General features: G+C 35.3%; 1 protein-coding gene across 10 annotated transcripts; it reads left to right on the forward strand.

Annotated features, from left to right (window-relative positions):
• Positions 1–61,931: 61,931 nt before the first annotated feature.
• ADGRG2 (adhesion G protein-coupled receptor G2) lies at positions 61,932–225,264 on the forward strand. 10 transcript variants are annotated; one of them, XM_074192322.1, is made up of 29 exons: positions 61,932–62,289; positions 109,541–109,591; positions 111,876–111,994; positions 143,781–143,861; positions 148,379–148,426; positions 148,515–148,544; positions 156,309–156,347; positions 158,017–158,058; positions 159,530–159,583; positions 171,497–171,564; positions 173,210–173,265; positions 179,786–179,825; positions 180,512–180,546; positions 182,106–182,200; positions 183,083–183,149; positions 187,328–187,398; positions 190,934–191,105; positions 192,536–192,692; positions 196,691–196,834; positions 197,402–197,524; positions 198,770–198,815; positions 198,902–199,005; positions 199,862–199,983; positions 204,377–204,645; positions 211,525–211,624; positions 212,165–212,448; positions 219,393–219,494; positions 222,152–222,304; positions 223,919–225,264. In XM_074192322.1, exons 3-29 carry the CDS (start codon positions 111,877–111,879, stop codon positions 224,101–224,103), a joined length of 2,805 nt encoding a protein of 934 aa, XP_074048423.1. In that variant the 5' UTR covers positions 61,932–62,289; positions 109,541–109,591; position 111,876; the 3' UTR covers positions 224,104–225,264. The 10 variants fall into 10 exon arrangements, with proteins under 10 accessions (XP_074048423.1, XP_074048417.1, XP_074048414.1 ...); XM_074192313.1 differs by having other exon boundaries at positions 61,933–62,289; positions 187,016–187,398; XM_074192321.1 differs by having other exon boundaries at positions 61,933–62,289; positions 187,181–187,398.
• The last annotated feature ends 23,182 nt before the right edge of the window (positions 225,265–248,446 follow it).

Genomic DNA, 248,446 nt, shown 5'->3' on the forward strand with positions numbered 1-248,446 from the left:
GTATTTCTCAAATTTCTATTTTCCCCCAGAGTTTTGTATAGATATTCTAATCAAGTTTCTATTTTAAGCATATTATTAATTTCTGTTTTGTATAACAAAAGTAAATTTTTCATTTCTTCATTCTTCTCCCCCCTTAAAATTCGCAAGAGCTTATAGAATTTACATAAAGAAGCATACCAGGAGAAGCAATTAGGAAGAACATAAATTCAGTCCTATATTTAATTATAAATATAGATGGATATTTTTAAAAAAAAATGGCAAAGGGAACCTAGGCATTTACTGATTGAGCCCTGCGTTTTTATGATGATTCATGAATGTAAAACTATTCAGGAACAGAGGAGAGAAGGGTTACCACTTAAGATATTGCATTTTCCACTTGACAAGCACCTTTATATATTTATTTTTATATCTGCTTACAAGAGATAATAATAACACATTAACTACTTCAACATCAGAATTAAATATCAGGATAACTTTTATAGCTACAAGAAAAACACCTAATGATTTCTCTTTTTTCCAGTCATCCTTTCTCTTTCTGTTTGTTAAACCTAAGGATCAGGTCTCTCACCTTTTGAGCTTTCAGTTTCCAGCTCCCAACAGAAAATAAATTGTAATGTAGTCATTCCAAAGACAAACCTTGAAAATCAGTTTGATTCTCATAATTTAATTTTAATAAAAAGATGCAGAGTTGGAACATCTGCCACCCAGATTAAGAGAGTTACCAATATTCAAAGTTGAATCCCATTAGCCTACTTTTAATCCTGTTGCCTTGTGTAAAATTCCTTTCAATATTCTCTGGCAACTAGTGTTTTTAGAGAGGAACATACAAATGAGATTTGTTATACATACACAGACATATATATGAATATGTATATATTCATAGACACTCACCCACATGCATGTATTTGTATGTTTGTAGAACAGCTAGGTAACAAAGTGGATAGAGTTTGTGGCCTGGGGTCAGGAAGACCTCAGTTTAAAACTTTAGATACTATGTGACTCTGAGCAAGTCACTTTGCCATATTTACTTCAGTTTCCTGATCTGTAAAATGGAAAAGGAAAAAGTGAACCACTTCTGTATCTTTGTCAAGCAATAAAAACAAAAAACCAAATGAGGTCACAAAGAGTCAGTCAGATATGACTGAAATGACTCAACACTAATAGTATCTATCCATATTGATATAAGCGAGAGCCAGACAGACAGAGACAGAGAGAGAAAAAGTACTTTTAAAGTACTTCAGAAAAAAAGAAAGAATGTACCCCCTTTTGTCTTTGCTCTTTGCAAAGTTGAAGGACTGTGAGTATGTGGCATCCAGAAAACTAGGTGGTACAAAAAAGGTATGAAGGTATGAAGGATTGCATCCAGATGCAGTCAGGAAGACCTGAATTCAAATTCTAACTCAGATACTTACTCACTGTGGGTGGACTTTTAGGCAAAGTCACATATTCTCTGTTTGCCCCATATGCTAATATGTAAAATGGAAATAATTAAACACCAAACTCCCAAAGTTGTTTGAAGATAAAATGAGATAAAATAAAATGATTTGCAATCCTTAAGGTACTGTACCAAAAAAGTGAGCTATAATTTTTTGTTACATTTGTCATAAAACTCTAAAGATATTCTGATTAGGTTTTGGTTTTTGGTTATTTTCACTTTTTTTCTGTCTATTACAAGAGATTATTTAGTAAGTAGGAGAGGGTGAAGATAAATATTTGAAATCAAATGTGATGTATAAATGAAAAACAATACATTTAAAAAATTTTAAATACCTAAAAAATAAATGAAAGGTTTTTGAATTTTTTAAAATTATAATCTTGGCAATCTGGCCTCTGCTTTTCCACTATAGTTTGAAAGTAAGGGTGATTTCATTTTGTAGGTAAAGAAAAATTATTGAGTTTTTCAGCTAACAAGGAAAAGAGGTAACATTTTACAGTGGAAAATTGTGGATTTTACCCGAGTCATTCAAAGAGGGTTCTAATGTCATCATCTACACATTTAATCCTCTCTGAATTTTTTCTGAACAATTTACCCCTGAACCTCCTTTTCAGAAAGATTGGGAGAATTCCAAGGAATGGGACTCAGATTCCCTTTTAGGAAGAACAGATATTAATGTCCACATTTGAGTGTAGCACTGTTGATGAACATATAATGGAACTTTGCTCAATCATTTACCAAGCTGTCTGTAACTAGTGACAGGTTTTGGGACTGGAGTCTCAGGAAATTACCCAGTTCTTTTCTGCTCTGACAGAAATGAATAAAGATGTAATGAAAACCCAACTGTATGTCAATGAAGTTACAGTATTAGCTCAACCACAATTTTCTCCAAATAGTGAGTCTTTTGACAGGTAATTGGTTGGAAATAGGAAATGAACTCTTCACTGTTTTGTTTTTCATTTGCATGCAGTTCTGGGTTAATATTTTGATTTCTCTGTTAGAATTCTTAAGTTCTATAGTGAGGATGAAGCCTATCACTTGGATGCAGGCTTTATCTAGGTGAGGAGGAAAGAATTTAACCCAGACTAAGAAGGGAGGGAGGGAAAGAAGGAAGGAAGGAAGGAAGGAAGGAAGGAAGGAAGGAAGGAAGGAAGGAAGGAAGGAAGGAAGGAAGGAAGGAAGGAAGGAAGGAAGAGACCATCTGTCTAGATATCACTCTGACTAATATCACACCAAGACATGAATCTTTATGAAATTCTTTCACAATTTGAACCTTGGCTCACCAGCGAGCCCCACACTGCATCATTAGACTATTGTATAGAATATTTTGCACCAAAAAGATGAAGATCTTCTTGATAATTCAAGGAACCCCCAGATCTTCAAAATATCATTGGATTTTATGAGTAGAAACATTTCTTTTAAAATTATAGTGATGGCATTTATAAAGAAATAGCATTTCTAAAGCAATTAAGCATCCATATTGTAGGATTGAGGCATTTTGGTGCATTGCTTCAATATCTTTAGGAGCTGTGAATTTACTGTTTTAATGTTCTTTCTAATGATGCTTATCACAATTACTCTTAGCAGGCAGTCATTATATATTATTTTAGCCTAAATTATTCAATATCTGGTGATGAGTCTTACTAAGTTAAACTGGATTTCTCAATAACATTGTTCCTAGATAATCCCCAAGTGTTGCCTATTACCAAGTTACATTCAAAGTCTTTGCATGAACATTGGGTCCTTTGAGGATATGACATTAGATAGATAATTATACATTAAGTAACAATTATGATGATAATTCCTATAGTTTACATTTATAAGGGGCTTTTAATTTTTCAAAGCACACATTTCATTGGATGTAGGAAGGCCCAAGTTCTAATTCTTCCTCAGGCACTGTGATCCAAGACAAGTCATCAAATCTCTTACTTTCTTGTTTCTTCACCTATAAGACAGGAATAATAATAACATCACCCACTCTACAGGGTTGTTGTAAAGATCAAATGAAATAACATATAAAATGCTTTGCAAATTTTAAAACAATATAAATGTGATAATAATTATTATTATTATCATCCCCTAGAAAGTAAATTAAGTAAGTCTGTTTCACTCTGTTCCATATGTCATAAATAGATATAGATACCTTATTTGGAGGTAGAAGATATATATATAAGTTATTGATTTGATTCTTGCTGCATGTGGGATCTGGACAAATCAATTAAACCTCATCTATGAGAAAGTTGGACCAGCAAGTGAATTGGGTAGACTTTGTCTGTGAATATAATTGATGTATTTTAACATTTGACTATTTTGAATGGTAGCAGTTCTAATTTTTTAAGCCAAGGAGACTTTTAAACATGGAATTAATGACAAAAAACCTCACCTAAATATAGTCTGTTTTATTTAGGCAATTAAAATATGCAAAAGGGGTTTGCTTGGTTATAGCTGCCAAGACTCTGAAATAATTGGATGGGAATTAATTGATTCAATTTTGTACATTTTACTTCCTGTAGCTGGCTGGTTTCTGTGACAGTGAATCATACCTGAAGTAGATATTTAATCAAAATAATCTGACTCTACTGTAGGTCCCAGGTCCTTCTCCTTATGAAGGCACAGTACAAAATTTGCAGAAACAGACAAGGGAGACAGAAAGACAAATAATATATTTGACTCCTATATCCTTGATCTTCCAAGAATTCCCCCCTTAAGTATTAGATTGAAACAACATAATTGCTAATATCAAATATCTGAAGGATCATTCTATGGAAGAGGGAAGATAATTCATCCATCTTGTCCCTAGAAGGCAGAATTAAGAATAACAAGTTAGAAAGTTAAGGGAGATAACAAGGGGAACATTCTGATTATATAAGACTGGGACCTAAATGGGATCATTCCCATGCATATTTCTTAGAATGGTTTCCATAGTCCCCATACTGTTGATCAAGGGGGCTACTCTAATTATTCCCATTAAACAAAAAACTGGATTTTGAGCTGATACAAGTAAAAATTTTTAATGATCATAAATACTTAATAACAGAATGATCTTTCTTGTGAGAAAAGTGGTTCTTTATCACTGGAGGTCTTCTGTAGAGGAAGAAATGAGGTAGGAAAAGCACCAAGGTTTGGAGTCACAAAAGTTAGGTTCAAGGTCATATCCAAAAACAGCATAACTACCAGAAGAGTCTTCTTCTCTGCAATTGCTGAAGCAGAAATATTAGAGAAGTATTTGTCTAGCTTTTCCTGGGTATTAAGTAACTATTATCTGTGCTTGTCTGACAACTTCTGTGGGCCTCTTACTTCCTCCCCATTGTTGAATCTAACCCTCTTTTCAAATGTAAAAATCACTAAGCTAATAGAAAGGAACCTCTGCCCCTTCCTCCTACCCCTTCTCTACCTGTCTGATTCTTAGACTTCTAAGGTATTTTCTTGACTCTGGTTACAACCAGGTGAGTCACTCCTTGACCTCCTCCCCCTAATTCCTCCCTGCAGAGGAGATGGACTAAGTTCCCTATAAAAGTTCTACCCACCCTCTTCTCCAAACTTCTGAATGCATGTGACCCCAGTCTAGCTACCTATCTAGGACTGTTTCCTTTCCCCTTATTAACTGTCTTTGATGTTCTCACCAGCCCAGCTTGTAGTTGTTTCTCCTTTGCTTAAACTTGCTATCTTCTTAAAAACTCACTTTCTACCTAGCTGTGTGGACTTGGGCAAGCCCCACCAAAAACCTAAAAAAACCTCTCTTTACTTTGCTAAAAAAAAACTCTGAATGAACCAGTGAACTTTTTTTGGTAACCTGTGAATTAAAATTTTAGCATTTTCTTATCTTCCTGAGTCAGAGAGCCTTTTGTTATTTCTTCACCCAAAATGAATCCACATCAGTCTTTTAGTCCTATTCCTGGAACCCATTCTCCCAGCTTTACTACCAAAAGAATGGTCTCTAAGTATTAGGACCCATGTCCATGATGATCTTGATCTTCAAGGGAATACTTACTGCTGATGTATATAATTTATAAAGAGGCTAGTCTGCTAAAAAGTATGATCTGATCTATGACAGAGAAGTGGGACCTCATCTTCTTTCATTCACACATACTACATTCTGGTCAAAGCAGCCTCAAAGTTCAAGACCTGTGGGTCTTGTTACAGATTGTCTTACATGTCTAGGCTGCTCTCACTTCTCTTTCCTGTTTCTCAGAAGCCTTTGAAAATCATCTTGGATTCCATCTCTTACAGGAAGCTTTTCCTAATTCTGTCTGTGGTTAAGAATGTTAGAATTGGTATCAAACTACTGGAGTTCAAACCATGCCTCTTAAACTAAGTAACAGTATGATAAGAGGGAAGTCACTGAACCTCCATCAGGCTCACCTTCCTCATCTATAAAATGGGTATGATATACTACCTACCTCCCAGGGTGAGGATCCAATGAGAAAGTGTAACTAAAGCACTTTGATAACCTTTGGACTGGAAATGTCAGATGCCTGTTGCAGTATTAGTAATAGTAGCTACCTCACAGTTCTGTTATATGTCTCTAAATAGATCATGTATATCAAGTACTTGTCAGGTGTTAAAGTACAATATAAAAATCAATTTTCTGATCCAAATTCATTATTTTACAGTGGAGGAAACTAAGGAAGACAGACTGCAAATGACTAGCCCAGGATAACACAGATTCTAGGATTCTGAGTATAGAATCTGCCTACCTCTACTTTACCTGAAATACCAAAAGAGGAAATAGTAGGGTTAAAGGCCCTTAAATCCAGAGATAATTGCAGTTATTCTCTGGCCTCCTTGTCCTCTGGCTAACTGATCCCATTACCTCTCAGCCTCTCTTAGACAAGGTGCTAGGTGAAGCCTTATTATGGGGAAATTCTAAATTCATCCAGCCAAGAATCTGGGCTAGTAAATGAGAGAACTGAATCTTCAGGAATGAATATCATCTTGCTGTAATCTACAGACTTTGCTCCAACAATTCAGCAAAATAATCCTGAGGAAGCGACACTGAAAAATCCTTGAAGATGAGAAAGGCTTTTACCAAACAAACTCTAATTCAGCATGATTAATTCTTCTGAAGCAGCTTGGTGAGTATTTCCTGCCCAGTATATGAAAACACTTTACAAAAAGTAAATAAAACACAGCTAATATACAGATATTTTAAAGAGAAAACACAACAGTTAACATCCCATCAGGTTCCATTAAGTGCATATAATGGTCATTAGAGATAAAAAACCAAACTCGTCAATTTTAAATACTTCACAAAGTACTTAAGCATTATGCAAATAGACTTGGCAAGAGCAAAATTCTAGAGTTTGTTTGGAAGAAAGAAATCAATTCCATTCTTTTAAGTGAAATGTAGTTGTTGTCCCTTATTAAGAAATGAGGTTTCCATTAAGGTAGGCTATATATTAATAGTATTTGAAAATTTTCAAATATGAAATTCCCAAGACTCAGCATGGTAAAGGATCATAATAGGATAGGATAAAAAATTTAGAGGTGGAAAGAAGCTTTCTATTTCAGAGATTGAAGACATTGACTCAGTTTCATAGCTAGTAAAGACCTGAGGCAAGATTCACTGTGTTGACTTAAAGAGGTGGGTTTGGAGTTGGAAACAACCTAGGTCAAATCCCCTTTCTGTATATTAGCTGTGCCCTCAGCAATTTTCTAAGACTAGAAGTTAGAGTGGAGCTGGTACTCCTGCATTAGGGCAGGAGGAACCATGAACAAGTATTTATTAAGCTTCATCAATGAGTCAGGCATATACTAGGGACTGGGCATTCAAAGTAAACATTCTTCAAAAGTTTGTATTCTATTTGGGGAAGGGAGAGTTGGGTGGGAAGACCAGTATAAGTACTGTATTTATAAGAAGTGAATACTAAGCTACCTTTTTTATATAGGATGATAGTTAAATCCAATAAGTAATAGAGTGAGGGGAGGCAATAGCAATGTGAAGAAAGATTTTATATAGAAGGCAACGAAGTTTGGAAGGAAACTAGGAATCCTAAGAAGTCAATGTGAAATACATTTTGGGCATGATTCTATGCAATGATTGGAGATGAGAAATGGAATGGTGTGTGTGTGTGTGTGTGTGTGTGTGTGTGTGTGTGTGTGTGTCCACACTGATTTTCTTAGGTTTGGACCAAGAAGAAAAAAATAAAGGTACAGCATCTAGCACAACATCTGCCACTAGACAAACAATAATGATGGTGAAGAAACAGGAAAAAAAATCTCATGGTTACAATGAATGTCTAAGAACTCCCCTCTACAGAAATACTGGAATCTCTACATTTAATCAGTACCCTTATACAGCCTTGAGATTAAGGGAAGGAAATGACCAGACCACGCTGACTGGGACCAAATGAACTCATGTATGAATGACCTCCAGATTTTGAAACTGTAAAGTGATCCACCAACTTTGGACTTGAGGCACACTTCATAGAAATTCAATCTAATCACAGAAATTTTGGAACAGTGTTTTTGCAGCTAATGTTATTGGCAAACCCCTGTCATTGCCCTCTATTCCAAATACTTCACAAAGTACCTAAACATTATTCAAATAGACTTAGGAAGAGCAAAATTCTAGAGTTTTATTGAAGGAAAGAAATCAATTCTGAAAGAGGTGGTACAGAAGGGGCAGCTAGGTGGTGCAATAGATAGAGCACTGGACCTGGAGTCAGGAGTACCTGAGTTCAAATCTGCCCTCAGACACTTAATAATTTCCTAGGTGTGGCCTTGGGTAAACCACTTAACCCCATTGCCTTGCAAAAACTTTAAAAAAATGAAAATAAAGAGTACCAACAGAGGAGTCAAGGTTTATATATATGACTTTGAAATGAGTTCTCTGTTCTTTCAATTTTATAAAACTATTCTCTTTCCAATTCTTCTTCTCCCTTTCTGGCTGCTCCCTTATGGGATCATCACCCCTATCCTTTTCCACCAAGACTTTATTCTGGTTCTCTTCTCTTTTCATTCTACATTCTCTCTCTCTCTCTCTCTCTCTCTCTCTGTCTCTCTCTCTCTCTCTCTGTCTCTCTCTCTCTCTCTCTCAGCTCCCATGGGCTTAATTGTCATTAGTACTCAGAGAATTCTAAGTTCTAGATCTATATATTCAGTCCTGCTTTCTTCTCTGGGATCTTTTTATTGTTATTTCAATCACGTTCAGCTCTTTGAGATCCCGTTTAGGGTTTTCTCAGCAAAAACATGAGAGTAGTTTGCTATTTCCTTATCCAGGCCACTTTACAAATGAGAAAGCTGAGGCAAACAATATTAAAGTGACTTTCCCAGGGTTGCATAGTTTATAAGAAAGTGTCTGAAGTCAGATTAGGACTCAGGAAGATGAGTCCTCCTGACCACAGTCACTGTGCTGCCTAGCTGCTTTCTGAGTTTTATTCTTGCATTATCAAGTGCCTGTTGGGTATTTAAATGAAATTACCAGAGGCATCTTAAATTCATCATGTCCAAAACAGGACTCATTATTTACCCCACAAAACTTGCTCCTCTTCAGAATATTTAAATATATAAAACATTTATTAAGGGCTAATTATATGCTAAACATTGAATTAAATGCAGAGTATACAAATATAACCAAGTTTTACATTCTTACCCACAAGGAGTTTATATTCTAATGGGAGAAGCCATTGAATAAAGGTAAACTGAAAAGAGGAAAAGAGTTGAGGACAAAATAGGAAGATATGTCATCTGATTGGTGATGTGAAAAGAGGGAGCATTAAGAGGATGACTTCAAGGTTGTAGACCTAAGTAACTAGAAGAAGCATGGTACCCTCAACAAAAGTAGAGAATTTCTTCCTCACTATACTTTCTCTATTTGGATAACCATCTCCATCTCTTACCTACTGAAACCTTGGAACCCATCACTAAGTTCTCTGACTGACTAACCCTGCTGATTCCCCTCACAATCTGACTTCACCCTCTTTTCCTGATTTATTGTATATTATTCTCCTAAGCACATTCTATAATCCTACCAATCTGGTTTTCCTGTACTATCTCACATTCACACTTCCACTTTTATATTTTAACATAGGTTGTAACTGTTGCCTGGAGTACATTTCCTTTTCACTTGGACCTCCTTTGCTTCCTTCACTTCTCAGCTTGTCTCATGTCCAAGGTTTTTTACCTAATCCATCAGAGCCTTCCCCTCTTCACAAAATTGCCTTATTTGCTTTGTATTTATTTATATGTATACTGTTTCCCCTGACTGAATGTAAGTTGCCTGAGAACTTTCATTTTTGGGTTTGTAATTTCAGCACCCAGCATAGTTTCTGACATAGAGAAAGCAATGAATAAATGTTCTATCTATTTATAAATTGTTAAGAGAAGCAAGTTTTAGGAGGAAAATCAAAGACACCTAAAAATTCTTTTTGTTAGATTGATTGGTCATGAGGCAGTATGAGACAGTGACAAGAACATTGAACCAAAAACCCAGACCTCCTAACACCTGGTCCACTACAAATTAAAACTTGGAGGTAGGAAGGTGAGCTGAATCTGTTAAAAGAGGAGATGAAGCAGTTTAAAACAGTCTTAGAAGCAAAGACCTGAGAGAGTTGGGAGAAGACCAGGTGCAGAAGCAAACTGACCCAGTTTTTACCACCATTTGTTTAGATGGGTAACCAGGAAGAAGTCAGGTGAATTTGTAACCTCTCATCATGACCAAGGACAAATATTTTTAAATGTGCTCATTATAACCCTAAATTCACCTCCTGACTCCCAACTTTTTTTAAATTTATTTTATATTATTACAATAATATTACAGAAAGATGAGAAACCTCAAGAATAATAAGAGAGGGGCAGCTAGGTGGTGCAGTGCATAGAGCACTGGCCCTGGAGTCAGGAGTACCTGAGTTCAAATCCCACAGCAGACACTTAATAATTACCTAGCTCTGTGGCCTTAGGCAAGCCACGTAAACCCATTTGCCTTGCAAAAACCTAAAAAAAAGAATAGTAAGAGAGGAAAAAAAAAGTGTACTTCAGTCTGTGTTCAGATTCCAATGACTCTGTCTCTAGGATGAGTTGCCTTTTCTATCATAAATCCACCAGAGAAGTTGCTTCAATATTTTTCCCACAGTTGTTATTACTAGCTGTATTTCCCTCCACTCTATTCCTCCCCACTCTCATTTATTCCATTCTCTCTTGCCTTTCATCCTGTCCCTGTTCAGAAGTGTGATGTATCTGAGCTCCCTCTCCCATGATCTTTCCTCTCTTCTATCACCTACTCCCCCCTTCCCCCACCCAATCCCCCTTATGCCATCCTTTTCCTCTCATTTTCCTCTAGGGTCAGGTAGATTTCTATACCCTATTAAGTGTGTATATCATTTCCTCTCTGAGTGCTTTCTGATAAGGATGAAATCTCACTCATTTCCCCTCACTTTCCCCCCATTCCACTCTACTCTTGAGTCTTAGGTGAAAAATCTTAGCCCCTCCCTCCTCTCCTTTCTCTCCCTCACAGGATTTTTCTTTATCACCCATTGACTCCATCTTTTTACAATATTACACTATTATATTCAGCTCCTTCATATGCCTTGTCTATATATGCTCCTTCTAATTATTCCTATAAATGAGAAAGTTCATATGAGTTATCAGTTCCCATGCAGGAATACAAACAGTTCAACATCATTAAGTTCCTTATAATTAGTCCTTCTCATACACCCCCCTCAATGGTTCACCTGAATCCTGTACTTGCAGATAAAACTTTCTGTTCAGCTCTGGTGGTTTCAATAGGAAAGTCTGAAAGTCCCTTGTTTCATTGAAAATCCATCTTTTCCCTTGAAAGAGGATGTTCATTTTTGCTGGGTACTTGATTCTCAGTTGTAAACCAAGATCTTTTACCTTTTGGAATATCATATTCCAAGCCCTACAAGCCTTCAGTGTAGACGCTGTCAGATCCTGTGTAATCTGACTATAGAGCCATGATAGTTGAAAAGTTTGTTTCTGGAAGCTTTTAGTATTTTCTCTTTGCCTGGGAGTTTTGGAATTTGGCTATAATATTCCCAGAAGTTTTTGTTTTGAGATCTCTTTCAGGAGGTGATTGGTGAATTCCTTCAATTTCTATTTTACTCTCTTTTTCTAGGATCTCAGGGCAATTTTGCTGTATTATTTCTTGAAGAATGAAATCTAGGCTCTTTTTCTGGTCATGGCTTTCAGGTAGTCCAATAATTGTCAATATTTCTCCTGAATCTGTTTTCAAGGTCCTTTGTTTTACCAATGAGATATTTCACATTTTCTTCTAATATTTTTTTTGGCACAGTTTTATTTCTTCCTGATTTCATGCAAAGTCATCAGCTTCCTTTAGTTCCATTCTGCATTTGAAAGAGTTATTTTCTTCAGAGAACTTTTTTATCTCCTTTCCCATCTGCCCAATTCTGCTTTTTAAGGCATTATTCTCATTTGCCTTTTGTGTTGATTTTTCCCTTTGGCCTAAACTGGTTTTTAATATATTATTTTCTTCAGTATTTTTTTGTATTTCTTTCACCAAGCTGTTGACTTGGTTTTCATGATTTATTTGCATCACTCTCATTTCTCCTCCCAATCTTTCCTCTACCTCCCTAATTGCTTTTCAAAGTCTTTTTTTGAGCTCATCCATAGACTGAGTCCATTTTCTATTTTTATTGGAGGTTTTGGTTATAGAAGCTTCAACTTTGTCATCTTCTGAGTATAGTATGTATTTTGGTCCTCCATGGGACCAAAGTAATTTTCTATGGTCATATCCTTCTTTTTCTTTTGTTTGCTAATTTCCTCAGCCTATGACTATGTTGTAACACACTTCCAAGGCTTTGGGAAGTTTTGAGGATAATCCACAAGGACTGTTCTCTTGCCTGTGCTTTGGGATGGGGATGACCACCGGTGCTCCCCTCTGCTCTGGAGCTGTGAGGAGAGGCCCTGCTTGGCTATGGTGGTAGGGGAGCTCATACTGCAATCTATATCTGAATGTGGGCAAACAGCAGACTCCTGCTCCAGGGACAGTAGAGAGATCTCTGTAATCTCCCTGAACCCCCTTACTGTCTGTGGAATGGCAGCTCTGGAAGTTCTGGGTGGTTTGGTTGATTCCTGCTGCAGGTTCTCACAGCAGGGCTGCTCTGAGGCTGATATCCCACTCTGGTATGGCAGAGTTCTCTCACTATCCCTTCCAGCTGTCCCCTGTGATCCCTAGGCCAAGAGATCTGGAAACCACCCCCTCTGCAATAGAGCCAGGTACCTGGCCCAGCTGTGCTGGGGTGTGGCTGCACTGGGCTGCAGCTGCACTGCATTGTGCTGGAGCTGGGGCTCTTTCCAACTCCCAGTCCCTGTGAAATAGATCTTTCCTGAAGAACATCTAGGTTGTCTTGGACTGGGAAATTCTATCACTCAGTCTTCCTGTGAGTACTGCCCTTCTAAATTTTGACCTGAGTCAGAATTTGATGGCTTTTGGAGTTTTGGGGGGGGAATGAGTTTCTGGGAATTCCTGCCTTCATGCCACCATCTTGGTTCTGCCCAACTTTTATTTTTTAATTAAGAAGCTGTCCTCTTGGGGCAGCTAGGTGGTGCAGTGGATAGAGCTCCTGTGCTAGAGTCAAGAGTACCTGAGTTCAAATCTGACCTCAGACACTTAATAATTACCTAGCTATGTGGCCTTGGGCAAGTCACTTAACCCCATTGCCATGCAAAAAAACCCTAAAAATAATAGAAGTTGTCCTCTTGAACACTATATAAAACTAATGAACTTTAATAATTACCTAGCTGTGTGGCCTTGGGCAAGTCACTTAATCCCATTGCCATGCAAAAAAACCTAAAAAAATACAAGTTGTCTTCTTTAACATGATATAAAACTAATGAACTTCTCTCTTTGGTCAATGCTTTTTTTTCCCTTCTCTGAGAACCTATTTCCCACTCAATCTTCTTGAGAGCAGGAAGCATATTTGTTATTTTTATATGCCCAGAACCTAGCACAGTTGTAAATGGGAGAAATTTAATAAATGTTTGTGAAATTGAATTCAATTGTCTTTGAAGTGGAGATCAAACCCCTTAATTCTAGTTCCACTTCTGTAGACCAGTCACTATGTTTCTGTATCTTAGCTTCCTTATCTACAGATGGACTAGGACTGTCTCACAGGAGTACTGGGAAGAAAAAGAAATGAGACAACATATGTGAAAGTGCTTTGAGAAATATGAAGTGCTTTACAAATATAAGAAATTATTTTAACCAGAAGCATATGTTTTGTTTTGTTTCTCTAGGAGTAGGCCTACAAGGTAAGATTAAAGAGAATTTTTCTCTAGCCCAGCAAGTAGGATCTGACTGAAAGCTTATTTTAACTCCTATTCTCCATCCTACATCTTTTGGACTATGTTCAATGAGAACCAAGTGAGCTGGCTAATTATTTTAGTCACTGGCAGCTTTGTGACATTTAATGGACCATGAAAGAATGATTTAGATTGTTAATGTACAAAACATGTTTAGTAAAAAATTTCTAAACCCTTGAGATGAAAAATATATTCCAGTTCTGTAACTTCCCTTAGAATATACAGACAACAAATTCTTTCTTCATCTACTTCCTTGAGTCATTTTTCTTCTTTTCGCAATGCGTTTAGTGCCTAGTAGTCATAATTTCCCTCTCCACCCTACTCCCTCTCTTATACTACTGGACTTTAACATGCTCCCTCAAATACCCTAACCTGCCTTTCTTTATTCTTAACTCTCATGACCCACTCCTCTTTCCTACCTCTGATCAAAATAGGAATTGTCACACCCTTCATCTTGCCTCAACCACCTAATATGCTACTTTGATGTCAAGAATTCTGAAATCCCTTTATTTGATTGTCATTATCTCCTATAACTCCATCTTATCCTATGCCTTTCTCTGTCTCCTTCATCTTCATAATTATCTTCAACTCCAACCTTTAATAATTCCAAAGATAATCAGCCTTGTTCTACTTTTACCTGCTCCTTATATCACAACCCCGGACATTGTTTTCCTCTATTTCCTCCTTCACTCTTGTCTCAGATGAAGAGACACTTCTCATTAAAATTGAATTCTCTATTTGTTCTTTTGATCCCATTTCCTCCTCCCTCCTCCAATCTCCAATCTTCAGATTCCAAAATCCTACCCCCCCTGTCTCTCTCTCCTCCTCCTCCTCCTCCTATTTCTCTCTTTTCTCAATCAAGCTCCTTAAAAAAACTGCTTGCATGCATTATTTTGTCCACCTGTTCCCTCTCTTGTTTCCACACCCTTTTCAATTTAACTTCTAAACCTCATCACTCAAATGAAACTCTTCTCTCTAAGGTTATCAATGATTTCTTAATTGCCATGTCCAGGGACCCTTTCTCAATTATCATTTTTCTTCACTATTACAATATTTTATACTATTAACCACTCACTACTCCTGGATACTTTCTTTTCTGGGTTTTTGCTTCAGTGCTCTCTTTGGTCTCTCCAATCTATCTGACCAATCCTTCTCCATCTCCTTTCCTAGGTCACTGTCCATGTAATGCTCACTAACTATGAGTGTGAGGTCTCTTCTTGTTCCTGTCTTATTCTCTCATTTAGTGACCTCATCATACCCTTTCCTTTCAGATAACTCTCAGATTTATTTATCCAGACCTGGTTTATCTTTCTGAGCTCTATTTCTATCTCATCAACTGCTTAAGCTACTACAACACTGCTTCTAGTATTCATACACTTAAATTAATATGCATGCCCTATAAGCTGTGCCTAATTCCAAAACTAAACAAGAGCAACCAATTTTCATAAAATTATAAATTAGTAACTATCAGAGTACTTGGAAATCATTTATCCCAATGAGGACAGTGTGGAATAATGGGACTTAGAATCAGTATGATATAGTTTCAAATCTTGAGTCAGAGCTGTGTGACTCTGAGCAAATGATTCTTTTTTTAAGGTTTTTTGCAAGGCAAATGGGGTTAAGTGGCTTGCCCAAGGCCACACAGCTAGGTAATTATTAAGTGTCTGAGGCTGAATTTGAACCTAGGTACTCCAGGGCTGGTGCTTTATCCACTGCACCACCTAGCCGCCCCTGGGCAAATCATTCAACCTTCCTCTTCTTCAATTTTCTCACCTGTAGAATGCAAGAATTAGAATTGGTTACCTCTAATGTCCCTTGCAACTCTAAATCTACTATCCTCCTTGCCTCAGGTCACAGAGATAAGAAGTAGCAGAGGTAGGATTTCAATCCAGGTCCTCTAGCTCCAGATTCAAGCTATTATCTCACTCTACAACACTATCTCCTTGGACCTATTCAGATGTTATTGAAGACTGTTTCAGCAAAAAGAAAACTTTGATGAGATCATAGATCCAAAACTTGAAGAAAACAATGACCATCTAATCCAACCCCTCAATTTTACAGATAAGGAAACTGAGCCATGGGAGATCACACAGTAATAAGCATAAGAGGTATGATTTGAAGTCAGGTCATCAGATTCCAGAGTCAGTGTGCCTTTACCCCTCTTCTATGCTTCCTCCTAATGTTCTATTGACACAACCAAAGCATTCCAAAGGGTTGGACTCACTAGCATGAGGATACGGTATAGGTCAAGTAGTTATTTACCTGTGAGTCTATGTTCATCCAAACACTGGATGTAATCACTGTTTCTTAATCTCTGGTTCTTGTTTAGTCACAAAATCCAAGGTAGTAGGACTTAGGCAACAAATGATTACTCATCAGATATAGATATACATATATATATATATATATATATATATATATATATATATATATATATATATATACATATGTATATGATCCAGGACACTTAGAACTAGGTACAGATCTACAAGGAAGTCATTGGTATTATCTAATATAGAAGTCATAAGTTTCCACAACCTTGCTTTTATAGTTTGCACTAATCATACATATTTGACTCTTCATGACCTCATTTGGGGTTTCCTTGGCAAAGATACTGGAATAATTTGTAATTTCCTTCTCCAGCTCATTTGACTTTGACATATGAGTAAAACAAGGTTAAGTGACTTGTCCAGGATCACAAAGTGTTTGAGATCAGACTTGAATTCAGGAAGATGAGTCTTCCTGATTCCAAGTCCCCTGCTCTCTCCACTGTGCCACATTGCTGCTTCTTCTCAGTATGTCTACCCTCTACTTATTTCATCACATATGTGACATCAAAGGTTTATGAGTTACATGCTTATGCTACAGAAGAAAATGCCTAAAGATTCAAACCATTCACTAGAAGTCACTATAATTTTTTCTCCTAAAACATGTCTTTTATAGGGAAACTGCTTTTTTCTTTGCAAAATTCCATTATTTTGAACAATTCAATGCAACACATCTAGAAAATTTTTGAATATACTACTTAGAATCTTCATTGGAAGGCCTGGAATTGATTCTGATTGTGAAAATATGTCAGAGAAGACCAAAGATTTTTGCCAATAAGTGGCAGCCCCATGGATGGTCACTGCAATTAGAGACAAAGTGAGATAAGAAGACCAGGTCTCAAACTGAAAAAAAAAATGAGGTGTAATATTGTGGAAAAAAGGGAAAAGAGAAAAAGGAATATGTTCATTTCTAACCTTAAAATGGTATTATATATTTTGCAGCACAGGTTGTTCTGAAGTTTATAAGGTTCTGAATTCAGGTATTCATTATATTTATTTCATTTTCCATTTTTCTGTAATTATTTATCACCTTCATTGAAAATAATCCTATTTGATGTTCTTTGGTCTGTAATTTTGAACTTTTTTCTTGCAACCTATAGATTCTATTTGGTTTTACCCCTCATAGTATTTCTGGATTGTAATTCTAATACATCTTTTTGTTGTTCAGTTATTTCAGTCCTGATCTAGTCTTCATGACCTCTTTTGGGATAAAAATACTAAAGTATCCTTATCAAAGGTTACATGATTTACCAAGAGTCACACTGCTAGTAAGTATGTGGAGTTAACTCAGATCTTCCTCACTCCATGTCTGAAGTACTATCCACTGGACCATCTAGTGACTTACTAGTTCAGTTGAATTTTTAAGTTTTTGTATAGCAACAGAATCTAATGGATTTTTTATATTGGTATGTTTTCTGCTTTCTTATTTATGAGATTTACATTCCTAGAATGTATTACTCAGATTGTTTTATTTTTCTAAACTTCCTGGGATGACAGTAATCCTGAAGTTGTTACATCTTGACTGTTGCTTCAGACCTATATCAGCATATTTTCCAGTTCTCTTGGTAATTGAGTTCTTTTCTGAAAATGTTTTTTCCATTCTTCAACATTGGCTGCAATTTTGTTTTTCACTGTATCTGTTTTTGGTTGCTTAGAATCATTTTTCTATTTTATTCTTCTTATTTAGAGGCATCATGCTATAGTGTATAGAGCGCTGGTCTCAGACTGAAAGGATCTGAAAGAATTCTGACTTGGGCAAGTCATTTAATTGGACTTATTAACTTCCTTACATGGAAAATGGTAGCAACTTCTTCACAGGGTTGTTGTGAGGATGAGATAAAAAGATGATGTAAAACTTCAAGTACTGTATGAATATTAGCTGTTATTAATTAGTGCTTTCATTCTTTTTTCAGAAGTCTTTAAAAACTATTTTTATTCTCATCCTTTTCCTTTCCTACTGAAATACTTTAATTCCTAAAAGTATACCCTTTATTTGTTCTTTAAGTTTTCTTACCAAGGTTAATTATTACTTAAATTGTCTAAATGTGTAATTTTCCTACTTGCGAATGCCTTTCAGAATGCCTTACCTTGTTTATTTTTGCATCTCTTCTTCTTGGAGTATTCTTTTGAATTTGTCTGTAATATTTTTAAAAATTTGTATAAAATTCAAATTACACTTCTGAAATTTAAAAATTGTAAAATATTCAATACTTTGATAATTTTATTTTCTGGGTTTGGGGTAAGTTTATATTGTAAGTTATTATATTAGCTATTTTTCTTCTTGATATTTATGTAGTTTTTAAGGACTTCCTTATAACTCACTTATTCATTTTTTCTCTTGGACACTTCTAAAATATTTTCAGAGTATAAGAAGAAAATTGTGTTGATTGATTCAGTATTTGAATATTGATAAAATATTAGATTCCATAAAGGATATACAAAGAACAAGTTTACATAAGAATAACCTAATTAGATTGAGTCTGGAACATATGAGACCATTCCTCTGAGTTATAAATTAGTAGCAAAGAAACAGCAGTAATTTCTATTCTTGAGTCGAAGTCTAGATATGCCAGTAAAATTCAAATGGACAAAATACTTTGGTTCATTCATCTTCACCAGACTTGCTCCCTAAAGAGAAGCCCAGATTCATAACCCTATTTTTTTTGTCTTACTTTCTCTATTCTTGACTTCATAGCAGGATACATTTGGCAGTGTACAATCAATAAGAATTTAATATTGGAGAATATTTGATACCAAAAAATGCTATTTAAAATCAAACAATGTATCATTTGGCTGTATCATTTTTGAGAGACTTCAGTCTCTATTAATCATTTCTGGTAAGGCTAACTCAGAGGAAGAAAAAAATATCCAAAAGAGAGATGTTAATGAAAATTTCAGTGATGAGCTCTGTCAGAGAATTTCCTGGCAAACCACTTCCTTAGGTTATGATTTAAACTGGAACAAAGCCTCGACATTAGAATCTCAGAATGATTAACCTAGAAAATACTTAGATAATAATATTTAGATGATGAACAGTTGAAAGATGCCAAGAAAGGCGCGCGCGCGCGTGTGTGTGTGTGTGTGTGTGTGTGTGTGTGTGTGTGTCTGTGTGTGTGCTGCTAATCAATCAAAATCTTTTGAACATAGAAAAGCTGATGACAGCACACCGTAAAATACAATGCCTCTGGACCACATCCTCATCTTATACTCACTTTCATAAATGGGATTTCAACAGAGCAAATGCTACCTCAATGTTTAGGATTCTCACTTGAATTGCCAATTAATTTATGGAATAATTAATTGTCTTATTGCAATACAGATAAAGTGAGGGGGAAACCTCCAGGAAGAAGCAGCAGCTACCCATCCTTACTTTCCACCCATGAATTTACTGAGCCTTATTCTTTCAGAGGTAGGGGCAGCTAAGAATGAAGACATATAGTCTTATGTTTTGGTGCTCCCAGTTTATGAATAAGGGAACTGATATTCTGGTTTGAGGTGGGATCACATGCCTGGTTTTTTTATTTATATTATTTTTTTTTGTATCCACCAAGAAAGATAATAATGACAGAAAGCAGAGAGTGATGCTTCTATCACACTTTAAGGTACAGAAAGCATAAAATGGCAAAGAAAGGGGAAGGTAAAAGAAATTCACTCTTCTTTTGATAGGCATCTTATTACACAAGGATCTGAGGGTTGATTTCTTCCCATTTTCATATTGCCAAAGTATTCAGGGCTTAGCTATTAAAAGCTGAAAAAGCATGCCTACATGCTATTTCTTCAGTTGAAATATTTTATTTAATTCCTTAAAAGAATTGATATAGAATGTCATAACTATAAATCTACAGTTAAATAACTCATAATTTGACCATTTTCTATGATATGGATTTTCACCTTAAATTTGTAATAGACACTTAATATTTGTGTGCCCTTGTCAAGACACTGACTCTCTGTCTGCCTCCATTTCCTCAACTGTAAAATGGAGGTAATAATTGCACTTACCTCCCATGACTTTTTAAAATTTATTTTTATTAAAGATATTATTTGAGTTTTACAACCCCCCCCCCAATCTTACTTCCCTCCCCCCACCCCACCATGGAAAGCACTCTGTCAGTCTTTACTTTGTTTCTATGTTGTACCTTGATCCAAATTGGGTGTGATGAGAGAGAAATCATATCCTTAAAGAAGAGAAGTCTAAGAGATAAAAAGATCAGAAAATAAGATATCTGTCTTTTTCTAAATTAAAGGGAATAGTCCTTGCACTTTGTTCAAACTCCACAGCTCCTTATCTGGATACAGATGGCACTCTCCTTTGAAGACAGCCCAAAACTGTTCCCAATTGTTGCACTGATGGAATGAGCAAGTCCTTCAAGGTTGAACATCACTCCCATGTTGCTGTTAGGGTGTACAATGTTTTTCTGGTTCTGCTCATCTCCCTCATCATCAGTTCATGCAAATCCCTCCAGGCTTCCCTAAAATCCCATCCCTACTGGTTTCTATGACATACATATACCACAGTTTGCTAAGCCATTCCCCAAGTGAACGACATTTACTTGATTTACAATTCTTTGCAACCACAAACAAGGCTGATATAAATATTTTTGTACAAGTAATATTTTTACCGTTTTTCATCATCTCTTCGGGGTATAGACCCAGTAGTGGTATTGCAGGGTCAAAGGGTATGCACATTTTTGTTACCCTTTGGGCGTAGTTCCAAATAGCTCTCAAAAAAGGTTGGATGAGTTCACAGCTCCAGCAACAGTGTAATAGTGTCCCAGATTTCCCATAACCCTTCCAACAATGACCATTATCTTTGCTGGTCATATTGGCCAATCTGAGAGGTACGAGGTGGTACCTCATAGAAGCTTTAATTTGCATTTCTCTAATAATTAATGATTTAGAGCATTTTTTCATATGGCTATGGATTGCTTTGATCTCCTCATCTGTAAATTGCCTTTGCATATCCTTTGACCATTTGTCAATTGGGGAATGGCTTTTGTTTTAAAAATATGACTCAGTTCTCTGTATATTTTAGAAATGAGTCCTTTGTCAGAATCATTAGTTGTAAAGATTGTTTCCCAATTTACTACATTTCTTTTCATCTTGGTTACATTTGTTTTATCTCTGCAAAAGCTTTTTAATTTAATGTAATTGAAATCATCTAGTTGGTTTTTGGTGATGTTCTCCAACTCTTCTGAAGTCATAAACTGCTCCACTTTCCATAGATCTGACAAGTAGACTAGTCATTGATCTTGTAATTTGCTTATAGTTTTGTTTTTTATGTCTATGTCCTGTAACCATTTGGATCTTATCTTAGTAAAGGGTGTGAGGTGTTGGTCTAATCTAAGTTTCTTCCATACTAACTTCCAATTATCCCAGCAGTTTTTTATCCAAGAGGGAGTTTTTATCCCAATGGCTGGACTCTTTGGGTTTATCAAACAGCAGATTACTGTAATCATATCCTGCTTTTACACCTAGTTTATTCCACTGGTACACCACTCTATTTCTTAGCCAATGCCAAACAGTTTTGATGACTGATACTTTATAATATAATTTTAGATCAGATAGGGCTAAGCCACCTTCTTTTACACTTTTTTTCATTAAGCTCCTGGCAATTCTTGCCTTTTTATTTCTCCATATGAATTTACTTACAATTTTTTCTAACTCATTAAAGTAATTTTTTGGAACTTTGATTGGTAGGGCACTAAGCAGATAGTTTAGTTTTGGTAGAATTGTCATTTTTATTATATTAGATCTACCTATCCATGAGCAGTTGATATTTGCCAAGTTTTTTTTAAATCTGATTGAATTTGTGTGAGAAGTTTTTTATAATTGTTTTAAAAAGATTCTGAGTCTGTCTTGGCAAATAGACTCCCAAATATTTCATATTGTCTGAGGTTACTTTGAATGGGATTTCTCTTTCTAGCTCTTCCTGCTGTATCTTGCTAGACATATAAAGAAAAGTTGAGGATTTATGAGGGTTTATTTTATAACCTGCAACTTTGCTAAAATTGATAATTGTTTCCAGTGGTTTTTTGGATGATTTCTTGGGATTCTCTAGGTAGACCATCATGTCATCTGCAAAGAGTGAGAGTTTTGTCTCTTCCCTCCCAATTCAAATTCCTTCAATTTCTTTTTCTTTTTTGCTACCCCTGTTTTTTTTACTTCAGCTGAAGCAAAATATGTTTTGCTCCAATCTTTTATCTTTACTCTATATGTATCTCTCTGGCTGGCCAGTAGGAGGTTCTGGTTGCTTTCTTTGGACTGTCTGTGACCTTGATTGAGGACTTCTCCCTTTGCTTGAAGGGAGGGGTTGGAGCTATTGAATTCTTTTGCCTTCAATCAATGGTGGGCTTTACCCTGTCCTGAGGTCATTTCTTAGCTGGGCTGGTTCTTCTGCTCACACACCTGGGCCTGAGGCAGAAGTAGTTATCATTTGTTTGTTTGGGAGGAGGTCTGAATTGTAATGGGACCAGAGGGACCCAGGGATGGTGTCTGCAGCTCTCCTGCACCCGAACTCTCCCCCAGCCCTGTCTGCAAGCTCCCAGGGGACAGCACCAACACCAGCGCCTGTGCTCCCCAGTTAACTCAAGCCCCTGCTGTCTAGCCCCACCACCGATCCAGCAGGTCCCACTCTTGGGCACTCAGACTCCTGCTTCCAATTCAGCTGCTAATCTCACTGATTGGGGCTGATCCTCCCTCTGAGCCCAGACTCACCTGCCGGAATTCTGCCAAAGCTGCCTCAGGAGACAAATCCTGAGGTAGAAGTTCTTTCTTCTAGCTTTTCTTTCTGGGTTTTGTGGGTCGGATTTCTTTTAAGAGGTTTGTTTCATGTGGTAGATGGGGAAAGACCAGGAGAATTTAGAACTGTGCCTGTCTTCTCTCTATCATCTTGGCCTGAAATTCCTCCCATGACTTTTTTAGGATAAAATGAAATAATAATTGTCAAGTATTCTGAGAAACTTAAAGATCTATAAACAAATATTAAGTATTAAAATGGGAAGGATAAATGTATTTATTTCAAAGATTTGTGTGAGGCTCAAAGGAGGAGTTCACATATTTTAAGTACTATATAAATGCAAGCTGTTATTGTTGTTGTTTCAAGAGAGGATACATACAGTTCCATGCCCTCTTCAGGGAGAAATATGGAGAGAGAAAAAATAGAGTTTGGAAGGCAAACAAAATCAGCTCCCCAACATATCCCTGATTTCCAAATTTCCTTCCTCTAGATTTTGGGGAATTTTCCCATGGGTAAGATTGGGGAAACAGTCCCCTTTCATCTGAAATTATATATACATATTCATATTCATATATATAAATATATATCACTCCCCATGGGATTGCTCATTCACTGTCAGGGAAACTCCAATCTTTCTAACTTCTCTGATTTTTGTTTGCTATCTACTAGATAAATAGTTTATTCAGTAAAGCATTATTAAGTTTATTCAGTATTTGTAATAGACTTTTGGTTAACTACCATCTGCTAGGATGAATAAATCTTAATACAAGGTATAAACTGGGGATACCTCTTCCTTTTATGGAATAACATTTAGGGAATCAGGGATCAGCTTGAACATAAAAAATCATTTTCCCTAGACTAATGATGTTTGTAGATGAAGATAGATTTAATTTTAGACCAATTTTCTAAGGAGAGACAGTAGACAAGCCAGTGGTCACTCCCCTTCAAACAAGAATCCAAGTGTCCTTTGGAAAGGGACATTCCAGAAATATTTTTCTATACTTTCCATGAGACTCTTCCATACAATTCATACAAACATAAAAATAACTTAAATGGGCACACACACACTCTAAAGTAAAATATACCAGCAGAAATGGCTAACAGAGATGAGAGGTTGGAAAGCAAGAATGCAATAACCAACACAGAGACAATATGTTAGAGACAATATCTTCATCTACAATATGACCAGAAGACATTGGCAGCATCAATCCTGCAACTATTATCTTAGGGATTTTTCAGGTCAATCTGATAAACTAATTAAAGACAAGACATAATACCTGATTTTACTTTAGTGTTGCAATGGAGCTCTCCAATAATTATTTCCTTTGATTCTTATATAACTCTTTGAGCTAAGTATTGCAAATGTAAAATCTCCATTTCAGTTCTTCACTAAAATCTTTTATCATCATAGTTAGTATTCATGATAGGTGTAACCAAACTTAAAAGGTTTCATGAGTGGACTCACTGTATGTTCATCAGATGGTACCATCATAAAGAGCTTGGACATCTGGTGATGAATTGTTCTCCCAGATAAATTGTTACTGTGAAGGAGAAATAGGTGAAGGGAATAAATATTTATATAGCACCTGCTGATTACCAGATACTGTACTAAGTGTTTTTTACAAATATTATTTCATTTGAGCTTCATAATAGTCCTGCCAATTTAGGAATTATTATTATTACTATCCTCATTTTGCAGCTGAGAAAACTGAGACAATCAGAGGCTAAGTGACTGCCCAGAATCACACATCTATAAGTTATCTGAAGTCATATTTGAATTCAGGTCTTTCTGAATCAAGACTCAGCATTCTTTTCTTCCTCACCACAAGCTGCCTCTACTGCTTAGTAGTATTGCCTATTGAGGTAGAGAAAGACCATCAGCTGAATAGATGGAAAGAGTAATTATCCTTATGGATCATACACTCTGATATATGGGAAATATTTTGCAGATGAGGAAATTGAACTTGACACCTAAACCCAATACTTCTTACTCCCTGTCCAGTAATCTTTCTATGTCATCAATCAGTTGTTCTAGATCATACTTTTTTAAAAGTAATCTTTGTAGCAGCTATTTTGCAGTAAGAGAGTCTTTCCTAGTTCATCCTAAAAATCACTTGTTCATCCTGAAAAGTCACCATTACCTTTTATACCTTTTATATCTATCCCATATTATTGCATTATGTACCATGGTGAAGTAGAAAAAAATAAATCACATTGAGAAAACAGAATATTGGATTCATGAATTACATTTCTATTTTTAAAAATCTCCACTTTTTAAAATTCGATTTGAGATCATACTTGGTAAACTATAACAAAATATGAATACAATTTGACACCTCATTAATCCCAACATTATTTCATCTGTGATTTTCATTTCACGCATGTGAAATGGTACTAAGGAAGAAACAGGGATTGTATTGCTAGGGAAATATTATAAGCTTCTCTAATGTTAAATCTGATGAGTCTAACATATTGACTACTTCAGTTGGTTTAACCAGCGAAATTTCCATCATAAGGAGTTCTCCAAGAATATGGTCGTTGTTTTATTTAGAGGAATTTTGTTATGATTGCATCAAAAGAATTCCTATTGTAGAAACTAAAAGACAAAGCATAACTGATTTCCAGGCTTTTTCTCTCAAAAACAAATTTTCTGAATTTCTCTCAGGTAAGAGAGACATTTAATATACACATCCATAACATTCCCTTTGCAGCCTTCATGATCCATCCTTCCTTCTCCCCCTTTCCCCTCTCTTCTTTCTTCCATCATTCCCTTTCTTTTCTCCTCTCATTTTTTCTTTTCTTTCCTTCTTCTTTCCATCCTTCCCTTTCCCCCTCCTTCTCTCCTCCTTTCTTTCCTTCTTGTTTTCCTTACTTTGTATATTGCATGGCAAAGTGTAACAAGATAACCAGAAGAATATGTCCTGTGCAAAATCTCAATATATAGAAACAGGACACAGATCTGTATTTGACAGACATCTGCATATAGGTAAGGTAAGTCTTGAAGTTATTTAAGTAGTTAAAAATATGAAGGGAGAAAATGTAGGGGAAAATAAGATGGCCAAGAACCCTGTGAATTACCTATAGTTATCAAGGGGAAAGATAAGAAGAATTTGAAATTAGAAGATAATACTATATCATAATACTTTATCAGAAAATACAAAGGGAAAGACTATCAAGGAGTGGAGGGTCCATAGACCATCACCCACTTCATTCAATTGTTGTGAATATTAAATGACATAAAAAGTATATAGCAAGCACTGGTATATTATAACATATAGCAAGCACTTAATAAATGCTTATTCCCAATAGTATCAAAAATTGCAAAATGGTGGAGAAGGATGAAGTCTCAGAAGAGGCCACTGGATTTGGAAGGAGCAATTTCACCAAAATCCCAAATAGATCTAGATTAGTAGGAAGGAAGCTACAGAACCAGGACCAAGGATCTCCTCACAATGATGTCTACAATTCAAAAATCATTTTCATCTCTTCCCTTTCATGGTGCAGGGATAGAGCACCAGCTCTGAAGTCAGGAAAATCTGAGCTCAAATCCAGCCTTGGACACTTATTAGTTGTGTGACCTTGGTTGCAACCCTGGTTACATCACATCTAGGGTCATCTTCAGACGTCCTATTCATGTTTGGCCATTGGATCCAGATGGCTCCAGTGGAGAAAGTGAGACTGTTGACTTAGCACAGCACCCCCTCCCACTCAAATCCATTTCATGGGCATGTCATGGCATCACCTCTCTGATGTCATGGTCTTATTCAAGAATTAAAGACAAACATCATCACTTCTCATCCATGCCTCATTCAACTTATCTTGCCTGAGACCAGGGTTCCATGCTGTTTCTTGAAGTATATATTTATCTGCACCATTTCATTTTTCTTTATATATTGTCCTCCTCCTTTAGAATGAAAAAAAAAGGTATTTGAGAATAGGGCTGTCTTGCTTAATTGCCTTTGCATCCCCCAGTGTCTGACACATACCTATTCATTGATGTCTATCTCTGAATATCTATTTATCTTTCTCCCTGGGTGGGCATACCAGGATGGTTGTCTCAGTAGCTGGTGGAAGGAAGTCTTTGCTGTAGTGGGAACTATTTGATCAGAATTTTCATGACTCCACCATCAGTTTAAATTCAGGGGGAGGGAGGAATTGCATCCAACAGTGGCAGTTCCTGCTCATTCTCAGATGGAGGATGTTGTCAGTTTGTTTTGACAAGTGGTTTGGAATTTTAGCTGAACTTATCTAGTAGAGATAATGGGAAATGTGATATTGGAGAAGAAATGAAGGAATCTAAAGATAATTGTTACCTAATGGCAGAACAAAAGAATTGAGAAGAATTCAAATTAGTTAAATCCAGTTTTCTTCTCCTTGCTCTCTATACTGCAAAAAGAATAGGCAAGTTTCCATTTGTCAATCAGTCAATAAGTATCTATTAAACATTTAATATGTACCAGTCATTGTAGTTGTAGGGAATTACTGGGATAGAAATGAGAAAAAAGCATTCATTAGACAAGAATGTTTAAAGCATTTTGCAAGCTTTAATGCAGTATATAAATGTCAGCTATTATTAGTTGATTCCAAAAATTGGTTGCAACCAGATCAATAAATCACTGACACTATCAGACCATTCTTGGCACATGGAAACTGCTTTATTTTTCAGAACATTCATGTGGTTTACAGACTTTACAAAGCATTTTCACATTTATTGTCTTATTTAACCCTCAAAGGTGGAAGAGAAGTATTTATTGTGCAAGGCATGATGCTAAGTGCTTTGCAAATATTTTCATTTGATCAATGAGAAAAATACCACCACCTCAAAACAGCATTGATATTAAGGGTAGGGATGGTGATTTAATTGGTATTGCGACTCCCAGATGAAGAAACTCCCTTTATTGTTTGCACTTTTTTTTGTTTATTTTGCTTTCCCAGAAAATAAATGGAAAAAACTTTTAAAATAGTTGCTTAGGACAGAAATCTCAAACACACAGGCTGTCAGTCCTAGAAGGCCTGCAAACATTCTTGAGTGCTGCCAAAACTAGATTAAAATGTAATTGGAATGGCTCAGTGAATAGAGCCATCTATTCTAGAAAGTCAGAACATTCATCTTCATGAGCTCAAACCAGCCTCATACACTGACCAGTTGTATGACCCTGGACAAATCACTTAACTCTGTCTCAATTTCCTTATCTGTAAAAATGAGTTGGAGAAGGAAATGGTGAACCAGTCTCCAGAGCTCTGCCATCAAAAGTTCAAATGTGGTCACCAAGAGTTGGACACAACTGAAACATGCCAAAATCTAGTTTCGTAAGTCAATCTGAAGTTTGTCAGTATCCTTATTTATAATTTAATATTGCCTATCACCCCTACCCCTCCTACACTTATTTTCTATTTGAGGTCCATACCATTGACCTACCCATTCATAAATGGTTAAATAACTGACCTAGGGTCTCTGAGCCAATATGTGTCAGAGCGGTCATTTGAATCTAAGACTCCCAGGTCTACTCTCTATCCCCTTTGCCATCTATCAGCCAAGGTCACAAGACAATTTCAACAAACATTTATTCAATTCTCACACAGGGTGATGAGATAAGTGAATACTCTACCTCACCTTGTTTTAGCTTTCCTTTGTCTGACTTAAGTAAATTGGCAAGTCAATCAATTGCCACTGTCCATCATTTACTAGTACCATAAATAATTAGTTCTAAGTGGAAGGGAATAGCCATTTTTACTTCTCTTACTGTGTTTTGGGTATTAGAAAGCACTTTTTTTTACAAATATTTCATTTGATCCTCACAATCAGTCCATAGTAGCAACAACTCTAAGGATAAAACTTGCTCTATAATGAAAGATGGTATTAGCACTTTCTATTTCATTGGAATACCTTTCTAATTTGTCCCATTATATCAATAAATATCTATTGGAGAAAGAAGGGGAAAATATTTCTCTTAAGATAAAAACTCAGGTAAATAAAGGTTAAGTGATTTGCCTAGGGTCACACAGCTAATAAATGCCAGAATGAGGATTTGAACTCAAATCTTCCTGACTCCAAGCACAATACTCTGTCCATTGAACTACCAACTGCTAAAGTTGAACTTAGAATAAAAAGATAAATAATGCTGGGTGATAGGTTCATTCTAAGTAGAAAAATTCACAGATCACCTGACCCTGGAGTATGGGTATATAAAAAAACAGATTTGTTAAAAGGTTGATTCAACACAAAATAAAGAAAAGAAGAGGAAGTTAAGAATTTTTTAAAGACCATAAGGGGTATGGGTAAGATAGTTTAACCCAGACAGTCCAGCTATTGGCTAAATTACATAAAGGAATCAAGAGGGATGATGTAAGTAAAAGAGAGAGAGGTAAGAGAGTGAGCCATGACAGACTTTACAAAGCATTTTCACATTTATTGTCTTGTATTGGAGACCTTTCTGTAGAAGGAGTGGCTATAAGAGGGTTTCCTACCTGGCTTAAGGTGATATTCTATCACACCACTTAATTTAGCTTGACTCACAGGTGAGGTGTAGCCATGATTATAGTAAAAGTCAAAAGGAAACTTTTTAACAGAGCAGAGGAGATAACAAAAAATCAATCCCCTCCATATATATATATATATATATACATATATATATGTATGTATATGATATATAATATATATATGTATATAGTATACTATAATATACTATATATATATATATATATATATATAAGATTGTAAGATTTCAACACTTTAACTGTGCAGAAAATATTACAAAAATTATTTCCAATTACAATATTTCTCTGGGTCCATAATTTCCTGCCTCAATAGGACCTCAGATTGGACACCGTTCAGGATCAAGTTTCCTCTTCAAAACAATATACCACCTGATATTCAAGAAATCCAATCCATAGAAACTGAATTAAATCAATGATGGTTTGTTGATATACTTAAGAGAGAGCTTTGTGACTTCTTGTAGGGCATGTAGATCTTAAAACTGGACTGACTTTTCCTTCAAACTTAATTTATTAAGGGAGGGAACCACCAAAAGAAGCTAACAATTCTCTAGGCACATTCTTACATGCTGAGTCCCACCCAAAAGAAGCTCTTCAAGACACTTTACAAATCCTTGAAAATATGTTTGAATAATAGAAACAAATACTGAATAATTACTCAAAAGAGAAAGTACAAGCACAAGCTGCCTAGGTATGCAATATATTCAGTCTCTGTTACTGAACTTGTCCTCTTTTGTTTTTCAATTTATTTGTCTCCATTGACTTGGAGAATGACACCTTTGTCTAGTCTGAAATTTTACAGTTAATACAAGGAATTCATCTAGATGACAAATGGACCAACATAGAGAGTTTTTGCTCAGCTTGAAACTATTACTTAAGAACTGTCTTTGACATCAGTCAAGTTCCACCTCTGACACATAAATACTGGCTATGTAACTTAAGTAAGTGACTCAGTTTCTCATTGTCCTAAGCAACACTCTTAATTTACAGAATACTCACATATCTACATTTATTAGATGTCCTAGTCCTATTCTATTGATGGTTTGGAAGTTGACTGTCTCATAAGTATGAATGTTTCTGTCATTTTTAAAGATCTGGACCTCAAAAATACTGTCCAGATCAAGTATCTTTAACTACTTAGCATTAAGACCATTCATAGAGGAGCAGTTAGTTGGTTCAGTGGATAGAGCATCAGGCCTGAAGTCAAGAGAATGAGTTTAAATCTGACCACAAACACTTACTATGTGATTCTGGCAAGACATTTAATAAAATCACCTCCAATTTTTTTTAAAGACCAACCATCAAACACAGTCTTCAATAAACATCATAACATGGTTACTTTTGATAAGTACTTAGGGAATTCCACTGAATGTATGAATCTACAGAACTTGGACCCAAAATCTGGACATGAAAAATCTTCATTTTTTGTGTTGGTTTCCATGTAATTTGTCAAAGCAAGGAGAACAATAAGGCAGACAAGAACTATTTGGAGCAATAGCACCAAACTCTTGTCTTTCAAGGAAGCCATATGTTTTGGGGACTTGGGGAGTGCAATCCAGGACTAGATTTGGACACCATTTGAAACTAACTCAGGAGAGGCAATGTGGGACTGTGGAAAGAATTTGGACATTTGAGTCAGACAGAGTAGATTCATATTGCTTTACTGTCACTCCCTGTATGACCTTGGGGCAATTGCTTAATTTCTCTGATTCTCTGTTTCCTCATTTGGCAGCTACATGGCATAGTGACTAAATCATTGAATTGGGATCAGGAAGAACTCAGTTTAAATCCTACCTCAGATAATTATGACTCTAGGCAAGTTATTTAACCTCTGTCTTCCTCTGTTTCCTTATAAAACAGGGATGATAACAATAACAACAACTACAAAAGGTTTTTGTGAAGATAAAACAAGTTAATATTTCTAAAATGTTATGCAAACTTTAAAGCCTTATAAATGCTATCTATTATTTGTAAAGGGTAGATGGGAGGAGATTAGATGGCCTCTTTGGATCCCTTTTAGAGCTAAGTCTACATTACTATGAAAATTATCGAAGTCACTGAGGTTTGTCCACAGTACCTCAAAATTTATTGTGGATACAATTTTCCCTTTTCCATGATAATTTGGGAAATCACAACATTCTGGTAAATGTTTAATAACAAGGTCTCTGAAAAAATGTACACAAGGCACACTTTTAAATTTATTTTGAAATTTTTTTAGGTTTTTCCAAGGCAAACGGGGTTAAGTGGCTTGCCCAAGACCACACAGCTAGGTAATTATTAAGTGTCTGAAACTGGATTTGACTCCAGGGCTGATGCTTTATCCACTATGCCACCTAGCCACCCACACTTTTAAATTTAATGTGCATTATTAGCATTTTTAACTTTGTAAAATCTAGATTCTAGATCAATGGTGGCAGACTCAAATAGGGGATCACTAATTTATATATATAAGGTTACCTGGGAGTTACATATTGAAAATTGACTTAGTTTTAAATTGTAATGTTATCTACATTTTATTATATTTTTATTTATTTTGCCAATAAATATTTATTTTAATCTGGTACCTACAGCACTTAGAGTGTTGAAACCAGTTGGATATCTAATACTTCTTATCCTAGACAATGTCAATAAATCAAATCCAGATTTGTAGCAGCTATCAATTTCTAATGTGTAAATACTCACATTGAACATTGAACTATGGAGCAGGTAAAAGCTGACTCCGGCATACCCCTGAGAATAGTGAATAAAAGGTAAATATATCATTATTTCCACTTTACAAATGGAAAAACTAAGATATAAATTAACTTGCACAGATCACTTAGGTATTAGATATAATGTATAACAGGGTAAATACTATTTTTATCTCCATTTTACAGGTAAGGAAAATAATAGCTAAATGATTTGCCTAAAATTAAGAGGGCTAGTAAATGCCTCAGGCATGATTTGAACTCAGGTTTTCCAGTCTATAAGTTCTGCATTCTATCAACTCATCACCTCTTCTCTTTAAAAAATAATTTTAAGCATCAAAGACAAATTGGAGAAGTTTTAGGAAGCCCTGGATGATAACATTTAAGTCTACCTTCAAATCAAAAGAGGAAAAATTAACCTTGAACTTATTTTTCTCAATAGGAGAGAGGATGGTCTTTAATTTTAGGAGAGGGAGCCCTATATTCCATTACAGACATGTGGCACTCTTAAATACCTTTAAGGAGAAAAAAAAGTCACCATCTAATACATTGATGTCATGCCACGTCTGCTGAGGAAGTATAAAAAGTAATGCTCTCTGCTAATGAAATGAAGTTAGAAAAGACATTCCAAACTTTTTTTTCAAATTTCAATAATTATGCATAAAATATGAATGTCTTTAATAGATTATTTATATATTAGTAAGCCATTCAACTCTGCTTCTTGCTCAGAAAACTAGCCTTATTATAACACTAAAGGCAATGAATATAATATCACCTTAAGGGTCTCAATTTTTGTTATGTCTCTATGCCTTTCCTGAAGGGAGATGACCTCCCCCAGAAAAACCAGCTGTGGTGGCTTTCAGAGGGTGATTATTTTGACTACTTGTATTTCTCAAAAAGTTTTGCTTTAACTCTGACTATGCACATATGTGGGGGACAACTAGGTAGTACAGTGAATTCAGTGCTAAACTTGCATTCAGGAGGTTGTGAATTCAAATCTGGTCTCAGATACTTACTAGCTGGGTGATGGTGAGCAAATAACTCTATTTGCCCCAATTTCTCATCTGTAAAATGAACTAGAGAAGGAAATGGTAAACCACTCCAGTCTAAAGGCCAAGAAAACTCCAATTAGAGTCATTGAGGGTTGGACATGGTTGAATAGACTCAACAATAATGTACATATATATATGTTTGTGTGTGTGTGCGCACACGCGCGCATATTTGTGGGCAAGGAAGTCTTTAATCAGGAAGATATGAGTTCAAATTTGACCTTAAACTTATATTAACTATGTGACCCTGGACAAGTCATATAACCTCTGTTTATCTCAGTTTCCCCACCTGCAAATTGATGATAATAATAATAACTCCTGCCTTTCAAGAATAGTCTAAGTATTAAACAAGATAGTATTTGTAAATTTTCTGACATACAGTAAGCACTATATAAGTGTTAGTTACTTGTATTATTTATGCAAATTTATGTGTGTATTGAGTGTCTCTCTGTGGTTCAAAAATATATATCTAAGATTAGTACTCAGTTTGACAGAGTATCCATTATAAATAGCAAGGACTTTTTATACCATTAAAGCAAAATAAACATTTTTGACATTTCTGGAAAATGTGATTAAAGTCATTTGAATGAGATCTTCTATATTACTCCAGCCAACCCTGGGTGTGTGTGGATAAGGACTTTTTGAGAAGCCATTCTAAGATACTTGGTCTTTCAATTGGTGGTGGCAGAAAATTATGATGTTTGACTAACAACTTGCTCACTGGCTCAGTGTACATAGTTTAAGGAAATGCATATTTCTAAGACCAAGGTAGAAATTATTCAAATGTATCCAAGAAATGAACTGTTGTTTTCAATTTTTGAAAATTCAAATAGAAGAAAATATCTGCCAATATCTATCTTCAATAAGATCTATATCTCCCAACAAATCACAGTATTGGAAAATATGTAAGACATACATATGCATAATATTGTAGAACTTCATGAACTTTTCCCTTTTTACCATTTGCTAGCTATTATGATTCATATTTCCTTAATTCAATTATCATTTGTAGCATTTCATTTGATAATATGAATTTTAAGGAGTAACTAAACATGATGGTTCGAAGATAACTCTAACTCCTGTCTCCAACTAGATTTCTGCATTTAATGATTTACCAGCCTTGTTGTGTTTTTTTTTCTTCTAGACACAAGGATAGTTTAAGTCAAACCATAAGTAAGATTTCTTTCATCTAGAATAGATAGCACAAAACAAGTCCATGACAATCAGGAGGAAGCACATCTTCAGTTAGAAGGGGTTGGAATTGTAGTTTGACTGAGGAGAGAGTGAGACCTTGAGGCATGCACATAAAATTTGTCATCTGGTAGCATCCTATTTAAATAAATTATTTTTGCTAATTAGATTCTAAATTATGTTATTTTCATGCTACTACATGCCTACATCAGTACATTGAGGTGTAATCTGAGTTACTTCTATGATTCCAGGGTAATTTTTTTTGGCCACTCCCTTTTGACACAAAATAGAGATAATAACGTGATTCACAATATTCTCCAAATCTGAATTTATGCTGCGCTTCATAAAGTTGTGCCTCAGTGGGATCAGATTCATAGTTTTAGAGCATGAAGGAATATCAGGAGTCATCTAACCCAATCAGAATACAATGGAAAGAACAAGAAATTAGAGGAATTGCATTCCCTGCTCTATCATTCATTACCCATGTGATCTTGGTCCAATGACTTAACAACCCTAGACTTCAGTGTCTTCATCCATAAAATGAAGAGGTGAGACTAAGTGACTTATAAGGTCTCTTCAAAGTGATAAAGTGACCTTCCTAAGGTCAAACAAGTAATAAATAACAGAGCTAATACTTGAACCTGGATCTTCTGAATTCCAGTAATTTTATTTGTAAAGAAAAATGATGGGTGATACTTCTATGGGAAAATATGTAGGTCTATTTTTATGCCATTCGCATTAAAATGGATAATTGTGTATCCATCTGATTATTTAAGGAATAAAAAATGCTTTCTTTTGTATTCATTTTTTTAAATTTATTTTTATTTATTTAAGGCAATGCCTTGCCCAAGGTCACACAGCTAGGCATTTATTAATTGTCTGAGGCCAGACCTGAATTCAGGTTCTCTGTACACCAGGGCCAGTGGTCTATCCACTGCACTACCTCCCTGCCCCTTTGTATGCTTTTTATATGTTTGTGCAGCTAGTTATTGTAGTGTCTAGAGTGCCTAGCCTGGAATCAAGAAGACTTATTTTTCTGAGCTCAAATCTTGTCTTAAGACGCTTACTAGCTGTGTGACCCTAGGTAAGTCATTAACCTTTTTTATTTCAGTTTCATCTGTAAAACAAGTGGAGAAGGAAAGCTACTCCAATATCTCTTCCAAGAAAACCCCAAATAGGATCATGTAGAATTGGACCCAACTGAAACAACTGAACAACAACCACAAACTAGTATGTGCACCAAAGGAAGATTTTGATTCCCAGCTCAAAAGATTTGGGGAAAGTCTCTTGTTTTGGGAAAGAGAAGTAATTTCTTTATCAAAATCTATCAAAATAGATTTCTATGAAGCAATACCAGATTTTAAAAATCACTTTTATGAACTATTGCACCAGGCAAGAGCTTTAAATTTCATTTTACAAATCCCACACATGGATTACTGGAGTAGAAAGGAATTAGAGAGCTACTGATTTTATCATCCATTATACTGAATTCTGGGAGGTTATGTACATAACCTAAAAAAATCATCCTTTGAGTGCTTTCTCTAAAGTTCCTTCTTCCTTGCTGCTTCATGCTAGAAATTATCTTTCCTTCCTCAGATTTCACAACAAATGAATAGTTCATGTATTCTATTGATATACATGCAATTCTAGAGCCAGAATGGCTGAGAAAATATATTGACTTTTGAATAAAAAAGAACTGGGTTCAAATCCTGTCTCAAACACTCACTAGATGTGAAACAAAAGCAGTTCACTTAACTTATCTGAATTTCCTCATATATAAAATTAGAGTAGTCTAATTCACAGGGTTGTTGTGAAGAGCAAGCTTTATAGCATATATAAAGCTCCTTATAAACCTCCAAAACAGAAATTATTGGAAGAAGCATTTCAAAAGCAGAATATTTCCAACATAACATAAATTCATCTAAATGTCCTCCGACTTTCCATAGTATTCTTGTTTATTCTATTTTTCTCACCTCAGTGAAGTCTATTCTGTATTATTTCATATTTTTCTGATTTTTTTCCTACTAATTCTATGTTTAACTTACTTATACACATTTGCTTTAATATTCCTCATTATATTGTGAGTTCTTTGAGGTCAGTGACTATACTTTGTTTTTCTTTGTATTTTTTGACAATCAGCATTCTGCCTGGCCCATAGCAGGTATATAATATATGCTTCTTGATTGACATTATATCTATTATATATATTTGCTTTTATATCATAGCTTCCACCCATTCCTGAACCAGCATGGTGATTTTGGCATAGGAAATGCTTGGAAACTGACAAGTGAATGAATAAATAAATGAATAAATAGAAGGTGTCAGGATTCCTCCAAAATCTGAATGAACTATGGAATGCCTTTTTAGAATTCTCTCCCTTTAGCTTAAAGCTTTGATAAATGGTAAAAATGAAAATATGGCTCAGAGGTTTGAAGGAAAGGATTGGGATAGTCACATCACATTACTACTGTTGTTGGCTATTTTGTATCCTACTATGTAGCATTATCACCCCCACCCCTTGCTGGGGGAATGGGGTAGTAAGGGAGAAAAAATATCTATTATTTACTATCTGGCAAGAACATTTTTTTCTTTGTGAAATTCTAATCTACTCTCTCCTGGAACAAGAAACTAGAATCATTACTCATCAGTGAGTATGCCACTAGGCCAGGAAAAGGTGTGAAATGGTTATTGGAGCCAGGGTGTGACTGGGCAGTCCTGAAAAGGGCAGCTTGGTGGGAAGTCCACCTGATTTAATAGACTTTGAAGAGGGAAGTGTTCAGTCTGATGGCACCTGTGTTAGAAGCATCATAGAGAAGGTGATGAGGAAGGTATTGAGGAAACAAATTCAAGGCTAATGATCTGAAGCATTCAGTTCTCTATTAGACAGAGAAATTTGGGGGCAGGGAAGTAAGTTACTTATAAAACTGGAAGTAGCTCTCCGAAGGTCTAAAATATGCATCACCCTTTCCAGATTGCATGTATTCAAGCTATAAATGTAGCTAAATACATTTTCCTATAATGATTAAGTCATATTCTAGTCCTTTCCATCTCCCAACTATATTTTCATTTGACCATTTACCAAAGCTCTAAGCTAAAGGAAGAGAACTCTAAAAAGGAATCTCAGGTTGATTTAGAGGTTAAGATTGGAGGAAGCACCTGGACATTTCCTATTTATTCATATAAACTTTTAAAAATTATGCTGGAGTTCTTTTCTGTTTTCCAGTGACAGAAGAAAAGATAAGATCGAAATAATTTATTTATCATTGGCAAATCCAGGAACCTCAGTCTATAGGCAGGAGAGACAAGAATTCATACAAAGTTATATTATAAGATACACAGCCCACCTAACCGGACCCTCTCATTTTAGAGTCAAGATAGCCAAAGATGAGATAGGATAAAAGACCTACTTAAGATAACACAGATGGTAACTGACTGAGGGTGGATTTGAATCTAAGTCCTCTTCCCTCTGATAATGAAATTCTTTTTCACAGTTCTATCCCTTTAGCTTGAAGTTTTTAATAAATGTTAAAGTAGAAATATAGCTGGAAGATGGAATGTGAGTAGGAATAGGAAGACCACATTTTACTTAATATTTTCCCAGTAAAGTGTAGAAAAAATTTTTACTATTCATTTTTAAAAATTTTGAGTTCCAGGGTGGAACCAAGATGGCAACAGGAGAGAATCCTGGTGTTCTCTCTTTCTAATATTTCAAAACTTATAAAATAAGGACTATAACTAAATTTTCTAGAAAAAGAACCCACAGAGGGACCTAGTAAAGCAATTTTCCAGCCCAAGGTAACCTGCAAAATAGCAGAAAGGCTCTGCTCCACAGGGTTAGACGGCTGGCCCACCAGAGTGAAGGAACTTCAGCCTCCCAGAGGCAGACCCAGGGTGCTGGGAGCCACAGCTCATGGCAGCGGGGCAGGTTCTTGATCTACACCCTGGGGAGCACCAGGCACAACTGGAAAACAAATCCTTCAGATGTAAAATGGAACTGAGGGAGGCTGCTGATTTTATGAGAAATCAAGACACAATACTTCAAAACCAAAGAATGAAAAATTAGAAGAAAATGTGAAACATCTCATTGAAAAAAACAACTGATCTGGAAAACAGATTTGGGAAAAATAATTTAAAAATTATTGGGATACCTGAAAGTCATGATCAGGAAAAGAGCCTTGACATCATTTTCAAAGAAATACTACAGGAAAATTGCCCCTATATCCTAGAAGCAGAGGGCAAAATTGAAATTGAGAGAATCCACCAATCTCCCCGAGAAAGAGATCCCAAAAAAACAACCTCCAGGAGTATTATAGCCAAGTTCCAGAACTCCCAAGTCAAAGAGAAAATATTACAAGCAGCCAGAAGGACACAATTCAAATATCGTGGAGCTGCAGTCAGGATCACACAGAACTCAGCAGCAACTACATTAAAAGCTCATAGGGCTTGGAATATAGTATTCTGGAAGGCAAAAGAGCTTGGAATGCAACCAAAAAAACAACTATCCAGCAAAACTGAAGTCCTCTTCCATGGAAAAAGATGGACTTTCAATGAACCAGGGGAATCTCAAATGTTCCTGTTGGAATGGCCAGAGCTGAACAGAAAGTTTGATCTTCAAATACAGGACTCAGGTGGAGCATAGAGAGTGGAGGAGAAGGGTGAAATATGAGGGACTTAATGATGATGAACCACATGTATCCCTGCATAGAAAAATGATACTATTAATACTCATATGAAACTTCTGATTTAATAGAGCAGGTAGAAGGAGCTTTTATAGATAAAATACAGGAGAGAGCTGAATTTGAAGATATAATATAGTGTAAAAATGGAGTCAGTGTCTAAAAGGGAAATGTAATGGGAGAAAGAAAAAGGAGAGGTGGAATGGCCTAAGATATTTCACATAATAAGATTTTTTTTATTATAATGAGCTATTGCAATGATATGGAAGGGGGGAAGGCAAGTGGGAATGAAGAAACCTTCACTCTCATCAGATGTGGCTAGGAGAGGAGAGGAAACAGCATATAAACATATATATATGTATATATATACATATATATATATATATATATATATATATATACATTCAATGGGGAATAGACATCTAGAGTAAGAAGGAGAGAAGGGGGACAGTTGGAAGAGGGGGGATGTGAGTGATGGAGGAGAGGATGTACCATGGGGGGAGTGGTCAGATATAACACATTTTCCTTTTTATTTCTTGCAAGGGACTGGGATTGGTTGGCCTGTCTAGGAACATAGGGCCAGGTGGATGCTGGGCCTAAGGGGTGGTATGTGGGCTTGGGGCCTCTTGGCCCCAGGGCTGGCAATCTGTCCGCTGCACCACTCAGCTACCCTGCAGCACATTTAAGAAGAGCGACAGAGTGAAAGGAGAGAGAAAATATAGTATATGGTAGTGGGGAAGTACAAATGGAGGGAGTTGCAATCAGCAATGGCAATGGTGGAAAAATATGGAAGTAGCTTTTGTGATGGACTTATCATAAAGAATTTGATCCACCCATGACAGAGGTGGAGGTGTTGGAACATGGACTGAGGCACATTTATTATTATTATTATTATTATTATTATTATTATTATTATTATTATCATTATTTGGGGGGGTGCAGGGTAAATGGGGCTGGGCAGCTTTCCTTGGGCTGCACAGCTGGGTGATTGTTGTGTGTCTGAGGCCAGATTTGGAACTGGGTACCTCTGGTCCCAGTGCTGGTGCTCTATCTGTGCCACCTGGCTGCCCCTATCATCATCATCATCATCATCATCATTATTATTATTATAATTCAGGTCTTTTTTTTCTTTTTTTAGTTTTTGCAGGGCAATGGGGTTGGTGTGGCTTTCCTGGGGTCACACAGCTGGGTGATTGTTGGGTTTCTGGGACCTTATTTGGGCTTCGGTGTTCTTGGCTCCAGGGCCAGTGCTCTATCCAGTGCACCACCTGGCTGCTCCTATTTATTATTATTATTATTATTATTATTATATAACTATTTTAAATTTTTCTCTTTATTTTATCACTCATGTGGGTTTATATTTTTTGGGGGGGGTATTATGCTTACTCTTAAACAAGAATATTTTAGTAATGTATAAAAAAATCATTCGTACAAAAAATAAGTATAAATAAATAAATAAATAAATGAAAACAAATTTTATTTGTTGAAAAAAAATTTGAGTTCCAATTTCTCTCCCTCCCTCCTCTTTCTCCTCCAACCCTCCACCCCTAATGAGAGGAAAATCAATTTGATTTGTTATTTTATTTTCATAGCTACCGCATTTAAAAGTTAGTATTTGCTAGTGTATAGTCAATGTTCACTTCAGTGATCCAGACAGGCTACCATAAATAACCCTAAATTCTAAGCTTGGCGAGACTCATCATTTATTTTGATACTTTATTAGTCACAATTCTCAGGAATCATTCAATAATTCAAAGATGGGTTGTTCTTTAGGGAGTGGAGGAAATAACCCAATCCAGTCAAATCACAAGTTGTTGAGGCATGAAAATATATAAATATGTGATCTGGACCTTTGATTTTGTATATATACAGAACTACCAGTGAGGAAACCCTCTCTACCAATGTAGATCAACAAATGTTCTGCGACATAAAGTCGTAGACACATAGATCCTGCCTGAGGAGCAGAGAAATCAAGTAACATACCCAGCATCATATAGGCAATATGTATGAGAGATTTGACTTGAATCCAAGTTTTCTTGACTCTGAGGCCAGCTCTCTAACCACTAGATACTCATTCTTGAACAGAGTTGAGATCTTGTGAATTCAGATGTTCCTTCCAAGGATGCAGATTTTAACTCATCCATATCTGTCTTTCTTCTAGAAATTTTTGTGGCCACTCCATAAATTTGCCACAGGAGTTCTAGAGACAGAGAATAGAATAGACAGAAATAGGATAAATTACTCTGAGAAATCCAACTATATCATAGTTAAACCACTGAAACTTTTTAGGTTTATGTAGTTCCAAAGAGACTGGAATTAGAATCATAGAATGTTAAGCTTGGAAGGCATTTTAAAGATTGTTACCTAATTACCTCTTCCTAAAATGAAGGCACTGCTATATTATATGACAAGACATAATTACTATTACATACATTTATCTGAGGGTTTCACAAATTCTCCCCTGCCCCACTTCCCTGGCCTCCTCCATTACTTCATGAACAAGGGCTGTGTTGATTCTTCTCTTTTCCCAGGACTTAGCACAGAGCTCTTCAGATTTTAAGAGCATAATTAAGTGTTTACTGAATTGAAATAACTTATCTCTGCTGCAAATTTCAACTGAACAAGCATTGTTAGTTAACATTGTGGAATCATTAACTAATAAATGACTGTAGATTTCTCCCTCTTCTAAAAGAAAGAACCATGAAATTAATTTCATTTTCTCAAAGAAAATTAATATAACTATTTCCACTGACTAACAATCCTCAACCAATCAACAAGATTTACTGAATATTTACTATGTACCATATATTAGATAACAGTCAAAAGTTGTCAGTGTTTGGCTATATAGATCTAATTAGAGGAAAAGTAATTAACTAGGGTTCTCTAGGACAGGTCCAGTTTCTACTGCAAAGACTATATTTCCCCTCTGATCATTAAAAACACAGTAATTTGGTCTGAAATATTCAGTTTTTTTTGTGATCTCAGCACTCAGGTATCTGCCAATGTGGCAAGGAATTTACAATATAAAGAGAGAGTAGTGAATAAAAAGAGAATAGCATATATTAAGATTGCAAGAGAAGAAGGAGGAGGAGGAGGAGGGACAAAAGGAAGGAAAGAAAAAGAAAAAAAGAAATTTTATTGCTGGCATATATTCATTCATAATAAAGGCAGAAATTTAGAACAAAACAATTAATAACCAGTAACCTATTTGACTTCTTAAAACTAAAAATTAAAAAAATCTTTTAAAAATCTAGCAATTTTGTTTTTCTCCACAGAACTAGCATCCTTATGAGAATTGAAGAGAACATTTTTGACCCAGTTCCTTTGTTTTGTTGTGTTTGGGGGCATATAGTTTATTAATTAAAAGTTTAATAGGAGTTGAAAGTCTAACATTGAATAATTGTTGCTGGGCTCATAGGGATTGGGATATTTTGCCACTCCTTTTTTTCACTAAGGAACCCTTGTGATCTGAACCCAAGCATATGATTTTGATTTGTTCAATCTTTGGAAAATCTGGCCTCTGATGATATGAATTAGGTATCCTCGAACAAATAAAAGGTTAAGTAAATTAATGAATAGAATGGTAATTGGGGAAAATTAGTAGTAAAAATTAATTAACTTTTTAATAATAATAATAATAATAATAATAATAGTAATAATAGTAATAATAATAATAAACTATAATAGCATTAATCACTCTCTTAGGCCTGGGGTGTAAATGCCCGTAATTAGTTTCAAGATACAAGAAAGATCTTAACCATTATGGAGAGTAAGGAAAATTGTACAGAATACTTGCATTGAGTTTGTGATGTTTGTAGTTCTGCCAAAGTCAAGTGATTTACTGTTAATCTATTTTTTTAAGTGGAGACTCATCTGTCTGGTGAATGAACAACAGTCAAAAAACTCTTCCACATTCCAGATTGTTAAGAAGGATAGTGATTTACAAAAGAAAACAGAAACAAGGTTTCAAAGGTCAAGGGAGAGGTTCTGTTGGGGAGAAAATAGATGAGGTGGAGGGAGACAACTTTTGTTGGAATGAGAGGGAAAGGAATATTATTACAAATTATAGAAAGAGAAGGAAAATAGGACTTTTGTCATTAGAACTTAAAAATAATTTTGAGACAGATACTACAGAGACAATAACTAGTTATAATAAAAAGGGAAACATACTTGTTTTCTAAAAAGTATTAAAAAATTGTAAGGCAAAATCTTTCAGTGATATGTAAAGGAAAAATTCAAGAGTAGCAATAAGGGGATACTTGCTGATGCAGGTTCAGAGGAAGTTAGTATTAGAACATATAAAAACAAAGGAATATGTTTACTTTCTAGGGCATATATCTAAGACATAACAGAGAACATTTTAAAACTTATCAAAACAGTTGACAACTACCTACTTCTGATGATTCACATGAGTGAAAATGACACATCAAAAAGGAATCTAAAAACAGACACAAAGAAAGAATAAGGATGGTATCTGGAACTGGCAAATGAAAGACAACAAATGGAGAGAATAGTAAACTCATGGTTTTGAGTAACTAGACAAGAGGCTCAAAATTTAGGTAAAAAAAATCAGGGACTGGAGGTGCAATGAAACTGGTCTAGTCCTGAATAGGCATAGTTTTTAAAGAAAAATAAATGGGAAAAGAGGATGTAGGAAGAAGCATTGTAAGTGGAAGATCTAATGTCTAGGAACCAGAAGAAGCAAATCAGAGAGTATTTGGTAACAGTCAAAGATGGCAGCTACAGAAGTGATTTTATCATTGGAATATACTACAGGGCACATAGTTAAAAAGAGGAAACAGATGAGAAGTTTAGGAAATAGACCATAAATCTAGCATAGAAATATAAAATGGTATTAACCTCAGTAATTGAGATCTCTTATGCCTCTCTGCCCCCCCCAGTAACTAATAACTACTTAAATGTGTATATATATATATGTGTGTGTGTGTGTGTGTGTGTGTGTGTGTGTGTGTGTGTGTATGTGTGTGTATACATATATATATTCTCTCTCTAACACTCTCTAATATTCTATCATATATATAATATATATATATTCTCTTTAATTTTATTGTGATTAGTTGTTCTGTTTATTTACCCTTGTATTATTGTTGTCTGAGCTGTTTAAGGCACAAATAATTTCTTTAGGTGTGGTTTTCTAGGAAGGTTTCAAACCTCTTTTGAATGAATCTTGCCCTTTCTAAATTAATGGCTAAACTCAGATTTATAGGTAAACCACCTTGGATTATGTCTTGAGTCCTTATTATTCTTTTAAATATAATAAATATAAAAGCTTCTTTTAAATATAAAACTCTTTAAATACAAATATAATAAAATATATTATTCTTTTAAATGTAATATATTACTTATATATAATGAAAAATCAATTAGAATAATGAGTACCTGGAGAAAAGATACCCTGAAAGTAGGGGCAAGACAAGAGGGGGGAAAAACCAGGCAGGAATAGAAACTAATCTCCATTGCTTCACAAATAGAAGCGTGGATTCCAAACTAGAGAAGGTTTTAAAGGTCATCTAAGGAATTATCATTAAGGAATGCTAGTTCAAGAATTTCTGTCTCTACTTGGAAATACTAAACACAGACTAATAATAGAAACAATTCAAAGATGCATATGATTAAACATCATATATTATAATATAAATTGTGGCCATGACTGAATGGTGAGAGAGAAATGAAGTCATTAAACATCAATAAGTGAATGAATCAATTAGTATCTACTGGGCTCCTACTATGTTCCAGCATTCTACTCATTGCTCAGGTTGCAAAGAGAAGGCATAAAAAACAATCTCTGCTCTCAGAGTTCATAGTCTAATGGTGAGAGTGAAATGGCAAGAACTATATGTGTGTATGTGTGTATTTTTGAATGTATCTGTATACATATATATACATACATATACATATGATAAATTGAGGGGTAATCTCAGAGAGGACACTAACATTAAGGATTACTAGTAAAGACTTATTGAGGAAGAAAGGTCTTTAAGAGTTAAAGGAAGGAACTAGGAGGGAAGCTGGGAGATAGTGATGAGAGGGGGGAGATAGTTCAAAGCATGGGAGCCAGTCAATGAAAATGTTAGAGTTAATTGATGGAGTGTATAAGATGTGAAGAATAATAAGGAGACTGATGTCACTGGATCTCAGAATATGTGGACAGGAGTAATGTTTTAGAAGACTGGGAAAGTAGGAAGCTCCCAGGTTTTAGAGCTCTTTGAAAAGCAAACAGGAATTAGGGAATGGCTAAATAAGATGTGGTATGTAATTTAAGTAGAATATTATTGAACTGAAAGAAATGACAAGCACGAAGATTTCAGAAAAACCTGAAAAGACTGATTCGAACTGTTGCAAATGAAGAGAGCAGAACCAGGACAACATTGTTCACAGTACAGCAATAGCTATTCTTAGCAATATAATGATCCAAGGCAATACCAAAAAATGTAGGAGGCTATTGGCCTCCAGAAACAGTATTGATATAATTGAATATAAACTGAAGCATGTTGTTTTTCACTTTCTTTTATTCAAGTCTTCTTGTATAAAATGACTATTACAGAAACGCTTTACCTCATTACATATGTATAATTTATATCTGATTGCTTAACATCTCAGGGAAGGGGAAAGAAAAGGAAAAAGAGAGGGAGAGAAAGAATTTAGGTCTCAAAACTTAAAAAGAATTGAAAATTGTTTTAACTTGTTTTAACATTTTCAAAGAAGATCACAATACCAGGGAGTTGATGTGCCATGACAAGCATGTGAATTGGATTTGAGTGAGGGGGTGCTGTGCTAAGTCACCAGCCTCACTTTCTCCTCCAGAGTCATCTGGGTCCAGTGACCAGATATGAATCAGGATGACTGAAAATGTCTCTGGATGCAAAGGATCACTTAGCCTTGCCCAAGGTCACACAGCTAATAAGAGTCAAGTGTCTGAGGCTTGATTCAAACTCCTGTCTTTCTGACTCCAAGGCCAATGTTCTAATTACTGCACCACCTAGCTGCCCTTTGCTTGAACTTTTACTTGGGGAAGAATAAAAATATATTAAAAAAAATAAAAACCATAGCAGAAAAAAAGAAAAAGCAAATAGATGATTTTATATTTGATCCTAGAAGTAAAAGGAAGTCACTAGAATTTTTGGAATGAGAGTTGGGGAAGAATTTGGTATGGTCAAACCTAGGTTTTACAAAGATCACTTTGACAGTTGAGTGGAAGATGGACTGAGATCAGAATGGGGCAGGGTAGGGGAAAAGAAGTTTTCTTGGAGTTTTGAACCATGTCTTAAGGAAAATAATATACATGATTATAATGCTCTTGCCACTCTTGGGAGTGGGGAAGAAATAGTTTAAATAAAATTATACCATATGGTTAGAAACACTTGCTATGTTTTCTCCTGTGACCTTCAAAAATTTTTACTCTTCAGTCTCTATAACTGAGCCAGCAATGATGTTGTTTGTAAATGGTAAGTGGCAGGAATCCCAGAGAACATTTTTTTATGCATCAGCAAAGAGGGCTTTCTTAGAAAAGCTTCAGAAACTATACTATCACATTTCACTTTGCAAAGTAAAAGGGTAGGCAGAGTGAAACATAAAGCAGGCAACTGAAGTTCCTTTTTGATATTCCATCTCTCTATTACCTATTTCTCTAGTTGGGAGAAAGGGATTTTATTTTTTTCCTGACCAAGACTGGATTATTCAAAAGGGCAGGTGGACATTTTACCTGATACCTTGGAGAGATAAGCATTTGCACTTTCTGAATCTTTCTAATTGGAACAATAAAAAGTATGATGTCCCTAGAAATCCTGTTTAGTACAAGCTTCTGAAACCCTATGTACTCAGGTATGACTTGAGCAAAGCAAACCTTTGGCTGACTCATTAGTAATACACAAAAGTCTTGGTAACTACAAACAGTGAATCTCTAGTGTTGGTGACCATAGAAGTTAGGCCTAGAATTCTCTTTCCCCTTTCTCCCCTATTCTCCCATTTTCCTTTTGTTCCTCTTTTCCTTAATTCTTAAAATATTAATCTGGCTGCAGAATTGCCTCCTTCCTTCTCTTATCACCTGTTTTACCTTCTATTCCATATTTTGTCCTGAGGAAATTCCCTGCCTTTAAGCTAATAATCAACTAATTTAATTATACACTAATATGCTAAAGGAGAAAATTACAACCTATACCACCTTAAATCAGAACAAGCAAAGACCCTACTCTGACTCAGTAGACCAGAAGCCCAGTCCTTGAAGAATTTCACTATTTAACTACAAAAAATATTTAAGTAAAAATGAGATATATGGAAAAAATTATAAATGACCTGCCTAACAAACAACTATCTTATTTGTGTTGCATATATTATATGGGATATAGAACCATCTCACTATTGTCTTTTCTGTGCAGGTGAAAAGCTCAACTAAGAAATGCATGGTCTCCAACTTTTCTTCTTCTGGTTCTGTTCATTTGACCTCATAAGGCTTTTCCAAGAAGTTTTAAGTTGACCTCCCCTTCAGCAGTCCCACAGTCCCTAGATTTTGAGGTGGGTTTGGAAGAAGAGCTGCCCAAAACACTTACTTGAGTGAAACTGGAGCAAAACTCCCTTGACTGTCCCCCAGCATGTCATCGGATGTAGGACCTAAAAAATGGGCTAGATATGAATTACTGTTCACTGCCCCAGAATGACTTCTCTAGACATCTCAGAGCCCTCTATGTCCTTCAGGCTCTGCCAATCCAAAGACACTGTAGTATAGTGTTCTTTTGTGGGATTGTAGTGTTCATCATGCTAGAAGAAAACTATGCAGCCAAAAGTTTCCAACAGCAGAATGAGATAGTTAAATGAAGGAGTAATTCTTCTCCAAGTGTCTCTTTCCCTCCCACCATCAAATATCATGAGGTAAGATCAAGTAGGATCAAAAGGGACCTAATAATTATCAATATTTAGCATTTACCTAATGTTTTAAGGTTTTCAAACATTTTGTGTTTGATTGTATTCTCACTTAATCCCCACCATAACAATCTACGGAATTAGGAGCAATTATTATTATTATTCCGATTCCCAGTGAGGAAACTGAGAAAGATGAAGACTAAGCAATTGCTCAAGATCACACAGCCAATGTCTCAGGCAAGCAAGATTCAAATTTATGCATTCCTGAGTCCAATACCACTGTGCTACTTAGATTTGAAATCTCAGTTATTGTCTTTGAAACATTACAAATAGTAAGATTTGGATTTGGTAGCACATTTTTGTTTTCTTCATTACTTCAGAAAATGGGGTGGGCAGTAAGACTAGAAGTAGTTGTTTATAACCTGCAGAGATAGATTTCAGCACACTGTAGGGAGTTATTGAGAAGGAGCTGGGTTTAAAGCAGGTAGACCTTTGTCTATCCTTGCTAACTATCATATGCTAGCAAGTCACTTCAACTTTCAGGAACCCAGGTCAATGTTCTAAATATTTTTTGATAATTCACTACATTAGTAAAAACATGGGTCATGGGGGCAGCTAGGTGGTACAGTAGTTAGAGCACCTGCCCTGGAGTCAGGAGTATCTCTGTTCAAATTCACCCTCAGACACTTAATAATTACTTAGCTGTGTGATCTTGGGCAGATCACTTAATCCCACTGCCTTCCAAAAAAACAAACCATGGAGCATTTATAAATTATAAATATGTATGACAGTACAATATTACAATATGAAACCTAGAAAAAAAGATTTAAAAGATGAGTAAAATAAACATTTCATAAATATCTATTTACTAATTTCTAAAAACTTTTTTTTCTCTCACTAAAACATTTTTTCATTGAGTTGTTCCAAGAGTGTCTTATTCTTCATGATATGATTTGAGTTTTTCTTGGCAAAGATACTAGGTTGGTTTGCCATTTCTTCTCCAGTTCATTTTACAGATGAGTAAACTGAGGTAAATAGGGATAAGTGACTTGCCCATGGTCACATATCAAGTAAGTGTCAGAAACAAGATTTAAATTGAGGTCTTCCTGATTCCAGATACAGCACTCTATCTATGACACCACTTAACTGCCCTTCATTATTTTTAATCTTTAAATATTAAAAGCATATTCTTTTTTCTGAGTAGTTAAACATTTTTGATACTCTGTATCATTTCTTAGTACTTCTAATAACCCTCAAATTGGCATATTTTAGCTATTTGAGCTAATTTGAATAAGCATATATAAATATAGCTAATTTAAATTTGCTGTATTTAACTAATTTAGCTATTTTAGCTAACGAATTAACAATAAACCATCAATTGTTAAAATTTGTTTATAAAATAAAATCATTAATTGTATTGAGTGTAACTGTAAAACAAGCCTTAATGTTAAAATTCTCCATCTTAAGAAGGTGCTGGACAACTTTAGGGGGTGGATCCAAGATGACAACAGAAGATCCTCTCTTAGGTGCTCTCTCTTGCTAATATTCCAAAACTTATAAAATAAATTTTTGAGAAACAGGATCCACAGAGGGATCTAGTGAGGCAATTCTCCAGCCCAAGGTAACCTGGAAAATAGCAGAAAGGCTCTGCTCCACAGGGTTAGAGGGGTAGCCAACCAGAGTGAAGGAACTTCAGCCTCCCAGAGGTAGCGCCAGGGTGCTGGGAGCCACAGCTCATGGCAGCAGGGCAGGTTCTTGACCTACACCCTAGGGAGCACCAGTCACAACTTGGAAGATCAGCTGGAGGGGGCAGAAACTCTGCCAGAGCAAGCATGTGAAGCCCAGCCCTCAGGGCACTCAGCAAGCAGCATGGCTGCTGCAGACCAGATCCAGAAACCAGAAGCAGGAAGAGCCAGTAAGCAGGAGCCCCCAGGCAAAGGAGCCTTGAAAACTCAACCTAGGTAGGGAAGTTGAGAGAGCCTTCCAAAATCTGTCCTCTGTACCTGGAACAGGACTCTGGGGCTCTGACCACATTCAGATCCTGATCACAGCCTAGGCCCCCCATAGAACAGCACAGCCCCCCACGACACCAGTCCCTTGGCATAGGGGTGTGCTTGTGGTCATTCACAGACCAGGAGGGAAGACAGAGCTTCACACATGGAGATCCTTGTGTGTGGGGGTGTCCCAATAATACTCAAAAGCTCAGGAAGCACCCCAAAACTGGGCACAGGCTGGAGAAATGAGTAAACAGAAAAAAAAGAGGAACACCATTGAGAAGTACTTTGTCTGTGATCCCAAGTAGGATCAAAATACTGGATCTGAAGATGAGGAAGTCTAAGCTCCTGCATCTAAAGACTCCAAGAAAAACAGAAATTGAGCTCAGGCTATGACAGAGCTCAAAAAAGACTTTGAAAAATCAAGTGAGGGAGATAGAAGAAAAATTAGGAAAAGAAATGAGAGAGATGCAGGAAAAACATCAAAAAGAAGTCAGCAGCTTAGTCAAAGGAGATCCAAAAAAAATGCTGAAGAAAATACCATGTTAAAAACCAGCATAGGTCAAATGGATAAAACAGTTCAAAAAGTGATTGAGGAGAAGAATGCTTTAAAAAGCAAAATTGGCCAGATGGAAATAGAGATAAGGAAGCTCTCTGAGGAAAACAAATCCTTCAGATGTAGAATGGAACTGAGGGAGGCTGCTGATTTTATGAGAAATCAAGATACAATACTTCAAAACCAAAGAATGAAAAATTAGAAGAAAATGTGAAACATCTCATTGAAAAAAAACAACTGATCTGGAAAACAGATTTGGGAAAAATAATTTAAAAATTATTGGGATACCTGAAACTCATGATCTGGAAAAGAACCTTGACATCATTTTCAAAGAAATACCACAGGAAAATTGCCCCTTTATCCTAGAAGCAGAGGGCAAAATCGAAAATGAGAGAATCCACCAATCTCCCTGAGAAAGAGATAAAAAAAACAACCTCCGGGAATATTATAGCCAAGTTCCAGAACTCCCAAGTCAAAGAGAAAATATTACAAGCAACCAGAAGGACACAATTCAAATATCATGGAGCTGCAGTCAAGATCACACAGGACTTAGCAGCAATTACATTAAAAGTTCATAAGGCTTGGAATATAATATTCCAGAAGGCAAAAGAACTCAAAATGCAGTCGAGAATCAAGTACCAGGCAAAAATTAAGTCCTTTTCCAGGGTAAAATATGGAATTTCAGTGAACCAGGGGAATTTCAAATGTTCCTGTTGGAATGACCAGAGCTGAACAGAAAGTTTGATCTTCAAATACAGGGCTCAGGTGAATCATAGAGAGTGGAGGAGAAGGGTGAAATATGAGGGACTTAATGATGATGAACTACATGTATTCCTGCATAGAAAAATGATACTGATAATACTCATATGGACTTTCTAATTTAATAGAGCAGGTAGAAGCTTTATAGATAAAGCACAGGAAAGAGCTGAATTTGAAGATATACTATAGTGTAAAAATGGAGTCAATGGCTAAAAGGGAATTTCATAAAATAAGATTTTTTTATTGCAACAAGCTATTGCTATGATATGGAAAGAGGGAAGGCAAGGGGGAATGAGGGAAACTTTGCTCTCATCAGAGGTGGCTAGGAGAGGAAACAGCATACATACTCAATGGTAAGAAGGAGAGTAAGGAGAGAAGGGGGACAGGGGGGAAGAGTGGGGATGTGAATGATGGAGGAGAGGGTGGACCGTGGGAGGAGAGTGGTCAGATATAGCACATTTTCAGTTTTACTTCTTTCAAGGTGGATGCTGGGCCTAAGGGGTGGTATGTGAGCTCAGGGCCTCTTGACCCCAAGGCCAGAGATCTGTCTGCTGCACCACTCAGCTACCCTACAGCACATTTAAGAAGAGGAACAGAGTGAAACAGAGAGAAAATACAGTATATGGTAGTGGGGAAGTACAAATGGAGGGAGTTGCAATCAGCAATGGCAATGGTAGAAAAATATGGAAGTAGCTTTTGTGATGGACTTAGGATAAAGAATGTGATCCACCCATGACAGAGCTGGAGGTGTTGGAACACAGACTGAAGCACAAGAAGCACAATTATCATCATCATCATCATTATTATTTTATTTTATTTTACTTTAGTTTTAGTTTATGCAGGGCAAGGGGCTTGGGGTGGTTTGCCCGGGGCCATGCAGCTGGTTGATTGTATGGTGTCTGAGGCCAATTTTGTACCTTGGTGCTCCTGGCTCTAGGGCCAGTGCTCTGCCCACTGTGCCTCCTGGGGCTCAGGTGCTCCTGGCTACAGGACCAGTTGCCCCTATCATTTTTATTTATTATTATTATTATTTTAATTTTTTCTCTTTACTTTATTGCTCATGTGGGTCTATATTTTTGAGTGGGAGGGGTATTACATTTACTCTTAAACAAGAATATTTTAGTATTGTATAAAAATATTATTTGTTCAAAAATAAGAATAAATAAAAATAAATATAAGAGAAAGTTCAAAAAAAAGAAGGTGTTGATTCTTAGTTTCCATCAAACTGTGCATGCACCCAAATGTATCATAATGTATAGGATGCTTATTACATTAGAGGATAGTTTGTGAATATAGTGGAATATTTTGATTTTGTACTTTTCATTTTTATGTGTTTAAACTATTGAAGACAATAGTGTGAAAAACAATGTAGTATAATTTTTAATGTGAAATATTATTACATTTGAATTGAAATATAAGTTCAAACATAATATTTTTCATGAATATTTCATAAGTTCATATAAAGCAATTATTATTTTTATTTTTAAGAAGAATACATTCTCTGTCTTTTTTTTGTATTGCCAACACAATAGATAACATTTTTAAATAACAATTTAAACTTTAGCCTAAGACTCAATTAAAATTTTTTTAATTGTCTAATGAATATCTTTATCAGGTCTTCTATGAAGTGTTTCTTTTCTGCAAAAGTTTCTAAAACAGTCCTCTTTTTGATGACAAGTTTTAATTTACTGTTTTTTGACACATACTGATGCAAAAAACCTAAAAATATTCAGTTTTTCTTTGACAACATTCATATTTGGTAGAATAAAGAGTTGTCAGAGCAGCTAGGTGGCACAGAGGAATTAGGAAGACATTAATCTTCATGAATTCAAAACCAGCCTCCAACATGCTGTATGGCCTTGTTTGTCTCAGTTTCTGCATCTATCAAATGAACTGAAGAAAGATATGGGAAATCACTCTAATACCTTTGTCAAGAAAATACCAAATAGGGTCACAAAGAGTGATCCTTCTTGACAGAAGTAACTCAAAAATACAAGAAAACTGTCAGTGATGACAAACCCTACTACTACTTATCAGGATTTGATTCATTGTTAAGAAAGTGATAGAGAATGGGGCAGCTAGGTGACACAGTGAATAGAGCACTGGCCCTGGAGTCAGGAGTACCTGAGTTCAAATCCAGCCTCAGAGACTTAATAATTACCTAGCTGTGTGGTCTTGGGTAAGCCACTTATCTCCATTTGCCTTGCAAAAACCTAAAAAAATAGTGGTGGAGAAAATGTTTTTAAATACAGAGTAAATTTTGAAGAATTCCAAGTGTACTTTTTTGGCCATTCCTTAAACATTTTCAGAGTTATTTCATAAAACCTTTTAAAGCACCCTATTGGAAACTGTTTGATTTATTCTAATATCTGAGTAGCAGCTAATGAATAATGTTGAAAATATTTTCTGAAAATAAAATTACGGATATATGTGGCATATTGATAGACTTTGGGCCCTGAAATGAAAATTATTTTCTTAGCATATATGATGAATAAGGTTGTGAACCACCAGGAAAAGGAGTGGGAGATTTAATTCTTTGATTGTTAGTCTGAGGAATTCTAACACTGGACATCAATTGACAATAATAATAATAATAATAATAATAATAATCCAGTTTAGATGATCATTTCAGCTATATGTGCTTCATTGTTTTAAAATACAATGTTTCTTATAAAAGATTAATATTATAAATTAATTATTAAAAATCTTCATCAATGACTCATATGTCTCATTTAGGTCCATGAATTTTGTAACATAATTTTTAAATCAAATTGTTCACATAAATTATACAGACAAAGGTTTTCAAAAATAAATAGTTGGCCAGGTACCACATGTTTCAATTTATCTCAGACTATGAGTTTCTTTTCATACAATGAACGGGTTTGATTCAATGTTTTTGGGACCCTTCTGGCTCTAAATTTGTGGTCCTAAAATCCTAAAAAGGGAGTATGAGATAGTTAAGATTCTGAACAGACTTGGTAGCAAGTTAATGAAAGAGAGACTCGAATAAAGTGGGGGATGGAGTAGAAGGACATAATAAAGAGAACTCTGTTCTTTACTCTAAAATAATGATAAAATATAGGGAACACAATCAAAGTTTATGAAACTATCATAGGAAAGGTTTGAGAAAACATGGGATAGTTCACCATATGTCAGAATTCTAAAACTTGGGATTAATATCCTTATTGACATGGTTGAGATAAAGAAGTTTATGATGAATAGAGGGCATTTTACTCAGCACAGTGGATTCTCCATCCATTTCCATTTAAGATTCCATGATCTAAAGATGTTGCTGTTGTTTAACTTTTTGTGACCCCCATCTGATGTTTCCTTGATAGAGGACAGAGATACTATGATGGTTTCCCATTTCCTTATCTAGCTCATTTTACATATGAGGAAACTGATGCAAACAGGATTAAGTGACTTGCCCAGGGTCACATAGCTAGTAAGGGTCTGAGATCGGATTTGAACTCAGGTCTTCCTGTCTCCCCTGCTTCCAAAATGGTCTTAGGTCAAACTAATGAATGACCAATCCATACTGGTTTAAAGAGGTAAAGTAGACATCTTTGAGGAGGGTTTAAAGGAAATCAACAATGTGCCTTTTCTTAGCAGAGAGTCTTAGGTTTGCATTGACTTTAAGTATTATCCAGTGTAACAATTCTTTATGTCTATAATTCCAATAGCATTACTATAAAACCCTATATCTCCACAGAGCAAATAGGGCCTCCATAACCAAGGGAAACTCAAGGTTACTCCATAGAAAAGTCTCTTTGCCTAAGGGCTTCTCTCCCCATCCTAATACCTAGGTAACCTTTAAAGCCTTAATGTGCCATAATTCTTTCATCTGGAGATAAAAAAATCTACAAAGATCTACATCTACAGGTGTTCAAACTCCTTATTTTACAGATAAAGAAATTGAGTCATATAGTGGATGAAATGAACATTTCAAATTGGATGTCCTTTAGATACCTCAAATGAACATGTCCAAAACAAGACTCCTAAACTTTTCTCCATTTTAGGAAGGGAGCTGAGATCAACAATCCTTCGTTCTCCAGATTTCTCTATACTGTCCCAGTTAGTTTCTTCCTACCCTTGTTCTTTTCATCTCCTTTTAAGTTCTTTGAAGATAGAGACTATCTTTCTTTTTCTTTTTGCTTGATACAATGCTAAACATATAACAGTAAACACAGAATACACATTGGTTGCTTAAATTGTCAAAGGTCTCAAGAGGGTCAGAGATTAGATTTGAACCCAACTTTGGAAACATCACTCCTTCTGATGCACAATAGATTGGGTCTTCCTCTACATGGTTTTTGGAATGATGGGCAAACATATTTCAAAGCATGTTTCCAACTAATCATGAAATGCTGATTAACTCTAATTTCAACATGATTGGTTGTATATTTGTCTTAGGAAACACATCTGCTTCTTCTCTACTCGGTTGGAACATTTTTAGAGAGGGTTGGTCCACTTGCCTGTGGATAGTACAAAACCCATTTTCATTTTCCATTAAATTCCCATTTGCAACTTTCATTCAAACATAATGAATGTTCAATTTTGTTCAATCTGTATTTTCATAAGCAAAAGACTTTTTTCATGAAATGATTTAATTATTATACCTATTGCCCAATAGTTTTTGTACAATTGTGACTTGCAAAATCCTCACAATTGTAATATATAAAACAACATAGCCCAGAGGTTCTCAAGACACATGACTTTGTCTTTCTCACATCTTTACTTCATTTGGGGGCCTTTTTTTGTTTTAATCTGTAATTTCTTTGATGTGGCAAGTCTCTCCAGTAATGCAAATTGGCAACTCTTCTGTAACTGAGAATCTCAAAGATTTGACCAGGATACTTAGAGGTTAAATGACTTGCCATGGATAAAAATAGTTAGTATGGGTCAGAGGAAAGATTTAAAATTGTCTTCTTGATTTCCAAGACCACTATGCCCTGATGCCTTGCTTCATGTTCACAAACACTACTAAATTTCTGACCCAACCCCATCAAAGCCTTTACTCTAACCTGAGAGAAAAATAATCTTAGAGGTGGAATAGATCATTTGTTGACAAATGATCATTGTTGTTGTTCAGTTGTGTCCAACTCTTCAGGATTCTATTTGGGATTTTCTTGGCAAAGATATTGGAGTGGTTTGCCATTTCCTTCTCAATTCCATTTTATAGCTGAAAAAACCGAGGCAAACAGGGGCCGGTCCTTTTATTAGAGAGTCAATCTTCTTTTAATTTTACCCTACCATAGAGATCTCTTAATCTGAGCCTTTTTTTAACAGGTGAAGAAAGTGATGTCCAGAAAGGGTAAATTTCTTGTCCATTTAGATGGTGACATTTACTAGACTACAGGTCTCATGGAGATGAATCTTCCTGACTCCAAGTCTGGTATCCACTTTGCCACCTTTCTGCCCCATTTAGGCAAACTTTTTCATTTTAAACATGAGAAAATGGGAGGTCCAAAAAGATAGCACAATTTACCTGAAGTCACACAGCTAGTTTAGTGAGAGAGCTAGAATGAAAACTAAGAATCCTTGACTCTTAGTCAAATACATCCTTCACATTTCTGTATGCACTCTCCCTACTTTCTCATATAATACCATACTGCCATTCTCTCCTCTTTCTAGTACAGTGTGTTTTAAGAATCATTAGGCAAGGTGGCTAGGTGGCACAATGGATAAAGTACTGACCCTGGTATCAGGAAAACCTGAGTTCAAATATGATCTCAGGCAATTAATACTTACTTAGCTGTATAAATGTGGGCAAGTCATTTAACCCTATTGCCTGGAAAAAAAATAATAATCAATGGGCAAGTTAACTTGCAAGTTAACTAGGTGCTTTCTGTTCATTTTACTTTGTTTTAAAGAGCCTTCAGTGTCCTGGTATGGTTATTTTCTCTCTTTTCATTCTAACATTGTTCTAGCAATCTAACATTATTCACATTAAGGGAATCTATAAGGAAAAAGAAGTATGGGGGAAAAAGGACATTATTCTATTTTATAGGTCAAAGGGGTTACCATTGGAAAAACACTTTACAAACCTTAAAGTATAAGATAAATGCTAATTATGGTTATTGTTGTTATTGTTGATTTGGTCCTTCTCAGATTCTAGAGGAAAAAGGAATAGTTTTGCCATCTTAGGGCTGAGTGACCAACAAAGACTTCACAGCTAGATGTCCAAGAAATAATAATTATAATATTAATAATAGACTCACAACTAATTATTATATCATTTCAGTTACAAGTTATTTTCTAGGCCTCCTTTCAAGCATTAGGAAGTTGCCTTGGAGCAGATGTTAGACATTTTGGAGGTTAGAAGAAACTGGTGTGTGGAAGGAGCATGGTATGACCTAACCCTGGTTCATAGTGCACAGAAGCATGTGAGGAGGTGCCTGCCAAATGGGAGGACTGAATCAGACTTCAGTGGAGAGAGAGAGAGAGAGAGAGAGAGAGAGAGAGAGAGAGAGCGAGCGAGCTGATAATGGGAAATTGGAAGGAATGAGGAGATTAATGAATTTGAGGGTTGGATTCAGTGAGTATGTCCTGGAGAAGAAACCACTAATGATGAATGAGTCAGTTGCATAAGCCGAACTTTTTTTTTTTAACATAGTTTCTTTTTTTAATCCATTATTTCAAGAGATACTCTAATGGATGGGCAAGTATAAACTTGGAAATACTGTTTTCAAAAAAGTCAATTTCTTGACAATATTGAGGAGGGAGAGGACACAGATTGACCCTATGATTCAATTAGTATGAAATGCTTCCTGCACACTCTACCAATAACAAGGGCCTACTTTTGCACTACAGTGTTGTCTGGGGGCAGTGACTGATAAAGTTATCTACCCAAGGTTACTCCATTGCTAAATGTCAGAGGAAGGCTCTCTAACCTATAAGTCATGATGTCTATAAATGTAATTAGAAAAAGAAATAGAGAAAAAGGGAATGAGTAGCAAGCTGAGGACTAGAACAAATGCAGAACTAATGAACTTCATGTACATATTTAATCATAATTATAGAGAAACTATATGGTCCCATGTATATATATATATATATATATACCAACCTAAAGAACATCTGTTGAATCAATCTGCTTTCATATTATTAACATATCAGCTATTTTCTGAGCTCATCTTAATATACACATTCTTAATCTGGAATCTAAGCATGCCAGGAGGTTCGTGAACTTGGGAAAAATTACATTTATGATTGATTTCCTTTCTAATCCAATAAATTTCATTTTATGCATATAGAAATAATCTTGTGAAGGGGTTGATAGACTTCAGAAGGATGCCAAAGAGTCCAAGATACAAAATAAGCAAAGAATCTCTGCCCTAGTCTGCTTTGGGAAAAGAGTGGCCTCATCTTTTCCCCCAGAATGGATAAGGGCTAGGGTACAGGTTGACCTAGACTAGAAAGATTTCCTAACAATCCCAGGTAAGATCTAACTATAACATCTGGCCATTCTGGCCTTGTGAATATATTCTTGATTTCAAAGTTGTATTACCAGCTCTCACTGTCATCTTCAGATTAGACTTATTTAGGTTCTTTATGAACATCATGCAAACATGCCTTGAATTCAGAAGGCAGCAATTCCATAATTTAATCTTAGTTTTTCTCCTGGCAGTAGAGGGACTAAGTTAGATTGGAATAATTTTAACTCTAGGTCCTAATGCCTGTAGCTAGGTTTTAAATGTTGAGAGTTATCATTTAGTCATTTTTTCACTCATGTCTTTTTGTGACACTTTTTGGGGGTTTTCTTGACAAAGATATTGGAATGACTTGTCATCTGTTCTAGTTTATTTTATAGATGAGAAAACTGAGGCAAACAGGCCTAAAGGACTTGCCCATAATCGTACAGCTAGTAAGTGTCTGAGGTCAGATTTTAACTCAGGAAAATGATCTTTCCTGACTCCAGGTCTGGCAATCTATCCACTATTCAGTCATCTAATTGGTTCTTAAAGAGAATTAATCAACCAATTGTAGTGCTATATTCCTTTAATCCCAACTACAGGGAGACTAAAGCAAATGGAGTTCTTAAACTCAAAAATAAATGGAAAATTTATGCTATTTGCCCATATAATAATTTTGCTTTTGCATATTTTTAAAATCTCCTCCCACCCAACAATGTATTTTTTCAAGGCATATGATATGCACCAAGGTATAAATTTTGCTTTAGAAATTCAAGCTACTATTACATAGTGCGCCTTTATAGAATTTATATCAAATATCAGCATCATATTGATTTAATGTGATCAAATTACAGTCTGGAGAAATCTATCAATCCTGTCTCAAAATAATCCATTTTAATGCATAAAATAAAGTCATATATTATAAAGGAAACCATTTATTTTGAAATAGCTATCAATATATTAACAAACGAAATTCACAGACCCTATGTTAAGAATTCTTGCTGAATTTATTAGTTTCAGATGAATTATCAACCTGCATCAGTGTAGGGAGTTGGTACAAAGAAAGTTTCTAAACCTTTGAAATCACAGATAGGAGCATAGATTTAGAACTAAAAGGAACCACAGAGATAATTTCAACCAGCCTCCCCATTTTATAGAGGAAACCAAACACTAGGATTATTAAGTTGCTTAAGGTCACAAGTGTAGCAAGAATAGAAGACTAATCCTTTTCCCCCCATACTCAAATCTAGTGTTCTCACTATGTTATTTGGGCCAAAAAAAAAAGTCTATCCACAGCCCTCTCCATAACTTTATGTATGATTTTGGATAGGCTATTTTATCCCAGCCTCTCTTAATTCTTTCATCAAAGAGTAGGTCTGAAAATATTTTCCATTGACTTATCTAACTCGAATATTTAGAAAATCAAATAAAATGATATTTTCAAAACACATTTAATTTTTCATGCAAAATGTAAATCAAGAATATATTATGGTTTATTGAATTAGTAAATTTACAAAGATATATCTAAATAGCCTAATTATGGCTGATGTAATATAAAAAAGAATTCTTTTTTTCTTTAGGTTTTTTGCAAGGCAATGGGGTTAAGTGGCTTGCCCAAGGCCACACAGATAAGTCATTATTAAGTGTCTGAGGCTAGATTTGAACTCAGGTACTCCTGACTCCAGGGCCAGTGTATCCACTGCACCACCTAGCTGCCCCTAAAAAAGAATTCTTAATGGATTTGGAATCAATTCATTAAGGCAGTATTGTATGGTGGATAAAGTGTTGAACTTGGAATCAAATTTATTTAGTATCTGTGTAGCACTGAGCAGGTAATTTAACCTCTCAGTCTAAGTTTCCTGATCTTTATAATAAGAATAATAATAGCACTTATCTGTTGTGAGAATCAAACTATATAAAATATATATGAATGTGTATATATAGGTATACATATATGTGTGTGTTTGTGGTTATTGTTTAGTGGTGTCCGGATTCTCCATGACCTCATTTAAGGTTTGCTTGGAAAAGGTACTAGAACAGTTTGCCATTTTCCCTTCTCCATCTCATTTAATAGATGAGAAAACTGAAGTAAACACAGTGAAGTGATATACCCAGGATCACGCAACTAAGTGAGATTGTGAGATTGGATTTGAACTGAGGACTTCCTGACTCCAGGGATGACAACCTTATTTGCTGCACCACTACATACATATGTGCATATATATATATGTGTGTGTGTGTGTGTGTGTGTGTGTGTGTGTGTGTGTGTGTGTATTTGTATGTATGTGTCTATATATATATATATATATATATAGTACTGACAGTTCACTGTATATGGATTAAACCTTTTGCCAAGCTCTCTCTCTCTCTCTCTCTCTCTCTCTCTCTCTCTCTCTCTCTTTATGTATGTGTGTGTGTGTGTCCTCTCTCTCTCTCTTTCCTGAATTTCCCTTTTTTTCATCTTTAAGAACAATGGAAAATCTCTATGCCCTTCCCCATAAAGCTCAACTGATTAAGAATCAATAATTTCTAGACTTGCTAACCTGAGCAAGCATCCATACTGTGATTGTTTTTTCTTAAATGGCTTACCTTTGACTTTTGGTTTCAAACTAGTTTAACCTGGGTAAGATAGAGAAAAGGTTGTAAAGTTCATGGAGTCCAAGGCAAACCTGTCGTGTTTCTATACCTCTAAGATCATTACCTATAAATAGAAAAAACTAGATAGGTATTTTATACCTACATGACTTAGCAAGGAAGGAGATTCTGAAGATGAGAAAAGGGAATGTAGAGATGGCAAAAAGAATCTTACAGAATCCCTTATCTAGAATTTTCCCATGAAAACAGGAAGCTGGGAGTGGGGTTGGGTGTGGGAGAGGGGACTATAAGCTGGAAAAGTCCACAGATTTCAAAGAATCTGGTATTTTTTATTCCTTTTATTTCATGATTCCTTCTCCTCTTCCCTTCTAACTCCCCAACACTATAAGACTAGTTAAGAAGTCAAAGGGAAAAGCAATGACTGTATCAAGAGACCTGGGGTTCTAGTACTTATATATAAGAGAACTTCTCAGTTGCCATTTCTACCTCAGTTTCCTGACTTTTAAGAAAATGGAAATCTTGTAAAGACATGCCGCATCCGCCTCATTGGTTTGTTAATGTGAGAAACAAATAGAGGAAATCGGTTGGTAAAACGTACAAGAGCTATATAAATTATTGTTTGAATTTTCTACAACACAAATTTCGAGACCTGAGTTTAGTCATGCAGAACTTGGGTGTGGAGATCTGCCAAGTACATTCGGGGGTTCCTTAGGATAGCCCAAATCCCTGGAAATAACTGACGCCAAAGGAATCCTCTTCGGCTGAGCTCCTGAAGGGTTGGAGCAGGTATTTGGATGCGAGGGAGACGTCCGCGGACAAAGCGGATCCGTCTGGGCCCTGGGCACCAGCGGCGGGAGGGTGTGAGCCTCTGAGGGATTCCTACTGCCAGACTGTCGAAGAATAATGCTGCAGATGTTCAGTCGCAGCTCCACCAGCCCCAGCTGAGGTTTTCCTGAGGCTTCTTCCTCTCACAGAGCTTCCTCTGGGGCTGCCTCCCTGGCTCACACGCCGCCTTCTCTCCTCCTCCCCCTCTCTCGCCACTCTCCCTCACCCCCTGCCCTCTCAGTGGAGCCTCTGCTAACCACCGCCCGCAGCTACTGCTGAAGGGACGAGTCACGCCGCGCTCTGAAGCCGGAGGGAGGCTGCGAGAAGGGAGCGAGAGAAGGGCAGACCAGCTTCTTCCGGGCGGCGGGAACCTGGCAGGAGCTGATCCAGGTAAGGCAAAGGCAAGGAAACCGAAGGGAGACCGGTGGAGGGAGGTCCACTTGGAAGGGGAAAGACAAAGATCAGAGAACATTACGGGCAGCGATGAAGAGGGAGAGCTTTGGAAGGAAGGATAAAAAGTGCTAGCGAGACAAGTAAACGAAGAGAGGTGATTGGATATAAGTGGATGGATGGATGGATGCATGGATGGATAACAAGATCTAGACTGAGACTGGGCAATGGGGATGGGTGTGGGGAGACAGGCCAGCGGAAACGGACCTCCTTGTTTTCTTGGGAGCGGCATCTGGACTTCTGTCTGGGCCGAGGATCATGCTGGGGCGGGAGGGGGGGAGCTCCTTCGCCTTCTTGCGGCAGCCTCCTGGGTCGTCTCCCCTCCCAAATAAAGAGAGCCAGGGCTCAGAGCGGGGAGGCTCCCGGAGGTGCTGCTGGACTTCGGAAACAAGTTTTAGTGAAGCTTCCGGCATACACCCTGGAGAAGTGGGGAAAGTTCCAGTCCAGCTGTGGAAGGAAGGAACAAGTTGCTTGGAAACACGCTTAGGAGGTTTCCTGCTTGAGATTTCCTTGAGATTTCTGGAAGGAAAAAGAAAGGGGCCTCAGAGAGAGAGAGAGAGAGAGAGAGAGAGAGAGAGAGAGAGAGAGAGAGAGAGAGAGAGAGAGAGAGAACTTTTCGAAACTTAAAATAAAATAGTATGTACTTTAAAAAAAAAGCTTTATTTCGAAGAAAGGAAACTGTTTGAAATACTTTTTGATCCACACTTAGTCCACGTTGGCAAACAGCAAGATTGGGACACTGCAGTTTAGATGTAAGCTTGGGTTCAATTTAGGGGGACTCTGTCTCTTGAGGACATAGCCTTACCCTAGATAGTGTGAATGTCACATTCAAGCTCTGTCTCGCTTCCGTTGTAGGTTTTTCTTTTAAAGGCCAGGACAAAAGGCTCCCTAGCAGAAGTGAAATAACAGGTGGAAGCATCTATTCTCCACAGTGAGAGACTGATATGTGAGACAGGTAGAAGAACCCAAATCTGTAGAGGCAAAATGGAAAAGAACTAGTATTTGAGGTCTGAGCAGTTGATTGTGTCTCTAACTTGAATTTCTTGCAGAGGAGAAAAGAACACTTAGCAGTAAATGAGGTTGTGGTGTATGTAGTGTTTTGGAATAAACAAGACATCTTAAGATGCTTGTGGGAAAATATCTTCAAATTTGTAATGAAGTGTGCTTGAGAGTGATGACAACAAGATTTTTAAAAGACGTAGAAAAAGTAAATCAATTGGAGCAACTGACAGTTCCTTTGTCCTAAAAACCCCGGTATTTTTCTTAATAGTTAATTTATTACTTTGTAGTTATTATAGACAGTAATGGAGGACTTTACCTTTGTTAACTGAAGAAAATGCATGGATTGAAGACTGGTAGCCTATTTGACTTTCTTTCCTAAGTTCTCTCTGTAGATATGAGTTTTTCAATTTGTTATTATTATGATGATAATGTTTCATTAGTTTTGTTGTGGGGAGTTCCAATAATGTATTTTGTTGGCACTGCAAATATTTTACAGGTAAAAGTTTAAAGTTTATATGGAATTAGAAGTTCTAAATAGTAAAGTAATATTTCCTGACATTTTATTATAGAAAGAACATCTGCAAATGAAAGTAAGAAGAAACAGATTTTTAGCTATAGGTATGGGCTTTTTGGAGCCAACCTGTATAGTAAAATAATCAAATAACTGACAATCAGGAGATAGTTCAAATCCTGGGTCTGCTGTGGTTGGCTGCAACCTTGGGCAAATCAAATGAAATCAACTAATATTTGTTACCACTTTAACTATGTGCCTGGAAGAAATAAAGACAGATTTTCACTTTAATTTTAATGGGGAAAGACAACACATAAAGGAAGATAAAAATAAAAAAGGAGAAGAAAGAGAAGATATTCAGAAAGAGTCAAGGTAGAGAAAGTGCTCAGAGCCAGGCATTCAGCCTGGAGACAATGAAGACATGGGTTTACCAGGCCCTTTCCATATGCAGGTTCTGAGAGAATGAGCCAATTAGAGGAAGTGACTATGAAGGAAGAGGATACTTCCAGGGTAAGATGTCCAGGAGTGGAGTGAACTTCCAGAGTGAGAAAGTTTCTATGGTATAATAGAGAATGAAGAGTGCAGTCTGGAAAGGAATGAAAACCATTTAAGCTCTTTGCACTTCTGTTTTCTCAACTCTAAAATGATACTAAAAATACTGTGATGAGGTTTTGGATGGATATGGTAAAGTGCCATATAAATTTGAGATCTCTTTATTTATTGAGCGAATTACAAATTGAATTGTAGAAGCAGTCAGTTCAGATCTTGCATGATTTTACACAGTTTTTACACAGAGAATGGAAAGCCTTAAAAAGAAAGAGAGAAATCCCTTAGTACTTGAGAAATATTGTCTTACATATCCTGCAGGTGATGCCAAAACTGATTAGGTTCCTTTTGACTTTTACCATACTATTATTGCAAGGTTACATTGAAATAGACAATAGAACAATGAGCATTTTAGCTCCAAAATAATTTCACAGTCAATAAAACAAATATTTAAAAGTGTATTTTCTTCAGAAAACAAAATTTTGAGGGAAATATTGAAAAGGAAATCATCATTTGAGCTTTAATAATAGGGATTATTTTGGTGTCTTTGCAAGAGAAACTGGGAAAGTGAACTTCACAGGTTTTTTTGGCAAAAGGGGACTCTATTAATTCTTCCCCCCCCCCACCCAGAATTGTTATGTGCCTTTGGGGAATTTTAAATTGAGTCAATTTCAAGCAAGTATATAAAAAGATTTCAAGGCTTATGTGACTTCAATTGTTGTAGTCACTTGGTAAATAAGGTATATTGAATATTTTCATTGGTTCCTTCACTATGCAAATGAAACTTACAAATATATATTTTCCATTTTGCTTTCTGAGAGATTTGCTTCTCTTCAAACAATGAATTCAAGTAGAGAACACAATTCCTTACATTGAAATGAATATATTGAAAATGAGGAGAAATAGATGGAAGACCAGAAGTCAGTCTTTCATACAAATGTAGTTGAGGAGTCATATAAATATGTGTTTAAATACCATCTGAGAGAGTTTATTCTATCTGGAGGTCTCAAAGTCAATCTAGTTTCTTTGATGATGACAATCAGTCAATAAACACCTATTAAATACACCTAATAAATACTTAGTATCTATCAGACTCTGTTCTGAGTGCTGGGAATACAAAGGAAGGCCAAAAAAAAGGTTCCTATTTTGAAGGAGCCCTCAGTCAGAGGGCAGAGAATGGGGAAGAACAGCATGAAAACGATGTGCAAACAGGGAAGGCAGTAACCCTAAGAGGGTTAAGTAGCATTGTCAGTAAAATTAAGTAGATAAGGCAATACAACATTAAGGTTTTCCATAGATAAGGAGATTTTTAGCTGGGACTTGAAAGAAGCCAGGAAAACTGAAAGAAAGAAGTGTGTGTGGGGGTTTCCAGGCAGTAAAAATATTCAAATTTGGAGGAGGTATCAAGCAGGAAGAAGTAAGGAATAAGTAGGAAGGAGCTAAGTTATTTAAAGGTTTTGAATATCAAAAAGATTTTTTTTTTATTTCATTTGTCCTGGAGGTGATGGGAAGGCACTGGAGTCTATTTGAATAAGGAAGTGATGTCAGATCTGTGCTTTTAGAAAGATCAATTTCACAGTCAAGAGAAGCCTGGATTGGAATGGGGAGAGATTTAAACAGATTCATTATTTAGGTCATCAGAACTACATTTGCATCTTCATTATAGGATAACCTTCAAGCAGTATTCTGAAGGATTATTTTATTGATGAAATTGTCTTATAAAGAGGTCCTTTTGGTATTTCAATAACTAGATCTTTGAATTAGTTCCAAGGCAAATGCATTTTGTATATAGATTCTATTATGTAGCAGGATTTTGGAGGGGAGAACAATACTCAAGTATTGCGATTGGTAGATTGAAAAATATATTTCATATATTTCATTTACTAAAATAGTACCCCGAAAATCAACATCTAAAATATGCTAGCATTTACATAGTGCTTCAAAATTTACAAAGCACTTTGCAAATATTTTCTTATTTGATCTTCACAATGATCCTGGTTACAAATGTAGAAAATGAGGCAAGAAGTAGATAAGTAACTTGTATCAAAACCAGTAAATATCTGAGGTCACATTTGACCTCTAGACTTTCCAGCTCTAGGTGGCCCAGAACTCTATCTATAAAAACAACTAGCTACCCTTTTTTAAGACTGATCTTGTAATTTCTTTGGTATAGAAAATATACAATGATAAAATTTTATTTGCCAAAACAAATCAGCTTCTGCTCTGAAACTCTCAGAGTTACCTGTGGTACTAAATGGCTAAGTGACTTAACCAGGTTAATATAGTCAGGCTATGAGAGACTAGATTTAAACCCAGGTCTTCTAGACTCTGAAGTCATCTCTCTATCTACTACTCTATTTTGTTTTTCAAAGCATAGCTATGCAAATAAATCTATGCTAGAATCTAGAGGAAAACATTGGGTCCTAGGGAAAATATAATATAGATCATCATCATCTCTTCTCTCCATTCCCAATTTATAATTCCACTTATATTTTTGTGTAGAATTCTTGACTGTGTTTCTCTTTTTTAAGGAGCTTATTTTATTAAACATTTTATTGTTACTTTGTAATATTACAATTAAGTTTGGTTATATATATATAATATATATATATATATATATATATATATACCTTTTTAACAGAGAAAAACAGTTAAGCAAAAAACTCTAAATAATTAATTACATCTAATAATGAATAAAAATAATACTCAAATTTATGTTCCCCACTAAAGACTGCCCTTGGTTTTTCATTTCTTCAAAATTCACTTCATTCTAGTCATTTTTCACTTATATTGTTACATTGTTATTCTCAATGTATATATTGTTATCTTACATCTGTTAATTTCTTAACTGTATCAGTTCATACAAATGTTCCCACATTTCTTGGAATTCCACATATTTCTTGTTTTTTTATTACTCAAGAATATTCCATTATATGGGTTTTTAGTTATTTCTGAAACAACAATTACCCACTACCCTAACCTTCCCCCCCCCCCCCCCCACTGGTTCTTTGCTGCCACAAAGTACTACTATAAATATTTGGTTATATATATATTGGATTTTTACTTCTGCCTTTGACTCCCTTGGGTTAGATTCTCAATAATGGAATCTCCAAATCAAAGGGTAGAGACAATTCATAGTTATTTTTCTTGGAAATTTCCAAATTAATATAGAAAATAGTTAGACTTAGAATGTATTCAAATCAGTAAGTCAATCAACACAAATTTATTAAATGATTCTGCTAGGTATTGTGTATATTGAAAAGTACAAAATATAGTTCCAGCCCTCCTGAAACTTAAAATATGTGTAGCTCTTTTAACATAATGACTTTGAGAATAGTAGAAGTAGCTGATACAAACGATCAACAAGCATTGATTTTTACCATGTGCTGAAAATTCATTTAGCTAGGAGGAGAAAATGATCGGCTTAATTTCCTAATCTAGAGAATTCTGAGACTGAAATTAGAATGTCATGTTTTAACTCTTAACATCTAGAAGTATTTGTACTTGGATTGGAGAATTTGCCTTTTCCACCATGAAAAGGAGCTGGGGGGAGAGAATTTGAATGAAAATATAATAAAATTTATTTAAAAATAAAATACAGAAAATATAAACATTTTTAAAAGTAGAGGAGAAAGATCCCTTATACTGCTTTAGCATCTAAATCCAGAAGGATATTTGTCTAATGGTGGTTTATTAAGAGAAATCAGCTCCATAACACATCAGTCTTAATTATTCATGGTACAATCACAAATAAGTCTTAACTCATCGCTTAGCTACAATTTAACAAATACAATATTAAACTTCTGTGTATAAAGAACTGTTAGATGCAGAAAACACTTAATTGTATGTATGTGGGCACATATGTATATCCATACACACAAATACACATACATATTTAAATGCATATTTACAGTGAGAAGTATGCATCATGGTAGAGTTTATGCTTTGTGCTTTGTACATACTTCAGTGAAGTTTACAGATGTGTAACTCTGGAATACTGTGTACATTTCTTCTATTCTCTCATTAATGTGAAGAAACAAAGACCAAAAGAAAAGAAAAGAAAAGAATCCCTGATTTTAAGAAACAAATTATAGACTTGTAGAGAAAGAAGTTAGTAAAAACTCTCTGTATTATGTAAGCATATTGGGGTACAAGTTGATTATAAATGCTTGAAGCCTATTCTAAACTATTATTAAATTATTAAAACTTAAAAATTCACTAATTCTTTTGAGACACAGCATACTACATTTATAATTCTTGGGAAATTTAACCTTAGCAATATGTCCAGGTGTTTTGAAATTAAGAATGCAAATATACTCATAAAAATAAATTATCCACTTTTACTGACATATTAGGCAATATTCAGGCTATCTTCTCCCAAAACAGTCTTAGTGCATTTAAAATGCTTTAATAGCTTAAACTGCACTAAGAATTTTTTGGACAACCCACATATCAAAGATAATCTTACATGAAGGCTTTCTTCATGTACCTGTGAAATTTTAGAATTTATACTAGTTTTCAGTGTGTGTGTGTGTGTGTGTGTGTGTGTGTGTGTGTACATGCACAAATATTGTAGTTGTATATGTATATATGTGCAAGCATATGTATATATACTAATGCTCTGTATGTATAGGATATCCCAAAAGTCTTTGTGTATTTAAGCTATTAAAGCTTAGTACATTGGCTGACACAGTAAGTGATAATAATGTTTATTCACTGAAGTCCTTTAAAATTTGTAGCAGAAAGAAGAAAATTAAGTTATCTAATTAAATAATTAACTTTCTTAAGTATCTAAATGCATGTGTCTTATGCTTAGAAACACCAAGAGTCCAATGGATAGATTTCCTCCATGATGTTCTACCATTGTCAGTTCATTCCTTTCTGTTAAATTGTTATGTATTAACCCCACCCTCAGCTGCCCCTTGAAAAACCTAAGGGAAAGCAGAGATTCTAGAACAGGGACTCTTTATCTTTTTTTATGTTATGGACCCCTCTGATAAGGCTAGTAACCTATGGACACTTGAATAAAAATATTCTGAGTAATATTTTTAAATATTTAAAATAAAATACATAGGACTACAAAGGAAAATAATTCTATTGACATATACTTATCAATAAAAAAATGTTTGCAGACCCCAGGATATGAACTTTGTTTTAGAGTCAGAGATTATTGCTTTTGTTCACTTGTGTTTGATTCTTTGTGATTCCATTTGGGGTTTGCTTGGCAAAGATAATGGAGCAGTTTGCCATTTCCTTCTATTAATTTATAGATAAGGAATCTGAAGCAAACAGGGTTAAGAGACTTGCCTAGGATCATATAGATGGCAGGTGACTGAGGATGGATTTGTACTCTAGAGAGATGAGTCTTCCTGATTGCAGACTTTAGTTCTTGAAGAAGATCATGTCATCAGGGAGGTGATGGATGCCATGACAAGCATGTAAATCAGATTTGAATGAGGGTTGCTGTGCTAAGCCATCAGCCTCACTTTCTCCTCCAGAGCCATCTGGATCCAGTAGTCAGATATGAATCAGGATGACTGGAGATGGCAATGGATGCAAGGTAATCAGGGTTAAGTGACCTGCCCAAGGTCATGAAGTTAGTAAGTGGCAAGTGACTGAGTCTGGGTTCAAACTCAAGTCCTCCTGACTCCAAGACCAATATCCACTTTGCCACTGCTCCCACCACCTTAAGGACCTGAGCTTAAATCCCAGTGCTCAAAGTACCTTTCAGATCAAGACCAGTGAATAAAGTTCCTACCATCCTGTGCTGAAAGACATATTAAGATGATAGGGTACAGAAGACAGTATGCTGACCTTGGAGTGACAGAACCTAAATTAAATTGAAGTAGAATGAGGTAGACTCTAAATTAAAATCCAAGCTATGCTACTTACTGTGTGACCTTGAGAAAGTCATTAACTCTTCTGGGATTCAGTTTCCTCACCCATAAAATGAAGGGGGGGGAATGGACAAAGATGACATTCTCATGGGGTGAGAATAAAATAAAGAATGTATATGTTAGTGTGTGTGTATTTATATATGTGTATGTGCTTATTAATATATGTATATTTTGTGTTATATCATCAATTATTACTTTTTCTAGAATTATGTTTATCGATTATTTATGTTTCCAGAAAGTAAATTCCCTCTTTGAAATGTAAGCCTGCCTGTATATAAATTTTTTTTATTTTCCAATTTTTTTATTCTCATTTCGTACAAATGTTTTTTTTACATTAATAAAATATACTTGTTTACAAGTAAACAAAATACCCCTCCCCTTGGGCGAAAAAGTAAAGGGGAGAGAAAAAAAATTAAAATTAAAAAAATAATAATAGTAATAATTGTAGGTATGGCCAGGTGGCGCAATGGATGAAGCACCAGCCCTGGAGCCACTAGCACCCGAGACCATATCCAGCCTCGTAAACCCAATAATCACCCAGCCATGTGACATGCAAGCCACCCGATCCCCATTGCCCTGCAAAAACCAAAAAGAAGAAAGAAAAAAAAAGACCCAAAATAAAATAACATAGTAATAATAGTAGGGGTGGCTGGGTGGCAGACAGAGCATTGGCCCTTGAGCCAGGAGCACCTGGGTCCGAATCCGGCCTCAGACACCCAAAGATCATTCTGCTATGTGGCTCCAGGCAGGCCACCCAGCCCCACTTGCCCTGCACCCTCTCCCAAATAATAATAACAAAAAATGTGCTTCAGTCTTTGTTTCAACACCATCAACTCTGTCGTGAGTGGATCACATTCTTTATGATAAGTCCATCACAAAAGTTACTTCCATATTTTTCCAACATTGCCATTGCTGATCGCAACTTCCTCCTTTCTTATTTCTCCACTACCATGTACTATATTTTCTCTCTCCTTTCACTCTGACTCTGCTGTAGGGTCGCTGAGTGGCACAGCAGACAGATCCCTGGTCCTGGGGCTAAGAAGCCCGGAGCCCCCATACCACCCCTTAGGCCCAGAATCCACCTGGCCCTATGGTCCTGGGCAGGCCATACAATCCTAGCCCCTTGCAAGAAGTAAAAAAGAAAATGTGTTATATCTGAACACTGTCCCCCCATGGTTCATCCTCTCCTCCTTTATTCACATCCCCACCCCTTCCCCCTGCTCCCCCCTCCTTCTTACTCCAGATGTCTATACCCCATTGAGTATATTTGTGGTTTCCTCTCCTAGCCATCTCTGATGAGAGCAAAGGTTCCTTCATTCCCCCTTGCCTCCCCCCTTCCATATCATTGCAATAGCTCATTGTAATAAAAAAAATCTTATTATGTGAAATATCTTGGACTATTCCCCCTCTCCTTTTTCTTTCTCCCTTTCCATTTCCCTTTTTTTCCCTATTGGCTCCATTTTTACACCATATTTTATCTTCAAATTCAACTTTCTCCTGTGCTTCAATTATAAAAGCTCCCCCTACCTGCTCTATTAACTGAGATGGTTCATATGAATATTATCAGTATCATTTTTCTATACATGCAGTTCATCCTCATTAAGTCCCTCATATTTCCCCCCTCTCCTCCAATCTCCATGCTTCACCTGAGTGAGCTTCACCCTGTATCTGAAGATCAAACCTTCTGTTCAGCTCTGGCCATTCCAAAAGGAACCTTTGAAATTCCCCTGGTTCATTGAAAGTCCATCTTTTTCCCTGGAAGAGGACATTCAGCCTTGCTGGGTAGTTCATTCTTGGCTGCATTCTAAGCTCTTTTGCCTTCCGGTATATTGTATTCCAAGCCCTACGAGCTTCCAAAGTAACTGCTGCTAAGTCCTGTGTGATCCTGACTGCAGCTCCACGATATTTGAACTGTGTCCTTCTGGCTGCTTGTAATATTTTCTCTTTAACTTGGGAGTTCTGGAACTTGTCTCAGTGTGTGAGGTTCTGTCCTCCCTCCTGGTCTGTGAATGAACATAAGCGCCCCCCTCTGCCACGGGGCCGAGGTGGGGGAGCCCTGTTGTTCTATGGGGGGGCCCTAGACTGGGATCAGGATCTGAATGTGGTCAGAGCCCCAGAGTCCTGTTCCAGAGGCAGAGGACAGAGTTTGGCAGTCTCTCTCTCTCTTCACTCCCCTCCCTCAGCTCAATGGGCTCATGCCCTGGGGGCTCCTGCTTACTGGCTCCTCTTGCTTCTGTTTCCTGGATTTGGGCTCCCGAAAGACCAAGCTGCTGGCTGTGTGCCCTGAGGGCTGGGCTCCACGTGCTCATGCTCACTCTAGCAGAGGTCCCCTGCTGTTCCCCCACTTTGTGCAGGTGCTTCCCGGGGTGCAGCTCAGGAGACTCCCCCACTGCTGTGAGCCTCAGCTCCCAGTGCCCCTGGGGCTGCCTCCGGGAGGCTGAAGTTCTTTGGCTCTGGTGGGCCACCCCTCTGGCGGGCCACCCCTCTGACCCCGGGGAGCAGAGCCTTTCTGCTCTTTTCCAGGTTACCTTGAGTAGGAGAACTGCCTCACTGGGTCCCTTTGTGGGTTCTGTCTCGAAAGTTTAGTTAGAGTCCTTAGTTTATGAGTTTTTATCAGAGAGCTCCTAAAGACTCGATCCCTTCATGTCCCCATCTTGGCTCTGCCCCCCCCCCCCCGTATATAAATTTTTGAACCCAGTTTAGGATAATGTGAGTAAAATATCTGGACCATGGAAGGGAATTTTTTAAAGGAATTAAATTACTTGGTGTTAATGGATAATTAGGACTGGAAATGTTTATGTATGCCTAAGGTAAAAGAGGAAGGGAGAGTGGGAGGTGGGGCTCATATGGCATCTAGTCACTAGAATGAGAAAGAAAGCCCTAGGCCATTAAGGTTTCTATGCTCCTGAAGTACTGGCCACTTCTGCAAAGAGTAAGGTATAGGGACCAAACCCAGAAATCTAGCTACTGGGTTCAGGAAGCATAGCCCAGGGTAAGGCTACCATTAAGTGAATGGGGCCTGTAGTTCTTAGTTGCTAGAGTGTCACAGAGAGTCTGTCCCAAGATGGTGATATCTATACTCTAAATTTTAGCATCCCGGAGCAAAGCTCAAGCTGCCTCAAAATTATGGCTGTGTATAAGAAAACCTTTATTCTTGATCCAGGAATTTTCTTTGTTTTCTGAACCATATTTCTTTTGTGTTCAGCAGGTGAGCACAAGAGAGAAAATTCAGAAATTTTGCATTTGATTATGTCTGTATCATTCAGTTGATATTTATTACTACTAATCAAAAATAGTGAATTCTTTCCATTTTTCCCATCCTAAATAATAATAGCCTATGAAAGTAGGCAAGTGACATTTTTTGTATACTTTTAGAGTCTACCTCATTCTATATCACATTTATCCTGGAAGGAGAGGTGCTAATCATAGTATCATTAAATTTTACTTTTCCCAAAGTCCTCAGGCTAGTGAAATTGGTGTTTCTTGTGTCATGTGACAACTGATGTTATCACTCTGAGGGTATCCTGTCAAATGTAGTCTCTCTAGGAAGGAGAACTAGGGGCAGGATGCTTCTGGTTACTTGGTCAGATTGGCTGGCTGTTCATTATGCAAAATATCTGAATGAAAAGTTTCCTTTTTTGTTTTTCCTAGGAAGCTATCTTGTACTTGTTGAATTGGATTAAAGTCTGAAAAGTAGTCAAATGCAGATTAGATTGAAATAAAGCACTTTGTTTAAAAATGTTTTATAGCAAAGCTATTTATATATATATATTTCCACATGTTATTTATATGAACAGTACTTTGTCCCTTCAAATATACTGGATTTTTTCTATCTGAAACTACTTTTTGAGTACTTTCTCTGCCCTCAGTCCATGTAATCCTCACCTTCATAAGTCATTCTTCCAATCTGGCTATCTCATAATTCTCTGTTGTCTTTTCAACATCCTTGTCAATTTGCCTTTCTTGAAATACCTTGATTGATGGCAAACTCACCTATCAGTTTCAGTCCATTTCAGCTCTAATTGCTTTTGAAATCATCCCTATTTTTTAGCATCGAGTTTATTGATTGGCTCTTCATTTACTTAATAATCATCAATATACTTAACAACAGTTATCATGTCTTCTGAAGTTATCTCTTCTCTAAACTAAATATCCCTAGGCTCTTCAATTGATACTTTAATATGTTTGGGGGTACCCTCATATTTTCTGAATGTTATTTTTTTCATTGAACCTGATTACATTAGATTACCTATATAGAAATTTATTTTTCTGATGCTGAAGGGGAATTGCTTTATAACTTACTATCTTAGAGAATTTATAGGAACCATTCATAGACTTTCCTGTGACCTTACATGCTGTAGCCAAACTTAAATCCAATTCTTCTCACTGTGAAGATACCCTCAATGCACCAAACCCATACTGCCTTTCTAGATAAATGTGGTGCCTTACTAAAATGTGCCAAAATCATATAGAGTCTGAATATAATCCTAAGGAGCAAAATTAGGTAGTTTTAATATGTCATTTAAAATATATTTTTAGTTTACATAGTTCTACTTTCTTTTTCTCTTTGTTTTCTCTTTCAGCTATTTCTAGTTTCTGTTTTCTATTTCAGTTCTTCTAAATATGATCAAAATAACCAAATTCAATCATTTGGGTGGGCAAAGAAAATACTATTACACACACATACATGTATAACATTCACTTTTGAGATTTTATTCATAAGTTTTGAATCACTTATTTCAAAATGAATATTAGACAAACTTATTTTGCACAAGATTTTATGTCCATACTGATTTATTCCATTGCCAGCATCTTATATCAAAGTGTTATTTTTAAAGTTTCTCATGAGTTAGCTTGCTATTTTTTTCCCACTTTGAACACATGGAAATATTTATTTTGAAAGAAAAACAAAACCTTGGAACTGTGTGTTTTGCAAATAGAAGAAAAGTCTTTAAATAGCAAGAAACTTAAAGCTTTCTAATTTTTTTTTAAAAAAGCATCCACCAAAAAAGTGGAGTGTTATTTCTTTTGTTATAATTACAGACAAGGGGCTAGATTGGAACTGATGATGCTTCTCTTTTGAGCTGGGCTGAGATAATTTATTTCATGTAATAAATTCAAAATTATTTGTCAAAGTGGAGAAAGAAACATGGCGTGAAAATGTGGGCAACACAAGAATAAATTCCAACTGGTTTATGTAATAAGACATGCTTTCAGCTATGGGATTATTCTCATTTGGATGAGAATTATGCTTAGACTGTAGAAGTTCCCTAGTCCAGCCCTATCGTTTTACAGATGAGAAAAACAATCCCTAGTGTCACACAGGTAGTAGAATAGGTTAAGAACTGAAGGATCCAGGTCTCCTGGCTCTTAGTTTATAGTTTCCAAAGTCCTCAGGCTAGTGAAATTGATGTTTCTTGTGTCACATGACTACTGATGTTATAGCTCTGAGGGTGTCCTGTCAAATGTGGTCTCTCAAGGAAGGAGAGAGCTAGGGGCAAAATGCTTCTGGTTACTTGATCAGATTGGCTGTTCATTATGCAAAATATCCGAATGAAAAGTTTCCTTTTTTGTTTTCCTAGGAAGTTATTTTGTACTTGTTGAATTGGATTAAAGTCTGAAAAGTAGTCAAACTCAGATTAGATTGAAATAAAGCACTTTGTTTAAAAATGTTTTATAGCAAAGCTATTTACATATATTCCCATGTGTTATTTATATGACAAATACTTTGTCCCTTCAAATACACTGGATTTTTTCTATCTGAAACTACTATTTGAGTACTTTCTCTGCCCTCAGTCCATGTAATCCTCACCTTCATAAATCATTCTTCCAATCTGGCTATCTCATAGTTCTTTGAACCTTTCTATGTACTTATACTATACTAACATATATTTATATTAACCTTATTTTATCTCCCCTGCTAGATAAGAATGTGAGGGTAGGGACTGCACCTCACTCACTTTACTATCCCCTAATAGGTCATACAGTACTATGTTTAATAATTGCTTGTGGTATTTTATTAAGTTAATTTGAAAGAAGGGAAAAGTCCTTATAATAGTTTGCTATCTGTACTGCAGGCAGAACAGGAGATATGGGTTGAATTCTTCTCTTTTCTTTACTTCTTAATCTTCCTAAAACTCAGTCCATTTCTAAACATCCACATGAAGAAAAGGTAGGGGAATGGAGGGGAGGGTGGAGAAGAGGGGAGAAAGGAGAGGAGGGGAATAGGAAATCTGGAAGGAGGACAAAAGTGGAAGATGTATATCTCTTTATTTCATCCCCAACTTCTACCCACTAGGAATATGGTTTCTAGTAAAATTTCATTTCAGCAAAAAAAAGTTGCATACAATGATTTTCACAATTAAAGGATGTATAAATGTATACAGCATTAAACAATTAGAAACTCAGAAATATCCCAGGGAAGGAGGTCATTTCTTCAGACTCTTTTCCCAGGGAAGGGCTCAGGATGTGTAATACCTCTTCTTTATCAGACTCCTCAAAAGAGTTTGTTCTGATGGTACATATGACCCCAATACAGGACTCTGATTCATTCACAAAGTAAGCCATCCTTTTAATCATTATCCCAGTTCATTCATGTGTTCATACTCCAGTTAAAACTCACCACAGTGCTCACCTTTGTCTACTTAAAATAAGGATCTCTCCATTGGGGGGGGGGGCGCCTCGATGTGGTTAACTATAGACCAAGCTTAAATGTCTCATGGGATTGTCGATCTAGAGCCAGAAGCTGCATCAGAGGTCGTCTAGGTCACCTATTTCAATTGTAGATGAGGAAACTGAGACCCAGGGAGGAGGTTAAGAGACTTTTCCAATATCACAGAGTTGTGTCAGGAATAGGAGAGTTAGAGAAATATACGGGTAATCTAGCTTCCCTCCCCCTTTGTCACAGCAACTGGTGGTGTGCTTCACAGCAATTTCCCCCATCTCTCTTTCTCCTCCCTAATCCAAAATGTTCTTAAATTTTGACTAATTGCATCTTTAAGTCTTCTGTTGGTGGAAGAATTCTAGGACAGTTGGATCAGGTTCACAGATTCTCTATTCCATTACTTGTTCTATTTATTAATGACCTCAGATTTCTCTTGTGTATATGTTTAAATGTATGCATGTATGAATATGAGTGTACGTGTATATGCATACATAAGTACAGATAAGTTTGGAGCAGCTAGGTGATGCAGTGTATAGAGTGCTGAGCCTGGAGTCAGTAATACTCATTTTTTCTGAGTTCAAATCTGACTTCAGACACTTACTAGCTGTGTGACCCTGGTCAAGTCACTTCACCCTGATTGCCTCAGTTTCCTCATCTGTAAAATGAACTGGGGAAGAAAATGGCAAACCACTCCATTATCATGACCAAAAGGGGTGATGAAGAGTCAGATGTGATTGGACAACATGTGTATGTATGTATGTGTTTACATTGAATAAACATGTACATATATTTTATATATGCATATACATATACAATTTTTTTTCATATTAACACCCCCATTTGAATGGGAACCCCTTGAGAAGAGAAATTACCTTTGCATTTCTTAGCATGCTAAGGAGCATAGGAGGTGTTTAGAAACTGCTTTTTCACTGACTACAGGGAAGAAGAAATAGAAGATTGCAGATTTCTATGTGCCAGACCCACTTTTTCCAAGTTCTTGCTTACAATGATCCACAATGTCTGTTTTCCCTACATTTTGATTTTCATAAGGAGAGCTGGGATCCATTCCCTGGCACTCTGCCCTGTTTTCCCCCATAAAGTCAGCATCATCATCTCAGGTTCCCCTTCAGTATGGGCTACCCACCTGACTAAACGTGAGGACTCTGAAAGGGAATTTTTCATTTTTCTATTGTTTGTTTGGAGGCCCTTGGAGATTTCAAGAATAGGGAGGGAGCATATTCTGCTTTTGTCCTCAGTCGGGCTGGTCTTCAGGAAATATCTAAATGTCAAACAAACCAGAGTATATAGCTAAATAGTTACTTAGCTGTGAATTCAAATAGAAGTCAGCCTCTTTTATGGACCAAAGAGCTGCCTATCAGTGATCTAGGTGAATGAAATTCCATGGAGAACCTTGCATTGCCTTAAAGTTTTGAACCTTTGGTTAAAATTAAAACATTCATTGTAAAGCTAACATGTATGTTTTATTCACATCTTTATGGAAAAGAATTTAGCAGATCTTTTTCCTGACATGTTTTTTTTTTAAGTTTTTGCAAGGCAATGGGGTTAAGTGGCTTGCCCAAGGCCACAGGGCTAGGTAATTATTAAGTGTCTGAGGTCGGATTTGAACTCAGGTACTCCTGACTCCAAGGCCAGTGCTCTATCCACTGCACCACCTAGCCACCCCTGACTTATGTTTTTGCTGTATTTTTTTCCAAGAATAGAACATGAGGGGTCTGGACTCCTGAAAATAATGGGAAATGGTGATTTTTTTTGTATAGAAATGACCAGGAAAGGTATAAAACTAAATTTTATCTACTTCATGTTTTGCCAAGTCATCTCCAGTCTTTGCTAAAGAGCAGCATAGAAAGGTGGAGAGATCACTGACTTTGGAATCAAAAAGCATAGATTAGAATCTTGGTGCTAGCTAACATTTATATGATATTAGGCAAGTCTCTTTTTTAACTTGGAAGTAAGAGGACATGGATTCGTATTCAGCTCTGACACAACCTGTATGACCTTTGTCAATTTAGTCAACATCTCTGGGGCTCCTTTTACTCATCTGTCAAATGGGGGGATTAGACACAGAACTCACTGTGACCCCTTCTAGCTCTAAATTTTATTGTCTTAAAAGTCCCAATTAAACTTCTTTTTCAAACGAATTCTTTTAACCTTGTTTTCTTCTGTCTTTGTTTCAAAAGACCTGGAATTTTAAGACTGGCATTTAGATAAACATAAAATTAATCTTTTTTTTTTTAACATTTAAAATGCAAGCTGAATTATATGTGACTTTAGACTAGTCACTTATATTCTCTGGGTTGATTAGTGATCTCTAAGATTTTCTTCAGGTTTTTGGTATACTCTTTCTCCCTTCCTTTCTCTGTTCTTTTGCCTTCTCTTCTTTCCTCCTTCCTTCCTTTCTTTCCTTCTTTCTTTCAATCTTTCTTTCTTCCTTCCTCCTCTCATTTTCCTTTTTCTTTTCCTCTTCCTCCATTTCTTTCTTTCTGCTTTTCTTTCTCTCTTTCTGTCTTTCTATCTTTCTATCTTCTTTCCCTTTCTCCTTCTTTCTTTCCCCCCTTTTCACTCCTTCTTCCTCTCTCCCTCCCTTTCCTCTTGCTCTTTTCCTTTCTTTCCTTCAAAATTACTAGATCATCAACATAATAATTTCTCTTCATAGGAAATTTTGGTTTTGATTTGATTTGAGATCCAATAAAAGCCCTGGTGAGAGGGATCATGATATAGTATAGGGGTTCTTAACCTGGGGTCTTCTAATAATTATTTGCTAACATTATTCTGAGAAAGGTTCTATAACCTTCACCAAACTGTGAAAGGGGTTCATGACACCAAAAACATTAAGAATCTCTGAAGCAAAGGCCAAAGAACCAGCCTCAGGCAGGAAGACCCAAACTAAGCCTTTGACACATATTGTGTTGCTTTTGCTGTTCAGTTATTTTTCAGTCATATACAACATATACAACAGTAACTGAGGTCTATGAGATCAAGTGAATTTCCCACATACTATTAATAAGTGCATGAGTCAGAATTTGAACAGCTCTTCAAAATTTAGCTTCAACACTCTAATCTTTTTGCCATGCTACCTATAGTAATGAAAAGTAGATGGTGAAATGTTCCAATTGTTCGATGCATTTGTATCATGGAGTTGTGATCAAGTTCCCTTCCAGCTCTCTCAAAATCTATTTTTTTCTAAAGTGAACCTAACAATCAACTTATTTAACCCAATGCAGGGTTAATGACTGTTCATATCTCCATTCTTCTCAATCAACATTTTATCCTAACTTCCCTGGAAGCATGAGAAAAAATGTAGTTTGGGAGCTGGAGGCTGAAGAATATTTGTAAATCCGTGCTTTGTTTGAGCTAATAGTGTTTTGTATCTGTGAACATCAAGTGTTTGAGGTAAGTGTACTATGGTCAAATGATTTTGACTCTCTCATTTGACAGTTACACAAAGCATAGTATTATGCAAGGGATACCTTTTTCAATTCTTAGCTATAGGAAAAACTATTTATTCAGAGCAATCTTAAGCAGATTGAAATAAACTGAATCTAAATCAAAGACTACAACTAATTGTACCCTGTTATTGAAGCCACAGATATTTTTATTTTTTCTTTAATTGAAAATTTAACTTTTAAAACACATCATGCTTGCATCATGCATACACCCCCAGCAATGTTGCACAAAATCTAATGTTCTAGTCCAAACCAGAATTGAAAACAGAGTGAAAACTATCAAAGGAAGATGAGGGGTCTTCTTCAAAGGAATAATGTCCACATTCTTTGATATTGTAGAAACAATATTGTTTTGTTTGCAAAAACAAATAGTTAAAATAGCTTCTAATTGACTGGGATGACCTTCTCTTCTCCCTGGTTCCCATCCTGAGCCCAACCTCTTGGTCTTGGCAGCCAAGGCCTCATACTAATGTCCTGGGAAGTGTGTGTGTGTGGGGGCTGCTGTCTTTAACTGAGTCTGCTTCTTTTAGGTATATTTTTGGTACTAACTTAGGGTGTAAAAATTGTAGACAAATCTGTATTAACTAAATGAACTAATTTGACCTAAAATGATGCTCATCTCTGGGCCAGAACTGAGCCAGTGTATCAGTGAGGGTGCAAGACCCTGGTTTTCACCCATATGGGTCTCAAAGTTCAGTTTTTAAAAGCTCCAGGACTTTCAGATATCAATAATTCATAAAATAGATATTTATCAGGGTCATGGTAAGCCTTTGCAACTTTTTTACAATATAAAAATAGTCAAAATGTGTCTATTTGCACTTGATATTGGTATTGCTGAAAAAGAATTGACTTCTTCTGTGAAGGGCTGTCTGTGCACATAGCAGGTACTCAAAAAAGGCTTGACTTGTGCGCCTGACTGAACTTCTGTATAGTTCAGGACCTGATTCCAACAGACCCAGTCTTATTTTTTCTGGGAGTTGGGCACAAATCTTGTTCAGCCTGGGATGGAATATTTTTTTCTTAGCTGTTGAGGTTGTGAGTTACCAGAAGTACTTTTTGAGTGCTTTGGGAGCCTCATAAAATCATTGAGGTGGCAGATACAGGATAGTTTTTCATGAGTCAAGGACAGATTTTTCATTATTGTTTTGTTTTGCTTTTTTTTTACCTCAAGTATTTATTGTGTTTGATTGTTTCCTAGATTGAAAGATTATATCTTGGTAAAGGGGTGGCTAGGTTGCGCAGTGTATAGAGTACCGGTCCTGGAATCAGGAGTATATGAGTTCAAATCCGGCCTCAGACACTTAATAATTACCTGACTGTATGGCCTTGGGTAAGCCACTTAACCCCCCCCCCCCAAAAAGATTACAAAGTTAATAAAAAATAGACCTCCATTCAAATCAAGGCCTTCTAACTCCAAAGGCAAGTCTCATCCTGTCTCTAGTTTTATGCTGTGGTTCTTAACACATATTCTAGGTTTATATGAAATAGAATAATTGAATGGTGTAAGAAAACGTATAAGAAAAAAATTATTTTAAAGAGATGGATTGGAAAAAATAATAATGTCCTTTGGAACTAAAAGGAAAAATCTAGACTCTAAGTTACAACATGAGAAATACTGTAGAAGAGAAAACCAGGAACTTTCTATTATACCTGAAAAGTGAATGAAAGAAAAACCATTACTGGAAAGACAACTTGTAGAACAAAGGCTTAACTCAGCACTATAGGTGAAAGTATGATTCATTACAACCATAATGGAAAGTCCTTTAGGACTATGTCCAAATGTCACTAAACTGTGACTCTTTGACCCAGGGATATCAGTGCTGTGTATACTCCAAAATGGATCTAAAAAAGAAGGAAACCACTATGTGTACAATAATATTTTTAATATAGTGCCTAGCACATTGTAACATAGCAGCAGTTTTTGGTTTAAAAGACATGGAAACAAAGCAATTGCTTACTGATTGAGGAATTGATGAGCAACTTATAATATGTGAATGTTTTGTAATATTATTGTTCTATAAGACATTGTTTATTGTTCAGTCATTTTTCAGTTGTGTTCAACTTTTTTGTTACCCCATTTGGGATTTTCTTGGCAAAAATATTGGCGTGAATTTCCATTTCTTTTCTCCAGTTCATTTTATAGATGTGAAAACTGAGGCAAACCGAGTTAAGTGACTTGCTTAGGTCACACAGTCAGTATCTGAGGCCAGATTTGAATTCATGTATATGAGCCTTCCTGGCCTGATGCTCTATCCATTAACACCCAGCTACCTTTGTTATAAAAAAATTACAAAAAAAAGGATTAGTTCAGAGATATCTGGGAAAATAAGTATGCAGAGTGAAATAAGTCAAACAAGAACTATTTATTTACTGACCACAACATTATAAAGAAAAACAACTTTGAAAGACTTCAGAACACAACATATTGACCAATCCCAACTCCAAAAAAGCTAAGGATGAGGCATGCCATCCACCTCTGGGGGCAGGAAGAGATGACAGACTACAGGTGCAAAATGAAATGTCCATTTCTACATATGACTATTAAAACATTCTGTTTATCCTTTTTTCTTTTAGGTTTTTTTTCCAAGGCAAATGGGGTTAAGTGGCTTGCCTAAGGTCACACAACTAGCCAATTATTAATCTAAGGCTGGATTTGAACTCTGGTACTCCTGAATCCAGGGCCGGTGCTCTATTCACTGCACCACCTAGCCGCCCCCATTCTGTTTATTCTTGACCATGTTTTTGTTACCAAAACGAATTTTTATGTGGATTTGGTTGGGGGAAGGGAAAGAAGAGGAGGAGTCCTGGTAGTCTTGTCAAGAAGGAAAAAAAGGAAAGATTTGAAAACAAAATAAAATTATTTAAAAAAAAAAACAGTGAGAAGTCCAGAGGACAATTCAGGGGAAGATATAGACAAATGGGGCAATGTTGGTTTCACTATTTTAAATTCAATGTATATGAAAAGGAACAAACTATGTGTAGTAGGAAAAAATTGCTTCTCCAAAAATTAGTTTTCAAAGTTTGCTTACAGTCCATCCAGTTGTATTGTTCATACTCTCTAGTTTCTAAGGTGCTTCACATATATTATACTGGAGTCTAACTGAATGATGACATACCCATTTTATTAACAGGAAATTTAAAAAAAGAACTGAAAAAAAAGCTGCATACAAAGTTCCTCTGCAAACTTTTTCCTAATCTTCTTTGCCAATTTTCTTCTGTTTTTGTGCTCTCTTCTCATAGGGACATGTATTCTCTCCCTACTCCCAGTGATCAAAATTTGCTCTTGGAAAAGGTTCTGATACATAGTAAATGATCAATAAATACTTGCTGAATCAAAATTATCATTTAAACCAAAGAACTATGTCTTCTAGAGGGTAGTGTAATGGAAAGTTCACTATACTTTCAAAAAATCTGGAACTTGGTTACAGCCCAGATCTGACTGAGGTAAGTCAACTTACCTCTCTGACCTCCAAAATAAGGCTGCTGAATCAATTAATGTCTAAGATCCTGTTAGAATCCAACGTTCTGATTTCTTTTTGTACTTTAAGTCAATGAATGAACTTCAAGAATGAATCACTTTGTACCCTATTAAAGGAATTTCAGCCCTCTACAAATAAGTGGGGGAAGATTTTGAGATAGAAAGAGATCTTTCCAGAAATCACATCATGTACATGTAGATAGAGTGATTTTTGTCAATGCCAAAATTAACTCTCGATTAAGGCACTCTACCATGACAGAAGCAGTCTCTTAAAAGATGAATCTTCCCTGTTTAAAACTGGGATGTGATTACTTTGAAGCTTTGTAAGAAAATGAAAAGGACTCATGGCTATGATTGGGCTGTAGATGCCAGACATGATTTCAGACATTATTTGGTAGGTAGCCTAACAGACCTGAACCGGATTTTCCATACTCCCCACCCAGGGAAACAAAAGGAGTCAATGTATTATTTGGAGCACAAGAGTGTGCAGCCTAATTAAATTATTGCTGACCATGTGGGTCATAGAGAGTCAACTGTATAAGAGTCAGACACCAAAGAACAAGAGAACAATTATGATAAATAGAAATGTGCAGGTTTTCTCTCTGTTTTCAATTTAGGCAGTTTTTTTTGTTTATCTGCTTTAATTTCCTCTATGAAATTTGATTGTGTGCCTCTAACTACCTTTTCCATTGCTCACTAACATGCTTTAATTCTTCTACTCTATGGGAAATGTTTATGTGTTTATTAATTACTATATATACTCTGTGGGGGGGTTGACTTCTAAAATGAATTTTCATTTCTTGTAACTTCCATTTATCTGTAACAAAGACATAATAATATGCACTGGTGACTATGACATCTACTAAAGAACTTACTATAAGTAAGAAAGTACATTCAAATCCTCTTGTATATTCTGAAGCAGGGAGGTCAAGGACATCTCCATCAGACATCTCTGAAAGCAGATTCACAAAGTCATGGATACTGCATAAGCAATCACTGGCCAGTCTCGTCATTTTGCAGGTCTGATGCCATCTAATCTTCCCAACCTCACTTTTGCTTGTTCCCTCTCCATATTATATATTCCAGACAACCTAGATAACCTACCACCTTCTAAACACGATTTTCATTCTCTCACTTCTGCATTCTACTCAAACTGTTGCCATTTTACCCATCCTTTAAGGTCCAGCCCTAGCAATAATGACTGATATTCCTATAGCACTGCAAGGTTTTAAAGAAGTTAACTTATTTGATTCTTTCAATATTGCTTTAATAATTTATAATACTATAATTCAATACTGATATATATATATATATATACATATATATGTGTATATATATATATACACACACACATAGGCACTATTAACTTAATTTTACATAGAAGGAAGCTGAGGTTTAGGTACAGAAAGCAGCCAGTCCTTGATCCTGGATAGTAAGTATCAGAGATGGGATTTGAACTCATGCTATACACTAATTTTACTATCTCTCCACCTAGTTCATGCCATCATTTACCACCAATATTCTCTGATTCTCATACCTGTAAAGTGATTTCTCCTTCATCAAACCTTAGAACTTTTTTTAGTTTCTTATATACATTTATATTCTCCCCTTTTCCTGTATATACAATTCCTCTGTCTTATTTATATCTGGGTCTTCTCCAGCATTGGGTACAATTAAGGGTCAAAGTGGATAGAGCACCAGGACTAGAGTGAAGAAGACCCGAGTTCAAATCCAACCTCACACACTTCTCAGTCATGTGATCAGTACAAGTCATTTAACCCTGTTTACTTCAGTTTTCTCATCAGTAAAATGAGCTGGAAAAGGAAATGATAAGCTGCTCTCCTGTCTTTGCTATGAAAACCCCAAATGGAGTCATGAAAAGTCAAACGTGACTGAAAATGATTAAGCAACAACAAAACTTCATGATAATATCAAAGACATAATTAATAGAATAGCTCACATTACCTCTCAGGATTATTATGAGTATCAGATGAGACACTGAGTTAAGCACTCTGAAAACTTCAAAGCACCCTATCAATATTCATAATTACTATTATATATACTTTGAGCATGAGATTTATGAATAACAAGCTGGTGTCCTGCCTCTGACATACTGACTATACCCCTGGATTAGTCATTTAGTTTCTCTATGATCTAGGTCAAAGGTGTCAAATAATAACTATTAAATGACTAGTATGATACAAAAACAGGCAAAATAAAATGCCCAACTCCAAGAAGCTCATAATCTAAAGCCTGCTGGTACATAAGGCCCAGAGGACCACCAAACTTGCCTAAATCAAATTAAAATGTGAGAAATATATTACAAAATAAATAAACACAGTAGAACATAGATAATGTTAATATGTAGTTTTCTAAATCAATACAAAGCCCTCAGGGATCTTTTTAGCTATTTAGTGGTTCTGTTTCTAGCTGTGTTTGGCACCATTGCTCTAGGCAACTTTCTAACACTCTAAAGTGTAGACATCCAAGCAGGTCCCTGAACCAATAAAATCATAGGCTCAGTCCCTATACATATTAGATAATGTTTTAATGATTTAGACATATAATAGTTTGACAAATATTAAATAAAAAGTTTATTGAAAATTTTAATTGAAAAGTACATTTTTTTCCTATGATGTTTTAAAAATCCATTAATCCATGGGCTTTTGTCCATATCCACTTTTAACAACACTGAGAATAGCTACTTATCTGTTCATCTAGGGCAGGTCACAATTTAGTTTGAGCAAAGGAAAAGACTATTGATTGTTTTTGTTTTACAAAAGGAGGAAAGACGGGATGATTTTTTAAGCAAATGCTAACAATTTTTTTTTTGCAGGGAAAATGGGGTTAAGTGGCTTGCCCAAGGCCACACAGATAGGTAATTATTAAGTGTCTGAGGCCAGATTTGAACTCAGGTACTCCTGACTCCAGGGCTGGTGCTCTATCCACTGAACCACCTAGATGCCCCTGGTAACATACTTTACTATAGCTCATCTGGAGACATGGTGAGTCATTCCATTGATCGGAGTTCTAAAGATTTTGAAACTCATTTTTCTTTTCAGTATTCTTGTCCCTAAATAATTTGTACTCCCAGTTCTGCTCAGATGCTGAGATATAAAATTTGGAACATGACCAGGGTATGTACAGATTCTTTTTCCTGCACTATAATTATAATTTTTTCTTTGATAGGATTTTTAATTGAAAGTACAAGAGAGCATTACTAATAACTATGCCCCCCAAAAGGCATTCTAACATTTTATTTTTTTATATTTAATATTTATTTATTCTTATTTTGTACAAATAATGTTTTTTAGACATTAATAAAATATTCTTGTTTAAGAATAAACAAAATACCCCCTCCCCCCCCAAAATATATACTTTCTTGAGAGATAAAGGGGAGAAAAAAATTAAAATTAAAAAGTAATAGTAATAATTGTAGGTATGTCCAGGTGTCACAATGGATGGAGCACCAGCCCTGGAGCCAGGAGCACCTGAGCCCATATCCAGCCCCACACACCCAACAATCACCCAGCTGTGTGACATGCAAGCCACCCCAACCCCACTGCCCTGCAAAAACCAAAATAAAAAAAAAGACCCAAAATAAAATAAAATAGTAATAATAGTAGGGGTGGCTGGGTGGCAGGCAGAGCATTGGCTCTTGAGCCAGGAGCACCCAGGTCCAAATCTGGCCTCATACACCCAATAAACACCCCAGGCAGGCCACCCAGCCCCATTTGCCCTGCACCCCCAAAATAATAATAATAATAAAAATGTGCTTCAGTCTTTGTTCCAACACCAACAACTCTGTCATGGGTGGATCGCATTCTTTATGTTAAGTCCATCACAAAAGTTACTTCCATATTTTTCCACCAAAACCATTGCTGATCTCAACTCCCTCCTTTCATATTTTCTCCACTACCATGTACTTTATTTTCACTCTCCTTTCACTCTGACTCTGCTGTAGGGTAGCTGAGTGCCATAGCAGACAGATCCCTGGCCCTGAGGCCAAGAGGCCCTGAGTTCACATACCACCCCTTAGGCCCAGCATCCACCTGGCCCTATGGTCCCAGACAGGCCATCCAATCCCAGCCCCTTGCAAGAAGTGAAAAAGAAAATGTGTTATATCTGACCACTCTCCCCCCCCATGGTCCATCCTCTCTTCCTTCATTCACATCCCCACCCCTTCTCCTTATCTCCCCCTTTCTCCTTCTTACTCCAGGTGTCTATACCCCATTGAGTATATATGCTGTTTCCTCTCCTGGCCACCTTTGCCTTCCCCCTTCCATATCATTGCAATAGCTCATTGTAATAAAGAAAAATCTTATTATTGAAATATCTTGGCCTATTCTCCCTCTCCTTTTTCTTTCTCCCATTACATTTCCCTTTTTCCTATTGACTCCATTTTTACACCATATTTCATCTGGTGTAAAATGCTCCTGTGCTTCAACTATAAAAGCTCCTTCTACCTGCTCTATTAATTGAGTAGGTTCATATGAGTATTATCAGTGACATTTTTCTATGCAAAGAATACATGCAGTTCATCATCATTAAGTCCCTCATATTTTACCCTTCTCCTCCACTCTCTATGATTCACCTGAGTCCTATATTTGAAGATCAAACTTTCTGTTCAGCTTTGGTCATTCCAACAGGAGCAATGGAAATTCCCCTGGTTCACTGAAAGTCTTTCTTTTGCCCTGGAAAAGGACTTAATTTTTGCCTGGTAGTTGATTCTTGACTGCATATTGAGTTCTTTTGCCTTCTGGAATACTATATTCCAAGCCCTATGAACTTTTAATGTACTTGCTACTAAGTCCTGTGTGATCCTGACTGCAGCTCCATGATATTTGAATTGTGTCCTTCTGGCTGCTTGTAATATTTTCTCTTTGACTTGGGAGTTCTGGAACTTGGCTATAATATTTCTAGGGGTTGGTTTTTTTTGGGATCTCTTTCTCTGGGGGATCGGTGGATTCTCTCCATTTCTATTTTGCCCTCTGCTTCTATGATATCGGGGCAATTTTCCTGTAGTAATTCTCTGAAAATGATGTCAAGGCTCTTTTCCTAATCATGACTTTCAGATATTCCTATAATTTTTAAATTATCTTTCCTAAATCTGTTTTCCATATCAATTGTTTTTTCAATGATAAGTTTCACATTTTCTTCTAATTTTTCATTTTTTTTGGTTTTGAAGTATTGAGTCCTGATGAAGGATTTGTTTTCCTCAGAGAGTTTTCTTATCTCTTTTTTCATCTGGCCCATTTTGCTTTTTAAAGCATTCTTCTCCTCAATAACTTTTTGAACTGTTTTATTCATTTGACCTAAGCTAGTTTTTAGCATGCTATTTTCTTCAACATTTTTTGGATTTCCTTGACTAAGCTGCTGACTTCATTTTCATGTTTTTCCTGCATCTCTCTCCTTTCTTTTCCCAGTTTTTCTCCTAATTCCCTCATTTGATTTTCAAAGTCTTTTCTGAGCTCTGTCATAGCCTGAGCCCATTTTCTGTTTTTCTTGAAGTCTTTAGATGCAGGAGCTTGTGCTTCCTCATCTTCAGACTGAGTGTTTTGATCCTTCTTGGCCTCATATGCAAGCTATTTCTCAAGGGTGTTCCTCTTTTTTCTCTGCTTGCTCATTTTCCCAGCCTAAGCCTGTTTTGGGGGTGCTTCCTGAGCTTTTGGGACACTCCTACAAGAATCTCAGTGTGTGAGGTTCTGTCCTCCCTCCTGGTCTATGAATGAGCATATGCTCCCCCCCCCTGCCATGGGGCTGAGGTGGGGAGGCCCTGCTGTTCTATTGAGGGGGGTCTAGTCTGTGATCAGGATCTGAATGTGGTCAGAACCCCAGAGGCCTGTTCCAGGGTCAGAGCTCTGCAGTCTCTCTCTCTTTCTTCACTCCCCTCCCTAGGTTCAATGGGCTCATGCCCTGGGAGCTCCTGCTTACTGGCTCAGCCTGCTTCTGTTTCCTGGATCTGGACTGTGGTGGCCATGCTGCTTGCTGTGTGTCCTGAGGGCTGGACTTCACATGCTTACTCTGGCAGAGGTCCCCCAGCTGTTTCCCCAATTTGTGCCAAGTGCTCTCCAGGGCATAGGTCAGGAAACTCCCCCACTGCTGTGAGCTGTGGCTCCCAACGCCCTGGGGCTGCCTCCCTGAGGCTGAAGTTCTTTGGCTCTGGTGGGCCACCCCTCTGGCGGCTGCGCCTCCAACCCCGGGAGGAGCAGAGCCTTTCTGCTCTTTTCCAGGTTACCTTGGGTTGGAGAACTGCCTCACTGGGTCCCTCTGTGGGTTCTATCTCTTGAAAATTTAGTTAGAGTCCTTAGTTTCAAAGATTTATGAGAGAGTGCCTAAGACACATCTGCTCCGCCCCCATTCTAACATTTTAAAATAAAAACAAAAGAGGAGGAAGTACAAATAAGTGGAACTGTTTTGAAATGAATGCAGAATTTATCACATACTTTGCAAAAAGTCAGTAGTATTAATGGAAATTCAGTTTCCTATAGCATCCTCTTTTTGTGTTCTGTTTCATCATTTCTTATGGTACAATGATATTACATTACATTAATATACCACAATTTGTTTGGTCATTCCCCAGTTGTCAAGGAGACAAGTTAAGTCACTCCTTAGATTCTAGTTGCTCTTGTGTTTGTTTTCTTCCTCTCTCCTCTTAATATAGAGTCTAGAAACTGGGTGTATTTATTTGTGTGTTTTGCATGGTATAAATTATTCCTGTTTATTATCTAATATTTTTTTTATTTTTGGAATATTGTATTCCAAGATATTTTTTTCATTTTCAATAGAAGTTTCCAGGACTTATGTGATCCTGACTAGTTCCTTAGTATTATAACTTCTTTTTGATGGCTACTTATATATTTTTTCTTTGATTTGGAAGCTCTGGATTAAAACAATGACAGTTCTCTAGAATCTTTAGTTTTAGAGTTTCTTTTGGGAGGTTCTAAGCAGATTCTTTTTATCTTTACTTTGTTTCCTCTAGTTCCAATAGATCTGAGCAATTTTTATTTATGATTTCTTGACACCTACTGCTTTGACTTTTAAAAATTATTGTAGTTTGCATGAAGTACAGTGATTTTTAAATTGTTTCTCCTTAACATTCAGGTCAGTCAGATATTTTACATTTTCTTTTATTTTTTCAATCTTTGCATTTTATTCTAATATGTCTTTGACTCATAGAATCATTGATTTTTGTCTTGTCTATTCTAGTTTGCAGAGAGTCTCCTTTCTCTCCTAAGCTACTGATTTCCTTCTAGTTCTTTCCTACAGAATTTTGTAAAATTGTCTTCTAGGTATTCATGTAGATTTTGCAGAAAAAAATCCATTCTTTCCTTCAAATTTCTGCTTGCAATTGTTACAAAATTACTTGCTTTTTCTCTTGAAGGATCTATAGATTTTCAAAAGTTTGACTTTTTTCTTAAATTCTAATTGGTATTTTTGATTTACTCATCTTTCCGTCTTTTAGATACTGAATTAGAATATTGTGTCAGGTCCATGATCTTTCTTCTGGCACTTTTGAGTAGTGGTTAGTCCTGTTTTCATTACCCTGGGACCCTTGGATTCCAGTGCTGACTTTTACTTCTTGGATAAGCACTCTCTGTTCCCCCCACTCCCTTGTATCAGTCAACAATCATTTTATTAATTTATTAGCCTTGTGCTAGGCATAGTGCTAAGTCTAGAAATATAAATAGAAAGCATGAAAAGAGATTACACTTATCTCGAAATATATTTTTCTTTATGTTATTCAGGAAAAGACTTGGAATTTTTCACTGCAAGGGAAAAAAATAATACTCCCACACCAGTTAGAGCAGGAAGTATCACATTGGTAAATGAAAAATCCCCTTTAAGATGATTGGATAAGGTGGGAGAGGGAAGAAGGAAAAAGGAGAACAGCAGAAAGTCATTTATTTGCTACATCATTACATGGCAATTTTTTAAAGGGAAAAGTGATATCCAGACACTTCTGGGTGGTAGAATTTTATGGAATACTTGTGTGTCCAATCCTGCAACCTTCAGAGGATTCCATTCAGGATGTCAGTGAAAACTAGTTTATCTGTCAAATACTGTCTGCCAGGTCTCCTGGAAAAACACACTGAAAGACCATGAACAGGGTTGTTTTAAAAGGATAGTACTGCTTCTGGTGTGAAGTCAGTGACTGGGGCAACTGCCAAATTTCACAGTGATACAAGACTTTCCACCATTGGAATGTTCCATAGTGTGTCTTCTGCCTCCATCCTGACTTTAAAAATAACTTTGAAACTAAACTTCCTGTTGATACCAATTAGAAAAGCCCTAAAATGCTAGAGAAAGGAGTTCCTACTTTTAATCCTCCAAGCTGAAGCATGGTGACAAGAGAAGCAGAAAGAGGCTATCCCTCCAGCAGTTTGGATGACCTAAATTCACCCATGTGCCCTTTCCCCAGATTTCTGATAATGAACTCAGAATAGTTCTGATACCCACTTTCTAAAAGGTAGTAGACAGCATAGACCTAAGGTATGTCTATGAAGTTGACCAAGTCTCACCATGCTTTCTCTCCATTTTCAGTCAGAACATAATCAAGTTCTCATAACTCTTTAAATACGAAGGACCAAAGAATCAAAATAATGAGCTGCCCATCTCAGATGGGCCAAGTTCTGTGAGACTCAAACCTGATGACCTTCACACCCCACATATCTTATAGCACAACTCAGACTTTCAGAGGTTTAAATTCTTTGCAACTGACTACAAAAAAATGACCTGGGCCTCCAGAATTCAGTCATGCTGAAAAAACATAACTAAGTTAGATGAAGACTGATCTTCCATTGAGTTATGATTATGGGAACAGCAAGGAATAAAGGGGGTGCATAGGAGGGAATGTAAAGGATTAAGGAAACAGGTTGAAACACAATATTTCACCAGAATGAGTTGAAATTCACAATCAAGGCCCCTGAAACTTCAACTTCATTACTTCTCTTCCCTCTGTGGAACCAAATACACTAGAGGGCAGCTAGGTGGCATAGTGGACCTGGAGCTCAAGGTAAGGAGTCATGAAGATCTGAGTTCAAAATTCGACTTCATACTTACTAGAGTGACCTTTGGCAAATCACTTTAACCTTTTTGTCTCAGTTTCCTCATCTATAAAATGAGATGGAGAAGGAAATGGCAAACCACTCCTGTATCTCTGCCAAGAAAACCTCAAATGTTGGCACCAAGAGTCAGACATGAGTGAAAAGACTAAGCAACAAAACAAGAATAATCCTAGAGGCATATTAACTAATTTCAAGCACTCCTTTGATGTTGGAGAACTGATCATGAAGAAGGCAGAGTATCTTTTTTCCTTCCCCCTCAGAGGACCAGAAGATTTTTAGAGGTACTATGCAGGTGTGAGGGTCTTCTAGAAGAGGGAGTAGCTTAGAACAGTAGTGTCAACCTCAAGTAGAAATGGGGGCCATACTAAATCAGAGATAAAGATCCCTGCTGGTACATAATGGCTTAGAAAACCACATATTAACATCAGCTATGTTTTGTTGTAGTTTTATTTTTTGTTCATTAATTCCCAATTATATTCTTTTATTATTGAAATGCATTACTATTTTGATCTGCTGTTATATATAGCTATCTCTGACTCTATGACACAATTTCATTTCTGACATATCTTTGTTTTTCTCTGTTCCCAAGATGCTGGGAAACTGTCTAGCATAGCCTTAAATACAAGGGAGACCAGGGTACACAGAGGAAATACATCCACTCATTTGCAAGTAAAAACATCCAGGAACACCTGACTGGTGGTCATGATGCCTTCCTTCCTATTTCACTGCTGTTGAGGGGTTTCATGAAGTTCAAAGGGAGGTAAAATAGCACCTCTAGCCTCTTTCCCCCCCACCTCTGCCCCAAACAAGGCTTTATTTCTCCAGGAGGTAAAAGCAGGTACTCAGATCATTAGTAGCAAATCTCTGCATTTCTCTAATTTTATACTGTCTCTTGGAGAGAAAAGTTACAGCTTCTAATTTGCTCCACCACTACAGTCTAGCTGTCCCATTTTCCTTGTGGAGCTATCAATATATCTACAATGAGAAAAATGCAGTACTGATTTTTCAAGGGAATTTTCCTTCTTTAGCATCTGGAATTCCGGCCTCTCCAGTCTTATGTGAATTTGAGTACCCTCTTCTGGGGGTCTCTGAAACTAGTCCTTGGGTGAAAAGTCATCATACACACACACACACACACACACACACACACACACACACACACATATGATGAAATGCCTCATGAGAGTGGAATGCCTCATGATTGAGGAGTAGGAAAGAGAATGACTAATTTATGTCATTTTGAAGGTAGTAGAGCATCAGGGAATTTGTTCTTTTCTAGTTTGATTGCTAAAGGAAAAAAATAATAACTGATCAGAATTTGTTCCCAGATGCACATCTGAGAAATTGATTCTGAAACTTCACTCCACCTTTACCCAGGTAAACCCCATTGACTTAAAAAAAAGTATTTGAAAAATAAATAATTTACTGGAACACTCTCCTTCAGCTCTACATTTTGTAATCTCTAACTTCTTTCAAAGTTTAGCTCTAGGATGGATTTCTCATATGAGACCTTTTCCAATTACTGCAATTGACAGTTATCTCTGTTCTGAAGTGAGTTTGAATTATTTTATATTTATCTATTTATCTGAAAACATGTTATGTCTTACCAATAAAATGCATGCTCCCTGAGGGTGAACCTGTTTCTACTTTTGTTTTTGTTGTCCCAGCATCTAGCACATAACAGGCACTTAATAAACACATGTTGAATTGAATTTATTTGAATTTCTTGATTTCCTTAGATCTAAGAAATCCCTTGCCTCCCTAATCTTGATAAATATGTGTCCTATACTCATGTGTCAAGATAAATTCTTCATCCCCTGCACACTGTGGAAACCAAGGAAGGTTAAAAGATTTGCATTAAGCAAAAATTCTCTTTGCTTCCAAGTACTCTGATATTTTAAGCAGGTAATATTTGTTGTGATTTTTCCCCAAAAACTATCTAATGAGTCTAGCTAATCTCTAGAATCTATTCTCCCTTTGGATATGTCACATTTTCTTTGCCCCTCTCACTTCTCAAGGCATAACTCCGTCTTAACAACATTCTCCTCATATTGACAACTAATTGCTCAGAATCTCCCCTTCGAAGCATTATGTAGACATCCCTTCCTTGTTATGGAATTTCTTCCTTTAAGAAATTGCAGGGGCGGCTAGGTGGCTCAGAATCTCCCCTTCGAAGCATTATGTAGACATCCCTTCCTTGTTATGGAATTTCTTCCTTTAAGAAATTGCAGGGGCGGCTAGGTGGCATAGTGGATAAAGCACCAGCCCTGGAGTCAGGAGTACCTAGGTTCAAATCCGGTCTCAGACACTTAATAATCACCTAGCTGTGTGGCCTTGGGCAAGCCACTTAACCCCATTTGCCTTGCAAAAAAAAAAAGAAAGAAATTGCTCCTGGTTGCTCTTCAGATGCTAAGTATGTGCCTGAAACAGATTACAGCTGATAAATGGATAACATTTAGAAAAAGGAAGGAAAAGTACAATTGGAAATATTCTTAGAAAGAAAAATTTGTGGAAGACTTTTTAGGCTTAATTAAGACTTTCTATAGCCATGGATAAGCCTTTCTTAGAGGTTCTTTTTTTTTGTAGTATTGCAAACAGAGGTAATGTTGGCCATCATGTAGATCCTCATGAGCAATTTTTGTGCTTGCAGATATATTTTCTGTTCATTTGATCCCAGGAGTCACATGAGATAATAACCCTGCTCAATTGGATGGGATCAAAATTTCTTTTCTCCTCTGACTTGAACTAGTACATGTTGTTCAGTCTTCTTTCTGACTCTCTGGGATCCTATTTAGGTTTTTCTTGGCAAAGATAATGGAGTAGTGTGGCATTTTCTTCTCCAACTCATTTTATAGTTGAAGAAAATGAGGTTAATAGAATAAGTGAGTTGCCCAGGTTCACCCTGCTAGTAAGTGACTGAGGGCAGATTTGAACTCAGAAAGAAGTCTTCTTGACTTCAGATCTGGGACTTTAACCTCTGCTTAACTGATGTACCTCTTCACATCCTATGACCCTTCTGATATATAGGTGGTAATTCAATAAAACTGCTTTGTAAATAGGACAAATGAACACAAATGGGAATTTATTATTATTATTATTATTATTATTATTAGGCAATTCAGCATATCTATATGATCTCAAAAAGTATATTGAATTGTACATTTGGAGAACCTGGGTTTAAATCTCAGCTATGCCTGTACAATCTTAAGTTAAAGAAAATTAACATTAATATAGCTCTTAAAGGTTTTTCAAAGAGTATTATAAATATTATTTTATTTTATCCTCATAACAATACTGGAGATAGGTTCTATTATTACAACCATTATATATATATATATATATATATATATATATATATATATATGTATATGAGAAAACTGAGGTAGACAAAGGTTAAGTGACTTGTATATGGGGTCACACAGCTGGTAAATGTCTAAGGTGGATTTGAATTCAAGTCTTTGTGATGTCAAGTCCCTTTCTGTATCTATTTGAACCACGTGGCTGCCTTATATTGGTTACTTTCCTGCTATGTTTTCTTTCATAATTACAAATTGAAATGAAAACAAACTTAGTTAACTGAATGAAAGGGCCAAATTTCATTGCTGCTCAGATAGGAATATAAGTTACATTTCATTAGAAAATATTGGTCATACAGTTAATTAGGAAATATGAGTTTGGAGACTCATTTGAAACTGAGACATTTATCTCAATCTTTCCTGGTAAATTTTTTTCTCTGGCAGAAAATGCTTTTCCCTCCCAGTTAACTTTTTTTTAGGTTTTTTTGGCAAGTCAATGGGGTTAAGTCCAGTTAACTTTTAATAACTACAATTGCTATAATAACTACAGTTGCTGACCCAAATCCCCTATTTGAATTATAGATTAAAAATAAAAGTATTTTGAAAATATGATGGAATACAAATTTTTGTTGAAGAAATTATTAACTAGATCAGGATTATGTCTTCCCTTTATTGCTGATGAAAGCACTACTTCTCCAGCCCTCAAAAACTTTCATAAAACCCTTGTTTTAGAAAGTTCATTTCTTCCCTACTGAGGGGGAGTTTTGAAACTGAAGCCTTCTGATTAGCTGTCTGTGAGTCATTTGGATTAGGTTCCTGAACCACTTGAGTCTTGGCTCCCACCCTGGAGCTCTCAGCTCCATAAGCAAACAAAAGAGACAACTTTGAAAGCCTTAAAAGATAGTTAAGAAATGGATTGTGGTAGGGAAGTAGAGAGAAGGAAAGAGACTTGCAAGGGAAAGGAGGAATCAAAGAACTATAATCTCAGAATTAGGAAAGACTTCCAGAAAAATCCACCTCATTTTCCTTGCCTTTAGGCAGTTAGGAATTGTATAACAATATTAATAGTTTTAATAGAGAAACTGAGAACAACAGTGACCCTGGGCAAGTCATTTAATTTTTTGCCTCAGTTTCCTCATATATAAAATGATCTGGAGAAAGAAATGACAAACCACTCTGGTATCTTTGTCAGAAAAACTTCAAATGAGGTCATGAAAAGTTGAACACAACTGAAAAATGGCTGAGCAGATAATAATAATAATAATAATAATAATAATAATAATATAAAGAGAACTTTAAAGTTTACTAAAATATGTCATTTTGTCCTTATAACAACTTTGAGAGGTAAATGGTATTATTAATATTATTATTATTATTAACCATATTTTACTTTTGTAAAGGAGATTGTTCAGGGTAATACATCTATTAGATGTCTGAACTCATATTTGAACTCAAGACCTTCTGAGTTCCTGACTTCTAGTATTCCATCTACTGAGCTGTCCCATTATCCTCATTTAATAAAAGAGACAAGTAAAATCCAGAGTGAGTAAATAATTTGTTTGATATGATTGTGCTTTTGTAATTTATAATTTTATATTTTATAATCAGATTGCTTGCTGTCTTGTGGAGAGAGGAGGGAGGGGAGGGAGGAAGAAGTTTTTACAAAAAGGAACATTAAGGGGCAGCTAGGTGGTGAGTGGATAAAGCACTTGCCCTGGAGTCAGGAGTACCTGAGTTCAAATCCGGTCTCAGATACATAATAATTACCTAGACGTGTGGCCTTGGGCAAGCCACTTAACCCTTGCAAAAGCCTTGCAAAACCTAAAATAGAAAAACAGAACATTAAAAATTATCTCTACATACAACTGGAAAAAATAAAATACTATTAAGATTAAAAATATTTTAAGAGAAAAAAATGTGTTTAAGGTCAAATGCTATCTAATGATAGTCTCCTACCTCCTAACTTGAAACCATGATAATGAAACTACTTTAATGTTGGAGAGACTTCATAAATTTATTGATACAATTTTGAACTTATGTACCTCAAAATTTAAAGGGTATGGAAAGAAATGAGAGAGAGAGAGAGAGAGAGAGAGAGAGAGAGAGAGAGAGAGAGAGAGAGAGAGAGAAGCAACAAACAAGAGACAAAAGAAATATACAAGTTTTTAGAAGTGGTCATTTGCAAGCCCAAGTTCTCTCAGGCCTTTTGCATCAGTCTGGGCTGTCCATCACTTTAATGCCTGAAGAATCTATGTTTTGCCTCTTTGGATACTACTATCACAGAAAAGGATTTTTGAGAATCTCTGCAACCAAAAAAATGCATCACCAACAATTTATAAAGAATGCCCAACTTTCCACAGTTTTGCAACATTGACTATTACCATCATTTGTGAAACCTTAGAGTTACTTTGATTTACATTTCTCTAACCAGATTTGGAACATTCTTCCATATGACTAATAATAGTTTTCAATTTTTCTTTTTAGAAATATTTGTTCATATCATTTGTCTACTTATCTATTTGGGAGTGACTTTTGGTTATACATTTTTCTATTAGTTGTCTATTTATCTTGGATTGGGCAGCTGGGTGACACAATGGATGGAAAGCTGGACCTAGAGCCAAGGAGACATAAATTCAGATTTAACCTCAGACAACAACTGTGTGAAACTGAATGAGTCATTTAACTGTGTTTGCCTCAATTACCTTATCTGAAAAACATGAACTGGAAAAGGAAATGACAAACTAGTCTGGTATCTTTGCCAAGAAATCTCCAAATGGAATCATAAAAAGGACAAGACTAAAAATGACTGAATTGTCTTACATATCAGAACCTTAGCAGAGCTATTTGAAGCAAAGAATTTTTCCCCAGACAGTTTTGTCAACCTAGTTGCATTAACTTTGTTAATGCAAACGCTTCAATAAAAATTATCTATTTTCTGTTAAACAAGATTGTACATGCAAATTTATATCCGGTTATTTTCTGTTGTGGGGAGGTAGGGTAGGAAAGAGAAGGAATTTGAAAAATGTGGCACTCAAAATCTTACAAAGAGGTGAATGTTGAAAATGATCTCTACATGTGTTGTAAAATTAAAATAACATTTTAAAAAATTATCTGTTTTGTATTTTGTATATTTTATGTATGTACATTAATGTTTATATATATATATATATATATATAATATATATAAAATTATTCCTTGTTTCATTAGGAATCAATCATTTATCCACAACTCTGAAGGGTATATAATGGGTTTCTTTTCTAAATTTTTTGTAGTATCTAGAAAGCATTTATTACTGTATAAAACACTGAAAATACAAATAGACTGAAATAATCCATATTCTTCAAGAAGATTGCATTCAAATGGGGAAGATAACACCATATTTAAAGTTTAAACAGAATAAAAATAAATAATATAATTTGGGGGTGAGAAAGGAGCAGCTATTGAAGTTATCTGGAATAATTTTATGTAGAAGGTGACAACTGAGCTAAAAGTTGAATGAAGAGAGGAAGGAATTTATTTCAAACACAGAATTTGGTCAGTAAAATGATGCAGAAATGTATGCGGAACAGAGAAGCAAGTTTGGCTGGATCACAGAATGTGGGAGACATAGTAATGTACAATGAGGGTAGAAAAATAGTTTGCTATGACCTTTAGTTTAAGTCACATATCCATTTGAATTTATTGTAGTATATGATGAAAACGTAATTTCTGCCAAATTGCCTTCCAGTTTTCCCCAAAACTGGAATAACGAACAGCTATGTGGTATAATAGAGTGCTGAGCCTGGAGTCAGAAAAAAATTATCTTCCTGAGTTAAACTCTGGTCTCAGCTGCTTACTAACTGGGTGATTTTGTGCAAGTCATTTAACCCAGTTTGCTTCAGTTTCCTCATCTGCAAAATGAACTGGAGAAGAAAATGGCAAACCACTTTAGTATCTCTAATGGGATCACAAAGTGATGACTTGAAAAATGACTGAAAAACAACAAAATTTATATTTGGAGTCTTATTAACCACTGAATTATTGAGGTCAAGAAATTGTGATCCATTCTGGTCTGGCATTTTCATTGTTTACTTTGCTGTTTTATTTTTTTAATCAGTACAAATGGTTCTAATGACTACTAATGTATAGTTTGGGATCTAGAAATACTATTCTTCCCTAATTCCTATATATTTTCATGAATTTCCATTATATTCTTGAACTTTTGTTCCTTCGAATGAACTTTATTATTGTTTTGCCTAGCTTTATAACATATTCCCTTGGTTTCATTGGTATAGAACTAAATATGTAAATTAATATTACTGTAATTGTCATTTAAAAATTTTTTTCTTTGCTTTGTTATTTACCAATTTTGACTTTAGGACTATATTTGACTCATAAAAATGTTTGGTAGAGTGCTTCCTTTCTCAATTTTTTTAAGTCATCTCTACAGTAAAGGTATCACATATTCTGTAAAAGTTTAAAGGAATTCCATAAATTTAACTAAGCCAACATATTTGGATTTCCCCCCCTTTTGTTAGTGTAATCTCCTTTTCTGAGATGGAATTATTTAAAAAATTTTAAGTTCTGTTAGTTTAAGTATTTCATGTTTTTGGAGATAATCCTCTTTCTTGTAAATTCTCAGTTTTATTGGCACATTGGCATATGTTAAGTCCAAATAGTTGTTTTTATTTTATTCTCTGCTATGATTTCTCCCTTTTTTATATTTCATTTGGTGAATTTCATTTTTATTCCTCTTTTTTTATTTTGCTAATGTATATTTTTTGTTGCTATTAAGTCATTTTCTGGTCATGTCTGACTCTCCATGACCCTATTTACGGTTTCTTGGCAGAGATACTGGAATGATTTGCTATTTCTTTCTCCTGATCATTTTACAAATTAGGAACTGAGGCAAATAGGGTAAAGTGACTTACCAAGGGTCATTCAGTTATTAAGTATCTGAGACCAGATTTGAACTCAGCAAGAAGAGTATTCCTGACTCCAGGCCTAGCACTCTATCCACTGTACCACCTACTTATCCCATGTATGTTCTTAGGGGTACAATTTTTCCTCTGAGGACTGCTTTGACAGCATTCTGAAATTCTGGTATGTTGTCTCATTGTTATTATTTTCTCTCACATAGTTTTTCATGGTGTCTATTATTTGTTCTTTTACCTACTCATTGTTTAGGATTTCATGATTATATCTTCATAAAGTTATACATTTTTGCTTTTTCTTCATTTACTTGTTATTATTCATATTATGTTGTGATCTATAAAATACTGGTTTAGCATTTCTGATTTTTTACATTTATCAGTTTTACCAATTTTGCAAGGTTGCTTTGAACTCTAATCTGGTCTTACAGAGGGTTGGTGTTATCAGTAAACATAAACAGTCAATTTTCTGTTCCTTCATCCAGATCACTGGTTAAGCAACATTAAAGAACAGAATGAAGACTAAATCTTTTATATACCAACCTGTTCCTTCAGATTGACCATGGGTGATCAGAGGAAAATTTAGCTTTGTATCAGGGCCAGTAATCTGCATTTCTATATTTCTATATCTTTGAAGTGAGGGAAAAAACCTGTGTTTTCAGATACTCAACCTGGAATTCTGGAACCCTCTAGATCTAGAAAACCTACTGGACAAAGCAAATAATATTCCTCTCTTAGGGTTTCCTCCTCTAGATTGTCACATAGTAGAACATGTGGAAGAGGAATGTTAGCCATCTACTACAATTGAAGACAATGCCTATTCAGTAACCAAAGAGTGTACTCCTCCCACTTTAATGTGTCTCATATAATCAAAGAGTTTTAGAGTTGGGAAGGAAGCTGGAGGTTATTTATTTATAAAATAATTTTTTTTGATGATTTTAAATACATATAATATATATGTATGTATATAAAGTATAGTTAAAGAAAACAAACTATCACTTTGATTCAGCTCTAAAAACTTATGCCGCTCTCCACTATACTGATATGCCATAATCAATCTACCAAATGTAGGTAAAAACGGTCCACCATTATTTTGGAAGTGATTTCACCTAGTTCTCTGCTTGATGGATGAATCAATTTCCTCTAAATTTCTTTTCACAAGGAGATTTCCAGTCTCTATTTATATGCCTTCAAGGATAGGGAACATATTACCTCAAAAGATAGTTTCTTCCACTTTCCCAAAACTCTCATTTCATCTTCTATACATGCTTTAAAAATATTTTTTTAGGTTTTTTTTGTAAGGCAATGGGGGTTAAGTGGCTTGCCCAAGGCCACACGGCTAGGTAATTATTAAGTGTCTCAGATCGGATTTGAACCCAGGTACTCCTGACTCCAGGGCTGGTGCTTTATCCACTGCACCACCTAGCTGCCCTTAAAATTTTTTAATGATGAAAAGAGATCTCTGTGCATTTGAACTGGTCTTGTTAGAGAGCCCTCCATTTTCTTTTTCAACAGATTACAGATTCATGTAGGTTTCATATGCAGACTGAAATGCATTCTATCCCTTTGGGACCAAGAGTCTTTTTGTAGGTCATAGGAACTCATTAAAAATCTATTCTCTTAAAGAAATGCAAATTAAAGCTTCTCTGAGGTACCAGCTCACACCTCTCAGACTGGCCAATGTGACCAGAAAGAATAATGAACATTGTTGGAAGGGTTGTGGGAAATCTGGGACATTACTGCATTGATAGTGAAGCTGTGAACTAATCCAACCTTTTTGGAGAGCAATTTGGAACTATGTCCAAAGGGCAACAAAAATGTGTATACCCTTCAATTCAGCAATACCACTACTGGCTCTATACCCTGAAGAGATGATAGAAAAAGGGTAAAGACATCACTTATACAAAAATATTCATAGCAGCCCTGTTTGTGGTGGCAAAGAATTGGAAATCAAGTAAATGTTCTTCAATTGGGGAATGACTTAGCAACTGTGGTATATGTATGTCATGGAACACTTGTTCCGTCAGAAGCCAGGAGGGATGGTAATTCAGGGAAGCTTGGAGGGATTTGTATGAACTGATGCTAAGTGAGATGAGCAGAACTAGAAAAACACTGTACACCCTAACAGCAACATGGGGGCAATGCTCAACCTTGATGGACTCGCTCATTCCATCAGCGCAACAATCAGGGACATTTTGGGGCTGTCTGCAATGGAGAATGCCATCTGTATCCAGAGAAAGAACTGTGGAGTTTGAACAAAAACCAAGGACTATTAACTTTAATTTAGAAAAAATCCTGATATCTTATTGTCTGATCTTGTTATCTCTTACTTTATGTTTCTTCTTTAAGGATATGATTTCTCTCTCATCACATTCAATTTCAATCAATCTATACCATGGAAACCATGTAAAGACTGTCAAATTGCCTTCTGTGGGGGGTGGGTTGAAGGAAGTAAGATTAGGGAAAAAATTGTAAAACTCAAAATAAATAAAATCTTTAATTACAAAAAAATCCACTCTCCCAACATGTAGGCTACATGCCAAATAGCTGGCTTTCCCTTCTAATATATTAAAAACACTTAAGACAAAGTGATTACTTTCTCCCAAGGTTCCCATAATTTCTGTTATTACTCCAAAACAGCAAGTTCTTTCCTGTTCAAAATTAGGTCAAAATTACACTGTGACGACATTTCTCTTTTTTTCATCTTCTCCTCTTTAAAAAAATGAAATTAGCATTAGACCAAGTGAATAATTTAATTTTTGATCCCTTTTAAGCTGAGATGGAGCTCTCTTAGAGACAATCACCTACCATCATCATCACCATCATCATCTTTATCATTATTATTTCATTATTCCATGGCAGATATGCAAGCTGTCTAAATTGATTACCCATTTCCTCCTTCCAGTTAGGTGATCTGGTTTACTCCTACAACACTGTGGTTTCTGTTTCTCCTCATGATAATCACCTAAATGCTCTTCCTCAGGCCTCCTTCCTCCCTTTTAGTTAGAAGCAAATTGGAAACATTAGTTCTTTTCATTCATCCTTCATGCTATGAGTAATGAACATATCACTAAGGCAAAACTATAAAGAAAAGTAAGGGGTTACACATTTTCCAATTCCATAATATGTACTAGACATTGTACTAAGACTTTTACAAATATGATCTTATTTAATCCTACCAACAATTATGGGAGATATTTCTGGAAAATGGGAAGGGAATGAGCATTTATAAAGAAATGCAAATTACTACTACATGACTTTGTGTTAAATACTTTACAAATATTATCTCATTTGATCCTCATAACAACACTGTAAGATGGGTGCTATTACATCCCTATTTTATAGGTGAGGAAACTGAGACCAACAGAATTTAAATGTCTTGCCCAGGATCACACAGTTAGTATCTGAAATCCATTTCTAATTCAGGGCTTCCTGACTCCAAGTTCATCATTCTATCCACTGCATCACCTAATGATCTAATGTATTATATATAAAAAAAAGTATACCTCTTAACACATATCTGGATAGTTTTGAGCTCTCTACTGCCTTTGGTATATACATATACATATATATATATATATATATATATATACACACACACATATATATATATATACAAATATATATATATATATACACATATACATTCACACATATATTCACACAAACATGTATACAGACACACACACACATATATATATATACACGTATATTCACACATTCGTGTATACAGACACACAGCAGTTTTCTATCTCCCCCTCCAATTTGAATTTAAAATTTTCATCATCAAATTGTCAGATTTCTTTGGAAATTATATATATAGTTCAATACATTTTTAATGTTCTTAATTCATGCTCAAATATCCATTTTTCCTGTACCCCAATCCATCTTTTTTCCTAGTCCAAAAATCAAAATCATTTACCCTCTTAGCACTTTCCAAATCTGCCTTTCTCTCCTCAATCCCACTTTCAATCTGCAAACCCAAGGTATGGATCCTGGCTTCAGACTTCTTAACTTTGAGGGTGGCTAGGTGGAGCAGTGGATAGAGCACTGGCCCTAGAATCAGGAGTACCTGAGTTCAAATCCAGTCTCAGACATTTAATAATTACTTAGTTTTGTGGAACTTGGGCAAGCCACTTAACCCTATTACCTTGCAAAAAAAACTAAATAAAAAAAGGAAAGACTTCTTAACTTTGCTCTCTAGGTCTTTTATGAAAGCATCATTTGTTTTGTCTTTATAAATTACTAGAAATGATCAATAATCATCAGTTTTAGCATATCTTAACTGATTTTCCATCTCATCCCAGATACATTCCAAGGGAAGACAATATGCTTCCTGTTATTTATGCCAGTTCAATATACAGTCACCTCAGTAACCCACTAGCAAGGAATTGACATCTATTATGCTCTGTCTTTTCCTTCTTCTGACTAGTACTTATGTAGAGGAACCTGAGTCTCATCATCTTTTTATGGAGCAGAAGAAGCTACTTTGTTTAGAGGGTCCAGCTTCAACTTCTCTGAGAAGAACCTGTTACATATTTTTGTGGTAGGACCTTTCCTGTTTTATGTAGATTGGGCAAAAAGTCTATCCTTGGAATTTGATTATTCCCTAAAGAATAGGACTTGAATTACTGAGTTGAATTCTTGCACTTGGAGGCTTAAAAGACTCAGTCTAAGGGAAATTGGTACTGCTAAAAAAACAATTCCCATTACCCTATGAAAATGGCTTCCTGGCCTATTTTTGTTTTGGTTAATGTAGAAGTGAAGAGAAATAGGATTTTATTTTGAATTTAATCAAGAATTTTATCTATTTAAATGCCATTTTCAGTGAAGTTGTTTTATTGCATTTATGATCCACCATGTTTCTTGATCTAATCCTGAGATTGAGCCATAGAATTATGCTAAATTAAGTCCAGCCAAGAATAAGTTCCAAAGTTTTAAGATGAAGGTATTGGAAGCAGTTGCTATGGATTGTTCAGAGCTTGATCAGACATCAAATATACCAAAGATATCCATTGCATCTTGGGCCATCACCAGTCATCTCAACTTTTTTCTTGCTAGTGGACTTTAATTACTATGAAAGAGAGAGAGAGCAAGCAATACTGATGACTTTGAACTTCTCTCTCTCTCATTTAAGTCTAATTCATGTGTCATTGTTTCCCTTCAAAAACAAAGGATAAATACCAATGTATGTAGTACTTTGAAGATTGTAAAACAATTAAAATTAAATTTTAACTTTTTAAATTAATCAAAATATGCCTTTTCACCTTCCTACCTCTTCCCTCTCCTTATTTTACCATTGAAGAAACCTAGGCAGACAATGACTTTCTGGGAGTCAAACAGCTATTAGGTATCTAAGGTTGGATTTGAATTTGTCTTTCTTACTCCAAGCCCAGTGCTTTATCTGCTCTACTGACCTACCGTTAAACTCTAATGGCTTAAACTGCTCTAAGACTTTTGGGACACTCTGGGTCACCCTGAGTCAAGTAAGAGAAAAATGTTTCTTCTTGTTCCCCAAAAGTCAATTTCTGTTTCCATGAAGCATTTCATTTTTATTAGTTTACTTGAACATCCATCCTTTTTCCATTACTGATTGATATGACTTTTCATATAGAACCTTAGCTGTGAGCATGATAAGATCCATTCTAGTATCTTAACTAGTCTAAATTAAATTTTTCTTGGGTAGAAACTGGATGAAGTATAAGTTCAGGAAAGCAGTGCCCATGAAAGTATTGAGGTTGTTTTGTTTTGTATTGTTTTTCTTCCTTTATGGATGTTTAGAGATGTGAGCCCTGGATGGAACAAGATGTGCTTGTGGATCTTTGACTTCCCTCTGCCCTGTTTCCATCCCTGAGTTTTCTTGAGAATGTGTATGTTACAATTTAGATACCTTCCTAATGATCGTATAATATAATAAGTAGGAAATGCTCATTTTCCTGGATATTAAATAAAATAAACTCCAATTGCAGCCTACTACTGATTTGACCTTCTCTGTGATTATCAATATGTTATCCTATTGTTAATCCTCATTAATTGCATGTTAAACACTAGGTCATATGTTTATTATTTTTTCATTTCAGAATAGAACAATATGGTTGGCCTGCATCTTTTTCTTCTTTAAAACATGTTTAATGATTTTTTTCCTAGTGCTAGGTGCTTTAGTTTACTTATGACTTTTCTTCAATTTGTAAAAATATGTCACTATAATTCAAAATTCCCCAATTAACATTACTTCTACTTTCAATTCCTCATCAGACTAGTTCACTGCGTTCTGGCTTTTCTTTACAATGAAAGCATTTGTTAATTTATTAACCCCAAATAATTGTCATGTTCACTTACAATAAACTGTGTAGTTTGTGCCCTACTCTCAGATATCTTGGAATTTGTTAGAGCATAAAACTAAATGATTTTTAAAATTAAAAAGGCAACAAATTCTCCATATGTTTGTCTTTTTCAGTATGTTCAAATTATTTTGAGAATATTAAAAATCAGATTTCCTGGCTTCTTTTTCCTCTGTGAAATCTAGGACAACTGTTTTATTTTAACATCACTGAGACTTAATCTTCTTATTAGGAAATGAAAAGGGAACCAGATTTTATAGCTTTATTTCTAAAATTTTATGATTCTCAAATGTAGAAGGTATGTAAAATGTGTTAGAACATTATAAGCCATTTAGCTGAATACCTTTCTTCCATCAGGAATTTAAATATCCCTAACATGTGGTCATATAGCATATAGTCAGTCTCTCTCTCTCTCTCTCTCTCTCTCTCTCTCTCTCTCTCTCTCTTTCTCTCAATGTCTCCAATGATGTGGAGTTCACTATATTTTAACATTTAACAATTAAAATCCTATGAGACAACCCATTTCATTTTTAATAGTTACAATGAATAGAAAAATTTTCCATTATATTGAACTAAAGCCACTTAGTGCCTTCAATTCATTGGTCCTCACTTTTAGGATTTAGAGTTGGAAAGATCCTTTGAGACATCTAATAAAAACTTTACAGATATCATTTTGCTTTATACTTACAACTATCCGGAGAGGGTGATTTCTAGACTACCAGACCATACTGGTTGCTCTCATCTGGAGGCACTCTGATCTATTTCTGTTCTTATTAAAACATAATGATTAGCACTGGGCACAATACTATAGGAGTGCCTGACCAGGTAGAGCACAGTGGGAAGCACAAACTCCCTTGCTCTGTAAACTATACTTATTCTTACATTATATTTATAGTGTATTCAATTAAAAATGTAATTTGCCCAAGCTTACAAAGGTAGTAAATGTCAAAGATGGCATATAATGAAAATAATATAATAAATAGAGTATTGTTGGGTCTTTTTAATTCAATTTTATTTTCAGGATTTCATGATGTTCCTCTCATCTTCCCTTCCCCACCTCCACTGAGAAAGTAAGAAAGATAAAATCCCTATAAATATATATAATCAAACAAAATAAATTTCTGCATAAATACATATATGTATATTGTATATGTATATATATACATACACATATATTTATATAAAAACATGAATATATTCCTCAAGCTGCACTCTGAGTCCAACAACTTTCTATCTGGAAGAGAGTGCCTTGTTTCATCATGAGTTCTGTTTAGTTATTGTTTTGATCAAAGTTCCTGTCTTTCAAAATTGCTTGTCTTTCCTATATTGTTGTTACTGGGTAAGTTGTTCTCCTGATTCTATTCACTACACTTTTTACATCAATCCCCACAAGTCTTACCAAATTTTTTTGAAACCACTCCCTACATCATTTTCTTATAGCATAATGATATTTTATCATATTTTAATAGCTTTTCATATACTTTTCATATTCTTTGTATAACTTTTCAGTCTTTCCCCATTTTAGGGGCACATACTCAGTTTCCAATTTTTTTTGCCAACACTTAAAGAGCTATTATATATATTTTTGTACATAGGAATTCTTTTCCTATTTATTTGATCTTTTTTGGGTTGGAGGTATTGCCAAATCAAATTATGCATAGTTTAATAATTTAGGGAGTATTGGACATAGAATTTGAAATTCAAATCTTTCCTCATATACTTACTATGTGACCTGGGAAATGTGTCTTAACTTTAGTCTCCTTAGATATTGAAGCTGTAGTTGACATACATACATTCTATTAAAATATAGATATATTTCCTGTATAGCTTTGTTTTTCTTATTTCATATAGTTGACAGATCCTTGAAAGAAAAATAAATAGCTTTCATCTTCTTGGAAACTCCTCAGAGTGCTTAGTAGACACTTGATAGATAATGGTCTAATTCACTGAAATATTCCAATTCCTACAATATTACAAACTTATTCTTTTTGTCTTTGTCTTTTTCATTTTCAGATTTCCACAAGGTGGAGGTTGCCATATCTTTCCTTCTGAACCTTATGTCAGGTGAGTTAGGCATTTCTTTCCAGTTATCAAACTAATGTAGAAATAGTTCCTTAATCAACAGAAGAACATTATACATATTACTAACAACATGGGTGATGATCAACTTAGATGTACTTGCTCAGTACATGTAATAATCAGGGCCAATTTCAGGGGTTATGAGAGAAGAATCAGATCCAAAGCTTATTATTTTCAATTTTTAACAGTTGTGTTTCATAATTTTGCCATCTCTAATATTTTCTTTTTTCCTTTTGGATCTGATTCTTTTCTCACAACACATTAAATTTTGATCTACACTTATCATGGATGCAAATGTAAAACCTCTATCAGATTTCCTTCTGTTGGGGGGAGAAATTGAGTTGAAATTTTAGGATTCTATATTATATTTGATACAAAACCCAGTAATTTTGTTGTCTCTTTGTCTATACCTACTTATCTAATTTCTTTTCCATCTTATTATGTTAGTTAGCATTTCTATAACTATATCAAATAATAATGTTGGTAACATATATCCTTGATTTGCTCTTGAATGTTTTTGGAAAGGCTGTTAGCATTTTTCTATCATAGATAACTATTTACAATTTTAAATACAATTTATTCTTATACTTTAATTTATTTATTTATTATTATTATATAAATATTTTATTTGTTTTCCAATTACATACAATGGTAGTTTCTACCCATCAGTTTTTTTGCAAGGTTTTGAGTTTAACAATTTTTCTTCCTCCCTCCCTTCCCTCCTCCCTCCCTTCCCCCCCTTCTCCCCCCAACAGAAGGCAATCTGATAGAGGTTTTATATTTGCATCCATCACTGACAGATAAGTAGCTTAGTAAATAGAGAACTGGACCTCAGATCCTCAAGATTCATCTTCTTAAGTTCAATTCTGGCCTTGGACACTTACGAGCTGTGTGATTCCAGGCAAGTTATTTTAATCCTGTCTGCCTCAGTTTGTCATCTGTAAAAGGAACTGGAGAAGGAAATGGCAAACTAAGAAAACTCCAAGAAAATACAGCTGAAGAACAACAAATGTTGCCATTGCCTCCTTCAGTCATGGATAGCACTTAATGCCTGCCTATACAAAGTGACAAGGTTAAAGAATAGAATCATACTAATTTTAATATGGTATGATTAAGTTTTGGATTCAATTACTCAATTCATTGAAGGGGTTCAAAATCATTTATTTTCTAACATTGTGTGTATATTTACCCTATGATCCAGCTACATATCTTGCTATTTCTCACATGCAACTGTACACCTATCATTTCCTTTCCTTTGAATTAGTTATCCCATATACCTGGAATGACCTTTCTCCTCACCTCTACCTTTTGTTTCCTTGTCTTCCTTCAAAATTCATCTCCAGTTTCATAGTCTACAGAAAGCTTTCCCTGATCCCACCAGCAGTTAGTTCCTTCCCCTCCGAGATTACTTTACATCTACTCTGTATATATCTTATATGTGTCTTGTTATTTACATAGCATCTTTCCTAATAAAAGTGAATATAGGAACTGTTCCTGCCTTTCTTTGTATCTCTAGCACTTACTATAGTGACTTCACTGGTCCAAGATTGTGCCATACTCTAGCAAAAAATATTACCCTTGTCATTTACTATGTATTTTATTAGATCATAAACCCTTTAAGATCAAAATCTATGTCTTATTTATCTTTATATCTTGTGGCTCATTTAACACAGTGTTTTGCACAAAATTAGTCCAATGCTATCAAAATGATATTCTAAAACACAAATCTAATCATGGCACTCCATCAAATATATTCTGTGACTCCGTATTGTCCTTAGGCTAAATGCATAATTTTCAGTCCATAATTTTTTAAGCCTGCCACAGATTGCTTCCCATCTAACTTTTTCTATCCTATATCTTATAATTTTCTTCCTGCTTTTTTTTCATTCATGCTGGCCCTTGCACAACAGTCCATCTCCCATTTCCATTGTACAAGTGTTCTTCCATATTTGAAATTCATTCCCCTCTCACTTTCATCTCTTAGGACCTCTAGCTTGCTTCTAAGTAGTGGTCAAGTGTCATCCCCCACAAGATTTGCCACCTCAGTTGCTACTTCCTTCTTCCTCTTGGAATACTTTCTATAACTTTGCATATATGTTGTTTATATATCTGATATATATACCTCCTCCACAACCCACATAAGAATATAGATACTAGATTTTATTTTTCAGTTTGTATACCTAATGCCTGGCACACATTATACACTTAAAATTATTTATTTAATTAAATTTAATTGGATTATCAATTGTCTTTCTCTCATGTGTTCTAGAATGATTTCCTCTGGAGGGCAGTACTATAGTCTTGGCAGAACTGAAGGTCTTTTCCTGAAGTTTAAAATATTCCTTTCTATTATCTGGTTTCACATGATTCTAGTTACATCCCAACAAGGTAAGAGATAATTTTTTTTTGCACATCCTTTTAAACATGAAAATAGAAAGTTTCGGGAAAAGAAAAAAGTAAAATAAATAAAATTCTAATTTTAAAGAATAAGTTGAACATGGTTAATATGGAAATGTTTTGCATAGCTTCATATTTATATAGATATATAGATATAGATATAAATTTGGTATCATTTCTTGCCTTCTCACTGAATGGGAAAGGGGCAGGAGGTAGGGAGAGAATTCAGAATTGGAAATTAACATTAAAAAAATAAGTTGAGGAAGAAAATTAAAGAAGATTAAGTTCTCCTAGGAGATATACATAAGAGCTTTGAAAACCATGAAGTACCATGGAATTGTACATTACTGTTACTATGAATTATATATTATTAAAAGAAATTATTTAAAACACAGATAAAACTCTACTTGACCACAATGAGAAACCTAACTGGATAAACCAGAAAACTCTCTCCTTGTGAATCATTAACTAAATAAATGAAGAATTATTCAATGAGGGAGACCCAAATTTCAATACCATAGAATGTGAATTTTACAGGATCTATGAGACTTTTATGGTTGGTGGGTGCAGCGCTTGCTCCCATTATGTCATTCATTTTGTATGTGGTCAGCAATATAATCATTGTTGAATCAATAAAGAAGAATAAAACCCAAAACCCAAAGTCCTTCAAAGACTTTAAAGTGTAGCTACTGAGGAAGATAGATGGTACAGTGGATAGAGTACTGGTCCTGGAGTGAGGAGGACCTGAATTCAGATCCAGCCTCAGACACTTAAATAATTACCTAGCTATGTGACCTTGGGCAAGTCACTTAACCCCATTGCCTTGAAACTCCCCCTTCCCCAAAAAATATTGTTAGGGGCAACAGCCAAGATGGTGGAGAGAAGTCAGTCATTTTCCTAAGCTTTCTCCAGCTTCCCTCAGAAACAATTTTAATCAAGCCTCTAAATGAATTCTGGTGTCACAGAATACACAAAAAAGGCAGATTGGAGCATTTTCCAGCTTAAGATATCTTAAAAGGAGGTCAAGAAAGGTTTGTATCACCCAGGTTGACAGGGAGCATTACTTAATGCAAGGAGCAGAGACCAGCACAGATGGGTGTGGAAAAAGTCAGTGGGAGTCTCCCAGCAAAGACAAATTGTACAGGATCCCCTTGGTCCTGGCTTAATAGGCCAATATCACCCTAGGCAAACTGTGTGAACTCTAATATTGGTACCTATGGCAATTGAGAACCCTAAAACCTCTGTGCAGCCAGATGACTGTGCCAGGTAAAGCAAGCCACTAGTATTAGAAACCATGGAAAGTCTGTGAGCAGGTCACTCCCCTAACACAAAAAACTTGGAACAGTGCCCCCTGTGAGCCAGAAGACTGTTCAAAATGAGTTTGAAAAGTCAGAGAAAAGCTCTGACCATAGAGAGCTACTTTATCATATTAGAAGAGGGCAACAGAAAAATTACTACATGTGAAGTCCCAGAGGGGAATGTGAGTTGGCCTCAAGTCCAAAAAGACTTCTTAGAAGAGTTCAAAGACTTTTAAAAATCAAGTAGAAAAATTGGGAAAAGAATTGCAAGAGAAATTTAACAGCTTGGAAAAGGAAACAAAAAATAACTAGAGAAAACAATTCCTTTAAAAATATAACTGGGCAAATGAAAAGAAAACAACTCTAAAAAATAGAATTTATGTGCTATCTCAAATATATATATATATATATATGTATATATATATATATTTAAGGATATGATTTCTCTCTCAATTTTGATCAATGTATAGCATGGAAACAATGTAAAGACTATCAGACTACCTTTTTTGGGGGGGTGGGAGGTGGGAAATGAGATTGGGGAAAAATTTAAAAATTCACAAAACAATAAAAAAATAAAATTTATCAAATGGAAAAAAATCTATTGAAAAATCACCACTTAAAATGCAATTGGGGGTGGCACAGTAGATAGAGAACCAACCCTGGAGTCAGGAGGATCTGAATTTAAATTTGGCTGCAGACACTTAATAATTACCTAGCTATGTGTCAGCCTCATTGTCTTGCAGAAATCAAAATCAAAATCAAAATCAAATCAAATCAAATTCAATTAGGCAAATGAAAAAGGAGACATAAAAATTAACTGAAGAAAATAATATATTCACTATAATTGGGCAAATGGATGCTAATGACTTTGAGACTTCCTTATTTGTCAATAATCAGTCAAGCAAAACCCCAAAAGATTTAAAAATAAAAAAGTGTAAAATACAACATTAGAGAAACAACTGACCTAAAATAGATTCTGGAGAGATAATTTTAAGATTATTGAACTACCTTAAAACATGAGCAAAAAAGGAAGTTGTCAAGGAAAAATTGCACAGTTATCCTAGAAACAGAAAGTAAATTAGTCATTAAAAGAACCTCCTGAAAGAGCTCCCAAAATGAAAATTCCAAGGAATATCATAGTCAAATTCCAAAATTATCAGGTCAAGGACAGGAAGCTAGAATTACACAAGACTTGGCATGATCAACATTAAAAGAGTGAAGGACCCATTCAGGAGGGCAAAGAAATTTGGACCAAAACCAAGAATTAACAACCCAACAAAACTGAGAATACTCTTTCAGGAAAAAAAGATGAACATTCAATGAAAAAAGGAGACTTTCAAATTTTTCTGATTAAAAGACAATTGAATAAAAATTTGATCTCTAAATATATAATTCAAGAAACATATGAAAAAGGTAAACAGTGGAAAAGAAAAAGAATATTATTCAATAAGATTAAGCTGACCAAGGAAAAGTAGATTAAATATTATTTGGAAATTAACTAAAATAATTTTAAAGAATGAGTGAATCAAACAACAAATCATGGAAATAATAATTCCAATAATTTCATCCAATAATGAAATAACTTATCAAAGCTTATGGGGTGCAGTCAAAGCAATCATGAAAGCAAATTTTATATCTCTAAATGTGTACATGAATAAAACGGAGCAAGAGGAGGTCAGTGAATTAGGAATGCAATGAAAAAAGCTAAAAAATAGTAAATTAAAATTTTCAATTAATAACAAATTAGAAATTCTGAAAATTAAAGAATAGATTAATAAAATTAAAAGCAAGAAAACTGTTATACTAATAAATAAAACTATGTGTTGGTTTTATGAAAAAAATTAGTTAATTTAATTAATTAATTAATTTATATATTTATTTATTAGGTTTTTGCAAGGCAATGGAGTTAAGTGGCTTGCACAAGGCCACACAGCTTGGTAATTATTAAGTGTCTGAGGCCAGATTTGAACTCAGGTACTCTTGTGCTCTATGCGCTGTGCCACCTAGCCGGCCCCTGATTTTATTTAAAAAAAAGAAAGAAAATAAAATTACCAGTATCAAAAATGAGAAGGGTAAATGCACCACCAATTAGGAAGAAATTAAAGTAATAATTCAGAAGTATTTTGCTCAAATATATGCCGGTAAATCTGGAAAACCAGGTGAAATAGATGAATATTTACAAATCCATAAATTTCCCAGATTAACAGAAGAGGAAATAAAATATTTAATCCAATTTCAGAAAAAGAAATTGAACAATCTATCAATGAACTCCCTAAGAAAAAAAATCTCCAGGGCCAAAGGGATTTACTTGAGAATTCCTCTAAACATTTAAAAAACAATTTCAATTCTATACAAATTATTTGAAAAAATAGCTGAAGAAGGAGGTTGATCAAATTACTTTTATGATACCAATGTACTGGAAGAATCAAATAGAGAAATAAAATTATAGACCAATTTACTTATTGCATACTGATGCACATAAAATTAAATATAAATAAATAAAATATTAGCAGAGATTACATGTTATCACTAGAATAATGCACTGTGATCAGGTAGAATTTATACAAGCAACATAGGGCTGTTCAATATTAGGAAAACAATCAGCATAATTGACCAAATCACTAACCAAGCTAATAGAAATCATATTATTGTCTCAATAGTTGCTGAAAAAGCTTTTGACAAAATAAGACATTCACTCCTATTAAAAACACAGGAACATAGGAATAAATGAAGTTTTCCTTAAAATAATAAACAATATCTATTTAAAACCATCAGTAAACATTAAATATAATGGGGATTAGCTAGAAGAATTCCCAATAAGATCTGGGGTGAAACATGGATGTCTATTATTGCTACTATTATTCAATATTGTATTAGAAATATTAGTTTTAGCGATGAGAAAGGAAAAAAGAAATTGTAGGAATTAGATGATATGATGGTATACTTAGAGAATCTTAGAAAATCAAATAAAAACTACATGAAACAATTAACAACTTTAGCAAAGTTGTAGGCTATAAAATAAACTCACATAAATCATCATCATTTCTGTTTATTACCTACAAAGTCCAGCAACAAAAGATAGAAAGAGAAATGAAAGTAACTGTAGACAACATAAAATATTTGGGAGTCTACCTGCCAAGACAAACTCAGAAATTACTTTTCATACATATAAAGTCAAATCTAAATGATTGGAGAAATGTCAGTTGTTTATGGGTAGGCAGAGGTAACATAATAAAAATGACAATTCTATCTAAATTAAACTACTTATTTCGTGTCATACCAAACTAATGAAAATTCATTTTATAGAGCTAGAAAAAAATAGCAACAAAATTCATCTGAGGAACAAAAGGTCAAGAATATCACAGGAATTAATGAAAAAAAATGCAAAGGAAGGTGGTCTACCCATACCAGATCTAAAACTATATTTTAAAGCAGCAGTCAGCAAAACAATCTGGTACTGGCCATAAAAATAGAGTGGTGGATCAGTAGGATATATTAGATACAAAAGAAACAGTAGTAAATGACCATAGTAAGCCTGATAAACTGAATGACTCCAACTTCTGGGATAAGAATTCATTCTTTGATAAAAATTGTTGAAAAACTGAAAAACATTATGGCAGAAAGTAGGCCATAGACCAACATCTTACAACCTATACTAAGATAAAGTTGAAATGGAAATAGTTTTTAGATATAAAGGCCTAGATGATACTATAGGCTTATGAAACCATGTCAATTAGAAGAAAAAGGAAAAGTTTATCTATCAGATCTATGGAGAGGGGAAGAGTTTATGATCAACAAGAGATAAAAGAACATTATAAAATGCAACATGGACATTTTGATTACATTAAATTTAAAAAAGTTTTGACCAAATAAAACCAATGCAACCAAGATTAGGAGGAATACAGAAAACTCAGAAAAAAAAATTTATTGTTTCTGATAAAGGACTAATTTGTAACATATATAGAGAACTGAATCAAATTTGTAAGAATACATGTTGATAAATTGTCAAAGGATATGAAGAAGCAGTTTTCAGATGAAAAAACTAAAGGTAACTATAGTTACATGAAAAAATTCTGTAAATCATTTAGAACTTTAAAATGGCAAAAAAAGAAAATGATCAATGTTAGAGAGGATGTGGGAAAAGTGGGACACTAGTTTGCTGCTAGTGGAGTTCTGAACTGATTCAACCATTCCGGGGAGCAATCTGGAACTGCATCACTACTAGGTTTTTTTTGTCTTTTAGTTTTTGTAGGGCAATAGGATTAAGTGATTTGTCCTAGGTCACATAGTTAGTAAATTTCAAGTGGCAGATGTGCACTCTGGTCTTCCTGACTCCAGGGCCAGTGAGTCTAACCTCTTTACCACTTAGCTGTCCCCACTACTAGGTCTCAATCCCAAAGAGATAATAATAATAAAAAAAGGAGAAAAGACCTACATATACAAAAATATTTATAGCAGCTCTTTTTTGTTGAGCAAAGAAGTGGAAAATGAGGTGATGCCCATCAGTTGGGGAATGGCTGAACAAATTATGATATGTGAATATGATGGAGTACTTTTGTTTGATAAGAAATCAGGAGCAGGTGAACTTAGAAAAGCCTGGAAAGACATGCACTAGCAATCTCTTTGGTACTTCAGCAACCTTCACAAATTATTATTCAATTTGGATCAAATGACATCATTTTACTGAGCCTCCTAAAGCCACTAAAAAATAAATGAATGAAATTGTCTATTATTGACCAGATCGTGATGTGTAGATAGAAATATAGTTCATAAATCTGCTCTATCAGTACATATATCTTGAAAAGTTGCTGCATATGTACATTGAGATTGATCCAGAAATGAATGATTCCTGAAGCAAAGGCCTGTTTTTTTTTCCTAGTGGTGCTCAATCACAGAGAATCCAAGTTTCAATTTTCCAAAAGGGAAATAATAAAGATAATATTACTATGGGAGAATTTTTTTTTTTATCAAAAGTCATATAGTAAGTGGGAGGAATATTAGGTTGGATCTGCATAATGCTAAGAGATCTTGGAGGAGGAGCCAGAACATTAGGTGGATTCCCTTTATAAAAAATTCATTGGAAGTTATGAATAAGAGTTAAAAAAGATGAGAAGAAATGAGTGGGGTACAACCCACATTTAAGATAGCACCTAATTTGATGAAATCATGGTAAATTCTTGCTACATGTAATGCATTATGCTGCACCTAGGGATAAAAAGATGCTGAACCTAAAGCTTGAAGTCTTTTAGGGGGATGATATATGAATAAATAAATATAAAAATTAATTTGTAATAAGTACAAGATTAGAAGTAAAAGATTGGAGAGGGAAGACTCACATATGATTGGGGTTAGGGAAGACTTCATGGAAGAGGTGTCATCTGAACTAATCTTAAAGGAGGAGAATGATTTTAAGAACCAAAGAAAGATAAAAGTTTATTCTAACTACAAAGAATGGGGGCGGGGGGGGGGAGGTGGGTGATATGCATAAATGTTTAGTGACAGGAGGAGGCAGAGGAGATTAGTAGAAATACATTTTGACTGGAACATAAAGATAAGATGAAGTGAGATTCAAATGGGAGTGTTCACAGTGTTCATATTTAATTTTGAAGACTATTGGGAGCAAGAATATGACTTGATCATATTAGAAAAATCACTTTGCAGCTGCATTAAGGATGAATTAAGAAGAATAATAACTGGCATTAATATGGTACTTTACATATATACTTTCGTTCAAGTCTTACAATCACCCTGTGAAGTAACTAAAATAGTTTACCAAAATGATTTTCTTAAAGTGCAGGTCTGACCATGCTCAATAAATTTCAGTAGCTCCCTACTACCTCTTAGATTAAATAAAGGTTTTCTTTTTTTTAAGCAATTAAAGCTTTCTCAGAGTCCAATTTAACTTTTTATGCACCTTTCACACATTCGAAGGTCTGGTGAAACAGGTCAAACTCAACCCACCCCCTTTTTAATTCAAATTAGTCAAAATCTCTGAATTTGATCATCTTCCATTCTGGCTGTCTCTGATACATGAATGTACTCCTTCCTCCCCCATCTCTTAGAATCCTCATTTTTTTCCAAAGTTCAGCTCAAGCATTATTTTTCTGATCTACCCTTTTTTGAACCTCTAAAAAATTTATCTTCCATTTATTTTGTCTATATTTAAATATGCCCTCGATGTCTTAAGCTCATTAAGGGCAGAAATTATATCACTCCTGTATTTATATCCCTGGTATATGTTGAAAGATTGATATCTATAACTTTGGGCCAAATTTTTAGTCCCCTGTGAACATTCCCACTTGAATCTCCCTTAAATCTCAAGATCATGCTGTCTAAAATTCATCATGTTTTCTCTAAAACCAGGTGTCCGCTGGTCCATAAATATATGTATATATGCATATATGTATATATTTTTATGGATGTGTGTATAATGTATGATATATATATATATATATATATATATATATATATATATATATATATATATATATATATAAATGTACTTTCAACCATGTGTTCTACTTTTTAACTCCAGAGTCCTTACCATTGTTGTTGTTCAGTCATTTCTGACTCTCTATGACCCCATTTGAAGTTTTCTTGCCAAAGATCCTGAGTTAAATCACTTTCCCAGGGTCACTCAGCTAGCAAGTGTCTGAGGCTGAATTTGAACTCAGGTTTTCCTGACTTCAGTCCCCTTGCTCTATTCACTGCTCCAGCTAGCTTTAACAAAATTGCTTTGCATAAAATGGTACATAACTCATGCTATGTATTCTAGTGAGAAACAGACTCTCTAGGGTCTTCAATACTCTCCTAATCTCTGAATCCAATATAAATTTCTCGCTTTTCCTCTGTGATCACCCAGCAATATTTGAAACTTTTTGAAACTTTTATTGAAAAATAAACATTTGGGAGTGGCTAGGGGGCACAGTGGATAGAGCACTGGCCCTGGAGTCAGGAGTACCTGAGTTCAAATCCGACCTCAGACCCTTAATAATTACCTAGCTGTGTGGCCTTGGGCAAGCCACTTAACCCCATTGCCTTGCAGAAACCTAAAAAAAAATAAACATTTGAAATGTTTATCATCTCATCCTAGAAATTGTCTTTCCTATGTGAATTCAAATTCTGCCCTTGGCTCATTAACTTTATAACTATGAGTTTTCTCAGTAGCAGAATGGGAATAATAATGCTTGCATTATTTTATAGGGTTCTGAGGAATGCTCTGTTAACTAACTCTAAAATCATCATGTAAGCTTGAATAAATATTTGTTAATTGATTAAATAAGTGAAAGGGACCAGTTTCAAAATAGTTGAAAACCATCTCTCAAGACACTTCTTGATTCTGAAATTTGGAATAGTACCCTGAAATATATTTTTTATTCTTATGTCTTTTCTTGACATACAATCTATGCAGAGATGGTGGATTTTTAAAATATTTATTTGTATCTTTTTTTTGCAACACCAAATATTCCCACAAAATCCTTTTCTACTCCAATCCACATAACACATAATATATATTGTAAAGACTTTTAAAAGTGTGTGTGGGGGAACTCCACAAAGCTGTAGACTAGTATAAAATATCCCTAAGATTTTTTTTTCAGGCCCTTAAGTGGCCCAGTGGTTAGAGTGACAGGCCTATAGTCAGGAAGACTCATCTTCTTGAGTTCAAATCTGACATTAGATATTTAATAGCAGTCTGAAGGGCAAATCACTTAACCCTCTTTGTCTCAATTTCCTCATCTGTAAAATGAGCAGGAGAAGGAAATGGTAAATCACTCCAGTGTCTTTGCCAAGAAAAACCTAACTGAGGTCACAAAGAGTCAGACAGCTAAAAAGAATGAAATAATCTGGTTTCTTCTGGGCCTATCTTTTGATGCTTTCAGATTTTGCTTCAATTAATAGACCATAATTCATTGAAATCTTGTGCAAACTTGGACCTGCACTAGTTTCTAGGCAGATTTGAAATCTCATTCATTGTGATATTCTGATTTATTTAGTTTGACTCAATTTATGTTTACTATATGACTCATATGCAACTTTATTCTGTTAATGGTTCCTGTTGGTTATTGGAAGGTAGATAAGCATTATCTTTTGTGAGGCATAAAATAAAGTCACAATGGCCATTTATGTTTAGAATCCACACTTATTTTGAAAATTGACAGAAATAGGTTTTGCCTAAAATTGTGTATATATTAGCCAGTGCAATGCCAAGCTAATAACTAACATTAATTTTATCAAGCAATGCACAAACAACAATTAAGCTCTTACTAAGTGGATGAGAGGCAACTAGGAGATTGGCTAAGGACCCAGATTCAATGTTAGAAAGACCCCAGGTCAAGGTCTACTTATGACATCATATGGCTTGGTAACCCCAGACAAATTGAATCATTTTTCAGTGGCCCAAGCAACTTTATAAGATTATAAATTGAAAAATAGATGCCAATATACATTTCCTCTGAGAATCCCCCAAACCAATGAAATCACATGTTGTGTCCAAAAACAAAAAGAAAAACAAAAACACTGCTCTAGGCACCAGCGATTCAAAGAAAAAAATGAGAACTCTCCTGTTCTCAAAGATTTAATTTTGGGGAGCATAGGAGAAGAAATATAATTTATATACTTTTAAGTATATTTATATTTACATACATTTTCACTTCAACTGTTCTGTGAAATAGGTACTGCAAGAATGATTATCAACATTACAAGGAAACTAAACCTCAGGGAAGTTCATTGATTTGCCTAGGCTCACACAGCCCACTGCCTCAACACACATGATTCCATATGGAGTTTTCTTGGCAAAAATACTGGAGTGGTTTATCATTTCCTTCTCTAGCTCATTTAATGGATGAGGAAATTGAGAGTTAAGTGACTTGTCCAGAATTCCACAGCTAATAAGTATCTGAAGCCAGGATTGAACTCGGGAAGATTAAAACTCATCTTTTTTCCTGATTCTAGGCCCATTCCTTTAAACACTGTGCCATCTAGCTTCCAGTGTGACTGGAGTTAAATCCAACTCATTTTCTCTTCAGGACCAGCTCTTTAGTCACTATGGTATAGAACTTCCAGCAAAATCAGGGGCAGTTGTGGTGGGAGCCTGGCTACACTTCTGCACATTATATAAGCCAGCCTTAAAATATTTTCCTTCAACCATGAATGGTTGGACTCTAGAGAAGCATGAAACAAATTACAGGAACTGATACGGAGTGAAGGGAGCTGAACCAAGAGAGAATTGTATACATTAACAACAACATTTTGAGATGATCAACCTTGATGGATACAGCTCTTCTCAGCAGTTCAGAAAGCTAGGACAACCCTAGGAGACAGGCTATATTATCCCCATCCAGAGGAAGAAAAACAAACCAAAACAAAACAACCAAAAAATCCTACAGAATCTGAATGAAAATGTTCACTTTTTAATGTATTTTTTGTATTAATGTATTTTTATGTATTTCTTTCCTATCTCATGGTTTTGTTTTTTTTCATTTAATTGAAAATGACTAATCTATAAATATATATGTTAAATAACAATGTGTATGTACAATATTCACCTGACTCTTCACAGCTGAGGGAAGGAAAGTGAGAAAGGAGGGTGGAAGAAAGTTATGTAACTTAAAAATATGCATAGTGCATGTGGATGAGCATTGAAAAACTTTCATAACATTTAACTGGAAAAATAAAATATCAATTGAAAAAATTGTTTTTCTTCAATCACAGTATAAAGATTTGACAGGAAAAGCAGCAGAACTCCCCCCCCCCCAGCTTTATTGGAAATTTAAAGGGGAAAAAGCTGGGATTGATAAAGGTATTTAGTTTGTACTTAGGTGGGGTAAAAATGGTAATTTGTACAATCAGCTCCAAGAGATAAGGAGAACCTATGAAATCATTTTTGGAATGTCAGGGTGATATAGTTAATTAAGTACAAGGAAGGAAGAAGGAGTGAGATATTTATAGATCAGAATGTGCTGGTTCTTGCATGTGCAGACTTGTCTGAGCAGGGTTGGAGGTCATAAATAAAATCAGTATTTTTCTAATCAGAAGCCAAGATGTCTGTGGAGGTCTTGGATGTCATTCTGTTAATGATCGGATGTTTCTAATTCTACCAAAACCAAAACATCTTTCCTTCCTTCTCCTTTCTTTCTTCTCCCCTCCCTCTTTTCCTTCTTTTTTCCTTTTCTCCTTTTCCTTCCTTCTTCATCTCCATTGACTTTAACTTCAAAATACTGCTGTAGTCATTATCATTTCCTTTTGGGAGAAAGAGTGGGAGACACATGTTACAAGTGTTCTCCATTTCTTAATAGCACATAAATCATAGACTGAATACCATTGGACTGTCTCAGTTCAGATTCTAATTATTGCCATGAAATTTTGATTTTTTCCCCAAAATCTATGTGTTACAACCATTTCAATTACTATTCCTTAATTTTTGTCACAAGCTTTGTCAAAGGCCTATTCCGGCAAGCATTTTTAAATGTCTTTATTCAGGTCTTTAACCAAAGTTTCAAGTGACTCATATGTTATGGATAGAGTTTATTCCTCCACAAAGGACAGGATAAAGATTAAGAGAGACCTGAGGAATGCAAAGTTACTCAGTTGTTTTATTTAATTAACTGCTCCTCAGAAATGCTACCTTAAATGTGCTTTGATATACTTTGATATACAACTAGACTCCTAAAATGAGAAAATAAAAGGAAGTGCATTAATGATGGTTGCAACTAAGATAATCAGATCATTTTTGAATAAGAAAGGAGCTGAGTTTTTTTAAAGGTCTTTAGGATTATGCTATTATTCATTACACTGATGTTCTAATTTTATATCCAAACTTTTTAATGTGTTTTCCTCTATCTAGGAATTTATTCATAGGATGTTCTTTTAGCAAAGTCATTATTAGGTTTCATTAATAGATATGTATTGTACAAAAGAGGACAATGACAACCTATTTTGCTCAGCCCTAGTTAGAGTGCAGCTGATGCTTTGTATTCAGTATGGACATTAGATTTTATTTGACAGATTTGACAAAATAGAGCAAATCCAGAGAAAGAGCAATGTCATTAGAGAACAGGACAATATGACATAGGAGGACTGGTTGAAGAAACTGCAGATGTTCAGTTTAGAAAAGATTTAGGACAGACATGAGGACTGTCAGCTTTTTAAAGAGTTGGGTCAGTTAAATATTGCAGTGAGTTAAGAGTACTGGAACTGGAGTCAGGAAGACTCTTCTTAATTTTAGATCTGGCTTCTGATACTAGTTTTATGATGCTGGGCAAGTCACTTAACCCTATTTGTCTCAGTTTCTTTATCTGTAAAATGAATTGAAGAAGGATATAACAAATTACTCCAGTATTTTTGCCAAGAAAACCCAAAAATAGGGTCATAAAGAGTCAGACAAGACTAAAACAACTCAACAACAATAACCTATGGAAAACTTCTGCTAGGTCTGTCCAGAGGCAATTTTGTAGTACTGATAGAAAGTCATCAATGATGACAGAAAGACCTGAGTCTGATGCAGGGGAAAGATGAAGAGAATTGCGAATGTCAAAACTCGGTGGAGATGTAAATTGACTAGAAGTAGAGAATTATGATTCTAACAGAAACAATTTGTAATCTGCTCAAATTGAGCGGAGATTCCCATTACCATTGATTCATTGGTTATTGTAAAATTTGTATCCTGATCTCCTTATGTTTCACCTTCTACCTAATTCTGGGTCCAGTAGGGTAAGGGAGTTTACCTTTTGCCCTCAGGATTTGAGGCAGGACAAAAAAACCTGGGTTGGACTCCAGCTCAGGGCCTCCAGTCTTCTTTGACCTGTGCTCCAGCCAACAAAGCTTGGCTGTTTTTTTATCTCTCTCTCTCTCTCTCTCTCTCTCTCTCTCTCTCTCTCTCCTTAGACCTTCCTTTGTCTTATAACCTTTTTAATAATTATTTTGTTTTTTTTCCACTCTTGCTTTCCCGAGTCTGAATAATGATTTCTCATAGACAGAACCTAACTCAAGTAACCAATGATTACAAGTCCACATTCAACCCCAGACCCATCCTGGTTATGTGACCTTGGTCAAGTTATTAACCTTTCCAAGCTGTAGGTAGTTATCTAAGACACTAAGGTGCTTTCCTTCATTGGTAGATTGTTTTTCATTGCCTCAGAATTCCCCATACCAATAAATTCATAACTCCAGTCCAAGCCCTACCCTTTTGGTTTAGGAATACCGAGATAGTAACAATGGGTAAAAGGTAAAGGAAGGAAAATTTTTGATTCTGTTGAAATAAATATTTTCAAATAACCAAAGCTGTCCAAAAGTAGAATAATAATAATAATAATAATAATAATAATAACAATAATAATGATAACGATGATGATAATGATGATAGCTAACTCCTATATAGTGCTTCTTCTGGGCCTGGCATTATATTATCTTAGTTGATCTTCACAACAATCCTGGAAGGTAGATACTGTTATTATCTGCATTTTTAAGATGATAAAACTGAGGCAAAGAGGGGGTAAGTGATGTGCTCAGAGTCATATGATGTTTGTCATTCATTTTCAAAGAAGACCATGATGTTATGGTGAATACCATAACAAGCACATGAATTAGTTTTGAGTGAGGGGATGCTATGCTAAGTCACCAGCCTCACTTTCTCCTCCAGAGCTACTGGGTCCAGTAACCAGATATGAATCAGGACAACTGGAGATGGCCTTGTATGCAAGGCGATCAGGGTTAAGTGACTTGCCTAAGGTCACACAGCTAGTAAGTGGCAAGTGTTGGAGACAAGATTCTAACTCCCTTCTTTCTGGTTCCAAGGCCAGTGCTCTATCCACTGTCTCATGGCTAATAAGTGTCTAAGATTCTATTTGAACGTAGGTCTTCCTGACCCTTAGACCTAACACTCTATCCACGGTGATAGCTATTTTTGTTGGTAGTCTTCAAGTGGGACTGGTTGGCTACTTGTTAGAGGAATTATAAAGCAGGATTAATACTTCTTGTAAGAGCTCGACTTAAATGACCTCTAAGGCCCTTTTGTCTCTGATTCTTTTCTTAACACATTTGAATATGCAGTAAAATTTCCATCTATCTGTGATAATTAAGATTAGAACAATTTGAATTAGTTAAAAATCTCAGTTAAGTGATATTTTAAATTTAATGCTATTTTATTTTTCCCCAAAAACCTTAATTTGTCTAAGCCAAGTATAAGCTAAAGAATAAATAAAAATGATTTGTAGCTACCTCTTTTACTATTACCAGTTGTGAAAATTGCATTGTCTTCAATAAAAACTCCTATGTTTGTCTTTTAAAACCTGGCCCCATCCTGGCCCCAATTTACTCATCCAACTTGATTATATATTACTCTCCTTAGAGTCAGCCTTTTCTCTAGTCCTCCCTCATGACCCTTAATCTCCTGTGACTGGAATATATTTCCTTCTCAACTCTACTACATCCAAACCCTCACTTTAATTTTGTATTCAAATCCTGCCTTTTCCATTAAAATTTTCCCTGATCACCATCTGCTAATGCTCTCTCATTAAATGTGCATATCTACACATATATTTGGGTGAAACCAGAGCTGGGACAGCTGAACTGGCTACTAGAGTTCGGTTCTGCCTATGAGGAATCATTATTCAGACTTGGGAAAACAGGGGTGGAAATAAAACAAAAATTTATTTAAAAGGTTACAAGACATAGGAAGACATAGGGAGGGGGGAGACAGAGAGAGAGAGAGAGAGAGAGAGAGAGAGAGAGAGAGAGAGAGAGAGAGAGAGAGATAAAAGTAAAAGAACAGCCAACAGCCAAGTAGTGTTGGCGGGGCCATGGTCAGAAGATTGTGACCCTGAGCTGGAGTCCAACCTAGGTTTTTATGTCTTACCTCTCATCCAGAGGGCAAATGGTAAACTCCTTTCCCCTATATTGGACCAGGAATTAGGTAGAAGGTAAAGTCTAAGGAGATCAGATTACAAATTTTACATTAAACAATCCAGTTTGAGTAGATTACAAATTGTTTCTGTTAGAATCATAATTCTCTACTTCTAGTCAATTTACATCTCAAGAGTAGGTGGTAGTCAATTTACATCTCCACTTCATTTTTCCCCTGTATCAAACCCACCCAGGGACACCAAAAATGTTGCTGGAGAAATTGGGGTGAGGAGACCCAGTTGTGGTTCCTTTTAGGGGTGAAGGACTCACCAATCTCTGATTCAGAGAGGTAAGAAAGGCTAAAACTTTAATTCAAAGGTTGCACAAAAGTTTACAAGTTACTACAAAGAATTCACAGGTTAAGTCCTTTGGAGAAGCAACAAGATAGTGAGTTTCTTAAAGGACAGGCTGATTAGTAGGTGAGGTTAAGAAAGGCTAAGGAGCATAAAAAGAAAAAAAAGGAAAGAAAAGAATCTTAGATCAATACAGATCCAGTCACGTGGCATTGGGGGTCATATTGTTCCAACAGTATGGGCTGGATCATGTGGATCCTGCTTAGAGAAGAGCAAAGTTGAGGAGTGGCTTATCACCTGGCTCCAGGTACTCTCCAATGGGCATGCCACAGAGGCAGTCGCCAAGGAGTGGCTAAGACAGTGTTCACTGAGCCCAAACACCTGCTCCAAAGAGTGTGGCCAAAAAGTAAAGGAGTTTGAACACTGCCCCCCCGCCAACAGTGCAACTCTATTTCTAGAGTTTCCTTGCTACAATGTATATCTATATATGTAAATATCTTTCCCAGTAGAATGTAAGTAGGGCTTGGTTAATTTTTATTCTAGTGCCTAGTCATTAGGCAATTAATTAATTAGGTGCTTAAAATATGTTTTGATGAATTGATTGATCAATTAAAATACTTTTGCTATAATGTTGCTTACAATATTAATTTACACTTTGAAAAACGAGGTTGAGATTTGCTTTGAGGGAAGATAGAGTTGAACTAATTTAAGCTGCATAAAGAAAATCTTCAGGTAAAACTGCATCCTCCTATTCAAAGTATCAGAAGGTCTGAGTTAGTATGTATAAATTTTTAGTTTTTGGTTTGAGGATTTGGTTTGAAGTTAGGATTTGAGATCTGAAGGTTAGGGCTTAAAATTCAGTTTCCAGTACTGTTATTACCCATATCTTCAGAGAAATCCAGTGGGCTATTATAATTAACAAAACTTTGCAAAAAACAAATGCAGCTATCCAATTGTGAAAAGCAGTAAATAAAGCAGCTGGATGAATTTTCCCTCCTTTATTTAAACATAGCATTCTTATTTTATTTCACATAACACCTCCCATTTTGATTCCTCAAGAACATGTCTGATTTCCCTTCCTATGGGAAAGTGAGGTTTATATCTTATCCTTCCTTATATTCCCATGTCACAAAAATCTAGAGACAACTGCAGTTTTTGCCCAACCTGTGGGAGATCCTCCCCAGCTCATATTGGACTGATCAGTCACAGCTGAACACAATGTACCTTGACACAAACATCATTATATGTTACTTGTCTTCTTCAAGAATGAAAAAATGAATACAATAACAACTTGGCAGATTGCACTTGCTAAAAAGAAATTTGTTGAATGAGTGAATATAAAAATAGAATATGTTTCTTTTTAAAGCAGTCAGATAATTCATTATCTTGGAAGATACAAGTTAAGGTAGTTTGACCATAGACCCAAATTAGCAAAGCCAGTTTCAATCATTCAGCAACATAGACGAACCTAAATATAAGAAGCAAATATTGGAGCAAGCATTGATAAAATATTAACTACTCCAGTCCTCCTAAGACCCTCACAATTCTATTTTCAGCAACAGAATTAATGAACTCCTATTTTCTTGTGGGACAAATCATCTCTCAAAATGTATTTGGGTCTGATATACTTTATGCTTACACTTCAATTTTAAAACATTTGTTTAACTGAGAAATTGCTCTTGAATTGTACACAATTATTGACCTTTAGGAAGAGAAACTTTTAATTTCAAATATTGCATCTCATACCACAGTCATCAACATAAGAAGACCATCTCCTAAAGCAAGGAAAGGAAGTATGGCTTTACAGTTGAAGCAGACTTGAAACATATCTCCTTACCTAGATTTATAGAAAGTTAAATTGAAACCCAGAGCACCAGAATATTATCATTCGAAGTCATTGTTGTTGAGTTGTTTCAGATACTTCATTACCCCATTTGAGATTTTCTTGGCAAAGATGATAGAGTGATTTGATATTTCCTTATTCAGTTCATTTTGCAAATGAGAAAAAAATGGTAGACAGAGTTGAATGACTTGTTCTGGCGCACACAGCTAGGCATTGTTAGTCTTAGGTTCTCCTTACTCCAGGGCCAGTGCTCTCTATCGACTTACGCCACATAGCTGCCTTTTCATCTCTTTCTTAAGTCTAAGACAATAAATAATAAATCAAACCCTGATATGTAGTGGTTTCAAAGGTGCAAATGCTCACACTAAAAATTTAATGATCTAATCTTGAGAGCCTATTTGAGCTGGCTCCAGTATATCCTAGACCTATTCCTATTCAGAAAAATCACACAATTGTGTGAAAGATAGATTGAAGTGTAGAGAGAGATGAGTCAGGGAGACCAATGAGAAGGCTATTGTAATAGTCCTTATCTGAGAAATGAGGGCTCTCAGGTGAGCTCTGAGATCTAGCCCCAGAAAGGTGGGCACTGAGGTCTTTTTTTGCTCTTAGGCTCTTTCAGAAGGCCACAGTCCTCTAATGATGATACAGCAAGATTCATCATTACTGATATACAAAGTTCTTTACAAATATTTCTCAGATCAGACAGCTCTCCCCTAATAGTACAACTGAACAAATTGAGCTAGCATTCCAAATTAGTTCCCAATATCTTTGACATCAGTTTGAAAACCCTTAATTTACATTTGTAGGTAATTTCCCTTTGAGAATGATGGCAAGAAATCCCCTATTCAATAGGTTTCTCCTTGACAGGACTAACAATACAAATCTCTTAGACAGGAGGTCAGGCACATCTATATGGCTTCTCTCCTCTGCCTTTATTTAGGGGAGAGAGAGGAGGGGAGAGAATATTAGGGAGGGGTAATACTTCTTTCTGAACTGCAAGTTCCCGAAACCTTCACGCCCCCTTTTCTCCATTACTCTCCTATCCACCTCCAGTCAAGAAAAATCAAGGAAATTATTCTGAATAGCTTCAAGGAAGATTTGGTTAATAGATATTGCTCCCACATTTGACCACCAAGGTCAAAGGCAGGTAGATTTGCAAAGGACCTATTGGAAGTATCCACAGCCTGAATCCCTTGCCTAACTTCCATAGAGACAATACAATAAGAAAGAGTTTGCTATAATAATTCAGGGTACATCTTCAGAGAAGAAGGAGGGGACTAAATTTGGAACACAAACTGTGAGATCCATCATCCCAAATGCCTCTGACTTGTGCTTTAGAGTCCAAATAGTGGCCAGTGAAGAAGCTCTTTTGGCTTGGAAAACTCCAGTCAATCAACAGTCATTTATTAAATACTTATTATGAACCAAGCACTATACTAATCATTGAGAATACTGTTTTTGTTAACAGTGACTTTTTGTGTCCCAATTTGTAGTTTTTGTGGCAAAGATGCTGAAGTAGTTGCCTTTTCCTTCTTTGGTTCATTTTACAAATGAACGAACTGAGGCAAACAGGATTAAGTGACTTGTCCAAGATCACATAGATAGTAAATACCTGAGTCTGGATCTGAACTCACGTCTTCTGATCTACAGTTCCTTAGACAATCCTTACCTTTACAGACAGAATGATTTAATAAGGGTGACAAGATATAATCAACCATGAACATAGAAAGAACCAGAAAATACTTTTGTTGCTACTAGGCTCTCACTCATTATATATGTGACATCTATAAGAAAATAGTAAATCATTCCAGTCTTCTTAATTTTTTTTATTATTTTCACTTAGGTTTTAAGTGATAAAGAGACTCCTGGGAGGAGTGAGGAAGATATATGATACCTGAATGTCTCTCCAGGGCACTGGTGTCACATTCAAATAGAACAGAGACCACTAATCCATACATAAGTATCCCTACTTCCCATCTTTTTGATTTAGCTGTAAAATGTACCATTGCTATGTTTTATCATATTTTTCTTTTTATTCTTAAATATCTCTCAATGTAATTTTACTCTGTTTTGGTCTATGCTCAGGAGTATACTAGGTCACATATGACTGCTTGACATGTCTGCTGAAGGGAGACAGATTAATTAATGTAGTGAGACAGGGATTACTAAAGTTTAATTTCATATCTGCTCCACATCCTTTTGGGGGCCAGAACTCTCAGCATTTTGTCTTTTGCCTATGCTGTTTTTTTGTGCACTTACTTTGGGGAATTTTGCTGGAAGTTCACTGAGTCAAGAACTAAAGTTTTCTTCAATTGCATCACTATTAATCGTTCAATAAATATTAAGTTGTTATGTAATCATTTTTATTGAGCACTAGCAGCATGATATGAGATGATCATAATAGAAACCAGCACCAGAAGGTCTTGCCAAATTAGAATTTGTTTTTATTTACTTACTTGGTTATGTAGCCAAAACCGTCTGCAAATATTCTGTTTTGTAGTCATTCCAGAAGAGCCAATCCAATCACATTTCTACAAAACATACTATTTTGTTTGGGGTGCACTCATTATAAGACTTAGGCATGGTGGCTTGTTTTTTAATCATTTCTCTGTGGAGCATTAATGAAATCCAGAGAAACACTACAACCAGATTACAAAATTTTTGAATTGGGTCAAAAATATTTTCTCATGGGTATAGTAGTATATTTAAAATTTACCCCTGGAATTCATCTCTTTACTTTTCCCTGACAATTAATAAGATTGATAGGTATTGCTATGCCAGTTTTATATCTATGGTGGCAGATAGTTGCTGTCTTCAGTGATGTGATTTAAGGAAGCACATGTGTATCACAAAATATATAGTGTTGAAGCCACTTCACATTTTATGTGATTGTTTATATGATGCCAAAGATCAGGCTGGAAGCTGTTCAGTTTAACATTCAGGTACTGGGTGTACTGAATTTTACACCTTCAGCTATTTAGAAACATAGGGAGTTTTTTGAAATCAAAAAGTGAAAGAAAAACAGATTTAGGAAATTAGTCTCTGGATTTTGCCTTTTGTATTCCACTTTTCAGACCATCAGTTCTTTATGGGTAAAATGAAATAATAACAGTTGCATACTTACCTCACAGAATTGTTGAAAGGAGAGTTCTTTGTAAACCTTAATCTACTGTAAAAATTGCCACTAATAATTATTAATCTATTATTTGGGGCACATAGGTCAAGTCTCTATAGGTTATTAACCAAGCTATCTACAAACTTGGGAGAGCTAGGATGCATAATGGACAGAGTACCTTTCCTGAAGTCAGGAAGACTGAAGTGGTTTGCCATTTTTTCATATATGTGCACATATATAGTAATTGAGAGGCTACTAACAAAGGTCTATACTTGTGTTGTGATATTTGCTAATGTAATAGCATATTCATATGCATGTGCATATATTTATCTATATGGCTATATATGTATACAAATTTAATTCACACATACATATGTATATGAATATCTATGCACATTACTAGACACAGGCAGACAGACAGATGCCTTCATCTGTTAAAAAGAAAACCTTGTTCGGATTCTCATTCTAATTGAAGAGGCAAACTCAGAAAGTTAAAAGTATTTTATTCAACATGGCAAGAAAAAGAACTGAAATTGAGCTGAGACCTGCTTTTATAGACAAATATAAGTGACTTCCTTATAAGAGTAAAGGTATTTTGAATGGATCAGTAATCATAAGGAAGTGGGAGAAGTGTTGCTTTGGTGCCTCCCTAAATATTTTGATTGGTTTTCATTTCAGAAGAGGAGATGAGGTTAGTGAGTATGTGCCATTACCATGCCATTTTATGCAGCTGCCTGCCAGGTACTCAAGTTTAAAAATGAAGTTTTAAAATGGCAACTCCCTGACTGACTCAGCACATTGGTCGATTTCCCACATATCTCTATCTAGGAAGAAATTTCATTTTGTTCATGACCTCAATTGGGGTCCAGCATTTTGACAATATCCTGTACTGATCTGCCATTTCTTCTCCCCATCATTTTGCAAAACTGAGACAAGTAGGGTTAAATGACTTGCTCAGGGTCCCACAGGGTCGAATTTGAACTCATGATTCAAAAACCAGCTCTCTGTGCTACCTAGCTTCAGTTTATCTGCATCTAAATACATGGCTATATTTATAAATATGTAAATGTATATTTATATATATGTTTACTTTATATGTAACATATTTATGTGTGGTATGTAAGTCATGTGCCTATATATAGTTAAATAATGGATGGATGGATAGACAGATAGACTGATAGTTTGCTTGATAGATCAATGACTTTCATTTGTAAGGAGAAAGAGTTACACTAGATAGTTTACAAGGTTCCTTCTAAATCTAAATCTATGATCAGCAACTGGGGAGTAAGACATTCTAGCTCTCATTTCAGGAAGGGATGCCTATCAGAGTTTTTTAACTTCTCACCTGACCCTAACTATCCTAGTTGATCAATTCTGCTAAAACATCCTTCCCCAACTCTCCCTACTACCTAGCCTAATCAGAGCTTTATTAAAAAAATTAAGTTGAAAGTTTATGAATAGAAGCTGAATGAAAGTTACTATAGCTTTATTTGTACATGTGTAGTTTAATCTAAGATTTCAAAAAAAGAAAAATAATTTGCAATCTGATCTGCCCTAATTTCCAAAGAAAAATAAGAAATCACAGATTGTGGTCCCTTTTTTTAGCAATGGAAATTTGTCATCTTTTATTGAGCAGGGTACTCAAAGTTATGACTCACTGGAAATTACAACCAGCTCTTTAGAAGTAATGGTAAGGAAGTTTAGTGAGACAACCAAGGGGAAACAGGTTGGTGATTGGGAAAATATAAGGCATATAGAAAAGTCATTTAGATAGATAGGTATTTTGAGGCAAGGTTGCATATGACAGACCCAGAAACAAGTAGACAAAAACAAAGACTGACAGAGACAGAAACAAAGACAAAAAGAGTGCAAAAATGTGAATAAAATTCAAAGAATTTGGGAACTAAAAGGAAATAAATGGAAAAAATCCTTTTTATTTATAGGAATATCTCTCCTTTGCATTTCCCCCTGGAATGGCCTTACTAACTATAACTGTAATTTATTTTGTTCTGGTTTCTTCCAATTAGAAAAAATCTTCTCTAAGTTCCCTTACTACATAGAACACAAAGGTCCATCTAAGTACTGGGTTGACTTTGACCCTGGGAGATTTTCAATTTTTTTTAATTAGATCTGGGTCAAATCAATGTAATAGAAGAAGGGAGATAAAGGTAAAGAATTTAACTGTTTACTATTTCCAAGTAAGTACAGGGAATACAAACAAAGGTAAAAAGAAAGATAATCTCTAATCTCAAACAAGAAAAGTAACACACTTAAAAGGGAGCTGAGGATGAGAAAGTGGGGAAATAACAGAGGGGACTCTCAGACTACACCTGATTTGAAGTGAATATGAATGACCTGAGAACTTTCCCCAAATGAAAATTAATTTTTATCTATCTATCTATCTATCTATCTATCTATCTATCTATCTATCTATCTGTTTGTTCATTCATTAATTCATTCATTTATTCATTCATTTCTTTCTTTCTTTCTTTCTTTCTTTCTTTCTTTCTTTCTTTCTTTCTTTCTTTCTTTCTTTCTTTCTTTCTTTTTCATCCATATGTACATTGATGATAGCAGGTCTAATACAATTGTCCTAGCTCTCTGAACTGCTGAGAGGAGCTGCTTCCATCAAGGTTGATCATCTTACAATGTTGTTGTTAATGTGTACATTGTTCTCTTCTTTCTGCTCCCTTCATTCAACATCAAATCCTGTAACTCATTACATGCTTTTGTAGAGTACAACCATTTATATAGAACAATAATATTCCATAGTATTTATGTACCATAACTTGCTTAGCCAATTCCCCCAGTTGATGGGTATACCCTCAATTTCCAAATCTTTGCCACTACAAAAAAAAACTTCTATGAATATTTTGGAACATGTGGGACCTTTCCTATTTTTTATGATTGGTTTTATGGTTTTTATTTAATGGTTTTATGATATGATTTTTATGATATGGTCCCTAGAATTGAAATTGCTACATCAAAGAAAACAAACATTTTTATTATTCTTTGGGCATAGTTCCATATTGCTCTCCAGAAAGTTTAGATCCATGCACAACTCTACCAGCAATGCATCAATGTCCCAGTCCTTGTACAACCTCTCCAACATTGATCCTTTTCCCTTTTTCTCATCTTGGCCAATCTGATAGATGTGAGCTGATACCTCATAATTGTTTTAATTTGTATTTTTCTAATCAATAATGATTTGGAGCATTTTTACATATGAGTTTATATGTGTATATATATATATATATATATATATCTTTAATTTCTTCATTTGAAAGCTGTCTATTCATAACTTTAGATCATTTATCAATTGGGGAATGACTTGTAACCTTATAAATTTGATTCTTTATATATTTTAGAAATGAGACCTTTATCAGAATCCCTAATTGTGAGGATTGTTTCCCAGCTTTCTGCTTTCCTTCTAATTTTTGCAATATTGATTTTATTAGTGTAAAGACTTCCTAAATTAATAAAGTCAAAATCATTCATTTTTCAGATTTTAAAGTACATTAATTCTTGTTTGGTCATAAATTTATCCCCTTTCCATAGATCTGATAAGAGTATTTCTTGGTCTATTAATTTATCTCTGATGTTTCCCCTTTATGTCTAAATCCTGTACTCATTTTGACCTTATTTCTATATAGGGTGTGAGATGTGGGTATATGCATAGTTTTTGCCATATTATTTTCCAGTTTTCCCAACAATTTTCATCAAATAGTGAGTTTGGGTTTGTTGCTGTAATCATTTACTGCAGTTTCTTTTAAATCTATCCTAATCTATTGATCTATTACTCTACTTCTTAACCAGTACCAGGCACTTTTGATGACTGCCGCTTTAAAGTATAGTTTTAGATTTGGTAGAGCTAGACTACTTTCCTTTACATTTTTTTCATCAGTTCCCTTGCTATTCTTGACCTTTTGTTGCTCCAGATGAATTTTGTTTCTATTTTTTTTCTAGCTTGGTAAAATAGTAATTTTATTGGTAGTAATAATAATTTGGTATGGCATTGAATAATAAATTAATTTGGGTAGCATTGTCATTTCTATTATATTAGCTTGACCTAACCATGAGCAATTGACATTTTTCCAATTATTTAGATCAGACTTTATTTGAGTGAGAATTGTTCATACAGTTTTTGGGTTTATCTTGGGAGGTAGATTCCCAAGTATTTATTGGTGTCTATAGTCATTTTAAATGGAATTTCTCTTTTTATCTCTTGCTCTCGGGCTTTGTTCTTCATATATAGAAATGCTGATAATTTATGTGGGATTATTTTATATCCTGCTACGTTGCTGATTATTTCAAGGAGTTTTTTTAGATGATTTTCCTAGGTTCTCTAAGTATACAATCATATCATCTGCAAAGAGTGAAAAATTTACTTCCTCATTGCCAATTCTGATTCCTTCAATTTCTTTTTGTTCCTTTATTGCTACATTTAACATTTCTAATACTATATTGAATAGTAATGGTGATAATGGGCATCCTTGTTTCATCCCTGGTTTTTTTGAAATGCTCTGAGTTTATTCCCATTACATAAAATATTTGTTTATGATTTTAGATATATACCATTTATTATTATTATTATTATTATTATTATATCTTTGAAAGATTTTATTTATTTTGAGTTTTACAATTTCCCCCATTATTGCTTACTATTTATTATTTTAAGGAAAACTCCATTTATTCCTAAATTTTCTAGTATTTATAATAGGAATGGATGTTATATTTTGTCAAAGGCTTTTTCAGTACCTATTGAGATAATCATGATTTCTGTTGGTTTTGTTATTGATATGTTTAATTATGTTGAGTGTTTTCCTAATATTGAACTATCCTTGCCTGCCTGGTATAAATCTTACCTGATCATGGTGTATTATCTGAGTAATAACTTGAGTAATAACTGAGTAATAAGTCTCATTGTTAAAATTCTATTTAATAATAATATTCATTAGGGAGATTGATCTATAATTTTCTTTGCCTGTTTTCATTTTTCCTGGTTTGGGTATCTGTACCATATTGATATCATAAAAGGCATTAGGCAGAACTCCTCCTTCTCCTATTTTTTAATATAGTTTATGCAAAAGAGGAATTAATTGTTCCTTAATTGTTTGGTAGAAATCACTCAGAAATCCATCTGGACTAGAGACTTTTTCTTAGGGAGCTTATTGATGGTTTCTTCAATTTCTCTATTTAAGTAATTTATTTCCTCTTTTGTTAATCTGGGCAGTTTGTATTTTTGTAAATATTAATCCATTTCACTCAGGTTATCCAATTTATTGGCATACAATTGGACAAAGTAGCTCCAAATTACCCTTTAATTTCCTCCTCATAGGTGACTAGTTCCTCCCCATTTCATTTTTAGAAACTGGTAATTTGGTTATCTTTTTTTAAAAATCAGATTAACCAAAGCTTTGTCTATTTTTATTGACTTTTTCATAAAACCAATTCTTAGTTTTATTTAAGAGATCAATGGTTTTCTTGCTTTCAGTTTTATTAATCTCTCCCTTGATTTTCAGAATTTCTAATTTAGTATTTAATCGGAGAACTTTAATTTGTTCTTTTTCTAACTTTTTAAAAGCTAGAAAAGCTGGAAAGCTAGAAGTTGCATAACCAATTCATTGATCTCCTTCCTCTATTTTATTCATATAGGCACTTAGATATATAAAGTTTCCCCTCAAAACTGCCATGGCTGTATCCCATAAATTTTGGTATGATGTCTCATTACTATCATTTTCTTGGATATGATATAATTATTGATTATTTGCTATTTGATCCACCCATTGTTTAAGATAAAGTTATTTAATTTCCAATTAGGTTTGGTTTATCTTTCCATGACCCTTTATTACATGTAATTTTTATTACATCATGGTCTGAGAAGTATGTATTTATTATTTCTGTATTTCTGCATTTGATTAAGGCTTTTGTGTCCTAGTACATGGCAAATTTTGCCATATACTGCTGAGAAAAAGGTATATTCTTTTCTATCCCCATTATTTTCTCCAAAGGTCTGTCATATCTGTTTTCTAGGATTTTATTCACCTTCTTAACTTCCTTCTTGTTTATTTTGTGGTTAGATATCCAGTTTTGAGAGAGGGAAATTGAGGTCCCTCATTATGAAAGTTTTGCTATCTATGTCTCCTTGTAATTCACTCAGCTTTTCCTCTAGGAATTTGGATGCTATACCACTAGGTGCCTACATGTTTAGTAGTGATATAGCTTCATTACCACTGGTGCCTTTTAAGAAGATGTAGTTTCCTTCCTTAACCTTTTTAATAAGATCGATTTCTGCTTTTACTTTATCTGAGATCAGGATCACTAGCCCTGATTTTTTACTTCAGCTGAGTCATAATAAATTTTTCTCTAAACTTTTACCTTTACCCTGTGTGTATCTCTGCCTCAGATGTGTTTCTTGTAAACAACATATTTTATGATTCTTGTTTTTAATCCATTCTGCTATCTGCTTTCATTTTATGAAACAGTTCATCCCATTCACATTTACAGTTAAAGTTACTATTTCTGTATTTCCCTCCATGCTATCTTTCTCCATTTGTATTTTTCTCTTTCCTTTCCTCTCCAAAATTTTACCTCCTTTTCTTTTTGACTTTTCTTTTACAATTTAACTGTTGGTTTATTTTCACTTATTCTCTTTTATCAGTCCCTTCTTCCCTTATCTTTCCCTTTCCTCACCTCCTCCTTTCCTGTTGATTAGGAAAAATTTTTAAACTCAAGTGAGAATGTATCTTATTACCTCTCTGAGTCAAATCTATTGAATATAATTTACTCAGAATTCACATTCTCCCTTCTTTCTCTTCATAAATATAAATCTCTATGTCTCTTTAATTGGTGTTATATATTGTTCTAGTACTATTGATCAGATGTCATCAATCACAGTTTGATTATTTGATGGCTTGATAAACTCATATTATTATCAAAGTATTCACAGATTGATTAATTGATAAGCAGCATTGTCTCAAATTACATCAAATTATAATTATAATCATTTTTTTATCTTATCTTAGCCCCCTTTCAAGTACACTCCAGGGACACATAACCCTCCTCATGAGCCAAAATATCATCCAAAGCCAAACCATTTCTTGAACTATTTGTACCCCTCCCCCAGACCTATTTTCTCTCTCACTTTACCTGCCCTCCCCACCTAAAGTACTTAATCCTTTGTTAAATGAAACAGAGATTAAGTCAAACTCCAATCTAATTAACTACAACTAAGTATTGGGAGGCTATGAAAAATCTCACCTGAGAACTTTATAAATGATTGGAGCTAAGCTTTATTGACATAGCAGAATTAAAGTGGATCAGTGGATAATGAGATGTTTAAATTTAAAGTTAACACTCCCGCTTTAAATCAGGGCTTTTTGTTTTAAACATAGTGCTATCATCTTAGACCTCTTCAATGGAGAGACAAGACCCAACTATATTCATATCCTTTAAGTCTAATCTCTTTGGATATATTTGATCCTTTAACTATCCTGAGAGAAATAATGTTCTCAAGAATTAGAAGTGTCATATCTTCCCTTTTAGAGATACATACAAAATGATGGCCTTGACCACCATTTGTCTTGTTTTGTTTTGATTTTTTCCTTCCCCTTTTCATTTATCTTTTTATGCAACACTTGAGTTGTGCATTTGGTGATTGAATTCTGGATTTTATGTCAGGAAATTCGGAGGTCCTCTGTTTTGTTGAACATCTATCTTTTTCCCTGACAGCATATGCTGAATTTTGCAGGGTAGTAAATTCTGGGTTGTAATTCCAGGTACTTTGCTATCATATATATGCTATTCCAGGTTTTCCAATCCTTCAGTGTTGAGGCTGATAGATCCTGTGTGAGCCTGATTGTGTTTCCTTTGTATTTGAATTGTTTTGTTTTTTCTTCATGCAATATTCTCTACTTTATTCGAGAATTCAGGAATTTGGCTATAACAGTCCTTGGAGTTTTTATCCCGGTGTCTCTTTCTGGAGGGATTCTGTGTGTTCTCTCAATGATTATATTGTTTTCTTGTTCTAGCAAATTTGGACAGTTTCCTTCATAATTTCCTGGATGACATTTTCCAGGTTCCTTTTTTTTTCATCTAGGCTTTCACTAGAAAGTCCAATGATTCGTAGATTGTCTTTCATGGATATATATTCCAGGTCATTTGTTTTCCCTAAAAGGTACTTTACATTTTCTTCAATTTTTTTCAATATTTTTATTTTTTTGATAGTTTCATAGATTCATTGATTTATATTTGTTCAATTTTAGTTTTTAGGGCTTTATTTTCTTCAACTATCTTTTGTGTTTCTTTTTTAAAGGTGTTGGATTCTCTGGTCAATTTTCCTAATTTTCCTGCATGACTCTCATTTTTTTCCATTTTTCTTCTTACTCTCTTCTTTGTTTTTTTGCTTGTTTGTTTTGGCAAGGCAGTGGGGTTGAGTGACTTGCCCAATACCACACACCTAGGTAATTATTAAGTGTCTGACTCTGGATTTGAACTCAGGTCCTTCTGACTCCAGGACCAATGCTCTGTCCACAGTGCCACCTAGCTTCCCCTCTTCTTTGGTTCTTTTAAATTCTTTTTTTAAAGCTCTTCCATGAGCTTTTGTATTTCAGTCCAATTTACAGACTGTTTTGATACTTCCCCTGTGAGTTATTTTTCATTGATTTCTTCATTAGATGTGGCATTGTTATCATCTTTGTCTGTGAGGTACTTATCTATAGTGAGTGCATTTTTTGCTTTTTTGCTCATCTTTGTTAATTTAGATCTGCTCCTAGGATATAGGAATTTTAAATCCAAGCATTTTTTTGCTAGGAAGGGGGTCTGATTTCTGTCTTGTAGTTGGCCAAGATATTGCCTGTACAGTCCAGGCCTTGCCTTTGCAGAGCTTTGTTTCCTCCTTTATGTCCAGGTTCTACCTTAGCAGTGGTTTGTTCCTGATCCAATCCTATCTTTGCTCCAGTGTTCCCAGAGTTCAGACTTTGGGGTTGAGATCCTCTCTGCTGGCTTGATATCTAGCTGCCAGGACATCTGTTGGGACCTGAATTACACTGTGGCTAAAAGCTGCCTGCTGCCTTTCCTGCTCTCCCACCTCTGGACTTTACTTCCCTACCCCCCCCCCCCCCCACCAAAGAGACAGACTTTCACTGAAGATCCTCTACTATGTCTACCACTGAAAACTTCTTTGAATCTTTTCTTTTTCTTGATGGGATCTATACTTTGAATGTCATAATAGAGGCTTCATTTATCTTTATTAGGGTAAAGCTCCAGCAGCATATTACCTTCACACTGACATCTTGGCTCCACTCCAGAAATCCACTGGTTCATCTCCAAATGAAAAGTAATTAAGAAAGTCACCAAACAAAGGAAAAGATCTTAAGCGAGGAGGCATTTCCAGTATGAGGACACTGGAGCAGAGTTAGAGAGATTGTGCATGAAGACATGGATTTGATCTGTGTTTGACATGAAGATGACTGATATGAGAGTTTCCTCAAATGAAGTTATTTTTATTTTTTCTTTCTTTTCTATTTATCTATCTGGCATCTAACATGTATGTATCTTTAAGTGTTTGATATCATATGAATCTAGCCTGAATAGCTTTTCTTCCCCTTTGAAAGTTATTACTTGATCAATTTCTTCCTTCCTTTCTTTTTCCCTTCCTTTCCATTTTTCCTTCCTTCTATCTTTCCTTCCTTCATTTTTCTTTCTTCTTTACTTTCTCTCTTTCTTCCTTCCTTTTCTCCTTCCTTTCCTTTGGACCTATAATTTCATCATTAAAAAAGAATTCCTGGAATGGAAAGTACCTCAATTCATACATTAACTTAGAATCACAGGGAGTGACTTGGACACTGACATTAAGTGATTTGCTCATGATGATATAGCTTATAAGTTTAAAAAGAAGAACTAAAACTCTGCTCTTCTTGGTTGCCAGACTGGCTCTTTTCCTGGTGCTTAGTAAATAGTAAGTGCTAAATAGCTACTTGTTGGCAGTTTGGTACTATGCCCAAGGGGCTACAAAATCATACTTACCCTTTGTCCTAGTGATGACACTATTAAGGCTGTATTCCAGAAGAGATGATATATAGAAAAAAGAACCTATATAGGGATATATATGTATGTGTATATGTATATATAGCTCCTCTTTTCAGATGTGAGGAGCTGGAGAATGAGGGGATGTCCAGCAGTTGAGAGATGACTGAACAAATTGTGGTATGGGATTGAGATGAAATGCTGTCCTGTTATGGGAAATGATGAACAGGATGCTCTCAATAAAAAACTTCTATAAGCCAATGCAATGGGAGATGTACTGTATACAAAGTAGCAGCAATATTGCAGGATAATCAGCTATACATGACCTACCTTTTCTCAGCAATGCTGTGATGCAAGAGAACTCTGAAGGACTTATGATAAAGAATATTTTAGCGATGAACTTTTAATTATTCCAAATTATTCTCTGGGAACTCCATTCCAAAGACAGAGCTGATGGTATCTAGATATAGATTGAAGCCTACTTTTTTCGCTTTATATTTCTTGAGGTTTTTCTTTTTTTTGGGGGGGTTATGTTTACTTTTACAATATGACTATTGTGGTAATGTTTTTCATGACAACACATTTTTAACCTATATCAAGTAACTTGTTTTATCAATGAGGGGGAGTGAGGTGGGAGGGAGGGAAGGAATTTAGAACTCAAGATTTTAGAAGAGAATGTTGAAACTTGGTTTTGCGTGTAACTGGGGGAAATTAAATTAAATTGCAAAAAATGTTTATTATATTAATAAAAATAGTTAATGTTTTAAAATGACTTTGTGCATCTATTGAAAATATAGAACTTAATAGAAAAAGAGATGTCACATACCCCAAATAGCCTGACCCAAACTGAGAAAAAAAGAAAAAATAGATCTACAGGTCTAGTTTGTGACTTAAGAATAGGATTAATAGGACACACCATCTGCATTTCTTTTGAAAGTTATATTAGGTCAATTGTCTGATGACTCTACCTCAATTATATCATTTAGGAATCATCACAAAGAATTAAAACTAAGCATTACATTTATCTAGCATAGTAAATACAAGACAAAGTGGAATTTCATCCAAAGAACTAGATGGTCTTTTTAAGGACTTGATTGCTCTACCAATAACAACATTAACAACAGCAACAAAGATTTTTGATTACATTTCTGTTTAGGGAGTCAGAGACCAAAGGGAGACAGATTAATCAATTAATGTAACTAAGGCAGACTGCAATTGCCCTCTGCTGGTAACTATTTGAAGCTATCATTTTGCTTTCAGTAGTTATTAAATACATTAATTTATACATTTCTTTTTTTAATAGATCAAATAAATTCTAAACTTTCCCCTCCTCCTACGACAAGTACTGATAATTCCTCTTCATCAGCTGGAACAACCATGGCGGGTAAGAGTATTGTAAAGCACTGTATGTATGTATGTATGTATAATTGTATGTATACATATATACATATATTTTCATGTACATATTTAAGTATATATGCAATATGTAGCTATATAAAATTTAACATAAATATATTACATATCATTACTTTGAAGAAAATATTCTCTTTTTATCCTCTAATGAAATTATATCTGAGATCCAGATTAAAATTGAGCATAACTGATGTTCTGATGAAGGTTAACCACATTACCAAGTTTGTGGCACACATCTGTTGTACTTGCTACTGGGAAGGCTGAAGTTTGGAGATAGCTTAAGTTCAAGAGTCCTATGCGACAGTAAGAATTGAGTGTTCACAATAACTATAGCACCAATATGGTGAACCCAAGGGAGTGGAGGGTACCAGGCTACCCAGTGATGGTCAAACCAGTCCAAGCTGGAACTAAAGCAGGTCAAAGTTACCATGCCAGTCACTGGTGGGATCAGTCTAGGCAAGACATGGAGATACCATCTTAAAAATCCAAATAACTCACTAAACTAGTCAAGTTCAAATTCTGTCATTAAAAATATAAATAACCCACAACCCTGAAAAATCCATCCCATAAAAAACAGATAGATCTGGGATATAGAATGCTATAAAACAAATTCATGGTTTATAGTGACAGTACTTTAGATTTCTCAAAATATCAGTGTTCTAATTCAAATCTCTCCTGAAGAATGGCCAGGTCGTGGGGTGCTAGGTGGTGCAATGGATAAAGTACTGGCCCTGGAGTCAGGAGTACTTGGGTTCAAATCCAGTCTCAGACACTTGATAATTACCTAGCTGTGTGGCCTTGGGTAAGACACTTAACCCCATTTGCCTTGCAAAAAAAACACCTCAAAAAAAGAATGGCCAGGTCAAATGCCAGAACCAATATATCAGATGTGTCCTTTATAGAGAGAAATTTTTTCTCTTGAAAGCCTTATTTAATGAGTCTTTCTTCAGCACCCCAAAGGAAAGAAAAAATATTTATAGAAAGACCTCTGTGAACAAGAGAATTCAAGAGTATACATGAGCTAATTTCAAGAAGTTAAAGTTTCTTAAGAAATCCAGTGGGACCTATTTAAAATGCTGGTGTTGGAAGGAATAAGAAGAGAGTATGATTCAGAGGCTCTTCATACTAGAAAGGTCTTTTAGAAGAAATTGTGCAGCTAGGAGGCACAGTGGATAGGCATCTGTCCTGGCATCAGGAAGACCTGAATTCAAATCCAGCCTCACTTACTAAATGTGTGATCCTGGACAAGGTTAAGTCATTTAACCTTGAGTAGTCTTCCCCCCACCAAAAAAAAGAGATGGCCTAATTCCCTAATTTTAGGAGGATTTTAATTTTAATAATTCATATTTTAGAGGCAGATGGCATGGTGATAAAACATGAGTTTTTATCAGTAAGCTCTGAGTTGAAGTCAAGTCTCCCACTCATATTGACTGTATGACCTTGGGCAAGTCCTGTACTTTTGCAGTGCCCCAGACAACTCCCTAAAACTACAAATTGAAAATCAGGCACAGATGTAAATTGACAGAGGGAGTGTCCTTACTAAGACCCCAAAGAAATCATAAACCCTTTTCTTACAACAATCCTATGAGACATGTAATGCAAATAAGTGGAGATCAAGTGACTTAATCATGGCAACAGAGTGAATTGGTGGCAAATAAATAATTAGAACCAGGCTCGTGAAACTTTTAGGCCAATATTCTTTATACATATATATATATATATTGAACTCCCAATGAGAGCCCACAGTAGTGTAATTTATTACACATATTTAAATTGAGGAACATATTACTAATTTTCAAATTTTAGAATAACAGACTCTTGGAAGGTGTAAGAATAATAATATTAGGTTGCATAGATTTCACCCTTAAAAAGAGTATCTATATTGATTATTTTATCAATGCTTAATTCTTAGAAAAATAATAGTAATAATTCACATTTATATACAGAGTGTCTCAAAAGTTTTTAGGAAAGCTTTAAGCTTTAAGAGTTTATTTAAATATCTCATTGACTAACTTCTTAAACTATTAAAGCTTAAAACTACTCTGAGACTTTTGGAACACCCTGTTTAAGAATTGGGTTCAAATACTGCTGGATGTGTGTTCATGGACAAGTCACTTTGCTTTTCATTCCTCCAGGCATTGTTCTAATAGTAACAGTTGCAGAGCAGGTGCATATACATATACATATATACATATATACACATATACATGTGTGTATGTATCTATACATATGTACATACATTTATATACATGAATATATTTATGTATATCTGTGCATAAATTCATATAGGTATAATTTTAGGATTTGTGGAAAGTTGACATTATTATTTCACTTGATCTTCACAATAACTCCATGAGGGGGAAATATTATTATTACTTCCCATTTTTTATATAAAGAAATTGAGACTGAAAAAGTGATCCAACTATGGTCAGACAGCTAAGAAGCATCAGCAATTAAACTGATGTGTTCTTGGCTCCAAGCCAAGCCTTCTTACTACCATAGCATTGGATCCCCTATCAAATAACCCAGAATATCTTTGTGTATGATAGTAACTGAAATGTGTTAGATTCATTGAAAAAACTGTTGATTGATACTGATTTAGTAGGTTAGAGACAATAGGACCATGTAGAGGGTTTGCTACCAGCCACAGTAGACCAGCCACAAGTTGACCTTTCCTTGAGTGAAACTAGTGTCCCAGAATAATAACTGGGTCTATTCAAAGAGGAGATTTCATTCATTCAGTTTTATCATTGGTCTTTTTTAGTTTAGTTTAGTTTAGTTTAGTTTTTAATTGAAGATGACAAAATATGGAAACAGTAATGCATAACAGAAAGGGTGTGTGTGTGGGGGGGCGTGAACACATACATATATCAGTCAATACATCTACTCGTGGGCATTCTCAGTCAAGTGCCTTGACACACCTAGAATATGTCTTTGTTGGCTGACAGATATGTACCCTACTGCAAATATAAGCTTGATTTAGTTGTAAAATGTTTTGAAGTTCATCTACTCACTTTTTTGTAATATTTGAAACTAAAAAATATATTGAATAGATTAGGTCATCATTTGAAATGCTTCATTAGAGAGATTCATAAATAGTTTTGATAATCTTAATAGAGATCACATTTCTTAATAACTTACCAAGAAATTGTGCCAAGATGGAACAGTAATGACTCGAAGAGGATTTTAACCCCAAAATGAATTGTTGAAATCCTCTTTATATCAATCATATTCAGGCAATTAACATAAATGGGCAAGTGGAGAAAAACTGGTAGCAAAAAAAGAAAATAAAGATTATTTCTGGACTCTATATCTAAAACACTAGAATTTTTGTAGTTGTTGTGGCTGAATCTTTAGTTTTTAAGAAAAAATATAATTCAATTTTCTACTCTTTTTGTCCAGAGTAGTTCCTTGATCAAGCTGATGTCTAATTTTGCAAGCAGTGATTGACTTGGAGACTCTATGGAATACACTTTATGTATTTGCCTTTCATATTCAGTAACTAGTCTAATAATTAAATGCTTATTAACTGATTGATTCTAAGTATCATAAAAGTTAAGCTACAAGCAATAATTTTCTAAAAGCAGCCTTCTTTTGTTTTTGTAAAAATCAACATACTAAAAAATTAAAATTAAAACAAAATAAGGATAACTACCATTCATATATATATGTATATATACATACATATATATGTGTATATATATATATATATATATATATATATATATATATATAACTTTTAAGATTTACAAAGTGCTTTACAAATATGATCTCATTTTATCATCATAACATCCCTGGAAAGTATGGGCTAGCATTATTACCATTTAGCTCATAAAGAAACAGAGACCAAAAAAAAGAGAAATAAAATGATTTTCCCATGGTCACATTGATAATAACTATCTGAGGCCATATTTTTAACTCAGCTCTTCTTGACTCCAGATCTAACATGAAAGTCCACCCTGGTGCCTCAAAAAAATTACATTTTCTTTCCTTTTCCTGGTTTTGCATCTATAGTATCATGAACCAATGTGTTTCATATATCAATTAATCAAACAACAAACTTTTTTCCTCTGAAATTCTCTTTATTTATTTTCATGTCAACTTTGTATTTATGAAATTATAAAATATAAGTACAAACTTATAAACTGCTTTGAAACTGCACTCTCTACAGTAGGTTTTAATGTCTTATTGTGACTTAATGTTTAAAGCAAGACTCCATGAAAGAAATTGCTACAAATGGAACCAAAGAAATATTTCTGGAGCACATAAAAATATAAATAAAAAGGAGAACAAGGAAGAAGCTTTCTAGTTGTATCCTAAAGGTTTTCCCAAAGAGGGCAAGGCCCCTCTATGATTAAGATTAGACTAAAGAAAAAACGACTGTAATTTTAAAAAATTATATCTACAAACTCCAACTTCCCCAAAGTTAAATTAATGATTCTTTTGGAGATCTATTTAGGTTTCTCCTCTTTTTTCTTTACCTTGTAGTTGATGCCTCAATTATGACCTTACTGCCTACTCCCAATGGTACCCTAGGTATGAATTTCTTTGACTTTATTAAAATTTGCATTTTCTTTTTTTAAAGTGTTACATGTTAAGTATTGGCATATCTTTTCTTTTGCAGAGATGGCAGAAGTTGAAACACCAAGTTTTGGTAAGGATTTTATTGCTTAGGATAAGGTTTCTTATTCTTACCCCTATATCAATATTTAATTTTTAATTAATTTTTCCAATTAACAACAATCGATTATTTCTCCCCCTCTTATCTCTCTACCCCAATTTAGAAAGAAAGATGCATCCCTTGTTATAAATTGGTATAAAAGCAAGCATGCAACTTACTGCATTGGACATATCCTCCCAAAAATCTCTCAATCTACTCTAAATCTATTCTCTATTAGGAAGCAGGAAGCATGTTTCATTATGAATGCATTGGAATCATAGTTAATCATTGCATTGGTCACAGTTTCAAAGTCAAACATTCTCTGGGTACTATTCACTTTACTTTGCATCACTTTATGTAAGAATTTGCAACTTTTTCTGAATCAATACTTTTCATCATTTCTTAGAGCTCAGCTGCTTTCCATTACAAAGAAACAGAGTTGCTATATCCACTTTGGTATGGGAATCCTGTCCTGATTATTCTATTGAAGGCTTCAGACTGGGATGGAGGCTGGAACTGAGACCCCACTTCACCCCAGGGGTCTGAGCTATATATCTGCTGCTTCTTTTTCAAGCTGCTCCCAGCTTAGTCCACAGCCAAAGACTAGCTCTTGCACCTCACCCTGAAATGTCATCCCCAAGTGCTGGTCCTCAACTCAGTCTACCCTGGATCTATGAACCAGAACTCAGTTGTTGAGTTAATACACAACAAAGTAGCCAATTAATAACTATTTTGTGTCCTACATAACTTTAGACCTCTCTGTATTGAATGTGGGGGCTCTTCTTGCCCTGGCCTGTGACCTTTCCTTGTGCTGACATGGCTATTCTTAGAAAGATCCCAAATTTCAGTTTTCACAAATCTTTCCAACTGTCTGAATTGGAAATATGACTCACTGTGATTTTTTAAATCAAATTTCCCATCAGAACTTGATCTGGTACATTTTCTAAGTCCCTTGGGAGGAGTTGTGGGGTAGAACTTAACTGTATTTTCTGTTGTGTTGCTATCTTAGCTTCCCACCTCCCTATCAGAACAGTGAATGATGTTGATAGTTGTAGCTGCTATAGTATTTCAGTATATGTTGTTTTGAGTGATCTGTTCCCTATTATTTTCTCTGTGATCTTGCTATACTATTTACTAATTCTACCCTATCTCTCTTCCTCTCCTCCATGCCCTTCTTTATTTCATTCTTTTCTCCTCTCTTCCTTTATTCTCTCCTCTCCATTCTCTCCATTCTCTTCTTCTCTTCTTTCTCATCTCTTCTCTTCCCTTCCCTCTCCCTGCATCTTTTCTTTTTTGCTCTTTCCTTTTCTCTTTCCTTCTTTCTCCTCATTCTTCTTTCTTTCTCTCTCTCTCTCTCTCTCTCTCTCTCTCTCTCTCTCTCTCTCTCTCCTCTGTCTCTCTGTCTTTTTTGATCTCTGTCCATCTCTCTCCTCTCTCTCCCTACTCCCCTTTCTTCTGGTTCATCCCATTCACTTACCTCTGTACTTAAGTTTTTATCCTTAAAAGACAAAAAATCATTCTTTTGACTGCTGTCCTCTTGTGTTATCATCCTATCTCACTCTATTTAGGTAACTAGGATATGGACTGGATATTATACTGGGTTTTGAATCTGAAAGACCTAAGTTGAAATCCTCACCCAGTCATTTACCAGCTGTGTGACCTGAACAAGTCACTTAGTCTCTGTTAGTCTCTATTTCTTGGACTCTAAAAACCCTCTTCTAGTTCTGAAATTTTGATACTTCTTAACTGAAAAATCCCACATTCTCTGCCTTTCAACCCCCTCATTTCTTAATCTCTTTCAGCCTGACTTCCATCATCCACCATACTATTTTAGTACTTCAAGGTCACCAGTGATGCCTAATTAATCTCTTCTAGGTTCTATTCCTTCTTGCTTGCTCTTCATTCAATGCTAGTGTTTATCCCTGCCTGCTTCTTGATTAATACTCTCTTCTTTTTTTTTGTTTCCAGGTGTCTTTTCTGTCCTGTTTTCTTCTCCTGTCTCTCTGACTCCTCATTATTTGCTCCTACTGCCACCACCCTGACTCAAGCCCTCATTACCTCTTACTTTATGAAAATAGTATTCTAACTATTCTCTTTGCCCACCCCCAGTCTCTTCCTTTAACTCATCCTCGATACAGTTACCACAGTAATCTTCCTATGTTTTATCACATCACTGGAAGAGAACATGATATAGTAGGATCCAGAGTACTCTATTTACACACATTTCCTAGTTCCCCAACACACTCTTATCTTCTTTTATGACTAAACTCAACTACTAGCTTCTCCATTAGGCTTTTCCAAATTACCCAAACTGGAGATGATCCCACCCTTATTAAATGTCTATAGCTATTCTATTTGGCATGTCCTTTACATTACATAATCACATTTTAAACCTTACTATAGTTACTTATATTCAAGATGCATTCATCCACTAGATTATGTTTTGAAGGGCAAGAATGGTATTTTTCATTTTTTGTCTCCCTATAACCTAGCAATGCCTTACATATACTGAAAGCTTAATAAATACAATTTTAGTTTTAATTCAAATATGTTAAAAGGGATCAAAAACTTGTCCTGCAGATATACCTCAAACATCAAGATGCCATAAAAACATCTTATTATTACAGTATCAATACAGATTATGAAAAGTTTGGGATACCATGCAATTCAAGGAAACATAGAGCACAGAACACATAGCAGGATAACTTTATTGTTTTTCAGTCATGTTCAACTCTCTGTTACCTGTTGGGATTTTGAGTTTGGGGGGTGGGGCGGATCTCTTTGGTATACTGGAGTAGCTTGTAATTTCCTTCTCCAACTTATTTTACATTTGAAGAAACTGAGGCAGAGTTAGATGACTTGCCCCAGGTCATACAGTTAGCATGTGTCTAAGGTCAAATTTGAAGTCAGGAAGATAAGTCTTCCTGACTCTAGACCCAACACTCTATTCAGTTGCTCACTGAGACAACAGATTTATAGTAATATGAAGGTCAATCAGGGAGCATGGTAGAAAAAGATCAGATCAGATCCTCTAGGAACCAGATGGAGGTAGAAACATTCCACTGGAAGACTGGAGGGGAAAAAGCACCTCTTCCAAACCAATAAAATCTGATGGGAATCATGATATATAGTTCTTATCAAAGGTAAGGGGAAATCAGGTTAGGGACAATGATTTGACTGTTAGAGATTTTTTTTTAATTTTCCTGAGGTTTCTTAAATTTTGGGGGTAAAAAGACTATTTGGAATAATTACATAAAATCACCCCAAACCTAAAATTTTCCTTCTACAAATTCTGAGCCGTATCCACCCATTATGATCAGGACGTTTAGCCTACTCTCCAAGAAAATGACAGCAGGTTTTGGGTGGAAAAAATATTTTGAAATGGGTCAAATCACATCCAGTGATTTTATTGTGATTCAGTCTGGGTTTGGAGGCACAAGGTTTTCAAAATCAACTCTGCAGGGGTGGCCAGGTGGTGTAGTGGATACAGCACTGGCCCTGGAGTCAGGAGTACCTGGGTTCAAATCTGGTCTCAAACACTTAATAATTACCTTAGCTGTGCCCAAGGGGTCAAGTCACTTAACCCCATTTGCATTGCAAAAACCTAAAAAAATAATCACATCTGCAAATTTGTCTTTTATGTGGAAGGTTTTTACTGTATATTTTAATAGTATGAAATGGAAATTGGGTCCTTTGTTTTATCAGCAAAAAAGGCATGGTACTGGTTGGTTCTCTAGGGGTATAGGCAAGCTGGTACTGCCTGTCCTGCTTTTTTAAATGGATGGCTTCACTTTCCATAAAAATTAAATCTTCCCTTGACAGTTATGTAACTATAATGGCCAACTTTGAATCTTAGGAATGGATGAGAAAATGTCTCCCTTCTTTGCAGAAATGGAGATTCTGTAGGTGTGGAATACTGCATATTTTTTGTCAGACTGCTGATGCTTTGATTAATTTGCTCTCTCTCTCTCTCTCTCTCTGTCTCTTTCATCTGTCTGCATTTTTGTCTGTCTATCTGTATGTCTTTCTTCTATTTTCTCTCCCTCTGTCTTTAGTAAAAAAAAAGAATGGCTCTGCAGGAGGGAAGAGAGGAAAGATAAATTTTAAGATGATAGTAAGACAAAAGATAATGTGTTTTTTAAAATAAAAAGTTTGCAATTCCTCTGTATAATTATACTTTTCCTCTGTGGCTTGTGGTGTAATAAGCTAAACAATCTTATTTCCCATCTTTGAGAAGCAACCCTACTTTGTGACATCAGAACCAGCTTATGTTTATCCTCTGTATGAAATAGTAGACCAGACTGTTATAATTTTAAATATGTGATTATTATGCAGGGAAAGGGTTGTCTGCACATTAATATGACAATAGTTATTATATGTTTAGTGGACTCAGCCACTAAATATAAAAGAAACTCCTTGATCTCTATTATCTGTTCTTTTGGGTCTTGATACTTGATACATACATTCCACTTTCATAAAACTGCAGCCAGAATGATAAACTCTGGTGACTTTCAATTTTAGAAAAAAAGATTTCATTACCATGTTGCTTGTCAGAGAGCTTCATTGAGAAAATTCCAGTAGAGTAGTATGTAAGTTGATGCCTGGGTCAGGCAAAACCTGAATCAATTTTTCCTAAATATCAACTGAGTATATTATTTAAAGCCACAATCTCTGATTGAGCATTTTTTACTTCCATTCTTTTAAGACCAAGTATCAAGTTTATATAAAGTTAGTTACACTAAATGTTTTAATATAAAAATCCAAACCTGTGATTTTTTTGATATAGAAAACAAAATTGGGAGGGATACACTTGGAGAACTTAAGAAACTCTAAAAACACTAAAAAATTTAGAAGGAATGTGACTCACTCTAATAAAATAAGACAGCAGATAGACTGAAATGGTATGAAATTAAAAGAAAGAATGCATTTTGTCTAAATTAACTGCCACATAGGAGTTTAACAATTACTCAGTTTCTTCTATGAATGGAGAGCTCTCCCAATTTGGAGAGATTCTCCAGTTGCTATATCAGATACCTACAATTTATAACTCTTCTAAACAATGGAACATGAATGGGTTAGTTGAATTTCACAATCCTTATACAAAGACACAAGGGATAAGTAGGCAGGCAGTGACTTTTTTTAGCAGAGATCTTATTTTGGCTTTTGATTTTTGTTTTTTTGACTCCAAAATGATCTTCTGCCTAAAATGGCTTCCACACGTTGCAAGGAACTAAAAGCAAAAGAAAACAGAAACAGCAAGGATAAATCACAACAAGACCACAGGAGAAGAGGTAGATTATAAAATTAGAAATATAGTAATTTCCATTATCAGAATCTTGTGGGCATCAGTTACATTCACCTGACCTCAGGGCCTTTATCTATTTAAAATGAAAGGGTTTGAACTAGAGGGTTACTAATGTAAAGAGAACTAAATTCCCTTTCTACTCCACAAAAATATAATCACCTGTCATCAACACCTAGTTAACACCTTTAATATCTCATTAGATCTTTCTTCACTAATGGGGATAACCAAATCTCCCTTCTTTGTACTAAGATGCCTTCAAGCTCTAAAATTTTCCTTATTACTGAGGCACCACAGGCTGTACATTTTTCATCCTATGTCCAGGAATGGGACATTACAATAGCTGTCACACCATAGCATGCTGCTATGTACAGAACACTGGGTCTGAAGTCAAGAAGACAAGTTCAAATTTGAATTCAGACACTTGTTAAGCATGCAATTAAATGGGGATAATTATAACACTATTCTCCCATGGTTACTGTGAGAATTGAATGAGATAATATTTGTAAAGCACTTGGCACAGTGTCTGTTACATAGTAGGCACTATAGCAATGCTAATTATTATTATTTCTATTCTCAGTCAGACAACTAACTCTAAGCTCTAAGCTCTATTTGGACCAAAAAGTCATTTATTATTTAGTCCTCCAGTTCTGATACCTGGTATATCAGAAGCAGCACAGACCTAATCTGTAATCAACTCAGACACCTTTGACCATTCCCAGTCACCAAAATGAAAGCACAAAGAGAGAATAACCCCAACAACTGTGCTATCTCATCCAGGTACCAATAGTCTCCCTACCTACATAGAACAATACTGATCTGTAACTGATCATTTCCATTGTTCTTTTTTTATGCTTTTTGTACAAGAGAGTGCTTGTACTAAGTCATCAGCCTCACTTTCTCCTCCAGAGCCATCTGGGCTCAGTGGTCAAATATGAATCAGGACAACTGGAGATATGAGGTAATCTGGGTTGCCCAAAGTCACACAGCTAGTAACTATCAAGTATCTGAGGCCAAATTTGAACTCAGGTCTTCCTGATTCCAGGACTGGTACTATATCCACCATAACACTACCTCCCCAACAGCTTATTTTAGAACCAGACTACAAATAAACAGAAGGTGCAATCCCATCTACAACATGACTTTCCCCATTGTGGTTTCAATATATCACAGGTTGGCCACGGGTTACACAGGAAGGCCAGCAGATGTCACAAAGAAAAAGTTTAGAAACTCAAAAATATATTTATAATATTATATAATATCGACAAATTTTATCTTTTAAGACAATAATAATTCAGACTTCTCTGGTAAGAAAGGAGAGTCAAAAATTTTGGTGAATTTTTCAGATTGTGGGGATACCTCACCCCTAAACCCCATCATGTGAAAGGAATAATTGTACTAGGTCCTGAGCAAGGAAGACCTGTGCTCAGAACCTTCCTCTAATGGACTGATGTGTGAATTAACAATGATCAATTAGCAATAGGCAAGTTATTTAATCTCTTTGAGGCTGAGGCAATTGTTTTAAAACTTACCTTCTAAGTAAAGGGTGATGCTTTAGTGATCAAATTGCAGATCCTAGACATACTGATATATAGTTCCTATAAATGTTACACTCCACTTAAGTCCTACTCTCATGTTTCATCCAAGCAGGGAGATGAACCCTAGCTTCTCAAAGTCTATTATCAGTGGAGCACAAGTTTTGGCAGAAAGTTAAATTTTAGACAATTTAACAAGCATTCATTAAATGCTTAAAATGCTCTAGGAGAAGTGTGTCCAACCCTTGACCCATGCATGGGTTGCATATGGACCTCATAGCTCATTCATGCAACATTATTATTATTATTATTATTATGCATTTATTATTAGATTCATTGGTAATATGAGTTACATTGTAATTATAAATAAATATTAAATTCTTTATGTGAACCTTGACAAGATTTTGCTGAGTGAAATGGCCCAGAAGATCTAAAAGGTTGGACACTCATGCTCTAGGCATTTTAAGTAGAGCCCTACAGATGGGCTTTCTCAAGTTATCAACTTAATCATGTTTGGAAAAGTTTGTTGCCATAGATTTGGCTACCAGGTGACATATTTTATAGTCCATTGAAATTGTATCCTACAATGCAGGTAGCAGGATAATCTGGTTCAGCAGAGGTGGTATGATGATACCACCATAATCAGGAGAGAAAACACCAAAAATAAACATAAATAATATCATAGATGGAGGGTTGGATTGGACCTCAATGGACCTGTTTCAACCACCTCACTTTATAAATGAATAAGCAGTGATATAAAGGACTTAAGGATCTTAACCAAGATCACACAACTAGTCATTTCATGAGACACCATTGTAAAATTTTGTTTCCTAAAATCAAAGTACTTAAGTTACTGAAGAATTAATATATTTAAAATTTTTGCATCATATATTTATGCCAATTTATATCATTTTATTTTAGATGGTATCTCAAGTGTATTATCCACTCTAAGCAGAGCAGGTAATGTCAATTATTTAAAAGTTTTCATGGCATGTTTCTTTCCTGATCACTCAGTAATTTGACTTTAGTTTAAAAATTCTCCTAACCACTCTGTTTCCTTTCTGTCTTCAATTGTGCTCTTCTGCTCCTTCTATAATGACTTTAATATAATTTTTAATGTCATATCAACCTTACGTTGCTAGTTTAGCAAAGGTCACAGCAGTTTTGATGGAACCACGCACAGAAGTATGTGTTGGATTTGGCAAAAAAGAGTATTAATCTAAACATGATGATTTATCTTAGTTCCAGTCTCTATACACCAGTCTTTACTAAATTCAAGCAGAAATGTCACCACCCTAAGCCCTCAAAATCATAATGTAGAGAAAATTTCACAGATAACATGAAAGAATGAAATTTCTAAAATACTGAAAAAAATGTAATCACTTAATTCTATCCGAGTTATCCTTAAGAATTTTCCTAGGATAAACCCTTGAACCAAGGATTTGAGCCAAATGGTTTTGCCTGGCTTAGTTCTTAAGCAAAATCAAGCCTTGGGTTTCCCAGTTGTCTATCCCTACACTGAATGCATCTGAATCACTTCCTTTATTTCTTTTCTGGTGTCTTTAGTCATGGATTCCATCTGTCCCTAGAGAGCTGGTTATTTTATTTTGGGTAACAGGTGGGTAGGTCTTTTTTCAGAGTTGAAGACAAGAAGTGGAATGTTTGTATGGTCAGCTACTCTCAGGCCCTTTGCTGCCTCAGAAGGACTGATAGTACTGGTCTATGGAGCCTTTACCCCCAAAGGGCAACTAATGGAAAATTTTCTTCAGCCATGCTATGCTGATATTCCAGTAGCCAGCAGAATTCTCCTGTACATTCTCCTATAGATGACTATTTACTCTTTTCTAAATGCATGCAGGACCTGAGTGAAAGTAACTCACGGTACCAAAAAACCAACCAAAACTAATCTGAGAGTATTTTTAGGGGAGGGGAGAAGTATGGGATAGGGAAGGATGCTTCTCCAGAGACTTAGGCAAGCATAGCTCTCTTGGTTTACTTTGTGACTCTTGTTGGCTGTTTCTAGTTTCTCTACAACTCATAAAATGGGGATAATGCTGACTTACCTCATAAGGGAATTTAGCAAAGCAGTTTTTCCCCACAAAAGACTGATAGCAGAATGCTCTTCTATGTCAATGACAATTACATGAATGCCCATTAATCAAGGCTATTCCTTTAAAGTTTCATATCACTCAAGTTTTTGTTCATCTGTTATGCTGACCTTCACCACCTCTAGGGCTGGAACCAGCTCATCCTTTAGTTTCCAAGCTTTATAATAATAAGGCTAAATTATGGCAATGAGCCAGGTAAAGTAAAAAATATATTTTTTTAACTCACAAAACTTTGATAAATGAAAACATTGAGATTTCATTAGGCAAGTTCAAGATCAATTGCTACTTCATCCAAATGCAAATCACAAACATTTTTAAATATCCTTCTGAAAATGATATAACTATAATTTATTTTGGGGTTCCTAAAATAACTTATTTCATTTTTGCTTCTGTTACCTTTTAGGGTAGCAGCAATGTTTGTGGCACTTTTTTGAAAATTACACTAAAAAAGAATTTTTCATAACAGATTTTTTTTTAAAAAAATCAGCAATTCTCTAATTTTAAGCATTGCTTCTTTGCAGAAAAAGCTAAAATCATTGTATTTAAAACCTTCAATATATCAGGTATGATTTAATATCAATGTAAAGACTTTTAAAAAGTAAAATAGCATATAAGTTGAAATTTTCTTTATATTTATTGCAATAATTTGATTATGAAATCTATGGTTAATGAACAGATATTTATGCCTATTAGGTAATTGTAGACAATGGTGAGGATCAACTACATAAACTTCTCTCAAGCAACTTGCAATATTATGATTAGAGAAATAATACCAAAGGATTCACTCTGAATATACTTGGAGAAGAGTAAATGCTATAAGTATTTGTTTTTCCTTAGGGCTATTGTACTGGCAAGTTAGACAATGAAGATATTCTTAATCTAGAAGAGCTGCTTTTTGAAAAAAAAATTCCCCCCCATTATATGTAAAAACAAGGTTTAACATTCTTTTTTTACTGCTTTTTTATTGTTTCAAGTTCTAATTTTTACCTTCCTCACCATCCCCACCCTACTCCCTGAAATGGCAATCAATTTGATATATATGTATATATATATATATATATATATATATATATATATATATATATATATGTATATGATGCATATACAATCATGTGAAGCCATACTGATCATTTTGTGAAAGATAACATGGACAAAAACAAAATGAGGGGCGGCTAGGTGGCTCAGTGGATTAAGCACTGGAGTCAGGAGTACCTGGGTTCAAATCTGGTCTCAGACACAATAATCACCTAGCTGTGTGGCCTTGGGAAAGCCACTTAACCCACTTAACTTTTGCCTTGCAAAAACCTAAAAAAAATGAAAGACTACATCAGTTCTTTATCTGGAGGAAGATAGTATTTAATAAAAGCTTATTGTAAGATTACATAGTGAATTGTGTTTTAAAATGAAGAAAAAGATTTACTTCAGAGAATTCATCACCATTAGCCATAAGTGAATAGATAGTAAATATGACATACATATGACATACATATATACACTAGAGACATTGATAGATATATACATATTTAAGCTAAGACTGTATTTTTAAGAATTTTGGGATACTTGTATATATACATATATACATACATACATACATATATTCAACCTAAGAAAAATGTATATTAATATATTGATATATATATATACACTGTTATTATAATGTATATATTTTATGTTTAGTCATATTTATTTTGTAGAATTTTATTACAAGTTCATGGAATCATACATATAAACAAGTATATTTAGGAGAGGAAAGGTTTTAGGTATTTTTTTCTTCTGGGTTTTTGTTATTTTGTGCTTAGTGAAAAATAAGATAAAAACTGGGAAGTACTAAAGAAACAAATTCCTCTGGTCATAAACTAGGAAATTATATGATCTATCTCTTATTAAACTTCTCACTTGGCTTTGCTTGGTTTTACTTTGCTAGTGTCCTAGGACTACCCACTCATCAACTAATTGAATCTATAAACACAGGGTGGCTATTCATGCCATTACTCTTGATACCATGAGGTCATATGCACTACTGTTTCTTTGCAGGAGTAAAATCACAAAGTAATATCTGCAATTTGTCTTCTGTCTGTAGTGAATCAGGTGAGTAGAACACCTTTCTTAGCTTTTCTCTAAAAGACATTTCTCTTTATTGTAAATAATAATTTAATTCAGGTAAGTTTTCTTTTTTCCCTATTGATGATGGTTTTATCTCTTTGATTCAAGATGTTACACTGGCCCTTATGGCTATTATTAATAAAAAATAAGTAAATTTTAGATACACTAGTGAATTTTACTATATTCCTGTTTTATCAAATAAATAAAATATACTTATCATATTTAAATGTGTTCAGAAAACTAGTTTTGTAGATTGCAAAAAAGAGTCCAACACCCCAGGTTCAAATCCTTATTCAACTACTTAGGATCTATGTGATCCAGTTTTTTACTGGACCTCTGTAAACTTGACTGTAAATTTTAAGTTTAGGGTGTTAGACTAGAATCAGTGCTCCTCAAATTGTTTGATCTCTTAAAACCTGTAAAAATTATCAAGGGCTCTCCAAAGAGTTTTTGTATATATAAATTGTATCTATCTAATTTTCATATTAGAAATTAAAATGACTTCATATTATTATAAAAGAATTTCATTTACCAGATTTTCTGAAAGGGAGGAGTCATTGGTCCACACCCCTTGGCTGCTCTAGATGACATCTAAGATTCTTTCTGGCTCTAAATATGTAATGATATCCCAGAGTTAATTAAAAACATCACCAATTTGTTCCATTATTGCATGAGTATATTTTCTATCAAATCTGCACCCTATGTTTAAAAGTCCCTTTCAAGTCATTGTGTAAAATAAATCAATAAATAATATATAACATGGTAATAAAAAAGTTATCTTCTACTAAGCATAAATCAACTCATTTTGTTAGGAGTTTGAAGTCGGAACTCTGCCAGGCTCATTTGATGTCTAATGCCAATAATGTATTTTCCCTTCCCAGTTCAAATTGTCCACTATTTTTAAAACTGAGGTGGAAATCTTATGAGAGCATGCCATTCTTGAAATCTGAATGTTTTCTTTTTCTGCTGAGGCCCTGAAGGAAAAGAACAACCACCTTCCTCACAAGCATCTTGGCACCAGGGCTGGATTTCCTCATTAAAATACTAGGACAGGCACAAAAAAGATGACCCCTCCCAAAAAAAGTGTTTCAGCAATGAATTGGAGGGAGAGATCCCAGGAAAGAGAAAAAGAGTTTATATTATTAAGAAGTTAGGATTTCAGTAATAGAAATGGGGTCAGTCTGGAAGTGTTTTCTGGTCTTTATCCCTTATGCTCAGAATCAAGGATTTAAGTAATATAAGATCAACTTTGGTTAAGGAGAAAGGCAGTTTCATGTAAACAACTTACTTTCAGATCCAAATATTACAGTAAACAAATGAATTTTACTAGTTTTTGCTGTGTTCTGGGCACCATATTCCTGGTAGAAACTGGCAAGGAAATATTGGTTGTTTTATTTCTTAAAGAAAATAAAGTACCCTTTCTTGTTTTTTGGGGGGTGGTCCAAAACAGACGTATGATTTTATCGGTGTAGAAATAGTATTCACCGATTCAAATTGGCAGTTGGTCTCTAATTTATTTTTTTATTAAAATTTATTAAAGATATTATTTGAGTTTTGCAATTTCCCCCCCAATCTTACTTCCCTCCCCCCACCCCCCACGGAAAGCAATCTGTCAGTCTTTACTTTGTTTCCATGTTGTACCTTGATCCAAATTGGGTGTGATGAGACAGAAATTATATCCATAGAGAAGAGACAAGAATTCTAAGAGGTAACAAGATCAGACAATAAGATATCTGTTTTTTTTCCTAAATTAAAAGGAATAGTCCTTGAACTTTGTTTAAATTCCACAGCTCCTTAAGTGGATACAGATGGCACTCTCCTTTGCAGACAGCCCAAAATTTCTCCTGATTGTTGCGCTGACGGAATGAGCGAGTCCTTCAAGGTTTAACATCACTCCCATGTTGCTGTTAGGGTATACAGTCTTTTTTCTGGATCTGCTCATCTCACTCAGCATCAGTTCAAGCAAATCCCTCCAGGCTTCCCTGAAATCTCGTCCCTCCTGGTTTCTAATAGAACAATAGTATTCCATGACATACATATACCACAGTTTGCTAAGCCATTCCCCAATTGAAGGACATTTACTGGATTTTCAATTCTTTGCCACCACAAACAGGGCTGGCTATAAATAATTTTGTACAAGTAATATTTTCACCCTTTTTCTTCTTCTCTTCAGGATATAGACCCAGTAGTGGTATTGCTGGGTCAAAGGGTATGCACATTTTGGTTGCCCTTTGGGCATAATTACAAATAGCTCTCCAGAAGGGTTGGATGAGTTCACAGTTCCACCAACAGTGTAATAGTGTCCCAGATTTCCCCACAACCCTTCCAACAATGATCATTATCCTTCCTGGTCATATTGGTCAATCTGAGAGGTGTGAGGTGGTACCTCAGAGAAGCTTTAATTTGCATTTCTCTAATAATTAATGATTTCGAGCATTTTTTCATATGGCTATGAATTGCTTTGATCTCCTCATCTGTAAATTGCCTTTGCATATCCTTTGACCATTTGTCAATTGGGGAATGGCTTTTTGTGTTAAAAACATGACTCAGTTCTCTGTGTATTTTAGAAACTAGTCCTTTGTCACAATCATTAGTTGTAAAGATTGTTTCCCAATTTACTACATTTCTTTTGATCTTGGTTACAGTGGTTTTAATCTGTGCAAGTTTTTAATTTAATATAATCAAAATAATCTAATTGGTTTTTAGTGATGTTCTCCAACCCTTCCTTAGTCATATAACTGCTCCCCTTTCCATAGATCTGACAGGTAAACTAGTCCTTTATCTTCTAATTTGCTTATAGCATTGTTTTTTTTTTTTATGTCTAAGTCCTGTAACCATTTGGATCTTATCTTGGTAAAGGGTAAGTGTTGGTCTAATCTAAGTTTCTTCCATACTGACTTCCAATTATCCCAGCAGTTTTTATCAAAGAGAGAGTTTTTATCCCAATGGCTGGACTCTTTGGGTTTATCGAACAGCAGATTACTATAATCATCTCCTGCTTTTACACCTAGTCTATTCCACTGGTCCACCACTCTGTTTCTTAGCCAATACCAAACAGTTTTGATGACTGATGCTTTATAATATAATTTTAGATCAGGTAGGGCTAAGCCACCTTCTTTTGCACTTTTTTCCATTAAGCTCCTGGCAATTCTAGACTTTTTATTTCTCCATATGAATTTACTTACAATTTTTTTCTAGCTCATTAAAGTAATTTTTTGGAATTTTGATTGGTAGGGCACTAAACAGATAGTTTAGTTTTGGTAGAATTGTCATTTTTATTATATTATCTCTACCTATCCATGAGTAGTTGATATTTGCCAAGTTTTTTTTAAATCTGATTGAATTTGTATGAGAAGTTTTTTATAATTGTTTTAAAAAAGATTCTGAGTCTGTCTTGGCAAATAGACTCCCAAATCTTTTATATTGTCTGAAGTTACTTTGAATGGGATTTCTCCCTTCTAGCTCTTCTTGCTGTATGTTGCTAGACATATATAGAAAAGTTGAGGATTTATGAGGGTTTATTTTATAACCTGTAACTTTGCTAAAATTAGTAATTGTTTCCAGTAGTTTTTTGGATGATTTCTTGGGATTCTCTAGGTAGACCATCATGTCATCTGCAAAGAGTGAGAGTTTTGTCTCTTTCTTCCCAATTCTAATTTCTTCAATTTCTTTTTCTCCTCTAATTGATGACACTAACATTTCTAATAAAATATTGAATAGTAGTGGTGATAATGGGCACCCTTGTTTCACCCCTGATCATATTGAGAATGCCTCTAGCCTCTCCCCATTGAATATAATGCTTGTTGATGGTTTCAGATAGATACTGCTAATTATTTTAAGGAACAATCCATTTATTCTTACACTCTCTAGTGTTTTTAATAAGAATGGATACTGTATTTTGTCAAAAGCTTATTCAGCATCTATTGATATAATCATATGATTTCTGATAGATTTGTTGGTGATATAATTGAGTATACTAACAGTTCTCCTAATATTGAGCCACCCCTGCATTCCTGGTATAAATCCTATTTGATCATGATGTATTATCCTGCCAATAACTTGTAATCATTTTGCTAAGATTTTATTTAAGATTTTTGCATCTATATTCATCAGGGAACTAGGTCTATAATTTTCTAGAGGTTTATCAATTTTATTGGTTTTTTCATAATACCAACTTTTGGTTTTAATTATTAATTCAATAGATTTTTTGCTTTTGCTTTTATTAATTTCTCCTTTAATTTTAAGAATTTCTAATTTGATATTTAAATGGGGATTTTTGATTTGTTCTTTCTCTAACTTTTTTAGTTGCATGTTAAGTTCATTTATTTCCTCTTTCTCCAATTTATTCATGTAAGTATTTAGAACTATAATATATCCCCTGAGATTCGCTTTGAATGAATCCCATAGGTTTTGGTATGTTGTTTCATTATTATCATTATCTAGGATAAAATGGTTAATTCTTTCTACAATTTGTTTTTTGGTCCACTCTTTTTTAAAATGAGGTTATTCAGTTTCCAATTTGTTCTGGGTCTATATCTCCTTGGCCCAGTATTGCATATGAAATTTTTTGCATTGTGATCTGAGAAAGATGGATTCACTATTTTTGCCTTTCTGTAGTGGATCATCAGGTTTTTATGTCCTAGTACATGGTCAATTTTTGTATAAGATCCATGTATTGGAGAGAAAACAGCTTATTCCTTTCTATCCCTGTTCAGTTTCCTCCATAAGTCTACCATATCTAATTTTTCTATCAATCTATTTACCTCCTTAACTTCTTTCTTGTTTATGATTTGATTTATCTAGATCTGATAGTGGGAGGTTGAGGTCTCCCACTAGTAGAGTTTTGCAGTCTATGGCTTCCTGTTGTTCTTTCAGCTTCTTCTCTAAGAATTTGGGTGCTGTCCCACTTGGTGCATATATATTCTGTATTGAAATGACTTTATTGTCTATGCTACCTTTTAGGAGGATAAAGTTTCCTTCATTATCTCTTTTAACATTATCTATTTTTGCTGCTGCTTTGTCTGAGATAAGGATTGCTACCCCTGCTTTTTTTACTTCAGCTGAAGCAAATTATATTTTGCTCCAACCTTTTATCTTTACTCTATATGTATCTCTCTGCTTCAAATGAGTTTCTTGTAAGCAGCATATTGTAGGATTCTGGTTTTTAATCCACTCTACTATTTGCTTACATTTTAAGGGAGAGTTCATCCCATTCACATTCAAGGTTATTATTACTAATTCTTTATTGCCTTCCATGCTGTCTTCCTCCTGTTTGTATTTTCTCCCTTTCCTCCCCTTATCCATATTCCCCAGTATTTTGTTTCTGAATACCACCCCCTTCAGTGTGTTTGCCCTCCTATATCACCCCCTCCCCTTTCTTTCTCCTTTCCCTTTTTCACTTTTCACTTCCCTTCCTTTTGTTATTTCCCCTTTTTCCCCCACTTCCCTTCCCTTTCTCCATCCCCCCCTTCCCTTTTCCCCTTTTAATACTTGAAAGGTTAGAGGTATTATAAGTTAACTGAATATGTGTAGGTTGACTTTAAGCCAAGTCTGAGGAGAAGATTCAGGTGTTTTTCATCTGCTCCCTTCTTTCCCTCTATTACCATAGGTTTTTTTGTACCTCTTAGTGTAATGACATTTACCCCATTCAATCCCCTCCCTCCTCCAGTCTCTTTCCTGTCCCCCTTTTTAAGGAAGTAGTGTTTTTTTTTAGATCATTCTAAGTCATAGACAATTCTGAGTGTCTGTCGCTTCTAGTTCTGTATATTCTATCGAATAGAGTCAAAATTCCTGAGAGTTATTAGAGTCTTTCTCCCAAGTGGGGTTAAAGCCAGTTACCTCCCATGATAGCAGTCTAATGGATAGGTCATGAATGTCCATCATTTCTGGCTAGGTATATTCATGAGAGTTACAGTTCTCAAGATTTTTGAGAATCTTTTTCCCCCCATGCTGTGATATAGCCAGTTTCAACTTAATTGATAGCATTTTTTTCCTTTTACTGTCCCTCCTTTTTTTTACCTTTTCAGTTTCTTGAACCTCCTGTTTGATGTCCAAATTTTCTGTTTAGCTCTGGTCTTTATATCTGAAATTTTTGGAATTCTTCCATTTTGTTAAATGTCCATCTTTTTCCCTGGCAGTGAAGGCTCAGGTTTGTGGGAAAGTAGACTCTTGGCTGCATTTCAAGCTACCTTGCTCTTCAAAATATCTTGTTCCAGGCCCTTTGTTCCCTTAATATTGATGCAGTAGGTCCTGCATGATTCTTACTGTGGCTCCTTGATATTTAAATTGTTTTTTTCTGGCTGCTTGCAGGATTTTCTCTTTTATATGATAGTTCTGCAGTTTGGCCACAACATTCCTTGGTGTTTTCATTTTAGGATTTTTTCTGGTGGGGATCGATGTACTCTTTCAATAACTACTTTGCCCTCCAATTCCATGATATCAGGGCAGTTTTCCATCACTAGATCCTGTAATATTAAGTCCAGGCTTTTTTTTCTCTTCAATGTTTTCAGGAAGTCCTATAATTTTCAGGTTGCCCCTGCTCGATCTATTCTCGAGGTCAGTAGTTTTGTTGATGAGGTATTTTACATTTTCTTCTATTTTTTCTGCTTTTTGATTTTGGTTACCTGACTCCTGCTGTTGCCTAGAGTCATTAGTTTCTGTAGACTCCATTCTTTTCTTTTTTTTCAGGGTAGGGGTTTTCTTCATTAACCTTTTGTAACTCCTTTTCCAATTGGTCAATTCTATTTTTGAAAGAGCTTTCCATTTGACCAATTGAGGTTTTGAGAGAATTAATTTCTTTTTGCATTTGCCCAATTGAGGATCTGAGAGAATTATTCTCATTTTGTATTTGTCCAATTGATGATGTGAGAGATTTATTCTCATTTTGTAATTGTCCAATTGTACTTTCTAAGGTTTTGTTTTCTTGTTGCAAGGTATTAATTGTCTCTCCCAAATTTTTTAGCTCTTTCCTTATGTCTTCAAAGAAGTCTTTCTGTGCTGAAGATCAGATCATATTCTCCTCAGAGGTGCCAGGTCTCTCTGAGTTAGGGTCTTTCCCTTCAAAGAATTTTTCTATGGATCCTCCTTTTCACTGACCCTTCTTCATTTTGCTAAGACCTTGAATTGGGGAGGGGCTGGTTCAAAGGCTTTACTCACTGAGTGCAGTTTTTCTGGCTGGCCAGCAGGAGGTGCTGGTTGCTTTCCCTGGAATGTCTGTGACCTTGATTGATGCCTTCTCCCTTTGCTTGAAGGGAGAAGTTGGGGCAATTGAATTCTTTTGCTTTCAATCAATGTTGCTCTTTACCCTGGCCTGAGGTCATTCCTTAGTTGGGCTGGTTCATCTGCTCACACACCTGGGCCTGAGGCAGAAATAGTTTGCCTTTGTTTGGGAGGAGGTCTGAGCTGTAATGGGACTCAGAGTTCCTCTGACCAAAGGAGCCCAGGGATGGTGTCTGCAGCTCTTCTGCTCTGGAACTCTCCCCCCCAGCCCTGTCCACAATCTTTGGGGGGACAACACCAACACCAGTGCCTTTACTCCCTAGTTGACTCAAGGCCCTGCCTTCTAGCCCCACAGTTGATCCAGCAAGGTCCGGCTCTCCGGCCCTCAGACTCCCTGTTCCAATTCAACTGTTAATCTGGCTGATCCGGGCCTGATCCTCCCTCTGAGCCCAGATTTACCCACCCGAATTCTTCCAGTGCTGCTGTCTGAGACAAATCCTGAGGTAGATGTTCTTTCTCCTGGCTTTTCTTTCTGGGTTTTGTGGGTCGGATTTCTTTTAAGAGGTTTATTTCATGTGATAGATGGGGAATAGATCCGGAGACTTTAGAACTGTGCCTCTCTTCTCTCAGCCATCTTAGCCAGAAGTCCTCTAATTTATTATTATAATGAGTCACCTGGGCCACTTAGAGTTTGTCAGTTAACAAATATTTAAAGTTAAACTATGCCCCGGGTAATGTTCTCTGTTCTAAGGATTCAAAAGCAAAAATAAAAAAGTCCCTATCCTCATGGAGTTTACATTCTATCAGCATAGATTCTAAATTATTTGCTTTTGTTCAAAAGGCTAGCATGTGTCCCAGAAAAGATCTGAACTCAGGTTTTCCTGACACCCTGTCTGATTTCTTATTAGTAGTCAATCATTCAGGCAATAAATATTTATTAAATGGGAAAGCTTGATGGGGCACTGGACAGAGTGAGGAGGACCTGAGTTTAAATTTTATTTGATTGATTTCTTCATTTTTTTCACACTTAAAAAGTATTGTGCAGTTCCCATGTGCATTTATGTGTTCATTCACTTTAAAAAAGGTAATGAAATAAGGAGGATGGGGGAAACCATAGGGGATTATAGTTATTTGCATTTTCAGAGGGCAGGTATGGACAATATATGATGTTAAAGATTTGGGAAAATATAGAAAAAAAATGTACTATATTCAATGAAATATCACCTTCCTGATGTCATGATCTTCTTCAAGAGAAAAGGACAAACACTGTCATCATCTTCTATAGGGAGTCTTTCTCAATCCCTCTTATCTCCTGTTAATTATTTCTAAGTTATTCTGTGTTTAGCTTGTTTGTACCTATTTGTCTACTCCATTAGAAAGTGAGCTCCTAGAGAGCAGTAACTTTATCTTTATTTGGCTTGCCAGCAAACATTGCAACCAGAGGGTAAATGACTTGCACAGGGTTTAGATTCAGGTCTTCCTGAATCTAGGACCAATACTTTATCTGTGAGCCACCTAGATGCCCCAGCTAATAGATATGATAGCAACATTAACAAAGGCAGACAGATTGAAAAAAATGTTCTTGTTCTCAAGGAATCCCAAGTCTATACATCTGTATATTATTATAAATGGCTAGTGAATAGTCCAGAGTGATTAAAATGATTTTTATTAAGATATCTTGACAAAATAGCACACCTCTCTCATGGTGGGAGAGAACAGGGAAATACCAAAATACAAGTTTTTTTATGCACTTTGAAAGGCTTTGGGGGTGGCTAGGTGGCACAGTGGATAAAGCACCTGCCCTGGAGTCAGAAGTACCTGGGTTCATATTCCGTCTCAGACACTTAATAATTGCCTAGCTGTGTGGCCTTGGGCAAGCCAATTAACTCCATTTACCTTGCAAAAACCTAAAAAAAAAAGAAAGAAAGGCTTTGTTCCTGTCCCCCCCCCCCCATGCTAACCATAGGCTTGGAGTCATAATCTAAATGATTCATTGGCTTCCATACATTTGGTCTGCCCTGCTCATTATACTAATGAGCAAGGACATCTAGATCTCCTTGAGCATGTGCAAAGGAGAAGGTCCAGAACACTAGGCTGAATTAAAAAACAGGTGGGGCAATCTCATTAGTTTTTTATCAGATTGAGGCCACAATGTAAGGAGACTCTAGTCTTTATAATGTAAACTGACAATCCTCCCTTCACATTCTTGTGGAACCCAAACACCCACATTTTCTTCACCCTTTTTGAATTTTTGGGGGAGGGAGGTCCACAACAGACCTATGATTTTATTGGTGTAGAAATAGCATTCACTAATTCAAATTATTATTATAAGGAGTCACCTGGGCCACTGAGAGGTTGTCAATTAACAAATATTTAATGGAAAACTATGTCCCAGACAATGTTCTCTGTTCTAAGGTTTCAAAAGCAAAAATAAAAAAAGTCCTTGCCCTCATGGAGTTTACATTCTATCAGAATATATTCTAAATTATTTGGCAAATATATATATATATATATATATATATATATATATATATATATATGTATATATATATATATATACATATATATATACACATATATATGTATATATATGTATAGAGAGAGAGAGAGAATTTATAGTTATTATGTGTATATAATATAATATAAAGTACAGAATAGCATATTCCTCTACCAGCAGACTTGTTTTTCAGGCGTATCTGACTCTTTGTGACTCTATTTAGGCTTTTCTTGGTAGATACCCTGGAGTGGTTTGCCATTTACTTCTCATTATATAGAAGAGTAAACTGAAGCAAACAGAATTAAGTATCCTGTCCAGAGTAACAAGCTAATAAATGTCTTATGCCAGATTGAACTTGTGAAAATGAGTCTTCCTGACTCCAGTTCTAGAATTCTGTCCACTAGGCCAGGGGCAACTACATGGTGTAGTGGATAGAATATCAATCATGGAGTCACGAGGACCTGGGTTAAAATTTGACCTCAGACACTTGATATTTACTAGCTGTGGGATCTTTGATAAGTCATGACCAGGGCTATATCTCCAGTCATCCTGATTCATATTTGACCCCTGGATCCAGATGACTCCAGAGGAGAAAGGGAGGCAGATGACTTAGTCTAGCATCCACTTCACTCAGATCCAATCCACTGGCTTGTCATGGCATCATCTCCTTGATGTTATGGTCTTCTTTGAGAAGGAAGGGCAAACATCATCATCATCCATTATGCAACTTAGCTGCTCTCCAGACAACTGTTCAGTAAAGTAGTCATCAAGCATTATTAAATATAGTATTTGCTAAATATTATGTAAGGTACAGATGTGAGAATGTCACATGAAAGGCATGACAATGAAGTTGCCTATGGTAAAATAAATGACAAAAAGTCTCAGCTCTCCACAAGCTTAGTTTGCGTGAAATACCATACTTAATAATTCATAACCTTTTTTATGTCTTCCTTTGTCAGTCTAGGTGAAATCCTTGGAACCCTTCTCAAAATAATATTGTGGGGTTTTTTTTTTAAATTCATTAATTGAAGGAAAAATTAAATCTAATTTAATTTAGTTTAAAAAAGGTAATTTTTCCCCCCAATTAAATTCATGATCCCAAGTTAAGCCCTTATTTAAGGTCTATTCTCTGATTTCCAATAAAATTTTAAATTTTTATTTATTTAAGTCAATGGGGTTAAGTGACTTGCCCAAGGTCACACAGCTAATTCTTAGGTATCTGAGGCTGGATTTGAACTCAGGTCCTCCTGACTCTAGGGCCGATGCACTATCCACTTCGCCACTTAGCTGCCTCTCCAATAAAGTTTTGAAAGAAATTGTGCACAATTGCTTAATAAATGCATGCCTGATAAACTACTGTATGTTAAACAAAGAAATTGATCACTTTGAGAGCATTAATGGAGGAAAATGCAATGTGATACCATTAGAATTGAATCAAGTATTAGGGGTTAGTGTGTGGGCATTGTTAGCTGTTCCAAAGCCAAGGTGGGGATGATGAGGATATCTCTTGTAGTTGATCAATTGACTGGAATGAAAATGAATTGAACAGAGGATATTGGGAATTATTTGTCACCTGAAGGGAGGGTTGTTGTGGGGAAGGATAAGACAAGTACTGAATATAAAGTATGTACATATAGATCTCTTATACTGTGGCACCACTCCATGGCACAATTTGGGACAGGAGAAGTAACATGGTGGCCTTTGACAAATGGACACAGGTTTTGCATGTTTGATAAGCTTGTTACTCTTCTAAAACAATAATACAATATTTATTGGAAACAGAGCGGGAGAATCTAGGTTCCTTAGGGCACTTTCTTACATTTGTACCTCACAGAGTAATTGACAAATACTAAGTCCTCATTGATTATTTAATTGCTTGAGTATCCTGTCAATAGAATAATATGTTAAATAGTATTACTACATTAAACATAAATCATTTGAGAGCATGGACTGTATTTTTACTTGTTTGTTTGCCTTCCTTTATATCCCCAGAATGCAGCAGAGTCTCACCTGGCAGATACTATGTGTTTAATAAATAAATGTTGACTCACTAAATAAATGAGAATTTCTTTTAAAAAAAAACATAAAATGTAAACATTTTTATATCTTACAATTTTAAATGCAATCTCAGCCTTCACTATGAGAACACAAATTTCAAGGGGTATTTGGGTTTTTTTTTTTAGTGTTCTATAGGGGTGAAGTAATATTGGAAGACCATGAAGAAAGCAATATTACCCAGAATGTGAGCATGGTAGGTTTTTTTTTAAATCTTAGAGGGAAAAAACACTTTTATTTAATAATCTTGAAGATTAAATCAATTTTCATTTATATCAATAACTTATGGGGGAGGAAAATGAAACAATGGCAGATGTGGGTTTTTTAAAATCAGAATAAGGAATTTCTAATTAAGAAAACCTCTCTATCACTGAAATCTCTAATTGTCTTGAGATTTAAAGTAGTATTTGGCATATGGTGATATTAGTGATTTGACTAGAATCACAGAGGCAAATATGATTCAGAGGTGAAGTTTGACCTAGCCAGATAAAGAACTTAAGTCTTCTAGATCTCTATACTACCACATATGCTTATGAATTTTTTAAAGTTTTTTTGCAAGGCAAATGGGATTAAGTGGCTTGCCCAAGGCCACACAGCTAGGTAATTATCAAGTGTCTGAACCTGGATTTGAACCCAGGTACTCCTGACTCCAGGGCCGGTGCTCTATCCACTGTGCCACCTTGCCACCCTTGCTTATGAATTTAATGTGTAATTTTAAAAACAAATTAAGCAATGACTTCTGCAGAATTGTTGATTTAGTGAGTACCACAATTGAATGTGAGGCTTTAAAAATCAAAGCATTTTCTTAATAATTGTTTGTTGGTTTTCCCTGGGATGCATTTGTAGGGGGGAAATGCTTGAAAGAATACATTGTTTCTATTACAAAACACCAAGTATGTTAGAAACTCCTCACTAAGGGGGGCAGCTAAGTGGCACAGTGGATAGAGCACCGGCCCTGGAGTCAGGAGTACCTGGGTTCAAATCCAGGTTCAGACACTTGATAATTACCTAGCTGTGTGGCCTTGGGCAAGCCACTTAACCCCACTTGCCTTGCAAAATCCTAAAAAAAAAACCCCAAAACAAAACTCCTCACTAAGAAGGAATATACTTGAATCAAATCCGTTGTTATTTGACCTTATGCTTCTCTCAAGTCTCATTCCAAGACAAGTGGTATGTGCTAATCATTTTATCAATACTCGATTGAATGATTGTTATTTTATAGACTAAGCAAACTCTAGGATTGTCCTAGGTTGTTCTTTGGTCTTTTCTACAAAGTCCTGGTCTGATTCTTTGTGGAAATTTTGAAGTTGTCTAAAACCCATTACAATCAAGTGACCAGGGGTGGCTAGGTGGCATAATGGATAGAGCACAGGCCCTGGAGTCAGGAGTACCTGAGTTCAAATCCAACCTCAGACACTTAGTAATTACCTAGCTCTGTGGTCTTGGGCAAGCCACTTAACTCCACTGCCTTGCAAAAACTAAAAACAACAACGACTACAAAAAAACAGCAGAAAAAAACAGTAAAGTGACCAGACTATCTTATGGGAAAAAGGAATCAAGAAGCTTTCTTCCATGAGTCTTTCAGAATGGGTGGGGCATGTCAGAAACAGATAACTCAGAACCATTCTTTTTCTTCAGATCTAAGAAACCCAGATTCATCTACCAACAAAGGTGATGGATTGGCCGACAACCTATTCTCAGATAGGAATCCGATTCTCTGTTCTTTTAGACGGGGCTGTGAAAGTATGCTGCAAAGTAACAATATAGTTTCCCAGTGAGGTATGAGAATGTGAGGCACAACCAATGTTTTAATCTTCTTGGACTTTTATTGCTTCTAACAGAATCAGAATGCAGTCAATGGAACTTTAATTGAAGACCTACCATTAAACAAATCAAAGTAAGTAATTATTATTTGATTGATTCAGTTAAAGTAGCACACAATCCTTTTTTCTTTTGGGTTTAGCAGCAAAGGAAGACAACTATTGTCAATATCCTTTTTTATGGTTACATAAATAGCAACTGAGCAAAAAATTATTTGGTGTCATCCTGTTCTCATTGATAAAATGGTAAAATGGATATAGTCCTGATTCCATTGGAATTTGAAATTCAGTAAGATTTAATCTTGATGAGAATTATTGATAGAAATCTATAAAATTCATTCCACTCAAAGACAAGGCAAATCATTCTAAAATGACAAGGATACAAGTCTATGCTCCAACCACTGATGCCAAAGAGGCCAAAGTTACTCATTTTTGGGAAGATCTACAATATTTTCTAGAAATAACATCAAAAAGAAATGTCATATTCATCATAGAAAATTGGAATGCTAAAGTAGGAAATCAAAAGGTAATTGGAATAACAGGTTCTGAAAGTACAAAATGAAGCAGAGCAGAGACTAACAGAGTTTTGTCTAGATAACTTGCTGGTAATAGCAGATGGTCAATATTAAAATCAGATTGATTATGTAATTTTTGGTCAAAAATAGAAAAGCTCTATATAATCAGCTAAAATAAGACCTGGAGCTGACTATGGCTCAGATCATGAGTTTTTTATAGGTATGACCTAAATAATTTCCCTTATGAATTTAAATTGGTAGTGATTAGGGAATTAAATTTAAGGAATGTAAGGGATTAGATATGATATTTGGAATGTCTACAAACAATGGATAGAGGTTCTCAATATTGTATAGGAAGTCACAACAAAAAAATTCCAAAGAAAACTAAGGGCAAGGAAGCAAAATGACTGCCTGAAGAGGCTTTAAACAATAGCTGAGGAAAGAAGTAAAGGGAAAGGGAAAGAAGAAAAGGAAAGATATATCCAACTGAATGCAGAATTTAAGAGAATAGCAAGGAGAGAGAAGGTTTTCTTAAATGAGAAATAAAAAAAGAAAAACAATAAGCAATCTCAAGAAAGTCAGAGATATCAAGGAATGTTTCTTGAAAAAGTGGTGATGATAAAAGACAAAAATGGTAGGGACTTAACAGAAGTATAGTAGATTAAGAACTAGCAAGAATATACAGAAGAACTACACAAGAAAGATCTTGATGCACTGTTGTCGCTTGCTTCCTTGGTGCCCACAGTGGCAACCTCCCTCCCAGAGGGGAGCTGAGAATAAGGAGTCAAGCCACTACTGCCTTATGCCTCCAGCTCAATTTTATTACTGCTTAGCTATTACATATATACTGTTAGGTCTTCTTGGGTAGAACAAAGAATAATGAGGGAATTGGGGGTGCAAGCTGTATGTATATGCAGTGTCTTGCATTACAGGATAGGGGGGTATGTTAGGGAGGAGGTGATAATACACAGCTGTGTCTAGTACCCTTGGTCAGTGGGGTGGAATGTCCAGCCCCCAAGGACTCCAGCTCACCTTATCTCTCAGGGCGGCTTGCCAGCTCCTGAGATTGTTCAGGTGGCAGTTTTACTTGGAGATGATTTGTGTCATGGATGTTAGAATAGCCTGTGTACCCACATCTCCCCCTTATTTTTCATTTAGGGCGGGGGGCCTGGATAGTTATAATAAACACTGGGTAGGGAACCTATGCGAAATGCATAGGGGCTTTTACATGGGGTCCAGGGGATCTGTGGAGATCAGAAGTTGGGGTCCAGTGTCAGGGAGAAAAGGGAAGGGAGGGGTGTGTGGGGTTTGATCCTCATAGCCAAGGAGTCAAAGGCGAAAAGGTCCCCTTGAAATGAGCAGGTTAGTGGGATCCAGTACAGATATGCAAAGGACCAACAGAATTGGAAACTTTAAGAGGCCTGGGATATGGTGTGGCTGCTTGTTCTTCTGGTGAGAGTGTGGGGAGACCCACAGTTGCATTACTGGCAAAGAGAGCAGGGAAAAAAGATGCATCATAAAAGAATGGGGGGAGGAGATAAGTGCACACTGAGGGGTGATCCATGCTTTGGGGGTGTTCAGCAGGAATAGCATAGTAACAAGGAGTTGGTGAAGAGACAAGTGTCCTCTAGGTTTAAAGTTCATCGCTCTTTTTTGCCAAGGTAAAGAGCTCATCCTGGAGTGCTGTGGGGAGGTTGGGGGAATCACCTTTTCCCCCTCAGTCCTCTGCATCTCAGGTTTCATCTACTGTTGTTTAGAGACATTCTTTGCATTCCTTTTGTCAGGGCTGCTACAGAGCTAGGTGATCTGGAAGGGGGGCTGTTGCTGCTGCTGCTTTTTGGATCAGATCAGATGGTCGGGAATCTACAGCAGGGTGGTGCAATCTGTGGGAAAAACACAAGCAAGTATCCTTCAGGGGGATCCTGAGTTTTGACACCATCTGTTGTGGCTTGCTTCCTTGGGGCCCACAGTTGCAACCTCCCTCCAGGAGGGGAACTGAGAATGAGTCAAGCCACTACTGCCTTATGCCTCCAGCTCAATTTTATTAATGCTTAGCTATTACATATATACTGTTAGGTCTTTTGGGGTAGAACAAAGTATAATGAGGGAATTGAGGGTAAAAGTGCTGTGTACATGCAGCGTCTTGCATTACAGGATGGGGGGGTACATTAGGGAGGAGGGGATAAGACACAGCTATGTCTAGTGCCCTTGGTCAGTGGGGCAAAATGTCCAGCTCCCAAGGACTCCAGCTCCCAAGGACTCCGGCTCACCTTATCTCTCAGGGCGGCTTGCCAGCTCCTGAGATTGTCCAGGTGGTGGTTTTACTTGGAGATAATTTGTGTCATGGCTGTCAGAATAGCCTGTGTACCCACAATGCACCTATAACCACAATGATTTGGCTACTGATCTAGAGCCACACATCCTAGAAGATGAAATCAAATGGACTTTAAAAAACAAAATTCGAGCTGAATGATTTAAAATCTTAAAAGATGATACAGTTAAAGTGCTGCATTCCAGTAAATTACTTTCTGATGGATAAATTTTGAAACAAATGTGAGAAAGAGGTAAAAATGAGTACAAAATGGGGGGCAGCACTTGCTAGGTTTTAGCAATACTTGCACCAAGTATTACCAGAAGTGCAGGCTAGTTTTTGAAGAGGCTATAGACTAAATTGTCAGCATTCTCTGAATTATGGAAAAAGCAAGGGGGGTTCCAGAAAAAATATCTACTTCTATTTCACTGACTACACCAAAGCAAAATGTGGCAAGTCCTCATAGAGATGGGGGTACCAGATCATCTTGCTTATCTCCTGAGAAATTTTTATGTAGGTCAAAAAGCAACAGAATCAAATATGGTTGATATAAGACTGGAAAAGAAGTTTTATAAGGCTATTTTTTTGTTTTTTTTTCCTTTGGTTTTTGCAAAGCAAATGGGGTTAAGTGGCTTGCCCAAGGCCACACAGCTAGGTAATTATTAATTGTCTGAGACCAGATTTGAACCCAGGTACTCCTGACTTCAAGGCTGGTGCTCTATGCACTATGCCACCTAGCCACCTAGCCACCCCTATAAGGCTATTGTTATCTTATTTAACTTTCATTCAGAGTACATCATGCAAAATGCCAGACTAGACAAATCAAAAGTTGGAATTAAGGTTGTTAAGAAAATATAAACAACCTCAGAAATGCATATGAGACCACTCTGCTGGCAGAAAAATGAAGAAAAACTAATAAAAACTGGGTGGAAATTTATATTAAAAATTTTAACATAAAAAGTCGATAAAAAATTGGAAACTGGGCCCATCACTTCTTAGAAAATGGAGGAAAAATGGAAACAGTGTCAGACTTTATATTCTTCAGCTCAGAGTTCACTTCAGACAGTGACTGTCTATGAAATTAAAATAGGCTTGCTTGCTCCTTAGAAGGAAAACTATGGCAGATCTGTACAGTTTACTTAAAAGTAGAAGAGACATAACCTTGCCAACAAATCAAAGCTATGGTTTTTCCAGTAGTATTGTATGAGTGTGAGACTATTGGATTATAAGGAAAACAGTGCTGAAGAATTGGTTCTTTTGAACTGTGGTGCAAGAAAAGACTTTTGAAATTCCTTAGGATGTCAAAGAGATCAAAACAACCAATACTTTAAAAAAATAATTCTTACTACTCACTGGAAGGACAAACACTGGAGCTGAAATGTCAGTATTTTGGCTACATAGTGAAAATACAGGACTCATTAGAAAGACCTCGACTTTGAGAAAAACTAATGGCAGAGGATGAGATGGATAAGTAGTATCATGGAAGCCATGAATTTGACCTTGAATAGATTTTGAAAGATAATGGAGGATAAAAGGATCTGGCATGCTCTGGTCTATGGGATTACAAAGAGATGGACATGACTGAAAGAACTGAACAACAGATTCCAACTTCTAACCCTTTTTTGATGGGGTCAAACTTTCATTAAACATCATTGTAGTGGATAGAGCACCGGCCCTGAAGTCAGGAGGATCTGAGTTCAAATTCAGCCTCAGACACTTAATTACCTAGCTGTGTGGCCTTGGGCAAACCACTTAAACCCATTGCCTTGCAAAAATCTTTAAAAAAAAACAAAAACAAAAACAAAAAAAAACATCATTGTAACCTCCTTTAGAGCAGGAATAATTTTTTTCCCCTCAACTAGAGCCTAGCACACTTACTGGCACAAAATTGCATGCTAATAAAGAACATTAATAAATGCTTCCTATATGTTTGAATAACATATTTTTTCTAGCCATTTAGTTTGGAAAAAAAAAGAGAAATTCAGACAAAGTGTAAATAAGTAGCATTATCAAATACTTTACAAATGTTTCCAAAATGTTCTTCATTAAGTTGACATACAGGGGAAATTTCTTTTTTTCACAACCAACTTAAAGTGAGAGTCTATTTTTTTTATTTTAAAGGAAAAAAACCAATGCTGTAGCTACAGTGAATAGTCAGCCGTGGATATTGTAAACTCTCCTGCTCTGAGGAAATCTGCCAATTCTCCAATAATCTCACATACCAAATCTTCATGAAAATTTGACCCACATTCATATAGGTCAAAACATTGTCTTCAATTCTCCAAGCAAAATACATTTTTGATTACACTTGGAAGAGATTGAATGTTGCAAAGATGATATATAGTACATAAAACTGACAGATTTCAACCAGTTGGATCTGGGACTTGATGTTGTTTCTGAATTTTAATCTCCTTTGTGACATATTCATTTTATTTTCAGATAGAAAGATTTGTGTGGCTAATCATTTTTACTTTCTACAACAGGGTTGTCCAAAATGCAGCTGCAGTTTGATTTTATGTGGTCCCCTATGGGTCTGAAGCTGAGCTCTCACTAAAATGACAAATCAAAATATATTATCTCTTGGTTCAATAGAAACTTTTAAAAGTAAGATTGGATAACCCTGTTCTACAGGAAGCCTTCTTCTAACCCCTCTTTATGCTGTATTTAGCTTGTTTTGTGTACAGTAGTTTGTATGTTGTCTCACCCCATTTGATTGTTAGCTCCTTGAGGGCAGGAATTGTCTTTTGCCTCTTTTTGTTTGTCCATTGCTTGGCACAATGCCTGGGGCATAGGTGTGCTTAAATATTTATTGAAATCATGTAAAGGATCATTTCAAGGAAAAACAGATCCTGAAAGAAAAAATGTATTAGGCTTGATTATAAATATCTTAAATAACAGGCAATTTTGTTCATATACCTGTGAAAACAGTACTTAGTTTAGTGTATCTGTAACTTACTAGCTCTACTATATTAATGTTAGCTTTGACTATTTTGATAGATAGCCATCCCTGAATTTTCTCTCTTCTTAGCTCCATCTTCTTAAGGCCCCAGGTGAATATCTGAACTTGTCAGTTATGCATACTCTAGTATGAATTAAATTGATCACATTTCTTTATTGCAAGTTACCAGCTTGAAATACTAAGGGAATAAGAGTTTTTTTTATGGGGAGGATTAAGAAGGATGGAGGAAGCTATAAATTATAGATCTTGCGAGTTTTTTCTGGAAACAACCTGAGGATAACAACAGGGATGTAGATCTGTGAGTTCGAACTGGGGGAAAAGGAAGATAAAGCTGACCTGGCAGAATATTATGATACAACCTGCCTCCAGGATGAGGAAAGGAAGTATTAAGAAGTGGAACAAGATTTTAGAATAGGAAGTGGAAATGCACTAAAGAACAAATTTCCCCTCCTTTGAACTTTTGCTTAGTATTGACCCTGTCTCTTTCCTTTTGTGGTTCCAGAACTGACATTTTGGTAGCATACTTATGATAAATAGTAAACTTCTACAAATGTGATGAAATATAAAATCTTGTCATTCATTATAGATGCAGAACAAGTTCTTGACTTCCCAATGCATATGGTATTTCATTGTGTGAGATTCACTTCTCAGAGATTTCCCTTTCCCAAGTATTCCCTTGTTATCAACTATATAAATATTGTCATAAATAAGAAATTTAAATAAGAAATTTAAAACCACTTTATTTATTGTCAATGAAAATTATTTAATTGCTTTCTTAAACTGATTTAATCTCAAATTCCTTTATTTTGCAGATTACTAGAACTCAACAAAACACTGGAAGACCTAAGTGAGGTAATTGTGATTATTCCTTTGGTTTATTCAGTAGTGTAGGCACTTGGGGTGAGGATGGGATGGAGAGAATAGGACGATATATCTTTATACTGCATTTTTGTGAAAACAGATATCATTCTCTTCAAATTTTCAAAAAATTATTTTGTAGAAAGAAGTTTTGAAATGTGTTGCTCCAGATGGCAGGACTAGGATCATTACGTGGGAGTTCTAGGGGACAGATCTGAGCTCAATAGGAGAAAGATCTCCCTAATCATTTGAGTTGTCCAATAGTAGGAATAGATTTATTTGTGAAGTAAAAGGGATTTATATATGTGTATATATGTATGTATGTGTATATATACATATATATATTTATACTCATACATATACTGTGTAACTTTTATTATATTTGTATATATAAGCATGCATAATACATACAAAGAAGGATATATGTAAATTAATATTCCTACCTATATGCATACATACATGTGTGTATAAAGGAATTATTATTATCATTAATTTCTCTATTATGGAGGTTATTTAGGTAAAACCTAGATGACGCTATGTCAGGGTTGCTGTGAGAAACTAAAGTAGATAACCTTTCAAATCTTTTGCATATCTTAGATTCTATGGTTCTGTGTGAATCCCTGGGGTCAGGTACTTGACACATTTCATTTTGCCAAAATAACATCTTTTTCACCTTTCAGTCTTATTTTATAGAATGTGATACACATAACCAAAGGTCAGTCATTTTTTCAATTCCTAAGTTCTATGCTTTATATTTTAATAAGAAATAGAATGTTCCCCAGGCCTAGTTATGTTTATTTGCCTCATCTCTAATTTAGAGATACCAAGTATTCAAGGCAGCATGAAGAAATAATATTTTAGATTAATGTATTATCATTTTTCTGAGCACAGCACTTTCACATCTATTGTCTTACCCCTCTTTAGAGTACAGTTTAGAAGTTAAAGAAGGATAAATTCTTTTTACCAAAATGAAACACAGAGGTTAAAGTCTCTCTTCTCTGTCTCTGTCTGTCTGTCTGTCTCTCTGTCTGTCTCTTTCTCTCTCTCTGTTCTCTCTTTGTTTCTGTGAATCTGACTCTCTTTGTCTCTGTAATTGTGTCTCTGCCTTTTTTCTCTCTCATTTCTCTTCATCTCTGTTCTGTCTTTCTGTCTCTCTGTTCTGTCTCTTTTTGTTTCTGCCTCTGTTGAAGTCTCTATTTCTCCTGCTTTCTCTCTCTCTCTCTCTCTCTCTCTCTCTCTCTCTCTCTCTCTCTCTTTCTCTCCCCCCCATTCTTTCTTTTGTTTCTCTCTGTCTCTTCCTCTGTTTGCATCTTTCTTTCTGTCTCTCCCACTTCTGTATTTCTGTGCATATACACATGTAGAAAGCAGTGGGGTGGAAAAGGAGATAGAGAGGGGGCAATGAGATGAGTTGGCGGGTAAGGGGAAGGAAAAACTTACTGAGCAGGGAGTCAGAAAACTTGGTTTTATGCTTATGATTTTGGGTTAAATTTGCTGAGTCTCACCTATTTCATCTTAAATAGAAAGACTGCATTTTGCACTATATTTCACAGGACTTTGGTGAATATCAATGAGATAATATATGTAGAGTGCTTGCAATCCTTAAAGCACTATATAATTTTTTTTATATTGGGCCTGTAAATGCACACAGCTAGTAGTAGTAGTAGCAACAGCAGCAGTAGTAGTAATGTTAGCAGAAACAATAGTAAAAATAATTTATTATTACTATTATTATTATTATTATTATCATCATCAAGCCTTTTCATATTAGCTAAAATAAAACAAAAAATGCAAAGCCAGTCAACTGAGATATCCAGAGTAGAACACCAGAAGTAATTGGAGAAACTCTTGTTTTCTATCACTATGGAAAATCTATTAAAATCTCTATCAATCAATAGCTTTCATTACCACAAAAGTAATATACTTTACTAACTATATACCTATACATACATATAAATATACATATCTATATATATATATATATCTATTCATGTAAACATATATGAAAGGAGACAGAAAAAAGTTTCTTCTCATCATCATTAGATTTTGGAGGAAAAGATCAGGAATATGGCTGATATGGAAATTTTTTTCATATGATTATACATTTTTGTAATAGATTTTGTTTTTCTCAACTTCTTATTGCATGGGGGAATGAGAGAATTTGGAAATAAAAAAATCAGAAACTCTCAGTGTTTAAAATTTTAAATATATACTTCAAATTTCCACAAATACTGATAGATATGCAATTCTCTGTTTTGAATTTTTTCCAAACTATAGTACATTCAATTGTACGTTCACAATAAAAGTGAATATCACAGTCAACATCTGCCCCTTGCTGTCTGCCATAAAAAGAATAAAGGTTCATCTAATAGGTAAGTTTATTTTTAGTCTTATTGTGTTATTCATTTTTAGATTGTTTATTCCTCTAAGAAAACCTGTGTTATATAGAAACAGCATGTTGGATAGAGAATTGGTTTCCAAGTCAGGAGGTCTTTGATTCAAGACTGGTCTTAAGACATATATTGACTGTATATCCCTTGGAAAGACACTGAGCATCTCAGTATACCAGACTCCTGTCTAAGACAGTAAATTACAGAGCAGATGCTAACCTACATTGTTAGAAAGAATTTCTTCACTTAGAAATTTCCTATATGAATGAAACCATGGGTCCAGTTCCACTTTATTTTAACCATGAAAATATAATTTATATTTAATTTAGTAGGTAGAATAAATTTGATTCCTTTGTAACACAAACACAGTTACAGTAGGAAAATATAGAATTTTTCATATGTCCATTGAACATACACTTGATAGCAAGTATGTTTTTATTTTTTAAAATCCCAATAAATCAATCAGTAAGTTTTATTAAACACAATAATGTGCTAAGCTCTAGTAATACAAAGAGAAAGCCTATAATCTATCAATATAACCTATTTCAGGATATTATACTACAGTTGCTATTATAGGACTAGAACATTCATGAGACTTAATGGAGAGGCAATATGGAATAATGGCAGGATGACAGATTTAAAGCTTACCTGAGATGCTTGCTAGCAAGTAGTCATCCCTTGGCAAATCACCTGACCTATCTCTGCATCAGTTTACTCATCTGTAAAATGAGGGATTTAGTGTCAGTGGCCTCTAGGGTCCCTACATTTCTATATAATTTGATGAATAATATGTTATTTAAACAACAGTGTTGTATTTAGAATGTTTAACCAAAGTTTTTATTCTTTTTCTTTTGCACAATTTAGAACAGTGTTGCTGCTCCTTCAAGACACATTGCCTTTCAAGTCCCAAAGAATTAAAACAATTGCAATGGTATGTAAACAGATATTCAATCATTTCCCAAAATAAACAAAAGAACATTTGATTTAGTGATTCTCTAATAACACTGGGTAAGTTTCTGAAATTACACATTGAAATGACTTAATTTAATACTACGAATAATGGATTAGGACCTTATTTTGTTGTTTCCAGAACTGGAGTCATGATTAAGAGGGATTGCCAAGGACATTCATATTGTGTCACTAGAAGTGAAATTCTTTAACTAATCAGATAGATCAGAATGAAAGCATTTGCCAAGAATGTTTTCATTAATCAAGAATGAAAGTCAGAGATTCTAAGGATCAGATACCATCTTAGTTCCAACATTAAATGATTCTGAGTAATGATCCAGTGGCCTTATTCCCATCACTTACTAGGCAACTTTCTGGTTCAAAGTCTTTGGTATATACCAATAATTATTCCATCATGAGACAAGTTTGGATATATCATGTTGTCACTCAAGTAGACCTTCTAGTCTAGCCAATACTGACAAATAGAGACAAGTTTAAATGTGTCATATTTTTGTCACCAACTTGTCTTCAGAAAATCAAATATTGGTATTTTGCTTGGAATGCTAGATGGCATGAAAACCATATCCACAAGTCTAAGGACATCCAAAAACATCCAGAACTTCATCAGAAGTCTTGCTTCTTATACAAACAAGGATATAGGATGAAATTGTTCTGTAAAAGCCAAGTAAAAAGAATGTTTTTGCACAATACTCACATCACTATAATAAGTATAATGTAAAAGTCATGTTTTGTTGTATTTGGCAACATGGTCCTCTTTGATTAGAAAGGATAAACATCATCATCATCATCATCATCATCATCATAATCATGCTATATGGTTGTCTGTATGACTGTCAATTATCTGTACCAATATAGGCAGTACATAGGATATATTATCCAAAATCACAAATAATTCAAAAGTAATTTATATTCAGGATTGGAATGTAGCATGATGATGGAATGAAAAGATATGTGTGACAAATTCAAGAGTATATGAAAGCCTTTGATCCTCAGATGGAATCATCTATCTTCAGCCATTGCTGTAATGAAATGTGAATGACATTTGAGTGTTGTTGATGGTATACTGAAGGATCCTTCTTCTCAACACTTTATAGCCCTGGGGTATTTATAGAGGATCTAGAATCAGACTAGAGGAATCATAACCAATCTGAGATGAATTCACTGTAATGTCAGGTGAGTCTTATTACAGAAGTTGCTTTAGAAAGCAACAAGTGATCAATACTGAACTAGGACCTCAAAGAGACTTCTTTGCCAATCTGGACTCTGAGACTAATTACCCATCTAGTAGTGAGGGAGTAGGTTTGCCCAGAGATTACATTTTTTATTATCTGTCAAAAGGAAACTATGATGTCTATATCATGTGGTTGTGATTAAATGACATTAAATGAGATTTGGTCTTATGGTTTAGACTAGCATAGGAGAACTCCTGATTGATATTCTCTCTATTTCAATACAAATTTCTAACTATTTGGCAACTTATAGTATTATAGGGCTGCCAGGATCTCTGGGAGCTTAAATGACTTGTCCATGGATAGACAGCCAATATGTATCAGGCAAGAATTCATGTGTTTTAGACTCTAAGGTTGACTCTTTACTCACCATGCTATGTTGCCTTCCAATCAACAAGATTAAGATTATGTGTTTAAAAGCATGTATACATACTTTACTCTAGAGACAAAGTAGTTTTATTAGAGGTTATAGAGCCCTTAGAAATCATTGGAAATGGTTAGAATGTTTGGTTCTTTGTCTGAGCTAGGACCCCAAGTCTATCCTAGTTCATAATAGGCCAGGCTCCATCAAATCAATGTAAGAAATCTTGGAGTTAAGGGTACAAACAATATAATTACCGATTGCTAAATGTAAAACTATTTGGAAGCATGGGGAATCCTCAAAATTCCCTAAATTCCATCTACTCCTGTTACTTCCATCTTCTGTTGTGCATGGAGAAAGGTCCTCACTCTACTACAAGTGATGTCAAATTATTACAGCACTGGACCACTTGAGGACTAATTTCTGGTGAGTGATAGCTAAAAAGCTCATTTGGAAAGGTTTGAGATACTCCATTAGTCAACAGCTTTCTCAATACATTTCAATAGCCTTTGTTTGGGAAGGATAACATACCACACTCCCTGGATTGAACTTCTATTTCCTTTCAATGGTGCCAGGTACCAAAGCTAAGTGGGCATGATAATAATCAATAAGCATTAATTAATCACCTATTATATGCCAGACACTTAGCCAGTAGCTGGAGATATAAATTCAAATACTTACTTTCCAAGAACCTTCATTATAATGAGGGAAACAAATACACATAAGTGTAGACAGAATAAATTTGAAAACAGAATATTTAAATACAAGGTAGTTAAGAGGTAGGGCCTCCACAGTTGGGGCTTTCAGCTTCCTTTGGATCATGATGCTTGAACTGCATCTTGAAGGATAAGTGGAATTCTATGAATCAAAGATGAGAAGTTGGTAAATTCTAGGCATGGAAGACCTAGGTACAAAGGTACAACGATGGAAGAAGGAGTATCCATTAGTGTAAGGGTCAGAGAGAAGTCCAGTTTGTTTCAGAGTGGGAGAAGGAATAATGTATGGTGAGACTGGAAACATTTTAAAATTCAGGCAGAATGTCTTTTAACTTAGGTACATAACCACTAAATTTGTGGAGCAAAGGAGTAACATTTGAGGAAAATCACTTTGGAAGCATAGAGAAACACTTTTCTGTGTAGAGGAGGGACTGAGGTGGCCTCTCTCTATATATATGGCCCATATCAATATATCTATATTTATATGTGTGTGTGGGTGTGTGTGCGTATATACATATGCATATCATCTTGTTTAATCTTCACAAGAGATCTATAATGTAGGTTTCAGTATTATCCTATCTTGCAGATGAGAAAACTAAGACTGAGAGTTTAAATGACTTCCCATTGTCACTAAGGCAAGAAGTAGAGGAATTATATTCCCATCAGACATTTTAGATCATGAATTTTCAAAAACTAATAATAATAGCATTTATATAAACTTGCAAGGCATTTTACAAAGTACTTTATATATGCATAAAACATTGTATGTACATATAAATAACATTAATTTATGTAATATTTTTAATTGAGATGCTATAACTGAAAATGGAAACCATCAAACCTTGAGGGGTCTGTATCTGAGGTTGGGATCACAGGCACCATTTGTCAAGCAACTAGGCCAATGATCACCTAGTTGTGTTTACATTCAATCCTGATATAATGTGTAGCTACTCTTGAAAGAGGAGCAAATTACTCTTTGAGTATTTAAGCATATGCCAACAATGAAAGAATTAAGGGGGAAAAAAGAAGCAAAATACTCAGGTATTTTGTTGTTCCTTTCACCTGACTGGTCCAACATACCATTTGGGAAATGCTAAGATTATTGTAGCATTAGAATTATTACCCATTTTATTCTCACTACAACCCTGGGAAGTAGGTGCTGGAATTATTCTCATTTTACAGATGAGGAAACTGAGTCTGAGATACCAAGGAATTTGTCCATGGTTACACAGTTCAAATGCTTAAATCAAGATTTAAATTTGGTAGTCTTCATTATTCCAAATATAGCAGTGTATCCTCTATGTCACTTAACTTCCTTTAACTTTGGTTCATTCCTTTGAGTATTGGGAGAGAAGGAGCAGAAGATGTAGGAATAAAGGTTGAGTGTTACAGAATTCTACCACCAACTATATCTACTACAAGCTAACTGCTACCAACTAAGGAAATTTTAAGAGGGTCAAATCTAGTATGCTAAAGGTGGTTCTCTAAAATTTTCTTGCATGGCTCATGTTTTTTTTTCCAGTGATCTACAAGATTCAGTCAAGTGTAATGATAATTCTGGTCATCAATCCAGTCCAGTTTTTTCTTCTTCTGGCAAATCTATTCCAATGTCTCCTCTTGCTACTTTTTCCTCTAAAATTAGTCCTATTTTTATTCCTCCAAATATATCATCTGGGAATGGATTTAGTACACCTTACATTCAATCTTCAACCTGGGATATTCATATCTCTCCTACTCAACCATCCAGTCAAACTGTCACGGGGCTGCCTCAACAAGATTCTTCCACATCAGTCACCTCAGAAACAATACTTTCCTCCATAATTTCTTCTAATAGCTCTTCAGTCTCATCTACCACCATCTCTACTGTTAATGATCCCTCAATCAGCTTACCTCATGGAATTACAGGTAAATATGAAAAGTCAAATTAAGATCATAACATAAAATATCAGATCTATTAGCCTGATGACTAGCAACTTTTGCAATGAAACTATATGACTTCTTCCTTGAAGGAACAGTAGTATGAGAAATGATGATATATCTTTGGCATTTAATAATAATTATTTTATTATTCCCCCTGTTCAGCTCTTTATGCTAAAACCAACCAGTGTGGGAAATCTTTCTAAAGCACTTACATAGACAGAATGCCTGAAATCTAATCAAAGATAGTAAAAGAAATTTTAACTCTGAGTGCATTCCTGCTCATTGTGTTGACTCTGACAGGTTTGGGAAAGTGTGGAGTCTACCTTTTGTCATACAGGTGATATAGAAACTGATAAGTCTCTTTGACCAAGATTTCAGTGATCTAAGTCATATACCCCATCCCACAATATAGTCCACCCTCTCATTGTAATATTCATTTTCTCGATAACCAATGAAAGTTGATTGCCAGCCACTGGAACTCAGCTCTTCCAAAGATGAACCTACCCCCATGAAGGGTCTTTAGTTTAAGAAAAATGGTCCAAAGACCCTCCTCTTATTAAAATGCTGATATTATTAATAAAATGATTAAATTAACCAAGAAACTATGTATCTCAAATCTTTTTAAATACCACAGTTTATAGAATGTTGGAATGTGAGTTAGGAAAATCTGAGTTTTAATACTGTTTCAAATATTTATTTGCTGTGTGACCCTGGGTAAATTGCTTAATCTCTATTAACTTCAATTTCCTCAACTGTAAAATGGGAGTTATAATAGTGCCTATTTCACAGGGTTGTTATGAAAATAATGAATATTAAATGTAAAGCTTTTTGAAAATCTTGAAGTACAATGGAAATAGAAATTATTATATCTTACTATAACACCAAAAGTTTGTCCCCTTATGGTTTTAGCATATACTTTCTATGAAATCATTCCTAAAATGCAAATATAACTGAGTTTGTCTTGATGGATAATAAGGAAATTTAAAAAAATAAAAAGGAAATCATTTTGAGATGAAGAGATATGTTTATAAAGATAGCTATTGCTTTTAAGGTTTCCTTTTCCTCAGGAGGGGAAAAAAGAAAAATTTATAAATGACTATTTTAAAAATCTCAAGAACACTCTTGATCTGTGAGAGCTATTTGAATGAAAAACAAATGTAAAAGTTTGTCTCCTTAGATATTTATTAAGTTGAAGAAAAGAGAAAAAAGAGGCAACAGATTAGGGAAGGAAACCAAAACAATTGTGAATATTTTCCAGATTTTAAAGTCAGTGAGTGATAGTTGGACTTTCCTTGGGGAATTTGTTCCATTTGGTGGATAGAAAACAAAGCCAAGTCCTCTGTCTGCACATGAAAACTTAGCAGGGAAATAAGAGCCAATTGTCCTCTCCTCTGAGACAAATGTACTTACTTATGCTAATTAATTGACTGACTAATCAGAGATGGAAGATACCATGAGCTTCCTTTATCATTGCTTGTTAAAGCCCTGCATGAAATTCTGAGCTTCTCTTTATAACTCACAACTCCTTCTTATCTATCCCTTTATCTTTTAACAAATAATCTTTAGAAGTTAAAAAAAAATAAGGATAACTTCACATAAGTGAAAAGATCCAAAAGACATTAAGGTAGCTAGATGGCACAGTGGATAGAAAACCAGACCTGGAGTCATCTTTCTGAGCTCAAATCTGAGCTCAGATCCTTACTAGCTGTGTGACCCTGGGTAAGTCAATTAACCCTGTTTGCCTCAGTTTCTTCATCTATAAAATGAGATGAAAAAGGAAATGTTAAACCACTCCAATATCTATGCCAGGAAAATCCCAAATGGGGTTACAAAGTGTTGGACATGTCTGAAAGGACTGAACAAAAACAACAAAGCAAGATGTCAGCTAGTTAATCAATAGGTATTTATTAGTTTTCTACTATGAAATACCATCAAAAAACTACAAAAATTCAGTTAAATTAAGAAAGTTAGAATATATCACAAAACTTATGACCTTTCCTGGGTTATTCTCATTGACTTTTAATGTTAACCATGGGTACTTTCAAAATATTTTAAATTACAAAAGGTTTGTATTCACTTGGAGGAAAAAAAATTCTATATAGCTTTAACCAGTACATGTAAATACATAAACATTTTAGGGTCTTGGTGTTTTTATGAATGTCACTCTATCTTGGTCTTGGTCTCTCTCTTTCTCTCTTTCTCTCTCTCTCTCTCTCTCTCACTTATACACATAGACACAGAAACACACACATAGACACATATACACACACAAGTTTTTAATAGATTGCAAACTTCCTAGAGACAAAGGCAATATTGTCTTTCTATTTTTTCAAAGTGGCTTGCACTAGGTTGCTAGTTTAAGTTAACTTAAATGTACATTCAAAAATATGCATTGATACCCATTGGATCACAATGGTTCTAATAAATGCAAGAGTATAGATTTTGAAATGCTTATTCTATCTTCCATATAGAACCTACAATAATGTTTGTCATGATCAACATGTGCTGCAAAGTTTTGCTCTTTGTTTATCCATTTAAAACATAAAAATTATAACCCAATTATTATTTTTTCTTCATCATAAACTCAAATTCTTTTAAGACTGTTGTCAATGTTAGAAACCACTGGAAGGCAAAGAAAACAAAAGTGTACTTTTCAATGTTAAGGGATGCAAAATCTTTATTTCCAAGTGTCTTTTCACTCTTTATCTCCTTTCTAAGGCTTACTCAGTCCCAGACTCTAGCTCCATCCCACCCCACCCTCAACCCAAATGTTGCTGCTTGCTTTTCTTGGCTTGGCATTGGGAAGGTCACAATATCTGTTGTATAATGCCAAGGGATATAACCACCTTCTGCAATGCAAAGAACTCTTATTTGATCAACTTAACTGTTCATCTTGACATAATTCCTCATGGCAAAGAATACTCTGCCATGAGCACAGAAAAGTTTGAGAAACACTGACCTGTATAGAATAAATTATTATTCCAATATTTATCCTCATTCATTCCACTAAGAGATTTCTACTTCAAGGGATTTATCTAACATTTGTTGAGTTATTTCTTTTGTTGGCCTCTTTGGCCTAAATCACAACTGGGTCAATTCCCTAGCTCTTAATGGGGAGAATGTTGCTCTAGTGAAGACTAAAATGTACTTTGCTTCAATTCGCATGGAGTGTACAGAGACTCCTTTCCTTAACATACAGGAGAAGAAATAAATAATGGGTATAAGCAGCAATGAAAGCAATCAGAGAAAGCTGTGTAGGATCTATCTAGCATCAGAGTAGTCTGTCTCCTCCTTCCAGTAGTTGACTTCTTGGGAAGAAAGAAGGGTATATTAGGCCAGGGAGAATGGTGAGGTTCAACCATATGAGGTGTAGAGGAAATGATTCTTAGAGGTTCCTCTCAGAACCTCATTTTTACTTTAGGTCCATTCCATCAGTACCTAGTCAAATTTCTTATGATAATTTTTCACTACTGTTCCATATGATCATTATATTAAATGAAGATTTGTTTCTTTGTCATAGAAAATTTTACTATCAGCAGCATAAGCACATCTGAATTTGAGAACAAAGTATCTCAAATGGAAAAGTCTCTGTCTTCAGAAAACTTGAAGCCTAGCCTTGCTGGGGAAATGATTCGTGAAGTGAGCAGACTCCTCCATGCCCCACCAAGCCTGCTCACTCCTTTGTCTCAAAGGTATGTGTTTGCTTCCAAATTGATAGACTCCAGGTTACTTCTTCAGGAGATAAAGAACTCATAAATAATTTTGTGAACCAAAATTTACAAATCTATAATATTGGATATCTACAAGAGCATAGTCTACAAAACATGAAAATGATAGTCTTTTTATAATCAACCCCCAGACTAAATCTAGAGGATGGTACAAAGTCTGTTTTTCCCCCCTCTGGAGGGACATGAAATACACTCAATTTTTATCCCTTCTAGATCTAAAAATCTGGAGGTATTCAAAGTGAGTTAAAGGAACCCAAAGATAGCATGAGAAACAATTATAAGACCTGGGAATGTTTAATGTTAGAGAATTCTCTCAACCCAGAGAACTGAGACCTATTGGGAAAGGCATAACCATCAATAGGAGTCAATGACTTTGGGTGAGAGACAGGAGGCCAAACTGAAAGCAATGTATTAGCATGCTAAGGAAGAAGGCAGATAGTAACTTTAATTTCCTAGGATACCTAATCGATTTTTATAACTTTTCCAGTCTATTTAAGTCCATCAGCAGCATTCTGGCACAACTTATAATAGGAAAGTAAGACTATGGGAGAAGGAAGGATAAGAAAAAAAGGGGGGGGGGAATCATTCAAAGAAGAAAAGCAGGAATTCTAGGGAAATGTTTACCTTGCAGCTGACAGGATTTGTTATTAGAAAAGAAGATGGTTCTTGTAGGAGAAAAGGGGAGGTGACCAAATAATTTTACAATTGTGAAAGAAATCTTTTTGGACAAAACTGAAGGTTGAGGTAACCATTTAAACAAGACTGAAGGTATGTTCTCTTATCCAAGGACAATAAATAATGGTTATAACAGTGAAAAACACCATTTTCTTTACATAGCTGCTTTAATTTTATTTCTCTTTACTTTCCTCTATGAGGCCATCAGATGATTAGGAGATTTCCTAACTGTTAGGCCATCAAGATGTTGTGAAATGATTGTGTCCAGTTTCTTCCCATGTTAATTCTGGCAAGAAAAGACTTGGTGTATGGGAACATGGTGAGGTGGGAAGGAGGCATAATCAATATATCTTCAAAATACTTGAAAAGTCTTCAGGTAAAAGATTGTAGGATCAAAGAATTACAGCTGGAAAAGATTCTACAAGTCATCTGGTCCAAATTCCTGGTTTTAAAGATGAAGAAACTGAGATCCAGAGAGATTAAGGGACTTTCCCAAAGTCACAGAGATAACAAAGGCAAGAAGACTTGACTTGGCACAGGATATCTGACTACAAATCCAGCATTGTTTTTAGGAGTAATTCATGCCTTAGCTAAAAGACTAGATCTAAGTGACCTTTGAAGTCTCTTCCAGTATTGAAATACACTTATTCTAGAAAGATAAATGATCAGTTAAAAGCAAGGAGGATTTAGCTTTTGAAATGTTTTCTTTTTTATGGTAGGTTATTAAAAATAGTGGATGATATTGGCTTAAAATTGAATTTTTCAAACAAGACCATCAGTTTTACCTCACCTTCTTTGGCTCTGGCTGTGGTCAAAATTAACACCAACACCTTTACCAAAACCACTTTTGCTGCCCAAGATCCTTCAGAGCTTCAGGTAAACACTTTCAATTTTTATTAAACAGAGAAACATTCTAGTTTATCTCATTTTATTTCACAATAATTTTTATTTCAATATAATTCAAATTGTTTTTGTGCTTCTTAGATTATGGTATATGGAGAAGGGACACATTAAGATTAGGGAGTGAAGAGACAGTCATTCCGATCTTTCAAAGTTTGCTCATTAACTTGAAGGATCTTATTTGCATAAAGTGTTATTTGATATTTTACCTCTTAGATTCATCAGCATTTGAAATCATTGTGAAGGAAGGAAGGAAGGAGGGAAGGAAGGAAGGAAGGAAGGAGGGAGGGAGAGGGAGGGAGGGAGGGAAGGAAAGAAGGAAGGAAGGAGGGAGGGAAGGAAGGAAAGAAGGAGGGAGGGAAGGAAGGGGGAGAGAGAGAGAGAGAGAGAGAGAGAGAGAGAGAGAGAGAGAGAGAGAGAGAGACCTATTGCCACTACCACTGTCCTCAAAAATGATTTGTCCACAATTGTCATTTACTAGCTTCCCACAGCTATCCTGAGTTCTTAGATGTTAAATCATATACCCATATCCCCAGCATTTAGCACAGTGGATGGCAAATAGAAAACTTAATTTTTTTCATTCATTCATTCTTTCATAGACTTGCCCAAGGTCATATAGATAGGACACATAAAGGTAGATTTGAATTCAAGTCTTCCTAAATCTAATGCTAACAAACAAGCTATATACTATTTTATTCTCCCTAAACTACATCTTCTTTATAGCACTTAATTTCCTATGCAAAGCAGTAGAATGATAGTTCCCTGAGATCAGCGAATGTTTCTTACTTTTTGTCTTTGCTCACCCAATGGCTAGTACATAGTTCAGTCATATCCAACTTTTTGTGACCTCATTTAGAATTCTTTTGTCAAAGATACTGGAGTGGTTTGTCAGTTCCTTCTCCAGTTTATTTTACAGATGAGGAAACTGAGGCAGCCAGGAATAAATGACTTGTTCAGAGTCACAGAGACAATTAATGCCTGAGGCATGATAGGTAAGTCTTGCTGATTTCAGGCCTGGATCCCTATCCACTGCACCACCTAGATGCTTTGTTGAGCTGAAAATGAAATCCTTCTTATAAAAAAAGGGTCTCGGGGCGGCTAGGTGGCATAGTGGATAAGGCAACAGCCTTTGAGTCAGGAGTACCTGGGTTCAAATCTGGTCCCAGACACCTAATAATTACCTAGCTGTGTGGCCTTGGGCAAGCCATTTAACCCCATTTGCCTTGCAAAAAAAAAAAAACCTAAAAAAGTGTCTCCTTATAATTTGTCATTTCCTAATCAGGAAGACCACTCTAGTCAACCAAAATAACTTCCCCTTATTCTCCAGGTATGGAATTCCTTTAACAGAAGGCAAAGCTCTTTTTTTTCCTTCTACAATGAAATAGAAAGTTTAAATTTCAAATAAGATAAGGTTCTGTGATTCCATTAATATGGAGCAGGGGTGGGGAATCTTTTGGGGGGTTTTTCTGCCAAGGGGCATTTGGATATTTATAACATCATTCAATGGTAATACAAAATTATCAACTTAAAAATTAGCTTGCTATATTTGGTCAAAAATTTAATTCACCCCTAAAATGTTCCTAGATTTAATGAATTTTTGAGTCCTGCTTGAAACTACTGTGGCAGCTCCAAACCAAATGATTTTGTGGACCCCAACATATCAGCCAATTTCTGATACTCTTTGTCCTTTTCAATTTTAATTGTCACTGCAACCCATCAGAGTCAAGGGAGTGTGAATCCATAGACCAGATGAGCATAGTCTAATCCTGTCTAATTACTTTCTTTCCTATGGTATTACATGATAAATTGTCCTCTGGCATCCTCTTCTCAAAAGTCTCACTGACAAGTTTAAGTCACCAAGCTGGTGAATTCTGAGAAAGACTCCATTCTATCATTTCTCTTTTCTAAATTCTCTTTGATAACAGTTGTACTATGGGGGGGAATCAATAAGAATATTTAAGGACAACCATATTCTCAGGTTTCTTAAATGTTTAATTAAGCTTCAGTTTCTAGTGTTATACACAGAGCAGGTGCTTAATTAATGCAGAATCCTTTGGTCCCATTGGTTCTCCAAACCCCACCAGCAATGACTGACATCCCTCTACCTCCTCTCCTATTTTATGTACTATTGAACTGAATTGAAGGAAGTTACAAAACAATGCTGACTGAATCCACTATAAATTTGTTATCTAATATCAACTGGGCCCTCTTTGCTACAAGGCAATTCTTTTATTCTACCCTAATTGATTTTTTTATCCCACTCACCACAACAATTGTTCCAAATATTCTTTTCTCCTCAAACTTTCTATAGCTTCTCCTCTACTTAAGGACCTTGCCTCATATTTTCAACAAAAAAATTGAACTGTTTACTTTGAATGTCTTCCTTTCCCTAATTCCTTATCTCATATTTCCCCTATATCACTTTCTATTATGTCCTTATTCATTCCAAACTCTGATAAGGAAGTGGCCTTTCATATAGCAAGGTCAACCCTTCTACATGAACCTCTTATCTTCTCCATAAGATTGTTCCCATGATCATTCTGCCTTTTTCTCTATCTCTGTCTGACTTGCAATTTGATGTCTAAATATCATTGCAATCTGATCCCCTTTCCAGTCTTCTTACACTTTTCTTTCCTCAGTAAAATTGGTCTTTAATTGCTGTACCTCACACTCAAAGCTGCCTTTTTCTCTTCTCTATGTCTTTTAACAAGTTTTCCTTCTTACCTGGAACATTCTCTCTCCTCACCTTCAATTTGTTCAATCTTTTTTGTCAAGACTCAGCTCTATAGGAGGCCCTCCCATCCTTCCCCTAAGGCTACCTCATATCTCTGTATGTATATTGTATATTCTTATTAATTGCCAGTTTGTTCCTCCAATTAATTGTAAACTTCTTGAGGGTAGGATCAGAAGTGACAGAGCTAGAATTTGAAATAAGGGTCTCCAATACCAAATCTAGCTCTTTCTGTCCCACAAGTCCAGAAGAGAATTTAAATTGAGGTTCCCCCCAATTCCAAAGAGTTTGCTCTTTCCACTATACTATATACTACTTTTCAATCTGACTAAAAAATGTCTACTATATGAAAATGAAAAGGTAATTTTTTTCCTGAATAGACAAGCACTAGTAAAAATCTGCCACATTATCAGTTCTCAAGTTAGTGTTGTTAACAAAAAAAAAACAGAGTCGCAGAAGTTTTGCAACTGGTTAACTCAAAAAAATACTGTAGAGCTCACACAGGTGAAAAGCAAAAAGCTTTCTTTGTTCCATTGCAGGAGAGAAATTATACATAGGTGTTGGGGCTTCTTCTATTAGGAGACCCAAGGCAGTGAGGCTAAGCCTTGATTTATATATTTGTGGTTAGATAAAGACTAAGCAGTGTAGTATAGACACAACAGCCACAGTGAAGCAAGATTATCTAGTGACAAAAAGTCTATTCATAACAGGGTGCTTACCTAAATAAGGATAACATCAGTTCTGTGATTAGGTTGCAAGAGTGTTTATTCAAAGAGTGAATGCAAAGGATTGTTATAACAAATTCAGAATAGTTTGTTTGTTAGACTTTAGCTCTGGAAAATAAAGTGTCTCTTAATAGTTAAAAAGAGGGGGCAGCTAGGTGAGGCAGTGGATAGAGCACCAGCCCTGGAGTCAGGAGTACCTGAGTTCAAATCCAGTCTCAGACACTTAATAATTACCTAGCTGTGTGGCTTTGGATAAGCCACCATTGCCTTGCAAAAACTAAAAAAAAAGTTAAAAAGAGAGGATGGTGGTTTTGGAGAGTAGTTTATTAAGTTTAAGGCAAACTGTCTAAATGGTTCCAAGCAATAATTTTAGTGTAGTCCCATTGTCTAATGAAATGTTTTCAGTCTATCCTTTTAGATTTGTTACTGAGTTCTGCCTCTAGGTCCCCTAATTCAGACCTTCAGCCTCCTTAAATTATGTCCAGAAAGACATCATATGTCTCTTGATTGGTTTTCAGGTTTCTTTGGACACACTAGCTCCTGAAAATAGTATTGGTATTATTACTCTACCCAGTCTTTTGATGAACAATTTATCAGCTGAAGAGACAAAGATAGCATCTCGGATACAGTTCAATTTTTTTGAGACACCAACCTTATTTCAGGTAAGGTTTCTTCTAGTTTCTTCTATTTCCTTTTAATTTTCTTAAATTCACTGTGAATAAATTATTTCATTAAAAAGATACTATGCATATAACTTTGTCCGTTTCTCATTTGATTTCCTTTTAAAGTTTCTCAACATGTGAATATGGGAAGGTAGCCTCTTGTGATGAAAGTTGCTCCAAATTAAAAATTAAAAAATCTGGGATATGGTTCCAGCTCTGTCACTAATGGTATGAGTAATTCCCTTATCTCAGGCTCATTGGTTTCCTTCCCCCAAAAGTGAGAGAGATGGACAAGGTCAGATAGAAAAAATCAGATAGAAATAGGGGCTCCTAAATACTAGATAGGATCCCTAAGAGTCACTTATTGACTTAGAGAAATCACATATTAACATTATCCATGTTCTATTGGATTTTTATTTCTTATTTAAATATTTCCCAATTACATTTTAATTTAATTCAGACTCATTCTACAGTGTTGTTGTCATGTATGACCCAATGATATCTAAGGACTCTTGGAACTCTAACTGTAAACCCTTTTATGACTTTATGGCTTTTTTAATGTTTTAGGATCCCTCCATGAAGAACCTCTCTCTAATAAGCTATGTTATATCTTCAAGTGTCACTAATCTAACAATCAGGGACTTGACAGCAAATGTGACTGTCACACTACAGAATACAAGTCCTAACCAGGTAAGCCACTCAGGATGATTTCGTGCTGACCATTCTTGTGAGTAGACTTAACTTAGGAAGATGGTATGGCTCCATCAAAGAGGCCAAAATTTGAATTCATCCAGGATGCTAGTTAGGACAGTGTATGAAACACTTCTCTCCACCATTATTTTTTTTTCATTCATTAATTCATTCAAGAAACCAAGTGCTTGTACTCTGTCCCTGGAACCACTATAGACTGATAAGAAGTGAATTTTCCCTTGGAATCAGTCTTCTCCATAACTTCAAGGACACCATTTCCAAACCCATGTTTATAATATCAAATGTTAGCTGTTATTTCTGTTGTATGTTGTCTTCCCTCCTGTTTAAATACAAATTTCTTAAAAGAACTCAGCAGTGTCTGTACAATAGTAAGTGATTAAATAATGTCCTATCCTCTCTTTCCCCCTCTCCCCTCCTTTCCCCTCTCCCTCCTCTTTCTTCTACTCTCCCCTCCTTTCTCCTTTCCTTCCCTCTTCTCTCCTCTCCTTTCCTCCCCTCCCCTCTTTTTCTACCCTTCTCCCATCTCCTCTCTTTTCTTCTCTCTCCCTTCCTCTTCCTCCTCCTTTCTTCTTTCTCTTCTTCTTCTTTCTTCTTTCTTTCTTCTTTCTTCTTCTTCTTCTTCCTCTTCCTCTACTTTCACTTATTCTTTTCCTCTTCCTCTTCTTCCACTTCTTCCTCTTCTTCTTCCTCCTCTTCTTCCTCTTCTTCTTCTTCTTCTCCTCCTCCTCCTCTTCCTCTCTCTCTCTGTCTCTGTCTCTCTCTATCTGTCTCTCTATGTCTCTGCTTCTCTACCTCTCTCTGTATGGGTCTCTCTCTCTCTCTCTCTCTCTCTCTCTCTCTCTCTCTCTCTCTTTCTCTCCCTCTCCCCATTATATTCAAAATTGTGAGAGAAAAAAGGACTTGATCCTTATACTCAAGGGGTTTACTCTCTATTAGAGGTAAAAATTCATTGTACCCAAATACATAAACAAACATAATAAATGCTTAAGAGCAATACTGTACAAGGTATGAGGAGATTAAATGAAGGTGAAGTCAGTACTAGCTTGGGAGGGATAAGAGAAGGGAGTGAGGTTCATTTGCTTCCAGATTCAAACCTTAGGTGATAACTCTCTATCTAAAGATTAGACCTATAATAAGAATGAGAAAGTATAAATCTCATATGCTTTTTCCATAAGTTACTTTTCTTATATATGGCTGTAAAAGTATTTTATTTATCCCTTATAGGATAACTTAACTGTAAAATGCGCATTTTGGGACCGGAGCAAAAATGGTAGGTTTGTATACCTTCCTCTGCCTTGGTTCACACACATCCACTGGTCTCATTGATAGGCTATCTATTCTTTCCAATGCAAACAGATGGCAGAGGAGGTTGGTCATCTGAGGGCTGCACAGTGAAAGACAAGAAAATGAATGAAACAGTTTGCTCTTGCAACCACCTTACAAGCTTTGGAGTTCTGCTGGTAATGTGACAATTTAAAGGCACTTCAGATTTAAAGATTAGCTGCTATTAAATGTGTTGACATATTTTGTGATAGCTTCCAAATAAAATGTCTTGATAAACAAATATAGCTGAATGTGGTAGAATGGATAATTCTTCTGAGTTTGTAAAAATTCAAGCACATGAAATACAAGTCTTTTTATTATTACAAGATTTTTACCTAAATAAACACATTTGTGTAAGTTGCATATACATTTTAATGGCTAGTATTTACATTGTGCTTTCAGGTTTGCAAAGAACTTCTACTAATTATCTCATTTGGTCATCACAACAACTTTGTGAGGTGTACACAGATATCTTCATTTTATAGATAAGAAAACTGAAGTAGACATATGTTAAGTGACCTGCTCAGGTCACATAGCTTGTAATTACCTGAGGTTTTATTTTAGCTCATATCTTCTTGACTCTACTTCTATCCACTCTACTCACAAATGAGTTTTTAAAAAGTAACTAAGAACACTATAAAATATTAAATTTAGGCATAATAATCATTAGAAAATGTAGAACCATCTTTTATTTCATTATAAATAGAGGCATGAATTGAAAGGCAACCAAGCAGCATAATGAATAGAGGGCTGGACTTAGAATCTAGAAGATTTAAATTCAAATTCTGTCTCAGAAACTTAAAAGTTATATGACTAGGCAAATCACTTAACTTTTCTCAGCCTCAGTTGTAGGTAATAATAATACTCATCTCATAATGTTATTCTGAGGATCAGCATTATATACCATCTATAACACTTTATAAATTTGAAATCACTATATAAATATTGTTTTTAAAGAGAGTATGTAGTAAAGACAGTCTCTATTTTTTTTAGGACTTATCCAGAACACCCTTACCACCTATCCAGATGCTGATTCTTACATTCATCACCTATATTGGCTGTGGCTTGTCTGCAGTTTTTCTTTCAGTTACCCTGGTAACCTACATAGCTTTTGAGTGAGTATTCTCCCTGTGAAATAATACCCATTTTGTTTGAATAGAATATTTATTGCTGACATTAAGTACATCTCCTTTGTGCTAGGTAACATGTAAAGAAAGTTCAGTGATTACTTAAATGTTCATCAATTTAAATATTACTTCCACTGATGAACATTTCAGTCCTCATCATACCCATCCATCCACTGTGACCCTTGTGTATGTCCTTCCATGAGTTTGCCACAGGCAATCCACCCAATGAATCAAAGGTCTTCCTCCTTTTCTCCGGTAGACATAAAATATAAGAGGAATAGTAATAATGTGGAATTTGTGTCAAGTTGGAAAACAGAAAAATGAACTTATGCAATAGAACAAATTAATGAATTCAGAAATTGTTTAATGACCCATTCCAGAGAATATTCATTAATGGAACAATGCCAATCTAGATGGAGAGTTCTCATATCAATGCTTTGGAAAAAGTAATAGAAAGATGGCCTTCTTATCCAATTTTTAGATGACACAAACCTAAAAGGGATTATTCATATTGGATAAAAGAATCAAGATACAAAATGTTCTTGACGGCCTAATGTGACAGAGGAATCAGATGAAATTCATTAGGATTATAAATAAATCTCTGCATTATCATTGAAAATTAACATTTCAAAAGAAAACAGGAGAAATGTAGCTAGACATCAATTTTTATAAATAAATATTTAAGTAGGCAGATTAATAAATGACCAAGCAAAATAACTTACTTAATTGAAAAAAAAAAACCTGAGGACATCAGTCAATTGCATCCTCCTCACCAGCTGAGTTGGATATAGCAACTAGGAAAAAAACAACAAAAAAGAATGCAAAGTTAGATTATATTAATATTTTCTAAAATATTAATAACATCATTATATTAACATCTTATAATATATTAAGAATATAGTATTATATTCACATCTTATGATACTAATATTGTAATTAAATCATAATGTAATTATAAATAATGTTAATAATAGATTAGTATCATATTCAGAATAAGGAAGTTAATAGTCCCAACATATTCTGTCTTTGTCAAACAAGATCCAGAGTACTGGGCTCTACTCTAGTTCCTGCATCTTAATAAAGAAATTGAAAATCTGGAACATCTCTAAGAGTTGTTTACCATGAGGATGAAGGAACTTTAAAGTATACTGCATGTAGATGGATCTAAGGATTTTTAGATTAAAGAAGACCTAGAGAGCATGTAATATTTTGTTTGGATTCATTTGACAGAAAAATGGTTAATGGGTGAAAGTAATAGAGAGCTTTGCTGTCTTTTCCTACTTGTAAGGAATTAAGTGGATTAAGTGGAAGGTTATATTAACAATCTGGAAAATTACATGTTAGGGACAATACACTGTCATTTTTCTAATTGGTTGAAGGTTTCTTTAAAAAGATAAGAGATTTCAGGACCTAACTGAATGATAGGAAAGAAAAAGCTTAGTATGCCAAGGCAACAAGAATAGTATATTTTAGAAAATAGTATATTTGGTTGATTTTTAGAGGAACATTACATTGCTTTGCTTTGACCTCTTCATTCACTTTTCAGCCATGTCCAACTCTTTGTAATCCCATTTGGGGTTTTCTTGGCAAAGACAATAAAGTAGTTTGCCATTCCCTTCTCCAGCTCATTTTACAGATGAAGCGACTAAGGCAAAGATGGTTAAATGATTTTTCTAAGGTCACTCAGCTAGTGTCGAAAGCCAGATTTGAACTCAAAATGTTCTTCCCAACTCCAGGCTGGGCATTCAAACTTCTAAGACACCTAATTGTCCTTTGCCATCTTCATCTTATTCATAATTCTATTAAGGGAATTTTACAGATGCCTCCCTGCTTAGAATCTATTAGAGAAGAGCAAAGTAGGCAGTACTGGAATATTAGAGATAGTAACTATATATCTGATTTCATTTATAGAAGTAATTTCTAGGTGAGGAAATCCTCTCTACCAGTGCAGATTGGCATCTTTTCAGCTACTTAGGTTTACAGAATTGCCCAGAGAACTGAGAGGTTAAATCCTCAAATAGTCAAATTGTGTCAGGAACAGGACTTTGTCTTTCTGGCTTCAAGGCCATTTCTCTAGCACCATGCCAAATTTATTTTAGTTGTAATATTAACCAAATATAAATCTTAGCATTTGGATTCTGGATACTTAGTAGGAATATTATTAAAAATTAATTTCCATCTCTACTATTAGATTGAAAATCTGGACAATAGAATGGGAATGTAAACCTGCCAATAGATCTTTGGAAAATATTTTCAGACTAATTTGCCAATAAGTTATTCATTACCTGGAATGATTTAATCAGAGTTACATTTTCAAGCACAAAAATTTTAATTTAACAAATTATATTGTTAATCTATTGTTAGTGTTATGATTTAAAGGAAATGTTTTTACCATACCTAAAGTTATATTCTTTTTTATTTATATTCTAAAATAACTTTTTTACTACTTATATTAAGGTACAACATGAAATAACAGAATCTCAGACTAAGAAGGAATCTCAGAGATGATTTAGTACAACCACTCTTAACAACAAAATCCCATAAAATCCTTCTGACAAATAGTCATCCAGCCTCCAAGCTGGGGGTAACCCACCATCTCAGTCCATCTCACTTTTGGATACCTCTAATTGTTCATTGCATATTAGGAGATTCTGTAGTCTTTTAGCATGTGTCATACCAAAGTGGGAAAAGCACTAGATTTGTGATCAAAGCACATATGTTCAAATGTTGGCTCTGACATAAGGCACAAGTATAACTTTGGGCAAGTCACAATCTTTCTATGGACCTCAGTTTCATCATCTGTAAAAATCAGGAGTCATTTAATAGATTTAGGCAAGAATATTTCTGAAGAGTCTGGCATCTATAAATCCTATGATTCTTTGGTGAGAGAAATCTGTTGGATGAGGCATGGGAAATAGATATTATACACACCATACACATACACATCCCATCTCAAAGAAGAGGCAGTTTAGGTCTAAATACATAGATTACATATTACTTTTATTATTATTATATGCATTATTATATTATTATATGTTATATATTATATTCATTATATAATTATATTATACATGTTATATAAGTAATGTGTTATACATAATATTGTACATAGATATGGCTTCTATATAATTACATATATTATTATAATAACAAATCTAATGTAGTAGAAAAAACATTAGATTTAGGAGTCAGAAGATATAAGTTTGAATCCTGACCTAGATACTTTACTGTGGGATGACCCTGGGCAAGATACTCCAACTCCCTGTTAGAATTTCCTTCTCTGTAAAGTGAAGGAATTAGTCTATATCTGAGGTTCTTACCCTGGAGTTCATAAACTTATTATTTTCAATATTTTGAGGGCTATCCTTTAATATTATTGGTTTCATTTGAATACCTAGGTATTTTGATTTATGCTTTTACAAACATTATTCCAAGGGGTCCTTTAGACTTCCCCAGACTGTGAAAGAAGTCCATGACACAAAAAGTATTAAGAATCCTAGACTACATTATCTCTAAGGTCACATACCGCTATAAGTCTAGGAGCCATATAATAATATACCTATTTGACGTGACCTTCCACAGACTCTACTGAACCAGCTTAACTGATAGAATAACATATACCAAAGTCTGAATTCCCACATCATGAAGAAGCCTCCTTGTAGCTGCTGGCTACTTGAGTTCAATTCTGCCTATGAGGAGTCATTCATTATTCAGACTCAGGAAAGCAAGGGTGGAAATAAAAGAAAATTTTATTTAAAAGGTTATAAAACAATAAGAAGGGAGGGAGGGAGGGAGGGAGAGAGAGAGAGAGAGAGAGAGAGAGAGAGAGAGAGAGAGAGAACAGCCAAGCAGCATTGGCTGGACCACAGGTCAGAGAAGACTTTGGCCCTGAGCTGGAGTCCATCCCAGGTTTTTATGTCTTGCCTCTCACCCAGAGGGCAAAAGGCTAATGCCCTTTCTCTTACTGGACTAGGAGTTAGGTAGAGGGTAAAGCCAAATTTTACATTAAAAAATCATAATATATCAAGAATTGGGGGGGGGGGGTTTCTCCACCCAAGCAGCCTTTAAGATAACAGATTGTTTCTGTTACAATCATAATTCTTTACTTCTAGTCAATTTACATCTCAAGAGTAGGTGGCAGTCAATTTACATCTCTACCCAATTTCTACATTCAAAATTCTCTTCATCTTTCCCCTGCATCATCCTCATTGTCTCTTAGCCACCACCAATTCTTTTTATTTTGAGTCAAACAGAGTCTCCTTCCCTCCATATGAACAGAATGATACTAAGCTTTCCAAGACAACCCATCATGTAACTTAGGTGTCACACCAGGGTTTGTGGGCACATATCATGCTGTTTTTCCTTTTTTTTTATTTTTCAGGAAAATCAGGAGGGACTATCCTTCGAAAATCCTCATCCAGTTGTGTGCTGCCTTACTCCTCCTGAATCTAGTGTTTCTCCTGGACTCATGGATTGCTCTATATAACATTCGAGGCCTCTGTATCTCTGTGGCAGTATTTCTTCATTATTTCCTTTTGGTTTCATTCACTTGGATGGGTCTAGAAGCTTTCCATATGTACCTGGCTCTTGTCAAAGTGTTTAATACCTATATCCAGAAGTATATCCTAAAGTTCTGCATTGTGGGTTGGGGTATGTATGATTTTCATTGCAAGATCCCAAGAAGTGATACAGTAGATAGATTGCTGGACCTAGAGACAGGAAGATCTGAGTTCAAATCCTTTTTCACACATATACAGGTTATATGAACCTGGGCAAGTCACTGAACTACCTTACCTCACTTCCTTATCTGTAAAATGAAGTTAATATGAATATCTACCTCCCAATTTTCAGGAGAGAAAAAGAAAATATTTTTAAAGTGCTTTCCAGTCCTTAAAGGACTAAACAACTAGTGATCAATATATTTGGGCGGGGAAGTAACAACAAATGACTGCAGAGTTTGCTGATTTCCACCAAATCCCCTAATTCTTAGTATATACTTAGTGTCCCAAAGGGCAATAATATGCCTTTTCTTTTAGCTGCATATTATTTCAGGATTGACTATGAATATAACTACATGTTTGCTCTTTGAAGAATAGTACTTTTGAAGCCAAGTTTAAATGCATATACTGTAAGGTTTGGCACTTTGGACACTCTTATCCCAAACTTGATACATATGAGCATATCTATAAAGCACTTTTCAAATGCTAATTGCTAGCTATTATTATTGTTATTATTCATGGAGTTGTAGGATGTGTTCAAAGAAGACTAGTACCACTGGTGAGAGGAAGGGGCTTGAAAAGGTGCCCTAAAAATTAACTGCTGCACCCAGCCATGATCTGTCTACCACAAAAGGTGAGTATTCTACCCCACAGTCAAATGCAAAAAAATACAAATATACTTTTGCAAAGATGATTCTACTCACTATCAATACAATACAATACACTTTTAGACAACAGGAAATTCAGTAGACCTGAATGCCAAATGGCTTTTGTTGTGAGAAAGCTCTGCAGGTATCAGATCCAAAAAACAACCCTAAGTGAAACAAGGTTGGGAAATGAAGGCATGTGGACTGAAGCTTCAGTTGGATACACATTTTTCTGAAGTGGCTGAGATCTTGGGGAACATTATGGACTCAAAACTAAACTAGTCATCAAATTTGTATGCCTTCCAAAAGGAGTGAATGACAGACTCAAGAAAATGATTTTTACTTGTAGGAAAGCTCATGGAGATCAGATCAGTTACTGTGTTCACACCATGACCAAAACTGATGAGGTCAAAGAAAAATTTTATGGAGACCTGGATAACCTCATCATCAGTGTGCCAAGAGAGGACAAGCTTATAATTCTGGGTGACTTTAATGATAAGAGTATATACAGACTACCAACATAGCAGGGAATATATAAACATAATTAAACTTTGTGAATATACCCTCACAGCAAACATTGGCATCTAATAGACTGTGTCACTGTAAGAAGAAAAGATAAGATGTGAGAGTGACAAAGGTGATATGTGGTACAGAGTACAAGACTGATAATAGATTTATCCTCTCTAAACTAAATCTTCACACTCAAACAAAAGCAGTGACCCCCAAGGCAAAAGATTAGAGAGCTTCTCTAAGTGGGAACAGTTCATTGAAAACTTGGAGGGAAAATTGAACCAACATACAATTGGCAACAGTGGCTACAATATTCACAAATAACAAAATTGGGTTGATGAAAGTGATAGAGAAATTCAGATGCTGCTAAATGAAAAAAAAGGACTCCATAGCAGAATAATTCATCCATTTCTAAGAAGGCAGTGTTTATCAAAAGTAAAGTACAAGCAAACTTTAAAGAGATGCAAGATTCTTGGCTCAGTAAAAAATAGATGAAATTAGGTTTTATGCTAACAATTCAAAGTTCTTTTCTGATATCCTGAAGGCTATATATGGGTCAAATATCTATGGTTCATCGGAATTACAGATATTCCATCCACATTGCAGGGGTTAGGTTACAGTTTCATGGAAGCATCCTTCCATGGATTCTAGGTAATGGACAATACTCTTATGTTTTCCCAGTCACCAGTGGGTGAAGCAAGCCTGTGTGCTTGTTCCGATGTTTTTAGCAAAGATGTCAGATTTCTTCAGTGAAAACAATGACACCCTCATGGATCTGGAAAATCTGCATAAAATTTTTTTGCCTTACCTTCATACAAGAAAAGAAATCTGAATTTTTATAGCATTAAAAGATACAATATGCTGACATTCTATCTATTTATTTTATTCATTTCTGATTTTTAAAATTTTTTCTGTGTCATCTGCAATGCTGGCTTTCACATGTCATCTGCAGCTTCTGTCAAACTCCCCCAAAGTTTCCATTCCAATTTTTATGCCAACCTGTAATGGTAAAAGTCACGATGTGGAAGAAATAGCCATACTCAGTACTAATAGATCCACTAACTAGTGAAAAGGATATGATCTTGGATGGATAAGCTTAACACTTCCAAATATTCTCAACAGAACATCATCAATCAATGCTGAAGTTATTGATTGTGTGCCTCAGATTAAAGTCAATCCTTCTCTAGCCAAAATTCCAACTGAAAAAGAGTTTTTGAATGTCATTAAATTCCTCTCATGCAAAGTAAATGGGGTTGATTCTCTCCCAGCTGATATTTATAAGGAATGGTCAATGTAATATTTGCTATTTGACAATTCTAGGAGAAATTTCAGGAGCAAAATGGAAGTTTGTATACATTTGTTGATCTGTCTAAGGTCTTTGATACCATCAGTAATGAGGTCTTATAGAAAATTATGGCAAAATATAGTTGCCCAGAGAAGTTCATCAGTATAGCATATCAGTTTCATGGAAGCATACTTCCATGGGTTCCAGATGATGGACAATGCTCTCATGATTTCCTAGTCACAAATGGAGTGAAGCAAGACTGTGTGCTTGCTTCAAGTATTTTAGCATGATGTTTTCAGCAGTAATGTCAGATTCCTTCAATTAAGACAAAAACCACATCAAAGTCAGCTACGTCTTTGATAGTCAATTATTTACCTTGAAAAGGCTACAAGTCAAGACTAAAGTAGAGGGAAAGATGGTGCATGATTATTAATAGATGATTGTGCACTTTGAGATAGAAATGTACAAAGTATGGATCAATTCTCTGCTACTTGTGTTGATACTAGTCTAACAACACCAATAAAATACATATTCACCACCAGCCATACCTCACCATCCATACATGAATATTGAATGATGTGGCTAAGTTTATTTACCTTGGCAGTATGTTGTCCAGGAATGTACACATAGATAATGAGATTGACATGTTCATTTCCAGAGCTGTCTCAGCTTTTGGGGAGTTTTGAAGCAAAGTATGAGAGAGAAGAGGTGTTAGGCTGCCTATCAAACTGAATGTTTACAGAATTGTTGTACTTACCTCATTGTTGCATATCTGTGAAATCTGGACAATCTGCCAGTGCCATGCCAAAAAACTGAATCATTTCCAGTTGAATTGCAGTAGGAAGATTCTGAAGATGACTTGGCAAGATAGGGTACCAGATACTAAGGTCCTTTTTTGGGCTAAACTGCCAAGAACCTAAGCTCTACCGCTGAGAGCACAACTCTAATGGTCTGGTCACATTGTTCAAATATCAAACTTCAATATCCTAAAAGACTATTTTACAAGGCAAGAACTCATATGGAGGTCATAAAAAGCAATACAAGGACACTCTCAATGAGTCTATGAAGAACTTTGGAATTGATTATGTGTTATGAGAGATACTTGGCAAAGAGCTACTTGTATCAGCATGGTATGCTTTCATCAAAGAAGGTGCTATGTTCTATGAGTAAAGTAGAATTGCAGATCAAAAGAAATGTGAGATACACAAACTTGGAGACATCTCCACATCAAATTTTCACGTGGACTATTTGTGCCCAACCTGTGATAGAGTCTTCTGAGTTCATATTGTCTGATCAGCCACAGTCAGACATACCATACTTGACTCCAACTTGATGATGTCATTTTTGTTTTCTTCAAGAACAAAGGACAACAACCAACCAACCAACCATTATTCATGAATGATTCATAGGTGTCTGTTGTAGAAAAAGCATGGCTAGAAAATCGTATCTAAGTATGTGTTGTATCCACAGTGGGTCATAGAATAATAGGAAATTGACACCTCTTTGTACTATGACCCATCAGGCAGGTATCTCCTGTACAAAACCCTTGAGAGACAATAAACTTTATCTTTGACCCTCCAGGAATTAGAATTCAAAATCTATGTAATAATCATTACATTTTCAGATACCCCTAATTTGAGGGACAAGTTCTTTACTATATTGATCTAAAATCTTCCTCCCTTTAGTTTTTACTCACTGGCTATAAATCTATTTTCAAGATTTAACAAGGATATGCCTACCTAATCCCTCTTCTGTATGATTGTGTTTCAAATAGTTGAATACTAATATCTTACATTTGCATAGTGCTTTTCTGCATTCAAAGTACTTTATTATACACTTAAGATGGGTGCTACAGTGGAATATGTTTTAGATTAGGAGAGATCTGGGTACTGGCCCAATGTCAGGTAACTATGGTATCTAACATTGAGCAAGTCACTTGATTTCATTTTCCTCACCTGTACTTAACAGAAGCAGAAGAAATTAAGTAGAGGTGGCAAGAACACACAAAAGAACTATACAAGAAAGATGGTGACTTATCTAGAATCAAACATCCTGGAAAATGAAGTAGGTCTTAGGAAGCAATGCCAACAATAAAGCTAGAAGAGGTGACAGGATTCCAACTAAACTATTTAAAATCCTAAAAGATAATGTTGTTAAAGTGCTACACTCAATATGCTAACAAATTTGGAAAACTCTATAGTAGCCACTAGATTGAAAAAAAGATCAATTTATATACTAATCATAAAAAATCATAAAAAAGAATGTTTGAATTATCAAACATTTACACTCATTTCACATGCCAGAAAGGTTATGCTAAGCTTCAGCAATATGTGAACTAAGAATTACAAAAATAAGAGGAGGCTGGTTTTCAAAGAAATAGAGGAATTAGAGGCCAAATTTCCAAAATTCACTGGATTGTGGACAAAGCAAGGGATCCAGAGAGCCAACTGCTTCTGCTTTATTGACTACACAAAAGTCTTTGAATGTGTGGATCACAACAAAAATGTGGCAAATACTCAATGAACAAGAGTTAGAATCAAACATGGAACAACTGGTTTAAGATTGGAAAAGGAGTAGGACATGACTGGGTATTGCCACCTTATTTTTTAACATATACAGAATACATCAGGAGAGATGTCATACTGGATGAATCAGAAGCTTGCAATTAAAACTCAAGAAGGTTGCCAGGAAAATTATCAACAGTCTCAGATATGTAGATGATGCCACTCTAATGACAGAAAACTAAGAGGAATTAAACTATGTTATGAGGGTGGAAGATTAGAGCATAAAAGCTAGCTTAGCATCAAAAAAATTAGGTTCTTAGCATTTGGTCCCAACATCTCTTGGCAAAAAGAGGGAGAAGAAATGGAAACAGTGTCAGATTTTATTTTCTTGGGTTCAAAGCAGAAAATAACTGTTGAATTGAAATTAAAAGACTCTTGCTCCTTGGAAGGAGCAAGACAAATTTTATGACAAATTTTAACAGTAAAAGTTCAAGGAGTCAAAGCTTTGACTTTTCCAGAAACAATATATGGCTGAGAGAATTGGACTGAGTCAGACTTCATAAAATCAATGCTTTCTAATTATGGTGCTGGAAAAGACTTTTGAGAGTCTTCTTAGACAACAAGGAATTGTTGAACTCCTTAGACAACAAGGAGTTCAAATAGGTCAATACTTAAAGAAATTAATTCAGACTATTTATTGAATGGTCAAATATAGAAGCTGAAGCTTAAATAAATAATTTGACCACATAATGAGAAGCCAGAACTCATTGGAAAAGGTTCTGAAGTTGTGAAAAGAAAAAAATTGGGGGGACTACAGAGGATAGTGTCATGGAAACAATGAACATGAACCTGAACATACTTTGAGAGATGTGGAAAATAGAAGGTCCTGGTTTTTTTGTGGTCAGTGGAATCATGAATAGTAAGACATGACAATGATTGAGAAACAGTATGGAGATAATAATACTTATGACACCAGTCTTCCAGAGCTGCTATTAGGAAGATACTTTTGGGAACCCTAATGCACTAAGATATATGAATTATATTTGGCATGATCTCAATTGACCCTCACAAAATTCCTCTGAGTTAGAGAGGGCAAGAATTATCATTTCCATTTTACATATAAGTAGAATGAAGTTCAGAGTGGTTTAAATGACTTGCCCAGTGTCTTATAGTTCACTAAGTAAGACTGAAATGATCAGAACCAAACTAGAATTCAGATCTTTCTTTTAATACACTATAGTTAATATAGCCTTTTTCTTCCAAGTCTTCTCTCCTCTGAGTTAAATATCCACCACTCATAATCTTTATATTCCTGTCATAGTTTCAAGAGCTTTCTCTAACTTGATCATTCCAGTTAGCTGTGTGATTTTATTTTTTTGGGTGAAAAATAGTCTTTTTTTTCTAAGTCTCATCTATTTGGAGTAGAGGGTAGGAGACGTAAATAAGGAGTCATTGTTATCCTTACATTAATCCTAATCTTAGTCTTTACAAAAGTGTATAAAACCAGATTTCTTTAGTCAAGAGCAAAATGTATCATCATGTTCTTTTTTTCTAAAATATATCTCACTTAGATAATGTGGTGTATCTATCATACAAAATACAAATGACTTCCTATTGCTAATCAGGTCAGGTTCTGCATAGTTCATTTGGGACCCCTGGCTGTATCATTATAAAATTTCTTTTTGGTTGTTGCCACCAACTTCTATATTGTATATGCATCATATCTATCTTACCTTCTGGTATTATGAACTTTGACCCTTCTTCCTGTTAGTCCTCAGAAATAAATATTGTGTAATGTTATCTGATTTTCTTTGTATTTTGATGTATTAGAACACTATGTAACATTTTTTCCCTCAATCTTCCAGGTGTGCCAGCTGTAATTATAGCCATTGTCCTGGCTATATCACCCAATAACTATGGACTTGGTTCTTATGGAATATTCCCCAGTGGTTCACCTGATGAATTGTAAGCACAAATCTTCCAGAAGGATTGTTGTTGTTTGATGGAAAATTGATTTTTCAGGAAAAATTGCATGATGAAATCAATATATTAGCACAGGCTCTCTTTCTAATAAACAATGGTTAAATTTATAATAACTTTTTTTGGTCAGAACTGTAATAAAGCAAGCCAGTTGGAAATTCCACTTGATTTCTGAAATATAAGAAAATAAAAGGAAGAATTTTGAGGATATTTACATAAGCTTTTAAAAAGAGAAATTATATGAAATTAATAATAGCAGATGAAAATATAGTATTCATTATGGCATTTTTATGGGTGAATTCATGAAGGTTGCAGTTCAAAAAACTCCAACCAATCACTTTCATAATTTCCTTTTCTATACAGATGCAAATTCTACTTGAAATTTTAAAGGAAGGAATAATGAATAGTGATTTATACTGTTTTTCTTCTTTCATGGCAGATACATATATAGATCTTTTTATAGAGTAATTATGCTTCTTTGTCAAATGATACCATCTTTATCTTGTTCCTTTTCTTCCATTTTAGCTGTTGGATCAACAATAGTGTTGTATTTTACATTACTGTGGTAGGATATTTCTGTGTAATATTCCTGTTGAATGTCAGCATGTTCATTGTAGTACTGGTGCAACTTTGTCGCATTAAAAAAAAGAAGCAACTTGGTGCCCAAAGGAAAACAAGCATTCAGGATCTTCGAAGTGTTGCTGGTCTGACTTTTCTGCTGGGGATTACTTGGGGATTTGCCTTTTTTGCCTGGGGACCAGTTAATCTCTTGTTCATGTACCTCTTTGCCATGTTTAATACTTTACAAGGTAAGGTTTTTTCATTTTTAGATAATCTAAAGGACATCTAATTGACTATACAAGCAAATATATAGAAATAATTTTTGATTGATTCTTGAAATGAGAAGTGCTATGCAAAGTGTGTTATTCAATAGATAAAAGCATATTAATAGGGGGTGGTTAGGTGGCGAAGTGGATAGAGCATCTGCCCTGGAGTCAGGAGTACCTGAGTTCAAATCTGGCCTCAGACACTTAATAAGCACCTAGCTGTGTGGCCTTGGGTAAATCACTTAACCCCATTGCCTTGCAAAAAAAAGCCTAAAAAAACCTCAATTAAGAGCATATTAATTAAAAGAGAGATATGCCTTTGAGAAGAGTACTTTGTGGTCCTCCTTATTAGAGTAAAGATGATTTCTAGAGTCATGAAATTATTTTTGGCTGGCATAATACTGCAGGATTTCATCCAGAAGGCCAAAACAGGGCTATATGCCTGAGAATATGCTGACTCACTGTATGAACCTTTACGCAATAACCCTTCCATCTCTTCTCTGATTTCAAATGAAAGAAAATCCACAACAGGTCAAGGGAGTGTCAGAATATAACTGTAATACTATGTCACAGTTGCACAGTATCAATTTCTAGCAGCACAAACACTTGGTGAGTATTTAGTTGTATAAGGTATATACATATGCTGTGTATAAGGTATATACACAGCATAAGGTACTGTGATAAGCATTTTGGGATACCAAAAGTTAAAGGAAACCAACACAGAATTTCTAAAAGCAGCTATCAATTGGATAATGAGGTATGATATTCCTACCAACATCACTACTTTGCCCAACCCTCTAAAAGAATGAAAATCAGAGAACAGTCATCCAGGGTAGGAGAGTAAAACAAAAACAAAACCTAAAGGTAATTCCAGAGTCAACCTGTTCCTGGAGTTTTGTGTCATGTGTACTACCTAGTCATACTGAATATTTATTTTAATTCATACTAGTTTGTACAAGTTTTGGCTTGTGTGTGTCTGTGTGTGTGTGTGTGTTTGTGTCTGTGTGTGTGTGTGTGTGTGTGTGTGTGTGTGTGTGTGTGTGTGAGAGAGAGAGAGAGAGAGAGAGAGAGAGAGAGAGAGAGAGAGAGAAGTTAAAGTAAAATTTGAGGTTGTGGTCACTGATTGGAAATATTTGAAAGGTAGACAAATTTATCTTAGATGTATGTTCCTATTCTGGGTTAATCCTAGAAAAGTAAACCACTGGAATAATGAGATGATGAGCTGGAAAGATAAGTTCTTATGAAATTGACCTTTAAATAATCACTCCTCATTTTAAAATTAAGCATAGCTATATCCATGCACTCTAAAAATTGTAATTGTAATCTTTAAAAAGAAAATTTCAGATTTATGAAGATCCCTGTTGTTTAAAAACTATCCATCATTGAATAACCTCATCAAGTTTTGTAATGATTACTCCATACTTTGGCAGTAGAGAGCATGGAAGCTGGCACTTTAGAATTATAGCAATAGTAATACTTTGTCTCTGGATTCACTTTGCAATTATCCTTTTTCTGAAGTATTGCTTTTTAACTTTGATTGTACTCTCATCTGCTTTCCTCATCTCATTCATCTATTGCTTTTGTCTCCAAAAATGTCATTTTGTAGTTCCACTTATTTCAAAGCAACAAATCATTCTTACTGTTTTCCAAGAAATCCCAACCTGAGATTAATTTAATTGTACATTATGGCTCTCTGCTCTTATTTTGTTCAGCTTGGAAAGCATCAGGTATGCCTGTGGGTTACATGAAGTCTCTGTTTTAACTTACAATATTTAGAATGAGGTAAATGGGATATCTGGCAAATTACTTCCATAAATCATCTCCTACGAATTATATTCAAATTTTTGAATTATATTCGAGTTCAAATCAATTATTATGATATATTAGTTTCTAATTTGAATGATATGATAAATTGTTGCATTATAACATTATAGTAGTAATTTATCATTCAACAAGCATTTATTAAGTACATGATATATTCAGGCAATATGCTAGGTTCTGGGAATACAAAGATAAATATGAACCTTGGTTAAGAAAAGGTGATCTTTGGGGAAAATGGGAGAATCCGGGAAAGACTTGCATAGGAAATGGTCTCTGAAAGTATTTTTAAAGGAAACTTGGGAATCTAAGAAGTGGAAATGAGGAAGGTATGTATGTAGTACACAATGGACAGCATGAATAAGGCACAGAGATAGAAGATAGAAATGCTATGTTTGAGACAAGAAGGCTAGATTGACTAGAGTGAGCAGTACATGATGTCATGCATAATAAAGTTGGAAAACTAGTTTGGCACAAAGGAACGTTAAAATGCTAATTAGAGTAGTCATCTAGAGGTAAAATTCAGCAACTCTATTATGAAGAAAAATGACAACACAATTTCTGTTTTAGGTATAACACCTTTGTAGCTGTGTGGAGGATAGGCTAGAGAGAGGAGAGATTTAAAATATAATAAAGAGGCTAAAACAATAATAGTCCAGGAAAAGGGTAATGGGAACATGAAGTTGAGCAGTGGCTAAATGAGTCTAGAGAATGGTGAAGATATGAGTACCATTGTGGAGTATGTTATAAATGAATGAAAAGAAAAACCTACTAGAATGAGAGAAAATTGTACATTTTATTCACGAATTTTGCAAGATACACTTTACAAGGTATGGGTACCTCACACCTAGGCATGAGGCCTGAATTAGTCTTGGAACATCAGGTAATTTATGGTCTTCAGAAACTCTTTCCCCTTCCTCTTGGAAGTTCATAGGCTTTCAGAGTTTGAGTTATAATCTAAGAGGTCCACCCATTCCATCATATGCCCCTAATTTTATCCCCCCACACATCATATGACACATGATATGCTAAAGAACTCCAATTGTCACAGGGGGTGTGTGGGTTAATATTCAATTACTTCATTGAACAAACTCAGTTGCATTAGGTCAAGATCTTTAGGTCACTCTTGACAGATTGAGAACCAGTTTGGGGTTTGCTATCCCTGGAATGGGATTAGGAAAACTATCCCAGTCTTGTGATTAACTGGGCCATTCCCCCTTTGTAATGGATTCCCTAAGGGCTCCCCTCCACACCCTATGAAGACCAACACTCTACATTTCTCACAACTCCCTCATTTTCTTTTTAATAACAACTTGGTCTTCATACTTCACCAGCAGTGTCTTCCTCAAATTAATTCACAATCTTCATCCTTGATAGGACTACTCACTTTCCCTATCAATATCTTTACCTCTTCCTTATTAGAGCCATACACTAGTACTAATTTGCTGATAAAATCTTGTACTATTTGAGTTATTAACTGGATCATACATGGGAGATGCACATGGCTAATAGGATTCTCCCACTTAGGGCCAATAGTAAGATACCCAGTAACTGTTTCCACCATGAACCAGTAAACCAATTCATCCAAGAGGTATTAAATGGCCTTGTCCAGGTTTGGACTGGAACATGTGCCAACATTCTAATATCTAATATCCCTAGTTATCTTCTTTACCACCTGCCCATTGTCATCTTTACCACCTTGCCCATTTGTCAGCTTGACAAATTCAGTTTGCCACAGCCTCTGCCTTCCTCAGCCAACAGGTAGTCTAGTACCAATCTATATTGAATACTGGCCTCTCTTGTTTGGTCAGCCAGCAAGTCCAAGGCCCTAGCTGTGTGACTGGTCATTTTTCCACTACAACTTGGAGTCTTATTAGTCTATTCAGGATATAAACTGGGGTTCCATAGCCCAACTCCCATCCTGTGCCCAGGTAGTAGGCCCTTAAGTCTAGATAACTCCCTGACCAACTCTTTGGACACCTGGGTCTAGGCAGTAGTCCTATAAATCCAATAATGTTCCTCTAGTGCTAGTTGGTTTCCAACAAATGGATAATACTGTTCTTCCTCTTTACTTCCAAGGGGCCCTATTAAATAGGCTATATAATCATCATGATAATAGGCAAATTTCCAAAGTTGCTGTGCCTCCTTCCACTGCAAGTTTTTATACCAAATGTCTTTAGAAAGATCTTCATGGCTCCAAAACTAATCAAACTAAATTTATGATTTTGTGCCATTGGATAAACCCCAAGAATAGCTAATATACCTAGTGATGTTCCTTAAATTATCTTTCTTGAAAATGGCCATTTCAGCACTTTTCTTGCAAGCCCATACTAACTCATAATCAGTTTCCCTTAACAAATGCTCCAGTTTGCACATCTTTACATGGGATCCATGTGCCATCATTAATCTCACATAAGTCTGAGGCCACCTACCTCTTAAATTGTATAGTCCAGAATATATGTACCCTGCTTCTGGACATGTCCAGACATTTGCTGCTCCCCAGGCAATATCCTGGCCAGTCAGTTATAAACAATAGTCACCCTGAACTGACTCAGTCACATGCTACTGATATCTCTCTCCTCTGGATCAGAATCCTGTGCCACAGTGCACCTCTGACCAGGGACTGAGAATCTAGGCCAGACCCAGGGGTACCCAAGACCAATTCTCAAACTGCTGTGAACTATGGCAAATCCAACAGCCACACCAAAAGACTGGGAATTGACTTCTGCCAGCTAGACTCTCCTCCTACCTTTAATAACACCCTGTTGTCTAAATCAGAGATAGTACTCACTCCCTAGATAGGCTATATAGACTCATGTAGATATAATAATGCCACCCAATAATCTCACTCTTTTTCTCTCAATGGAGAACATTTTTACCCTATCCCCCTCCTTTCCATAAGGAGAAGGGCATAAGTAGGGGTGTCGCACTTACAGAGTCAAGGGAAAATTACAGATAAACAATGTACACATAGGTGAGAGATGGTGGTGATAACTGCTCCAGTGCCTTATCTCTCCTCTCTCCTCTCCTCTCCTCTCCCCTCCTCTCCTCTCCCCTCCCCTCCCCTCCCCTCCTCCTCTCCCCTCCCCTCCCCTCCCCTCCCCTCCTCTCCCCTCCTCTCCCCTCCCCTCCCCTCCTCTCCCCTTCCCTCCCCTCCCCTCCCCTCCCCTCCCCTCCCCTCCTCTCCTCTCCCCTCCCCTCCCCTCCCCTCCCCTCCTCTCCTCTCCCCTCTTCTCCTCTATTCTCCCCTCCCCTCCCCAACTCTCCCCTCCTCTCCCCTCCCCTCCCCTCCCCTCCCCTCCCCTCCCCTCCCCTCCTCTCCTCTCTTCTCTTCTCCCTTGGAGGCACCAAATGTCCTTCAGAATCTTCTGAATTTGTTCCAAAAAAGTCCTCCCCAGCTCTGGTGACTCCATGAGACCTTGTCTTTTGGTAGAGAAACTGCTTCACATCTTACTCAGATCAAAACACATGCTTCCATCACTAAACAATGAGATTCTGGAGCTTATTACAATTTACATTTTGCCTTATTGCCATATTGACACACATAGTTCACTTTTAAACACAAACTTCCATTAATATTTTACTACATGAGCAAACTTGAATCAATGTGATCATTCTCATTGGGAGTTTGCTCCATACACAATACATTCAACAGTCATCTTTGTTCTAAGAATGCCCAACATCTGGCTTAAAATAAAACAATTTAACCCTTTACTCTCATTACAACAACGACTCAAACATCCTTAACCAAAATGAATTTTTTCCCAAATATTCCCATATTTTCCTTTTCATGGTATACATATCTAACTCATACTCTTTTCCTTAAAACTAGAACTTGAAACTGTAATTATCCTAAGAATTTCCCATTCTTCTTACCTAAATATCCCTTCTAACACAAAAATTAAGGAAACCTAATTCCTATCTTAGCATGTAGTTGATAGCAGGTGCTAGATCTAGACACCTAACTCATCTCTGGCTACCTAAAACATTTCCAGGACTTTACAGGAAAGATCTCTAGGTCACTCTTGAAAAGTCAAGAACCAGTTTGGGGTTTGCTATCCCTGGAATGGGATTAGGAAAACTCTCTCAGTCTTGTGATTGGCTGTACCATCCCCCCTTTGTAATGGATTCCCTAAGGGCTCCCCTCCACACCCTGTGAAGAACAACACCCTACATTCCTCACAAGTAGGGACAAGAGTTGAGAACTGATTGGATATGTAGGGTGAAGGAGTTCCAAGGTTGTGAATCTGGATGACTGGAAGGATGATGGTGCCCTCATGAATGGATAGAGTTCTGTTTTGGTCATGTTAAGTTTTAGGTGCCTCTAGATAAGCCTCTATTAGAAATATCTAATAGTTATAAATGTAAGACTGGGATTCAAGAAGGCACAGAATAAAGCAACTTGTGGAAAAAAATAATGAAATAAAATATTTATATTGATTGAAACCAGGAGATGTAAATTAATGCAGTAGAAAGAACCCTGGATATGGAATCAGAAGATTTAAATTTAAGATCATTGTAACCTTGGGCAAATCATCAAATCCCTCTAAACTGAAATTTCCTCATTTATAAAATAAAGGATTTCAATTAGATATCCCTTAAAGGTTCCCTCCCAACTCTAAATTCATGATCTTTTATTCTATGACTTGTATACCATTCAAGACACCCAACTTCCTAGCAAGTAAGAACAGATATGAACCTCAGGAGGAACAAACCTCCTACCTTAAAATCAATGTTTTGGAAACAAGTTAAGTTCACAGGAGAAAGAAAGGTTTTAACATGAGGAGAGAATATTTTTAAAAAGTATTATTCACTATAGAAAGAGACTCATTATGAGATTCCTTTATCTAGAAAGTTTCCAGAGTAATTTAAAATATTTAATTTTTAATTTATTTTTCTAGAATAATTTATTAAATTATATGATTGTCTAATAAATAGAATTATATTAAATATTAATAATACTTAGATGTCATTAATAATATTAAATACAATCCTGTAATTAGAATTCTAGGAATTAGCTGTAAAGATTTTGTGTCACCTTTCATCAGCATCCAACCCTACAAAAATGATAAAACCATTAAGATACTTTTCCTTTTTTCTTTTGTAAGGATTCTTCATATTCATCTTTTACTGTGTAGCAAAGGAAAATGTCCGTAAACAATGGAGACAATATCTTTGTTGTGGCAGATACAGGCTGGCAGAAAATTCTGGTAAAAATTCACAATTTATCATTATTACAACATTTGAAATGCTATTTCTTCTTCATGTAAGTTGTAGAATATCTACAGGTGTATTATATAGAGATTAAATATAAAGATATGAATGAAAAAAACATTTCCAAAAAAGGTCAGTGTATCTACAAAATGCCAAATCAGAGCTATCCAACCTTAGTTTTAAAAGTTTTTTATTGAAACAATAGACAATATGTTTTGAATTGCCATTTTATTGAGAATTCTGTGGTAGCTTGACTTCATTTATTAAAACATTTGGTAACCCTGCAGGTGGCCTGTATACCATAGTACTGCTAGCAGCATGGAGCCCCCTGCAGGCCACATTTTGGACAGCCCTATACTAAATGCAGCCTGCTGAAATTCAAAGGAAATCTTTACTCAAAAAATTTTTAAGTATTCAATTTTTTAAAATAAAATTTCAATTATATTTGTTAATATTTCAACGGTCCAGTAGTCTAATAGTCCATTCTAATATATTTATTAAAAGACCCATGTCAACTTGGAAGTATTGGTAGAATGCTCCAGAAATCTATGCTGTTTATCATGTTTATAAAATAGCTGTATAAAGATAGAGATGACCTCTTATTAGATTTGCAGGTAACAGTAGTTAATGGAGCTGTCAGCAATCAAAATTCAAAAAAGATCTTGGCAGGTAAAAAATAGTAGACTAAACTTAAAATAGGAAATTTTGTAAAGGTCTTTTAAAAAATTATTTATTTAGGCAATGGGGTTAAGTGACTTGCCCAAGGTCACACAGCTAGGCAATTATTAAGTGTCTGAGGCCAAATTTGAACTCAGGTCCTCCTGACTCCAGGATCAGTGCTCTATCCATTGTACCACCTAGCTGTGCCCAAGAAAGGTCTTTTAATATGATCACAGATTTGGGGCTGAAAGGGACATCGAAGATCATATAGCCTAGCCCTCTCATTTCATCAGTGGGAAAAAACTGAGATAACTATAAAACCCTACATTTGGGTTCCAAAGCTCAACTTCAGAAGTGCCCCTGTTGGAATGATGAAAAGACAATTTGTTTGAAAAGATCTAGGGATGTTAGTGGGACTCATATTCAATGTAAATCAAAAATGATAGGGCGACCACAAAAGCAAATGCAATTTATCAGCATTAAGAAAGGTGAAGTGTCCAGAAATAAGGAGGTAATCATTTTCCTGTGCTACAGAACACTTCTGAAGTATTATTTTGTTTCTCAGTACAACATTGTAAGACAGACATTATTAGTTAAAAAAGGGTCCAGAGGAGGGCAAAGCACCTCATGAAGATCAACTGGGTAACTGGGACATTTGCCTAGAGAAGACTCAAGAGAGAGATAAGATAGTTATTCCCAAAAATTTAAAGACTGTTGTAGAAAGGATCCCATCTAGTGAGAATGCATGACTAAGAGCAATGCAAAGAAGCAAATTTAGTTGACGCTTCCTAACAATCAGAGTTAAAAGAGTGATGGATTGATTCAGATGTGAGTTTTCCCTCATTGGAAGTCTTTAAGCAAATTCCATATGACCATTTGTTGAAAGTATTATAGAGTGAAGTCTTATTTAAGTAAGGGTTAAAATTGATCTCCTTTGAGATACCTGCCAACTTTGAAATTTTTTGAGTCTGTGAAATGGAGTTCAAAATCAATTGTTATTTTTATATCCTATTAAATTGATGAGATTTTCCCATGAAAAACTGTTTTAAGTTATTTTCTTAACTTCTTAAAGTTAAAAAATAAGAAATTAACTTCATTGCTCATAATGCATATTGTAGATACTTTTTATATTTTAGATTGGGCAGTTCTATTAATCAATTTGTAGATGAGCAAACCAATTTCTGTATGCAGTTCTTAGCATATTTTGAATTATTTTAATTTCTATTTTTTGAATAAATAACTAATAATATTCAGAGGAACTGGGTTCTAATCCCAGCTTTCCCTTTTACTAACATTGTGATTTGGGGAAAGTAATTTCAACTTTAGGGGCCTCTCTATCCTAATCAGCAAAATGAAGACAATAATACACAATCACCATAGAATTTTTGTGAGAACAGTATTTTGTAAACTTTATTTTGCTGTGAAAGTAACAATTAATAATAATAAACTGTAAAATGAAAGGTTAAATAATCTCTAAGGCCCATTCCAACTCTACAATCCTATAATCCTATGAATTTGTTTATCCAGCATCTGGCTCAGATTTATTTTCAATGAGAAAGCTGAGAAATAGAAAATAATGATATTTTTGAGGTATTTTAGATAAATATTATAGTTTGTGATATTTTATGAAATACAGAAAACTGTGGCCAAAAAAAATCAGAATGCAGTACAAAGTCCAATAAAGCTCAGTGTCCAAATAGTTCTGACTAATCACCACATGGTCATTTCATTTAGTACCTTGTAATCATCATGGCAGCCAAACTGACCAGACAAGTCAAAGGCATTATGACTAAGTTCATAAGCCACTTTTGAAGACAGAATCAGTAAATTTTGGTTTACTCACTGAGCAATAAGGTCTTGAAATATGTCAATCCTTTGTAAACTCTTGGAGTGTGATAGTAGTTTCTAGATTTCATTATCTCTCATATACTTGTCCCTTGCATTTTTGCTTCAACAAACTGCACTATTTTCTGTAATGCTTATTCTGCTATAGACTGGAGTAGAACTGCTACTAATGGTATAAAGAAGCAGATTGTAAACCAAGGAGTGTCCAGTTCTTCAAATTCCTTACAATCAAACAGTAACTCCATTAATTCTACCACCCTGCTAGTGAATAATGATTGCTCAGTACACGCAAATGGGAATGGTATGTATAACTCCATTAAATATTTCTTGAGCTAATTTTAATGTATTTTTCAGGTAGATCTATCCTCTTGTGACATCATTTCTAATCCCAGAGCATAATTACATATGACTTGTTCATTAACATATTTACCAATTATAAAAGAGAAATAGTCATCCAATTTGATTCATGTTAATGTACAGTAACTAATTTTCAAAAGAATATCCACTTCTCTTTTGAATAGTTACACAATACAGTTTCTTAATGGAGTATCATCTTTAAATTCCATTGATTGTGCATTTTCAAAACCATATTGTAAATCTCAATTATACCTTACACCAATTCCTCTGAAATCTTAACTAGACACTTCCTCTGTGCTTTACCCTTGCTATTCTATTATTTATCTTATTGACTAATCCTTTCTTTTGATATTGATTTTTTTAGCCAATGTTCAGTTGCATGATACAAAAATATAATACATAGCCTTTTGTATTATCAACAGATTTTAGTTGCTATGCTCTGTAAGCCCTTTCTGAAAATTGTATCAGATATATCCACCTATTTTTTCCTTTACAAAAGGGGGCTGTTCTTTACTTATATAAGTCTTATAGTTGATATCTTTATGTGTTTGGCTTCTTAATATTTCTATTATTAAATTACAAATAACTGCAATGTCCTTCACTATTAATTATTAAAATGACTTTTCTTCTAACGCTTTTCATCACCCTTCATGATTTATTGAGTACAGCTTGTGAGTGGTTAGTTTGTCTGCCTCAGGTTTCCCAAAGTCAGCAAATCTTACTGTTGCCATAATGGGTACAGATCCTGAAAAAATATAAAAAGTTCAGTTCCTTTTAGAGATGGAATTAATATCAATTCTTTTATAGTTTCATACTTTTTGAAGTGAGAATCTTCCTCATTTCCTGTGAATAACAGTGACAAGAATAATTAGTTTGTACTGAGCTAATAAGTACTGAGTAAAATAAAAAAAAATATCAATTTAATCTGGGGTCATAAAAAAATTCAGGTCCAAAGAGGAGGGGAGTCATAGGTGTGCAATGAGTTCACCCACAATGTAAGCAACAGGGAATGTTAAAAAGAATTCCAGATACAATAGGACTCACCTATATTCCTTGCTGCTAAGATATTGAGACTAGTGGATTGAATTCAGTAGTTCTAAACTTACAACAAGCTTAATCAGATGGTGAGACCTTGGAAGTGAAATGCTATTAGGCTGACTAAGGAGGGTTAATCCAACACAGGTCAGCAAAGCTGAGAGGAGTTTCCTTGCTGATCAGAATTGAGATGAGACTCGTAAGTGGTGGCTATACTTCTAGCCAAGAGGAGACATAAAAATCCAGGCTTAATAAAAAAAAGCAGAGGAATAACTAAGGAGGTTGAATTAATGAGAAGACTGGACTGAATGGATTGGATTTTCCAATCCAAACCACATCTAGTATCCTTTTCAGTTCTAAAAAATTCTCTGCTCCCAAAATGAAACATAACTATGTCTTCCAATTAGTAAGGAAGCACCTTCTCTGTATAATCCACATGGTAGGAAGGAATGGGATGTTCTCAATTTTAAGTAAATGATTCCTTTTGCTAATTCATGAAGTGAATCTGCTAATCTTTCTCTAGGAAATGCTTCTACTGAAAGGAATGGTGTCTCCTTCAGTGTCCAGAATGGTGATGTATGCCTGCATTATTTCTCAGGAAAACAACACGGATTTAATGAGAAGGAAGATCCTTGTAATAGCAAGAACCGAATCTCTCTCAGAAGGACTTCAAAGAGGGGGAGCCTTCACTTTGTTGAGCAAATGTGATTTAAAACAAATTCCCAACATGGTTCTGGGTAATGGAAGAATATCACAGTCTTAACTTTTATACAATGTGAGGACTTAAAGCTGTTTTATTTAGTGCTCTATATCCTTGGGCAGAACAGATCCAGGACCAGCAAGGACTGGGGGAAGTGAAAAAAAAACTTTAAAGTTCTGTTAAGAGAAGATTCATCCGGGGACGGCTAGGTGGCACAGTATAGAGAAACGGCCCTGATGTCAGTAGTACCCGAGTTCAAATCCGACCTCAGATACTTAATAATTGCCGAGCTCTGTGCCCTTGGGCAAGCCACTTAACTCCATTGCCTAGCAAAAACCTAAAAAAAAAAGAAAAAAAAGAAGGTTCATCAGAAACTGCATTGAGCTCATTTTTGTTTGCAGTCTGGGACACAAGAATACTTTTCAAAGAGAGTTGGTTTTTAGCATTAAAAAAATACAATAATACTAACTAAATATTCTTAGTACCACCAATGTAAAACCCGTAACCAAAAACAATGTAGACAGTGCTCATTGCCTATGCCATCATAATATTCAACCGCTATTAATTACAATTTTTGTGAGGTTAGTTCTTCTAAATTTTATATATAAAATGCCACAAACTATTATCATTTTCTTCTACTTTAAAAACATATCTATTTATTTCCTACAATATACATTTTTTCACTTATATGGAATAATTGATGGTGTTATTTTATTCTAAGTTCTAACTTAGAAAATGCTACCTGATTTAGTGAACTCCCAAACTCTTCTCTTTATTAGTTTAGAGATTATACATGTGAAATGCAGTAGTTTACATGGGCCAATATGTAAATATTTGTCTAAACTGAATTGCATAAATAGGCCTTGAACTAGTTCTTGGTTGTGATTCTAAGATCTAAATTCTGAGACCTGATTCTTGTTCTCTGAAGTCTCATTTAAAAGTTTGGTCAGAGAAAGGAAAAGATGCACAATGCAGATCACTTAATGGAACAATTCTAATCATTGAGCAACCTCAGTCATTCACTGCCATTCATTACTTTTGAATAAAATGCATAGAATTATATATAATTACTATTTCTTCAGAGCAAGGTAACTGCATGGTACAAAGTTGACTTTTAATATGGTTAAGCTCTGGTGTACTCTGAGCTATAATTAAAAAACATAAATATATATGTATATATATGTATTATATATAAATAATAGGGGGCATGTCACATCTCAAAAACATTTGTACATTGACAAAGATAATCATGAGCTTGAAAGTGGGAGAATATCCTACAATATTCCTATGAATATCAAACCTTAATTTTTTACATAACAGATGGATTTGCCTTTGCTTCCCACTTCTTGATTATTTCCTAGATTATGTTTTTAATGGGAGCTATATAAAGTCTTTAGTGAGCCCTACTCTCTTACCCCCATAGAATCTATTTTATAGATTCACAATCCTTATAAAAGTGAATGTGAGACCACAGGACAAACAATAATGATAATATGATGTAGTTCTGTGAATACTCTACTTGGCTAATTGTGTTTGCACTGTTTCTTTATATGGTTTATTTAATTCTTTTCTATTTATATTTTAAAATGTTGAAACTAGAAAAATGAATTTCAGGTTAATTTCATGAAATTTTAATAACTTTCATACCGAAAATGTATTTGCAATCCATTTGTTTAAAAAGAAAGTTGCATAAGTACAACAAAATAGCAGTAAATATCTGAGTATAGAAAATATTAATTAATAATATTTTCCAAAGAACTCTGAATCAAGAGTTCTTAACTTTTGTATGTGCATGATGGACCCTTTGTTGGTCTGGTGAAATCTCTAAAGCCCTTCCAGTATGTTTTTAAAAACATATAATAGGGGCAGCTAGGTGGTGCAGTGGATCCAGTACTGGCCCTGGAGTCAGGATACCTGAGTTCAAATCCGACCTTAGACACTTAATAATTACTTAGCTGTGTGGCTTTGGGCAAGCCACTTAACCCCATTTGCCTTGCAAAAACCTAAAAAAAATCATAAAATAAAATAATGAGATTAGGAAGGAAACCAATTCTATTGAAATATAATTATCAAATATATTTAAAAACAAATTCATGAACTTCCAAGTTAAGAATGACCACCTTTAGAAATATGAAGCAATATGGATACAATGCTGGTTAATTTCTCATAATATCATGCTTTGCATTCTACCCATTTTCAAGATTCAGTGACATTATATGTTCCTAGTTTGAGCCCCAAATTCTACTTTTATTAGCAGTGATTCATTCCTCTATATGGTAATTTTCAAACTGGAGCTACAGGAGATTGTCCAGAAGAATTTTAAGGGAATAGTAGAGAAAAGACCTTAGATTTTCTAAGAATTTAGTGATAATTATAGGAGGTTATAGGGATTATACCAAATTGACTAGATAGTCCTCTCCATCTCAAGTCTACCTCTTCATTTATTCATATATTCATTTAGTAATTTATTCAAAAAATGGTATCAAAAACCTACAAAGATAAATAAAATGACCTTATTCTTAATCAAAGTGGATTTTAAAAGGTAGATAATTAAAATACAAATGAGAAATACATATACATGTAGTCTAATTAGAAAATATATATATATATATATACACATGCATATATATGCATATATATATATATATATATACACATAGGTATATACTATATATGAGTATATATAGTATATACCTATAGAGGTAAAAAAAATTTTCCAAACATTCAGATGCTACTATAATAAAAATTGTTAACATCTATATCTCATTTTATGTTTTGCAAAGTTCTTTACAAATATCTCATTTATCCTCAAAACAAACCTGGGATATAGGTACTATTATTATTCCCATTTTACAAATGAGGAAATTAAGGCATAGAGAGATTGATTGTCTTCTCCAGGACCACATAACTAGTAACTGTTTAGATCAAATTTAAATTGATATCTTCCCTACTTTAATTCAGTGTTCGATCCACTGAGCTTCTTAGCTACTAGAGAGCACTATAGAACCACTGTTTGGTTGTACCCTTTAAGTACTTCCTAGAGTTTTGTTATGTGTACATGAGGTGATGAGAGGCTTGAGATGAAAAGACCTAATGCTAAACTTTGCATAGAAGGATGCTCATGTTCAGCAGGAATGACAGTATTCCTCTAGGGTCTGATTATCCTGAAGTCTTGGTTCAAATGTATTTCCTTTTTTTTTTATTTAAAAAGTTCACTTGGAGATGATGGGAAAGCTCAATTATTTCAATACTATTCAGACAAAACCACATTTTCCAAGATATCACTCCCAGTTTTGCATTGGATGAGATAGCAGCACTATATCAGGTCTTGGTTTAGATGAGAGTCAAGTAGCCCTGTGATATTCTGAGTTTCTCCCAGTTCTTTTTTTTTAAATAATACACAATTTCCTTTCAACCTAACTCAATGATTTAGCCACCATTGCTGCAAGTCTATTATTATCATCTTAAGGGAATAGTCTATACTGCAACATGCAATCAAAAACTCTCTCAAAAGATAAAGTAATAGTTGATTTGAAAGTATAAGTAGATTGTTACTGAGACCTCTCTTTTTTTAAACATCTCATGGGCACTCTTAACCAGTATTATTAGAAATACTTCTTCCATAGACATGTGTATATTTTACTCACATCCCAAGAGTCTAGTGATATTTTTTGGTGGTAATGTGTTTTAAGGCAATATAATCTGATTCTTCTTCTTGGTAAATTGTAATTAAATCACCCTCTTGTACCAAGTTACCTTGGTATTTTGAGAAGAGGAATATGAATTTATTAAAATATTTAAATTATTGTTCTTTACTATTTCTTAATCCTGAGGTAGGATTTCAAAATTACAGGACCTCTCAGAATAACTCCCTTCACCAATGCATATAAGAATCTCCTCTTTAATTTTCAGTTTATTGGAGCCACTGAAAACTTCAATGACTAGCTAGTTTGAGATACGGTCAGGACTGGAACATAAATCATCATGAAAACAAGATTAATTCTCTCCATCCATCATATCATGCCATCACTTTTTTTTGTTTTGTTATTCTTTTTTTCAATATTTTTGTTACATTTTTAAATTCCAAGATATCTCCCTCCTTCCCACTCTATAAAAGGTCACCATTTCTCTCTCTCTCTCTCTCTCTCTCTCTCTCTCTCTCTCTCTCTCTCTCTCGCTGTCTGTCTCTGTCTCTCCACCTATACATATATATACACAAACACACACACACATACACACATAAAACCATACATACATATCTCTATTTGTGAGTTCTCTGGAGTTAGCTTACTTCATAAGTCCTTTGTAGTTCATTTGAATATTTTAATGCTCAGAATTGCTCAATTGTTCACAGTTGTTCTTCAAAGAACATTGCTGCTACTATACATAATGTTCTCTCACTGCTGCTCATTTCATTCTTCATTATTCCATTAAGTCTTTTCATATAAGGTTTTTCAAAAATCAACCTACTCATCATCTCTTACAGCACAGTATTATTCCATCATAATCATGTAACACAACTTGGTTAGCCTTTCTAAAATTGAGGATATCCCTCAGTTTCCAGTTCTTTGCCAACTCAAAGAAAGCTGCTATTAAATGTAAAGGAAATTACTTACAAATTAGGCATCAAAGAACTAGGAATCAGAGAAGACTACTAATTGAAGGAGTTGAGCATGTATATCAATATGAAAGGTGTAAAATGATTTGGTTTGTTGGATTGGGGCATGAAAGCGCCGCACAGAATGTTGCAGTTCTTAGCATCGCACATGACTTCTCAAGAACATCCTTCATAGATAACAAACTCTTCAAAGTATTCATGTAGCTTTGTTAATAAGATGATAGCCTGGAGAAGAGTGACCAATGTGCAATGTAGAACACATTAAGGAATCGTGATTATATTAAACAAACACTATTGAGCTCCGATTGAATTAAGGAATTGAAGCCAATTTGGATAACTCATCAACCAAAATTGCTTAAAGCACTTTTTCTTTTACATAAAAATAGAAAGAGCATAATAGCTTTTACCAGGCAAAAGAGGAAGAAAAGAGAGTAATAGGAATAATTGTAGTTTTTTGGGAAAAAACACATAGGTGTTTAAACTGCAAAGATTTGAACGTAACTTGACAATAAAGGAAATTACTTATAAATTGGTATCAACGAACTAGGAATCAGAGAAGACTGATAATTGAAGGAGTTATGCGTGTAACTCTATATGACAAGTGCAAAATGATTTTATTTGTTGGATTGAGGCATGAAAGCCCCGCACAGTATTCTGAGGTTCTTAGCACTGCACATAATTTTTCTAGAATATCTTTCATAGAAGCCAAACTCCTCAAAGTATTCATTCAACTCTCTTAATAAGATGACAGCCTAGAGAAGAGTGACACAGTCCACCATGGAACATATTACAGAATAGTGGTTATATTAAACAAATACTAGTATTGTGCTCCATTTGAACAAAGTAATTGAAGACAATTTGTGTAATTTGCCAAACAACACTGCTTGAAACACTTTTCCTTTTATGTAAATGAGAAAGAGTGTAACAACTTCTATGAAGCAAAAGAGGAAGAAAAATGAAAAATAGGAATACATGGAGTTTATGTGAAGCAAAACACATAATTGTTTAAATGAAAAGGATTATAACACAACTTGACAATAAAGGCAATTGCTTACAAATTAGGTTTCAAAGCAGTAGGAATCAGAGAAGACTATTCATTGAGGGAGTTAGACAAATATATCTATATCAAAGGTAAAAAATGATTTGATCTGTAGGATTGTGGCATGAAAGTTCTACACAGGATTCTTGGGTTCTTGCCTAAAACACTTTTTGTTTTACATAAAATGAGAAGGGGCATAATAAATTTTACCAAGCAAAAGGACAAGAAAAAAGAAATAATAGCAATAAATGTGGTTTTTGTGAAAAAAAAAACACATAATTGTTTAAATGGAAAGGATTAGAATGCAATGTGCCAATAAAGGAAATTACTTACAAATTAGGCTTGAACAAAATAAGAATCAGAGAAGACTATTTATTGTGAGAGTTAGACATGTATATCTACATGTAAAGTGGAAAAATGATTTGATCTGTAGAATTGTGTCATTAAAACCACACACCAGATGCTGGGGTTCTTACCATTGCACATGATTTCTTTTGAATATCCTTCATAGATGCCAAACTATTTAAAGTATTCATGCAGCTCTAGATAAGAGTGACCAAAGTCCAAAGAAGAACACATTAAGGAATCCTGGTTAGATTAAACAAATACTATGGTGCTCTATTTGAACAAAGTAATTGAAGACAATTTGGCTAAATTGCCAAGCAACACTGTTTGAAACATTCTTGTTTTACAAAAAATGAGAAAGAGAGTAATAATTTTTACCAGTTAAAATTGGAGGACAAAGGAAAAATAGCAATACACATAGTTTTGGTGTAAAAAAACACATAATTATTTTAATGAATGGATTATAACGCATAGAGGCAATAAAGGAAATTACTTTCAAATTAGACTTCAAAGAACTAGGAATGAGAGAAGAGGAAGTTAGACATGTATATCTACATGAAAATTGAAAAATTATTTGATCTGTAGGATTGTGGCATGAATGTAACACACAGGATGCTGTGGTTCTTAGCATCGCAAATGATTTCAATAGAATGTCCTTCATAGGTGCAGGGTGTTAATGTCAAACTCTTAAAAGTACTCATACAGCTCTGCTTATAAGATGATACCATAGAGAAGAATGACCAAAGTGCAACTTAGAAGAAATTAAGGAATTGCGGTTATTTTAAACAAATACAATTGTGCTCCATTTGAACTAAGGAATTTAAGGCAATTTGGTTAATACATCAAGCAAAACTGCTTGAAACACTTTTTCTTTTACATAAAAAGAGAAAGAGCACAATAGCTTTTACCAGGCAAAAGAGGAAGAAAAGGGAGTAATAGGAATACATGTAGTTTTTTGGGGGAAAACACATAAGTGTTCAAACTGCAAGGATTAGAACACTACTTGAAAATAAAGGAAATTATTTACTAGTTAGGCATCAAAAACTCAGAAGCAGAGAAGACTACTAATTGAAGGAGTTGCATGTGTATATCTATATGAAAAGTGTAAAATGATTTGATTTGTTGGATTGAGGCATGTAAACTTCACACAGAATCCTGTGCTTCTTTGCATCACACATGACTTCACTAGAATATCTTTTGTAGATGCTGAACTCTACAAAGTATTCATACAGCTCTCTTAAAAAGATGACAGCCTAGAGAAGAGTGACCCAGTCCAATGTGGAACACATTAAGGGATTGCAGTGATATTAAACAAATACTATTGTGATCTATTTGAACTATGTAATTGAAGACAATTTGGGTAATTCACCAAACAACACTGATTGAAACACTTTTCCTTTTACATTAAAATGAGAAAAAGCATAATAACTTCTACAAAGCAAAAGAGGAAGAAAAAAGGATAAATAGGGATACATGGAGTTTATGTGAAGCAAAACACATAATAGTTTAAATAAAAAGGATTAGAATGCAACTGTACAATAAAGAAAATTGATTAAAATTACCCTTCAAAGAACTAGGAATCAGAGAAAACTATTCATTGAGTGAGTTAGATATGAACATCTATACCAAAAGTGAAAAATGATTTGATCTGTAGGATTGAGGCATGAAAACACTGCACAGAATGCTGCAGTTCTTAGCATCTCACACGACTTCTCTATAATTTCCTTCATAGATACCGAACTCTTCAAAGTATTCATACAACTCTCCTTATAATATGATAGCCTAGAGAAGAGTGATCGAAATCTAACTTAGAACACATTAGGGAATTGTGATTATATTAAACAAATAGTATTGTGTTCTAATTGAAAAGAGGAATTTAAGCCAGTTTAGTTAATTTGTCAACTAAAACTGCTTGAAACATTTTTTATTTTACATAAAATGAGAAAGAGAGTAATAAAGCTTACCAAGCAAAGGAGAAGGAAAAGCAAGAAATAGCAATACACCTAGTTTTGGTGATAAAAAAACACTTAAGTGTTTAAACTCCAAGGACTAGAACACAATGTGACAATAAAGGAAATTACTAATAAATTAGAAATACAAAATAGAAAACATTAAAGAATTGTGCTTACATTAAACAAATACTTTTGTGCTCTAATTGAACTAAGGAATTGAAGCCAATTTTGTTAATTCATCAACCAAAATTGCTTGAAACATTTCTTATTTTACATAAAATGAGAAATAGCATAATACAATTTACTAAGCAGAAGAGGAGAAAAGTGGAGAAATAGCAATACACTTAGTTTTGGTGAAATAAACACATAATTGTTCAAACTGCAAGGATTAGATTGTAACTTGACAATATAGGGAAATACAAATGAAGCTTCAAAGAACTAGGAATCAGATAAGATTACTAATTGAAGGAGCTGATTGTGTATATCTATATGAAAATGAACATTCTAGGAAGAGGGGGATGGCTAGGGAGAGTATGGAAAAGCACAGGGACAGGGTCAGAGGCATGGATTGCCCTTTACAAAAAATATCAGGGGAAGTACACCACAACAAGGTAGGGAGCATCTCAGTGGCCAGGAGGCACTGGCTGATAAGATGCAGGGGGTGGGGTGGGGATTTGGTTTGGTTGGTTGCTTGGTTGTTTAGTTGCTTGGTTGCTTGGTTCCTTGCCTCTTGCAGGTCTTCCTCTTCCAACTGACCTTATGTATCACTGACCTGATCTAATGAACGATTGAAGAAAGGAATGAATTACATGACAGGGATGTCTTTTCTCCTTTCCCCACCCACAATCCAAACCCTAAACCAAGTGACCAAGAAAGTTTGGAAAACAGAGGTCAAATTTGCAGTTCGGGATGACTTTATTTTGTTTTTTAAGTTACAAATTTCATTTCTTTTTTCTTCTCTCCCATTCATATTCTCTCTGTCTCTGTCTCTGTCTTTGTCTCTGTCTCTCTCCATCCCTCCCTCCAGGAATGATTTCCTCCAGAGGCCTTGTCTTCATTCAGCTGAGGCCAGATCTCTCCATTTTCCCTTTCTTGATTGAATTTGCATCGGAGAGGAATTCATCAGATGGTATCTGAAGATACTGAACTCTTCCAAGTATTCATACAGCTCTCCTTATAAAATGAAAGCCTAGAAAAGAGTGACCAAAGTCCAACATAGGACACATTAAGGAATATTATTTTGCTCTATTGGAACAAAATAATTGAAGACAATTTGGGTAAATCACCAAAAGACACTGCTTGATAAAGTTTTTGTTTTACAAAAAATGAGAAAGAATGTAATAATATTTGCCTAGTAAAAGAGAAAGAAAAAGGAGAAAAATAGCAATACACAGAGTTTTAGTGAAGCAAAACACATAATTCTTTAAATGGAGAGGATTAGAATGCAACATGGCAATAAAGGAAATCACTTATAAAATAGGTCTCAAAGAACTAGGAATCAGAGAAAACTAATCATTGAGGGAGTTAGGCATGTATATCTATATGAAAAGTGACAATGATTTGATCTGTAGGATTGCAGCATGAAAGCAATGCAAAGGATAATGTGGTTCTTAGCATGGCAAATGGTTTCAATAGAATATCCTTCATAGATCCAGGGTGTTAATGCCTAACTCTTCAAAGTACTCATACAGCTCTGCTTATAAGATGATAGCCTAGAGAAGAGTGACCAAAGTCCATCCTAGAACACATTAAGGAATCATGGTTATATTAAACAAATACTATTGTGCTCTAATTGAAGTTAGGAATTTCAGCCAATTTGGTTAGTTGGTCAACCAAAACTACTTGAAACAGTTTTTATTTTACATAAAATGAGAAAAAATGGTAATATAGCTTACCAAGCAACAGAGGGGAAAAGGGAGTAATAGGAATACACAGTTTTGGGGAAAAAACACACAAGTGTTTAAACTGCAAGGATTGGAACACAACTTCAAAATAAAGGAAATTACTTACAAATTAGGCATCAAAACACTAGGAAGAAGAGAAGATTGTTAATTGAAGGGGTTGCACATGTATATACATATGAAAAGGGTAAAATAATTTGATTTGTCGGATTGAGGCATGAAAGCACCTCACAGAATCTTGCTGTTCTTAGCATTGCACATTAGTTCTCTAGAATATCTTTTGCAGAGGCCAAACTCTTCAAAGTATTCATACAGCTCTAGAGAAAAGTGACCACAGTCCAAAGAAGAACTCATTAAGGAATCCTGGTTAGATTAAACAAATACTATTGTGCTCTATTTGAACAAAGTAGTTGAAGATAGTTTGGGTAATTTGTGGAACTACACTGCTTGAAACAATTTTTCTTTTACATAAAATGAGAAAGAGTGTAATAACTTCTATAAGCAAAGGAGGAAGAAAAATGAAAAATACCAATACATGGAGTTTTGGGGAAGCAAAACACATAATTGTTTAAATGTAAGGAATTAGAACGCAAATTGACAATAAAGGAAAACACTTAAAAATTAAGCATAAAAGAAATAGGAATCAGAGAAAACTATTTATTGAGCAAGTTAGACATGTATGTCTATATCAAAAGTGAAAACTGTTTTGCTGTGTAGGATTGTGGCATGAAAGCAATGCACAGGATGATACAGCTCTTGGCATTTCCCATGATTTCATTAGAATATATTTCATAGATGTAGGGTGTTTATTCTGAATTCTTCGAAGAATTCATACAACTCTCCTTATAAGATGGTAGCCTAGAGTAGAGTGACAAAAGTCCAAATTAGAACAATTTAAGAAAATGTGGGTATATTAAACCAATATTATTGTGCTGTAATTGAAGTAATTTCCACCAATTAGTTTAATTCATCAACCACAACTGCTTGAAACACTTTTTGTTTTTACACAAAATGAGAAAGAGCATAATAACGTTTACCAATTAAAAGAGGCAGAAAAAAGAAAAATAGCAATACACACAGTTTTGCTGGAAAAAAACACATAATTGTTTAAATGAATGGATTAGAATGCAATGTGGCAATAAAGGAAATTGCTTACAAATTAGGCTTTCAAGAACTAAGAATCAGAAAAGACTATTCATTGAGGTAGTTAGACATGTGTGTCTATATGTAAACTGAAAAATGATTGATCTGTTGGATTGAGGCATGTATTCATATAGCTCTCCTTATAAGATGATAACCTAGAGAAGAGTGACTGAAGTCCAATAGAAAACATATTAAGGAATTGTGGTTACATTAAAAACATATAATTGCACTCAATTTGAACAAAATATTTGAAGAAAATTGGGGTAATTAGCCAAACAACATTGCTGGAAACACTTTTTCTTTTCCATAAAATGAGAAAGAGCATAATAACCTTTTCCAATCAAAAGAGGAAGAAAAGGGAAAATAGCAATACCTGTAGTTTTGGGGAAGAGAAACTCATAAGTGTATAAAATGAAAGGATTATTATGCAACTTGACAATAAAGGAAATTACTTACAAATTAGGCAAAAAAGAACTAGAATCTAGATAAGCCTACTAATTGAAAGAGTTGAACATGTATATCTATATGAAACGTGTAAAATGATTTGATTTGTTCGATTGAGGCAAGAAAATGCCACACAGATTGCAGCAGTTCTTAGCATTGCACATGACTTCTCTAGAATATCCTTCATAGATGCCAAACTCTTCAAAGTATTCATAAAGCTCTTCTTATAAGATGATAGACTAGAGAAGAGTGACGTACATCTGCTATGTGGCTCTAGGCAGGCCACCCAGCCCCACTTGCCCTGCACCCTCTCCCAACTAATAATAACAAAAAATGTGCTTCAGTCTTTGTTTCAACACCATCGACTCTGTCGTGAGTGGATCACATTCTTTATTATAAGTCCATCACAAAAGTTACTTCCATATTCAATATATAACACATTATAGAATCATGGTTATATTAATGTAATACTATTTTGCTCTATTTGAACAAAGTATTTGAAGACAATTTGGGTAATTTGCCAAAAAGCACATCTTGAAACACTTTTTGTTTTACATGAAATGAGAAAGACCATAATAGCTTTCACCAAGAAAAGAGGAAGAAAATGGAGAAAGAGCAATACACGTAGTTCTGGGGGAAAAAAACTCATAAGTTTTTAAACTGCAAGGATTAGAATGCTACTTGAAAATAATGGAAATTACTTAAAAAATTAGGCATCAAAGAACTAGGAAACAAAGAAGACTAATAATTTCAAGAGTTGAACGTGTATATCTTTATGAAAAGTTTAAAATGATTTTATTTGTTGGATTGAGGCATGAAAGCACCACACAGAATGCTGCGGTTCTTTGCATTGAACATGCCTTCTCTAGAATATCCTTTGTAGATGCCAAACTCTTCAAAGTATTCATACAGCTTTCCTTATAAGATGATAGTCTAGAGAAGACTGACCAAAGTCCAATATATAACACTTTAAGGTATCGAGCTTTTATTAAACAAATAGTATTGTGCAGTATTTGAACAAAATTATTGAAGACAATTCGGATAATTCACCATACAACAGTGCTTGAAACACATTTTGTTTTAAATAAAATGAAAAAGAGCATAATAACTTTTACCAAGCAAAAGAGGGAGAAAAAGTAAAAATAGCATTGCATGCAGTTTTTTTGTTTTTTTAATTTATTTTTTATTCTCATTTTGTACAAATGTTTTTTTTACATTAATAAAATATACTTGTTTACAAGTAAACAAAATACCCCTCCCCCATGAATATGCATAGACTTGCTTGGGCGAAAAAGTAAAGGGGAGAGAAAAAAATTTAAAAATAAAAAAATAATAGTAATAATTGTAGGTATGGCCAGGTGGCACAATGGACAAGCACCAGCCCTGGAGCCACGAGCACCCGAGACCATATCCAGCCTCATAAACCCAATAATCACCCAGCCATGTGACATGCAAGCCACCCGATCCCCACTGCCCTGCAAAAACCAAAAAGAAGAAAGAAAAAAAAAAGACCCAAAATAAAATAAAATAGTAATAATAGTAGGGGTGGCTGGGTGGCAGACAGAGCATTGGCCCTTGAGCCAGGAGCACCTGGGTCCGAATCCGGCCTCAGACACCCAAAGATCATTCTGCTATGTGGCTCTAGGCAGGCCACCCAGCCCCACTTGCCCTGCACCCTCTCCCAAATAATAATAACAAAAAAATGTGCTTCAGTCTTTGTTTCAACACCATCGACTCTGTCGTGAGTGGATCACATTCTTTATTATAAGTCCATCACAAAAATTACTTCCATATTTTTCCAACGTTGCCATTGCTGATCGCAACTTCCTCCTTTCTTATTTCTCCACTACCGTGTACTATATTTTCTCTCTCCTTTCACTCTGACTCTGCTGTAGGGTCGCTGAGTGGCACAGCAGATAGATCCCTGGTGCTGGGGCTAAGAAGCCCGGAGCCCCCATACCACCCCTTAAGCCCAGAATCCACCTGGCCCTATGGTCCTGGGCAGGCCATACAATCCTAGCCCCTTGCAAGAAGTAAAAAAGAAAATGTGTTATATCTGAACACTGTCCCCCCATGGTCCATCCTCTCCTTTATTCACATCCCCACCCCTTCCCCCTGCTCCCCCCTCCTTCTTACTCCAGATGTCTATACCCCATTAAGTATATTTGCGGTTTCCTCTCCTAGCCATCTCTGATGAGATCAAAGGTTCCTTCATTCCCCCTTGCCTCCCCCCTTCCATATCATTGCAATAGCTCATTGTAATAAAAAAAATCTTATTATGTGAAATATCTTGGACTATTCCCCTTCTCCTTTTTCTTTCTCCCTTTCCATTTCCCTTTTTTTCCCTATTGGCTCCATTTTTACACCATATTTTATCTTCAAATTCAGCTTTCTCCTGTGCTTCAATTATAAAAGCTCCCCCTACCTGCTCTATTAACTGAGATGGTTCATATGAATATTATAAGTATCATTTTTCTATACATGCAGTTCATCCTCATTAAGTCCCTCATATTTCCCCCCTCTCCTCCAATCTCCATGCTTCACCTGAGTCCTGTATCTGAAGATCAAACCTTCTGTTCAGCTCTGGCCATTCCAAAAGGAACCTTTGAAATTCCCCTGGTTCATTGAAAGTCCATCTTTTTCCCTGGAAGAGGACATTCAGCTTTGCTGGGTAGTTCATTCTTGGCTGCATTCTAAGCTCTTTTGCCTTCTGATATATAATATTCCAAGCCCTACGAGCTTCCAGTGTAGTTGCTGCTAAGTCCTGTGTGATCCTGACTGCAGCTCCACGATATTTGAACTGTGTCCTTCTGGCTGCTTGTAATATTTTCTCTTTGACTTGGGAGTTCTGGAACTTGGCTATAATATTCCTAGGGATTGGTTTTTTGGGATCTCTTTCTCGGGGGGATCGGTGGATTCTCTCCATTTCTATTTTGCCCTCTGCTTCTAGAATATCAGGGCAATTTTCCTGTAGTAATTCTTTGAAAATGATGTCAAGGCTCTTTTACTGATCATGACTTTCAGGTATTCCAATAATTTTCAAATTATCTTTCCTAAGTTTGTTTTCCATATCAGTTGTTTTTTCAATGAGATATTTCACATTTTCTTCTAATTTTTCAGTTTTTTGGTTTTGAAGTATTGATTCCTGATTTCTGGTAAATTAATCTCCCTGAATTCTATTTTTGTCTGAAGGATTTGTTCTCCTCAGAGAGTTTTCTTATCTCTTTTTCCATCTGGCCAATTTTGCTTTTTAAAGCATTCTTCTCCTCAATAACTTTTTGAACCATTTTATCCATTTGTCCTAAGCTGTTTTTTAGCATGCTATTTTCTTCAGCATTTTTTTTGGATATCCTTGACTAAGTTGCTGACTTCATTTTCATGCTTTTCCTGCATCTCTCTCCTTTCTTTTCCCAGTTTTTCTTCCAACTCCCTCATTTGATTTTCAAAGTCTTTTTTGAGCTCTATCATAGCCTGAGCCCAATTTCTGTTTTTCTTGGAGTCTTTAGATGCAGGAGTTTGTGCTTCCTCATCTTCAGACTGAGTATTTTGATCCTTCTTAGGCTCATTTGCAAAATATTTCTCAATGGTCTTCCTCTTATTTCTTGCTTGCTCATTTTCCCAGCCTAAGCCTGTTTTTTGGGGTGCTTCCTGAGCTTTTGGGACACTCCCACAAGCGTCTCAGTGTGTGAGGTTCTGTCCTCCCTCCTGGTCTGTGAATGAACATAAGCGCCCCCCTCTGCCACGGGGCTGAGGTGGGGGGGCCCTGTTGTTCTATGGAGGGCCTAGACTGGGATTAGGATCTGAATGTGGTCAGAGCCCCAGAGTCCTGTTCCAGGGGCAGAGGACAGAGCTCAGCAGTCTCTCTCTCTTCACTCCCCTCCCTCAGCTCAATGGGCTCATGCCCTGGGGGCTCCTGCTTACTGGCTCTGCCTGCTTCTTTTTCCTGGATTTGGGCTGCTGAAAAACCAAGCTGCTGGCTGTGTGCCCTGAGGGCTGGGCTCCATGTGCTCGCTGTGGCAGAGGTCCCCCACTGTTCCCCCACTTTGTGCCGGTGCTCCCTGGGGTGCAGCTCAGGAGACTCCCCTGCTGCTGTCAGCCTCGGTTCCCAGCACCCTGGGGCTGCCTCCAGGAGGCTGAAGTTCTTTGGCTTTGGTGGGCCACCCCTCTCCGACCCTGGGGAACAGAGCCTTTCTGCTCTTTTCCAGGTTACCTTGAGTAGGAGAACTGCCTCACTGGGTCCCTTTGTGGGTTCTGTCTCTCAAAAGTTTATTTAGAGTCCTTAGTTTATGAGTTTTTATCAGAGAGCTCCTAAGACTCTGATCCCTTCATGTCGCCATCTTGGCTCTGCCCCCCTGCATGCAGTTTTGGTGAAACAAAACACATTTTTTTTTAAATGGAAAGGATTAGAAAGCAATGGGGCAATAAAGTAAATTACTTGCAAATTAGGTATCAAAGAACTAGGAATCAGAGACTATTCATTGAAGGAGTTAGACATGTATATCTATATAAAAAGTGAAATTGATTTCATCTGTAGGATTGCAGCATGTAAGTGACACACAGTATGATGCGGTTCTTAGCATCACACATGTCTTCAATAGATATCCTTCCCAGATGGAGGGTACTTATGCTGAACTCTTCAAAGTAGTCATACAGCTCTCCTTATAAGAAGATAGGCTAGAGATGAGTGACCAAAGTTCAACATAGAACACATTAAAGAATCATGGATATATTAAAATAATGTAATTTTGTTGAACCTGAACAAAGTAATTGAAGACAATTTGGGTAATTCACAAAAACCACTGCTTGAAACACTTTTGTTTTACATAAAATGAGAATGAGCATAATTACTTTTACCAAGCAAAAGATGCAGAAAAGGGAGAAATAGCAATACACAGTTTGGTTTAAACAAGGCACTTAAGTTTTTAATGAATGGATTAGAATGCAATGTTGCAATAAAGAAAAGTACATACAAATTAGGCTTGAACAAACTAGGAATCAGAGAATACTATTCATCGAGGTATTTAGACATGTATATCTACATGTAAAGTGAAAAATGATTTGATCTGTTGGATTGCGGAATGAAAGTGATGCACAGGATCCTGTAGTTTTTAGCACCACATATGTCCTCACTGGAATATCCTTCCTAGATGCAGTGTGTTTTGCTGAACACTTAAAAGTATTCATACAGTTCTCCTTATATGACAATAGCCTAGAGAAGATTGACCAACGTCCAATGCAGAACACATAAAAGAATCCTAGTTATATTAAAGAAAAATTATTGTGTTCAAATTGAACTAAGGAATTTAAGAAAATTTGGTTAAATTGTCTATGAAAACTGCTTAAAACACATTTCATTTTTCATAAAATGAGAAAGAGCATAATAAGTTTTACCAAGCAAAAGAGAAAGAAAAGGGAGAAATAGCAACAAGGGTACTAATTGCAAAAATAAATGCATAAGTGTTTAAAATGAAACAGATGGAATGCAGCTTGACAATAATGGATATTACTTACAAATTAGACATCAAAGTACAAGGAATCATTGAATAATACTAACTGAAGGTATTGAACTATTTATCTCTATGAAAAGTGTATAAGGATCAGAATTGTTGTATTGCCACATTGAAAGCGCCACACAAAATGCTGCATTTCTTAGCATCGAACATGAATTCTCTAGAATACCCTTCTCAGAACAAGAACTCTTCCAAGTATTCTTGTAGCTCTTTGTATAAGATTATATCTTAGATAAGTGTGGCCAGGACCAATGTAGCACACATTAAGGATTCGTTATTATAATAAATAAATAATGATATATTACTATTGAAGTAAGAAATTTAACAAAATTTGGTTAATTCGACAACCAAAACTGCATTATACACTTATTCTTTTATGTAAAATGAGAAAGATCGTAATGACCTTTACCAAACAAAAGAAGAAGAAAAGGGAGAAATAACAACACAGGTAGTTTTGGGTAAAAGTAACACATAAGTTTTTAAAATGCAAGGATTTGAATGCAGGTTAACAATAAAGGATACTACTTGTAAATTAGACTTCACAGTACTAGGAATCATTGAAGACTACTAACTATAGCTGTTGGGTGTTTATCTACATGAAAAGTGTACATTGATTAGATTTGTTTTATTGTGGCTTGAAGGCTCCATGCAGAATGCTGCATTTCTTAGCATTGTACATGCCTTCTCTAGAATATCCTTCTGAGAAGCAGAACTCTTCAAAGTATCCATACAGGTCTCTGTATAAGATGATATCATAGAGAAGAACAACACAGTTCAGTGTAGCACACATTAAGGAATTGTAGTTTTATTAAACAAATGATATTGTTCTCCAATTGAAGTACAAAATTTAAGACAACTTGGTTAATTTCGTCAACCAAAACTGCTTGATACACTTATACTTTTCCATCAAATAAGAATGAGCATAGTAACCTTTACCAAGCAAAGAGGAAGAACAGGGAGAAATAGCAATACTCAAGGTTTTGGGAAAAAGTAACACATCAATGTGTAAAACAGAGGGATTTGAACTCAGTTTTATAATAAAGGATATTATTTAACAATTAGACATCAAAGTTCTAGGAATCATTGAAGACTAGTAATTAGTAATTGAAGGAGTTGAATAAGTTTATCTATATTAAAAGTGTACAATATTTAGAATTGTTGTATTGTGCCTTGAAATGGAGAAACAGAATCATGCATTTCTTAGCATCCCACTTGACTCCTCTAGATATCCTTGTGAGAAGCCAAACTCTTTAAAGTATTCATACAGCAGTCTGTATAAAATGATATTCTAGAGAAGAGTGACACGTTAAATCATGGCAAACATTAAAGAAGCATGATTATATTTAAAAAATGCTTTGGTGCTCCAACTGAAGTCAGAAATTTAAGACAATTTGGTTCATTCAACAAACATAATTGCTTGATACACTTATTCTTGTACATAAAATGAAAAAGATCATAATGACCTTTACCAAACAAAAGAAGAAGAAAAGGGAGAAATAGCAACAGAGGTAGTTTTAGCAAAAAGTAACACATAAGTGTTTAAAACATAAGGATTTGAATGCATCTTGACAATAAAAGAAATTACTTACAAATTAGACATCAAAGGACAAGGGATCAGAGAAGGCTACTAATTTAAGGAGCTGAAGAACTACATCTATATGAAAAGTGCAAAATGATTTGCATTGTTTCAATATGTTTTGAAGAACCCACAAAGAATGCTGTTTCTTAGCATCACAATAGACTTCCCTAGTTTAACCTTCGTAGATGCTGAATGCTTCATGGAATTCGTACAGCCCTCTGTATGAGATGATAACTTAGAAAAATGTGACCAGATCCTAGAAGGAACACATTATGGTTGTATTAAGAAAATACCATTGTTCTCCAATTGAACTAATCAATTTAAGCTATTTTGGTCAATTCGTCAACCAAAACTGCTTCATACACATTTTTTACATAAAATGAGAAAGAGCTTATTAGCCTTTACCAACAGAAAGAGGAAGAAAAGGGATAAATAGCAATACACTTACTTCTTGGGAAAAGAAACACCTAAGTGTTTAAAACACAAGGATTATGACAGAGCTTGAAAATGAAGGAAATGACTTTAAAATTCCATATCAAAGGCCTAGGAATCATAAAATACTATGAATTGATGGAGTTGAACATGTATATCTGTAGAAAATGTGTAAAATGATTTGATTTGTTGCATAGAGGCTTGAAAGTTATGCACAGAATGGTGGTTTCCTTAGTATTGCCCAGGGCTTCTCTAGAAGGTCCTTTGAAGAAGTGAAATTCTTCAAAGTGTTCATACAGCTCTCTCTATACAATGATAGCCTAGAAAAGAGTGACCATGTCCAAAGGAAAACACATCAAGAAACCTTGGTTCTATAAAATGAAAAGTATCGTGAACCCATTAAACTGAGGAATTTAATCCAATTTGCTTAATTCATCAACCAAAACTTGCTTGATACACTTATTTTATTCATATAACTGTCTGACACCTGATTTGAACTCAGCTACTCCTCACTCTAAGGCCGGTGCTTTATCCACTAAGTCACCTAACCACCCCACAATAGAGCAATTCTTATCATTATATGTACACTTGTCATATAAACACATTCAACTACTTCAGTTAGTAGTCTTCAATGATTCCTAGAACATTGATGTCTAATTTGTAAGTAATATCCTCTATAGTCAGTGTGAGTTCAAATTCCTTTCTTTACATACTTAGGCCTTCTTTTTCCCAAAATTAAAAGTATTGATATTACTGACTTTTCTTACTCTTTTGCTTGCTAAATGTGATTATGTTCTTTCTTATTTTATGTAAAATAATAAGTGTATCAAGCAGTTTGGGTTGATGAAACTAACCAAATTTTCATGAATTTCATATTTCAATAGGAGCACAATAGTATTTGTTTAATAAAACCATGGTTTCTTAATGTGTGGTACCTTGGACCGAGTCAAGCTTCTCTAGGATATCATCTTATACTGAGAGCTTTATGAATATTTGAAGAATTTGGGTTCTGAGACGATTATTCTAGAGAAGTCAAGTGCAATGTTCAGAAACTCAGCATTCCTTGCTGAACTCTGAAGCCACAATACAATTCTAATCTTTGTCCACATGTCATATGCATAAAACTGTTAAAGTCCTTCAATTAGTAATCTTCGATGATTCCTAGTACTTTGATGTCTAATTTTTAGGCATTCTCCTTTATTGTCAAGCTGTGTTCAAATCCTTGCCTTGTAAATACTTATGTGTTACTTTTTGTGAAAACAACCCATGTTGCTATTGCTTCCTTTTCCTCCTCTTTTACTTGGTAAAGGTTATTATGTCCTTCCTCATTTTATGAATTGCTTTATTGTGGTTTGAAAGTGAGAAACAAAATCATGTGTTTCTTAGTATCCCACTTGTCTTCTCTAGATATCCTTGGGAGAAGCCAAACTCTTTAAAGTATTCATACAGCAGTCTGTATAAGATGATATTCTAGAGAAGAGTGACACATTAGATCGTGGCAAACATTAAGGAAGCATGATTGTATTAAAAAATATTATGGTGCTCCAACTGAAGTAAGAAATTTAAGAAAATTTGGTTAATTCGACAAACATAATTGCTTGATACACTTATTCTTGTACAGAAAATGAGAAAGATCATAATGACCTTTACCAAACAAAAGAAGAAGAAAAGGGAGAAATAGCAACAGAGGTAGTTTTAGCAAAAAGTAACACATAAGTGTTTAAAACATAAGGATTTGAATGCATCTTGACAATAAAGGAAATTACTTTCAAATTAGACATCAAAGAACTAGCAATCAGAGAAGGCTACTAATTTAAGGAGCTGAAGGTTTATATCTCTATGAGAAGAGCAAAATGATTTGATTTGTTGGATTGAGCCATGAAAGCACCACAAAGAATGCTGCATTTCTTACCATGGCATATAACTTCTCTAGAATTTCCTTCTTAGATGTGGAACTCTTAAAAGTATTCATAAAACTCTTGGTATAAGATGATATCCTAGAGAAGTGTAACCTGGTGCAATGTTGAACACATTAATGAATCGTGGTTCTATTAAACAAATAATATTGTGCTCCAAGTCAACTAAGAATTGTAAAGCATTTTGTTTCAGTCATCACCCAAAACTCCTTGACACATGTTTTCTTTTACATAAAATGAGAAAAAGTATAATAACATTTATCAAACAAAAGGGGAAGGAAAGGGATAAATAGCAATACACTCAGTTTTAGAGAAAAGAAACACATAAATATTTGAAATGCAAGGATTGGAACACAGCTTGACAATCAAGGAAATTACTTACAAATCAGATTTCAAAGAACTAGGATTTAGAGAGGAATACCACTTGAAGGAGTTCAATGTGTATATCTATACAAAAAGTGCAAAATAATGTGATTTTTTGGATTTAGGCTTGAAAGCATCTCACAAAATGTGGTGTTTCTCAGAATCTCATATGACTTCTCTAGAATATCCTCCTAAGATGCCGAACTCTTCAAATAATTCATACCTCTCTCTGCATAAGATGATATCCTAGAGAAGTGTGTCTGGGTGCAATGTAGAACACATTAAGGAATTGAGGCTATATTAAACAAGTAATATTGTGCTCCAATAGATCTCAGAAAGTTAAGCCAATTTGTTTACTTTATCAAACAAAACTGCTTGAAACATTTTTGTTTTACATAAAATGAGAAAGAGCACAATAACTTTTACCAAGCAAAAGAGGAAGAATGGGCAAAATAGCAATACAGGTAGTATTGGAGTAAAAAAAACCCCTCTAAGTATTTAAACTGCAAGGATTTGAATGCAACTGGACAATAAAGGAGATTTCTTACAAATTAGGCACCAGATAAATACAAATCAGTGAAGACTACAAACTGAATTAGTTTAACGTGTATATGTATATGAAACATGTAAAATGCTCTATTTTGTTGCACTGAGGCATGAAAGAGCTGCACAGAATGCTAGGGCTCTTAGCATCACTTATGACTTCTGTAGAATATCCTTTATAGATGCCCGAAATCTTCAATGTATTCATATGGGTGTCTGTAGAAGATGATAGCCTAGAGAACAGTAATCAGGACGGATGTAGAACACATTATGGATTTGTTATTATTACAAATTTAGTATTATTAATTATTACAAATAATATTGTGCTCCAATTGAACCAAAGAATTTAAGAAAATTTGGTTAAATTGTCTATCAAAACTGCTTAAAACACATTTCCTTTTCCATAAAATAAGAAAGAGCATAATAAATTTTACCAAGCAAAAGAGGAAGAAAAGGGAGAAATAGCAACAATGGCACTTTTTTCAAAAATAAATATATAAGTGTTTAAAATGAAACAGTTTGAATGCAAGTTGACAATAAAGGATATTACTTGCTATTTAGGCATCAAAGTACTAGGAATCATTGAATACTACTAATTGAAGGTATTGAACTGTTTATCTATATGAAAAGTGTATAAGGAAAAGAATTGTTGTATTGCCACATGAAAGCTCCACACAAAATGCTGCATTTCTTAGCATCTAACATGACTTCTCTAGAATATCCTTCTCAGAACATGAACTCTTCCAAGTATTCTTGTAGCTCTTTGTAGAAGATTATATCCTAGATAAGTGTGGCCTGGACCAAAGTAGCATACATTAAGGATTCATTATTATATTAAAGAAATGCTATTATATTACTATTGAAGTAAGTAATTTAACACAATTTGTTTAATTCGACAACCAAAACTGCTTTATACACTTATTATTTTACATAAAATGACAAATGTCATAATAAACTTTACCAAGCAAAAGAGGAAAATAAGGGAGAAATAGCAACACAGGTAGTTTTGTGAAAAAGTAACAAATAAGTTTTTAAAATGCAAGGACTTGAATGCAGCTTGAAAATAAAGGATACTACTTGCAAATTAGACTTCACAGTATTAGGAATCATTGAAGACTACTAGCTATAGCTGTTGAACGTGTTTATCTACATGAAAAGTGTACATTGATTAGATTTTTTGTATTGTGGCTTGAAGGCTCCATGCAGAATGCTGCATTTCTTAGCATTGCACCTGACTTCTCTAGAATATCCTTCTGAGAAGCAGAACTCTTCAACATATTGATACAGCTCTCTGTATAAGATATCATGGAGAAGTGCAACCCAGGTCAGTGTAGCACACATTAAGGAATTGTGGTTTTTATTAAACAAATGATATTGTTTTCCAATTGAAGTAAAAAATTTAAGACAATTTGGTTAATTTTGTCAAGCAAAACTGCTTGATACACTTATTCTTTTCCATCAAATGAGAATGAGCATAGCAACCATTACCAAGCAAAAGAGGAAGAAAAGGGAGAAATAGTAATACTCATAATTTTGGGGGAAAAGTAACACATCAGTGTGTAAAACACAGGGATTTGAACTCAGCTTTTCAATAAAGGATATTCTTAAATAAATTAGACATCAGAGTTCAAGGAATCATTGAAGACTACTAATTGAAGGAGTTGAATATGTTTATCTATATTAAAAGTGTAGAATGTTTAGAATTGTTGTATGGTCCATTGAAAGCGAGAACCAGAATCATGCATTTCTTAGCATCCCACTTGACTTCTCTACATATCATTTTGGTAAGCCAAACTCTTCAAAGTATTCATACAGCTGTCTATATAAAATGATATCCTAGAGAAGTGTGACCTGGTACTAAGTAGCACACATTGAGAAATCGTGGTTTTACTAAACAAATACTATTGTGCTCCAATTGAAGTAAGAAATATAAGCCAATTTGGGAAATTCATCAACCAAATTACTTGATACACTTATTCTTTTACATAAAATGAGAAAGAGCCCAATAATCTTTACTAAGCAAAAGTGGAAGAAAATGGAGCAATAGCATTATACATAGTTTTGGGGAAAATAACACATAAGTGTTAAAAGCACAAAGATTTCAACGCAGCTTGACAATAAAGGATATTACTTACAATTTAGACAGCAAAGTACTAGGAATCATTGAACCTACTAATTGAAGGAGTTGAAAGAGTTTATATATAAGACAAGTGTACAATAATTTGAATTGTTGTATTGTGGCTTGAAAGCACTGTACAGTTTGATAAGTATCTTACCATAGTGCTTGACTTCTCTCAAATATCCTTCTTAGACTCCAAAATCTTCAAAGTATTCATAGGGCTCTCTGTTTAAGATGATATCCCAGAGTAGTGGTACTTGGTACAATGTAGCACACATGATAGAATCGTGGTTATATTAAACAAATACTATTGTGCTCCAATTGACATAAGTAATTTAACCCTATTTGATTATTTTGTCAACCAAAACTGCTTGATACACTTATTCTTTTACAAAAAAATGACAAAGAGCATAATATCCTTTACCAAGCAAAAGAAGAAGAAAAGGG

Source organism: Macrotis lagotis, chromosome 6 (genome assembly GCF_037893015.1).
Source record: "Macrotis lagotis isolate mMagLag1 chromosome 6, bilby.v1.9.chrom.fasta, whole genome shotgun sequence".
NCBI classification, from domain to species: Eukaryota; Metazoa; Chordata; class Mammalia; order Peramelemorphia; family Peramelidae; genus Macrotis; species Macrotis lagotis.

What these genes read in the sequence shown, in the direction of transcription:
- ADGRG2 (XM_074192313.1), top strand. Translation starts at nt 111,877, where the DNA reads ATGATTTCCTCTGGAGGGCAGTACTATAGTCTTGGCAGAACTGAAGGT. An exon ending in AGCTGGAACAACCATGGCGG is followed by an intron (nt 143,862 to 148,378) that starts GTAAGAGTATTG and finishes TTTACCTTGTAG; the next exon opens with TTGATGCCTCAATTATGACC. An exon ending in GAATTAAAACAATTGCAATG is followed by an intron (nt 183,150 to 187,015) that starts GTATGTAAACAG and finishes TTTTTTTTCCAG; the next exon opens with TGATCTACAAGATTCAGTCA.